At 42.1% G+C, this 261,844-nt stretch overlaps 2 protein-coding genes across 2 annotated transcripts in view; one reads left to right on the top strand and one right to left on the bottom strand.

Moving 5' to 3' along the window:
* The window catches only part of YTHDC2 (YTH domain containing 2), a 73,436-nt gene extending 50,006 nt beyond the window's left edge, over positions 1 to 23,430 (top strand). The window contains exons 22-30 of the mRNA XM_021701891.1: positions 880 to 1,085; positions 1,426 to 1,621; positions 4,299 to 4,408; positions 7,564 to 7,856; positions 13,282 to 13,459; positions 19,148 to 19,351; positions 20,110 to 20,292; positions 21,493 to 21,579; positions 21,677 to 23,430. Coding sequence (XP_021557566.1) covers positions 880 to 1,085; positions 1,426 to 1,621; positions 4,299 to 4,408; positions 7,564 to 7,856; positions 13,282 to 13,459; positions 19,148 to 19,351; positions 20,110 to 20,292; positions 21,493 to 21,573 — 1,451 coding nt within the window. The 3' untranslated portion in view covers positions 21,574 to 21,579; positions 21,677 to 23,430. The remainder of the gene's footprint in view (positions 1 to 879; positions 1,086 to 1,425; positions 1,622 to 4,298; positions 4,409 to 7,563; positions 7,857 to 13,281; positions 13,460 to 19,147; positions 19,352 to 20,109; positions 20,293 to 21,492; positions 21,580 to 21,676) is intronic.
* A 97,925-nt stretch (positions 23,431 to 121,355) lies between these two features.
* On the bottom strand, positions 121,356 to 242,356 carry LOC110591178 (ubiquitin-conjugating enzyme E2 U-like). The gene is made up of 4 exons (XM_021702075.2): positions 242,342 to 242,356; positions 241,963 to 242,106; positions 238,980 to 239,192; positions 121,356 to 121,928 (listed from the first exon to the last, which is right to left on the bottom strand). Exons 1-4 carry the CDS (start codon positions 242,354 to 242,356, stop codon positions 121,356 to 121,358), a joined length of 945 nt encoding a protein of 314 aa, XP_021557750.2.
* Positions 242,357 to 261,844: the final 19,488 nt, after the last annotated feature.

Consider the following 261,844-nt stretch of genomic DNA (forward strand, 5'->3'; position numbering starts at 1 on the left):
TCAAATGTTAGGAAATATGAAGGGCTTTGGAAATTCAAGCAAGAATATATGTATTGTCTTCATTCTAGAATTCATGTCTGTTATAACCACAATGTTATTAATATCAGTCAGAAGAATGGTTTAGATTTTCAGCTATGATTTTAGTACATTTTTTTTTTTAATTTTAGTACCTTTTTTTTTTTTTTTTAAAGATTTTTTTTATTATTCATTTGACAGAGAGAGACAGCAAGAGAGGGAACACAAGCAGGGGGAGTAGGAGAGGGAGAAGCAGGCTTCCTGCGGAGCAGGGAGCCCGATGCGGGGCTCGATCCCAGGATGCTGGGATCATGACCTGAGCCGAAGGCAAACGCTTAACGATTGAGCCACCCCGGTGCCCCAGTACCTTTTTTTTATAAAGATTTTATTTATTTATTTGAGAGAGAGAGAATGAGAGACAGAGAGCACGAGAGGGAAGAGGGCAGAGGGAGAAGCAGACCCCCTGCTGAGCAGGGAGCCCGATGTGGGACTCGATCCTGGGACTCCAGGATCATGACCTGAGCCGAAGGCAGTCGCTTAACCAACTGAGCCACCCAGGCGCCCAAATTTTAGTACCTTTCTGATAGCATCTTATGAAGAACTTTATATAGCAAGGATGTGTATTTTTTAAAAGTCTCTAAGTCCCCAATAAATCTTCTATTTACTTTAGCCTGAGCAAACCTAAACTTCTTAGAACATTGATTCCATATTTTAAACTTTACAGAGGAGATTTTATTAATTATTGTGGAATTTGAATATCCTTAAACTTATGTGGGTTATTACAGTTTTTGTAAAAAACGCACACGTTTAAAAGTATATTTTGCACAATAGAAAAAGTCGGTGTGGTTTTTTTCCTTCTTCTAGGTTTTGTTAGAGCACGAGGTGGTGGTGACATTCGAGATGTTAACACAAATTCCGAGAACTGGGCTGTCGTTAAAGCTGCATTGGTGGCAGGCATGTATCCTAATTTAGTCCATGTGGACAGAGAGAATGTAGTATTGACAGGGCCAAAGGAGAAAAAAGTTCGGTTTCATCCCACTTCAGTTCTCAGTCAGCCTCAATATAAAAAGGTAAAACATTTTTAATGCTCTTAGGCCTTGAGGTGAAACTAATCTAATTTACATAGTTGAAGAGCAACAAAAAGATGCTCCAAATACCAACCTGCTTTAAGAAATTAATTGGTTATATATGTATAATTCATCATTGGAACAAAATTTTGATGAAATGTTAGAGTTGGAGGAGGTAACGTGTTAGGTAATGAGGACTTGCGTTCCAGCTGCATGAGCAGTGACTTGCTTTAATGTTTGCTTGACTACTAATATCCATCATCTGTTGCATTGAGGGACTTCTTACAGTTTAAAAGTAGGTGGTAAATACAGTTAACAAGTTTTTGATTTATTTTTCTGATAGATTCCTCCAGCCAATGGTCAGGCTGCAGCGATTCAGGCACTCCCCACAGATTGGCTTATTTATGATGAGATGACCAGAGCCCACAGAATAGCTAATATTAGATGTTGTTCGGTAGTGACCCCCGTCACTGTGTTGGTGTTCTGTGGACCGGCGAGGCTGGCAAGTAACGCTCTTCAGGAACCTTCCTCATTTCGAGGTAAATGTATCATAAGGAAATAAAAATCGATTTGAAATGAAATTTTTTTTTTTTACTAGACCAAATAAAATATGAAATTCCAAAAGTTTATGTAGGAGTAGCTCCCTTTTGCTATATTAAGACTAATTAGAAAATACTAAAGTATATCTCAGTTCTTAAAATTGATTTCTAAGGTAACTTGTTATTGATTTGTGCATTTTTGGTTAATCTTGGTGATAGGAAGTTTACTTTTCTCTCCCACTTGAAATTACATAATAGTTTAACATAAAGGCAATTGTTTAAGGGAAATAATAATAGTAACCCATGACCCCATTTCCCTTATGCACTTTTTAATAATATTTTAAGACTATTATGTGATATTTTTAAAGTTATATATATTTTAAGTTATTTTACATTCTGCTATTTTCATTGTGCAGAATACAAATTTTCAAAAATACTTTATATTAATGGCTGCAAAATATTCTGTCACTTAAAAGTGGCATAATGCATTTAAAATGCTCCTTTACACTTCTTGTTTTCAATTTTTTGCTATTCAGTGATTCAGCAAATATTTATTGGTCAACTCCTATATGTCAAGGGTTCTAGGCATTGAAGATGTTACAGAAAATAGGATAGACAAGGTGTTTTGGTCCTTAGGAGTTCACATGGCAGTGGGGGGTAGACAGAAAAAAAGTAAATAATCTGCATGCTACTAAGAAGGAAATAAAGAGGACTGCCGTAGGGGTGACCTACTTTAGAAAGAGACCCTGGAACAAATATCTCTGAGGAGGTGTGATTTGAGTATAAAACGTAAAGTTTGAGAAGCCACCAGCCATGTGAAGATACACAAATAAACTCGCGGTAGGAGAAGATGGCACAAAGGGCCACAATTCTCCACTAGGAAATGTTCTAGGAACTGACAGAAAGGTTATGGGATTGGGAGCATAATGATCAAGGGGAGAGTAGGGTAAGATGAGGTTGAAAGAAAGGCATGAACTTGTAAGCCATGGTAAATGCAAGGGAAGACACTGAAGGATTTTAAGTAAGGGAGTAATATGATGTTATCTAAGTTCAAAACGATCATTGTGGCTGTGAGGATGGATTGTTGCAGGAGGAAGAATGGAAGGGAGGAGGCAGGTAGGAGGCTTTTGCAGTGTGTGGTCTTTTTTTTTTTTTTTTTTAAAGATTTTATTTATTTATTTGAGACAGGGAGAATGAGAGACAGAGAGCATGAGAGGGAGGAGGGTCAGAGGGAGAAGCAGACTCCCTGCCAAGCAGGGAGCCCGATGCGGGACTCGATCCCGGGACTCCAGGATCATGACCTGAGCCGAAGGCAGTCGCTTAACCAACTGAGCCACCCAGGCACCCTGCAGTGTGTGGTCTTAATGACAGATAATGATGGCTCAGAACTACAGTGGTGGCAGCTGATAGGAAGAGAAGGAGATTTAAAATTATTTTGGAGGTACTAGTAACTCCTGGATTGTGTGGGTGGTGAGTGAAAGGGAGGAGTCAGTAACTTTCAGGATTTTGGCTGTGGTAGCTTGCTGAATAATTTTTTAAAATTCTTTTTTCTTCTTGATGTTCAGCTTGGGTGATTTCTGCCACCCTGTCTTCTAGATCACTGATCTGTCCTACTCATCTAATCTGATGTTGATTCCCTTTAGTTTATATTTCATTTCAGTTATTATATTTCTCAGCTTTCCCCTCATGTACTGTTTTAGAAAGCTTACATGATTGTATATTACATTTGGCATCTTTATTTTTTTAAGTATTTATTTATTTAAATAATCTCTACATTCAGCATGGGGCCCGAACTCACGAACCTGAGATCAAGACCTGAGATGAGATCAAGAGTCAGCCACTTAACTGACTGAGCCACCCAGATGCTACATCTCCTTTTCTTCTTTTAAATTGAAACCTGTGAATTTACATGAGCATTTCTTGATTTATAGTGTTTTCATTCCCTTCTTTATGTTCTCAGTTTTCTTCTTCATCCAGTTATTATTGAAAGATTGTGTTTTGATTTTTAAGTTCTTGTCTTTTTTTTTTTTTAAGATTTTATTTATTTATGGGGCGCCAGTGTGGCTCGGTTGTTAAGCGTCTGCCTTCGGCTCAGGTCATGATCCCAGAGTCCTGGGATCGAGCCCCGCATTGGGCTCCCTGCTCCGCGGGAAGCCTGCTTCTCCCTCTCCCACTCCCCCTGCTTGTGTTCCCTCTCTTGCTGTGTCTCTCTCTGTCATATAAATAAATAAAAAAATCTTAAAAAAAAAGATTTTATTTATTTGAGAGAGAGAGAAAGAGAACAAAAGTGGGGGGTGAGGAAGGGCAGAGGAAGAGGGAGAAGCAGACTGCCCGCGGAGCAGGGAGCCCGATGCGGGACTTGATCTCAGGACCCTGAGATCATAACATGAGCTGAAGGCAGACGCTTAACCGACTGAGCCACCCAGGCACCCCATTCTTGTCTTTTTTTAATTTTGTTGTGTTTTGATTAGAGATTGTAGTCTTTAAAATGCCTTTTCCCCCCTTTTTATAAATATTGAGACTCAATTTGTGAACTGTTGGATTTGGAGAGCTCCCCATCCAAACCGTTAGTATATCAGGCGGATTTGTGTAAATACAGAGTGTCTGTGTATACTGACTTCTTTTGCTATAAGATGGTAAAAGTGAAATTTTTTCCTTTCAATATGTGTTTGAACAGCAGATGGTATTCCTAATGACAGTAGTGACAGTGAAATGGAAGATAGAACTACTGCTAATTTGGCAGCTTTGAAGCTTGATGAGTGGCTTAATTTCAAACTAGAGCCTGAGGTACGTTGCTTTTCAGTAGTGTGATAAGTTTCTTTCATTCAATGAGTATAAATTGACATACAGTATGTTGGAAATTACACCTTTACTAATGAGCCCTTAGTATTAGAGAATATAGTTTGTGTTTCAGTTTTCACAGGGCCCTTATGCATTGTCTGACATATTGGGGTTTATTTAAGTAGAGGATTTGAAAAGCCTCGATGTGGCTCGTATTTAAGCACAGTGATATTTGAGTATTTCTGTGTATGTAAGAAAATACCAAGTGTTGGGTGGTACAGAAGAACTCCCTTTATTTCATATAACTCTGTTTCTGAGAAAAAGATACGAGTTCATTCTGTTTTCTCTTTTTGTGTATCTCTGAATTGGGAAAGATGAATGTCTTTTTTCAAATTAAAAATGTTCTTGACAAAGCCTTTCCTTCATTCCATCTCCACCTTTATTTATTTATTTCAAGGTATTCACACCTACTATATTGTTATTGTCCCCCTTTAACTTTCTGCATAATTTACTCCTTTTAGAACAGGAATAAAAGGGGCAGTACATTATTTTCTAACCTTATGCCATCAAATCAGTTAATATAGATGCTCAACACATTTAATTATACAAGATCAATTTGTTTTGAGTTATAAAATTGATGTTGATATGTAATTAATGAAAAAAATAAGATGAAAAAGATAACTATAAGAATACCCAGATATATACCGTATTCCCATTTATATGGATCTGATCCATAAAACATCAACACATTCACTTAGAAACTAATTTAATCCATGGATCAAGGCTATATATTCAAAGTATTTTAAGGATGCCAGGATACTACAAGAGCTGGAGAAAAGAGTTTGGGAACAGTATATGCTTGCTAAACAAGAACTATGTTTATTTAGCTAGTGAATACCTAGAGTAATAAATTTTTACCTCATGATAGCAGTCACACTTGCAAACATGCAGAAATAGGAATTAAGGGTTTTTTTTAGAGTTATTTATTTGAGACAGAGCATGTGCGTCAGCGGGAGGAGGGACAGAGGGAGAGGGAGAGAGAGAATCTCAGGCAGACTCCCCACTGAGTGTGGAGCCTGATGGGGGGCTTGATCTCATGACCCTGAGATCACAATCTGAGCTGAAATCGAGACTCAGATGCTTAACTGACTGAGCCACCCGGGCACCCCAGGAATTAAGGGTTTTAAATGTAGTTATAAAGTTCATAAAAAATCAGACTGAGGGGCGCCTTCAGCGACTGCCTTCAGCTCAGGTCATGATCCCAGGGTCCTGGGATCGAGCCCTGCATTGGGCTCCCTGCTCAGCGGGAAGCCTGCTTCTCCCTCTCTCACTCCCCCTGCTTGTGTTCCCTCTCTCACTGTGTCTCTCTCTGTCAAGTGAATAAATAAAATCTTTAAAAAAAAAAAAATCAGACTGAGGTACATTTACTCAAAATGTTGAGATTCATTAAGTGGTAGCAAACAAAATAATTCCTCAGACAAATGCACACTTTCCAGTATACATATTATTGGGGGAAGAAAGGAGAAGAATGTGCATTAAGTGGTGAAATCCACCAAGCTGTATATCAATATTCTGTTACACCAAACAGTTTGGAGACAAGGGAGTTGCTCTAATATAATTTCAGATTATGGTTCACTTGGCTAAAATAGGTTGGTTTGCCATATTAAAAGTTTACTACAGTAATTTTTCACATAAACATTTAAGACTTGAACTCCAGAAGTAAATATGGCATGATTATTTTGCTTTTAATCTGTCAAATAGCTAAAAGTCAACAATTTTAAAAACTATAACAAAGAACAAGTTGAAGTGATGTGACTCCTACGTCATTGAACCCCTCCTAATGGTCAACTGTTAGTATTTAACCAATTCAGAGAGTTAATGAATCCTTGCATTCATTCAGTTTTCTGTGCCTTAGCTAGGATGTGTAATTACAAAAGATAGATACTGGTAAAAGCTCCGTCTCTATTTTTTTTTTTTTTTTTAAGATTTTATTTATTTATTTGAGAGAGAGAATGAGATAGAGAGAGCATGAGAGTGGGGAGGGTCAGGGGGAGAAGCACACTCCCTGCTGAGCAGGGAGCCCGATGTGGGACTCGATCCCAGGACTCCAGGATCATGACCTGAGCCGAAGGCAGTCGCTTAACCAACTGAGCCACCCAGGCGCCCGCTCCGTCTCTATTTTTAAAAGATCCTACTGTATCCTTTTTTTTTTTTTTTTTGAAGGGGGAAGGTGGTCAGCTAACCTGTCAATAGTCGACAACTGGTTAGGTTTACTTTTTTACTCTCCGTTCACTTGTCGCTTCAGCCTCCTGGAGTCCCACTTCCATTTGCACCAGCCCTTCCCTTCCCTGAAACGGTCCTTGCCAAGGTCAGCATGTCCCCCACGTTGTCATGGCCAGCCCACTGTATTGAGTTCACCCTTTCTCTCATGTTTGGCACTGTTGTCCATACCCTTCCTTGTGTAATTCTGCCCTTCCCCATTTTTCCTCCTCATCCCTGTCCCAACTTCTTTGTCACAAGTTAGTATGACATTAATCTTTCCTGATTCTTCTTCTTTCTTAAAAAGTCATTCCTCCTTAGGTTCTTTCACTGACTCTGCTGTATGTGTTTGTGCCTCAAATGTTAGATATTCTCCAGTACTCTGGGCTTTCCTCTGCTCTTTTCATGTCTCTGTACAATCTCTAGGGACCTCACCTCGGTGTGTGGATTTAGTAACCATTTATGCACGGATGACTCCCAAGTCTGTCTATATTTCTAGCTTCGGCCTTTCTCTGCACTTACGAGTCTAGCTGCCCTCTGGATCATCGTGTGGATGTTCTACAAGCACTAAAATAAAATAGGAAGGGAACTAAATGTATTTTTCTTTATTGACTCTGCTGTTACTGTTCCAGTTCTAATCACACTCTACCCACACACGATTTGCCATCTCTTCCATCGGCCTGTGTCATTTGATTTTGTGTCTCTAGTCCTCAAATATGATAAAGAAGAAATGTTATCTCATTGGTGCAACAAAAAGAATGAAATATGCTGCTTCCTGACCAGTTGCAGAGTGTCCTTTGGAAACAGTTGCAGACCTTCCCTAGTACGTGGGTGTCTTGCGCATGGGTTCGCCATCTGGCTTGGGCCTCCTGGACCTGAGGGGGCCGATCGTTCTGTTGCAGGCGGCCGGTTTGCTGCTGCAGCTCCGGCACAAGTGGCACAGCTTGTTTTTGCGCCGAATGAGAGCTCCGTCTAAACCCTGGTCTCAAGTTGATGAAGCCACCATCCGAGCCATCATAGCTGTTCTCAGCACCGAAGAACAGTCTGCAGGCTTACAGCAGCCATCAGGGATAGGCCAGAGGCCAAGGCCTATGTCTTCAGAAGAACTCCCTCTGGCATCGTCTTGGAGGTCAAATAACAGTAGGAAAACCTCAGCAGATACGGAATTTTCGGATGAGTCTGCGACTGCAGAAAGGTAAACTGATAACATTTTTAGCAAAACGGGAGACTTTTTTCCCCTGGAAAATGAATTATTTATCATAGAATCATGCTTTTGTAATATTATAAAATTACTTATAATCTAAAATACACAAAAAGGTTACAATAAAACGGGAAGAGTTTTTTACCCTTTTTTTTTTTTTTTTTAAAGATTTATGTATTTATTTGAGGTGGGGAGGGACAGAGGGAGAGGGAGAGAGAGAGAGAGTCTTAAGCAGACTCTTTGCTGAGCAGGGCTAATCTGATGACCCTGAGATCATGACCTGAGCCGAAACCAAGAGTTGGGCACTTAACCAACTGTGCCACCCAGGTGCCCCAAGTTTTTTACAAATATTAAGATAATATGAAGGATTTTAAGCTACTGGTATCTATAAGTCATTTAATAAGGCAATTTTTTTTATCAGGAAGAACTCAAAATGTTTAATTTCAAGAATTCACAAATTTAGGGTCTGTTAAAAAGCTACCAATATATATATTTTTTAAAGATTTTATTTATTTATTTGACGGATAGATAGCACAAGTAGGCAGAGTGGCAGGCAGAGGGAGAGGGAGAAGCAGGCTCTCCGCTGAGCAGGGAGCCAGACGCGGGACTCGATCCCAGGACCCTCCTGGGATCATGACCTGAGCCGAAGGCAGCCGCTCAACCGACTGAGCCACCCAGGTGCCCCAAAAAAAGCTACCAATATTTTAAAATTATATATTTTCATTGATATATGTCAAGTCATAACTTTCCCAGATATCCTACAGCAAGAAGTGTGGGCTGTGGCCAATTAAAAGAACAACCTCCTCACAAGTCTTACCTAAGTATCAATATTGCTGACTAGTATTCCTCCAGGAGATCAATTATTCATTCATTTATTCAGTGACATATTAAACGTGTGTTGTTCTTGGTGCTTATAAGAGATACAGCAGTGTACCAAACAGACAAGATCTCTTCCTTCAGAGAGTTTATCTTTTATCCAGGGAAGGCATATAATAAGTAAACAAATTTACTGTAATGGTAAAATCTGTTACACTTTAGCCAAATTCTTCTTTTCTTTCCAGCATTTAGCAATTAGATATATTTTTATTTACTATATGATTATTAATAATAATAAGAGAGCCCTTATATTGAATTATTTATCCAAAAATGTATTTTGATTATATAATAGTGGTTATAATGAATCAATGGCCATGATTCAAAAATATTTCTTGTGTAAGAACATTTGTTAGAGGGGCGCCTGGGTGGCTCAGTCGTTAAGCGTCTGCCTTCGGCTCAGGTCATGATCCCAGGGTCCTGGGATTGAGCCCCGCATCGGGCTCCCTGCTCAGCGGGAGGCCTGCTTCTCCCTCTCCCATTCCCCCTGCTTGTATTCCCTCTCTCTCTGTGTCTCTCTCTGTCAAATAAATAAATGAAATATTAAAAAAAAAAAAAGAACATTTGTTAGAATCAAATTTAAGTTTCTCTAGATCAGTTAAAACATTTTTTTACCCTGTTATAATTGATAACAAAAACAATATTCTTGTCCGTGATGCTAGTTTTGGCAATATTCGTAGAAAGTCTGTGTGGTAAGATTTCATTGTTAAAAAAATTGAAAATAGAAACAGGGAAAACATTAAAGATACGTGATGTTTACTGTTTTTTAAGGATCAGATGGGGCTGTTAGTGTCTTCTTTTGGTCAGATTTGCATATTTGAATGAAGCATACGGCTTCATCAGGTCAGACTTCTGTTAAAGGGGAGTAATCCATACTGGTTTCCAAGTTCTTCAGGTATTACACTTGAGGAATAATTCAGGCATTTGCCAAGAAAGTCTTCTCATAATGTGTGTTCCTGAATGTTTCTCTCTGATGTAGGCCCTGCTGGGCAATAGAAGAGTAAAAGGCGCATTTTCTTCTTAGACACTACCCACCTTTTGAAAAGATTGTTCTAAAAACTTACTTGAACAATGGTTTAGGATGTGGGAATAGATTTCCATAGAAGTTGTTATGTGGTAATGTTATTCCTAGGCCCATCTATAAAAACCTGTTAGGCTCATAGAGACTCTGTGTGTTCTGTGTATGTGTATGTGTCTGTGTGTATAAATGCAAATGTGTATGTGTGTGTGCACATATTCACATACGTGCACACACACATTTTTGGAAAAAAAACTTCCTTTTAAAGTAATAAATGCCTATTTAATAAAAGTTAGAAATTTAATAAAATTAAGAAAATCAAAATTATAAAATGTAATATTAGTTATAATTCAGATATTGATTGTCTTACAAATTTAGTTTTTCACCTGTGATACTGGAATCAAGCATTTCCATTTCCTTACAAGTTGTAGCCTGGCATTCTTCATTTTCTTACCTGTTTAACAGTGAGATCTGGAATTTCATCTACCTTCAGACTTTTGGTAGTATTAATAGATAAGGCAGTATTATAGGTAAGTTCAGACTTTTGGTAGTATTAATAGATAATGACTAAGCCACCCAGGCGCCCCTCCATGTCAGAACTTCTTAAATGAAAATTTAAGTGGAGGGCTTCACGAAAGGCTTTGTTTCCATCTGAATGAAATTTTCCAAGGAAGCCAAATATAAGAGAGAGAAGCTAGAATGGGGCTCAGGTTAAAAGATCAGTTTGAAAATCAAAAGGTAGATAGGAAAATACATTTTTATTGTAATAAGGTTTTATCCTCATTAAGTTCTGTCACCTAATTTTCATGTCACAGAGGTGCCAGGGTAAGAACGCTGGGATTTTAGGGGGGTCGAATTTACATAATGCATTGAACATCAATTCACAAGAGAAAAAAACCCCTGAAAGGTTGTTTTTTACACTTCTTAGCAGGTGGTTAATGATTCAGCCGTTCATTCATTATAAAGTCTTTTGTTAATATCTTTAGGCTTCAGCTATTTTATTCATTTGTGAAACAAATAATCCTGGATCTAAGATAGTTATTGAAAGAAAAGTGACTCCTGGGGTGCCTGGGTGGCTTAGTCATTAAGCGTCTGCCTTCAGCTCAGGTCATGGTCCCAGGGTCCTGGGATCGAGCCCCGCATCGGGCTCCCTGCTCAGCGGGAAGCCTCCTTCTCCCTCTCCCACTCCCCCTGCTTGTGTTCCCTCTCTTGCTGTGTCTCTCTCTGTCAAATAAATAAAATCTTAAAAAAAAAAAAAAGGAGAGAAGTGACTAATGGGGATAAGCTATTTTAACTTATCTTGAAGGAAGAGTAATTACATTGTAAGGGTGTTCGGAAGTTTATGAATTATTGAACACATTCTTTTTTGTTTTAAACGTGTTTATTATAAATATTGTTAAACACAGCAAACTAAATGATATGCCATAATGAACTCCATATCCCACATCAGCAGTTACCAAGATTTTCACCTGCTTGCTATATCTAACCAAATTTTCTTTTGTTTGTTCTTGGCTTTCTTTTTTTGGTTTACATATTTCAAAGTAAATCCCACACATCATGTCATTTTACCCTTCCATATTTAAATATGCATCTCTTAAAAATAGAGGAATTTTGGGGCACCTGGGTGGCTCAGTTGGTTAAGCATCTGACTCTTGATCTTGGTTCAGGTCTTGATCTCAGGGTTGTGAGTTCAAGCCCCATGTTGGGCTCCATACTGGTTGTGAAGCCTACTTAAAAAAAATAGAGGAAATTTTCCTACATAATCAAAATCCAATTATTAATCCCAGTAAAATGATCATTTCCTCAGTTCTCATACTATACATTTATTTGAATTAGCATCCAGGGGGGACACATGCATTGTATCAGGGTGTCATGTTTCTTGAGTGTCTTGTGATCTCTAGTAGTTCCTCTGTTAACTTTTAATTTTTTTATTTTTATTTATTTATTTTTTAAAGATTTTATTTATTCATTTGACAGAGAGAGAGATAGCAAGAGCAGGAACACAAGTGGGGGAGTGGGAGAGAGAGAAGCAGGCTTCCCGCTGAGCAGGGAGCCCGATGTGGGACTTGATCCCAGGACCCTGGGATCATGACCTGAGCCGAAGGCAGACGCTTAACAACTGAGCCACCCAGGCGCCCCAACTTTTTTTTTTTTTTTTTTAAAGATTTTCCTTATTTATTTGAGAGAGAGCCAGAGAGAGCATGAACGTCGGGGGGAGGGGTAAAGGGAGAGGGACAATCAGACTCCCCACTAAATGGGGAATCCGACATGGGGTTCAATCCCAGGACCTTGGGATCATGACCTGAGCAGAAGGCAGACGCTCATCTGACTGGGCCACCCAGGTGCCCCCTCTGTGGACTTTTTTGAAGAAAGTGGGTTGGTGGTACTGTGAGGTACACCACATTCTGGATTTGTCTGTTTATTCTTGGCCTTCTTTGTTGCCATACCATGTGTATTTTGTCTAAACTGGTAGTTAGCTCGCAGGGCTTGATTAGAGCCAATGTTTTGGCAAGTGTATTTTATAGGTGGTGCTGTGAACTTTGTATTGCATGTCTTCAGGAAGTACTCAGTGCTTTTTTGTTTTTTAATGTCTGGTTATTCCACAGACCTATACTTTTAGAAAAATTATAAAATACGTGGCTGCCAGCTTTGCTGCATTTATTCACAGAATTTTAGAATAGAAGAACCTTACAGTTTATCTAGTATAATCCTTTTATTTAACACATAAGTAAATTAAAGCTCAGATAAGTTAAGAGACTTGCCCAGAATCACATACCTTAGTTGCAAATTTAGTACTGTCCTAGAAGTCTTCTCTCCTGACTCTAGTCTAGCAGTATTCTAATACTTTATCATACCATAATTTTTTAGTATGCTTTTAAAATATATTTTACTTGGCTCTAAGATACTTTGTGAAAGTGGAAGGGAAGTAGAGTGAGTGATATTCTAGTAAGGGCTATTAGCATAGTTGTATTTATTTATTTATTTATTATTTATTTATTTTTTAAGATTTTATTTATTTATTTGACAGAGAGAGACACAGCGAGAACCAGGAACACAAGCAGGGGGAGTGGGAGAGGGAGAAGCAGGCTTCCCGCGGAGCAGGGAGCCTGATGCGGGACTCGATCCCAGGACCCTGGGATCATGACCTGAGCCGAAGGCAGACGCTTAACGACTGAGCCACCCAGGCGCCCAGCATACTTGTATTTAAATAATTATATAATGTTAAAGACCTCTCCAATAGCATCATACAAGAGGTTAGGAATTTTGTAAGGGAAATAATACTTTGAGTATTTGTTAACATTAAGTTAAGAATTTCTGTAGATTGTTAAAAATATATTTTTACCTGTTGTTTGTGTAAGGACACCCTAATATCTCAGATGTTTTTTAACTTGTGTGAGAAAACGAAATTCCCTTCTTAAATATTACTCCATATATCATAATGCCACTGGAACTTTGGTTTGAAATGGAATCTGCTTTATATTATGAACTTGTGTGTCACTGATCTTTATTTCCTCCTTCCCACTCAAGAGTATTGATGAAATCTCCATCTCCAGCACTGCACCCACCTCAGAAGTACAAAGATAGAGGAATTTTACATCCTAAACGAAGCACCGATGACCGATCGGATCAATCTTCTGTGAAATCTACAGACAGCAGTAGCTACCCAAGTCCTTGTGCTAGCCCTTCGCCTCCATCCTCGGGAAAGGTAGAGTCTCTACAAGTTGATGTAGCAAGGAACAGATTGCTAGCACATTTCATGTTACATATTGAAGCAAAATGACAAAACAGTTCTACTTTTGGTTACTAATTGTGGTCTTTGTTTTAGATATAAATTGAATCTGCCAGACTTGAGACACCTTGCATAAATTTTTTAGTTTTTCCTGCTTGCCAGAGATTTCTAGTTATCCCCATCTTGGGATGTTTTAAAACTAACAGATCGTTTACCGCTGGCACGTAACTCAGCCATCCACCATTTCCTTTCTGTATTGTTAGAACCTTTTTTTGTTAAGTTACAAGATGATCTCAAACTAGTTTAGGTTTGTAATTTCAGAATTGCAAACAGTGGTTTCTTTGAATTACTAATTGATTTTTCCAATTCAGTGGTTATATTAAAAAGATGGGGTGGGGTTAGGAAGATAGGAAATGTTGGTAGGGAATTGAGAACTATGTATCTTTTAAAAAATTTGTAATACTAATGATTTCAAATGTTTAGAGTATGTTTACTTTTAATTTCCTGTGTTGTTGGTACTGAGTAAGTATTTGATTAAGGTTATTTAGCTATATGTGTTCTGGGGAAAATGTCTGCTGAAACACTCTTTTAAAAAATTTTTTTATTATGTTAATCACCATACATTATGTCATTAGTTTTAGATGAAACACTCTTGTTAGATAAGAGGAAAATAAATGTTTTTTGTGGATTTGCATTCTTAGGTTTTAGGGTGTTTTAAGTATCTTTATTTAGGTATATACACAGTAAGATTCACCAGTTTAAACTGTACAATTCAGTGAATATTTACAAATGTATATAATTCTATAAACATATCACAGCCACATACAGGACATGCCCACCAGCCCTGGATCATGACGGCGGCCGAACTGCTCTCTGTCTCTAGAGTTTTGTCTTTTCTGCAATTTGCTCTAAATGGAATCATATGTATGTAGTTTTTTGTGACTGGGTTATTTCACTTTTGAAATTCATCCAAATTATTCAGTGTATTATTAGTTCATTACTTTTTATTGCTGGATAGTATGGCTAATACCATGGAATGTTTATCCATTCACCAGTTGGACATTTGGATTGTTTCCCACTTTTTGGCTGTTATGAATAAAGCTGCTATAATATTCAAGGACAAGTCTGTGTGCGTACGTATGGTTTCTATTCTTGGGTAAACATCCAGGAATAGAATTGTGGGATTGTATGGTTAAGTGCATGTTTAACTTTATAAGAAACTATCCAGCTATTTTCCAGAATGGCTATGCTTTTTTCCATTCCCTTCAATCATCTGTGAAGGTCCCAAATGCTCCATGTTCTTGACAATACTTGACATTATTAATCTCTTTAATGTTAGCCGTTCTGGTGGGTACATAGTGATACCCGATTGTAGTTTTAATTTGTGTTTCTCCAATGACTACTAATGTTGAGCCTCTCTTCATGTGCTTATTTGCTGTTCCTGAATTTTCTTTGGTGTGAGGTATCTGTTCAAATTTTTGCTCAACTTTTTTTGGTTGTTTATTGGTTGTTTGCCTTTTTTATTTAATAGTAAGATTTTAAAAAATGTATTCTAGATACAGATCTTAATTATATATGCTTTGCAACTTTTTCTAACAGTCTGTGCCTGCATATTCATTTTCTTAACAAGTGACTTTTGAAGAGTAGTGTTTTTAATTTTGATGAAGTCCATTGTAGCTATCTTTTTCTGTCTTTTTCTCTTATGGTTCATATTTTTTGTGTTCTAAGAAGTCTTTGTTTAACTCTGGGGTGCCAGGATGGCTTAGTCAGTTGAGCGTCCGACTCTTGGTTTTGGCTCAGGTCATGATCTCATGGTCTTGAGATTGAGACACCCCCTCCCCCATGGGGCTCCACTCTCCGTGGGGAGTTTGCTTGAAGATTCTCTCCCTCTGCCCCTCTCCCCACTGACATGTGCACATGAGCGTGTTCACTCTCTCAAATAAATAAATCTTAAAAAAAAGAGAAATTTTTGTTTAACTCAAGATTACAAAGATGTTCTCCTATGTTTTCTTCTAGAAATGTTGTAGTGAGAGCTCTTACATTTAGCTAGATGCTCTGTTTTAAGTTTTGTTTATAGTGTGAGTGGGTCACGGGCCATATTTTGTCATTTGCCTATACAGTTGTTCTAGCACCATTTGTTGAAAAGATTACCTTTTCCTTTGAATTATCTTGGCACCTTTGTCGAAAATTGATTGACCGTAAATAATGTGATCTACTTATTGGACTCTATTCTGTTGCATTGATCTTTATACCTCTCTGTTTTGCCTCTGCTACAGTGAGTTGTTTATAGTAGCTTTATACTAAGCTTGAAACCAGTTAATTTTTTTTCTCCAACTCTGTTGTTTTTTAAAATTGTTTTGGTATTCTAGGTGTTCCAGTATTCTTTCATATAAACTTTAGAAAATTCTTGTCAATTTCTACAGAAACATTTTTTGGTATCAAGTGGAATTGCATTGATTCTGTAGGTCAGTTTAAAGAAAACTGACAACAGGTTTTAGTTTCCTAATCCGTAAGCATGGTATACATCTGCATTTCTTTTGATATTCTTTAATTTTTCACAAGAGTGTTTTGTAAATTTCAGAGTTCAGGTATTACCTATTTTTTGTTAAGTTGATCTCTAAATATTTTATATTTTTGATGCTGTTCTTTAAATTTTTAATTTCCAGTTGTTCATGGCTAGCATATAGAAATACATTTGACTTTTGTATATTTACCCAATATGCCACAATCTTATTTCATTTATTAATTCTGTTAGCTTTTTATGTAGATTTCTCAGGATTCTCTACATGCATAATCATTTCATCTCTTAATAAAGGTCGTTTTGCTTTTTTCCTCTCTAGCATTGATTCTGTTTATTTCTTTTCTTGCCTGTTCTCTCTGATTAGAACCTCCAGTAAAATGTTTAATAAAAAGTGTTGAGAGCAGACATCTTTGCCTTGACCCTAGAGGGAAAGCTAGCCCCTAGTTAAACCTGTCACCATTTATGATAACATAACTATGGGATGTTTCCTTTTGGATGCACTTTGCTGAGAGGATTTATTAGGAATAAATGTTGAATTGTGTTCAGTGCTTTTTTTTTTTTTTACATCTACTGAAATGATAACAGAATTATTTTTTCTTCTATTAATAAAGTGGATGTCATTGACTGTTTTTATAATGTTTATGCCTTACTTGGTCACGATGATTATTGTTTTAAATATTATTGGATTTGATTTTGCTTAATCAAAACTTCTGTTAAGTTTGGGATCTTTGTTCATGAGGGAGGGATATTATGTAGTTCTCTTTTCTTGTGTTGTTTTTCTTTGGCTTTAGTATCAGGATAATGCTGGCCTCATAAAATCAGTTGGGAAGTCTTCTTTCCACTTCAGGTTTTTGGAAGAGATGCCTAGAATTGATGCGATTTTTTCCTTAAATGTTTTAACTTTCCTTGGTGTATCTCGAATCAATATTATACACTTCAGGTATAGTTTGAGAAGCTTGCAACAGTATTTTTTTTTTTTTTTTTAAGATTTTACTTATTTATTTGAGAGAGAGAATGAGAGAGAGAGAGAGCACATGAGAGGGGGGAGGGTCAGAGGGAGAAGCAGACCCCCTGCTGAGCAAGGAGCCCGATATGGGACTTGATCCCGGGACTCCAGGATCATGACCTGAGCCGAAGGCAGTCGCTTAACCAACTGAGCCACCCAGGCGCCCGCGACAGTATGTTTTTATTTTACCCCTTAGTCCTTTGTGTTACTGGTCTCATACATTTTATTTCTACATACATTAAAAATGCCACAGTGTAGTATTTTTTACTTCGTAGTAAACTATCTTTTCCCAAAAGTCAGAAAAGTGTCTTTTATATTTATTCAATATTTACCATTTCTTGTGCTCTTTGTTCTTTTGTGTTGATGTGAATTTCTATCTTGGATCATACACTTCTGTCTGGAAACCTTTTAACATTTCTTTTAGTACAGATATTCTGGAAATGAAGTCTTCAAGCTTTTGTCTGGAAAACCTTTTTCACTTTTATTTTTGGAAGATATTTTTACTGTGTATATAATTCTGGGTTGACAGTGGTTTTCTTTAATTTATGCAAAGATGTCATTCCATTATCTTCTCGTTTACAGTTTCTGAGGGAGGTTTACTGTCATTCTTATTTTTATTTTCCTCTATATATTTTTTTTCCTCTAGCTGCTTTTAAGATTTTCTTTTTATCACTGGTTTTCAGCAATTTGATTTTGGTATGTTACTATTTGTAGTTCTTATTTAATCTATGTATTTCTAGTTTGCATCAGTTTTGGAAAATTTAGGACCATTATTTCTTCACATTTTTTTTTTTAATCTCACCACTTCCCCTCCTTTTTGGGACTTTTGAGAGGCAAGTGTCGATACTATTCCACAAGTCACTGAAGCTTTCTTCATTTTTTTCAGTTGTCTCTGTTTCATTTGAGATGGCTTCTCTGGCTATGCCTGTAAGTTCACTGAGGTTTTTAATTTGTAGCATCTCATCGGCTGTGTATTCTTTCTACTGTACTTTTCACTGCGAGTATCATATTTTCATCTCTAGAGCACCCTTTGGTCTTTAAAAAAATACCTTCCATTTCTCCTTTCAAAAGGCATGTTCAAGTTCACTTTACCTTCTTGAACACAGAGCATGTATTTATAATAGCTGCCCTGCTGTTCTTGTCTCCTAATTCCATCATCTGTCAGATCTGAATCTTTCCCTGTTTGTTCATTTTTTTGTCCTGGTTATGGGTCATATTCTCCTGTTTCTTTGCATTCCTTATAGTTTTGTTTGGCTGCTAGATTTTTGTTGTATTCCTTTAAGTACTATCAGACATTGTTCTGGTACATAGCTAAGTTAGTTGCAATCAGTTTAATCTTGTCGAGATTTACTTTTGGAAAGCAATGTTAGGGCAGGTCCAGAGCAGTTTTTACTCTGGTACTAATTTAGTTTCAGTACCAAGGTGTGAGCCTTCTGTGGGCTAAGGCCCTCTGTATTAACAGTTCTTTCCATCTTGGCTGGGGATAACGTGGAATACTCCCAACCCTGCGTGAGCTCCGGGAATGGTTCAGTCTACTGCTTTCCTCTGGATCTTTCCCTGGCGTTAGGTCATGTTTTCTCACTCATATGCAGGTCAGTACGTAGTCAGAAACTTGTGGGGACCCCTCTGCAGTTCCTCGGGAACTTTATGTCTGTGCAACTCTCTTCTATCCAGCACGCTGCCATGCAAACTCTGACTACCTGGGTCTCTCGACTCCAGGCTCGGTCTCTGCAGTTCAGGGAGACTGGGGTTCTGTTTGTTTCCCTTCCCGGCACTGTTGCCTGGAAACTGTATCCAGGCGGTAAGCTGGAGCAATTTTTGTTTTGTTTTCAGCCTTTGAAAGTTTATTAAAATATTTTCTGAAAGTACATTTGGAGCATAAATCAAAGTTTATATTCCAGAATCCTTTCTTGATAAGGGATTTTGAATGCTCTTGAAAATGAGTGCTTGGTTTTGGCTCTTTAACCTCATTTTGATTGAGTCTTATGTAGCTTTTCAGGCATGATGGAGCTATTTGCATTTGTTGAATATTTGGTAAAATAATTTGGTTTATATGTTTATGAAGATGTTATTTAATGGAGCCTATTGATTTCGAAAGGTCAAATTACCTTTCAAGAACTTATGCATTCTTTTATAGGGCTCAAAATCTCCTTCACCAAGACCAAACATGCCTATTCGATACTTCATAATGAAGAGTAGCAATTTGAGAAACCTTGAAATTTCTCAACAGAAGGGTATCTGGTCTACAACCCCTAGTAATGAGCGGAAGCTAAATCGAGCCTTTTGGGAAAGCAGCATGGTTTACTTGGTATTTTCTGTTCAAGGATCTGGACATTTCCAGGTGAGCCATCCTGAACCAGTAAAATGGGGTTGTTCTGGCTGCAGGTTAGACCACACAGATTAAAACAAAAGCCAAAAACCACCCTGGCTTTTTATTGTTTCGGGATGCAAGAACGCATCTCGTTTGACTGAGTATGAGGGATGTAGTGTTACCTCTTGAAGGGAATGACTCTAGGGATCCCGTTGTTTTCCTCGTCTTACCAGAACCTCTCTAGATGAGCCATTTCTCCTTCTGAGGACAGCTTTAGATTTACTATTTTTCAGGTGGATTAAGAGTAACGAGAAGCTTGACTTTTTGGTAAAATGTTTATTTAAATAGGCAAGGAAGTTAGAATTGATAATCCAGAATCTGAGTGTGTTTCTTAACTCCTCTTGACTCGATGTCTATCTGAATTTAGAAACTAAGGAATTTATTATTTGATATTATTATAATTTTTGGCAGTAAAAACTTACAGGTTAGATTGTATCTGTTTATCATGGAATAAGTATGGGTTTAGGGCTGTTAATACATTATTTAGAAAGTATCTGTTCATACTGAAATTATGTTAGAAGGCTGGAATCGGTCTTCCCTCTAAAATTTGCTAATACATCTTTTTATAAAAAACAATAAGTAACTTATTTTTGTTTTTGTGAGATACCATTTTTATATTACATTTTTACCTTAAAATTTAAAAAACCTCAGAGCTTTTGCAGATAAATTGAATTCACACAATTTTAATATCATCCTCACCTTTCCCCTTGCCCTCGTTTTACCCGCAGGGATTTTCTAGGATGTCTTCTGAGATAGGAAGGGAGAAGAGCCAGGACTGGGGCTCAGCTGGACTGGGAGGAGTATTTAAGGTGGAGTGGGTCCGGAAGGAAAGTCTTCCCTTTCAGTTTGCTCACCACTTACTCAATCCCTGGAACGACAACAAGAAAGTCCAGATCAGCAGAGATGGGCAGGTATATAGTGGCATTTAATATTTGTCTTCTGCTTTTCTTTTTGTTTTGTTTTGCTGTTATTTGGTGGTTTGAGGAGGGAATGAAAGAGTACAGAACGTAGGTTCCATATGCACACGGGAGATGGTGGTTCCGATTTGTGGAGGAGCTGGTGAAAACCTGCTTGTAGGTGTTTGACAGAGCTCATGGCTTTTTTAACAGTTTGTAACTTTGGCTTCTCTCTGTCATTACATACATATAAAATCTTTCATAAGTTACTTCATGGAGGCTCCTGTTTTTGTCTTACTAATGGAAGATATGCTCAAAACTGAGCGTAATTCTGAAGTAATTTCACTGAAGTCTAAGGATAACAACAGTATCTGACTCCTTTGTGCCTTAACTAATTATGTAACATAAATAACAGCCTTTTTATATTTTTGTGGCTTGTTTTATTTCTGTTAACGTTTGCTTGGCCTCTATCATGCTGCTGATGTGCATTTTGAACTAGTTAAGGGGATGGGAATTACCCTATATATGGACCACGGTGCTAGCCGCTTTATATCAAGTAATTTAATTTAATGCATATTGAGTTATTAGGCCAGTTTTAGTCAGGAGAAATAGGAGAAATTATTCTAAGGTCACACAGCTAATAGTTTATTTAACCCATGTGATTCACTTTAAATCACCATATGGAAAGTGTTCGGGTTCTTTTTAAATGCACATCATGTCACAAGAGGACTATAAATGACATTCTTTTAAATTGTATCAATATTTTAATTTTTATTCTATAATAAGGATTTTGAAGTAAGACTAATTCCTAAGATAAGAATATCATATACTCTCGATTATTTCATTAAAGCCCCCAAACATCTAATATGCTAGGTTTCATAGTAAATCTTTGAAAGCTGAAGCTGAGTGCTGTTGGTATATCTCCATTAAAAATGAAATTCATTATTTCTAGATAGAAGTTCCAGGAGAACTCCATGGAAATTACCATCTTGTCACAGTTGTTGCTATTTTCGCAGGCTAACTATAATCTTGAAGTCTGGAATTGAACTTCACAAACCTGAACGCAGAGAATCAGAGCAATGTGATTTTATCATGTTCTGGTAGAAAAATGAAATTGAATGGACTTTTCTTACATTTTTATCAGCATAGGTTTTGGTGCTTTAAAAAACTCAATCTAGTTCCTTTCGTGTTTATTCTGACTTCTGCTTTATCTAGGAACTAGAGCCTCAGGTTGGTGAACAGTTGCTGCAGTTATGGGAACGCCTTCCACTGGGAGACAAAACTGCAACTGACTGAACTCAGGTTATACTCTCCTTGACCTTGAATTCTGGCAGTATTTATGATCACTAAGGACATCTTTCAAATTATTTATCTTTTTTTTTTTTTTTTACTCTTTCAGAGCTCTGAGCTACAGAAGAACATCGTACCTGTTTAAAACCACCAAACACACTGACTTCTAAGAACTGAGGTGGAGATGTGTGTTACGAGTGAATGGGCTTTTCTGGTTGAGAGTGTCACTTAAGACCCACCATCTTCATATAAAGGAGAAAAGGGTAATTTAAATTTTTATAGTGATCATAAAAAATGATTATGTAATGTTGGCTATTTATATGTTTGTCATTGAATAAAATAGTAGTGGTTTCATTATTTGGCACAACAGCAGTTATTTGAAACATACTTAATTTGAAGTTAAACATTTCATTTGTTGAAGACACTGACTTACAACTCTTATTGAGGGTTTTTTCTTTTAATGCAAAGTAAATTGTTTCCTTTTAAGAAAGGCCTGAATGTATCTGAGCACCATTTTAGAACAGTCAACACTTAAGATTTGTTGTTAAAGAAGAAGCAAACAACCCAATTCTAAAAATGCCCCTTTTGAAAATAGTGTGTGCTGATTAAGGGCTATTCATTCTGCCATTTTAAACCTGAGATACATTAAGAAAAAAAGGAGAGATGTCTTTTTCTTTGATTATGAAGTACAGTAAGATCTGAAGGAAATCAGGGTTCCTCCCTCCCTGTCTTTGATCAGATCAGATTTAGTGCTTAGTCTTATTCCTGGTCCTGTCTCTTAACTCGGTGTGTGCCATACCCTTCCCTTCCTCCTGCGTTACAACCTTCACACCTCTCTTACGTGAGCACAGTAATTATGTCCTCTTCGTTTTGGCTAGAGAAACTTGATTTAGACAAGTTAAAAATGGAAACAAATTAAACGTGTTAAAAAAAAAGTGCCCAACAGTTAGTGAGAGCTTGGTTGGTGTATGTTTTTCAAACTAAAGCCTACAGCACTGCAATTCTAAATGCTTTCTATTTGTTTTCTAGTACTTTCCATCCTACTTACATTTTTGGATTTCTTATTTTTTTGCATTTATGGTTTAATAAATGGGAGGTAATTTTTTATAAACTTGTGTTAGTGCCAACTCACTTATATCTTTGTCATCTCAGGATTATTTGATATCTTTACCACCACTGTCTATAAAGGTTCCCCAGAAGCTTTTTGAAGGGAAATAAAGGTACAGGGAAAATGAAAGAAATGTCTGGGTTACTGAGCTCTTAAATAGAGCAGCTTTGATAGCACTTCTCATGATATATTTGGGTTATTGCTATGTGAAGAAAAACCAACCCAAATCTGATTTAAAGACAAGAAGACAACTCCTGAGTTTTTTGCTTCTGCATTTGAGAACAAAGAAGTGAAAAGTCATGGGTCAGCATAAGATCTTGAGAACCCTTCTTTCTCTTGGAAAGCATTGTATGTTGGCACAGTAGTTTAAAATGGCAGCTGTGATTTTTGCCTATATTTGTAGTTACTGGTTTTTTGTTTGTTTTATACTTTGAGAGATATACCTATAAATTGAGCCTATGTGAATTATGTTCTGCTGTATGTGTATTACAGTTCTTTTCCTATTAGAGCAACTTGTGTTTTTTCTGATAATGTAGATACATTTTGTTGAGGTATATATTTAGCAGTTTATGGTGTTCTAAATTTGGAAGTGAGGACTTTTAAAAAAATAAAACTTACTTTAATTTTCTTCTGTTTTCTAATATCTAGCTCTGAATGTAAATGATGTTTGTTGATATTTAAAATGAACACAATTTGAATGTAATTAAAATGCTGTTTTTGGAAGAGATGAACTTTAAATATACTTATTAAATGAAATTCTGTTAAAATATCTAGATCTTGTTATTTCTGACAGTCTGTAATAGGGCTAAGGTAACAATGATCAACAATATCCCTTGAAATATTAGTGAATTTCAAACACCTTGAATACTAAATTGATAGAGAAGGTGATGATTTCATATCAGTGTCTCCTCCTTGAAAAAATTTGCCTTATTACCATAAGGGGATGGAAAAAAAGCTCAAGACGTGTTCAGTATGAAATCTTTTGAATGTGTTCTCCGTCAGGACACTGCATCTTGGTAACGTGCCCCTGTATGCACTGCACACCCCAGCCTCACTCTTCCGGTTACAGCAAAGCTTGGTGTCGAGGAGAGCATAATCTCAAATGTGTACTTTAGGGAAAGACCGATTCATTTAAGACTTTGTCCTCAGAGACTCTTTCTTCACCATATATAAAGCTTTATTTCCTGCAACAGGGAAAGTCTGGAGGACCAAGTCAAATGAGCTTCACCCCTGAATCAACACCGGGGCACACATCCTGCCCCTGAACACGCCACCGATAGGTGACAACGCGTTCCAGTCTGTGAGCTTCCCGCTGCACATGTGCTCACTGTGCTCCAGAACTTTCCACAGATCCTCTTCACGCAAAGGCCCGCCACACAGTGCACTCACTTCTGCCCAAGGCCCCTGCATGTGCCTCGGTCTTCGCAGCCAAGGGTGAAATTTCCAGTCGGCTGTCTCATAAAATCACAAACGCTGCATACTGAAAATGGAACTACTGTTCTTTCCTACAACGTGCTCCACCAAAAGCTGCTCTCTCTTCAGCGGCCGCCATTTCTGCAAGGGGCGTGGGGGATGGGCTCGGAACACAGGTGTGTACAGCGTGCTGTAGTGGAAGTTCTGTATTACAGTGATCCCGTTTCCGTTTTGGTATACTCTAGCCAGGATTGAATGTATTAGATGAAATGGGAGGACTTGTTTAATCTGAAACCCCCATTGCCCCCTTTCCGTCCCCCCCCCCTTTTTTTTTAAAGATTTTATTTATTTGAGAGAGAGAATGAGACAGAGAGCATGAGAGGGGGGAGGGTCAGAGGGAGAAGCAGACTCCCTGCTGAGCAGGGAGCCCGATGCGGGACTCGATCCTGGGACTCCAGGATCATGACCTGAGCCGAAGGCAGCCGCTTAACCGACTGAGCCACCCAGGTGCCCCCCCCCCCCTTTTTTTTACTTAAACATTTTTATGATAATTTAGATGGAAGTTGTTTGTCAGTTAATGTTGGTTCTAATCCTTCAAACTGTTCATATCTGCTTTATAACATTCACTGTACTAACCCTTCTTCAGGTTGTGGTGGGGGGGTAGTGACAGTTTAGTTACATCCTCAAGATAAAGTCTTAGTGAAAAATGAATAAATGTTCTTTAGTTACATTTAAAAAAATATTCCCTTGCGGTTGCTCAAGGCCAGAAAACTTGCAGTCATCCTTGACATCTTTCCTTTGCTTAATCTCATCCAGCAGAAAATTTTCTTGGGTCTACCTTCAAAATAGACCTAAACCCTGACTGTTTCTCCCCTCATCTGTCACAACCACTCTGGACTGAGCCATAGTCCTCCTCACCTGGGTTACTGAAATTGCTTCCTAAGATGCCTTCCCTCTTCGACCTCTCCCCCCTGCCACCAGTCTGTTTTCCACAGAGAAACCCATGATCCTTTCAAAACAATTTGCATTACTCGGCTGCTCAAAACCCTGCAGTGGCTCCCCATTTCTCTCAGGAGCCAAAGTCCTTACAATGGCACCAACGTGACATGATCTGTCCTCTGCTTACTCCACTCTAGCCACACCGGCCTTCCCACTGTTCCTTGAATATCCTAGGCCTGTTCTAGCCCAGAGATGTGTGTGAGCTGTTGGCTCTGCCTAGAATGCTCTTCCCAGAATATCTGTTTGGCCATCTGTAAACATGGGGTGATGTCCCTTTGAATTAGTGTTTTTGTATTTTTTGGTTAACATGTAGTGTTAGGTTTCCTGTGAAGTTTTCTGTAAAGCTTATTTAACTTTTAGAAGTAACATACAGTAAATCCAACTTTTTTTAAATGTGCAGCTCTGAATTTTGACACCAACACAGACTTATGGAACTTTCACCTCAATTAGGATACGGTTCCATCACCCCCAAAACGTTCTCATGCCATCCCTTTGTAGTAACAGCTTCCTCTCCCCACTCATGCCATCCAGCCATAGATCTGTTCTCTGACATTCTAGTTTTCTCCTTTTGAGAACATACAGGTAGATTCTTACAGTATTGTAACCTTGTGGGACTGGCTTCTGTCACTCAGCATAATGCCTTTGAGATTGATCCAAGTTGTGTATATCAAAGTTCATTTCCTATTCCTGCCAAGTAGTATTCCATTGTATAGAATGTGCCACATTTTTTGGAAGCCATTTACCTGTCAATTACACACACGTGTGATTATATATAGACCAGCTAACCATTGGTGCACAGGTTTTTGTGTGGAAATGTTTCCGTTTGTTGAGTAAATACCTAGGACCGGGATTGCCAAATCAATGATGGTAAGTGTGTTTTATAAGAAACTGCCAAACTATTGTCCAGAGTGGCTATACCTGTTTGCATTCCTACCAGCAACGCTTTAGAGTTCTAGTTGCTCTATACTTGACAGCACTTACTATGGTCAGTATCTTTTTTTTCTCTTTAAGTTGAAAATACACATCAATTTTATGAAATTGTTGCTAAATTCCACTGAAGAATAATATAACTATTACTACAAAGTACCTGTTCTGCATGTTATTTTGTTGTATTTGGTGCATAAATATAAATACACTGTAATCAGTAAGTTTAAATTGAGACATCTGCTAGAGGTAATCTGATATATCTAAGAAAGATGTGTTCATTACCTCTCTTCATTTCTTTTTATTTTATGTTATTTATTTTTTTTAAAGATTTTTATTTATTTATTTGACAGAGGGAGACACAGCGAGAGCAGGAACACAAGCAGGGGGAATGGGAGAAGGAGAAGCAGGCTTCCCGCGGAGCAGGGAGCCTGATGCGGGGGCTTGATCCCAGGACTCCAGGATCATGACCTGAGCCGAAGGCAGACGCTTAACGACTGAGCCACCCAGGCGCCCCATCTTTTTATTTTTTTTATCGTGATAAATGTATTCCTTAATCCCCATCACCTATTTCTCCCATCCCCCACAACTTCCCTGCTGGTAGGTTTGTTTTCTATAGTTAAGAGTCTATTTCTTGGTTTCTCTCTCTCTTTTTCCTTTGCTTATTTGTCTTATTTCTTACATTCCATATATGAGTGAGATCATACGGTAATTGTCTTTCTTTGGCTTCTTTTGTTGGGCATTATACTCTAGCTCTATCCATGTTGTTGCAAATGGCAAGATTTCATTCTTTTATGTCTGAATAATATTCCATTGTATATATTTGCCACTTCATCTTAACCCATTCGTCAATCGATGGACAGACACTTGGGCTGCTTCCATGATTTGGCTAATGCTGCAATAAACATGAGGTGATGTCCCTTTGAATTAGTGTTTTTGTATTTTTTGGTTAAATACCCAGTCGTGCAATTACTGGATCATAGGGTAGTTCTATTTTTAATTTTTTGAGGAACCTCTATACTGTTTTCTTCCAGAGTGGCTGCACCAGTTTGCATTCTCACCAACGGTGCATGAGGGTTCCTTTTTCTCCACATCTTCACCAACATTTGTTGTTTCCTGTGTTTTTGATTTTAGCCATTCTGTATTCAATATCTTCTGTTTTTATCATTTTTTTTAGATGTGCAATAGTATCTGATCATGGTCTTGGGTTGTATCTTTCTAATGGCTCCTAATGTTGAACATATTTTCATGTGCTTATTATGTCACTCAATCCATTCGGGCTGCTATAACAAAGTACCACAGACGGTGTAGCTTACACACCACAGAAATTTATTTCTCACAGTTCTGGAGTCTGAAAGTCCAAGATCAGGGTGCTGGCATCGTCAGGTTTTGGGAGAAGCCTCTTCTCAATTGCAGACTGCTGGCTTCTTGTGTCTTCACATGGTGGAAAGCGACACAAACATTCAGCGTTTAGCAGTCACCCATTTATCTTCTTTGGTGAAGTGTCTCTCCAAATGATCTGACCATTTTAAAATTAAATCCATTGGGGTGCCTGGGTGGCTCAGTCAGTTAAGCATCTGCTTTCGGCTCAGGTCATGATCCTGGAGTCCTGGGATCAAGCCCAATGTTGGGCTCCCTGCTCAGCGGGGAGTCTGCTTCTTCCTTTCCCACTCCCCCTGCTTGTGTTCCCTCTCTCATGTGTCTCTCTCTGTCAAATAAATAATCTTAAAAAAAAATTAAACCCATTGTTTTCTTACTGTTGAGTTTTGAGAGTTCATTATGTATAGTACTCCCCCTTTATGTACAGGGATACAGTGATCTCATACCTCTAGTGGATGCCTGAAACCATGGATAGTACCAAACCCTATATACTGTGTGTTTTTTTTTTTTTTTCTATACATACACACCTATGATAAAGTTTAATTTATAAATTAGGCATAGTAAGAGATTAACAACAACTAATCAAATAGAACCGTTATGAGAATATACTGTAATAAAAGTTATGTGAATGTGGACTCAAAATATCTTACTGTACTGTAGCCACCCTTGTGATCATGTGAAATGATAAAATGCTTGCATGACGAGATGAAGCGAAGTGAATGATGTAGGCATTGTGACATAGCATTAGGCTACTACTGACCTGATGATACCTGAGGAGGAGAATCACTTGCTTCTGGATTGAGAGTGTGGGTACCTGAAACCTTGGATAGGGAGGGCTGCTGTATTTGGAGTACAAGTTTTTTGGTCAGTTATGTGATTTGCAAATACTTTTTCTCTGCCTGTAGCTTGTCTTCTCGTTCTCTCCACAGTAGTTTTTATAGTTTTTTGTAGGTTTACAGTATTTTTTTGTAGTTTTAAATTTTGATGAACTACAATTTACCAATTTTTTCCTTTTATGGATTGTGATTTTGGTGTCATGTCTAAGAACTTTTTGCTTTATCCCAGGTTATGAAGTTTTTCTTCTATGTTTCTTCCTAAAAGTTCTGTAATTTTTTATTTTTAGATTCATGATCCATTTTGAGTTAATTTTTGTCCAAGTTGTGATATTTAGGTTGAGGTTCATTTTTATGCATGTGGATATTCAATGTGTCTAACACCATTGTTGAAAAGAGTGCTCTTTATTGAATTGTTTTTGTACCATTGTAAAAAATCAGTTTGCCATGTTTGTTTGGCTCTATTTCTGGAGTCTGTTATGTTGCATTGATCTATGTATCTGTCCCTTCACCAATACCGTAGTCTTGATTATTGGTGCTTTAGAGCAATTTTTAAAAATTGGGTAGTGAAGACTTGTACTTTTTAAAAAAATGTATTTATTTAAAGTAATCTCTACACCTGACGTGGGACTCAAACTCATGACCCCAAGATCAAGAGTCACATGCTCTTCTGGCTGAGCCAGCCAGTAGTCCCAAGGGCTTGCACTTCTAACTAAAATGAAGTAACATCGACCAGATTTACTTTCTTGCCTGAAACAACATATATATAAATACATGAAACAATGGTTTTCAAGACACTGGACATCGGGCAGTGAAGAACAGTAATCCCTGAGAGATGAGAAACAAAGAGACCTGCCCAAGCCTACTGCCTTGTGAGATTTCCAGGCCATGGCACAGGGAGGGGGAGTTGAAGCAGAACTTGACAGAGTCCTGAGCAGAGGTGACAAGAGTCGAGAGTGGGGAAACCAAACAGGTAGAGTTAATAGAACAGAACACCAGAGGGAGGACTGCATACAGAGAGAACTCCAGAGATGTGTAGACAGTCCCTCTGCAGTATTCAGCAGAGTGCTGATCCATGCATGCATGTGCAGAAATGGTCAGGAAAAGAACCATTTGAGAGGATTAAAGGGAATAGTACCCGTTCCCACCAGCCAGACTTGTGAAAATCCAAAGGAAGGCGGAGAAGAGGAAAAAAAAAAAAAAAACAAATGGAAATAACAAATAGACACAAAAATAATGAACGAAAATAAAACAAGTAGCAAGATGATAGACTCACACCTAACAAAATCAATAATCATATTGTCTAAAAATCCCAATTAAAAGGCACCTGGCTGGCTCAGTCAGTGGAGCGTGCAACTTTTGATCTCTGGGTCGGGGGTTTGAGCCCCACATTGGGTGTAGAGATTTCTTTCTTTTTTCTTTAAAAAAAAAAAAAAACTAGTATGGCTATGTTAATATCAAGCAAAGAGAATTCAGAGCAAAGAATATAATGAGGGATAAAGACAGTCATTTAGTCATGATAAAAGGGTCAGTGCATATAATAATCCTAAACACTTAGGCATCTATAAAAAAGCTTCAAGGGGCGCCTGGGTGGCTCAGTTGGTTAAGCGACTGCCTTCGGCTCAGGTCATGATCCCAGAGTCCCGGGATCGAGTCCCGCATCAGGCTCCCTGCTCGGCAGGGAGTCTGCTTCTCCCTTTGACCCTCCTCCCTCTCATGCTCTCTCTCATTCTCTCTCTCTCAAATAAATAAATAAAATCTTAAAAAAAAAAGCTTCAAAATACTTAAGTAAAAATTGATAGAACTGAAAGGGAAAATATTACATAAGTTCACAATTATTGTCAGAGATTTCAGAACATACCATCCAACAGCAGCAGAATACACATTCTGTAAGTGCACACAGAACATGTATCATGATAGACCATTTTGTGGGTCATAGAACAAATTTCAAATTTATTTTTTGTTGTGTAAGAGTACTTAACATAAGATCTACTGTCTTAAATTTTTAAGTACACAATAATGTTAACTATAGGCACAAGGTTGTACAGCAGATCTCTAGAATGTAGTCATCTTGTATAACTGAAACTTTCTGCCCTTTTTTTTTTTTAAAGATTTTATTTGGGAGCGAGAATGAGAGAGAGAGAGAGAGCATGAGATGGGGGAGGGTCAGAGGGAGAAGCAGACTCCCCGCTGAGCAGGGAGCCCGATGCGGGACTCGATCCCGGGACTCCAGGACCATGACCTGAGCCGAAGGCAGTCGCTTAACCAACTGAGCCACCCAGGCGCCCAACTTTCTGCCCTTTGAACAGCAGTCTTTCATTTCTTTCTCTCCCTAGTCCCTGGCAACTGCTATTCTCTGTTTCTATGATTTTGACTATTTTAGATACCTCATGTAAGTGGCATGATTCAATATTTGTCCCTCTGTGATTGGCTTATTTCAATTCACATAATGTTCTCCAACTTTATTCCTTTTGTGGTGTGTGGCAGGGTTTCTTTCTTTTTTAAGACTGCATAATATTCCAATGTATGTATTTATCACATTTTCTTGACCATTCATTGATAGGCATTTAGGTTGTTTCCATGTCTTGGCTATTTTGAATAATGCTGCAATGAACATGGAATGCACGTATCTTTCTGAGATCCTGATTTCAACTTCATTTCATATATATACCCAGAAGTGGGATTGCTGAATCAATATGGTAATTTTGTTTGTAAAAATCTCAGTAACTTTGGGGCACCTGGGCGGCTCAGTCACTTAAGCGTCTGACTCTTGATTTCGGCTCAGGTCATGATCTCAGGGTCACGGGATCCCTGTGTTGGGCTCTGCACTCAGTGTGGAGTCTGCTTGAGATTTCTCTCTCTCCCTCTCTGCCCCTTTCCCCACTTGTGTGTGCTCTCTCTCAAAATAAATAAAATCTTAAAAAAACTCAATAAATTTAAAAGGATTCAAGTGCTACAAAGTGTGTTCTCTGACAATGGTTTTAATTAGAAATGAGTAATGTCTGACTTCAAACTAGCTAGAACAATCAATGTTCTCCCATAAGTTCCAGGATTGACTCTCATTGGATCAATTGGTCATTGCTTATCTCCATACCACTCTCCAGTCATTGCAGTAATTGGCTAAATGTATAGAAAATCTCACCCCAAACACACGAACAAGAATAGGAGAGAAATAGTTCTTTAAAGGATTATCAAAGTAATATTACCAGAATTTAAATTCTGGGGCTGGCAAAATTATTAGCTATCCAATACCAAAACTAGAACTTTCTTCCTAGAAAACTTTCTAGAACTAATTAGTGAGTTTATCAAGGTTGCAGTATACAAGGTCAATATACCCCAAGATATTTTTAAATTTTTATATACTTGCAACAAACAATTGGAGGTTAAAATAAAAACAATACCATTTTTAATAACATAAAATATATCAAATACCTAGGACTAATAGCTGACAAAAGATGTAAAAAGCTTATAGGTTGGAAAATACAAAATACTGCTGAGAGAAATTAAAGAAGACCTAAAAAATAAATACAGATTTACCTTGTTCATGGGTTGGAAGACTCAATATTGTTAAGATGTAAATTCTCTCCAATCCCAATCAAAACCCCAGCACCTTTTTTTTGTAGACACTGACAAATTGATTCCAAAATTCATATGGAAATGCAAAGAATCTAGAATAGCCAAAACTATTCTGAAAAAGAACCACTTTGGAGGGCTTACACTACCTGATTTCAAGACTTATAAAGCCATAGTACACAAAACAGCTTCATATTGGCATATAGAAAGACAAATAGATCGATGGAACGTAATGGAGAGTCCAGAAGTGACCACAACATCTATGGACAACTGAATTTTTTTTTAAACAAGGACATAATAGCAATGTGATGGAGGAAGTATAGTCCTTCCAACAGATGGTGATGGAAACAATTGGCTATCCCTATGCAAAATAATGAACTTAGATCTCTGTCTCACATGATATACTAACATTAACTCCTAATACATCATAGGCTTACATGTAAGAGCTACAACTATAGAACTTATAGGAGAAAACAGGAGAAAATTTTATCTTGGCTTATGCAGAGATTCCTCAGATCCGCTGTCTCTAAAAGAACAAAAAGATAAATTTGGCCTCATCAAAATTTAAAACTTCTGTTCTTCAAAAGACACTGTTAAGAGAATGAGAACACAAGCCATACACTGCAGGAGAATATTCGGAAGACATATATTTAATAAAGGAGTTGCATCCAGAATACCTAAAAAAATGTCAAAACTCTACAGTAAGGAAAAAAAACCAACCCAATTAAAAAATTGGGCCATTTGAACAGATACTTCACCAAAGAGGATAGACAGAAGACAAATAAGTACATGAAATAATGCTCAACACCAATAGTCATCAGGAATGCAAGCTAAAAGCCACCATGAGATACCATTGCCCATCTATTAGAGCAGCTAACATGAAAAAGACTCCCTGCGCCAAGTGTTGACAAGGATGTGGCGGAACTGGACTTCTCACCCACTGATGAGGGGGGAATGTAAAATGATAGAACCACTTTAGAAAGTAGTTGGACATTTTCTGAAAAAGTTAAGCATATACTTAACCACATTCCACTCCTAGGTACTGATTTAGTTTTTTCCTGATTTGCATATTTTCATTATAGTAATTGTATTCCTTGTTTTCATGTCCTGCCTCCTTCTTCATAGACTATACACTTCTTGGAGGGGGAGAACATTTCAATTTTATAGACTGAGTTTCTTGCACAATGTCTAGTAGGCATTTAATGCATAATTGTTTAAGAAATTACTTAGAGGAATAAAGAAAATAACAAGAAAAATTCATTATTGAATATGAATTTTACCTCGTCTCTTTTTAGTATGGTACAATATTTTATTCTATTTATTTTCATTTAAAATTATAGGATAGTGTTTCCCCCATGACTATTGCAGACTCCTGATTCATTCATAGTAATGGGTACATGATATTTAATACATTTCATTTATTGTAATAAAATCCATAACTTTTCCCCCTATTATAAATAGTGTTATTGCAAGCATTTTCTTATTTTAAGTAATTTGATTAGGACAGATACCCAGGAATGGTATTACTAGATGAAAGGGTATGAACAATTATATTACATTATTTTAAAGTATACTTGGTTACCAGTGTAGCATATGGATCCTTAAGCAGGATGATTTGAGTATAGAAATAGTTGTAGCTATACCTGGGTCAATTTTTTAAAATTTATTTTTATTTTTTAGAAGTGTTTTTTAGCTTTATTTATTTTTATTTAATTCTATTTTTTAGAGAGAAAGAGAGCACATGGGGAGTGGGGAAAGGGCAGAGGGAGAGGAGGAGAGAGAATCCCAAGCAAGCTCCATGCCCAATGTGAGCCCGGTGCGGGGCTCGATCTCACGACTCTTAGGATCATGATCTGAGCCAAAATCAAGAGTTGGATGCTTAATCGACTGAGTCATGCAGGCACCCCAAAGTTTATTTATTTATTTTAAGATTTTATTTATTTATTTGAGACAGAGAGAATGAGAGAGAGAGAGCACATGAGAGGGGGGAGGGTCAGAGGAAGAAGCAGGCTCCCTGCCGAGCAGGGAGCCCGATGCGGGACTCGATCCAGGGACTCCAGGATCATGACCTGAGCCGAAGGCAGTCGCTTAACCAACTGAGCCACCCAGGCGCCCCCCCAAAGTTTATTTTTAAGTCAGGAAAATAATCTTTATTTTTTTAAATTTTTAAATTTTTATTTTTTTTTGAGTAGGCTCCACGCCGTGTGGGGAACTCCAACTGAGGGCTCCAACTCACGACCCTGAGTTCAGGACCTGACTGAGATTAAGAGTCAGGTGCTTAACAGACTGAGCCCACCCAGGTGCCCCAGGAAAATAACCTTTAAAAAAAATTGGGCCTATTATCTTTGGGTTTAAAACACAAACACCTGTTTTTACTATTGGTGGTTCTTTCTCTTCCATGTGGCAGTAATTTTTTAAAAACAATTCTATAGTTACAATTTATTTTTTCTAAGAACATGTTTCATCCATTCTTAATTTATCCTGGCTAACTATCAGAAACCCTTATATGAGTATGTAAATATGTAAAATACTGTCTTGTTTCAAAAAGGATTTGAGATTGTATTAAATTCTGGTGTGAAATGTTGGGGAAAATAACAACACAAGAAACTATTTCTTGGAGGACTGTATAAACAGCCTCATGTAGGGTAGTCCAGTGAGGAAGGGCACCTATAACGTGCCAATACTTGGGATCATCTTTAGAGAAGATGTGGCTCCTGGAAATTTTTTTTCTATTTTTTTTTTGAGAGAGAGAAAAGGGGCAAAGAGAGAATCTTAAGCAGATTCCACGCTCAGCATGGAGCCCGACACGGGGTTCGATCTCACAACCCCGAGATCATGACCTGAGCCGAAATCAAGAGTGGGTCGCTTAACCAACTGAGCCACCCAGGTGCCCCATCTTCTGGAAATTTTAATAAGTTTTTGGTCTTTTGCTTTAAGTAAAAGTGCTATTAAGTACATAATAAAATATGCTGCGTTGATGAAGAGTTATTTTGCTGTTCACCCTTATGAATTTGGTGTATCAATCACAAACTTTGGTGTTACTTAATTGTAAGTAACACATTCTGACTTAAAGTGGTAAAGGGATTTATTGGAATGGTGTCAGTCAAACAGTTCCCAGAATTGATGGGATTGAAGAATCAGATCTGGAAATAGGCAGGGGGAGATGGAATTAGAGCCAGGGAGGGAAAGGCTGGGTCAGGACACTGCCAATGCTAGATTCTCATTTCTTTTTCAGTGATTTTCCAGCCTCCCCTGTATCTTTGTCACACTCTCTGAAGAATCAAGGACTGGCCAAGCAGTAGGACAGAGAAGGTTCCAGGGGTAGGAAAGAGGAGGGGTCCCTGGCAGGCTCATTTGCTAGAGCATGTGACCCTTGATCTCAGGGTTGTAAGTTCAAGCTCCACGGTCGGCATGGAGCCTACTTAAAAAAAAAAAAAAAAAAAAAGAAGAAGAAGAGGAAGAAGTTCTGGCCTCTTCTGCCTCCCACCTCCCACTGTTTTACAACTAGTTGTAAAACAATAAAGTATCTCCTCAAATAGGACGTTTGGGTTATGGTTAGCTTAAAAAAAAAAAAGTCGTGGATCTGTTACATGTATTGATTCCTGATGATTATAGGATCATTTTTCATTTTCCTAATAACGTGTACAGTGGAGGTTCTTAAACTGTGAGCCGTGCATGACTGGGGAGGGGAAGGCCACAAATTCCTGAAATTATACACAGAATTTTGATATGAGTGCCTTTTGCATTGATGGGTGGCATGAGGGTGCATAACTTTTGTTAGCTTCTCCAGGAGGCCCACAGCCTACAAAAAGTTAAGAGATCCTAACTGGAATGTTCTACATAATTACTTTCTCACTGTGAAATTTCATTTGTATGAATTGTCGCTAGTATTACTAGTTTATGCCGCTAGATGGCGCTGTGGTGCGCATTTCAAATGTCAATCGCAAGTTTATTTATTGAGTGAAAAAGCATCGTGGTTTATTATTTTATTTTATTTTATTTTGTTTTATTTTTAATTTTATTATGTTATGTTACTTAGCCACCATACAGTACATCATTAGTATTTGATGTAGTGATCCACGATTCATTGTTTGTGTATAACACTCAGTGCTCCATGCAGGACGTGCCCTCTTTAATACCCATCACCGGGCTAACCCATCTCCCCACCCCCCTCCCCTCTAGAACCCTCAGTTTGTTTCTCGGAGTCCATAGTCTCTCACGGTTCATCTCTCCCTCTATTCCCCCCCTTCATTTTTCCCTTCCTTCTCCAAATGTCCTCCATGTTATTCCTTATGTTCCACATATAAGCAAAACCATATGATAATTGACTTTCTCTGCTTGACTTACTTCACTTAGCATAATCTCCTCCAGTCCCAACAAGCATCAGGATTTAAATGGCAAGTCCTCAAGTTCATTTTAGGTTGGAAGGAACTTCCGAAATCACCTAGTTCCATCTCATTGTTTTACAGAGAGACAACCTGATGCCCAAAAGGTTAAGGAAGAACTTTGACCGGGACCAGACCTTTTGAAAAGTCAAAAGGATGCGCTGAGAGGAAGAACAGCGGAGCTGGGGCTCTCCTCCGACCAAACTGTACTTGAACGCTGGCTGCAGCCTCTGGCCTTGGAAGGGCTAGGGGTGGTACTGCTTGTGGACTTTAGATTCTTTGGTTCTGAGACATTGGTATATTTCAGTTACAGTCAAGACCTGAAATGTGGTCCCTCTCCCCTGCTGGAGGGTGATACTGTTGAGGAGGGCTTTATGTAGTTAAGGAGGGAAGTTGCACAGGTTCTTCCTTGTGATTAACCCTCTCCCATGGCCTTCCCTGGTTGGCTTTAGACACGGCTTACAGTTACGAGCATTGTGTTCTTTCCAGAGCCAACGTCGACCTTATAAATATATATATAAGCAGTATTGATGACACATAAGGGACTTGCTAGGTTGAGTGGAGGGTTTTATAGTTGACAGTTTCTAGGCATTTACATAATAGTTGAGCATGGACGTTTTTATTGTATATGTACGTGTTTTTTTTTTTTTTAAAGATATTATTACTTGTCAGAGAGAGAGAGGGAGAGAGTGAGCACTAGCAGGGGGGGCGACAGGCAGAGGGAGAAACAGGCTCCCCCGCTGAGCAAGGAGTCGGCTGTGGGACTCGATCCCAGGACACTGGGATCATGATCTGAGCCAAAGGCAGATGCCTAACCGACTGAGCCACCCAGGCGTCCCTGTATGTGTGTTTTAAAACACTCTCATAAGAATCCATTACTTCCTGCTAGTCATAGTTTCTGTGATGAACACCATGATTAGTTATTCAGGTGCCCCACTGGGAAGGAAGAACTTCCTCCCCCAGGACTGGGTGGGCTGCGCGCAGTGGCCCTCAGCTGTCAGAGCCTCGTGGTGTTGCTCCAACTGAAGAGAGCTGCCTTGCCCGAGTCATGTCCCCTTTCCCGGGTGGCCCATCTCCAGTGGCCGATTGATGTCTGGGGTGTAAACACTCAGCCTTCTCGTCCCAACTCCGGACGACTCCGAAGAGTCATCCCAGCCTTAAGACTTCCTGTGGGGAGGATAGAGAGCACCAGTGAGACTATGGAGGCTCTTGTTTTCCCTCTGGCCAACTCTGCTTCCTTGCGTCCCCCTTTCTGGTGTCTGTCACTAAAATACCCCTGCATGCCATTCTCCTCCTCAGAGTCAGACCCAACCTGTGACGGTTGGTGGCCAAAAGTAATCCCCAAATGCAGATGCTGGGATAAGATTCTGGATCTGGATTATGCACGAATGGCTTGACAATGAGGACTCCCATCAGCAGTGGTGAGCTGGGTGCAGACAGCCTCTGGCACAAGGTAGCAATGCGGATGTTGAAATTTTTGACCCTGTGTGGGTCACGTGACTACTTCCTCACTGTATGTAGGGTGAGAAGGGGTCTGACCTGGGTCCTGTACTTGGCAGCCAGGGATCAGGCAGGGCATTGTGATGGAGATTCCACAGAATCACATGGGGGAGGGTGGGAGTTCACCAAAGAAAAGGAAGGTGAGGTGTCCAGCGCAGTTGCTAAAGTGTTATTATGGCCCACAAGGCTCTACTCAACCTGGCCTTTCTAAACTTCATGTCCTTCCACTGTGCCCCCCCCACAGCCACCAGGCAATGCTAGCCTTCTAACTGTTCCTTAAATAAGTGGAGCATTTAGTTCCTGTCTTGGGTCTTTTTTAAAAAAAATTTTATTGTTATGTTAATCACCATACATTACTTCATTAGTTTTTTTTTTTTTTTTTTAAAGATTTTATTTATTTATTTGAGAGAGAGAGAGAGCACAAGAGGGAGGAGAGGGAGAGGGAGAAGCAGACTCCCTGCTGAGCAGGGAGCCCGATGCGGGACTCGATCCCAGGACTCCAGGATCATGACCTGAGCCGAAGGCAGTCGCTTAACCAACTGAGCCACCCAGGCACCCACTTCATTAGTTTTTGATGTAGTGTTCCATGATTCATTGTTTGTGCATAACACCCAGTGCTCCATGCAGAATGTGCCCTCTTTAATACCCATCACCAGGCTAGCCCATCCCCCCACCCCCCTCCTCTCTAGAACCCTCAGTTTGTTTTTCAGAGTCCATTGTCTCTCATGGTTCGTCTCCCCCTCCGAATTCCCCCCCTTCATTCTTCCCCTCCTGCTATCTTCCTCCTCTTTTTTTTTTTTAAACATATATTGTATTATTTTTTCAGAGGTACAGATCTGTGATTCAACAGTCTTGCACAATTCACAGCACTCACCATAGCACATACCCTCCCCAATATCTATCACCCAGCCACCCCATCCCTCCCACCCCCCACCACTCCAGCAACCCTCAGTTTGTTTCCTGAGATTAAGAATTCCTCATATCAGTGAGGTCATATGATACATGTCTTTCTCTGATTGACTTATTTCGCTCAGCATAACACCCTCCAGTTCCATCCATGTCGTTGCAAATGGCAAGAGCTCATTCCTTTTGATGGCTGCATAATATTCCATTGTATCTATATACCACCTCTTCTTTATCCATTCATCTGTTGATGGACATCTTGGCTCTTTCCACAGTTTGGCTATTGTGGACATTGCTGCTATAAACATCGGGGTGCATGTATCCCTTCGGATCCCTACATTTGTATCTTTGGGGTAAATACCCAGTAGTGCAATTGCTGGGTCGTATGGTAGCTCTATTTTCAACTTTTTGAGGAACCTCCATACTGTTTTCCAGAGTGGCTGCACCAGCTTGCATTCCCACCAACAGTGTAGGAGGGTTCCCCTTTCTCTGCATCCTTGCCAACATCTGTCGTTTCCTGACTTGTTAATTTTAGCCATTCTGACTGGTGTGAGGTGGTATCTCATTGAGGTTTTGATTTGGATTTCCCTGATGCCGAGCGATATTGAGCACTTTTTCATGTGTCTGTTGGCCATTTGGATGTTTTCTTTGGAAAAATGTCTGTTCATGTCTTCTGCCCATTTCTTGATTGGATCATTTGTTCTTCGGGTGTTGAGTTTAAGAAGTTCTTTATAGATTTTGGATACTAGCCCTTTATCTGTAGTGTCATTTGCAAATATCTTCTCCCATTCTGTTGGTTGTCTTTTGGTTTTGTTGACTGTTTCTTTTGCTGTACAAAAGCTGTTTATCTTGATGAAGTCCCAATAGTTCATGTTTGCCCTTGCTTCCCTTGCTTTGGTGATGTTTCTAGGAAGAAGTTGCTGTGGCTGAGGTCGAAGAGGTTGCTGCCTGTGTTCTCCTTTAGGATTTCGATGGACTCCTGTCTCACATTGAGGTCTTTCAACCATTTTGAGTCTATTTTTGTGTGTGGTATAAGGAAATGGTCCAGTTTCATTCTTCTGCATGTGGCTGTCCAATTTTCCCAACACCATTTGTTGAAGAGACTGTCTTTTTGCCATTGGACATTCTTTCCTGCTTTGTCAAAGATGAGTTGATCATAGAGTTGAGGGTCCATTTCTGGGCTCTCTATTCTGTTCCATTGATCTATGTGTCTGTTTTTGTGCCAGTACCATACTGTCTTGATGATGAAAGCTTTGTAATAGAGCTGGAATCCTGGAATTGTGATGCCGTCAGCTTTGCTTTTCTTTTTCAACATTCCTCTGGCTATTTGGGGTCTTTTCTGGTTCCATACAAATTTTAGGATTATTTGTTCCATTTCTTGAAAAAAGTGGATGGTATTTTGATAGGGATTGCATTGAATGTGTAGATTGCTTCAGGTAGCATTGACATCTTCACAATATTTGTTCTTCCAATCCATGAGCATGGAATGTTTTTCCATTTCTTTGTGTCTTCCTCAATTTCTTTCATGAGTATTTTATAGTTTTCTGAGTACAAATTCTTTGCCTCTTTGGTTAGATTTATGCCTAGGTATCTTATGGTTTTGGGTGCAATTGTAAATGGGATCGACTCCTTAATTTCTCTTTCTTCTGTCTTGTTGGTGTATAGGAATGCCACTGATTTTTGTGCATTGATTTTATATCCTGCCACTTTACTGAATTCCTGTATGAGTTCTAGCAATTTTGGGGTGGAGTCTTTTGGGTTTTCCACATAAAGTATCATATCATCTGCAAAGAGTGTGAGTTTGACTTCTTCTTCGCTGATTTGGATGCCTTTTATTTCTTTTTGTTGTCTGATTGCTGTGGCTAGGACTTCTAATACTATGTTGAACAGCAGTGGTGATAGTGGACATCCCTGCCGTGTTCCTGACCTTAGGGGAAAAGCTCTCGGTTTTTCCCCATTGAGAATGATATTCGCTGTGGGTTTTAAATAGATGGCTTTTATGATATTGAGGTATGTACCCTCTATGCCTATACTCTGAAGAGTTTTGATCAAGAAAGGATGCTGTACTTTGTCAAATGCTTTTTCTGCATCTATTGAGAGGATCATATGGTACTTGTTCTTTCTTTTATTAATATATTGTATCACATTGATTGATTTGCTGATGTTGAACCAACCTTGCAGCCCAGGGATAAATCCCACTTGGTCGTGGTGAATAATCCTTTTAATGTACTGTTGGATCCTACTGGCTAGTATTTTGGTGAGAATTTTTGCATCCATGTTCATCAAGAATATTGGTCTGTAATTCTCCTTTTTGATGGGGTCTTTGTCTGGTTCGGGGATCAAGGTAATGGTGGCCTCATAAAATGAGTTTGGAAGTTTTCCTTCCATTTCTATTTTTTGGAACAGTTTCAGAAGAAAAGCTATTAATTCTTCTTGAAATGTTTGGTAGAATTCCTCTGGGAAGCCATCTGGCCCTGGGCTTTTGTTTGTTGGGAGATTTTTGATGACTGCTTCAATTTCCTTAGTGGTTATAGGTCTGTTCAGGTTTTCTGTTTCTTCCTGGTTCAGTTTTGGTAGTTGATACATCTCTAGGAATGCATCCATTTCTTCCAGATTATCTAATTTGCTGGCATAGAGTTGCTCATAATATGTTCTTATAATTGTTTGTATTTCTTTGGTGTTGGTTGTGATCTCTCCTCTTTCATTCATGATTTTGTTGATTTGGGTCCTTTCTCTTTTCTTTGTGATAAGTCTGGCTAGGGGTTTATCAATCTTGTTAATTCTTTCAAAGAACCAGCTCCTAGTTTCATTGATCTGTTCTACTGTTCTTTTGGTTTCTATTTCATTGATTTCTGCTCTGATCTTTATTATTTCTCTTCTCCTGTTGGGTTAAGCTTTATTTCCTGTTCTTTCTCCAACTCCTTTAGGTGTATGGTTAGGTTGTGTATTTAAGACCTTTCTTGTTTCTTGAGAAAGGCTTGTATTGCTATATACTTTCCACTTAGGACTGCCTTTGCTGTATCCCAAAGATTTTGAACAGTTGTGTTTTCATTTTCATTGATTTCTATGAATTTTTAAGATTCTTCTTTAATTTCCTGGTTGACCCATTCATTCTTTAGTAGGATGCTCTTTAACCTCCATGTATTTGAGTTCTTTCCGACTTTCCTCTTGTGATTGAGTTTTAGTTTCAAAGCATTGTGCTCTGAAAATAGACAGGGAATGATCCCAATCTTTTGGTACTGGTTGAGACCTGATTTGTGACCTAGGATGTGATTGATTCTGGAGAATGTTCCATGGGCACTAGAGAAGAATGTGTATTCTGTTGCTTTGGGATGGAATGTTCCGAATAGATCTGTGAAGTCCATTTGGTCCAGTGTATCATTTAAAGTCTTTATTTCCTTGATCTTTTGCTTAGATGATCTGTCCATTTCAGTGATGGGGGTGTTAAAGTCCCCCACTATTATTGTATTGTTGTTGATGTGTTTCTTTGCTTTTGTTATTAATTGGCTTATATAAGTGGCTGCTCCCATGTTAGGGGCATAGATATTTACAATTGTGAGATCTTCCTGTTGGATAGACCCTTTAAGTAGGATCTATCCTTAAGGATATCCTACTTAAAGGATAAGTAAGATAGATCCTACTTAAGGGTCTATCCATGGATGAGGGTGAGATGAGATCCTTCCTCATCTCTTATTACAGTCTTTGGTTTAAAATCTAATTTGTCTGATATAAGGATTGCCACCCCAGCTTTCTTTTGGTGTCCATTAGCATGGTAAATGGTTTTCCACCCCCTCACTTTCAATCTGGGGGTGTCTTTGGGTCTAAAATGAGTCTCTTGCAGACAGCATATAGATGGGTCTTGTTTTTTTATCCAATCTGATAGCCTGTGGCTTTTAATTGGGGCATTTAGCCCATTTACATTCGGGGTAACTATTGAAAGGTAGGAATTTAGTGCCATTGTATTGCCTGTAAGGTGACTGTTACCGTATATTATCTGTGTTCCTTTCTGGTCTATGTTGCTTTTAGGCTCTCTCTTTGCTTAGAGGACCCCTTTCAATATTTCTTGTAGGGCTGGTTTCGTGTTTGCAAATTCCTTTAGTTTTTGTTTGCCCTGGAAGCTTTTTATGTCTCCTTCTATTTTCAATGACAGCCTAGCTGGATATAGTATTCTTGGTTGCATATTTTTCTCATTATTTGCTCTGAATATATCTTGCCAGTCCTTTCTGGCCTGCCAGGTCTCTGTGGATAGGTCTCCTGCCAATCTAATGTTTCTACCATTTTAGGTTACAGATCTCTTCTCTCGAGCTGCTTTCAGGATTTTCTCTTTGTCTCTGAGACTCGTAAGTTTTACTATTAGATGTCAGGGTGTTGACCTATCTTTATTGATTTTGAGAGGGGTTCTCTGTGCCTCCTGGATTTTGATGCCTGTTTCCTTCCCCAAATTAGGGAAGTTCTCTGCTATAATTTGCTCCAATATACCTTCTGCCCCTCTCTCTCTTTCTTCTTCTTCTGGGATCCCAATTATTCTAATATTGTTTCATCTTATGGTATCGCTTATCTCTTGAATTCTGCCCTCGTGATCCAGTAGTAGTTTATCTCTCTTTTTCTCAGCTACTTTATTTTCCATCATTTGGTCTTCTATATCACTAATTCTCTCTTCTGCCTCATTTATCCTAACAGCGCCCCCATTTTTGATTGCACCTCATTAATAGCCTTTTTGATTTCAACTTGGTTAGATTTTAGTTCTTTTATTTCTCCAGAAAGGGTTTCTCTAATAACTTCCATGCTTTTTTCAAGCCCAGCTAGTATCTTTTTTTTTTAAGATTTTATTTATTTATTTGAGAGAGAGAGAATGAGAGAGAGCAAGCACATGAGAGGGGGGAGGGTCAGAGGGAGAAGCAGACTCCCTGCCGAGCAGGGAGCCCGATGCTGGACTCCATCCAGGGACTCCAGGATCATGACCTGAGCCGAAGGCAGTTGCTTAACCAACTGAGCCACCCAGGCGCCCCGCCCAGCTAGTATGTTTAAAATCATCATTCTGAACTCTAGTTCCGACATCGTACTAATGTCCATATTGAGTAGGTCCCTGGCAGTCGGTACTGTCTCTTGTTCTTTTTGTTGAGGTGGTTTCTTCCATCTTGTCATTTTGTCCAGAGGAGACTAGATGAATGAGAGAACAAAATGCTAACAGGGTAACAACGTCCCCAGAAAATATACTCTAAGCAAATCAGAAAAGACCTGAAACTGGGGAAAAAGAAACAGAAAGAAAGAAAAAAGAAAAAGAAAAGAAAAAAAAAAAAGAAAAAGATAAAAACAAACAAAAACAGAACAAAACAAAACAAAACAGAATATGATCAAATATGATCAGGCTTGTGCATAGATCAGTGCCACACACTAGATTTTGGGTGTATTTTCGTCTGTTAGAAGAAAGTGTCTCCCAAAATTTTAAAGAAAGAAAAACTTATATATGTACAAAAATAAGGGTTAATATGATGAAGGGATGGAATATGACTATAAAGATGAAAATTATAAAAAATTGTATAAAAGGAATTGATAAGCAGTTGTTTGAAAAAAGAAAGGAGACGATTTAAAAAGAAAAAAAGAGAAAAAAGGGAGAGAATGTGATCAGGCAGGAGACTAGAACACAGCTATACACTAGAGATTTAGGGTATATTTTGATCTGTTAGAAGAAACTGTATCTCAAAATTTTAAAGAGAGAACAACATATATGTATATGCCAAAAATAAGGGTAACTACTATGAAGGGATAGAATATGACTCTAAAAATGAAAAATAAAAATGTTTTTATTTTATTATTTATTTATTTATTTTAAAAAATTTTATTATGTTACATTAGTCACCATACAATACATCATTGGTTTTTGATGTGGTGATCCACGATCCATTGTTTTCGTATAACACCCAGTGCTCCATGTAGTACGTGCCCTCCTTAATACCCATCACCGGGCTAACCAATCCCTCCTCCCCCCTCCCCTCTAAAACCCTGTTTGTTTCTCAGAGTCCATAGTCTCTCATGGTTCATCTCTCCCTCCAATTCCCCCCGCCCATTTTTCCCTTCCTTCTCCAAATGTCCTCCATGTTATTCCTTATGTTCCACAAATAAGTGAAACCATATGATAATTGAATTTCTCTGCTTGACTTATTTCACTTAGCATAATCTCCTCAGGTCCCATCCATGTTGATGTAAAAGTTGGGTATTCATCTTTTCTGATGGCTGAGTAATATTCCATTGTATATAGGTACCACATCTTCTTTATCCATTCATCTGTTGAAGGGCATCTCGGCTCTTTCCACAGTTTGGCTATAGCTGACATTGCTGCTATGAACATTGGGGTGCATATGGCCCTTCTTTTCACTACCTCTGTGTTTTTGGGGTAAATACCCAGTAGTGCAATTGCTGGGTCATAGGGTAGCTCTATTTTTAAATTTTTGAGGAACCTCCACACTGTTTTCCAAAGTGGCTGTACCAACTTGCATTCCCACCAACAGTGTAAGAGGGTTCCCCTTTCTCCACAACCTCTTGAACATTTGTTGTTTCTTTCCCTGTCCATTTTTGCCATTCTAACTGGTGTAAGGTGGTATCTCAGTGTGGTTTTGATTTGGATTTCCCTTTTGGCTAATGATGATGAACACTTTTTCATGTGTCTGTTAGCCATTTGTATATCTTCTTCAGAGAAGTGTCTTTTCATATCTTCTGCCCACTTTTTGACTTGATTATTTGTTTTTTGGGTGTTGAGTTTGAAAAGTTCTTTATAGATCTTGGATACCAGCCCTTTATCTGTAGTGTCATTTGCAAATATCTTCTCCCATTCTGTGGGTTGCCTCTTTGTTTTGTTGACTGTTTCCTTTGCTGTGCAGAAGCTTTTTATCTTGATGAAGTCCCAAAAGTTCATTTTTGCTTTTGTTTCACTAGCTTTTGGAGATGTATCTTGAAAGAAGTTGCTGTGGCCGATGTCAAAGAGGTTACTGCCTATGTTCTCCTCTAGGATTTTGATGGATTCATTGAGGTCTTTCATCCACTTTTAGTTTATCTTTGTGAATGGTGTTAGAGAATGGTCGAGTTTCATTCTTCTGCTTCTTCATGTGGCTGTCCAATTTTCCCAGCACCATTTATTGAAGACTGTCTTTTTTCCATTGCATGTTTTTTCCTGCTTTGTCAAAGATTATTTGACCATAGAGTTGAGGGTCCATACCTGGGTTCTCTATTCTGTTCCATTGGTCTATATGTCTGTTTTTGTGCCAGTACTATGCTGTCTTGGTGATCACAGCTTTGTAATATAGCTTGATATCGGGCAACGTGATGCCCCCAGCTTTGTTTTTCTTTTTCAACATCTCCTTGGCGATTCAGGGTCTTTTCTGACTCCACACAAATTTTAGGATTGTTTGTTCCAGCACTTTGAAAAATGTCATTGGAATTTTGATCGGGATGGCGTTGAGGGTATAGATTGCTCTGGGTAGCATAGACATTTTAACAATGTTTATTCTTCCAATCCATGAGCATGGAATATTTTTCCATCTTTTTGTCTCTTCTTCAATTTCTTTCATGAGTGTTTTGTAGTTCCTAGAGTATAGATCCTTTACCTCTTTGGTTAGGTTTATTCTGAGGTATCTTATGGTTTTTGGTGCTATTGTAAATGGAATCGTTTCTCTAATTTCTCTTTCTACAGTTGTGTTGTTAGTGTATAAGAAAGCAACTGATTTCTGTGCATTGATTTTGTATCCTGCCACATTACTGAATTGCTGGATGAGTTCTAGTAATTTGGGAATGGAGTCTTTTGGGTTTTCCACATGAAGTATCATGTTGTCTGCGAAAAGAGAGAGTTTGACTTCTTGTTTGCCAATTTGAATACCTTTTATTTCTTTTTGTTGTCTGATTGCTGTTGCTAGGACTTCTAGTACTATGTTGAACAACAGTGGTGAGAGTGAGCACCCTTGACGTGTTCCTGATCTTAAGGGAAAGGCTCTCAGCTTTTCCCCATTGAGGATGATATTCGCTGTGGGTTTTCATAGATGGATTTTATGAGCTTGAGGAATGTTCCCTCTATCCCTATACTCTGGAGAGTTTTAATCAGGAAAGGATGTTGTATTTTGTCAAATGCTTTTTCTGCATCAATTGAGAGGACCATATGGTTCTTCTCCCTCCTCTTATTAATGTGTTCTCTCACATTGATTGATTTGCGAATGTTGAACCACCCTTGCATCCTGGGGATAAATCCCACTTGGTCGTGGTGGATGATCCTTTTAATGTATTGTTGGATCCTATTAGCTAGGATTTTGTTGAGGATTTTGGAATCCATATTCATCAGGGATATCGGTCTGAAATTCTCCTTTTTGATAGGGTCTTTGCCTGGTTTGGGGATTAAGGTAATGCTGGCCTCATAGAATGAGTTTGGAATTTTTCCTTCTGTTTCTATTTTTTGAAACAGCTTCAGTAGAATAGGTATTATTTCTTCTTTGAATGTTTGGTAGAATTCCCCAGGGAATCCATCAGGCCCTGGACTCTTGTTTTTTGGGAGGTTTTTGATCACTGCTTCAATCTCGTTAGTGGTTATTGGCCTATTCAGGTTGTCAGTTTCTTCCTGTTTCAGTCTTGGCACCTTATAGATTTCCAGGAAGGCCTCCATTTCATCCAGATTGCTCAGTTTATTGGCATATAGTTGTTGATAATAATTTCTAATAATTTTTTCTATTTCCTTGGTTTTAGTCGTGACCTCTCCCCTTTCATTCATAATTTTATTAATTTGGGTCCTTTCTCTTTTCTTTTGGATAAGTCTGGCCAGTGGTTTATCGATCTTATTAATTCTTTCAAAGAACCAGCTTCTAGTTTTGCTGATCTGATCTTCTGTGTCTCTGGTTTCTAATTCATTGATCTCTGCTCTAATCTTAATTATTTCTCTTCTAATGTATGGCTTAAGCATCGTTTTTTGCTTTTTCTTTAGTTCTTTAAGGTATAGAGTTAGATGGTGAATTTGGGATTTTTCTATTTTTTTGAGTGAGGCTTGGATGGCTATGTATTTCCCCCTTAGGACAGTCTTTGCAGTATCCCATAGGTTTTGGACCGATGTGTTTTCGTTCTCATTGGTTTCCATGAATTGTTTAAGTTCTTCTTTTTGATTTCCTGGTTGACCCAAACATTCTTGAGCAGAGTGGTCTTTAGCTTCCACGTGTTTGAATTTCTGCCAAATTTTTTCTTGTAATTGAGTTCCAGTTTTGGAGCATTGTGGTCTGAGAATATGCAGGGAATTATCTCAATCTTTTGGTATCGGTTGAGACCTGATTTGTGAGCCAGTATATGGTCTATTTTGGAGAAAGTTCCATGTGCACTCGAGAAGAATGAGTATTCTGTTGTTTTAGGGTGGAATGTTCTGTAAATATCTATGAGGTCCATCTGGTCCAGTGTATCATTCAAAGCTCTTGTTTCCTTGTTGATTTTCTGCTTAGATGATCTGTCCATTGCTGAGAGTGGAGTATTGAGGTCTCCTGCAATTAATGTATTGTTATCAATATGACTCTTTATTTTGGTTAACAGTTGGCTTATGTAGATGTCTGCTCCCATGTTGGGGGCATAGACATTTACAATTGTTAGATCTTCTTGTTGGATAGACCCTTTAAGAATGATATAGTGTCCTTCTGTGTCTCTTATTACAGACTTTAGTTTAAAATCTAATTTGTCTGATATAAGAATTGCTACCCCAGCTTTCTTTTGAGGTCCGCTGGCATGGATGATGGATCTCCATCCCTTCACTTTCAGTCTGGATGTATCTTTAGGTTCATAATGAGTCTCTTGTAGACAGCATATGGATGGGTCCTGTCTTTTTATCCAATCTGCAACCCTGTGCCGTTTTATGGGAGTGTTTAGGCCATTCACATTGAGAGTGATTATTGAAAGATATGAATTAATTGTCATCATGTTGCCTGTGAAGATGTTGTTTTTATAGATTGTCCCTGTAAATTTCTGTTGTAGATCACTCTTGGGGTCTTTCTCCTTTTATAGAACTCCCTTAATATTTCTTGCAGGGCCAGCTTAGTGGTCACATATTCTTTCAGTTTCTGCCAGTCGTGGAAGCTCTGCATCTCTCCATCCATTCTAAATGAAAGCCTTGCCGGATAAAGTATTCTTGGCTGCATGTTCTTCTCATTTAGTACCCTGAATATGTCTTGCCAGGCCTTTCTGGCTTGCCAGGTCTCTGTGGATAGGTCTGACATTATTCTGATGTTCCTCCCTCTGTACGTAAGGACTCTCTTCCCCCTAACTGCCCTTAAGATGGTTTCCTTGGTTCTAAGATTTGCAAGTTTTACTATTACATGCTGGGGTGTTGGCCTGTTTTCCTTGATGTTGGGAGGGGTCCTTTTTGCCTCTAGGACTCAAATGTTTGTTTCTTTTTTTTTTTTTTTTTTTAAAGATTTTTATTTATTTATTTGACAGAGAGATAGAGAGCACAAGTAGGCAGAGCGGCAGGCAGAGGGAGAGGGAGAAGCAGGCTCCCCACTGAGCAGGGAGCCGGACGTGGGGCTCGATCCCAGGACCCCAGGATCATGACCTGAGCCGAAGGCAGCCGCTTAACCGACTGAGCCACCCAGGCGCCCCTCAAATGTTTGTTTCATTCCCCAGATTAGGGAAGTTCTCAGCTACGATTTGCTCAAATACATCTTCTAGTCCTCTCTCTCTCTCCACTCCCTCCAGGATTCCAATGATTCTGACATTGGAACGCCTCATGGTGTCACTTATTTCTTTGATTCTATTTTCATGGATTCTGAGTTGTTTTTCCCTGGCCTCCTCTTTTCCCTTTTTATCTATTATATTGTCTTCCAGGTCGCTTATTCGCTCTTCTGCCTCAGTTACCCTAGCTGTTAGATTATCTAGATTGAATTGGAGCTCATTGACAGCATTTTTAAGTTCTGCCAATTCCCCTTTTATTTCTGCCCTTAGAGACTCTATGTTGCCATTAATTGATTTCTCCATTCTAGCCATTGTCTTCACAATTGCTAGCCTGAATTCCATCTCCGACATCTTGGTTATATCTGCATCCATTTGTAAATCTGCAGCATAAGTCATAATCTCTGAGTCTTTTCTATTTTGGTGCCTCCTCCTCCTAGTCATTCTGTTGATGGGTGTTTGAGGGAATGTATAGAGTCCAAATTATTGAGCAGAACCCAAGCAAGATGCACCTGTTTTCTTGGGACCTTAGGGTTGCTGGCCTCTTGTTTTCCCAGCCTATCTTCTGTGGGAGGGGCCTGCCGCTCTGTTACTCAGGCAACCCTGTTTGGGCGGAGTTGCCCTGTGCCCCTGTGGCGGGGGATGGCCTCAGGGGGAATCAGTTTTTGGGGCTTTTGTTCTCTGGCGGCTTTCCGCATCTCTTCCGTGAGTGTGAGTTAGAGTAGAAGAGACTGTTTCCAACCCTCTGCCTCAGAGCAGAGAGATCACAGTCTGTTCTTCAGTAAGCTCTCACACCGTCTCCGTTTCTGTCTGTGCTGCTATAAACTGCAGCGTTTTGGGTTGTGCGCCCCTCCGCAGCTCTCCCAGTCCTGCCTCCAGGTCGGGGCAGGTCTCTGCCCTTTGTGCTTCTAAAACCGCCAGTTGCTCCCAGTTCACGCGCGCGACCCCGTGGCTCCGGGTTTCTGCCCAGGGGCTGCCCTAGAGTCCTTTCCCCGCCGCTACTGGTCTGCGAGTCTGTGCCTGTCCGCAGCGCGGGAGGCTGTCACTCACTGGCGGTGTAGGATCCCCACGGCCAGGCACCCTCCCGCTGCCATTTATCCTCCGATATCTGCCCGCAGAATCATGGCTCCCCGCTTCCTACCTCAAAACCAACAGCTTACGATATTCTGTTTGTAGAGATCCAGATCTTCTTACATCTCAGGCTGGTTTTGTGGGTGCTCAGAATGGTCTGGTAGATATCCAGCTCAATTCCGGGGACCAGTTGAAATAGGGTCCCCTACTCCTCTGCCATTTTTCCCCCCTCCTAAAAATTTTTTTAAAAAAGGGGATTGATAAGATGTTGGCTGAAAAAGGGAAAAAGAGAAATTCAAAAAAAAAAAAGTTAAAAAAAATTAACTTTGAAAGACTAAAGAATCATGGTAAAAAAGCTATGGATTCTATGTGCAGTCCTCCCCTAAGCGCTGGAGTTCTGCCGTTCTCATTGATCGATAAACTTGGTCTTGGCTGGCTGTTCTTGCTGATCTTCTGGGGTAGGGGCCTGTTGCCGTGGTTTCCAAATGTCTTTGCCAGAGGCGGAATGCCCCACCCTTGCCTAGTCTGGGCTAAGTAATCTGCTCAGGTTTGCTCTCTGGAGCTTTTGTTCCCCACCAGCTTTCCGTACAGCTTTGGAGGACGAGAGTGAAAATGGCAGCCTCCCAATCTCCGCCCTGGAGGAGCTGAGACCTCGGGGCCCCACTCCTCAGTGCACCCCCAGAGGAAAGCACTCAGTCACTCCCATCTCCCCAGTCTCCGGCCACACTGCGTGCTCACCCGGCCTGTGACTGCACGTTTCTATCTCTGGCACCTGACTTGGTGTGGAGTCTCCAAACCCAGCAGATCCCTGCCATGTGCTCCCACGCCGCTCCTCCCGGGGGAGGAAGGTGAGTCTCCCCGGATCTCCCGCTTGTTGGGTCCTTGCTGGAGGAGCAGTGGCCTGACTGTGCCATGGATCACAGTCTATGGCAACCCCGAGCTGAGAGCCCGTGCCTCAGCTCCGTCTCTGCAGCTGGCTTCCCTTCTCCGATACCTGGGAGCTCTGCCGCACTCAGGCACCCCCGGCCTTTCTGTGACCCCGAAGGTCCTGAGACCACACTGTCCCAAGAGGGTTCCACCCCCCGCTTAGCCACTGGAGCGATGTCCCTCAGCAGAGCTGACTTCTAAAAGTTCCGATTTTGTGCTCTGCGGCTCTATCACTTGCCAGAAGCGGCCGAAGTAGGCCCCCTCCCCCGCCGTCTATCCTCCCGAATATCGCCTTGGATTCACTTCTCCGCACGTCCTACCTTCCAGAAAGTGGTCCCTTTTCTGTGCAGAGAGTTGCTGCTATTCTTTTCTTCGATCTCCTATTGAGTTCGTAGGTGTTCAGAATGGTTTGATCCCTATCTAGCTGAATTCCTGGGACCAGACGAAATCCAGGTCTCCTACTCCTCCGCCATCTTGCTCCGCCCCTGCCTTGGGGTCTTTGCAAGGTCTTTCTCTTTGCTTGGGAAGCTCTCTACTCACCTTACCATGATCACTCCCTCACTCCATTTGTGTCTCTGCTCAAATGTCACTTACTCAGAGAGGTCTTTCCAGACCCCTTCCAGGGTCATTCGGTTCATCTTACCCTTTACCTAGCTTAATTTTTCTTCACACCATCACACTGCCCTTGACATGAAATTGTTTTTGATTGTTGCTTTGTATCATCTGCTTGAAGATGAGCTCCTAGAGCAAGAACTGTGCCTTTTTCAGCACTGTAGCCATACTCCTTAGAGTAGGGCTTGGCCTATAGTAGGTGCTCACTGATAATTACCGAATGGATGGGAGATATAGGGCAGATGGTAACATGGAGATGCAAAGTAGGGAAAGGTTAATTTTGACTGGACAAAGTGATGATAAGGACTTCCTGGAGAGGACAGCATTTGAGTTGGATGTGGAGGGATGGATAACATCGACAGGCGGAAATGGAAAAGTTCAGGGAGAAGGCTATTTGTGGGCCTTATAGAGAAGCAGATAGCCCACTGTGTCAAGGGTTATGGTGTAGTCTGGTGACCCAGGCCACGTGGTCTCGGGGCTGGTTCATACTGTGGTCCAGGTTCAGTTGATAAGCAGTGTCTATGGAATTCACGCTCTGAAATTCATTGCTGCCTCTCTTCAAGTAATTCCTTCTAGATGGCGTGCAAACCACTCATTTGTGGTTCCTGCTCATAGTTCAAACTAATTTACCTACCTGTTCACTGCACCATCGTTGATACGTACCTATAGTATGTGCAATTTGAATAGTTACCCTCCCTGCTATCTCTGTGTTCCTGCAGGGTTCTAGCACATGCAGAGAAGACCAGTACTCCTGGCAAGAGGGAGTAAGTGACATGATTTCTCAAGCTTGTGTCAGAGGTTCACACTTGAACAAAGCTTAGGTAAGTCCTCTCAACAATGACTATCAGAAGAGGCTTCAGGTGTTTACATGTTTGGTATCTTTTCTTTTTTTTTTTTTTGAAGATTTTATTTATTCATTTGAGAGAGAGAGAGAGACAGAGCACAAACAGGGGGAGAGACAGAGGGGGAGGGAGAAGCAGGCTCCCCGCTGAGCCGGGAGCCCAATGTGGGGTTTGATCCCAGGACCTGGAGATCATGACCTGAGCTGAAGGCAGATGCCCAACCATCTGAGCCACCCAGATGCCCCAGTATCTTTTCTTGATATTCAAAAGTGGATAGCTGTATCTTTTAAAATATACAATATTTAATGAATATTTTGATGAATATTCAATTATTTTACCAGATATTTAAATATTCAAATTAGATAAATTTCTAGAAAGATAATAAAAGCAAGTTTACCTTATTTCTCTGCCTGAAAACTACAGAAATGAACAAAAAGAATCAAATATAGAGAGACAGTATCTATAATGAAACTAGGAAACAGCTCAATGCCCCTCCACAGGTTAAAGAATATCTTCTAAAATTTTTTTTATTATTTATTCATTTGAGACACAGAGATACAGAGAGAGAGAGAGAGAGAACATGAGCAGGGGGAGAAGCAGAGGGAGGGGGAGAAGCAGGCTCCCCGCTGAGCAGGGAGCCCGATGTGGGGCTTGATCCCAGGACCCTGCAATCATGACCTGAGCCGAAGGCAGACACTTAACCATCTGAGTCACCCAGGCGCCCAAGAATATCTTCTAGATGCAACTCATTTGAACCCAATTGGAGAGGGATACTCAGAGCTGACTCCTGTATCCTCTGATATTGGGAAAGGATTAATCTTGTGGGTGGACCAGGGAGAAATAGGGAGGAACTTGGTCACACTTCTATTCCAGAAGTTGTCAAGGGAGATGATGTTGAAAGGGATCATGTGGCCACCCGATCTTGTCTGTGACCTGCCCCCAGAATAAGATAACTTTCAGAGTGGCCAAGACCCTGAGAGAGTACCCTCACAGAACCAGTATGTTTACATAACAGAGGATTCTTCAGTTTTGTAAGAAAAGATATTATATGAAGCCAAGGTTTCAATGGAAAGCGCCCCCCCCCGCAAAATTTAAAAATCTAAAAACTAAGAATGAAAATGATGGTTGTGGCAGAGATATTCTAAAGCAAGTGGTTTCAACAATAAAATGACCAAGAAAGAAAGTCATTGTGAAGATGTGGTACTATTCAATGCTCTTCTGTCTTGAGGAAACGTCTAACCTGGTTTGGACATAGAGAAAGAGGAAAATTAGAATAATTTTGAAGTCCTTTGCTTACATGCACTGTTGACTCCAATTCTATTTGGCTATTATTTCCCTGTAACTCAAGTTAATGTTAGATCTTTGTGCATTAGTTCGTTGCAGCCTAATCTAACCTCTTTTACACCAAATAAGAAAAAGAATGGGTAAAGCAAATTTGGAGCTTTTCCCAAGATTTTCACTGAGATGATCAAAAATTGATTGGAGGTGAAAAACACATTGAAAATTTTTGTCATTGGGTGATTTTTTTCTTCTCCAAGATTTCTTTCTTTCTTTCTTTCTTTCTTTCTTTCTTTCTTTCTTTCTTTCTTTCTTTCTTTCTCTCTCTCTCTTTCTTTTTAAAGATTTTATTTATTTATTTGACAGAGAGAGACACAGCGAGAGAGGGAACATAAGCAGGGAGAGTGGGAGAGGGAGAAGAAGGCTTCCCGCTGAGCAGGAAGCCTGATGCAGGACTTGATCCCAGGACGCTGGGATCATGACCTGAGCCGAAGGCAGACGCTTAACGACTGAGCCACCCAGGTGCCCCCCTCTAACATTTCTAATATATGCAGGTTACCAGTTGTTCCTTATCATTATTTCCTGTAGAGGTTCTGTAGTCCAAAGACAGGACATTAATTTATGGCTCTGCTGTTTACTTATCTGCTTGACTGGGGGCAAGTTTCTTAATATGTTCAGGGTTTGCCTTTGTAAAACGCACCTCATAAGTTGTGAGGATTAAGCAAGATATCATGGAAAACACCTGGCTTAGAGTCCGGGATGGAGAGGGCATTCCAATAATGCACTGTTGTTTCTTATTCGATAATAAGAGGTCATAACTCATGAAATATGATAATGCCAAAAAGAATGCTTCCTTCACTGAAGGATTTTGTCCCTCCTAGGTAGTAGCCCACCCATAACATCTGTTACATTACTCTGTATTCTTAAAATTAGCATAGCCTAGCATTATGCTGGACATTTTATGGATGGAAATAATTAGAAACCTTATTTTTGGTTCAGATAATGGCCTCTGAGCATATGGAAGCCTCCTAATTCATTGGCAACAAGTTCATAAACTCTGTTGGGTCTGCAGCTGTGAACCTACAGGACCTGTCCTCTGGGTATTTTTAATAGATTTTTACTCGGTGATAATTAATAAATTAATAATTGGTGCTAAGAGAATTTAATGTATCATGCAAGGAGAAGCAGAAACAGCAAGTAAGAAATGCATGTTTCTATAAGGGACATGGTATTAGAACAAAAAGAAAGCTTGAAGGGTGGCTTGACCTTGGTCAACATGCTGGCTGGGTAGATTGCTTACCCCCCATCTCCTTGTGATGGATGTCCATCTTTCAAACACTGATCACTGATGCTATGGAAGTCATCAAACTTTGTTAGAATAATGGTATGATGGCAACTCTTGTATTATTAATGATTAGTGTGCATTACATTCATATTGAATACATCTGCAGTTTTTTAAGGAAAAGTGATGCACATGTTGTCTTTGATATAGAAAGTCATATTCTTCTACATAATTGCTCTCTTTTAGTAAGAAAGAACTCTGTGTACAGTCTCATCACCATTCCCATTGAGTACCCATGTTCAATATGATTGTAGGTGGGGCTCTTGAGTGGCTCAGTTGGTTAAGCATCTGCCTTCAGCTCAGGTCATGAACCTGGGGTCCTGGAATCGAGCCCTGTGTTGGGCTCCCTGTTCAGCGCGGAGTCTGCTTCTCTCTCTCCATCTGCCCCTCCCCCTGCTTGTGCCCTTTCTCAAATAAATGAATAAAACCTTAAAAAAAAATTCAATATAATTGTAGGCACCCAATAATAAGAGCTCAGAATCTATACAGTGCTCTTTAAAGAGCTCCCTCAAGTTGTTTTGAAGTAAATTTATTGTTTTTTTGTTAGTAGTATTAGTTAGTATTATGTCCAGGGATTGGGAATATTTATTTATCAGAGATTACAGGCTGCAGTGCCCTTCAGACAGAGTTATGGCCTGGGAATGAGACTGTCCTAGTAAAAATAGTGTCCGTGGCTTCAATAATTGCCTTAGAAACTGGAGAAAGGAGTAAGAAAAGTGCATGAAGAGAATATTGTTTTTGTGCCATTTTTTTTTTTCAAAATGATAAACCACTGAGTGTGATCAGAAGCCACATGAGAGGTCCACACTGCCTGCTCAACATCTCCATCGGATGTCCCGAAGGAAAGCTAAATCACCATGTCTAAAACTGAACCAAACTCACTATTGGGACCCTGCCCCCACACGTCCCCCGTTTTGCGTTTCCTAACTCAGCAAATGGCACTGCAGTTCCCCCAGATGGGTATGTCAGGAATTGGGCATTGTTCTTAATCTGGATACATCCTTCAGCTTCAACCACCATAAATATTGAGATATTTATTTCTCAATATCTTCCAAATCGATCTGTTTCTCTGCACCTTCATTGCCACTGCCCTAGACGGGCCATCAGCATATCTCACCTGAAGTACTGCAGTGGCCATGTGATGGGTCTCTCCCTTTCTACTTTTCCTGGCCAGTGCATTCTCTTGCGACTCAAGTAACCATTTAAAACCAAATTGGATTGCATCACTGACCTATCTTAAATCTTTACAGTTGGGATAAAGCCTGTCTGATCTGGACCCTGCTTATCTCTCTGGGTTTGTTTGATTGTTACGTGCTGTCTTCTTAGAATCCTTCAGCTGTGACGTGCTCCTTCCAAAAGCAGGGATCTCACCTCATTTAACTCCTTCAGACCTCAGAGTGAAAGTTACTCTTGGGAAGATCTCAGCTACTTCAGGCTTGGTCAGATCCCCATGATCTGCTTTTGTGGCACCAGGTACTTTTTCCTTGAACATTGATCATACACATTCATTGTGTGATTACCTTGCTCAATATTGCTTGTGCAGGTGCCCTATTAGGTGCACCATTGTGACATGCTGTTTGGGACATCATCACCTGTCCCATCCCCTTCTTTTTACATTAATTCCTTAGCTCCATTCATGGCTCTTTTCAATATGTCATCTTCAGCATTGGTTTGGGGGAGGAAGCAAGAGCCTACGACAATTAGCCATCTTGTCAGGTTTTCCATTCCCTACAACTTTCACAAATAGCATTTTAGTGGCTTCTGTAATCATTATGATGTGCCACAATATGAGATGTTCAGTAAGGCAGGGAAAACTAAACTGTAGTATTGAGGATCATACATAGATAATAAAGCAATGAGGTGGTTACCATAAAAGTCAGGATAGATCTCACCTTCATGGGGAGGAAAGGGATTGCAACTGGGAGGGGACAGGCTAGGGGCTTCTGAAGTATGACAGTTGTTTATTTCGTGGCATGGACAGTGATCAGGATGGACTACATAAATTGTGGGGTCTGTACAACATGGAGATGTGGGGCCCCTTGTTTTTAAAATTATTAGAAATATTAAGACAGTGACAGCAGGTTATCAGGCCAAGCATGGCACCCTTCTAAGTGGGGATCCCTGTGTGACTGCACAGGTTGCATGCCCATGAAGTCAGTCTTAGGGGTGATTGTATGCGAATTCACTCTGTAATAATTTGTTAAGATACATATTTTATATTTTATGTATTTTCCTTTATGTTTGCTGTGTTTCACAATGAAAGAGTTGAAAATAATTGAATACAATGAGAACTCAAAAAAATAAAAAAATAAATTAGAACCCTATATGATTGCTTTGAGGAACTCCCACTTATAGGAAAAGGTAAAAGGGTAGAAAATATGAACAAAAAGTCAAGAGATATGAATAGTAAAAGGAACTGTATTAGCATCTGTATAAAAATAGGAAGCCTCAAAAGAGAAGAAAAAAATAAACAGAGAAGTAAATATTTTAAGGAATAATGACTGAGAACTTTCCAGAATGAGCAAAAGCAGAAAGAATTCATAGAGTACAAAATAGGATAGATAAGAAGAAGCCTACACCTATGTGTACTGTCATAAAATTTAAGAACTAAAAACCACTTAAAATTCTAAAAGCTTCCAGGAAGAAAGAACAGATAACTCATAAAGGAACAAGAATAAAATTGATGCTCACTTCTCTTCAATGACATGGAATACAAAAACATAATGTAGAAGTGTTTTTGAAGTGTTAAAGGAAAAATCCTTTAAACTTAGAATCTTACTTTTAGCTAAACTGATAGTTTTAAACTTTTTGATATCAGAATTTCTTAACACTCTTAAAAATCATTGAGGACCCAAAAGAGATGTTGTTTATGTGGGTTATGTCTATCAATCTATCAATATTTAATGTATTCAATATTTATTTCATTTAAAAAAATCACTAGTTACATTTTAACATAAACAGCATACTTTTAATGAAAAATAACTGTATATTTTGAAACAAAATACAATTAGTGAGAGGAACGGCATTGTAATTACATGACCTCACTCAAAACTGTGGGAAAAGCTCTGTCTCCAAGGCGTTTGTCAAGAACAATAAATGGCAATTATTTGACATCTTGGCTGCCTGAAGCTGTGATACCAGTTGGGGCAAACAAACCAGGCCAGAAACTTAAAAGGAAAATCTGGGAAAGAAGATATACACAGGGGGCTTTGAAAAGCTCTGACTTATTCCTGGGAATCTAGAAGGCCACGTGCATCTGTGGGGTTGTGAGCACACCAAGAAAAGAGTTGAGAAGGCCTCAGTCTCTCGCCTTTGGTTGACCTTGAGGCCCTGGGCAAGCAGGAGGTGAAGGCTAAGGCAGACTTGTAAGGTCTTGAGTGTTGAAGGTGTGCTGCAGCCCAAACCCAGAGCCTCTCATCAAAGCTTTCAATCTTTTCTTAAAATGGTTCTGAGAAGGGAAGACATGGTTGTAAGCTAAAGAAAGATGCCTTACACCTAGAAGATTAGTGATCAAGAGAGAAGGCCTGATCATATTCAGACATTTCTGTCTTCTCTACAGATCCTGCAAAGGGCATGGCTTCATTGCAGTTTCTCTCTTCTCTGCCTGCACATTCTCTAGGGTCATCCTAGAGGCTTCTGAAATAATAAAGTGGATAATAAGAGGATACTGGCATACCCTAACATGAGGCTTTGTTCCCACTAAACATAAAAGTCAGGAAACAAGGGGTGCCTGGGTGGCTCAGTCGTTAAGTGTCTGCCTTTGGCTCAGGTCATGATCCCAGGGTCCTGGGATCGAGCCCCGCATCGGGCTCCCTGTTCTGCGGGAAGCCTACTTCTCCATCTCCCACTCCCCCTGCTTGTGTTCCCTCTCTCGCTGTGTCTCTCTCTGTCAAATAAATAAATAAAATCTTTAAACAACAGCAACAACAACAACAAAAAAAGTCGGGAAACAAAAACAAAGGAAAGAAACCACCTAATCAGTTTTAAAGCATGAACATGGGCTCCAGGGGGGAGTAGAATCTAGGACAGCAGCGTTTTAGAAAATAAGATCAAGAAAAATAAATAATGCTGAAAGCACCCAGGAAATGAAGCCTGGGCTACTGCTCAAAGCCAAAGGGCTACATCAAAAGTAAAATCTTGGGACACCCGGGTGGCTCAATCAGTTAAGTGTCTGCCTTCAGCTCAGGTCATGATCCCCGGGTCTTGGGATTGAGTCTCGCATCCGGCTGCTTGCTCAGCGGGGAGCCTGCTTCTCCCTTTGCCTGCCGCTCCCCCTGTTTGTGTGCATGCTCTCTCTCTCTCTCTCTGTGACAAAGAAATAAATAAAATCTTAAAAAAGTAAAAATTTTCAGGTGGCTCAGGTGACATACGAAGCAGACCATTAAGCTGAGCAAATTATGAATAAGGAGGAATTCAACATCTACTGGGGAAACTTTTTCCATTTAGGCTCATAAAACTAAGCTCCATTGTGTAAAGTGTCATCCTTTGGGAAAACAAGCCTTCATCAATACAGTTGTCTTGGTCTGGCAATTCTCTTTCACTCTTGAGAGTGCAGATGATGTGCAAGGAGCCTATAGCTCTTTCCCTAAATCCACAATAAGTTAGTCATGTTTCCATGGGGTCTACTGTACCCTTAGCATTTTTAATCCTAGTATGGATAAGCCTGGGGAGGAGGGAGAATGGATTCATGTGAATTTTTTTTCATCCTGTTGCTCCATCTTAGACTTGTCCCATTCCTGAAGCATTACCAGTTTTGGAGGTTAGGAGAGAGAGTTGAATTGAACCCTCTTGGTTTGCTTCCTGCTAAGTTGGTAGGGTGTAGGAGCCCTGTGTGTGCCTTCCCTCGCACACGCCCAGGAGTCCCATGTATTTGAGACCGAAGCAACGAACAGATGAATTAACATCCCCATTCAACACTGCTATTAAGTGTTGACAAAAAAAATGCTTTATCCCTGGTTAAAGAAATTATTACTGTTTTTCAAATTCAACCAGGCGCCAACATTGTACCAGGCACTGAGCTAGGTGCTTACACATCCATTATTTCATTTTGTTCTTAGCATTGTTATTTCCTCCAAAGTTCCAATGGGAAATTAAGTGATACTGTAAGCCATTTGTGAGTGAAATTGCTGCCAAATGCTTAGAGGAAATTCAGAGCTTTAATGAATGATTTAATTCAAGTCTAAGCTGAACCAATCCCAAGTGCTTTCTTGTCCCCGTTCAGATTGTATTGTTTTTGCCTCTTTCCTTGAATCTCCTACAAAAGGTCCCAGGTCCCAGACCTTGTCACTGTTGGCCCTGGACCACGCAGGCAGATTTGAGATGAATGAGCTCTGCAAGGACACCAGGACTGACCGATTCTTGTCAAAAGGTATATTTATTTATTTATTTATTTATTTTTTTTTAAAGATTTTATTTATTTATTTGACAGAGAGAGAAACAGCGAGAGAGGAAACACAAGCAAGGGGAGTGGGAGAGGGAGAAGCAGGCTTCCTGCAGAGCAGGGAGTCCCATGCGGGGCTCGATCCCAGGACCCCAGGATCATGACCTGAGCTGAAGGCAGACGCTTAACGGCTGAGCCACTCAGGCGCCCCAAGGTATATTTATTTTTTTAAAAGTCCATTTATTACATTGATCCAGCTAAGAAGTTTGCATCCGATACAGAGTCCCCTACTCAGATGAGATGTTGACAGAAGGACCAGGATGAAGACCAGGCAAGTGGGGCTGTCTGGATGACAGGACCTCAACATATGTTTCTAGTCATAGTCCAATTCCAGATAGAAGGCACTTTCTAAAGGCCGCAGATGGAGTTACTGTCTCAGTTTGTAACCCTTACTCCAACTCATTATGTGGCAGACACTTGAGCGCAGAGGTAATATGGTATCAAGCAGGTCAGGGTCCCCCTGGAGGGCATTCATGTGGTCTTGTGCAAGGTCAGGAAAGAGGAACTAGAGAATTCCCTAACTTCCCTATCAGGACCCTTCACCTCCGTCCCTCAGTCAGGAGCTAGGGTGAGACCCAGGGGGTCCTGGCTGACCTTCCCTGCTTCTCACTGTAAAGTTTCAACCTGTTCTGAATCTTTAATGCACATCACCATCAGGCTGTTTTCTGAGCAGGCAAAGAGCCCTTTGAGGTCAGCTGTCATCAAGAGTAGTAGCTGTCACCTGGGGGAAGCAGGGAGGTGACACAGGCAGAGCAAGATGCTTTAGCCTGAGAGACTGAGGTCCCTGGGGCCTCCTTCACCTCCTCTGATCCAACATGTGGGCTGAGAAGCATGCCCCTGAGGCAGAGGAAGTGGGTTTACAACTGGTGAAAGTATGCTTTCCAGGACTGGGACCTTGGAAAGAAAATCACATCCTTAGTCATACATAAGCAAGTATAAGAGCATAGCTGATGAACATTTTATATTCAGTGCAAGGACACAGCTTTGGGGTGTGTGTGTGTGTGTGTTTATGTGGTGGTAAAATATGTATAATATAAAATTTTCCCTTTTAACACTTTTTAAGTGTACAGCTCGGTGGCACTAAGTACATTCACACTGTCGTGCAATCATCACCCCCATCCATCCCAGAACTTTTCCCTCACCCCAAACGGAAACTCCCTACCCACTGAATGCTGACTTCCTATTCTTCTCTCTCCCCAGCTTCTGGAAACCTCAGTTCCTTCTGTCTCTGTGAATTTGAATATCTAGGTACCCCATGAAAGTGGAATCATACAGTATTTGTCCCTCTGTGACTGGCTTATGTCACTTACCACGTCCATCAAGTTTCATTCGTGTCGTAGTGTGCGTCACAATCTCCTTTCTTCTTAAGGCTGAAGAATATTCTGTTGTGTGGATAGCTCACTTTGTTTATCCATCCACTTGTCCATACCCATTTGGGTTGTTTCTACCATTTAATGCTGTCCGAACATGGGTGAATAGCTTTCTGTTTAGGAGCTTAGTGTTTTCACCTTGAAAAAATGGCATGATATCTACAGTTTGTGTGGGTTTGGAGCATTATTCTGATCTGGGTTAATGTGTGTTCATCCTTGAAGAGTGTCCCAGCATAAGAGCAAGGAGGATCTTCTCAAGCGCTTGGACACAGTCTGGTAGTCTGATGCATAGAACCTGTAAATTAACACTAGTTGAAAAATTTTTTCTTGATGACAATATCTTTCTCAGATTAGTCTGCTGCTGATCAACTTTAGAGACTGTTGGTCACTTTGACTTCCCAAATCCTAATGTTCTTCTTGGCTTTAGCTTCCAGTGTTTCAAGAAGTCTGTGCCCGGCTATGAGTGCCCAGGGGTTCCGGACTCGAGCCTGCTCCCAGCCAGTGTTGGGAAGTGAGAACTGTGTATTTTATCCCCACAACGAACACTTTACTGGGTTTTCCCTCAGAATGAGCACTTTTCTGTGTCTCAGCTAGGCTCTTCCCACCGCCTACAGAAGCCACCATCATTTCTGTGCTTTCTCTACATGTTCTTAGAGCAACTCATGCTGCTTCTCTTTGGTGCAGAAGAGTTAAGCTTTTAGGCATTTGGTTCTGCCTTCTTTTTTTTTTTTTTTTAAAGATTTTATTTATTTATTTATGAGAGAGAGAGAGCACACACAAGCAGGGGGAGGGGCAGAGGGAGAAGCAGACTCCCCACTGAGCAGGGAACCCGATGTGGGACTTGATCCCAGGACCCCAGGATCATGACCTGAGCTGAAGGCAGATGCTTAACCTATTGAGCCACCCAGGTGTCCCACAGCCTTCCTATTATTGTTGTTGATACAGAGAGAAACTGTGGAGGTAAGTTTCTCACCCATGAAAATCCACACCCACTGAATACACTGTGAATCAGACCATCACAATCACAGTAACTGGGGTCAAAATGGCTCAGAAGTGAAACAGTACCTAAAGCAAAGTTTTGTTAAGTGACAGGAAGAAGATGAAAAACACTTTCTGGCATTAATTTAATTATTCCCAGTAGTTTTATCTCAATAGTAAAGACTTACATGCACCTGTTCTTGCTCTAGAAAAAGGTTAATGTAAAAGCTCTTAAGTGGAAAAAGGGATAAAAGAATGACTCCAAAATTGAGAAGGTTTTAGAGGAAAAAATAGAAGTAGGAGCAATATTTACATACAAGAGTCATAGAAACTATGCACGCACTTATAGCTGTTAAGTGTGAGTGCAACTGGCTCATTTCTGGGTGGCACGGGACCGAGTAGACAACAGCCTGCAGAGCAACATGCCTAAACACACTGCAGTGGTCGGAAGCACAAAGAGAATGTGAAGATTACTACCAGAAACAGATGGAAGAGCAAGTTCAGGGCCTGATCGACAAAACCACCGCTGCATTTACACGAGGTAAGATGTCTCCTACTCCATTCCCTGCTCCTCCTTCTGTAGGGGCGATGATCCTACCTTCCCCCAGTCTCCCAGGTCCTGCTCGCCCTGATATGATACCAGCACCCCATTTGGCGGGCCCTCCCATGATGCCAACAATGGGCCCTCCTCCTCCTGGAATGAGGCTGCCTGTGGGAGGCTACCTGCCAATGATGCCTGGGCTCCCAGTGATGAGACCGTCAGCCCATCCCATGATGGTGCCCACTCGTCCAGGAAGGACTTGACCAGACAGATAGGGAGAGACAGGAACTTCTTTATATCCATTTTATATTACTTGTTCTACTTCACCAGGAATCATGGTGCTGTGACTCTGGGTGTTTTCTAACAGCACGACAGGGAAGACTTGCTCCCCCTTCCCATCAAAGAGAGAATAGTTTTGGTAGGGGAGTAGTGGGACCAAAAAAAAAAAAAAGCAATTTTCATTTGTATTGTGAAATATGAAAATAAAATTTTCCACTGTTTTAGTTAAAAAAAAATGAATGCAACTGGAGTGGTATTAAAAATATTTGTGTTTTTCTTTTTTGTCTTTTTCCATATATTTTTCTTCTACACCTCGAGGGATTCATATGGCTGAGATGGGGTATTCATAGGCTGTTGTGACAGTAGGCATGTAAAGAATATACAGAAAGCATTAACATTCAATTTCTGCCATTGCAGACAGAATTTTGTAGGAAATAGGCAAGACAGATTTTATTGAGGAAGGGACAATTTTCTCCAATTTTAAGCATATCAAGAACCAAACAGGGAGAATTGGACCAGAGTGTCAGAGTTTCTTCCATAAAGGTAAACAAAAATCCCCATCTACCTCTGATGGCTATTCCATGAGACTTGCTGCTCTAAGGATGGAATGAAATCCTATTTCTTGAGGTACTGTGGGATAAGGAGGGATGAGAGAGGCAGGGTAGGTAAGGAGTGAGGACATCCTAACCTTTCCTCTCTGGGCTGAAATATATTAAATAATATGAAGAGAATGCCAAGGGCAGGGAGCTGCATCCTTGATTGATATTTTGGTGTTGAGGGTAGGGGATTCTTTGTAATTTCTCTGCTAATTTGTGGCAGAAGCTGTATCAAATTAAACTTGGTGACTCAGGTGGTGTTAGGCTTAAAAAAAGGGACCTAGGGTGCCTGGGTGGCTCAGTTGGTTAAGCGACTGCCTTTGGCTGAGGTCATGATCCTGGAGTCCCGGGATCGAGTCCTGCATCGGGCTCCCTGCTCAGCAGGGAGTCTGCTTCTCCCTCTCCCGTTCCCCCCTCTTGTGCTCTTTCTCTCTCTCACTCTCTCTCTCAAATAAATAAATAAAATCTTAAAAAAAAAAAAAGGGACCTAAGCTTAGTTTTCCCACTCACTTTTGGTTAGTGGGAGGCCTTAGAGAAGATCTAGAAGCCTCCAAAATTTCTAGGAAGGACACAAAATTTTGCTAAGAGTATAGCTGAGGAATTTGCTCTACGTTAGGGCAGAGGGTGGGGAGTCACCATGTAGCTGAAGGCTGCAAGGCACACACAGGAGACACATGTTGGGGAGGAAAAATTTCCCCTACCCTTCAAAATTCTTCTGGTTGGTCTAAGAATCAAGTTGACATTAGTACATTAATTTTGTACTTGTAGGGAATCCACATAAACTTGAGATTCCAAAGACAGTAAGGCAAAATGAGGTATATATGTCATCCTGAACTAAGGAGAAGGGGATAGGGATCTGGGACTTCAAAGGGAGGGAATGCAATTCACAGGAAGATAAAAGGAGTAAATGTTTGGTAAACAAATGTTTGCTGGGCCACTCAGAATCAATGGGACAGAGAGAGGACTTTGGTCAAACAGGCCTTGGTAGGTTCCTCCCTGTCTACCACATCTAGTTCCTATTATAATGTAGTGATCTGTGGTGCTAACTCTCTTCCTGGAGCAAGTCCTCTATCCCTAAATTCTTTTAGGTGGCTAAGGGGAAGGTCAGAGTTTCTTCTGGAATCTTTTGGGCCTGATCGTTCTCAGCTTGAAATAATTAGCATACCAAAGTGGCATATCCTGGGGTGACTTACCCTTGGCCCCTACACACACAGACTTCCAGGGGCCAAGTAAGCCAGTGAACACTGGTAGGCCCAGAGCAAGCCAAAGGGACCAAACCCCAATTATACCAAGTGCCATAACTCTAAGTGTAAATTTGTGCTATAAATGTCAGCATAGGGAGAAGTGACCGGTCCAACTCAGGTGGTTGATGTAGAGATCAGAAAAGCAGAAGGATACCACCCAGATCATAGATCTCTTCTCCACCGCCATGAGTGAGTGCCCTGATCCGAGGGCTGGGGTGGCAGATGGGAGAATTTCTGAAAGTCTGGCCTCGTCCCAGCCTGGAAGTCCCCAGCAGAAATCTGGCTCTATCTCTTGTATGATACTGGCCAGGGGCTCTGCCTTGCACTCTTCAAAAGAGATGCTACCTCAGGAAATACCTCAAAGTCCCCAACAGACAGTTTGCTAGATTGTACTAAAATGTATATGTTGGGGCACTTGGGTGGCTCAGTTGGTTAAATGTCTGCCTTCGGCTCAGGTCATGATCCCGGAGTCCTGGGATCGAGTCCCACATTGGGCTCCCTGCTCAGCGGGGAGTCTGCTTCTCCCACTGCCCTTCACCCTGCTTGTGCTCTCTCACTCACTCACTCTCTCTCTCTCAAATAAATAAAATATTAAAAAAATGTAAATGTTTTCCCTCTGCTTCTAGCTGGTGAGTGCTTGTGAGCATTATCAGAAGAATTATAGGCACGATAAAAAAAAAATGTACATTTTGTCTGCCCATCTGAGTGAAGGGTGAGAAATTTACAGCTCCAAGAAATCAATAAAACACTTAAAAAACCCTAACTATATAGTGTGCCAAATGATAGTCACAACATTTAGGGAAAGAGAACCCTTGGGACAGTTTGAGACATTTTTAAAATTCTAGAAATGTGTGGAGAAAATGGTATATACCCTGAGGGTTGATTCTGACTGGTGTCTTACCAGGTAGGGAGTGATAACTACGATTCCTAAGGCAAGTGCATGCAGAGGCGAGAGCAAAGGCACTGGGCTTCACTCCTGACTCCTCCATTCTCTGCATTGGAGCTTGGGCAAGATGCTGGACTCTTTAGTGTCCTCCTCTGAAGGTGGAAGGATCCAATGGCTCCTCTGGGTGGTTTTAATATGCATAAATGTTTTAGTAAGTGTTCATAAATATTCACTCCCATTAAAAAATGTGAACTATCTATTGCCTTGTGTGAGGTCATAAACTGGAGGGAACCGCCTGGGAGTAGGTAGATGGCGGGTGTCCGCACAGAGGGCTTTCTCTGTGAGTGTCCTGGGTCTGCGTACTTGGCAGTACTTCATTCTGAATGTGCACCTTCTTCAGTAGATGGTGAATCGTGATTTCACCTGGTTAAGGAAAGAGCAACCCCTCCCCCCGACCCCCCCCCCCCCCCCCCCCCCGCCCAAGACAATGATATGATTGGGTCATTAACATGAATGGGTCATTAACAAGAATCCCATTGTGTTTGATCATATTAAATGCCACTTTCAGAGGTCAGAAAAAGATGAAACATAATAAACCAGTTACGGATTAGCTTAGTATATATGTTTTTATTTATTTTTATTTTTTTAAAGACTTTATTTATTTGACAGAGAGAGACACAGCAAGAGAGGGAACACAAGCAGGGGGAGTGGGAGAGGGAGAAGCTGATGCGGGGCTCGATCCCAGGATCCTGGGTTCATGACCTGAGCCGAAGGCAGACGCTCAACCATCTGAGCCACCCAGGCGCCCTATTTGTTTACTTTAGAGAGAGAGCGACAGAGCATGAGCGGTAGGGACAGAAGAAGAGGGAGAGAGAGAATCTCAAGCAGACTCCATGCTGAGCACGGAGCCTGATGCAGGACTCCATCTCATGACCTGAGATCATGACCTGAGCCGAAATCCTACTGATTTTCTTGCTTAGCAGCTCTTCTTACCTGAGTCCTAGTTATGACTCATGTCTAAGGGAGGGGGGGCATTGGACCTCTTGGTGTCTCACTCCTGGAAAAATACATTGTATAAAGTAGGCACTCAAGAAATAATGGCTGTTGACCACTTTGCTCTGAGTTCTCCTGCATCCTCTGGCTATATGACTTTGGAAGACAGTGTGACATCTGGGATTTTATTAAAGTCTTTAGCAAATATTAAAAGTATGATGTAAAGTCTTATTAATCTAGTCAATACATATTAAAATGAAGTGTTGGTAACTCGTTTGTTACTGGTGTCAAATTTCTAATGTGGGGGAAATCACTCAGTAATATAAAATAGATAAAAAATAGATACAAAAATCCTTCTTTTGGTAAATATAAATGGTGTTCTAATCTGTCCTGGGCCTTTGGATCATGCAACAACTTTTGATCATATCCTTGCTGAGAACTTCAAGTTTTAGTGTGAGCAGAGAGATGCATACTGGGAAATATTTTTACCCAAAATATTTGACTAGAATGATGGCAAATTTATTTATTTATTTATGTATTTGTTTATTTATTTAAAGATTTTATTTATTTATTTATTTGACAGAGAGACAGAGAGAATGGGAACACAAGCAGGGGGAGTGGCAGAGGGAGAAGCAGACTCCCCTGCTGATCAGGGAGCCCGACTCGGGGCTCTATCCCAGGACCCTGGGATCATGACCTAAGCTGAAGGCAGACACTTAACTGAGCCACCCAGGCATCCCTGTAAACTTCTATTTGTACAAAGAGACAAGGTACCTACCTCAATATACTCAATCTCAGGACCAATGCTGTGCCCTAATATTCTCTTGAGGATCAGGGACCTCACTTGAAAACATTCTAAACCATCTCTCTTGAAATAGAAGGAATAGGAGTATCTCATTTCCACACTCATATCAAGATTCCTTCAAAACTCCATCCCTTGCTTTTCTTCTCTAGGGTTCATATTTTATAGACTTTAAATGTTTAATCATTCGTTTTAGGATTTAGAGCAATTCTTTGAAAATGGTATGTAATTCAAATGGGTACAAAGCTTCACTCAAAGGAATTCAATCCAAAGCAACCTGCCTTTGCCCTTGGCAGAGATGTGCTTACTTGAGGCAGAGGGACGGGCAGATTTGTGGGTCTCTAGGGTGAAAGCTCTTCTTAGTTCTTAGAAACACAACCACAGGGAAAATATAACCAAATAGCCAAGAAGATATTCTTTTGTTTTGCTTTTGTAAAATGACTTCATTTTAATATGAGAAACCACAAGGGAAACATTTAAGAGTCTTAATAAACAAACAGAGAAAGTAGACTGGAGAATTTTGAACTCAAAGATGAGTGAAAAAATACAGAAACAAAGAGCTGTTAAGAAATCAGTGGTTCCCAAATTTTGTTGCATTTCAGCATGACTTGGGGAATCTTTAAGACATTGTAATACAATCAGCATGGAGTGCTACCAGGCCAGCACCCTGTCCAAGAGTATTTCCTCAAGAAGATGCTTCATGATCTGTGACAGGTTTGACAGGACATTAATTACCTGTAGTGGGCTCACTGGTGGCACCCCCAAAGATATGTCCATGTCATCTCTTACCTTATTTGGAGAAAGGGTCTTTGTGGAGATGTGATTAAATTAAGGATCTTGAGTAAGGAGGTCATCTTGGATTATCTGAGTGGGCCCTAAACCCAAAGACAAGTGTCTCTCTCTTTTTTTAAGATTTAATTTATTTATTTGACAGAGAGAGAGCACAAGCAGGGGAAGTGGCAGAGGGAGAGGGAGAAGCAGGCTCCCCGCTGAGCAGGGAGCCTGATTTGGGACTTGATCTCAGGACCCCGGGATCATGACCTGAGCCGAAGGCAGACACTTAATGGGCTGAGTCACCCAAGTGCCCCTCAAGTATTCTGTTATTTTTGTATCATTTAGGACGTTTTCAGTTGTGACCAAAAAAAAAAAAAAGAGTCTAACTGGCCTCCCCCAAACTGGTAGATAGATGATTGACTGAGGGATCCTAGTGGAAGGCACAATGGCTTAGTAAGTGGATCAAACAATGGAAATGGGGTAGAATTTCTTTTCATCTGTCAGCTCTGTCCTTTGGGGGGGGGCAGCTACAGATCTTAGGTCCTTGCAACCATATCGCCTCTGACTCCTGGCACTTCATTGTGGTGGGGGGGGCCAGAGGCTAATCACTGATCGATGGCTGTGGTCAGCAGGATACCAGGTATGGATGAGTTTGGGCCAGTGTGAAAAGTCCATGTATCTAGATATGTTCCTGAGTGTTTGATTCTGTCTCAAAGCCAAATTTTCATGATTAGGGGTTCTGATTCATGGTAAATTCTTCTAACAGATAGAATACCCTGTATTTTAGTCTTGCTGGTCTTCAATTAGTATTCAGAAACTCTTTTTTTGGGGCATGAATTTGGTTTTTTGGGGCTTTGTTCTCAGATTCCATGTATAAGTGAATTCATACAGTGTTTGTCTTTTGCTGTCTGACTTAATTCACGAAGCAAGATGCCCTCGAGATCCACCCATATTGTCAAAAATGGCAGGATTTTCTTTTTTTTATGGTTGAATAATGCTCCCCTTAATATTTTGAAGGCATTATTCAATTGTCATGAAGCTTCCAGTGTTCCTGGGAAGTTATGATGACATCTTGATTCCTTATCCTTTGTTTATGACATTTTTCCTCTCTGGAGGCTTATACTTGTGTGAGTCCATTCTACATGGAAAGTCATGTCATTTAGCTCTGGGAAAGCTTTTTTTTAAAAGTTATTTCTTTTTTTAAAATATTTTATTTATTTATTTGACAGAGACAGAGTGAGAGAGGGAACACAAGCAGGGGGAGTGGGAAGGGAGAAGCAGGCCACCTGCCTAGTAGGGAACCGAATGCGGGGCTTGATCCCAGGACCTGGAATCATGACCTGAGCCGAAGGCAGATGCTTAACCAACTGAGCCACCCAGTGCCCCTGAATTGTTTCTTTAATAATTTTGTCTCTTATATGTTCTGTTTCTTTTCTTTTGTTTTGTTTTTTGGTCTGTGTTGTTCTTAAAGTCAGGTGCTGCACCTTCTAAACCAGGCCTCCAGCTGCCTTTCCTCTCCCTGGTTCCCATGTTTTTCTGTTTTTGCTCTATATTCTAGGACATTCTTCTCAACTTGGTTTTCCAACCCTCCATTGATCTTTCACAATTTTGTTTTATATTCCCAAGTTCTCTGTTTCTTGAAGCAACCCTTCCTTGTTTCTTGAAGTCATCTCTTACTTAGGATGTCAATGATTATTATTTTTTTTTTAAAGATTTTTATTTATTTGAGAGTGAGAATGAGAGAGAGAGAGAGAGAGCATGAGAGGGAGAGGGTCAGAGGGAGAAGCAGACTCCCTGCTGAGCAGGGAGCCCGATGCGGGACTCGATCCCGGGACTCCAGGATCATGACCTGAGCCGAAGGCAGTCGCTTAACCAACTGAGCCACCCAGGCGCCTCTGTTTTGTTTTTTTTTTTAAAGTTTTTCTTTTTCTTTTAAGTTTTTCTTTTCTTTCCTGCATGGCCTTTCTCTTGTCTGGTTTGCCTGTTTTGATCTTATCTCTCACATTGGAAGATTTCCCCAAGTTGTCCATTCATCTTTAAGTGAGGCATTAACAAACTGATGTAGGCTCTGTGTCTATTGGTGGCTTCACTATAAGATGATCCTGGGGGTCTGGGGTCATTTATTAGGGGACTCCCAAATGTCAGACTTTCCCCCTTACTTGGCTGGTTTCTCCAGAAAAGAATTCTACTTACTGCCTGGAGTGGGGTGATATAATCCCAGATTCCTGGGTGCTGAATGAAGATAAGGGGTAGAGAGTTTCTGTAGATCAGTACATAGGCTCTTAAGACTTTTGTTGTTTTGTGCCTTATTTTTGTCTTCTGCTGTTCAGGATGGCCCCACATGCAGAGTCTTTCAAGCTCGATTCTCCAGAGTAGGGTTTTCAAAGTCTTTGGTTTCAAAATTCCTCTACATGATCTGAAACATTATGGAGACCTCCAAAGAGTGTTTGTTTATGTTGATTATATCGATTGATATTTACCGTGTAAGAATTTATTTTTTGTTTTTGTTTTTTTTTATAAAGATTTTTATTTATTTATTTAACAGAGATAGAGAGCACAAGTAGGCAGAGTGGCAGACAGAGGGAGATGGAGAAGCAGGCTCTCCGCCGAGCAGGAAGCCTGATGCGGGGCTCGATCCCAGGACTCCAGGAGCATGACCTGAGCTGAAGGCAGCTGCTTAACCGACTGAGCCACCCAGGCACCCTCCGTGTAAGAATTTAAAACAGAAATTTAAAGAGTAGTTATTAATTCATTAAAATAACTATAATAAGCACATTGTGTTTTAATATAAACACATGCTTATGAAAAACAGTTAAAATTTCCAAAACAAGCAAACAATTTAGTGAGAAGGGTAGCATTGTTTTATATTTTTGCATATTGTTTAAGTGCCTAGCTTAAATAGAAGACAGCTGGATTCTCATATCTGCTCTGCATATATTCTCTGGAAAACTGCACTCTTGACTAATGAGAGTAAAAAAGGCAAATAATATTCTGGCATTATTGTAAAGATAGCTTTGACCTTGTAGATGCCCAAAAGTGTCTTGGGGACTCCACACTTTGAGAACTATTGCTCTCCGAAACATACTTCCCTCCTCCTGCTTGGGGGATGGGAATGGGTTGGTGGTCTGTCTGTGCAGGTCGGGGAAAGGATCTGGGGGTCTAAGTGCTCCTTATACAGAGGTTCCCCCAATCCTCCTGTTCCAACCTTCACCCTCATCCCTGCCTTCTGTCCCCTCACCTTGGTATCTGGTGTATTTAATTCCTGAGACTTAGTGGGATTCTACAGGATTGATTGCCTTGTTTTTATTTGTGCCCTCCTTTACAAACTCGAAAGTTCCAGCCTTTTCGATTCTGCTAAGTCAATGTGGTGCTTTTAAAAATTTATTTATTTATTTATTTATTTATTAAGTAATCTCTATAGCTGACATGGGGCTTGAACCTACAACCCTGAGATCAAGAGTCACACGTTCCACCGATGGAGCCAGCCAAGTGCCCCAACATGGTGCTTTTAAAACATGTCTGCAAATACCTTCACATTCCTATCCATGAAAGGTGGTGGTAGTGAGGTCTATGATTTCTCTTCTTGAACATGGGCCAACCTCCATGACTGGTTGACCAGTAGAGTGCAGTGAAACAGTGCGAAGGGTTAGATCAGAAAAGAGAGACCTTCTGCTTGGTTCTCTTGAGACACTCATCTTCGGATCTCTGAGTTGCCACGTGAGAAGTCCTGGGCTGCCATGCTCTGAAGAAGCCCAGACCAGATGGACATGTCATATGCAGACATTCCAGCCAACAGCCCAAACTGATGTCCCCACTGGCAGTCAGTGTTCACCCCCCAGACATGAGTCACAAAGCCTCCAGATAGTTCCAGACCCCAGTTGTCCAATCACCCCAACTTCTGAGTCTTCCAAGCTGATGCCTCTGACATTATAGTCAAATGACAAGCTGTCCCTGCCATGTCCTTTCTAGATTCCTGACTTCCATAATTGGTGAGCACAAAAAAAAAAAAAAAAAGATAGTTGTTTTAAGTTGCTAAGTCTTAGGGTAGTTTGTTATCCACCCATAGATAACCAGAGTGGTCAATGACTACTCATTCCTCTGTTCTCCATCTTCTAGAATTTTCTTGTCATCACTTGTCCATTGTCTTCTTATGTTCTGTCCTCTTGTTTGTCTAACCCCTTTATTTTTTAATGTTATTTGGGGGATTTTGGCAGATGGTGAAGAACACCTGTTCAATTTGCAGTGTTTTGTTGGGTGAGTCTTCCAAGTGTTTTTTATCCCACTGAAGTACATTTCAAGAGTGTTTCCCTTGTAACCATAATCTGGCTGTAAATCAGTATGTCTCTGAGTGGGTATGCCTGTGTACTTATGGAATATATTTATTTGACCTTCTGGAGGAAAAGTTAGAAGAGGAGTGACGACCACATAAGAACAGTATGCTTACTGTCAAACATGCCCACGGTATTCCTCTAAAGCTGAGGTGCTTTAGATAAAACATGGTTCTCCTCACCCTTGGGACTTGAGGATGGTGTGTTCTTGAGTTGTTACACAGACAGTTACAGAAATCCTCAAAACCTCTGACAGGAAATGATTAGTCAATAACATTAAAAAAAATATTTTATTTATTTATTTGACAGAAAGAGCACAAGCAGGGAGAGTGGCAGGTAGAGGGAGAGGGAGAAGCAGGCTCCCCGCTGAGCAAGGAGCCCAATGCGGGGCTTGATCCCAGGACTCTGGGATCACGACCTGAGCTGAAGGCAGACGCTTAACCGACTGAGCCACCCAGGCACCCCAGTCAATAACATTTTTATACACCAAACTGTGCCTCCTCAAAATTCCTATGTTGAAGCCCGACACCCCCCCGCCCCAGCCCCCCTGGACTTCAGAATGTGACTGTATTTGGAGACAGGACCTTTAAAGAGATACTGACCAAGTTAAAATGAGCCCTTCAAGGCGTGCTGTAATCCAATTTGACTGGGGTTCTTAAAAGAAGAGGAAATTGAGACACACAGGGAGATGCCAGGGATGTGTGTGCAGAAGACAGGCCACATCAGGAGGCAGTGAGGTGTGGCCAAGGGGAGAAGCCTCAGGAGAAACCAAACGAGCTGGCCCTTTCATCTTGGACTTCCAGCCTCCAGAACTGTGAGAAAATACATTTCTGTGGTTTAAACCCTGCCATCTGTGGTATTTTATTACAGGAGCACAGAACAGAATTAGAAACTGATACCAACATTAAGCATTGCTGCTTTCTCCGTAGGTCCCAACACCTGACAGATAATGAAGGACCAAATGAAATCAGATCCGATCGAATGGAATCCAGTGGTGTTTGTCGAGCTCTCTGGGTGGAGCGGTGTGCAGCAGCACCTCCCAAATGGTGCCCAGGGGAAATCAGCATGGAACATTCTGCTGCTCATCCAGGTAGGATTGGGCCAATGGGGCTAATGCATCCTGTGTGATCATGTTTCTTTCCCCCTGTTTAGGAAGAGATGAACATCCACATGGATGCTATAAACAGATGGATTTCACTTTCTCTAGTTAGTATCCAAGGCACTTCCTTAAAATTTTTAATTCCATCAAGATTTTGCTTCTCCAGAGCCAGAGTGTACTCTTGAGGAGCTAGCACTTCTGAATTAAAAGAAGAAGAATGCCACACAGGTGGATCCAGAGTGTGAATAAGCAAAATCCAAGGAAGGAGAAGGGGGAGGATGATCTAAGGAGCCCAGGTCATGTCTCCCACAAGAGCTCTTCCCTCCATCTTGGAGGTTCCACGTACCCACCTTGTACAAGGACCCTCCGCCAAAAGCATCTTCCTGTGACTCCATCTTGTCAGCAAGGTAGACTTTTAGTCGGTCCTCATCCTTGGATCTGATACCACTTTGTGAAGTCTTCTCAGCGCAGCCACCCTACCCCTTCCTCAAGCCTTTTCTCGAAAGGATCAGGCAGTTACTTTCCTCACTGTTGGCATGGGTGTAGTTTTTAAAGACACTGTATATATAAAACATAATTGCATTTTTTCAAACCGAATTTAACATTTAACTTGAGCCCCATTTAGTGAATTCTGAGTTGTCCTGCTTCTTTTTATAGGGAGGGAAAGGCGCATCCTATTCTTGGGTCATCGGTCTATATTGGCACGTGACCATCTCAGTCACAATGGCTCCTTCCTGCATGTCTTGGTCATCAGCTTCAATCCTTGCTGGCCTCCACAAAACACGGGCTTTCCCAAATGGACTCAAGAGCAAGTTCTAGAAGATAGTCCTTGCTTCTTCTGTCTGACTCACCTCAAGACTTCTTTAGGTTCTTGGGCTTTCTCTGCTACACGGAGCCTCCACAGGGTCAGGTCAAGGAGGCTTGTGGTGCTCTTCCAAGCCACAGTGGGGGCTGTCTTAAGTTCCCTCTGCCCCATCACCATGTCTGCTCCACCATGAGTGTGGGTGAATTCTAGGATTTCCCTTAGGAAGCAAAGTTGATTTTGTCTGATTACACATCCCCAAACTCAACAGTGGATCCTTTCAGCTGAAGAGGGCAGAGGTGGTCACCAGGGACACAGTTAATCAGGACCAGTCTCTGGTCCTCTTGCTTCCCTCCTGACTACGCTCATGTAGCTGAGACAGCTCCCATCATGGGTGGGAACTTCTTGCTGCAAGTAGTCATCTATGAGTTTCATATCTGGACTTAGAAGCACCAAAGCCAATAATTTGAATCTTTTGTTCTCTGGGCTGCCTGTGACAGTCTCCCTCACGTCCCTCCACTCCCTGAAACAACGGGCACAAATTGTGACTTCTATTTCTGTCAAGTATATTGTGTGTGTAGGTGTGTGTGGCTTGTTTTCCTCATTTTTTGAGGTTTTTATTTTTGGAGATATAGGTGTACTATTTTTGCTCCTTTTCCTGTTTTCTCTCTCTGGCTGACTATAATTCATTGATGACAATGTGAATAGCGGCAAGATGTCCTTGACCATGTAAGTCAGATTCTGAGGCTGGCAGGGCAGGAGATGAAGAGGAGCCTGGATCCCCGATAACTTCCTGGAGCAAAAATCCTTGCCCTGGGCTGCCTACCCCAAGGCAAATAGCCCTAGCCTCGGATCGTCTTCTGTGAGAGAATCCTCCCTTTTTTGTGTTTAAGCTCCTAGTCTTTTGTCTTTAAGTAGAGCTAAACCTACTTCTAACTGATACCTGTCACGCTAATTATTTCAAACTCAAGTCTAGAAGTATGGGGTAAACACAAAGGGAAACAGGACCTCATTGGCACTCTCAAGGAGCCCACAAGCCAGCGTGATGGGCAGAAACCTGCACAATTCACACCAGCACAAGGTCAACTTGGAGAAATGAAGAAAGATGTGCAAAATGCCATAGGAGTTTTGAGGTGAAGGACATACAAGTGTAGCATGGAGCAAATAAAGGGGAAGACTCGGCAGAAGATGGGTCTTGATGGAAAAGGAAAGATTGGTTTTGTTTTTTTGTTTTTGGCTGGAGACAGGAAGGGAAGGGTTTTCCAGGTAAAGGGGGATTGCATGGTACCTGTTCCAGAAATGCCCCATTGTCTAGTTTGGCAACATTCCCGTGTGGAGAAGTGCGGGAAGAGATGAGGGTGGAGACCTAGGCTGAGGTTCATCGAATGCCCAAGTAGCAGGGGCAGCCGAAAAAGAGTGATGAGCTTTTCCCTTTTTTCTTCCCACGTTTCTGATGTTCTGCACTCAGCCAAAGCCTACGACTTCCCTGGGAGCAGAGATGTTAACATTCTGAAGGGTAAGATGGAAATGAAAAGCAGTGTTAATACTTAGCTTATGAAATTCAAGAGAATTTAGCAGCAAGACAATGAGCTCAGAAGCCAGGTTTTGTCTTAAAAGGAAGACAACCTTCTGATTTCTTTTATCAGGCAGAGAACAGATGCCAGAGGCCTCATATCATAGGATTCTGCTACAGTGTTTAAAAGATTCCCTGGTCCCTTTTAGGGCCTGTCTAGGCCCGGAGGCTTGATGCCCACATAGGAATCATTCAAGAATAAGACAGAACGGAGCTTCCCAACCTGCATGCTACCGGTGGGTTAGAGGCACCTTCAAACTCTTGGTCTTCAGGAAAACCTGGCATGACTCAAGGTCGCCATGCTCCCTGGCTGGTAGCTTCTGGACACGAATAGTTTTGTCTGGGACTTAAGCAAAATGGAATTGGGCACTCTCCCTGTGCTTGGCCTACGAGATGTCTACACTCGCGCATGGACTTCAGCAGTGAGCCGAGGGGTAGGGTGTGTTGCCGTCCATTGTGGACACACAGTCTTTGATGCTGCTGGGGATTGCTTTTCTTCCAGGGTGAGCTCAGGAGCATGGGGTGCAATCTGAGGGCCTGTGGTCAAGGTTCAGAGGAGGGGGAGGCCTGGCGGGAGTGCTGGCAGATCCCTTGAGGCTGTTTTTCCATATATCAGATCCTTTTGTCCTAATGCAACAGAGGCACCCTTTTCTAGTGCCTCAGGTAGCGAAGGAGTGACTGCTCTCACAACGTACGCCTCTCCGGCAAATAACTTTACCATTAGTCTGAGTGCCTGATGTGGGGAAAAGTTTGATTGGAATTCAAGTGCTTTTGCATTATCACCAAAAGTTTTAACATACATGTGTCACGAAAGAAAAGAAAATGCCGATAGAGTCTTTAAATGTCATCTCAACTACTGTAAATTTTGGAGTTTTGGAAAATTCCAAAATTTCATGTTGTTGTAAAATATTCGGTGTAAAAGGGGCGCCTGGGTGGCTCAATCGTTAGGCGTCTGCCTTCGGCTGGGGTCATGATCCCAGAGTCCTGGGATCGAGCCCCGCATCGGGTTCCCTGCTCGGCGGGAAGCCTGCTTCTCCCTCTTCCATTCCCCCCTGCTTGTGTTCCCTCTCTCGCTGTCTCTCTCTCTCTGTCAAAATAAATAAATAAAATCTTTAAAAAAAAAAATATTGGGTGTAAAAAAGCATTTTAAATTTATCACCCATTTGTGATAATAGAGTTTCTCTATTATCAACTCTCATCAAGTTTCTCATCAATATCAACTCTCTGGAATTTGAACAGCTCATCATTAAAAACTTGACCAGGAATTGCTTGGGGGCCTATTTTAGGAAAAAATGCTGATATGCAATTTATTTTTTGTTTCTAGCATTAATTAATTAGTTAATGAATTAATTAATTTACATTCCAGTATAGTTCACATACAGTGTTACATTAGTTTCAGGTGTACAATATAGTGATTCAACACTTCTATACATTTCTCAGGGCTCAGCCTGATAAGTGTGCTCTTAATCCTCATCACCTATCTCACCCATCCCCCACCCACCTCCCCTTCGGTAACTACCAGTGTGTTCTCTATAGTTAAGAATCTGTTTTTTTTGTTTGTCTCTTTTTTTCCCTTTGTTTTGTTTCTTAAATTCCATATATGAGTGAAATCATATGGTAATTGTTTTTCCCTGACTGACTTATTTCACTTAGCATAATACTCTCTAGCTCCATCCATGTCATTGCAAATAGCAAGATTTCATTCTTTTTTATGGTTGATTCATATTCCATTATATATATACAGCCCATCTTCTTTATCCATTCAATTACTGATGGACACTTGGATTGTGTCCCTATTTTGGCTATTGTAGATAATGCTGCAATAAACCTAGTGGTGCATATATATATTTAAATTCATGTTTTTGTATTTTTTGGGTAAATACCTAGTAGTGGAGTTACTGGATCACAGTATAGTTCTATTTTTAATTTTTTGAGGAACCTCCATACTGTTTTCCACAGTGGCTGCACCAGTTTGCATTCCCATCAACAGTGCAAGAGGGTTCCTTTTTCTCTACAGCCTCATCAACACCTGTTGTTTTTTGTGTTGTTGATTTTAACCATTTTGACAGGTGTGACATGACATCTCATTGTGGTTTTGATTTGCATTTCCCTAAGGGTGAGTGATGTTGAGCTGATACACAATTTATGTGCATGGGATCAACCTCAAGTTTTTCTTAAAAGATTAGAAAATATCTTATTTGTGTGTTTTATAAACATTCAAAATTTAGTAACTTTCCTAATACTTGGCCTTTTGTTTATTATAGTTGTATATCATAAAAACAATGTGATACATTTTTCAGAAAGCCACCTGTAGATGTTGCCAGATCTCCTCCAGTTTACTCCAGTGTGCTGACCAATTATCACCCCATTTTGTGTTTGTTATGAGAAAGGATTGGAAGCACTGATGAAGAGGAAGAAAAGCGTGAGGTCCCGCCATCCCCTCCACAGAAGGTGGAGGTCAGGCGTCAAGGATTATAGAATGGTCCAGATGGGTAGGTACCAAGGAGCTAATGGCAGTCTGGGGTGAGAATAGAGAGATTACCATGGGTAGGGCCTTCTACACTGGGGACAAATAGCTGGGACCAAGAGGTGGATGGTCTCACATCACCCCAAAGAGCCAGATGTAGCCAATGACACCTCAGGGGTTCAGTTAATCTTGCCACTTTGCAGCAACAATCAGAGTGGATCCAGAGGAAGACATGGGGGCCTGAGGACCCCTCCCTGCTGCTATTAGGAGGGGACAATAATATACAGCGGCCATCCTGGGAAAGTGGGAGGTGAGGGAGCAAAATTCGAAGACTGAAAATTTGGTCGAAGAGTCTGTGTCCTCCAAAAGAGGACATGGAAACTCACTGTCCTTTGACTAGACAGAGTATTTCAATGAAATCATTTAAACTGTTTCAAACAAAAACGATTAAAATATTACTAATTGCAAATCTAAATTATCCATGCTACTCAGCTAGGTGGGAGCTTCAGGAGGAAGATCAGGCCCGGCCTTCCAGAAAGAAGAAATTAAGCTTTCTGGCCACGTGTGAAGACAGAGTGAGTAAATGAGTAGCCTACAGCAGCTAGGGAGTCAGACTTCATTTGGTCAGCAATGGAGGGGCCTCCAAGAATTGGTTGGTAGCATCAGCGTCGGCTCTCTGTGTTATAAATCATGACTACACCGTCTTTTCCCTTTTACTCACTTGTACTTTCCAGTTTGTCCAAGCTGGACTCACTGCTCCCAGAACAAGACCCATCTTTGCTCCCCTCAACAACCCAAAGTAAAATCTCTTGTTAATGAAAATTATAAGTTTTCTGGTTAGGAAAGAATCGGGCTGATGAATATGCTCATTGGAGGTTTTTTTTTTTTTTTTAAGATTTTATTTATTTAGTTGACAGAGAGAGAGACAGTGAGAGAGGGAACACAAGCAGGGGGAGTGGGAGAGGGAGAAGTAGGCTCTCCACTGAGCAGGGAGCCCAATGAGGGGCTCGATCCCAAGACCCTGGGATCACGACCTGAGCTGAAGGCAGACGCTTAACGACTGAGCCACCCAGTGCCCCTTCTCATTGGAGTTTTTATTTCTGTTCCCACTATCTACCTTTTCTTCCTAAATCCTAAAATATCCTAAAATGCGTTAGGTAACAGAATGGTAATGAATCTCCTCCCAGAAAAGTGGCTAGAAGTAGAGACTGTTGAAAAAACTTGTGTTGAGACGTCACCACAACCATCTTCCTGGGTCTGAGGAAAGGATTTTGGAAATGGCATATGATACATTAATTCTGACTTACTGTTTCCCACAAACCTTGGAACAGTTTGGTTTTTTTTGCTGAAATTATTGGATGATTATTTCTAATGTGAAATGCATTCCCATCATCAGAATGCATTGCAACATAGCTGTCATATGTGTCTATTTGCTTGGTTATCCCAGGGATGAAGGCAAATAAACAGGAAAGCAGGAAAATAAATGGGAGGGGACGCCTGGGTGGCTCAGTCGGTCAAGTGTCTGCCTTTGGCTCAGATCATGATTCCAGGGTCCTGGGATCGAGCCCCGCATTGGGCTCCCTGCTCAGCACGGAGTCTGCTTCTCCCTCTGCCTCTGCCCCTCTCTCTCTCAAATGAATAAATTAAAAAAGAAAAAAAGGAAAAATAAATGGGAGGGCGGCCAGCCTTCCTTTTTTTTTAAATTTAAGATTTTATTTATTTATTTAATTGACAGAGAGAGAGAGACAGTGAGAGAGGTAACACAAGCAAGGGGAGTGGGAGAGGGAGAAGCAGGCTTCCTGCGGAGCAAGGAGCCTGATGCTGGACTCGATCCCGGGACCCCAGGATCATGACCTGAGCCAAAGGCAGTCGCTTAACTAACTGAGCCACCCAGGTGCCCTATCAGCCACCCTTTCACTGATGATGTTGGTTCGTCTTGGCTTCTCCCCCGCCCGATGTCACACACTTTTGCTTAGGATCCTGCTCTTCCTCCTTGCTCTGTTCTGTTTCTCCCTGGGATGCTTCTTAACGTGGGCCCTTTCTCTCGGGACACTCACATTTTATTACATATTATGTGGGAGTCATTCTAGATGTGCTTTGTGCTTTTAAACATGCTTTATTGTTTTCTTTTTTCAAAAAGGAAGGGTCCAGTTAGGATGCTCAAACTGGAATTTTCTACAGAAAAAATGTGAATATTACTCATTTAAAATACATCTTCGCTACCGTTTTTTTTCTTTTTGCTTCCAAATTACACCGCTAGTTTAAATGCTACAAAGAAAAGCTGGTTTATGAAAGGTGAGGAAGTTAGGAGTGAGGGATGCTTAGCTTGTAAATAAAAAACAGCTCCTCAATGTCTTCAGAATCTTAATTTATTTTTTAAAAAGATTTTATATTTATTTATTTGACAGAGAGAGACACAGCGAGAGAGGGAACACAAGCAGGAAGCAGACTCCCCGCTGAGCAGGCAGCCCGATGTGGGGCTCGATACCAGGACCCTGGGATCCTGACCTGAGCCGAAGGCAGACGCTTAATGACTGAGCCACCCAGGCGCCTCCAAAGTCTTAATTTATAAGGTCCTCCTTTGCAGCCTGCCCATCTTACTTGTCTCTTGGGCTTTCTTTATTTTGAGGACACAAAAATGCCATTCTTTTAAGGGAGAGTCCTTGGGTAGCAGCGAGGAGGAACTGGAGAGAAATCCAATATGATCCAAAGCTTTCCTTTATTTTGACACTTACCCTTGAAGAAGAAAGGGGTACTATGTCCACTGTTTACATTAATTATGAGCCCCTTTTTTTTTCTCTCTGAAAAAAAGTGAAAACGTTAAGGTTTCAGATGGTAATTGTTCCTTGACTCTGGCCACGAGTCTTTGGAGAAATTCTCTCTGGTAAATGCAACTCACTCACATGCAATGGAAACGATCATCAACAGCTTTCACAAAGAAGCTAAGAGTATGGAGTGATAACTACTTGCCAGGGCATTGGGGGAATTAATCAGAGAGGTTCTGCAAAGTGGTTTGGAGAGGAAAAATGCAATATAAATGCTAAGTAGCCACATATTTTTCTGGGAAGAGGTGGAGTATGTAATCAGGGCTCTGCTCAAGCTGAGCAGCCTGATGGCCACCCCCACACTCATATTTAATGTTGATGGAATCACCAGCAAAACTTCCAACAGAGACGCTCTTTCCTCCTACCACAATGTAAATAATTTCCACAGAACTCAGGGCACTGTAAGCTTCAGAAGGCTCGTGCAGAATTGGGGAAAAAGGCCAGGCGTATCATATTTCTACAGTAGGTGCTCAATAAATATTTGTTGATTTTATTTCATTTTACCCGTAGTTTTTTCGGCCCCCATTCCCTCCCTTACGTGCTTTGGGATGCCCTTAAGAGGATCTTGCCACTAGATGGCGCTCTGTCACCGTGGAAGACCGGCCCCTGGGGTTGGTGGTTGGGGACGAACCTCTCTGATTTTGTAATTCGCCCAGAGGGCAAGAGTTTTAATTCATTTCCTCCTCATTTCACTTGATAAGAAATCACGACCTTTTTCTTTTTTGAAGGGTGGGTTAGGAAATCCACTGTGTGGTTTTACCACTGCAGAAAGCAAGTTCAATTTTATTTAATTCTCACGTTGAGGGTCAGACTGTCAGGCTGCGCTCTGTCTAGCAGCGCGAGGCGTGTGGCCTTGGTAATGGGCTGTGACCCCCCTCCCGCCGCCAACGCTGTGCTACCCGAGCAGTCGGAAGGTGACTTGAGATTTGGAGAAATGAAGGTGCGTGATCGATTCTAACACTGAGAACGTCTTTCCTTCTCCGAAAGCTAATGACGCTTTAATTTCCACTGGAATAAAAGTACAGTGACCCTTGAGCAACACGGGTTTGCACGGCGCGTCACATTACAGCCCTGGAAATGTATTTTCTCTTACGATTTTCTTACCATCTTCTTGCCTCTAGCTTGCGTTATTGTAAGAATACAGTAGATGACACATACAATGTGCAAAAAATGTGTTAATCGACTGTGTGATCGGTAAGGCTTCTGGTCACCAGTAGGCTATTCAGAGGTATGTTTTGGGGGGAAGCCAAAATTTCTACGGGAATTCTTGACTGTGTATGGGGTCGGCGCCCCTAACTCCCGCTTAGTTCAAAGGTTAACTGTGTTCATTTTCTCGGAATCCTTGGAAAGTCCCATAACGGGCTAAAACGTTTCTTTGCCCTTTAAAAAGTTTGCAGCCATTCAGACTGTTAATATGATTTTGAAAATAATTGAAGTTAAGCCTTAAGGTCATGTCTAAAAGCAAATTCTAGCAGATGGGATCACTGGCTTCCACCATACCTAGAATTATCTTTGTGGAGACAAAGAATATTCCCCTCAGCCTTCCGTTGTTTATAGGTGTGAGAGGACCTGTTTTAGTTTGTTAATTACGTTCTGATCTGTTTGGTGTTTAAAACGGTCAAACGGGGGTTAAGTCCTTTATAGAACCCAGGGAGTGAGGGGGTGAGTCCTTCACCAGGGTAGAGGCCTCTGAACAACTGCATTCATGAGATGAGGTGCACAGTTACCTATATACGTCTTCCTCTCTACGTACTCATGCTTTATTATCATATCAAGACAGTCTGGGCTACTCAAAAAGGCAATTGGGAAGGAGAAATTTAAAAAGGAAGCTGAGAAACCTGATCATGAGGCTAGAGGTAGCTGGATCCGTGAGAAAGAAAGAAGTTTTTTTTAAAAAGATTTTATTTATTTTTTGACAGAGAGAGACACAGCGAGAGAGGGAACACAAGCAGGGGGAGTGGGAGAGGGAGAAGCAGGGAGCCCGACTTTGGGCTCGATCCCGGGACTCTGGGATCATGACCTGAGCCAAAGGCAGACGCCCAACGACTGAGCCACCCAGGTGCCCTTTTCTTTTTTAATTTTTAAAAGATTGTATTTATTTATTTGAGAGAGAGAGAGAGAACGGGGAAGGAGCAGAGGAGAGGGACAAGCAAACTCTGTGCTGAGCCCTACCGGGGCTGATCCCACGACCCCAAGATCACGACCCCAGTGGAAATCAAGAGTCAGACACCCAACCGACTGAGCCACCCAGGGGCCCTGTGAGAGAAAGAGTTTAGGTATATGTTAACTCCCCAGTTCCTAAACTGTGTGCTATGACAGCCCAGGGCACTGCAGCAAACTCACAGGGATGCTCTGAAACATTCTGATTTTTGAGAGAAACATCTGTCAGAGACCAAGCAAACTGCTTCCCAGTTGAAATATTAGGTTGCACAGCTTTCCTTCCGGTGACATCGGATTTTTGCAAAGCTGGGTCTTCAGAAGTCGATGGGATAAAAAGCAAGTCTGTATAAAAATCAGTATGGAATAGTTAACTAAGATGGCATTGTCTAATCTGATGCCGATGTTTAAGGAGCGATGCAGTATCCAAGGGACATCTATATATCTTTTGTAAGTAGTTAATTATGGTTATTTAATAATTAAATGGAACAATTTTCCTTTCGATATCTGGCAATCATTTTTCCAAATGGCTACTTGACTGTTAGGACATAAATACTTATTTGGCTTTTTGGATGTTACGACTTAATGAAAAGAGTGGTTAGGTATTTATTTTGGCATAGGGGTGAAAAACTTACCGAGACACAAAGAGTGCCTCAAACTTAGAAAATTAGGGAACTTCTGAGCTAATGTTCTAAGTGGCTCCCTGATCTCCCCTGAGGAATGGCAGACATGTTCCTGCCCCAGGGCCTTTGCTCTCACTGTTCTCTCCATCTGAAATGTGTCTCCTTCGGATGTCTGCTTGACTGAATTCATCCTTTGTGGCAAGTCCTTGCTTAGATCCCATCTACACGTGGAGGCCTCCACTCATCTCCATCTTTGGTACTGTACCCCATCTACCCTCCTCAGTGCTCAGCTACCCCTTCCTTACTGTATTTTTTATTACACTTACCACTTTTAAAGGAATAACTTAGTTGTTTCTTATTCTTACGGTTTATTATTTGTTCCTCTCACTAAATTGTAAGAGTCACATGGGCAAAATTCTTTACTGTTTTATTTACTGACTAAAAAATTTAGGAAGTATTTAGGGAGACACCTGGCTGGCTCTGTTGGTAGAACGTGCGACTCTTGATCTCAGGGTTGTAGGTTTGAGCCCCACACTGGGTGTAGAGATTACCTAAAAAAAAAAAAAAAAAAAAAAGATTTATTTATTTATTTGACAGAAAGATAAACAGCAAGAGAGGGAACACAAGCAGGGGGGAGTGGGAGAAGGAGAAGCAGGCTTCCCGCCCAGCAGGGAACCCGATGCGGGGCTCGATCCCAGGACCTTGGGATCATGACCCGAGCCGAAGGCAGACACTTAATGACTGAGCCACCCAGGCGCCCCTAAAAATCTTTTTAAAAAAGTGTTTAGAACAGTGCCTGGCACATAGAGGTCTTTGTAAATATTTGTTGAATGAATGAAAAATGATCTGTGGCACCTCGAGCCCCGTAAATACATGTTTCTGTATATGTTTGTTAAACAAAAAGTGTACAGGGGCGCCTGGGTGGCTCAGTTGGTTAGGCGACTGCCTTCGGCTCAGGCCATGATCCTGGAGTCCTGGGATCGAGTCCCGCATCGGGCTCCCTGCTCGGCAGGGAGCCTGCTTCTCCCTCTGACCCTCCCCCCTCTCATGTGCTCTCTGTCTCTCTCATTCTCTCTGTCTCAAATAAATAAATAAAATCTTTAAAAAAAAAACCCAAAAAAACAAAAAGTGTACAAAAGTTATAAAGATGAAAGTACCTTAGGAACTCTTTCTTGCTCCGGAGTTATTTTGCAATTCCTATTATTCCAGTGTATGTTGAAAGAAGAGCTACCTGAGTCACTGTTGTTGTTTAAATAAACCTAATGTTTTTGCTTTATAGAATGAGGGTGTGAAGAGATCAAAGATTCTACTCTTGATTTTCCTAGTTCTCTGCATTCTTTAAAGTTAGCCTGGCAGGAGCTTAGAGCTATATTAAATTCAGTAGTCTTCCAGTAGAGGTGATCCTTACCTCTGTAAAAGAATGAAAAGTTATCTCTGTTTTTTTTTTTAAGATGTGTTTATTTTATTTGAGAGAGAGAGAGAGAGCACAAGCAGGGAGAGAGGCAGAGGAAGAGGGAGACAAGCAGACTCCTTGTGAGTGCAGAGCCCAATGCGGGGCTCGATCTCAGGACCCTGAGATCATGACCTGAGTGGAAATCAAAGAGTCGGACCAACTGAGCCACCCAGGTGCCTATCTCTGGGGGTTAATTTGCAACTTCAGACCTTTCTGAAGGAAAGGACACCTCACAGAGTTAATGTCATGCATCCTACAGTGAGGGCTAGAATCATCACGTATGAATGAGGGAAGGAGGTTACTTCGTTGATTCGAGTGAAAAGGACTCCATGTTGACTCTGTGTATTAGTTTCCCACATTGTGTAAGAAGTCACTATGAACTTAGTGACTTGAAGCAATGCACTTCTATTATTTCACAGTTAGTGTGGGTCAGGAGTTTGGGCAAGGTTCTCTGGGCCATCTGCTTCAGCCCTCACGAGGCTGCAGTCAAGGTGTTAGACTGGCTGCTTTCTTAGCTCGACTGGGAAGAGTCTGCTTCCAAACTCAGGTTGTTGGCAGAATTCATTTCCCGTGGCTGAACGAGAGAGGACCACACTTCTTGGTGTCTGTTGGTTGGAGGCCCTCTTGGGTTCTAGAGACCATCTTGGTCCTAGATTTTCTCAGGAGAATCATCTGTGAAACAGGTTTCAATCCTTGGAAAAGTTGGGGGTGGGGGAGTTTTGTACTCATTGTCTTAAGAAGGGCAAAAATGTACTCCATTTATTATTTAGGGAGATAGTCAATGCATGTTAAGTAACTATATTTTATTTAGTTTGACCACTGAAATAGAGTGTGCATTTTATTAAATATTGGTAACCAACATAAAAATGAGAGAGATTGCCATTTTGGCATTAAAGAAAGAAGGTCTAAATTGCTTCCTTGCATTATTATCTACAAAATCATTCTATTCTCCTGGTAAATACTACGAACTATAAAATTGAATTATAAAAACAAAAAAATACAGGGCGCCTGGGTGGCTCAGTTGGTTAAGCGACTGCCTTCGGCTCAGGTCATGGTCCTGGAGTCCCGGGATCGAGTCCCGCATCGGGCTCCCTGCTCAGCAGGGAGTCTGCTTCTCCCTCTGACCCTCCTCCCTCATGCTCTCTGTCTCTCATTCTCTCTCTCGCAAATAAATAAATAAAATCTTTAAAAAAAAAAAAAAAGAAAAAAAAAAAAGAAAAAAATACAAAATACTGACTGAAATCGATCTATCATTTTTCTAGCAAATGTATATATTGTTTCTGTAATAAGAAAAATTAAATGTTATTAATAGAGAAAGTAACTTACCAAAAGACCTGTGCAAGAGCTTTAGAGAGAAGAAGGAAAAAGGTCATTTTATGAGGTATTCTGAAGTAAAACTTCGCTGGGGAAGAATCCTAGAATGTTTTTCTCAAGGCCCATGAGAATCATAAATCCATGGAAACTTGAGTGCTCTGGTAAGAAAGGACTGCATGAAGATTTACTTAGGGGTCTAAATTTGCATTTATAAAAAGCTATAAAATTTTTACTAAAAACCTTGTTTTTTTTTTTAAAGATTTTATTTATTTATTTGACAGAGGGAGACACAGAGAGAGAGGGAACACAAGCAGGGGGAGCAGGAAAGGGAGAAGCAGGCTTCCCATGGAGCGGGGAGCCCAATGCGGGGCTTGATACTAGGACCTGGGATCATGACCTGAGCTGAAGGCAGACGCTTAACGACTGAGCCACCCAGCGCCCCTAAAACCCTTGTTTTTAATCATCTCACCATTACATGGATTCCATCGCCCTGTGAGTGAACTCTGTGCCTGTGGAAAGCCTGTGATATGTGGTTACCCAACAATACAGTCAGGATTCAAGTGTTCCAGTAAGTAGATAAGCAATTTGAAAATATTTGTTAAGCACTGCCGACGTCTTGGGTGCCATACAGAAAATACACAGTTTTTCTCCACGGCCTCGTAACTCAAGGTACCATGGCATCCATCCTACCTTTGGTTGTCAAAATACAATATTGCACATTTTATTCTCTTAAGGTTTTGTAGGCTTGATGTGAACTTTATAGGTAAGGACAGGTTCTTAATGACTTTTTATGGCAGAGATTTCCTGTGCCCAGGGTGGGGAAGCTTCATGAGAGACATCAGCAGATGCCTGGGAGAGGAGGATGGTGTCTAATGAGAGGCAGGCAGATGGCTGCTCCAGGTGTGGGGAACCCCACCGAGAAGGTACAGTATCCCGAACAGCTGTAAAACTGGTAGCAGTGGTTCTCAAACTTAAGCCTCCATCAGAATCACCTGGAGGGCTTGTTAAAACTAAGATGGCAACCCCCACCCCCAGTATCTGATTCAGCAGATCTGGCTCTGGGGTCTGAGACCAGCATTTCTAACAATTTCCTCTATGATGCTGATGCAGCTGTTCTGAGGACCACGTTTTGAGAAACACTGAGCAGACTACCACCCGGCTTGATTAGGAACTGGCCACTTGCAGAGAGAATAGGAGGTGAGGAAACCTAGAAGGAATGCCTAAAATGAGAGTGAGTGTCTTGAGACTTGATGTGAGATGCTTTTTAGGGAGTCTTTGGTTGACACTGGACTCAGGGACAGTCACTTTCCTCCCCCCACACACACTGGTGAGAAAATGAGTAATCTATCACTCAGGGAAGCACTTCTCATTATGATTAGGGTCACAGGCTTTGGCTTTTGAGTCAGCGGGGACTTGATCCTGAGTCCCCACTCCACCTCACAGTGCCAGAGCAAGACATTTAACCTCTGTCAAGTCATAATTGCCTCTCATTGAGTTCGTGTCACAGAGTGGGTTCTCAAAGACAACAGTGAGGTGGGTATCCATTCTTCCCATTTGGAGGAAAGCCCAGTGACTGTCAATGCAGCCCATCCTCCCTCCACCCATCTTTGATACAGGGCAGTGGGACATATAACCCTGGCTTGGCCATATACGGTAGGCAAAACTTTACCTCTACCCATCTTAGGTTTTCACCTGGGACTCTTTCTAAAAAGATTAGCAAGAGACAAACAGCTTATCAATGTGTGCAGTACACAGCTTTTACAAAGAGTAACTCAAAGTGGTGGCTTAGAACTCCAGCTTATATAACATCTTCAACGAAGAACAATACATTTGTGGAGAAGTGACAAGGAAAGGAAAGGGATTTTAGGCTTCCAAGGGCAGCAAACCATGGGAAGATAAATCTATGGGAGGAAACTAATGGAGTGAGATTTGTTTGCAGGTTCCTCTGGTTCTGTCTCTGGGCTGATAAGATTCTGTCTCCACGAAGGGGGCAGGGAGGATAGAGAGAACTTTTCCTGCATTTGCTGTTTCTTAATTGTCTTCAGTTCAAAACCTTTTTATGTCAAAGAGGCATACTTGGGGTGAAATATTCTGGTTTCCTTCAGCCACATAGATGTTCTTTTTCCCTTCAAAAGTGAGGGGGTGGAACGAATGGGAGAGACAAAAATGAAGAGATGGTTAGCATTTGTTGGTAGCTGCAGCCCTCAGTGTTTATCTGTAGCGATGGCAGCATCTAATGGTGGTGGCATTTCACTGAGTGGCAAATTGTTCAGTGCCTTCACCTCCTCTAGGTCTTTGCCAAAATATCAACTTTAGGTTATGTTCCAGAACCATTCTTATTTAAAGGAACAATATGCAATATACATCCCAATCCCCCTAGCAAACTCCCTCTCCTCATCTGTACTTTTTTTTTTTTAAGAGTTATCTACCATACTGTATATTTTCTTATTTGTTTTATCTGACTTTCCCATTGGAAATTAAGCTTTTTGAAGGGAGGGAATTTGTTCCTTGTTCACTGTTTTATCCTGATGCCCAGAACAATACCTGTCACATTGTAGTACTTGGTAGGTATTTATTGAATAAATGAACACTATAGGCTTGTGATATTCTTCGGTAAGTTTGCTGTTTGCCTGAGAACTAATATCTATTTGTTGCTTGTGGTTATTGAACTTGGCCAACACAGATAGCTATTATTTTTTAAAAATATTTTATTTATTTATTTGACAGAGAGAGAGAGCAAGAGAGGGAACACAAGCAGGGGCAGTGGGAGAGGGAGAAGCAGGCTTCCTGCTGAGCAGGGAGCCCGATGCGGGGCTCGATCCCAGGACCCCGGGATCATGACCTGAGCTGAAGGCAGACGCTTAACAACTGAGCCACCCAGGTGCCCCCAGATAGCTATTATTATTAAGTTTTTAAAAGCAGGTTTTAGAATAAAAATCTTCCTCTTCATATATTGGCATTACTGCTATACTTTATATAGAAAAGTTATCAGTCAAGAATGTTCCTTATTAGCATGGATTTGGTAAGATGCAAGTATGAAACAGCTTTCTTTCTATTTTTTTTCTTTCTGCCATCAAACATGAGCTGTCAAGTCTTTCCCATCTCAGCACTATCTTAGAGAGATCCCATTGTTTTGTGGACACTTTTGGGCATAAAAGTCCAGTCCAGCTTAATTTAATCAGGCTACAATTTCAGCCTCTTATCTAATAGAGAACCCTTCTTTAACAGGCTTGGCTAGGTGCTCACAAGACCTGTGTTGGTGGAAGGCTGGCTTGCTCTTTGTCTCCTCTACCTCTTTCTTTCCCTCTCCTGGGACTTGCCTTTCTTTTAGTGCATTAGATTTTGGGAGGCAGAATGGAGGAAGAACAGATGTCTCCTACATAAGAGGAGTGCTGTGTTTCTTTGTTGGCTAGCCATGTCCTCCATGTGGCAGACATCAAATGACCATGCTCTTATTGCTCAGTGGGCATCCCTCTGGCTACACAGCTTAAGCCTGGATGACCTCCTTGGTGTCCACTTGGCCCAGAGAAGGTACAACTAAAGGTGGGGGGCAGTCCATTCCATTGCTGCCCCTCTTTCAGTCAGCCATCTTCCCACAGTTAATTCCCTTTAATTCTCTTCTCAAAGGGCACAGAAGCAGATTAATAAGTCCATTCATAGGTAGAGTCCACATGGGGAATGGATACCAGTTGACCCCTTTTTGCAGCCACTGCTAATTTCTTGAATCCCTACTGCTTGGATTTAGGGTTGGAGAATAGCCCTGTTCCTGAGGGGAATGGAGAAGCCACAGGACTTTCACCTTATGCCAGTATTTCTTTTTTTTTTTTTGGTTTGTATTTCTTTTTTTTTTTTTAAATTTTTATTGTTATGTTAATCACCATACATTATATCATTAGTTTTTGATGTAGTGTTCCATGATTCACTGTTTGTGCATAACACCCAGTGCTCCATGCAGAACGTGCCCTCTTTAATACCCATCACCAGGCTAACCCATCCTCCCACCCCCCTCCCCTCTAGAACCCTCAGTTTGTTTTTCAGAGTCCATCGTCTCTCATGGTTCGTCTCCCCCTCCGATTCTCCCCCTTCATTCTTCCCCTTCTGCTATCTTCTTTTTTTTTTTCTTAACATATATTGCATTATTTGTTTCAGAGGTACAGATCTATGATTCAACAGTCTTGCACAATTCACAGCGCTCACCATAGTGCATACCCTTCCCAATGTCTATCACCCAGCTGCCCCATCCCTCCCACCCCACCCCCCAATCCAGCAACCCTCAGTTTCCTGAGATTAAGAATTCCTCATATCAGTGAGATCATATGATACATGTCTTTCTCTGATTGACTCATTTCGCTCAGCATAACACTCTCCAGTTCCATCCACGTTGTTGCAAATGGCAAGATCTCATTCCTTTTGATGGCTGCATAATATTCCATTGTAGAAATATACCACATCTTCTTTATCCATTCATCTGTCGATGGACATCTTGGGTTTTTCCACAGTTTGGCTATTGTGGACATTGCTGCTATAAACATCAGGGTGCACGTACCCCTTCGGATCCCTATATTTTATCTTTGGGGTAAATACCCAGTAGTTATGCCAGTATTTCTTAATAGGAGTGCTACTGACAGTTTGGGTGGGAAAAATCTTTGCTGTGCAGGGGTCTCCCTTATATTGCAGGATATTTAGCATCCTTGGATTCTGCCCATTCAATGCCAAGGTCACTCCCAGAAATGCCTCTTCACATTTCCAACTTGCACTCAGTTTGAGAACCATTGCTAGGCCAACAACTCAGTAACACATGAGAATTCTAGAATTTCGAGTCTATCACTTCTACAGGGTGGGGGGAGTCAAAGGTGATAGTTGCATGACTTTTAAGTTCTGTAGACATGTGTCTGTCAGTTCTTTTTGGAATGTGGGGGTTCTTAGTGCCTATTATCCCGAGCTTTGGGCTTTAGTTGAAGTTGTGAGACAAGAGAGAGTCTTTCAACATCCTATTACAGGGTGATCGCAACATGTCTCCAAATGACATGTTTGCATAGACAGTATTATGTCTGGGGTTTCCTTTACATAGCTGGTCCCCTCCTGGTGTGTAGGTTCCAGTCAGACTCAATTGAAAAAGCTGCCCCTTTCCTATCTCCTTCCTCCAAGTTCTTATGGAGGACCCATTTGGTAGAACAGTATAGCGCTTATTCATCTATAAATACAAATCCTATCAGAATCATATTAATGAATTTTAAAAATATTTATTTATTTATTTATTTAGAGAACGAGCGGGGGGAGGGGCAGAGGGAGAGGGAGAGAGAGAATCCCAAGCAGACTCCACGCTGAGCGTGGACCCCAACATGGGGCTCAGTCTCATGACCCTGAGATCATGACCTGAGTCGAAATCAAGAGTCAGATGCGTAACTGACTGAGCCACCCAGGTGCCCCATAATAATGAATTTTTACGAAGTTTGTAGTTTTACAGGATCTTAAAAATAAAGCTAATGCTTTGTATTTGGTTGAACCAGGAAATGAGCACTCTCGTAGGTTAAAAACCATTGAATATTGGCAATTTTGCGTAATTCAATTTGATGCTGTTGGTAGATGGCACATTAATTTGAATGCAACCTTAGCATAAAGCAGTAGTGACTATGTTTTAGCAATTGAGACATTATGTTATTTACGAGAGGGACAGACTCAGATTTTATCTCTGTTGACTGTGAGTCAGTCTCATCTGAAGAATAGGCAAGATAGGAAGGGAGCCAATCTTTTATATTTGCATTATGTCCTGTAGTTTTAGAATGTTGTCATATGAATGATCTCATTTGCTCTTCAGACCACCCTAAAATCCACTTCACAGGGGCACCTGAGTGACTCAGTCATTAAGCATCTGCCTTCGGCTCAGGTCATGATCTCAGGGTCCTGGGATCGAGCCCCGCATCAGGCTCCCTGCTCCGCAGGAGGTCTGCTTCTCCCTTTCACTCTCCCCCTGCTTATGTTCCCTCTCTCGCTGTGTCTCTCTCTGTCAAATAAATAAAATCTTTAAAAAATAAATAAAATCCATTTCACAGAAGGATATTTGTGCTCCTTACAGGGTACAACAAAAAAATGAACAGTTTCCATCAGTGTATAAAACATCTAATCTCTTAATGGGATCTTCAGTTTTAGAAAGCCATTTTGCTAATACTTAGGATATTCTCTCAAATTGATTCTCTAATTAGTCTAAATATTTAAAATGGTTAAATAATAAAGAAATACCTTGTTATGATCATAGCATTATATGTATTACACTTAATGGTTATATTGGGGTTTTGATGAATAATTTCCACATCCTAAAACGTATGCTTTAAAAGAAATGTCTTTCCTGAATATCGCCAATGCATACACCCAGTAAGAAAGATGTCAGTTTTCTTATAAAAGCCGTGAAGGGAGGAGGTTATTGGTTCTGGGAAGGGAGTGTGGTTCAGGGGTCTCATCATGCGGTTTTTGGGCTTGGCAACTTTGTGGGGAGGTCGTCATGGTGGAGCTGAGGTTGTAGCATTGGCTTGAAGATGAAAAGAGAAGGTCTTTTATGGGTAAGAATAAGTGAAACTAGCTAATGATAATTAAAAAAAAATCCTCAAATCTCTTATTTGTCGGTTATCTACAAACCAGGAGATCTACCTCCTTATTCTAGAACATGCCAACCCATGGAATTCCACCGACGTGGATTTTTCAAGAAGGCAAGCTCTTTCACAAAGTGAATTTAACCTTTGTGTCCACCCATGTGGATTTGGAGAATGTACCATAGAGTGGAGCCCTTTAAATTTGAGTGTTATTTAACATATCTGTTGTTACTGCTGTAGCTACCTCTTTCTTCTCCTGGAGAAGGCCATGAGAATCTTGAGGCTGTGTCTTTTATTCTCCTCGTTCTGGAAGAAGCTAGGATGTCATGTTGATCTGTTTGCGGTGAAACCCTTCTATTTGCCCTCAGTAATTGTTTCTGCTGGCCCTCCTTGTTGACTCCCCAGAGAAGCAGTCTCAAACCTCTGCAAACTTGGCCTCATCCTCAGTTCTGCTCTAGTCTTTCCGATGACCTCTAAAAGTCCTAGAAAATGCTGGGAGAAAAGAGGTCAAGGGACATTGGGCGAGTTCCAACCAGAGATTTATGTTTATAACAACTTAAAAGAAACAAAAGCATTGCATTTTATCATACACCCCTTGGCACGTGCATCTGTCTTTTGGATGTGACACGAGATAATTAACACGTAAATACCAATTAGAGTGCTTGGCACAGAGCAACCAGGTAGTGACTGTTTTTTATCTGTCTGTCTTTAATTAATAACCTTTGACCAGCAAAGATGGTTTAGAAAAATATTAGGTAACTCAGTTTCAGCAAATATGATGCTATAATGAGTTATGCTGACCTAATGTCCTTGTTCATTTGGTGGCTCAATTACTATAGCCAAAATATGTGTGTGGGATAACTCTAAACCAATGATAAAGCCTCAAATGACTACTGTGGCAGGCCACGTGGATGGACACACCTTTTACAGCTATTACCGTACCTTGGATTCAGTTTTTCTACTAGAGGCCACATGATCTCAATGTTACTGCCAAGGATACATCTCCATGAAAGTACCACGCAATTAGCGGATTTGCAGCTTCTCAACGATACCCACTCAGTTTCACTGCTGCTGTGATTGGTCCTGCGTCCCTGGACTGACCGGGGACCAACACAGTCCCCCACCCTCTTCCGAAACCCAAGAAATAGCTTATGAGAGCCTTCCAGCCTGGTGTAATACCACGCGTGATCTATGGTGCACGCCGGGGCCATCTTCAGGGAGAGGGTCGTGGAGGCTCTGACTCGACTAATACTTGCTTAGGGCTTGTGGGTTACAGATTACTTCTCATTTGCTGCCTCATTTTTTATCCTTACATTAAATCCATGAAGTAGACCCAGCAAGTGTTTTTATTTCTCTTTTATCCATCAAGTTGGACAGTATTGTTTGAGGATACTATTGTTTTCCTTTCAAATGAAAAGTATATGTCCAGCTCTTAAGTGAATTGAGAGAATGGCTAGTTCTAAGTGAAATGGCTAAGTCTCACCCTTTTACTTTTTTAAAGATTTATTTATTTCCTTTAGAGAGAGAGAGACAGAGAGTGAGCACGGGGCGAGGGGCAGAGGGAGAGAATCCCCAAGCAGACCCTCTGCTGAGCATGGAGCCCACTGCTGCCATGGGGCTCCATCCTACGACCCATGAGACCATGACCAGAGTGAAACCAAGAGTCAGACGCTCAACTGACCAAGCCACCCAGGCGCCCCTTGTTTACAATTAAAAAAAAAATTCTCTTAAGTCCCTGCCAAGAAGAGTGGGTACTTGGTAAATATTTGGCCAATGAATGAGTGAATGAAATGTGGAAGGCATCATTATGGATATTAATCGATATTCCACATTTGAAATTGGTAATCTTGTATCCTGTGTATTGACCAAACTCGACCATTGGCCAATTCCTGGATGTCACTTGCACCTTCCTGCCCCCTATGCTTTTGGTCACTCCATTTCCTCCGCCTTAATTATCCTTTACATCTCTATCAAAATTCTACCCATCCATTGGCCTGGACCAAATGCCATTATCTCCCTGAAATCTTCTTGGCTTCTTCATCACCATAGATGGAAATAATTGTATCTCAAAAGGTTCTCGGGGTGCCTAGGTGGCGTAGTTGGTTAGGGGTCCAACTCTTGTTTTGGGTCAGGTCACGGTCTCTGGGATGTGAGATGAGATCGAGCCCTGAGTGTTTGGCTCTGCGCTCAGCATGGAGTCTGCTTAAGAGTCTCTCTCCCTCCGCTCCTCACCTCCCCCCAAATAAATAAATAAACTAAAAGAAAAAAAAAAGTTCTCATAGCACATTGCTTATGTCCCCTTAGGTCCTTACCATATTTTTCTTATATTATAGTAAAGCATTACTGACCAAGGAGAAGAGGCTATAAAGCAACTAAAGCGTTCATTTGGGGTCTTAGGGATTGGACTGAAGTTCAAAGTGTGCCCTGGACACAAGCAGGGAGCGCAGGCTCATAAAGGCAAAAACTGCTAGGTTACATAACACATTTTGAAGGGAATTAGGATTGGTGCTGGCAGAGTTAAACTGACTAATGCACCAATGGCTATTTAGCTACGATGTTACATTATCTCTTTTTCCGTCCAAAGTTCCAGAAGGTGGTCCAGGTGCAACTGACAAGTTGCAATCAACAAAAGTCATTGGGGATGAACAGAATCACTGTAAGAAACACTGATATTCAGGGGCGCTTGGGTGGCTCAGTCGGTTAAGTGGCTGTCTTCGGCTCAGGTCATGATCCCAGGGTCCTGGGATCGAGCCCCGCATCGGGCTCCCTGCTCAGCGGGGAGTCTGCTTCTCCCTCTCCCACTCCCCCTGCTTGTGTTCCCTCTCTCGCTGTGTGTGTCTCTGTCAATTAAATAAAATCTTAAAAAAAAAAAAAAAAGAAACACTGATATTCAGCCTAAAAACCTAGGGAGAGAATGCAGCCTTTTTCTGCAGACAAGAGTAAAATAGTAACTTAAAAAAATGTTTCTAGTTTGGATTTCAGCATGTGGCTCTCCAGTAGTCTCCAAATTATTCCTTTAACTCGCAAAGTCAACATGGCAACAACAGAAGCAAGCCTAGGATATTATCTCTACTCCAGGGCGTAGAAGGAACCAGAAAGAACCCCGCCAGGGGCTTGGCCTGGGGTGGGGGTGGGGCTGGAGCCTCCAAGAAGCGGGAGCCAAGGTGTGGCCTGCGGCAGCCCCTTTCTTCTCTTGTACTGTTATTCCAGGCAGTTGCCAGTTAGGGCTGATTATTTATAGATGGATTTGCAGTGTGACAAGCCTCAGGCGGCGAGGTTCCGGTGAAATCCGCATGACATTGCAGATTTCCTAGAGCCAGGGGAAGGAACCTGCGGGCAGCCAGGAACAATGCTCCCCTCGCCTCCCCCGTCCTTGTTTTTTTCCTTTTAACACAAGTTTCCCAGGGGTTTGCAAACAAAGCAAAGCAAAACAAAACAAAACAAAACCCCCCCCAAAACAAAAACCACACACACACACACAAAACCAAACCACTGGGCACCTGGGTGGCTCAGTTGGTTAAGCGACTGCCTTCGGCTCAGGTCATGATCCTGGAGTCCTGGGATCGAGTCCCACATCGGGCTCCCTGCTCAGCAGGGAGTCTGCCTCTCTCTCTGACCCTCCCCCCTCTCATGCTATCTCATTCTCTCTCTCAAATAAATAAATAAAATCTTTAAAAAAAAAAAAAAAAAAAAAAAAAAAAAAAACCACTGATTCATCTTAAAATGTGTGATGGTGAATTCCCTAGCGGCAGCTTCCTTCCCCGCAGAGACGAGTATTACAACCCGCAGAAATCTGGGTTACTGACTTGGAAACCAAATAATAGGGATGAATGAATGGACCAGGGACTAAAGAGGCTGCACAAAAGGGAAACCCCTTCTTGACTGCATCTTTCATGCCGTTGGACATTCGGATGCTGGCAGACACAGCCCTTACGTTCAGGTTGCCCAGTAACCAGAGTATGCACAGATTTCCATTTTTACCTTAGTTCTGATTCAGGAAAGCCTTTTTTTTTTTTTTTTTTTTTAAACAGAAGGATTAAAGAACACCCCCCACCCTCGCCCTCCTCGTTAAGGTCGAACCAATCACTTTCACCTGTTGGTGGCTGAAATATTTCGAAGGACACGGTTGTTTTTAAACAGGTAAGCTGTTAGGCAATCGCCGGGGAAACATCAGGATGCAGACGGAGGAGGGTGGTAAGGTAAGAGGCAGCTGCACCCCTGCTTGGAGTTCAGACGGCGGGTGGAACCCCGCCTCCCCCACCCCACGCGCGTCCCCGGCGTGGGGGGGGGCCCTCCGCCCCCCCCCCCCCCCCCCCCCTCCAGCGCATTAATCCTGCGGCTTCACCAATTCAGTCTCTTCTGCCCCCTTGCTGTGAATTTCCCTGTCCCTCCAAAACACCCAGGACTTAATCAGGGAGAGTCTCCCTGATTGCCCGGTTTTATTTTCTTTAAAAGCTTATTCTTAACCCAGCCTTTTCTAAAAGAGAAATCAGCTTTTTTTGTCTTTTTTTTAACGGGTGATTTTTAGCAATACAGTAAAACCAGACAAGGCAGAGTCCTCACTTCTCTCTCTCACAGAGAAGGAATATGGGGATTTAAAGCTTAAAATCTAGGTTAAGCGGTTTTCTTCCATTTGATGGAAAAGCAGCCAAACGGAGTGGCTTTTGAAATCCTACGGAGCAACGGCTAAATCAGCCTGCAGTCCCCTCCTGTGGTTAGGAAGGAGCTCTCTGGATGGTGTGTGTGCCTCTGGGCTGGATGTATGTGCCCCCGTGTACAGTTGGGGGTTCATTGTGTGTAGATGGTGTCATTATGAATCTATGCGGACCCCTGACAGGAAGCTTACTCTAATGCTCTGCCCTTGAGAATGGCCATCAGTATTAAGCCAGGCTGTTTAAGGCAAGGCTAATATTTTTCCTATAAGGCAAACAACAGTTTAGGAAACCCCACAGAGACAAATCCTAGCGCTTGCCTAGTGTGAGTGGGGCAGGAAAGACCCACCTGCGATCTGTTGTCTTTTCATGCTGCCTGCCTGGGCAATTTGTCCTTTAAAATCCCAGCCATTTTTTTCAGAGCTCTGTTGGAATGAATGCTGAAGCAAAAGGAGCCTTGGGCTGACTGGTAGCTGTCTTTAGCACTTTGATGATCACGGAGATCATTTCTATCAAAAACCCTGGACCTTTGCAAAAGTCACCTGACATAAGCCGAGTACCATAGCTGAGTGTTCAGTGGGATACTTGAAGTCACTAATAACCGCGTGTCAACGTCCTCTTGGTTGAATTAGCAGAACCTGCCAGGAGACAAGTAACCCCCAAGTAACCTGCCAAGTAACCTGCCAGGAGACAAGTAACCCCCAAGGCTGGGTGTTTTGTGACGTGTTTAGCCCTTGGTTCTCCAGTGGTAGAGATGCTTTTTGGGTTAGTTATAAATTCCTCGTGGGCAACAGTTAGAGTATGTTACAAAATGTTGTTTCTTCTGCAGCATTGCTCTAGGGATGAAATCTGGGTAAGATGAGTGTCAGGGTTAATGCAGATGGGGAAAAAGATGTCACAAAAAAAGCAAAAATGTCCTGAAATGGTACTTGAGTGGGGGTGGTGACGCTCCATAGTCCTCTAGGTAAAGGAGGCAGTCAGCGATCATTGTGGGTATTTCTATATGCTTGTGTGTATTTGTGTACCTGTGTGTGTGTATATATATATTTGTGGGCACAAATGTGAATACGTAAGCACATATATAAACCTCATTTTTCACGTGAGTGGACTACATTCTCTCACTCTCAGAGCTTGGATTCCCTTGAAATGAGGGAACTGGGATCAACCCAGCTGGTCCTCTGCAGGAATGTCTGACTGCAGAGTAGTCAGGTTGGCCAGGCTGTGCACTTTCACCGCATAGGGTGTCCTCAGTAAAGCTGTGATGAACTGAATTGTGTGGGAGAAGGTGGGTGGGAGTGGGGAGAAGAGAGTTGGGAGAGCCAAAGGCTGAGCTTCTTGTCTGGTGGGGAGTACAAAATGTTGGCTCCCGGGGTCCCTGGGTGGCTCCGTTGGTAAGCATCTGCCTTCGGCTCAGGTCATGATCCCAGTGTCCTGGGATCAAGCCCCGCACTGGGCTCCCTGCTCGGCGGGAAGCCTGCTTCTCCCTCTCCCACTCCCCCTGCTGTGTTTCCTCTCTCGCTGTCTCTGTGTCAAATTAAAACAAACAAACAAACAAACAAACAAAAAACTTAAAAAAAAAAGTTGGCTCTCAGGGAGTTGAAATGCCAGAAGCAGAATCCGCAGATCCAGAGGCTAAAGTGCGGCTTCCCAGCAGACAGACTCCACCTGCCCACTTCAATTCCAAGGACCCCACAGGAAAAGCTTTTCTTTAGATTAAGGGGAAGGTAGTCTTGTTACCCTCGATGGCCATGGCCACAGTCTATGTTTTCTCCACGGCTTGCCACTCTTTTTCCCCTCTAAGAAAAAAGGAAAGGGTGAATCGCTTTGACTCCAAGGTGACCATGTTGCTGTCGGTTGGGTTCCAAGCTCCCCTCCACCACTTTGGGGCTCAGATCAGCAGAGAAATGGTTTTTATTGAGACATGAGTCCTAATCCCCCAGGAGCAGAATGTACAATTTCACAGCTTGGACACGTTGTGTGCGGGCTGTCAGTCTCGGTTATGCTGGGGCTCCTGAGGATGCTCTCAAGGTTGTGTCTGTTTGCCAGTAATAACAAAGATGGTAACGACTCCGTAGTCATTTATCATATCGTGCCCCCTCTTAAAGCCGTCTCTGGTTCTGGTGTCACGTGAGACTTTTGTGGAGGAATAAAATCATGTGGCCAGGTAAACACGTACAGTATTTCTATTTGGTTTGCCTTCCTGTCTGGTTTCCTTAGTAGGCTCTCTGTTCACAGTGAGCATGGGGTAAAGATGGAAGCTGAGGAAAAATGATAATGGGATGCAAGCTGTCCTTGTTCCCCAGTGACTTGGACGAATGTCAGCGAACTTTTAGCTAGCGGAGAAAAGAGGGTTGAAGCAGAAAGTTTTCGGAGGGGGGGCTTTTCACTGTACTCTATCCTTTGTGAATTCAAGCCCCACATTGGATGTAGAGCTTACCTAAAAAAAATTATGTCAGGGCTCCTAGCTCCTCAGTTGGTTAAGTATCGGACTCTTGATTTCAGCTCAGGTCATGATGTCAGGGTTGTGAGATTGAGCCCTGTGTTGGGCTCCACATTGAGCGTAGAGCCTGCTTAACATTCTCTCTCTCCCCTTGCCCCTCCCCGGTTCCCCCCTCCCCTAAGCTCATATGTGTGCATGCATGCTCATTCTCTCTCTCTCTCTCTCTCAAAGAAAAAAATTATGTCCCATAAGTGCCTAGAAGTTGGGAGGGTAATAGTGGGTCAGATGAAACGCTCAGATCCTTGATACACTTGTGCCCTTTGGGGATCGGTTCTGTATGAGCTGTTTCACAGATGGGAGGGGGTCATTATCCCTCAGGAATATTCAGGAAGGCATTGGGGAAGACTTTGAGAACCTATGTCCTAGGGACCCTAAAATGTCTCAAAAATCACAAAATTGTTGCGGCAGAAAGTATCAACCTTGAAGACCCTTAATGAGGTCGGGTAGGAGAGTATTTTGGGCTTCCCTGTGTAGAGGTTGTATGAAACTGTAGAAACAAACATATGTGATCTAAATATCATGTCCACTGCAGTCAAGAAATTTCCCACTTGTAAATCTGGCTTGATTATAGGAACTGAGAACACACACTTCAGGGTCTTCAGCACTTATATTCGGCTTCTGAGGTTATGGAAAGTCAGAAGAAATATGATGCATCTCTTTCTAGTTATTCAATGCACAATTAAAAAAATTTATTGATTGATTTTTAAATTATTTTTTGATTTTAGGTAGGCTCCACACCCAACATGGGGCTTGGCTTGAACTCACAACCCCGAGATGAAGAGCTGCATGCTCTACCTACTGAGCCAGCCAGGTGCCCCTTGATGCAGTTTTTATTTTTGCAAGAGCAGTTGGTCAATCGTTAGCTTATCAGTTAGCTTTTCCCATGGGTCCCTAATATTTCTTTCTCTACTTCACTTCCCTCAAAAGCAATGAAATTTGGTGATAGAAGAAGAGTGTATATGAGGAGTGTCTTTATTATTAATTATTATTTAAGCTTAGAGAAGGAAGGTATCCATTTTTGATCAAGATTATGTTGTATTTAACTAAAAAAAATTTTTTTTTGCCGTCTCATGACTGTGCAATCTAGAGAGATTTCAAAGTCTTGACTTGAGCACATGCAGTAATTAGGAGGTATTACTAGGTTAATTAGAAGCTGTGCCTCTTAATGATTCAAAATTGTTCAGGGGAGAAAATTGCAAGAGAAGGGAGAGTACAGGGGGAGGATTTGTCTCCAAAAGCTGCTCTCCCGTGAAGGTCATGCTATTGTTATGCATGTGTTCCCGTTAGAAATGTTCATCATGCCTGCTTTGTATCGGCTGTCTTAAGTGAACAGTAATGTATTTATTAAAATGATTTCTGTTCATTGACTATGTTAACGTGAAAGCACAAAACCAGCTTTGACCCTGACATTATTGGTTAATTGGTCTCCTTGAAATCCAGTCCTCCCCCAGATACTCTATCTCCCGCAGGTCCCTCTGGCTGGATCCTCTTCTTTTATCTGCTCTTGCTGTGTGGCTGGATCTGGCGGCTCCCCGCATGGTGTCCCGATGTCTAGAACCCACTTTTCTAGCCTAGACCTTTCTCTGGAACCCCTGACCCCCACATATGCCCAATGCCTCGCTAGCCTCCCCAGAGGCATCATATCCCCTGGAAATTCATATCCACCCCTCTCCACGCATCTCAACTTGGACCCTTCTCTCCCCTTCATTCAGCAAATCCATTCAGGCACCAAATCCTGTAGATTGTCTCTCCTATCCCCCTTTTCAGTTCTGTCACTGCTACTATTGGTCCCTTGGCCTAGGTCTGCCCCAGGGCCTCAGGAGCATCAACGTTCCCCTTTTCCTCATCTTTGGTTCCTTCCATGCTGTGGAACCAAGCGGTAAACTACGCCTGGTGTTATGGGGATGGTGTGTTGTCCACATGGACTGGATTGGAACCCTTTGGAGCTGCGATGCCATGGAACATCTTAGCACATTGGTAGTTCCCATCTGGGACCTCCCTGGGGCAGACTTGCAGAGCTACCTATTTGCATGTGACCTTCTGCTTCCCATTCCTTGTATTTTCATATTTATTTTATTTTATTTTTTTAAAAGGTTTTATTTATTTATTTTTAAGAGAGAGAGAGAGCACGCCCACAAGTGGGGGGAGGGGCAGCAGGAGGGGAGAAGCAGGCTCCCCGCTGAGCAGGGAACCCAATGTGGGGCTCGATCCCAGGACCCTGGGATCATGACCTGAGCTGAAGGCAGACGCTTACCCAACTGAGCCACCCAGGCACCCTTGTATTTTCATACTTGATAAAGGGTGCGCCCAGTATTCTTATTTGGCACCTACCCAGCTGTTCCTTCCTTGGTCGTAACCTCTAATAACCCAAAGGCCAGTTGATTTCCTTCCAAATGGTTTGCTTCTGCAACCAAAACTTTGTAAGTAGTAGATGCTCCCCTGCTCATTATATTTCTCTGAAATTAGCTGTAATTGACCCATCTTTTTTCGTTTTGTTTTCTCCTTCTTTCTCCTCCTCCTCCTTCTTTTTCTTCTTTAACTCTCCATATACTTTTGGTTTGGTTTTGGCAGAGGCTCTCCCCACCCTTTTTTAGACAGGGTGGGGGGCAGAGGGAGAGGGAGAGAGATAGAATCTCAAGCAGACTCCCTGCTGAGCAGGGAGCCTGACATGGGGCTTGATCCCAGGACTCTGAGATCATGACCTGAGCCAAAACTAAGAGTCAGATGCTTAACCGACTGAGGTGCGCCCTTCGTTTTTCTTTTATACTTTACTGCTCATCATTCTCTCACTTATTTCTGTTAATACTGCACACTCCCTATTTTTCTGCTTAGTTTGTCTCCACTTTTCTTTCTTTTGTTTTTTTAAGATTTTATTTTTAAGTCGTCTTGACACCCCACGTGGGGCTCGAACCTACAACTCTGAGATCAAGAGTCAGGTGCTCTACCGACTGAGCCAGCCAGGCTGCCCTGTGCTTTTCTTCTCTGTTACAGCTACCTGATTTCGCTTAGACCCTCTTCTTTCTGTGAGGTGAATAGTGGGTCTTCCTGGCTCCAGTTTTGTGCCCTCCCCCTCCTTCCACATTTTGGAGTCCGAGGGAGCTCTTTGTCTTAGTGTACAAGGCCCTTCATCTATCTCTCCCACCCTCGTTTCCTGTACTGACCCACCTCGCAACTTCTGTTCCAGCCATAAGGAACTGTTCGTGGATCTTTAAGTTTAACAGCTGCTGTGGATCCTTCTGGAACCTCTGGTTGCTCCTGTTTGCCCTCTCTCTGTAATGCTCTTCACCATCCACTCCATCTAGTTGCCTTAACTAACCTACTCCGTTTTCAAAACCCCGTCCATGGTGTGAACTCAAGAATCCTTTGCCTTGAAGACCTTCCTGCTCCCTCCCACAGTAGAATTGTGGTTCCTCACTTAAGTCCCTGCTGTGTCCTGCATGTGCTTCTCAAGAGCATTAGGTCACACTATGGAGCGTGATGGAATCGAACCCCACACCACACGGTCCCTCCTGTGTTCGAGGATCTGTTCGGAGCGCTTACCCAGATCACTTGCCGGTTACATATCTGTCTCCCCATTGGGCAGGGAAAGTCTTAAGTTTTTATTTTAAAATTATTAGCTTTTATTTTATTTATTTTTTAGAATATTTTATTTATTTATTTGAGAGAAAGAGAGAGAGCACAAGCAGAGGGGAGTGGCAGAGGGAGAGGGAGAAGCAGACTTCTGCTGAGCAGGGATCCTGACATGGACTTGATCCTGCTTCGGTTTCTAAGACCAATCCCTCTGCTTGCGTTCTGGAGTCACCCTCTCTCACTTTCTCAGGGACCATGTTTCTACAAGTATTTGCTTTATTTCTTGCATCTTCTAGTGCGGTGGTAAACAGCTCATATTGTTGGTTTTCAAATCTTGGCTCTGCAACTAACAAACAGTGTGACTTTGAGCAGATTAATGGACTTCTCTGTGTCTTTCTAAAATGGTGATAGTTTTGATAATTAAATGAGCAATATAAGGAAGTATGGGGGCCAGTGCCCGGCCCAGTGTAAATGCTGAGTAAATGTTAATTAGCAGATTATTAAAAATCATTTGTGGGGCGTGTGGGTGGCTCAGTCGGTTAAACCTCCCACTCTTGACTTTAGCTCAGGTCATGATCTCAGGGTCATGGGATCAAGCCCTGTGTCCAGCTCCATGCTCAGTGGGGAGTCTTCTAGAGATTCTCTCTCTCCCTCGCCTCTGCTCCTCCCCTTGCATGCTCTCTCTCTCAAATAAATAAATCTTAAAAAAAAAATCATTTTCTGGTGCCTGGGTGGCTCAGTCGTTAAGCATCTGCCATCGGCTCAGGTCATGATCTCAGGGTCCTGGGATCGAGCCCCGCATCGGGCTCCCTGATCTGTGGGCAGTCTGCTTCTCCCTCTGCCTCTGCCCTTCACCCCGCTCATGCTCTCTCTTTCTCAAATAAATAAATAAAATCTTTTTAAAAAAATCATTTACGGGGTGCCTGGGTGGCTCAGTCAGTTAAGCCCCAGGGTCCTGGGATCGAGCCCCACATCAGGCTCCCTGCTCCGTGGGAAGCCTGCTTCTCCCTCTCCCACTCCCCCTGCTTGTGTTCCGTCTCTCGCTGTGTCTCTCTCTGTCAAATAAATAAAATCTTTAAAAATAATAAAATAAAATCATTTACAACAGCATATAAAAAAATGCCTCATTGTCATCATTGTCCTGCATTAACAAATATCCCTTGGGTTCTTGTTCCCCTCCGGCTCCTGCCTCATTTTCATCTCTGCTTTGCGGCAAAAGTGGTTGAAAGAGTTGCATGTACTTGCTGTCTTGTTCTCATTTTCCTTTCTCTCCTTAACTCAATGGATGGGGCTTTCCTCCAGACCGCTCTAGTGAAGCAGCTCCTGGTCACAGTCACCAGTGATTTATACCTTGTCAGGGTCCGTTGTCCATTCCCTCTCCCTTTGTTCCCACCACTGACCTCTCAACAGCGATGGACATGGTTGATGATTCCCTCCTCGAAATGCTTTTCTTCTTTGGGCTTCCGTGACATGGTAAGCCTGGTTTTCCCCACCTTCTGGGCCCCTCCTCCTCAGTCTTGATGCTCCTCACCAGACCTCTGAAAGTAAGAGTCCTCCAGGCGCTCAGTCTTTGGTCCTGTTCTTTATCCAGATTCTCTTCCTCCCTGATCTGACCTCATCCCATGGCTTCAGATACCAGTTATGTGTTGGAGAATCCTCAAATTGTTATTTCTAGCCCCAACTCTCTTCCCTGGCCTCCCCACTCAGATATCGAACTGGTTCTTACCATAGGAATGCCTGTTAGGCATCTGGGATGTAATATGTCCAAAATAGAACCATTCACTCCTCTCCTCCCAAGTCAACCCCCCTCCCCCCGGCCCCCCAGGTAAATGGCACACAATCCAGTCTTGGCTGCAGCCTGGGCTTGCTCCTTCACTGCTTTCTTACCTCGATGACCAATTAGTCAAAGTCCCTGCAATTGGTACATTATTTCCAGTCCCCAGCTCTGCTTTTCTGCCCCGTCTTTCTCAAGCATAAATCAGATCATATCACCTTGCTGAAAACACTCGAAAACGTCCATTACACTTAGAATAAAATCCAGGTTCCTTGACATGACCTAGAATCTTGTTCTTTCCCAGCTCTGGGACCTCACGTTCTTCTGCTTTCTGCCTTGCTCTCTTCACTGTAGCCGCGTTGGATTTCTTTGACCTTGAGCGTGGCAAGCTCTTTCCAGTATCTGGGCCTCTGCACAGGTTTTTCTTTACCCAGATCTTTACGTGGCTCCTGCCTTCTCATTACAGATATCCTCTGAAGTATAGCAGTAGGTATCAACAGAATTGTCTATATTTATTTAGAACTCTCAATTTAAAGATGACCTCTTTCATGGCTCTGTATTTTATTTTTATAACTCTGATGGAATAGAGGTCTAACTTCCTTTTCTCCCCCAGTTTGGCCAGTCACCCCCATGCCATTTATTTAAGAGACAACCAGTTTCCACACTGATTTGAGATGCCAACAGTGGACCCCCTAGATGATTTGTACTGGCATTTTAAAAAAAAATATTTATTTATTTGAGAGAGAGAGAGAGAGCACACGAGTGAGGGGCAAGGGAGAGGGAGAAGCAAGGAGCCTGATACGGGACTTGATCCCAGGACCCTGGGATCACGACCTGAGCCGAAGGCAGACGCTTAACCGACTGAGCCACCCAGATGCCCCTGTACTGGCATTTCTTGCAAATCCAAGGAACGTATTAGTGAACAGCTCTGCCTATCTTGTAAACGTTATAAGACACATCCGAGTGAAGTGCCTATTAACTAACCTTCTTATCTGGGAAATGATTTTCTCACCCCTTCAGCTCAAAATCTTGTGATTCTAGGCCTGGGCTTCTTCAAAGCTTTTCCCTTATATTTTCGAATGAACTCTACTCGAGAAAGTCTATAGTTTCCATACGACATTCTTTGCTTTCGAGATTAGAGTGTAGAAATTCAACCACGTATAAGTATCTCTTTCACTGGAAAAGCAGTAGGTATCTGTCAAAACCCAAGACGTGGTGTTTATATTCCTCAAGGTTCTAAACTTTCCCTCACATCCATCTTTGTTCCCTTTTTTACCTCAACTTCCTACATTTCTTTTTAAATATGTGACCAGACCACATGTTGGTAATTGTGGATGCTCTGGAGGTATGCCAGAATCGTGCAAAGCTTTACTTTTCTTCCCCTGTTAGTGCTGGAAATTTCTGATTTTTGGAAGGAAACTGAAATGCAGATATATCAATGTTTTCTCAAGGTCCTTCTCCCCGCCCCCCCAAATCACTGTGCTGAATTTGTACCTTATTTGGACAATTTCCATATTGAAAGGCTCAGAAGGCTCTACTGTGTGAGTTCTCTTTTGCTCTCTGAGGAAAAGGTCTAAACATTTTAAATGGAAATAGCAAGCCTCTTATGTAGGAAGCGTGGCTGTAGAGTAGAATGACATTTTGATAACAGAAAGCAAGAGAACTCCCAAACAGAGCCTGGCTTCCCTATTCTCGGTGCTAAATAAATAATGCATTTTTCAAAGCCCGTGTCTTTGGATGCAAACCTACTTTTTGGTAAAAGAGAAAGGCATTTCGACTCTATTATTGGCCTTTGGATTGTTTCTGTTTTCCACCAATGCTGAAATTGCAGTCAATTAGGTACTTTTTCTTGTGACAGATTGGAAACCAGAAGGGAGCTGATGAATTCAAACAGAGAAATACGAGCTAAAAATGTCTTTAAAGCCCTTCTTTGCACATTTTCTCTTTAGAATTTATAGAGTACATTAATTTTCTGATATAATGAATTATGAGATGCTTAGCCTTATGTAAAGTTAATAGAAGGTGTGTTTTATTTCGAATCCCTACCTATTTTTCAGTTTATTTATTTTAATCATGTGTGTTCTGTTTTTTTAAGATTTCATTTATTTATTTGAGAGAGAGAGAATGAGAGAGAGGGTATGTGAGAGGGGGGAGAGTCAGAGGGAGAAGCAGACTGCCCGCCGAGCATGGAGCCCGATGCGGGACTCGATCCAGGGACTCCAGGATCATGACCTGAGCCGAAGGCAGTCACTTAACCAACTGAGCCACCCAGGCGCCCCATGTGCGTTCTGTTATACAATCAGTGGCCTGGACTCCCTTGCCTCCTTCACAATCAATGCCTGGTGTTTCTGTTTTTGTTTTTGTTTTTTCAACACTTGATTCCTCTTGGATGATCTATGATAGCTAACCTTTTCTGAGTTTGCAGCACCATCTGGATTTCTCATTCAGAGTCCCTGGAGTGCAAATGATACGTTTCTTTTTATGGTTGGGCATAATTTTTTGGGTTCCCGATGGGCACAACTCCTGTCTCAATATCTTCATTTTGAAATAGATATTTTAAATCCACTACGTATCAATCTGGCCAAGCAGTGCTCGTGTTTGAAACATTTAGTGAGTGGGGGATTTGGTGAACGATTTTGGTGTCCTGACTCAATCCCCTTTACCCATGAATTTAAAGATTATTTATTTTATTTGTCAGAGAAAGAGAGAGAGCATGTGTGTGTGCCTGCACACAGGTTCCCCACTGAGCAAGGCGCCCGATGTGGGACTCCATCCCAGGACCCTGGGATCATGACCTGAGCCGAAGGCAGACGCTTAATGACTGAGCCACCTAGGCACCCCGATTTGCCCCTTCTCTCTTCCTAGCCATCAGACCAATAGCTAAGGTCAAGCCTTAGCATGACCCAATGGGGAAAGGTTAGGTTTGCTAGTGGAGGGGAGGGGTGTTAAATGCAGAAGGTGCCACGGGACCGACTGGCAACCAGAAGAGCGTGCTGGGGAGTGAATAGTGAGGTGTTGGATTAGGGGATATGGAATTTAAAGTTGTATAGGGGAGATTTTTTTTTTTTTTAAACTACAAGATACTCTTCTTTGATATAGGATTTAACAGCCTGGCAAGGACCCTGGAGATAAGTCTAATATTCTGCTGGGATGGGTCTTGGAAGCTTGGAAGACAATATGGCCCCACTAAATTGGGTAGAGAAGCCGGAATTGCTAGGAATGACTCTGTGAGATTTCCAGTGAAGCCTTTCCCTTAGCTCACACCTGCCTTGACTTCACGGGAGGTCCCCTACACACAGCCGTTGAAGGTGGGAAAACCTGAGCCAGGTTCATGGATGAGTAGCCCTGCTATATTTGGTGAAGGTGAAAATTCATTCCTCTCATATCTAATCCCCGCTGAGGGGTGGTTTTGATACACAGCATTGTGGGGAAATACTACCTATGGGCAGAGCTTTGGGCAGTGTAGTCATTCGCTGTGTGGAAGGAGAAGTGGCCCCAGGTAAGGATATATAAGGATTGATGAGCAGCGGCAATGGCTTAGCTAATTAGTCAGGGGCCTGAGGGATTTTTGGGAGGAGGCACATGGTTGGACATCTGGGAGTAGACTTGAAGTGTGAATTACGCATGCTAGCATGCCACAGACAGCATCTACTGGGCAATAGTCACTGGCCACGGGGACACAATGACTCAGCCAGTTGATGTCAGCCAACCTTTTTTGCTGGCCATCCCAGTGCTTGGGCAATGAGCTTAATGAATGGAGTAATCACAGTGGGAGTACAAAGGCTAGGTAGGGACCCATCAGTGTGGGTTCTCTCCATTTAGACTTAGCTAACTGCTGCTGCCTGATGCTGAGCTCCTGATACTCCTCAAGGTGAGCAAATTGCCACTTGGTGGCAAATGGATTAAATTGGACTTCTACATCCAATTGGATGTAGCAATTGAGCAACACTTCATTGTGGCTGGGATAGACACTCTGATTATGGGTTTGACCTTTCCACCAGTAACGTCTCCATCAGAACCGCTGTTCAAGGGCTTAAAGAATGACTCACCATCACTGGATCCTGCATGGCATCATGTAGCACCAAGGGACACACTTTATAGAAAACAGGGTGTGCAGGAGGTATATGACCATGGGATGCATACTTCATCCCTTATCATTCAGAGGCTGCTGGACTGATGTGTCAGTCAAGTCCTCCAGGAAATAGATGCTTCTGAGAATGAGCATTGGAAGTGGATATAAAGCTTTTGAAAGATTAAAGGGGGATGAAACAGGATCAGGTATGGAAAGCTTTCAGGCTATGATGGAACCTCACATCTGTGGAAAAAGAAGAGAGGAAGGAGGATGGGGGATGGCAAGGTGCAGACCTTGATGGCCATCTGACAAAGTCAACAGGACAATGGTTGCTTCTAGAGCCCCACCCTGGGCAGAGATGCTTAGTCGTGGGCTGATGGCAGCCTGGGAAGAGTGTGGCCTCCAATCAAAAGCTGAGGCAGATCTTGAGGGTGCTGTCAGCCAGAGGATGTCCCCTGGATGCACTCCTTGAAGCTGAACAGCAAATTCTTTCTTGAAGGGAGGTTTGAGTGGCATCCTTCCATGGCTGCCACCATTGACACCCTATGTCTTATGGATCCACACGCTCAAGGGGCAGGTCCCTCAGGGTTCCAGCTGGCTCTGTTCATGTGGGGAGACTTAGCAGCAGGGAGGTGGTGGGACAGTCTTGGGGCTGCCTCTGGTAGTCATCATTTTCCTCTTACACTATCCATTCTAAGTTCCCCTGTTTTCAGCTGTCCTCGGTGCTTTACCAGGGAGTGTGACCCAGGCCCTCATTCTGGAGGGGTCTGAGCTCCTGGTAATCTGTCCTCCTCTGGTTGGGGCTGTCGTGCTTGTCCATTTACGTTCACAACTGGACAGAGGAGTCCCAACGGGTATCCTCGTGGATCACCTGAATTCCACACATATTCCTCCTCATCTCCATCTCCACCTGATAATCAGGGGCAATCACAACTGCCCTGGTGGTGAGTGCTCTTCTTGTCTGTTGTTCCCTGGACACCAGGGGTTCAAAGGACCCAGGATGCAGTTTCAACCTGCAGTTCGCGGAGACCTTTGCTGTGTTCTCTGGCAAGAGCGTGCCCCCCATCTGTGGACCAGGACGTTTAGCCCTGAGCTAAACAGTGCCCAGAACTGAAATGCTGCAGTGGGATATTGGGAATGAAGATAAAGGGGCAATTTCTGCTTCTGTGCCTTGGTTCCTGGATCCATGTATTCTTCTTAGAGATCTCTGATGCCATGTGGATACTGCATCCTGAAGACGGCACATCCTCACTGAGAACTGACTGGGAGCCTGTGCTCCAGCTTGAGGGATATTGTCACCGTGGACAGCAGGGGCAGAGCTCATGGTTGCATACAGTAGGGGTAAACAAAAGGCTGCGTACTGAGAATCACACTGCCCGTTTCTCTTCTCAGACACCGATAACCAGGGAGGAGAGGGGAAGTGTTCAGATAAAAAATAAATAAATAAAAAATTCCTAATACTGATATTTGGATGTACCTCAGTAAATGCCCAACTCTCTGCTGGTGGAGAGATATTTTTAAAAATCAGATTATAGGGGCACCTGGGCGGCTCACTCGGTTAAGCATTTGACTCTTGATATCCGCTCAGGTCTCGATCTCAGGGTCGTGAGTTCAAGCCCCGTGTTGGGCTCCATACTGGGCTTTAAAAAAAGAAAAATCAGATTATCTGGTTATGTTTGAACATTTGAAAAGTAATGCTGGTAGGCATTTGACAGATACAAAGGAGCATGTGAAGAAAAATTAAGCACAGTACCTAGAAAACTAGCATAGTATTTTGAAAACTAAGGAGATCCTGTTGTTGTTGTTATTGTTTTTTAACACACCTACCAACTTCTGAATTTAATTATTTATAGGGTTTATAGCCTCCTACTGGAATGTCAGAGCCAGGGGGCCACGGGGCTTTGGTTACAACTCTATTCCAAGTGTTTAGCATGGGAGCTGGTGCACAGGGGAGTTTAACTAACAGTAGTTGAATAGTTGAACACAAAAGCAAGCTATTCTTGTTTATAATCTAGAAAACCAATATAATATAGGAAAACTTGGATATAAAACCAAACCCTATTATAACATGATTTAATAGTCATGTAATACAATATTAGAAGTCACAACACAGGGCGCCTGGGTGGCTCAGTCACTGAGCATCTGCCTTCAGCTCAGGTCATGATCCCAGGGTCCTGGGATTGAGCCCCGCATCGGGCTCCCTGCTCAGTGGGGAGCCTGCTTCTCCCTCTCCCTCTGCCTGTCGCTCTGTCTACCTGTGTGTGCGCTCTCTCTCTTTGTCTCTCTCTCTCTCTGTGTCAAATAAATGAATGAAATCTTTAAAAAATAAAAAATCACAACATGATTACCTGTAACAATATAACAAGTAACATAAATATATAATTATAATCTGAAATAGAAATATTTTGTAACAAATGGAATCAAATAATATTTTACTGTTTATGTTATAATTAATATATATTCACTAGATTGCATTATGATTATATAATTAGCATAATATCGTATGCACGTCAATTTGATATAATTATAACATACTACGGTTTTTTATTTTTTATTTTTAAAGATTTATTCATCCATTTTAGAGAGAGAGCAGGTGGAGGGGCAGAGAGAGAGGGAGAGGGAGAGAGGGAATCTCAACTAGACTCTGTGCTGAGCATGGAGCTTGATGTGGGGCTCGATCCCAGGACCCTGAGATCATGATGTGAGCTGAAATCAAGAGTTGGGCTCTTAACTAACTGAGCCACCCAGGTGCCCCATTCACAATAGATTTAAATGTAAGTTGTCACGTTATACTGATTTGGAGGTTTGTAGATAGGTGGTAGGAATTTAAAAGCTAAATTATCATTTCCCATATTTGGAAATCAGTCAATAACATACCAAATTTTGAAGTGAGCAAATGGCAGAAGAAACATATTATTTAGAAACATGGAAGGTGAACACTGGAAGAAACACTTGGCACAGGTGAAGCTGTTAGATCCTGGGAAGTCGAGTGGACATTTGGGGAAAGTGAGAGAAGTGTGTGTGGTTTCTCTCAATTGGCTTTGTAGTGTGTTTGATTCCTCAACTCTGTGTTTGGATTACATTGATAAAAATACCCATTAAATAAATCAATTCTCCGAACAATTCATTTGAACAAGGTGCCGTGCACTTTTTGTGATCATCTCAGGCATATTCCTAGACTTTCTGAGGACCGTGGAATCCAGTCGCTGTGGCGGCTTATGCCCTCTGTGCTTTCCAGAACAACACTTGAACAGGATCTCTTTTAAGCATTTGCAAATGGGGCTGTACAAGCGAAGAATGTAGAATTTCTTCTGACATCCGGAGTTAAGATGAACTTGCATTTTACAACGGAATCTGTTCAGATGAATATTTGGATTAATTTGTGCTCGTGTATGGAAACAAAATGTATGCTATTGAGAAATGCCAGGGTATATGTTCTGTTTCTTTTTTTTTTTAATTTTAATTTTTTTTTATTCTTATGTTAATCCCCTACATTACATCATTAGTTTTAGATGTAGTGTTCCATGATTCATTGTTTGTGTTCTGTTTCTTTTAAAATGAGTTAGCAGGAGAGGTCCTGCGGATAGATTTCAGGACAAATACCCGCATATGCTGACAATATCTGCCCAGATCTCCTCAGTGTCAATTCCATTGACCTGTGCACTGCTTTCTCTCGGGAAGGGCTGTCCTTGAGGCCACTGGAGATACCTTTGCTTACTGCAAGGAGAGCAGGGAGTGCCTGGGAATCCAGTGCCCCCAGACCCGGCCCTTACCTGGAGAAAGGCAGGTGTGAGACAATAAATACTCAGTGTCCCTTGCTCCTGATGTGACAGTGGCTTCCACTGTCTCCTGAGGTCCCCCCACCCCACCTCTTCCTCCTGTGGGGTTGAGCGAATGCTAATTCTCTAAGACTTGGTGTGAAATCTCATCCTTGCATGGCTCCCTTCCCTATCCTGTCTCCTCCTCTACTCCCCCACTGTTTGTTCCTCAGAATACTTCCTAATAAATCAGTTTCACACGACTCCGCATCTCAGGGTCTGCCTCTGGGGAAGCCGATCTCAGACACTTACCAGATGGAGGTAGAATTGGAATGACAGAGCAGCAGATTGTTGTATGATGATCCTTAGGAAGTTTCCAGGCTCTGACTTTCCTCTGATGACCGATCCTGCTTTCTGTCCCCACAAAACTGCTGCATGGTCTTCTGTAGGGTTTTCAGGTAGCGGGGGTGGGGGGGGGCTTTGTGGGAAAATTCAAGGTGTATTTAAGTCAAGCTCCCATTTTTTGCCTGCCAGCAGGTTATTTGCTAATCAGTAAGTGACTCCTTATTTTTATACTTGGGAAGGGAATTCCTTTTTAGCATTCAGATTCGTGGGTCTGTTTTGTAAACAAATTACTTCCTGTAGCATAATTTATTTCAGTGGGTTGGAAGCAGTACTAAAAATATCTCTGGTATCTGCATAAATCTATAAATATAAGAGGGAAGGAGCAAAGTGAGAGGTGGGGGGAAGGCTGCTAATATTGATCGCTAATCTTCCATGCACCAGACCTGCGCCTGTAATACACAGAATGAGAGGGTGGGGCAAGGTCACGCAGTTAGTGATCAGGGATCCGGGAATTTAAACCCCAATAGAACAGAACAGCTGTTTTGTGGTTTTATTCTTAGGATTCTGCTGCTCTTATCTTCATTCATGCAAAGACATCAGCCTTTTTGGTTTAATTACCTTTTGCATTCTCATCCCCAAGGTCCTGGGTCAGGGCTCAGTGGACATCTCTTTTTAGTGTGTTCTGGTGTGTCTCTGTCCCCAGAACACAGCTGAGGTTTCCCAATTACCTCTTCCATAAAATCAAGGTTTTTTTGGTTTGTTTGTTTGTTTTATCATGGCCTTTAGGGGCTCTCCAGCAGTTGAAGGGAAGTCTTCTTTTTGCCAATTGCTTTCATCGCCTGTTTGCTCTGGCACTCGCTTTTGGCCAAAAGGATAAGCCAATTTCTTATGCGTGTCCAGAGGACAGGTCAATTTGCTTTTGAGTTATGCATGAGCCTTGGACCTTGGGCCTTGGCCTTGGGCCTTGGACCCCCTCTCAATTCTTTTTTCGCCTCCCGACTCTGCTGGAGGAGGATGGGTTGATCCCTGTGCCCTTTCCTCCAGGGGCTAGTACAAGAAGCCTTACCAATGGAGAGAAGGCCATGGTCTTTATCAGTCTAGTCTCCCCACTGACTGTGGGGTGCTCCTCTCTGCCCCGCCCACATGCTCACCCGAGCACTTTTGTGCCTTTCGATGGCCCCACTCTATATTTCCCCACTGTGAATAGTTAAATGTCTCCTCATGTACTCTCCGAGGAACCACTTGGTCAAACTGCCAATTTCCTGTCGTTTTCTGCTGTTTGGATCATTTTTGCTGTTGAAGCAAACCATCAGAGAGTCCAGAACTCAGAACGGAAATAACTTCAGAGATCATCTTTCTGATCCAATCCTCTCCACTTAATTTATCCGATTCATGATGTAAATCATTTCATAATTACAAAAGTCATGTAATTTTCGGTTTGGGAAACTGAAGACAAAAAGTAGAAAACGGAGATCACGCGTAATGCTAATGGCTACTAATACTTTTGTGTGTCTTTAAAGAAATGCTGTTTATGCCAGTCATTAAAAAATATAGAATGGGGGGTGCCTGGGTGGCTTGGTTGGTGGGGCATCTGACTCTTGATCTCAGGTTTTGATCTCGGGGTCATGAGTTTAAGCCCCACATGGGGCATGAAGCCTACTTAAAAAAAATAAAAATATAGAGTGAATATTTTATTTCCTTCAGACATTTTTTTTTTCAAGATCTTATAATTAAACATGTAATAACTAAGTGCATACTTACTGTTCAGAATTCTAACAATATAGATCAAGTGAGATGTCTCCTTGGCCCCTCTTCCCTGCTCCTCTCCTCAGTCACTGTCCTCAATGTAGCGTGCCTCCTTTTTCATCTGTTTCTCTGAATTTACACACACGTATGCACACAGAGAAATACGTAGGCTTGTTTTATATATTTCCCTACACGAATTATGTCATTATCTGTGCTCTGGCATGGAACTTGCATTCTTTACTTAAAAATATGCTCTAGGGGCAGCTGGGTGGCTCAGTCGTTAAGCGTCTGTCTTTGGCTCAGGTCATGATCTCGGGGTCGTGAGATCGAGCCCTGTGTCCGGCTCCAGGCTCAGCTCGGAGTCTGCTTGAGAGTCTCTCTCCCTCTCCCCCTGCCCCCTCTAAAATAAATAAATCCTTAAAAAAATAAAGGAAATATGCATATTTAATGCTAACTAGGCTGATAAAGTGCACCTCCTCCCTCAACAACAGTTGTTTGCCCTGTCAGAGTTTTACTGGTCCGATGGGGGCAGGGGGGCATGGGTAGCAGGTAATTGTTGTTTGAGTCTGAGTCCTCCTGAATTCTGTTACTCGAATTCGAACCTTTAAACGTATTTACAGCCATTGGTGATTTTTCTTTTTTTTTTTTTTATTTATTCATTTGAGACACAGAGATAGAGGGAGAGAGCATGAGCAGGGAGAGAGGCAGTGGGAGAGGGAGAAGCAGGCTCCCCGCTGAGCAGGAAGCCCGATGCGGGGCTCGATCCCAGGACGCTGGGATCATGACCTGAGCCCAAGGCAGACGCCTAACCATCTGAGCCACCCAGGCGCCCCCCATTGGTGATTTTTCTTTGGCGAGTTGCCTTGCCTTTTCATATCCTTTGGCTAGGTTGTTGTTGTTGTTGTTGTTTTTCTTTAGATTCATAGTCTTTTTAAATTTATTCCAGAGGGGTCTTTATATATTTTATGCTGTTATCTAAAGTCTTGTTCTGTTTGCTTTAGGAACACTGTCTACTCAGACATGAGGCTGTGTTTGTACCTGGGCCGCTCAGTCATGCTGCTAAGGGTAGGCAACATGTATTCACCCCGTAGCTAAATTCCCTCTCTCCTCCCCTGTGGATGCTTCATCTCTTTATGACACCATTCTCCAGGGACTGGGGGACTATGCCAGTGGGGAGAATATACCAGTAGCTATTCTCCCTGGGAAGCAAACCCCTTTTTTCTGGAGGGGGTTGCGGGTGGCCAGTCACCAGGGACACTGTCCTTATGTCCTGGCTCACGGTTTCCACCTCAGGGCTCCAGTCTGGGGGCGGATGCCTTTTGCTGCTGAGGCTGGGCATGGACCGCTTGCTTAGGGTGCCTACCCAGCCATGCTGTCTGTTGTGCAGGGACCCCTGTCCTCTCTGGCCTCCTTGTGTGAGCAAGGCGTTCCCTGGGCTCGTCCCTACCTTCTGTGGCTGCCCCTTTCTTGTGTATGCTATGGGCCAAGGCTTCCCATTTCCTTGGATCCCAGTCATCTTCTATCTTTCACGGAGTCCTCAGAAATGTATGTGCCAAAGCATCCCCCTCCTTGTTTCTCATGGCTATTTTGGAATTCAAATACAGTTTTTTTTTTTTTTAATATTCTGTTATGGCCAGAGATTTGTAGCCAGAGGGCAAAGGCTTTGCCAGCCTTCTTCTGTAAGGGCCAGGTAGTAAATATTTGAGGCTTCGCAGGCCAGATGGTTTCTGTCTCAATTGCTTAGCTCTGCTTTCGTGTGAAAGCAGCCGTCAGTGATAAATGATGGATGGATGTGGCCATGTTCGAATCAACCTGATTTATAAAACGGGCGTTGGGCAGGATCTGACCCACAGGCCCTCATTTGCAGAGGCCTGACCTAGACACCTGTTTTTTTTTTTTTTTTTAAGATTTTATTTATTTATTTGACACAGAGAGAGAGAAAGCACAAGCAGGGGGAGTAGGAGAGGGAGAGGGAGAAGCAGACTCCCCACTGAGCAGGGAGCCCGACGCGGGGCTCCATCTCAGGACCCTGGGATCATGACCTGAGCTGAAGGCAGATGCTTAACCGACTGAGCCTACCCAGCTGCCCCTAGACGCCTGTTTTTTTCTAATAAATGAGCCGTCGGGGGCCTAGGGGAGAGATTTGCCCAAAGCTAGTCAAGTAGTGAGTGGAAAAATGAGATTTGTCACCTCTTCTGCTTACTCTTCTGTGAATCTGTGATCTTTCTTCCACTTTGCTCTTTTTGTTAGAGAGATACCTAAACACATCTTCCTTGGAAACAAGGAGGTTACTTTCAACTTCTTCCTCTGTGTTCTATGACTGGAAAGCAAAGAAAGCCGAGGCCATGTCGCCTGACTAGGGAGCCACTGGGGAGTCAGAGAGCTGGGCGTGCTGGGTGGGTTGTTGGCATCAGGACCGACGGGCGCTCTCGTCCAGTCCTTAGCCTTCCCTGTTAGGACCCGTTAGAGACATCTGGCAAGATTAATGAAGCATAAGGTATTTGAGCTCTTCTGAGACAAGATTCTAACATAACCATAAATATTATTACTCCGTTTTAGTCTGTGTGGCCCCACAAGTCATAGAATTTGATATCCTGGTAAAAGCCGTGTCTCTTTTTGTCTAGTTTTGTGTGATAGGTAAGGGCTTATACTTGAAGTTTGGGTTGAGACTGGAGTCTGTAGTCTGCCACTCACAAGCTGTGTGAGCTTGAAAAAATTACTTAAACCCCCTGCTTGTCACTAGATGCGAGTGAAAAAAATGAGAATTATAATGCCAGTCTCAAAGGACTGTTGTGAAGATTAAGTGAGATGATGTATAAGAAGGTAATTGCTACGTTGCAAAGCATTGTAAAAACAGAAGTTATTAGTATATGGATTGAGAGTAGAAGCCCTGATACAAACAGCAAATTAGTGCCGATGGCTGTGATTGGGTATTTGAACTGCAGGGCATGGGGTGGATAAATGAAATGGCACACCCCGGGCATATTAACTAGCAAGTCCGTATGACACGTAGTAGCAATGAAATGATAATTTATCTTGGTTTGAATTTTATTGTTCCCAGGAGCTTTATGTCAAGTTAGCGCATCTACTTTTAATCTTTTTACGATTATCTAGGAGAGTAAATTAAACTTTCTTTCCATTGGGGGTGTTGAAATGAAGCGTCCCCTTTAAAAAGGCAACTGTATAAAATGTAGCACTGCTTTGATCTGAGTGAATTGCACCTGTTTGTTTTATAAAGTCATTCTTCATGCTCCTTCTTTTATTTAAAGCAAGGCAGTAGGACCTCATGGTCGGCGGGTAGGCTCTGGATCTAGCATCCACCTGGCTTGAATTCCAGCTTTCACATTTCTCAGCTACTTCCCTTTGGGCAAGATACTTAACTCACTGTTTCTCACTTCTTTCATCCAGAAAATTGGGATAATAGTTCATACCATTTTTTAATGGCTTGTTTTAAGAATTTAATGTGGTTTTGCATGTTAAACTGTTTGGAGCAGTGCTTGGCATATACCGAGAGCTCATGAAGTATAGGCAGACCTCAGAGGTACTGCAGGTTTGGTTTCAGACTGCCAAAATAAAGTGAGTATCACAGTAAAGTGAGTCAAGTGAATTTTTTGGTTTCCCAGTGCATATGAAAGTCGTATTTACACTATACTGTAGTCTATTAAGTGCGAGATAACATTACGTGTCAAAACCCCCCACAAGGTACATACCTTAATTAAAAAAAACAACAACACTTTATGGCTAAAAAACGCTAACCATCATCTGAACTTTCAGTGAGTTGTAATCCCTCATCCCGGATCCCCATGACAAATAGAGTCATAATGAAAAAGTTTGAAATATTGCAAAAATCAATGAAATATGACACAGACATGAAGTGAGTGAACACATGCTGTTGGAAAAACGGGGCTGACAGTCTTGCCCGATGCAAGGTTGCCCACAAACCATCAATTTGTAAAAACTGCGAAATCTGCAAAGTGCAATAAAGCAAGATGTAATAAAATGAGGTATGTCTGTATTAGATGTTATTACCTATTACCAACTGTATGCTAAGCATGGCACAAAGGATCTAAGAGACCTGATCCATGCATTAAGAGCACAAAATGAGCAGATCTGGGATTTTAAAAGTACTCTGCTCTGAGTGATGTGGGGGAGAAAGAGTTGGAGGTGCACAGAGGCAAAATGGGGAACTGCTTAAGGAATGAAACTGTTGCTTAATTTTTTTTTTTTTTTTTTGAGAACGGCATCTTTTATTCCTCCAATTGTCTATCTTTCTTTCTGACTTTGAATGAGGCTTCAGTCCAGGACTCTATACAAAAGAGGAACTAAATTAAGAGTTGTTGAATGTTTCATATATAGAGGTAACAGAGAAGTTTATCGCCTTCTGATTATAAATATATGTCAATTAGTCTTGGAAAGCAAGACGAGTTGAGAATAATTAAGAGATTAATATATACAAAAGGACAAAAGATAAGGCTAGACCACCTTACATGGACTTCCATAGTATTCTGTGGCTTTTGATGTTGCTATTCCGGACCATGTCTTGTAGTAATCATTAAATGATATTGCTTTAGTTGATCTGATAAGTTTATCTGGATCTTTAGGAAACTCAGGGGTGTTATTTCTCAATTGTGTTGGTTGGTTGAAAAGTCTTAGAACTTCTTGTTTGTACAGAGATTCATCTTTAATCAGCATTTGGGCTGCTTCCAAATTCACTGGATTTTCTAGCACTGGATTAGAAAGCATAACCTGGAGGGTAAGTAAGATGCTGCTCAAGGTATAGCTTGTATTCCACTTATCGGGGTCATCCAAAATATCTATACAAGCCCGACCAGTATTTTGGTCTACACTTGGATGAAAAGGAATTGTTAGGAATTTCACAACTGGAGGGACAAAATTGTATTGTGACGTAAAGTTTATTTTCAGTTGGAAGAATAATCCATGCCAAAATGTATTTTGTAGACCTTCAATATCGGCTCCCCATTCCATTAGATCTTCACTTACAGGAAAGGCAGTAATACCCTTAAAATTGTTCTCCTTCAACTGTTGCTTAATTTTAAGAAAACCTCGAACAGGCCCTCAAGACCTGGGTTATGCTTTGCATTTCCTTTTATGTCTCTTTTGCACAAGTGATGAGTGGCAGAGCCTGGTTATTTATTTATTTATTTGACAGAGAGAGAGAGAGAGGGCACGAGGCACTGGGGGAGAGGGAGAGGGAGAAGCAGACCCCTGCTGAGCAGAGAGCCTGACATGGGGCTTGATCCCAGGACTCTGGGATCATGACCTGAGCCAAAGACAGATGCTTAACTGACTGAGCCACCCAGGCATCCCAGAAGCCTGGTTTTGACCTCAAAAATCTGTCTTTTTCCACAAAGAAATGGAAAAACATTCCATGCTCATGGATTGGAAGAACAAATATTGTGAAGATGTCAATGCTACCTAGAGCAATCTACACATTCAATGCAATCCCCATCAAAATACCATCCACTTTTTTCAAAGAAATGGAACAAATAATCCTAAAATTTGTATGGAACCAGAAAAGACCCCGCATAGCCAGAGGAATGTTGAAAAAGAAAAGCAAAGCCGGCGGCATCACAATTCCGGACTTCCAGCTCTATTACAAAGCTGTCATCATCAAGACAGCATGGTACTGGCACAAAAACAGACACATAGATCAATGGAACAGAATAGAGAGCCCAGAAATGGACCCTCAACTCTATGGTCAACTCATCTTTGACAAAGCAGGAAAGAATGTCCAATGGAACAAAGACAGTCTCTTCAACAAATGGTGTTGGGAAAATTGGATAGCCACATGCAGAAGAATGAAACTGGACCATTTCCTTACACCACACACAAAAATAGACTCCAAATGGTTGAAAGACCTCAATGTGAGACAGGAGTCCATCAAAATCCTAAAGGAGAACACAGGCAGCAACCTCTTTGACCTCAGCCGAAGCAACTTCTTCCTAGAAACATCGCCAAAGGCAAGGGAGGCAAGGGCAAAAATGAACTATTGGGACTTCATCAAGATAAAAAGCTTTTGCAAAGCAAAGGAAACAGTCAACAAAACCAAAAGACAACCAACAGAATGGGAGAAGATATTTGCAAATGACATATCAGATAAAGGGCTAGTATCCAAAATCTATAAAGAACTCATCAAACTCAACACCGAAAGAACAAAGAATCCAATCAAGAAATGGGCAGAAGACATGAAAAGACATTTTTCCAAAGAAGACATCCAAATGGCCAACAGACACATGAAAAAGTGCTCAGTATCGCTCGGCATCAGGGAAATCCAAATCAAAACCTCAATGAGATACCACCTCACACCTGTCAGAATGGCTAAAATTAACAAGTCAGGAAATGACAGATGTTGGCGGGGATGCGGAGAAAGGGGAACCCTCCTACACTGTTGGTGGGAATGCAAGCTGGTGCAGCCACTCTGGAAAACTGTATGGAGGTTCCTCAAAAAGTTGAAAATAGAGCTACCATATGATCCAGCAATTGCACTACTGGGTATTTACCCCAAAGATACAAAAGTAGGGATCCGAAGGGGTACGTGCACCCCGATGTTTATAGCAGCAATGTCCACAATAGCCAAACTGTGGAAAGAGCCAAGATGTCCATCAACAGATGAATGGATAAAGAAGATCTGGTATATATATACAATGGAATATTATGCAGCCATCAAAAGGAACGAGATCTTGCCATTTGCAACGATGTGGATGGAACTGGAGGGTATTATGTTGAGTGAAATAAGTCAAACAGAGAAAGACATGTATCATATGATCTCACTGATATGAGGAATTCTTAATCTCAGGAAACAAACTGAGGGTTGCTGGAGTGGGGGGTGGGGTGGGAAGGATGGGGTGACTGGGTGATAGACACTGGGGAGGGTATGTGCTCTGGTAAGCGCTGTGAATTTTGCAAGACTGTTGAATCTCAGATCTGTACCTCTGAAACAAATAACGCAATATATGTTAAGAAAAAAAAAAAAAGAAGAAGAAGAAGAAGAAGGTAGCGGGAGGGGAAGAATGAAGCGGGGGAAATCGGAGAGGTAGACGAACCATGAGAGACGATGGACTCTGAGAAACAAACAGGGTTCTAGAGGGGAGGGGGGTGGGAGGATGGGTTAGCCTGGTGGTGGGTACTGAGGAGGGCACGTTCTGCATGGAGCACTGGGTGTTATGCACAAACAATGAATCATGGAACACTTCATCTAAAACTAATGATGTAATGTATGGGGATTAACATAAGAATAAAAAAAAAATTAAAAAAAAAAAAATCTGTCTTTTTCTGTGGTGGGCCATCACCAGGCCTGCTCCGTGGAAATGTCTGGCAGCCCAGTGGCCTGGCAAGGAATCAAGTGTGGTGATAGCTATGTTGTATAAAGTGCTTTGTCGGTGCTAACAGCTGTGTTATGTTACTGTCATGCAGTGGTACATTTTGAACCTGAACTTGGGTATTAGCTTGCTTGACGCACAGTAATACGTGTGTGGGTACTGATACTGATGTATCCTGCCTACCTCCAATGCAAGCTCGCAGGCCTACAATGAAACAAGAGGTGGTAAATCTGCAGTGGCTGGCTTCTCTGGATCTCAGGAGAGGGTCCCTCGTTTCACACAGGCTGCTGAAAATACTAAAACTCAGATGCACTTTCTTGAAGAGCAAGGGAGGTGCAGCAGAACTGTATCCATACACAGTATCGAAATCCCTTGGTCTCGCATGTATTTTTGCATCCTTTGTTTGCTTGTTCAGTGGGAAAACAAAATATAAGTAATGAAGCTCAAATCATTGCTTTTTGCCAGTCTTTGCACCCTGAACCATCTTTGGGCTGGCCTCTCTCCTACTTTACTGCTGGGTACTCCACCGTTACTAAGCTCAGACCTTCCCTGGATGCCCCATGCTGGTGGAGAATTCACTACTTGGAAATTGTGGTTTTCACCACCAGCAAAGAGTCCAGAAGGACCACCTCACTGTGGGGAAACTGGCATTAACTGTACAAGAGACCCGACACCCTCCACAGGTAACTTCATCTTTGGAGTTTCTCTGTGGACCATTTCGTAAAGATCTGAGAATGCTTTCCATAAACTGGGGTCCAATTATGAAGAGAACTGACATTTTTTCCCTTTAGTCTCTTGCCATAGCTGAGATCAACTAAAATTTTCTGAAAATATTAATATTTATAATTTGAGGGAGGTCAGCTTCCCATTATGGTGGGATAAAGATGATGGTAGTTCCTCTCTGCAAAAGCAAGTACAAAACTGGGTACAACTGTCAAAAATAATCATTGAGAGGCACTCGAAATTGACCAAAGGCAGGCAACAGAGAACAATTTATCCTTGAAAATGAGAGCGTTTTAGGGAAGAACAGCAGGTTATGTGGCCCTCTTGTCTGAGGCTCCCTGCATTCCCTAGGGTTGCCAGATAAAATACAAGATGCCCAGTTAAGTTTGAAGTTCAGATAAACAAAAATTAATTTTTTAGCGTAGGCATATCCAAAATATTGCATGGGATATATACTAAAAAATACTCATGATTTATTTTAATTTCAAATTTATTTATTTAAAAAAATTTTATTTATTTATTTGAGAGAGAGAGAGAGAGAGCACAAGCAGGGGAGAGGGAGAAGCAGGCTCCCTGCTCAGCAGGGAGCCAGACGCGGGGCTCGATCCCAGGACCCAGAAATCATGACCTGACCTGAAGGCAGATGCTTTACCGACTGAATCACCCAGGCGCCCCTGAATTTCAAATTTAACTGGATATCCTGTATTTTTTTTTTTTTTGCTAAATCAGGCTGTCTCCCCCTTCTGTCCACTCCACCCCACACCCCAACAGTGGAATCAAGAATGTGGGGCTGGATGGGAAAACCAGTAGCTTTACTGGCCAGAGAGGGTGTACTTGATTTGAGGTGGGAAGTGGGGATGAAAACCTGTGGATTTGTTGGCTAACAGTGATGAATGTGGCTGGGAACAGGAAAAATCATCTGCTTTACTAATGTGACATTGCAGTTCTTGGGGTGAGTGTTAGGCCAGTTAGCAACTTAATAGAGACATCATAGAAATGAGCTCAGCTCTTCAGATCTCCCTGGCTGAATGGAAAACCACAGAGATGCACAAAGGAGACCTGAGAGAACTAAGAAGAGAAGAAATCCCAAGGAAGACCTAACTGATTGCAAATTTGAATACATTCCCAGACTTATCAATCAGGAGAGGTTGTACGCTTTCTGGGCATAAGATGTTTGAGTTCAGCTTCTACTCCAAGTATTGACTGACCCATGACGCTCTGTAGACACAGGGGAAGCCATGAAGGCGCCATGGTAAAAAAGGACACAAATAAAAATTTAAAAAATCTGTCCAGAAACATCAGTGACTGCCCACCACAGGGGAGACAGATTTTATAGTGTAAGTCCAGGCAAGTTACAAAGAAAAGGGAAAAAAAAATCCTCAGAAAAATGAGACAGAATTAGAGTTGTTACAACATATTATCTAAAATATCCGGTTTTCAATCCCAAATTATGAGACATACAAGGAAGCAGGAAAGTGTGATGAATATTCAGGGAAAAAAAAAAAGCAATCAACAGAAACTAATTCTAAACAGACTCAAAGACCTCTAAGCATCTATTATAAATATGTTCAATAAAATTAAAGGAAATTGGGTTTATTTATTTGAAAAAACTGGCAGTGAAGGCAAGTAAGAAATTGCAAAAGAGAAATGGAAACTATAAAAAAATAATAAAAACAAAAGGCAATCTGGCATTGAAAAGTAAGATAACCCAGTGCAGAATTCAGCAGATAGGCTCAACAACAGATTTGAAATGGCAGATAAAAGAATAACTGACCCTGAAGATAGCAATTACCCAATTCAGAGAACAGAGGGAAGAAATGAGATTAAAGGACAGAGCCTCAGAGACCTGTGGGATGATATCAGGATAAGTCTCTAATATTTGTGATAGGAGTCATGGAGAGATGAGAGGGAAAGGGGCAAACAAACAAACAAACAAAAAAATTGAAGCAACAGTGATCTAAAACTTCCCCAAATTTGATGAAAACCTGTAATCTGCAGATTCAAGAAGCTCAAAAAACTCCATGAAGGATAAACACCAAGAGAAGCACATCTAGTCCTATCACAGTATAACTGTGGAAAGACCTAAAGAGCAAGTCTTGAAAGCAGCAAGAGAAACATGACTCATCGTCAAAGAGAAACAATGGTGTGGAGAGTGTCTGACTTATCAGGATATAATGGCGTCCAGAAGGCAGTAGAATGACAAGTTAAAATGCAGAAAGAATGTCGTTCAAGAATTCTCTACCCGACAAAGCTATTTATTCAGAAAACAAGAGTGAAATAGACTTCCCAAATTAATAAACACTGAGAGTATACCTGCCCTATGAGAAATACTGAAGGAAGTCCGTCAGGATGAAAGGAAATGACAGTAGATAGCAACTCAGATCCACCAGAGGGAATGAAGAGCACAGGAAGTGATAAAAATGTAGGTCAATATAAAAGACTGTATACATTTTTTCTCTTTTCTTTGAATTTCTTTAAAAACGTACCATTGTTGGGGCACCTGGGTGGCTTAGTTGGTTAAGCATCTGCCTTCAGCTCAGGTCATGATCCCAGGGTTCTGGGATCTAGCCCCGTGTCAGGCTCCCTGCTCAGTGGGGAGTCTTCTTCTCCCTCCCCCTCTGCCCGTCCCCTGCTTGTGCTCTTTCTCAGATGAATAAATATAAATCTTTAAAAAAAGAGCATACCATTGTTTAAAGCAAATGTAAGACTGATTTTGGTTTATAACATAAATAGATTTAATATTTATGGTAGTACCATAAAAGATGGGGAGAGGAAATGGAGCTTACTGGATGAAATTTGCTATGTTTTATCAAAATTAAGTCAGTATTGTGGTCGGTGCCTGCCTGGCTCAGTCAGTAGAGCAAGCAACTCTTTTTTTTTTTTTTAAAGATTTATTTACTTATTTATTTATTTGAGAGAGAGAGTGAACAGAAGGGAGGGGCAGAGGAAGAGCGAATCTTAAGCAGACTCCACACTGAGGATGAGCCTGATGCAGGGCTTAATCTCACGACCCTGAGATCATGACCTGAGCTGAAACTGTGGGACGCTGAACTAACTGTGCCACCCAGGTGCCCCAAGCATGTGACTCTTGATCTGGGGCTTGTGAATTCAAGCCCCACGTTGGGTGTAGAGATTAGTCAAAAAAAAAAAAAAGTTAAGTCAGTATTAATCTGAAGTAGATTGTGATGAATTAATGGTACATATTAATTCTGAGATGACTATCTAACCCCCCCTCCAAAAAAAACCACAACAACAATAAAAAACAAAACTAAGAAAAGCTTAAGAAATAGTAGAGGAATTAAAATAGTATCCTAGAAAATATATATTTATGCAAAGGAAGGCAGTAAAAAGGAATAGGATAAATAGAACAAGAGACATATAGAAAACAAATGGTGAATTGTCAGACATCAGTTCAACTACATCGATAGTTATGTTAAAAGGCAGAGATCATCTGGATAAAAAAGCAAGACCCCACTATGCACTGTGTATCAGACATACATATTTGTTTAAAGACAAACATTGGTTGAAAATAAAAGAACAGAAAAGGTACAGCTTACTGAAAGTAGCCATAAGAGAGCTGGAGTGATCATATAAATTTCAGACAAAATAGACTTTTTGACAAAGACTATTACTGGAAACGAGGAATATTTCTTTTTTTTTTTTTTTTAAGATTTTTTTATTTATTTGACAGAGAGAGAGACAGCGAGAGAGGGAACACAAGCAGCAGGAGTGGGATAGGGAGAAGCAGGCTTCCCGCGGAGCAGGGAGTCTGCTTCTCCCTCTGACCCTCCTCCCTCTCATGCTCTCTGTCTCTCATTCTCTCTCTCTCAAATAAATAAATAAAATCTTAAAAAAAAAAAAAGATTCAATGCATCAGGAAGCTCTAACATTTATAAATGATTATATATTTCACAACAGTCTCAAAATACATGATGCAACAGGACAGAATAGAAAGGAGAAGTTGACAGTTCAGCAATAATGGCCGGAGATTTCAATAGTCCTCTCTAATTAATGGAATTACTAGATAGAAAATCAGTAAGAATATAAAAGAAAATCACTTCCAACTTGACCTATCTGACATATATAGAATACATCCAAAAATAGCACAATATACATTCTTGTTATTGTTGTGTGTCTTGTCACTTTTGATTGAATACTGGACATTTTGTATAAAAAGAATAGTAGAGCCTGAGGTAGATAGTATTTATGCCCAGAAATGGGCATGACTCTTCTCAGTGTTTCATGAGAGAAGATTGAGCCAATGCAGCTTCGGTTCAAGCTGATTGTAGGTTTTGTTGTTGCTATAATTACTATTAATGTATCACAGTCTTTTAATGCCTCTGGGCGGTGTGGGGGGGGGGGGCGGATTGCCGCTACCTTGTACTTAATGTGGATTCTAGGGTGCTGGTGGATTTTTCTGTGTTCCCAGTTCACCTGCAACTTAAAGCAGCCCTGACTGCATACAGGGTCTGTCTCTATGGCTCTTATCTTTCTCATGTTGTATCCTGCCAGTTGTTGGTTATTGGGTGGGAAGCTAAAGATGGGGGTGAAGTGGGGGCTCTTCATTCTCTTGGTCCAGGCTCACTGAACCAGACCCTGGGTACATGGATCTCAAGAGTAGGGCTTTTTCAGCATTCTTGTCCCTCAAATGGCAGCCAGACTCTGGCTAGTATCTACGGAGAATTTGGGGCAGGAGAGAGTTCTCTGCTCTTCCCCGAGTGGTAGCTGACCTCTGCTTTGTGTCAACACAGAAGCAGCACTGGACCTTTGCTTGAGATGAGTGACAGGTGGGTTGCCTTGTTGCTCCACACCCCAGCCCTGGTGGGAGATTGCTAGCCCTTGTTGCTAGTACATGGTTGGTGGTGGGTTTGAGGGGGACTGCCTGACTCTGCCCTCGGAGTTCATCTTTGCCTGGGATGGGGGAGAGAGGGAGGGTTTTCTACACCTCCACAAGTGATGTTGGCTTCTATCCCTGCCCAGAGGCAGTGACTCTTTGCCTAGGCTGTGTGGGTGGGAACACTTCCTGCCCCTTCCCCAGGACCCACAGTCCTTGACTCCCGCTTCCAGAAAGGTCTCTCTTCACAAAGGGAAAGTAGGTAGGGCCTTATGTGCCTGTGCACTGGTGTGGGGGTTGGGAGGTGGGGTGAAGGTGTGCAGACTTCTTGTGTCTGGAGCAACCAGGGATGTGAATGTGCCTCTGGCCCACACTTGGCCTTGAAGAATTCCTTAAACATGTACCATTTTCTGTTTAAACCCTCTTTTAAGGCGGTTGTCTCTTTAGGCTGTGCTTTGCCACAGGTGAAGCAGTTCAAGCATCTGGCCTCTCCTAGGGGCTGGTCATCTGAAATTTAGTTCACCTGTCTGCCTTGCTGCTTCAGCCCTCCAGTGGGCTTAAGGCAAATCATGATTTTGTTAATTATCCAGCTTTCTGTTGCCTTCAAGGTGGGTTCAAGATCAGTTCTTTTGTGGCTTTCTGCATCTAAGGGGAAGAGAAACAGGACATCTCCCATTTCCAACTTTCTTTTTGAGTCTCCTGTCCCACAGGTAGGTAACAACTCCTCACTCTTTTGGGGGAGATGATGATCATTAAGTCTCTATACACCTGAAAAGAAATGGAAGCCATCAAGACACCTTATCCTTCCTTCTTTAAGAGTTGAATGAAGGGGCACCTGGGTGGCTCCATCAGTTAAACGTCTGCCTTTGGCTCAGGTCATGATCTTGGGGTCCTGGGATCGAGTCCTCCATTGGGCTCTCTGCTCAGTGGGGAACCTGCTTCTTCCTCTCCTTCTGCCCCTCCCTCTCCTTGTGCCTGCTCTCTCTCTCTCAAATAAATAAATAAAATCTTTAAAAAAAGAGTTGAACGAAGAACTAAATGTTTTATAGCTCATAGTTCCAAGTGTAAAATTTTCATTTTCTGATATTAAATAAACAGGTTGTTTTTAAAAAGAGGGGGTCACAGGGGCGCCTGGGTGGCTCAGTTGGTTAAGCCACTGCCTTCGGCTCAGGTCATGATCCTGGAGTCCCGGGATCAAGTCCCGCATCGGGCTCCCTGCTCGGCAGGGAGTCTGCTTCTCCCTCTGACCTTCCTCCCTCTCATGCTCTCTGTCTCTCATTCTCTCTGTCTCAAATAAATAAATAAAATCTTTAAAAAAAAAAAAAAAGAGGGGGTCATGAAGAAATGGGGGTCTTGATTGCAGATTTTGACTTACTTTTGCTTTGAATAGTTTCAGATTCTTCATGGTTGCTTAAATTATACCACCTTGTATTATATAGAACATCTTTTTTTTTTTTTTTTTTTTTAATTTTTAAAATTTTTTGTGTGACTTAGGTATGTGTACAGTGAAGTATTTGGAAGAGATGGACTTTGGCCAGTTGATGGAATTTCATTTCATCTTCTCATCAAATGACTTTAAAAATGAAATGAAAAGTTTCAGCTTTCACTTTTTAATTCTTTTGGCAAGATATGATGAAAAGAAATCCAAGAAGAGTAGGAAGATGTCATGTGAAATGCCAAGAAAATGGATTAACAAAAAAAATAATCTGTTTTAAGGTAGAGCAGTTCAAATATTAAGGAAAAGACCTAATTTATTCTAGTGAGAGAGACATTTTGGTGGTTTTATTTTTCATATGAAGAACAGGTTATTCTTTATTTAAATTAATGGATACAGCCAGCATTTCACACAACCCTCTGACCCACCTGTCTAGAGAGAGAATGGTAAACCAACAAGGATACAAAAAAAACTCACAAAATGAATCCTAAGAAGGAAATATTTGGTTTAAATGCCTACAAGAACTTTGCAGGTGTCTGAGACACCTCAGTGAGGCAACTGTTTTTGCAATTAAGAAAATATGAAACTTTTATGTGAAATCAACTCACAGAAGCTCTTGGTCTTCAGTTTTTAGATGTGAGGCCAAGCTACATCTGCATAGGACTCTGTCTGCATGATGACTAATGTTGAGCTTGGCGGCTTTATTTCCATGTAGAATAAACACAGTCTTCACACAGGATCTTATTTTTAAAATTGTATGTCTCTTTTACTCCCTAGGTTTTATGAAATCATCTAATACTCCTACCTACAAAATTCTAACATTCTCCTAGAATAGAATTACTTTTTGGTGACATGGAAAAAATTATATGAAATTCAGATTTCAGTATCCATAAATAAACTTTAATGGAGTGCCGCCACCCCATTTGTCATGTATTGTCTGTGTCTGCTTTTAATCTATAGCGGCTCCATTGGGTAGTCATCCCAGAGGCCATGTGGCCCACAAAACTTAAAATATTTACTCTGGTTCTTTACAAAGGTTGCTGACTCTTACTACACATCAGTGTGCCTCAAACTTGAACATACACACCAGTCATCCAAGGATCTTACCAAAAGAGACTTTCTTTCTTTCTTTCTTTTTCTTTCTTCCTTCCTTCCCTCCTTTCTTTCTTTTTCTTTCTTCCTTCCTTCCCTCCTTTCTTTCTTTTTCTTTCTTTCTTTCTTTCTTTCTTTCTTTCTTTCTTTCTTTCTTCTTTCCTTTCTTTCTTTCTTTTTCTTCTTTCCTTCCTTCCTTTTCTTGCTTGCTTTTCCTTCCTTCCTTCCTTCTTTCCTTCCTTCCTTCCAGAGAGGGAAGGGGCAGAGGGAGAGAGAGAGAGAGAGAGAGAATCTCAAGTAGACTCCTGGATGAGTGTGGAGCCTGTTGCAGGGCTCAATCCCATGATCCCGAGATCAAGACCTGAGCCAAAATCAAGAGTCTGACGCTTCACCAACTGAACCACGCAGGTGCCCCCAAAGTGTAGATTCTGGTAATCTGATGAGTGGTTAGTTAGAAGGAGCTCAGAGATATAGACTTCACCACCTTCTCTCCTGGAGGCTGCAGGCATTTCCCTTCTCACTTCTTGGGACTTCTATTCCCTTCTTGGTCACCTGGACCCAGAGGAATGAGGGTCAGCCACACAGAGGTAGGCTGAGTGCAGCCACAAGAAAAAGAAGGGCAGCCAGCAAGATGCCCTCTGTCAGCAGAACTAGTTGAGAGTGGGGGCAGGATGCAGGGGCGTGGAGGGAGGAGGCAGTGTGTGGAGGGAGCCATATCCTACCCTGAAATATGCCCCCACCTGCTCCATCTGGCATCTTCTCCTCCCCTCTGCTACCTCACCCAATATTCTCACCATTAAGTTCACATGGGTATAGAATAGGATTCCTTTTGGTTTGTTTCAGTAACACATGCTGATGTGGTCAGGAGGACTCTGGGCTCTCTTCCTGCCTCTCTGGCTTTTCTTTCGCCATTTTCTTTGCTTTGTCTGTTTCCTCTCTTCATTCAAGCTCCTTTCTTGTCCTTCTCCTCTCCTTACTCTGTATTCTCTTTCTGGGCGATGCCATCTGTTTCCATGGCTTCTCTTGCTAGCTTTATCTTGATAACTTCCAAAATCTTTCTTATCCGGGCTTTCTTCTAAGTATTGTGCCTGCTTGAACTTTCCACTTGGGTGTATCACACTCAATTCAGATTTAATATTCCCCTGCAGGAGTTCATGATCATCAACTCCAGACTGCTGGTCCTCTAGTGCTTTCTCTTATAGTAAATGACTAGCAACCCCCACTCAGAAGTTTGTGCCAGACAACTGGAATTGACCCCAAAGATACAAATGTAGTGATCCAAAGGGGCACCTGCACCCCAGTGTTCATAGCAGCAGTGTCCACAATAGCCAAATCATGGAAAGAGCCAAGATGTCCATTGACAGATGAATGGATAAAGAAGATGTGGTATATATACACAATGGAATATTATGCAGCCATCAAAAAAATGAGATCTTGCCATTTGCAACAATATGGATGGAACTAGAGGGTACTATCCTAAGCGAAATAAGTCGGAGAAAGACAATTATCATACGATCTCACTGATATGTGGAATATAAGAAACAAAACAGAAGATCATAGGGGAAGAGAAGACAAAGTGAAATAAGATGAAACCAGAGAGGGAGACAAACCATAAGAGACTCTTAATCTCAGGAAACAAATTGAGGGTTGCTGGACTGGAGGGGGGTGGGAGGGATGGGGTGGCTGGGTGATGGACATTGGGGAGGGTATGTGCTATGGTGAATGCTGTGAATTGTTTAAGACTGATGAATCACAGACCTGTACCCCTGAAACAAATAATACATTATATGTTAATAAAAAAAAAAAAAGAAGTTTGTGCCAGAGACCTGGGAGTCGGCTTTGCCTCTCCCTCTTCCTTAACGCCCATGAGCTATTATTATTACCACCTCCTAAATATCCCTGGGATCCATCCACTTCTTTCTCACAGTCCCCATTCTAAGTCACCGGTACTTGTCACCTGTTCTTCTACAATAGCTTTCTGTGGAATCCGTGTATTTAATGTCACCGTGTGAAAATCAGTTGTCCTCACTGTGGCCAGAGTAATCTGCTTCAAATGAAAATGTGATCATATCCTGCTTCCTCAGAATAAGGTCCAAACTCCCCGTTACGGTCTTCAGGCCCTGCGTACTTGGCCCCGGACCCCTTTTCTGTGCCTGGTCTGTCTTGTGGACTTACTCCCTCGCTTCCTGCATTCCAGCCATATTCAGTTTTTCCCATGTTCTTTTTTCAGCCAAGTCATTTAACCATGATGATGCCTATAATTCTCCTTCTACCCATCATATAATGGCTTTTATCTCTAGTCTTAAAATTCGCTTCCTCTGGGAAGCCTTTCCGGAGCCACCAGATGAAGTCAAATATTCAGGGTGTGCATTTTCATCATAGTGGGTTGGACCTGGAGTATAATATGATTGAATTATGTCTACATATTTACAACAAAGAAATAGGATATTATTTAAGGGAAAAAAAAAGGGGGACGCCTGAGTGGCTCAGTCGGTTAAGCGTCTACCTTCGGCTCAGGTCATGATCCCACGGTCCTGGGATCGAGTCCCGCATTGGGCTCCTTGCTCCGCAGGAAGCCTGCCCTCCCCCATCTCTGACAAATAAATAAATAAAATCTTAAAAAAAAAAGAAGTAGGATATTATTTGTGTCTTGAGTGCCCAGGTGCAACTTACCCTTGTTGCAGTAGACCTTGGTTCCTCTCTGTCCTGCAGTTTAGCCCAGATGAGAAGTCTCAGCTTTGGCAGGACGTGGCTGGCTAGTTGGCATCAGCTCTTGTACGCTGTCCCCCAACAGACTGCAAGCCCTGTGAGGTCAGGTACTGTGGCTTTTCCACCACCATGTCCTAAGCACCTGGCAGAATGCCTGCCATCAATAATTATCTGTGAATAAATGTCAAAAATATAGGCAACCAGTTTGATTTGGATGCAAATCATGGGAATGTTCAGGAGTCATAATTTCTAATATCCTCACCTTGTAGAGAATCCGTTTGATGACTGCTATTACTATGACTGCCCTGTAGGGCTTCAGTGTTTCCCACATAAATCAGGGTGGCATCCAGAATTTCCTAGCAGAAGATCAGCTTCCTGCCTGGACATGGGGCATAACTGGCTTTGAGGGAAGAATAGCATAAGAGAATTTCCAGATCCATGTGCCCCTGACATTGTTGAGGGAGTGAGTCCTCAGCTCTAGCCACCCTTCTGAATGAGGCTTTGAGACAACCTTCATTCTCAGACATGATTCCACTAGGTAGACTTTTCCTGTAAGGACTTCTGGGATTCAGCTTTTCTTCCCAGCGATGAGAAACTTTGTTTCAGGTGTCTTAGCTTTGATAATGTTGTGGTTCCATTCTTTTTTTTTTTTTTTAAGATTTTATTTATATATTTGTCAAAGAGAGAGAGAGAGAGCACAAGCAGGGGGAGTGGCAGGCAGGGGGAGAATCAGACTCCCCGCTGAGCAAAGAGCCCGATGCGGGACTTGATCCCAGGACTCCGAGATCATGACCTGAGCCGAAGGCAGATGCTTAACTGATGGAGCCACCCAAGTGCCCTTAAAATAAAAACTTAAAAAAAAGCTAAAAAAGAAAATAACGTATATATTTTTTTGTTTGCATGCTCTGGCTTCGTGCTTTAGAAACAATGGGTTTCCCATGATTGTGCTGAGAAGTCTTGGGCTCTTTCTTGTCCTCCTGATGGGCCCAGCGTCAGGCAAAACACAACAGAATGAAACAATAGAAATCGTGGTGGCTGTTAGATTGACCTTTTTGTGTCCTGTGAGGAGTGGCATTAATGTCAAACTGAACTCTTGTAATTTTAGGACTCCCTGAGAGAGTGCAACGGCACGGGGAATTTGTTCATCACACCTCGGCATACACAGGAAGAAGAAAAAGACTCATCCACAACAATCTCACGGCAAGTGGGGGCTGAAGTGCCTGAGGGCACTTTGGAAGCATAAGTGGGAGACAATGAAGCAATACATGGAGCAGGGCTAAATGACATACGCATATAGTCTGATGACCTGCACACAGCACTTGATAAGTAATAGCTATTCTTATTCAAATCATAAGTTTTTTGATTAACTCAGTAGCATCTCTGAGCAACTGCTGAAGAATCATCTGGCCTTATTTTCATCTCTGGGCAAGGATGTGTGTGTGGGTGTATGTATCTGCATGGTATGGGTGTATGTGTATGCGTGTGTGTGCATGTGTACAAGAAGAGAACAATCTTTGTATTAACCTGATAATCCTTTTCTATGAGAAATCACTTCTGCTGGATTTCTAGGGGGTGGAAAATAGCCTGTTTGCATCCCTAACACTTGCCAGCAAGGAGCCTAGCAGAGAGTCAAGTCCTTCAGTTGGAGAAGTGGTGGGCATTCTGACAGAGAAAGTCGGGCCCTCTAGGGAAAAGCGGATTCTAACTGAAGGGTAATTAAAGAAGCAACAGGACTGGAATGACCATCATTTGGAAGTGAGGGGAGAAAGACTAACGAGAGTCAATGAAGACTGATGGTATAATGCTGACCCGAAGCTAAGTTTCTAGCATTGCCTGAATAATACATAAACTTGTAATTAAGATTTAAGATGATGCCCTGTGGAAAATGTTCTTTTGGGCCAGAAGAATTCAATATTTCTTGTGGTCATTAAAGGAAAGATGATAAATCATCTTTTCCTTCTCTGTTGGAAGTAAGAGAGTGGGAATTGGAAACACCAAGAAAGTGCTGAGGTATTTAGAAAGAAGAACTAAGGCTGCTGGAGATGGTACCAAGAGGTTAGAAATTCCAGACTCATAGGAGTCTTGGTGAGTTCTCATCTGCTGAAATGTGTGGCCAGAAGAGTTGTGACTTTTTGGTGTGGGTGTTGAGTGGACAGTGGGGAGAGAACTGACTTGGAGTTTTGAAATTTTAGGGGTTTTTTTTTTTTTTTGGAGAAGTTGATCTAAACACTTTCTGTCCTGCTGATTGGTATTTGTTGACAGAGAATGCACAGTGGGGAGGGACAGAAGGAGCGGGAGAGAGAGAATCCTGTGCAGGCTTCCCCCATCAACACGGAGCACATAGATGATCATACTGGGCATGGATGGAGAGAATCATAGATACCCTTCTTTTCTTCTTTAGGCTACAGGTTTAGAGAACAGAATTTTATTGATTTCAGTAAGCTATGAGAGGTAGTTTTATTATACTGTCAATAAGGAAGAACAGGGAGAGCTTTCCTTCTTCAGTTTCATTTGTCTGAAAATGTCTCATTTTTTAATAATGGTTTGGCTGCATTTAAAATTTTGGAATAATGGCTCTCTTCCCTCAGCACCTTAAAGGTGTTAATGAATTATTTTCTTCTGTTGTTACTATCAAGAAGTCTTTTGTCAGTATAATTAGTGTTCCCCTATAAATAATTGATCGTTTTTACTCTGGCCTTGTTACTTTTTGTGGTTTCTTGTGGTTTCACCATGAGGATTGATGTGTAGATTTAGTGGTATTAATTCTACTTGGGCTTATTGTGGTTCCTGAAACTCAGGCTTTGTCTTTTACCAGTTGTGAAAAAAATCACAGCTATTATCTTTGTCAATATTGCCTCTCTCCCATTTCCTCTGTTCTCTCTTCCCAGTCTCTTAAAAGATACATGTTAGACCTTCTCATTCTCTCTTCTGTTTCCCCGTAACCTCATGTTCATGGTTTGCCTCGCTCCACTTATCCTGGTTCATCCTTAATCATTTCCCCACCTCTGTCTTCCTCTTAACTGGTTTTCTCTTCAGATTTCAGATCTGCTGCTCTGCCTGTGCATTAAGGTGTTCATCTCCTAAAGTTCTGTGTGTTACTTCAACCAATATGTTTGTCCTTTTGTTCTGATGGTCAGGAGGATCTCTTCCTAATCCATCTGTCCTGAGAGTGGATCCCTTTGAGGATCCCAGCTTGATGCAGAGTCTCTTCCTACCTTCCCTGGGCCAAAGCTCATCTCTTTATGGCTATTAATATGCAAATCCTTGTGTTACCACTCCTCACCCTTCATTTCCTGGTGTCAATAAGCTTCCGTTCCCACTTACCATTTTAGCTTCTATTGAAAAAGAGAAAAAAAATTTCTTGGTGTTCCTCTTCATTTTGGGGGGTTTTCTTTTATTTTTGTGTCCTTGGGCATGCATTTAAGTGGAGTTTTGTTATCAAGGTCCCCTAGATGCTTTGCATGGAAGAGTTTTAAAATGATTCAGACGAACTTTTCTTAAATTTAATGTACATATGCATCACCTGGCAGTCTTGTTAAAATGCTGATTCTGTTTCATTAAGTCTGGGGTGGGGCCTGAGATTCTGCATTTCTCACATGATGCCAATGCTCTGGCCCACAGACCAACCTCTGAGTAGCAGCATCCTAGATTACCTATTATTGTAAACAGAAATCCCTGGAAATTTACTTCTTTTCCAAAGAAGTAAAAAACTAGGGGATAGAGAAAATATCCTAATAGTTCTATTAGTTAGATTTGTTTGGCTGCAAGTTATTTTGTACAAAAATTGGAGAACCCTTTAGCATCCTAGACAGGCTTTTTGTTGTTGTTGTTTATCTGCAGAATGGCTGTAAATAGGAATTTGAATGTGGTCAGCCAAGAAACTGTTAGAACTAATAAATGAATTCAGTCAAGTTTCAGGGTACAAAATCAATATACAAAAATCTATTGTGTTTTTATATACTAACAACAAACTATCTGAAAGGAAAATTAAGAAGACAATCCCATTTACAATTGCATCAAAGAGAATAAAATAGCTAGGAAGAAATTTAACCAAGGAGGTGAAACACCTGTATTCTGAAAACTGTAAGACATTGGTGAGAGGAAATTGAAGACACAAATAAAGGGAAAGACACTCTGTGCTCAAGGATTGGAAGAATTAATATTGTTTAAATGTCCATACTGTCCAAAGCAATCTACAGATTCATTTCAATCCCTATCAAAATTCCAATGGCATTTTTCACAGAACTAGGTCAAACAATTCTACAATTTGTATGGGACCACAAAAAAAATCCTTAATTAACCAAATCAATCTTGAGAAAGAACAAAGCTAGAGGCTTCATGTTCCCTGATACCAAACTCTATTATAAAACTATAGTAATTAAAACAATATGATAGTGGCATAAAAACAGTCATATAGATCACTAGAACAGAATAGCCCAGAAATAAACCCATGCTTATATGGTCAATTAATTTACAACATAGGAGGCAAGGATATACAGTTAGAAAGGGAGAGTCTCTTCAATAAATGGAATTGGGAAAACTGGACAGTGACATGCAAAAGAATAAAACTGGACCACTTTCTTATACCACATACAGCAATAAACTCAAGGGGCACCTGGCTGCCTCAGTCGGTAGAATGTGTTACTCTTTTTTTTTTTTTAATTTTATTGTGTTATCTTAGTCACCATACAATACATCACTGGTTTTTGATGGGTAGAACATGTTACTCTTGATCTCAGGGTTGTAAATTCTAGCCCCGCATTGGGTAGAGAGATTACTTAAAAATAAGATCTTAAAAGACAAAACAAAACAAAAACCCAATAAACTCAAAATGGATTAAAGATTTGAATGTAACATGTGAAACTATAAAACTGGTAGAAGAAAATGTAGGCAGTAGGCTCCTTTTACGTTGTCTTGGTGTTGATTTTGTGGACCTGCTTCCAATGGCAAGGGCAACAAAAGCAAAAATAAACAACTGGGACTACATCAAACTAAAATGCTTCTGCACAGTGAAGGAGACCATTGACAAAATTAAAAGTCTACCTACTGAATAGAAGATATTTGTGAATCATATATCTGATAAGGAGTTCATTTCTAAAATAGATAAGGAACGCATACAACTCAACCCTCCCCCCCCCAAAAACAAATAATCTAATTAAAAATGGGCAGAGGACCTGAATGGACATTTTCCCAAAGAAATCCTTCATATGGCCATCAGATACCTGAAAAGATGCTTGACATCACTAATTATGAGGGAAATGCAAATGAAAACCACAATGAGAATGGCTAGCATCAAAAAAACAAGAAATAACAAGGGTTGGCAATCATGTGAAGAATCCCTCATCTGCTGTTGGGGGGAATGTAAATTGGTGTAGCCACTGTGGAAAAGAGTATGGAGGTTCCTCAAAAAATTAAAAATAAAATTACTATATGATCCAATAATTCCCCTTGTGGGTATTTATCTGAAGAAAATGAAGACACTAATTTGTAAAGATATATGGACGGCTGTGCTCATGGCAGCATTATTTACAATAGCCAAGATAAGGAAACAACCTAAGTGTCCATTGATGGATGAGTGGATAATGAAGATTTGGTATATATATATACAATATATATATGAATATATATATATATATATACAGGTGCCCCTGTATTGCGTATTTGAAAGAGTAGATCTCGAAAGTCTCATCGTAAGAAAAAATTTTATGACTCTCCATGGTGACAGATGGTAACTAGACTGTGGTGATCATTTTGCAATGGATGCAAATGTCAAATCATTATGTGGTACACTCAAAACTAATATCATGTTACATTCAATCATGTTTTAATAAAAAAAGGATAGTACTAAAATTATTAGATATGAAAGATCTGAAAGATGTGAAAATAATAATTGTAACAATAAAAGTCATAATGATAGTTTTAAAAACCCCATACACTAAAAAAAAACCCAGTAGGTGATAATTGGGCACTGGAGTTCTTTTGTGGCTCATAACGAGTAGTGGCATGTAACTTTCATTTATAGGGGTGATCTTGCTTGTTGACACACAGTGCTGCCCCCGAGGTGGTGATTCTCGAAGCATAGTCCTTGCTAACAACATCTGCAACATCTGGAAACATGTGAAAAATGTAGATTATCAAGCCCACTCAGAGCTACTGAATCAGAAACTCAGAGTCTGGGGGCGCCTGGGTGGCTCAGTTGGTTAAGCGCCTGCCTTCAGCTCAGGTCATGATCCCAGGGTCCTGGGATCGAGCCCTGCGTCGGGCTCCCTGCTCCGCGGGCAGCCTGCTTCTCCCTCTCCCACTCCCCCTACTTGTGTTCCCTCTCTCGCTGTCTCTCTCTGTCAAATGAATAAATAAAATCTCTAAAAAAAAAAAAGAAAGAAAGAAAAGAAACTCAGAGTCTTGACCTGGGCGTCTGGTTTTAACAGGCTCTCTCAGTAATTCTGATGAATGCTCAAGTTTCTACGCAGCTGGTATAGAGGTTGTATGGTATGTGCTAGAAGGCTGGATGGTACAAGCAAACCCTGAATGCCCTTGTTAATCACTATCTTGAGAAGGTAGAGGTTCCATCCTCCTTCTATATTCCCATCGAGCAGAATGTGTAGAAGAATGTGTTGGTTTAGTGTTCAAGGTCAGGGGTTCCAGGGTTGGCCAACCAGAGCGTCTCCTTTGTAATGAAGAATGTCTGGATGGCAGGCGTTGATGTCCTTGGAACGTTGGCCATGCAAGGTGGAGAAAGGCTATAAATAGTTGCTAGACTAGTTGCTCCTCTATGAGAGCTAGCCACGCACGGATGCTTTGTCCAGCCTGCTGCTCCTGGACTCCCAGCATGTGAGCTCCCCCCATAAACCTATGTCTCACTCAATGTCTCTGAGTCTTTGGTCATGGACCATCACCCACCCTTGGCTTAGAGTCCGCTAGGGTGCAGCAACACCAAGGTTAAGTTTCGTAGCTTTGGCGTGAAACAGCTCCATCTTGAATCTTGTCTCTGCCATTACAACTGTGTAACTTTCGACCAGTTCCTGATTTCAATCTTTTTGCTAATCTGGAAAATGAAAATAACTTTCCATTGTTCATTGGGCTAGTGTCAGTATCAAATGAGATTTAAAATAATTGAAAAGCTCACTAGTACAGTCTCTACGAAGTAGAGACTTATTGAATCCTTACCTAAATGCTGTGAGTAAGGATGGTTATTTCTTCGTAGGGTTGCCAGAAATAGCAAATAAAAATAGAGGACACCCAGTTAAATTTGCATTTCATATACACAATTGTATGACCCTGCATTTTCATGTTCTTTGCTAGTAGGGCATGGAACATATTTTTACTATAAAATTATTCATCTTTTTAAAAAAGATTTATTTATTTTAGAGAGAGAGGAGGGAGGGGCAGAAAGAGAGGGAGAGAGAAAATCTTGAAGCAGACTCCCCCTCAAGCCTGGAACTCGAAGTGGGGCACAATCCCAGAACCCCCAGATCATGACCTGAGCCGAAGTCAAGAGTTGGCTGCTCAACTGACTGAGCCACCCAGGTACCTCAAAATTATTCATAGTTTAATTGGAATTCAGATTTCTCTAGGTGTTCTGTATTTTATCTGGTAGTCCTATTCGGAGGTTTCAGATGAGTAATGAAGCTAAGAGGACCCAACCAGGTAACTTGTCCAAAGTCACGTGGTTACTAAGTAATGTAATTGGGATGAGGACCCCAGGTGTGTCCATTCCAACATCAGGTTCTTTCTATGCTCTGCTATCCCTCATCCTTGGTAATGTGGGACCAATCAATTTCTCTGGAAGGATTAATTTTTTTCCCCTTTAAAAAAATGATACTGGAGGGGTTCCTGGGTGGCTCATGTCAGGCTCCCTGCCCGGTGGGGAGTCTGCTTCTCCCCCTCCCTCTGCCCTGCCCCTTACTCATGCTCTCTCTGCTCTCTCTGTCTCTCTCAAATAAGTGAATAAAATCTTTAAAAAAAAAAAACCCTTGATATTGGAGTTCCTATTGGAGAAAGGACTCAGAAATGGACTCTTTGAGACAAATGAGAGAGAGGAAGATACATGTGAGAAGGGAAGGTGTAAGAGATGGGGAATGAGGATGATAAAAATGTATGGCATTTTGGCATTTTCAAATTACTTGGCAATCAATTTGACTACCGATGTCGAAATTCATTCATTATCCAAAACGGCGGAGGCTGCATGAGTTTACGCTGTTGTCACATTGCCAGTAACAGCCCTGCAAGATACTTGATCTGCTCAGACATATTAATATGTCTGCACCCAGGACAGTGCCAGGGCCCCTGGGATAAAAAGATAATTGAACCAGATCAATCCTGACTCCTGCCCATTTACAGCCGTTTGGGGAGGCAGGACATAGCAATCCAAAATGCAGCAGGGGGCCCATAATTCTAGAGGGGATATAGTCAATATGAGTCTGTGTGGTTCAGAATTCAAGCTCATCTTAAAACTTTTCTCAGATGCATTTAACCAGATGCCAGCATCCTCAAGTACGTATTGCTGCTACCTTAAATCAGTTTATTCGAGTTCTCCTTTGTAGTCTCTTTTATCCACTGTATAAACTGTATAAGCACAAAATTTGGGCAATATTGATCATTTATCTTATGAGAGGCATTTAAAAATGAGTCTGAAGGCCAAGCTGAGTATACGAACTTTAGGATATCGATAACATGGTCAACTCTGTAGTTACAATATTTAATTATTCATTTGCTTAGACTATAAATTTAAAAATACGTATGTAACACAAGATGATTTTAGAGATGTTGCTTTTTTCTAGGCTCGTATTTTTCTAGAGGACAACACTTTCACTTCTGCCTTTAGATTTAGAAGACATCACCCTTCTAAATCCTTGTATGATGCTGTCAGTGGTCAGGTCCAACATACCCATTTGCTTCACATTGAAAAACTTATTTAAAAAAATGTCTTTTCAGTGTGTTGTTGAGATCTGTACCGTGTAATCACTCAGTGTGTTGCTTTTCAGGTAATCTTGAAAATATTTGTTTACCAAAACAACCCACTGGTTTTGTTACATTTATTGTTCTGCTTTTAAAAAAATCAGCTTTGTCAGTTGAGCACTCTTACACATCCCATGACTTTGGTCATGTCAGGCTATAGTGGCAGAGACCGTAATGCTCACCAGATACAACATTTTCTTTTCCTAAATTTCCCAGCCTTCTTGCAATGAGATGAGAATCAGAGAGGGAGTCCTGGCCAGGGCAACATGAAGGGCGGTGATTGTGTCTCTTTCTGGCGTATGGTAGTGGAAAATCCATGGGCGAGCTTCTAGTACTGTTGTTGGCAAGCCACACATTCCATATGGTGCCCTTACAAGATAGTGGAGGCTCTGTTGTCCTGGATTCCTGAGTGACCATGTGGAACTGAGGTTTGCCAACTCACAAGGTCCATGAAGCATGAGCAAGAAATAAACCAGTTGTGTTAAGTCACGGAGTCTTTGAGGCTAACTTGTTACCACAGCATGCCCTTGCCTACTCTTACTACCTATATGTCTTCTCGAAACAAATAAGATAAAACAACAGCTGGGGAACGTGGCTGGCTCAGTCAGTACAGTGTGAAACTCTTGATCTCAGTTGGGGTCATGATTTGGAGCCCCATTTGGGTGTAGAGATTACTTAAAAATAAAATCTTAAAACAATCCAAACAACAACAGAGAGAGTGCTCTATTGAGAAATGTATTGTCTAGACTTGAATAAAAATTCACTCCCAATTTAGTAAGAAAATAGTTTGAGAATAGGGGCCCCTGGGTGGCTCAGTCAGTTAAGTATCTGCCTTTGGCTCAGGTCATGATCTCAGGGTCCTGGGATCAAGTCCCACATTGGGCTCCCTGCTCAATGGGGAGCCTGCTTCTCCCTCTTCCTCTCCCCCTGTGCCCCGATTATGCTCTCTCTTGCTATCTCTCTCTCTCAAATAAATAAATAAAATCCAAAAAAAAAGAGTTAAGCTCTCCTGCACTAACCATGAAAATGATGTCATGCCAGGGTGTGTTTCTTAAAAAAAAAAGAAAAAAAGAAAATAGTTTGAGAATATATTTCACCTTATAGCTGAGGCATATGGTATGTCTTTTGCTGAAACAGGTTGACTGTATTTTTTTTTTAAGATTTATTTATTTATTTTAGAGAGAGAGACAGAGGTAGAGGGAGAGAGAGAGAGAATCTCAAGCAGACTCCCCACTGAGCACAGAACCCGATGTGGGGCTTGATCTCACCACCCTGAGATCATGACCTGAGCTGAAACCAAGAGTCAGACGCTTAACCGACTGTGCAACCCAGGAGCCCCTGGTTAACTGTTTCTTTAAGGTCATGTCTTTAAAGAGCTGCATCTTTTAGATTTGTAAATCATTATTCATCACCCACTAATAAATTATGTCCACGCCGATACCATTTCCAGCAAGCCCACTATTTTCCATGTGGCGAATAACATCAACAGCTGGTCACCATATTGTCATTTAGAGCAGATTTAGTACAGGACTCTGGAAAATAGTGGTCTTTATATTGCTGGCAAAGGGACCCACAGTTTTCTCAGAAGGTCTGTGTAAACATTTACTCAGATTCATACCCAGGCTCGGAATTTGATTGTTAAATGCCAGAATTGTGGGTAAAATGGACCCAGAGGCACTTCTATTTGTACCAACGACATTGTAGTATCAGCTAATGGTCCCCATCCATGATAGCAGAATCCTATTTCTCCACAAAGTGTTTACCAATAATTTCCTCAAAGATGCTGCACGTATGTCCACACCTCAGTTTGTCACCTGTGGGCACCATGCCCACTCTTGGGCTCTTACTTTAGCTTTCCCTGGCCCACAAAGATGCTAGAAGAAGGAAGAACTCCTGCCATTGCCCATCAAGAGGACAGCCCTGTCTGTGCTTGTGGATTGTCTTCAGAGTCTCCCAGATCCATAAAGTTGGGTGTTTTCAGGGATGTGAAGGCCTCACCAGCTCTGAGGTGCACTGTGTCATGTGGGCCCGAAGCAACTCTTCTTGTCTTGAAAATCTCACAGAAAAATCTCTAAGCAATATTCTACCTGATAATTCTCAGTCTCCTAGTAAGAGGGGGTCAAACCGAGGAAGCTGGAAGAGAAGTAGACAACACCCTTCTTCACCCTTTGCAACTTTTCCTGGTGTAATATCCCAATGGAAGACATTTTCATTGTTCAGTTTTAATACCAACCCTGACACGCCTTTCACTGGATGTTGTTTGTGTGTGTGTGTGCGTGCGTGTGCGTGCGTGCATGTGTCTGAAAGGTGGAAATATCTGTAGCAGCAGAAGCAGCTATGCCCTCTTCACGCTGAAACCGACCCTGAACATGGTTTTACTCTTTTGTGCCAATGACTTGCTTTTGATTCTACAGAATGTTGTAATCCTATCAGAGAGACTGAGGACACTTGAAAAAGACGACTCTGGGTCTTTCAAAGGAATCCAAACATCGGGTTTGTAGGAATCTGAACAAGAAAGATTTACTTAATGGAAAATCTCTAGTTGAAAGGTAAAACAAGTGTCCATCCACAGATGAATGGATAAACAAAATGTAGTATATTTATACAACAGGATATTATTTGGTCTGAAGACAGAATGAGACCTGACACCTGTTACCACATGGATAAACCTTGCAAACATTATGCTCCATGATGGAAGCCAGACATGGAAGGACCAACACTGTATGATCCCACTTATACGAGGTACTTAAAGCAGACAAATTCATAGAGACAGAAGGTAGAATGGAAGTCACCAGGGGCTAAGAGGTAGGGGAAATGGGAAGTTTTTGTTTAATGGGTTGAGTTTCTGTTTGGGATGATGAAAAAGTGCTGGGGATGGACGGTGGTGATGGTCACACAGCATTGCGAATGTACTTCATGCTACTGAACTATACCCTTAAAAATAGTTAAAATGGGAAATTTTATGTCACGTATGTTTAATCACACACAGTAAATCTCCAAAGGTTCTAAGAGTGTGTGTCATTCTCACGGAGGGGACACAGGGGTCTGAACGATTTTGCCTTTGCTAGATTGTCAACTGCTTGAGGAGTGTTAAGCTGTCATTGTCAATGCCACTGTATCTACTAGAGTGTCTTCAACATAGCAAGACTCAATGAATCCTGGCTGAATTGAATTAGATGGTGGCCTACAGGGCTTTTCAATTTAATTTGTCCTTGGAGGAGAGAAGTGAGTAGATTTCCTGATCAAATACAGGGAAATGCCTTTAAAGGCTTGTTTTCCTGGAACAGTTTGTGTAGGCTGGCCAGTGTTTGATTGTGGGTTCGGTGCCAGAAACTTGGATGGGAGCCAGGCAGAGCGATGAGAGAGAAGCTGTAGGTTGAGGAGGGAGCAGTCAGAATTCAATCTGATGTCAGGCCCCGGCAAAGGGGATGTTCAAAGGTTAATAGCACAAAAATATTGGCTTTGAGAAAGAATATTCTTTGAAAGAATCCAAAAGGACACAGGAACAAACTTGATTGGAATTGATTGTACAGAATCTCTACTGTGTAAAAGAAGAAGGCAAGTGGAAAGCACTTATGATGGATAATATTCCTCTTTCACTTCAGGAAAATACAAGTGACAAAAGTAGCTTATGTTTATAGCAGCTGAACTTTCCCAAAAATTTGTTCAAAAAGACTGTTCAGGGTGCCTAGGGGGCTCAGGTGGTTAAACGTCGGACTCTTGATTTTGGTTCAGGTCTTGATCTCAGGGTGGTGAGATCGAGCTCCACGTTGGGCTTTGCTCTCAACAGGGAGTCTGCTTGAGATTCTCTCTCTTCCTCTGCCCCCCCCATTTGATATAAAATCTTTTTTAAATAAAAGATTCTTCTTGGATTCTTCCCTTGGACACAAATGATATCTCTCCATGCAAAAATAAAATAAAAAGGTTTTCTGGTAGGTTATACTCTTATGGGTCTACAATGTAGCATCTAGATTTTGCAGTGATGATTGAAACTTTATTTTGTAACTGAAATTTAATCAAATAATTTTCCCTTCAGATCATTCCTTACAAGTCGTACATGAATACATTCTCATGGTATTAAAAAATTCAGACAATGGTGAAGTATACAGAGTTGACAGGAAAAGCATAGCCCCTTCCAGTTCTCCCACGTCTTTTAACAATAAGATACAGAGTGTGTTCTTCCAGATGTTTCCCTTAGATTTGCACACATGTGTGAATATATACTGAGCTTTTATTTATTATTTATTAAAAAAATTTTTTTTTGAGAGAGAATGTGTGCATGTTGGGGGGCGGGCAGAGAGAGAGGGAGAGAGAGAATCTTAAGCAGCCTCCATGCCCAGCTGGAGCCCAGAGCGGGTCTCCAACTCACAACCCTGAGATCATGATCTGAGCCAAAATCAAGAGTCAGATGCTTAACTGTCTGGGTCACCCAGGTTGCCCCCTGAGCTCTTATTTTCATTAATTTTATACATATATGGGATCAAACTCTCTGTCTAAAAAATCTGGTTTCATTGCAGGTTTTGAAAGCAGTGGAATGACTGCAATGAAGGAGAATTAACAGAGACCTTATGTAATCTACACACCTGAAAACCAGTGTTTGTATAATGAGGAATTGCCTGAATTACTTAAGATATTTAAAGGAGCAAAACTCTACAAGGTGATTTTCAAGCTATTCATGTGAAAGGTGTGAAAGTTTGTGGGACCAGAGACTAATAGGACAAATCCCACACAACACACACAAAAAGTCTCCCGACCATGAAGTCATGAAGTCACATCTTTTGGCTTACATATAAAAAGTGCAGGCAACTTACTTGTTTTTCTTTGGCTGGTTGATACCTTAAGAAATTAACACCTTTTCTCTATGTGTTAAATTTTTGCATTTTCCTTCATTCTCTGTTTGTTAAAGTGAGGAATCACAGCTAGTTGAATTAATTATCCAAATTAGAATATGCATAATATTAAAGCCAGATATTTTAGAGATCTAAAGCCTGGAGAAAATTAGATAAGCTACAGATTTCTCGTGGAAGTCATAACCTCAATTTAGAGACTGGTTGTATCTATGGTGAAGAAGAGAGAAGGGGCGTTACCTTCCAAATTAGTGTCCAGTTATTGTTGTTACAGATGAAAAATTACCTTGTTCGCTTTATAGCTATTTGGGTTTCACTTGGAAAGATCAGGTGCTTTAGGTTGTTGCTTCTTCTGTTGGCACAAGGCAATCTCTCTTTGATCATTTGATCTGTAGACTGATGTACAGAGGTTGCAAGTTGTACCATCTCTGGTGGGATGTTTTCCTCCACCTCAAACCATGGAGAATCTCTCTAGCTTCTATGCCTCTCCACATGTCAGTCTTCCCCAGAGTTCAAAAGGGCTTTCTGGGGGTGGGGTGGGATGGAGACTCAGTGGATTTGGGGCCTCAACTCCCACTTGGAACCAAGTCAGCTACATTTTAGGATAAGAATCTTTCTTTTTTAAAAAAATATCTTATTTATTCATTTGACAGAGAGAGACACAGCGAGAGAGGGAACACAAACAGGGGGAGTGGGAGTGGGAGAAGCAGGCTTCCCGCCGAGCAGGGAGCCCAATGTGGGGCTCAATCCCAGGACCCTGAGATCATGACCCGAGCCGAAGGCAGACGCTTAACGACTGAGCCACCCAGGTGCCCCCCAAAAGATCTTATTTTTAAGTAATCTCTACACCCAACATGGGGCTCGAACTCACAACCTCGAGATCGAGAGTTGCATGCTCTATTGACTGAACCAGCCAGACTCCCCTAATTTTTAGTTGCTTTATAGACCTTATAAACTAGCATTTACTAAATGTCTCCTTTATGTAAAACATACAGCGTTTATTTCCAGCTTTTTTTGACCAGGGAGAAATGCATACTTTATGCCCTTTGCCTTAGATTTGAGCAGAACCATGTAAGCAAAGATATTTGGATGTTGTAGGGACTGGGTGTTCTATGGCTTTTTTTTTTTTTTTTTTTTTGTCCTTTGGCCAAACTACCTGTCATCAAGAGGATTGATTCTTGATGAGCTGGTGTAATCATGGTTTAGGAGGCCAGACTGAGAAGCAGACCAAGCAAACAAATACATCTGTTAATGATCTGTGCATATGGAGTTTTACGGTTTCTAAAATGTACCTACTGGCTTTAATTTATGTGAGCTACAGTTTAAGGAATGACAGCACAACCAACTTGGATGGCAAGAGATGGAGATGGTATTAAACCAAGTAGATTCCGAAATCTCTGAAAATGCAAATGACTATGGCATTTGTTAATGAGGTTGCTATTTTTAAAGACACCCACTAATACAGCCAATCTGTTTCATAGCACAAGGTGACTTTTATGTTATTGCTCCTTCTCTATTTATTTTCTCCTTTTTCTCACCTTCCACTTAAATGTTTCTTTTCCGCTCTCTTTTTCTTCCAGTAGGATCCACTCAGCTACTGCAGTTGGGTTGGGAAGCACAGATTAGGAAATGTACTTGGTTTGCCTACACCGGTCATTTGTCAAGAGGGTTCTGGGATCTTCCTTTCGATTCCTGGAGGTCAGCAATGGCTGCCTTCATATTCGGAAAGATTCAGGTGAACTTGAACACTGTACTGGAATTCAGGAGGTGTAGGTGTGTGAGAGCCACAAACTCTTTAACAGTTTGGGTGAACTAAAACGGTGATTTGATCTTTCTTGGCTGCGGTCTTCTTAGTCTATAAAGTGGGGGGCTTGGAGAAGAGAAAATCAACACTGACCCTGTTGAGGTCAGTTCACCATAGCTATCAAAATTATAAGTGCAGGGTGCCTGGGTGGCTCAGTTGGTTAAGCGACTGCCTTTGGCTCAGGTCATGATCCTGGAGTCCCGGGATCGAGTCCCACATTGGGCTCCCTGCTTAGCAAGCAGTCTGCTTCTCCCTCTGATGCACCCCCTTGTGCTCTCTCTCTCTCTTTCATTCTCTCTCTCATATAAATAAATAAATAAAATCTTTAAAAAAAATTACAAATGCAGATACCTCTCAATCAATCGCACATCTGAGAGTTCATCTTTCAGATTGTGAAATGACAGACATCAAAAGGTATTCATTGCTGCATTGTTTGTATTATCAGAAGCCTGGGAGCAACACGATAGAGGATTGTTAAATACGTTTTCGTACATCTGTACTATAGAATCTCATATAGCTGTATTAAAGAGAGAAGAAACTCCAGTGCTGACATGCATGTCTGGGATACATTGTTAAATGAGAAAATCAAGATTCAGAAGAATGTGTATAATGTACAGTCTTTTGTTTAATAGAAGGGAGGAGAAACAAGAATATATGTTAATGCTTGATCTTACTTACACGGAGAAAATTTGGAAGGAGGCACGAGAAGCTAATTGAGAACCAAAACCATCTACTCCCTTACTGAGCCTGATCATGGAGAGTGGAAACCACACCTTACTGTCTCAACTGACACCACTTTGTTTTTCCACTCTCTCTAGTACCATATTTTTTCCTCTTGGGCAGTTGTCATGCCCAAGCCAATGGCTTGAATGCTTGTTACAGGAGCTTCTCAGAAGACCCATCCAGTCTTCACTGGAAAACATCAACAATTTGTGCATTAGGATTCTGAATCCCTTAGTCTCAAAATCCTCACCTTGATGGCTTCATTAATCCTGGGCTCTTATGTTGTGATTCTTACCCAGTCTCAGTCAAGTCCGAACATTGAAAGACAAGCCTTAAGCCAAACTTCCAATTCTCAATAAATTTTGACTTTATCTTACCCTCTCTGAGACACAACAAAGCTTTGGGATGTCGTGTGCTCTTGCTTCCTGCAGTAAGCAACAAACTCAAGCTTCATCTAATCAACAAACTGTGTTGATGATCTTGGCAGAACCAGCTTTTGTTAGATTAAAAGGTAGTTGCCTGTTGGGGTGGGTATATGTGTGTAAAGGAACTGTCAGATGATGCAAAGTGGGGGGCAAGACCCTTCACTGAGTATTTTTACATTGTTCAATAATGTGAATGCATTATCTGTTAAAAATGAAATACAATAAAAGTAAATCTTATTTTGAATAAATAAAAATACAAAATAAAATCAGGGGTTAATTATTAAATCACTAAATTTCCTTCCAATGCCATGATTCCATTACAATTTCATATTGTCCACTAAGAAAGTAATTTCCAAAATTGCAATATGGAAGACAGCTGCTCAGTTTCTGTCCTGTTGTAATGGGATAGCTTTCAAATCCCCAGTTTATGGATTCACCCATGTTTCTAACACTGATTTCAATTAACATTTGTCAGAGCTAAAAATACAAATTTTATTTAGAGCCCAGGACTATTTTGACAGAATGATTTTCAACATTGTGACTTTTTAGCACAGGAAACTTTGGTTTTAATTGGAAAACCAATTACTTTAACAACTATTCTGCTCCTGCCCTTTAACATAATTTATATAAAAAAAGGCCTATATTTTTGGAAGGTTATAATGATTATTATGATTAGGGATGATTAGTGACTGACAGGAAATCCAGGTGTCCCAGGGAGCATTGCATCTAACTTCAGAGGACTCTGAAGGTACTCTCAGAGCCTTGGGAGGCTGGAATTTACAGGTCTGTTGCTGAAGTTGAGGAGTTGGAAGTAACAGGAAGGAAGGGAGGAAGGAAAGGAGGGAGGGAAGGGAGGAAGGAAGGGAGGGAAGAAGTGGTGAAGGAGGGAGGGAGGAAGGAAATTGACCAAAAAGGGAAAAGAGAGAGAAATTTGTAAAAGCAGTGAGAATGAGTAGCAAACCTGACTTTGGTACTTTTTGTTAGGACCATAGTTTGTTTTGCCTTTTTTTTTTTTTTAGATAAGGTATGGAGGGAAGGAGCTAGATTAAAAGAAGAACAAGAAAAGAAGTGATACATTGTGAGGATATGCTATGGTTAAGTATTAAGGAAAAGTAAGCCGTGTAAATCCTTTTTTATAATCTTATCAGCTAAAAGATAGATTATAAATTATAATCTATATCTCTGCTATAAATTAGACAGAGGTAACTGAAAACGAACCCTGATCACTTAGGTTTTATTCCTCAGGATCCACATTCTTTAGGTACCTTCTTTTTACCTTATTAAATCTGAGGGTAGAGAGAAAGAAATGATTAATTTTCAAAGTATTGTAACATAGATCTTGCATTTGCATAATAATATGTTTTGTTTGAATGGCATTTACAATTTGCCAGGGGCTCTCAAATCCATTCTTATTCCTGATATTATTCACTGTTGTCTGTGTATGGCAGTGGAACAAAGAATATATTCTTTCTTTCTCTCAATGGTGTTTTTTTTTCCTTTCATCCAATTAATATTTAACATTTACTCTCATCTTTCAGGCAGAAGTACTTATCCTACTTCTTATCACTCAACACAAAACCCAATTACACATTCCAGAGAATTTTTTGCAACCCATGCCCTCTGTTAAGCACAACCTCAGTTGGCCCTGTCAGTTCAATGCTTTGCTTATGAACTGCTCTCTTCACTCATGATCATTTTATTTTTTTCTCTGTAAATTGACAAAGGCTGACATTTGCATATTGGCATATGGGATTGAAGCTTCTAAAACTCGGGGATTCAGTTTTCCTTTGTACCGAAGCAGTTGGATTGAAATTCTCTTTATCCTGCCGTTGATTCTGATGTAAATTTGGATCCCCAGGGGCCCCAGGTGTAGACAAAAGAGCACCCCGCTGCTAGTTGCGTCTGTGTTGCCTAGAACACAGGGAGGCAGCCTGGAAGGGCATCTGCGTGAAGACTGAGGATGACTTCTGGGAGAGAACTCATCCAAAGGGTGAATTTGAATACTGCCTGCAGTCTGTCCATCGGTTCTGTTTCCTCCCCAGCCCTGTGGATACTTATGTGCCTCTTTGATGATAGGAGAGAGGTTGGTAAAAGCAAGAAATAACTGTGGTATGGATCACCATGGAGCTCTGTACCTTGGTGCACCTGTGGGCAGGGGTGGAGGGGTCTTGTAGACACCATGGGTTTTGCATGATTAAGTGGCACTGCCTGGTGGCCACGGTGATGGCGACTAAAAGCTGACAAAGTGTTTATGGGGTAGTTAAGAAGACCGAATCTTGAGCCTCATGATAAGCCTCCTGGCATTGACAATTGAAAGCTCTGAGAAAACACTAGTTAAGAAATGTTTATTGTCATGAAAAGACAATTCTTTAGATGACATCCATTTCTTAGTGTGGGATCTAGGCTGGGCTGATTTACATGGGTCTGAAAATTGGAAAGATTTCTACGTAGGAATCTCAATAATTACTAACTGGATTTGGCAAGGAGCTAGCCTAATTAATGCTAGCTTTCATGCCAAATTTTTAACTGTTTATCAGTCATTCCCAACAAAGAGCTGGAGCTCATTCTCAGTGATTCTGGTGAAAGTAGCAGTGAAATCCAAGGTAGTTTCAGAAGAATAATATAGTTCCTGAAGGGAACATTTACAGGTAAATTGAATTCGCCAGACCTTGAGCAGACTCTACCCACAACACACAGGGGGTATGGAACTTCAGTGAGGCTCAGGAAGGTTCTTTAACAAGAGACACTGGTTAATTTTAGGAGGTATATACTGCAAAACCTATTAAAATGACTTCCAATTTTTTAAAAAGATTTATTTATTTACGTGATCTCTACACCTAACATGGGGCTTGAATTCACAACCCCAAGATCAAAAGTTGCACGCTCTACTGACTGAGGCAGGCAGGAGCCCCAAAATGACTTCTAAATTTTTTTTAAAGTAGACTCCACGCTGGGCGCAATGCAGGGCTTGAACTCACGATCTTGAGATCAAGACCCGAGCTGAGATCAAGAGTCGGATGCTCAACCAACTGAGCCACCCAGTGGCCCCTGACTCTTAAAATGTTAAAACTGAAAGAACATAGGATCTCTCTCACAGACCTTTCGGGCGTCACAACTGAAGCTCACAGCTATTAAAAAAAAAAAGGCATCTTTTATATCTATGGGAAAAAGTATTCAGTGTTCCAGATATTTGATGAATTAATGAATGACTACTGATCCCTGAAAGTCTCTTCCAACTTTGTGAGAAGTGAAACTGTAGTAGGAAGAGTGTCTTTGCTGGCCTTCTTTGTGTTTATAAAGTCTTTTATCCAGAATCAAGGTTTTGTGTTGGCTGATTTAGGTATTTCTGTGCTGGAAACTAGGATGTGGACCAGATGACATGAGAATTTATTCCGGTACTAGAACTCTAGTATTTTCCTCATAAAGTCCAATTTCTGTGCATTCCTGATCACCACGGTCCAGAGACTCCTTCCTCTCTGGTAGGGGGAGGGATTTCAGATTTTGGTCAATTTTTGGTTCTTTTATTCATGTTCTACTATGGCTGGGAAAAAAACAAATCTACTCTAACTTTATGTGTTTCTTATTAAGTGATAGAAGTTTGGGAGTTTTTTTGATCGAAAGTACAAAATAAAAAAATATAAAATAAGTTGGCCAAAGATTGATTTACTTATGAAATCTTAGTCTTTCTACTCTTGAGGCAACCCTTTTTCCTCTCATTTGCTTATTTGTTCCCTCAACAAATATTTTTTTAAAAGATTTTATTTATTTATTTATTTGAGAGAGAGAAAAGCAAATTCTGCACTGAGCGTGGGGCTGGATGCAGGGCGTGATCTCAAGACCCTGAGATCATGGCCTGAGCCGAAATCAAGTTGGATGCTTAACTTACTGAGCCACCAGGAGCCTCTGTTCCTTCAACAAATATTAATAGAATATTAATTGAATATCTGCTATGTGCTAGGAACTATGGTGTGTGTATATAATGGGGGGAGTGTTTATGGCTGGAAACAATGGAGACATGGTCTCTCCTGGAGCTACCTGCCTTTTCTGCCATTTACTAGTCATGGGATCTCAGACAAGGTGCCTCATGTCATTTGCCTCCGTTTCATCTAGTGTAGAACAGATGAAAAAAGGCCCAGTTCATAGAGCTGGTGATTGCATTATATGAGATAAAATAGGTAGAGTACTTAGCAACGTGTCTACCACAGAGAAAAATGAGTGCAGACAGGTGTATTATCCTTTTTTGACTCTTGAACCAAAACAATCTGGAAGACAATAACATTATGAGTAAATCTAAAGACAAATCATTCTGGAAATATGACTATGGCCACCCCATTCTCCAGCCTTTGTCCTGCAGAAGATTGCCCCTTTGCGTTTGCTGTAAAATCATTATAGTTAGGATGAGGGAAATGAGGAACGACCTTAAGTCTTCTGTTCTACTTTATTTCTTTGGGGGCCTGTCACCCTCCTCCCTTGCAGGGCTAAGGAATGGAGTCGGGCTCACCTAACAGAAAGCCGAGCTGTTCTGGGATAGCCAGTGAACTGAGCTGACTCATCCATGTCTCTGTGGCGGCCATGTTCCTTTCCAGAGCCACCTGGTAGATCAAGTCCACTCTGTGCCATGGTGTTGGGGTTGAGAAGTTCTTCCCTCTTGCTGTACCACAGGGGTAGAATGTGGCGGAATTCAGAACACAGCCTGGGGGGACACTCAGACTCTTGCCAGAGCATCTGAGGTATAGAATACGCACCTGACAATCCCCCCTGGCTTATCTCCACCTCCCTGTCATATACCCCAATAATCATGGGATATAAAGGAAACAAAGAATCTTGAAATCAAGGAACTGGAAATCTGCTTGGAAGTCAGGAGAGATAATACATATACCACAAAAAGTGAAATAAACAGGCAAATAACAACACTAGATAACAACACTGCTTATTTACCAAGTATCGTTCGCTGGCACTGGGTTAGGGATTGAGATGCTGGTCTTAAGGAGTTTATAGTCTAGAGAGGAAGTCAGGAACAAAGCAGCAATCAAAATGGAAAGGTCAAGTCTTCTGGTAGCAATTATGCAGGTGTTTTGCTGCTGACAATATCTGAAGGGTCACAGGGGAGGACAGAGAAAGAGGTAAATCTGAATGAGAAATAATTGCCATTATTTCTCTCTCTCTCCAGCAGGGTGAGAGATTGCAGGAAGCCATGATCTACTGGGGGAGGCTTGAGATGGGCCTTAAGGATAGACTTGTCAGATGGACAAAAGAGGGACACCTCCGCTGGTCCCTTCAGCCTGGTGAGGGAGGCAGGGCTGGAGGAGGTCATATGGTTTCCAGAGGAAGCCTGAGACGGACCTTGAGGGGGCTGTTGGCTTCGAAGCCCAGAGTTGGAGTGTCAGCACTGATCTCACTGCTCCGATGATTTGTATTAATCACTTGGCTTTTCTGGGCTTCTCTTCCTTCTGCGTAAAATGAGGGGGTGGGGCTGGATAATCTGCAAATGTCTTCTGTGTGCGCATCTTTGTCTAGTTTCCTCACCGGGAACACATGGTTAATTCAAATGACAAGACTCTGAATGAAGACTCATCAAGATTCGGAATATAGGATTTCTTTTCATGCCAGAGCAGGCAATGTGGGAGAATATGCGATATCCTAGGTATTTCTTTGCACTAGGAAATTTTTTTCTAATCTCTCGCAAATGTTTCATTTCTTGTATATTCCAGAAAGGACCTTTCTACCCCCCACCCCCACCCCCAACCACGGGCTCTTTGTTGTTTTTATGCCCTAGGGAGCCAGTCCTCAATTATGCTTTACAGACTTGGAGAAAAGACGGACTGGCAGTTTGGTGGAGTTTTCTCAATCTGGTCTACACTGGGGCAGAAACACTGTTCTTCAGACTTCTCTGACTCGGACTTTTTTTCAGTTTTGCAAAAGCCATATGCCATACACCAGAGACCACTATGGGCTGGGGACTGCCTTGGCCTCTGGCACAAAAATATATGGTGCTTGCCGTGATGGACCAGACATCAGAATTTCTGTACAAGAATGAATTCTGTTCTTAGCGCACTTTCCTTCGGTAGCCTAAAACGCAGTGTTTACACAGAGTCAAATAAAGTGACGATCTGTTTATTATACAGGCGTGCCTTGGAGGTACTGCAGGTTAAATTCCGGAACTCCACAATAAAGCAAATAAAGCAAGTATCACAGTAAAGTGAGTCACTTGAGTTCCTTGGCTTCCCAGCGCATATAAAGTTGCGTTTATACTCAGCTGTCATCTGTTAAGCGTGCAGTGGCATTGTGTATTAAAACATGATGTACACACCTTAATTTAAAGATGCTTTGTTGCTAAAAGATGTTAGCCATGCTCTGAGGTTGCATCGCTGATCACGGATCACCATAACGAATGTCGTAACAATGAAAAAGTTTGAAATACCGCAAGAATGACCAAAAGGAGACACAGAGACATTAAGTGGGGAAAATGCTGTTGGAAAAACGGTGCGGATAGGCTTCGTGGGGGCAGGGTTTGTGGCAATTTGTAAAGAACGCAGTATCTGCGAAGCGTGCTACAACGAGGTGTGTCCATAGGACTCTGTTGATCTTTGTAGATCATTGAAAGGCTGCAAACCCTTTAAAAGGCCGAAAAACTTCCTTGTAGTTTGATTACTGGAATTTCCAGATGGGTTGCTTGCATTGGTTAGGGTCAATGGATAACGAATGAAACTCACCTGGTTTGGTGTGATAGTTACAAAGCGAGCCACGTGACCTCCTGTGGTCCGCAGCGGGGTAAAGGTTTGTCTTCACGCACCCAGGTTTTCTTTCATGTTCTTTCCTGCAGTTCTGCAAGTTTGAGAACGGTGGTGCTGCTGCCCTATTCTTGTTTCCCTGTTCACTGTAACAGCTCCGGGCTCTCCCCTCCCTGGGTCATCAACATTTGCCGCGAGGTAAAGGAAGAAGAGAGCGCCGTTCAACACCATGCCTCCAGCCAAGGACTTCTAAAGGTCAGGGGAGGACCTGTCCGGTGTCTTCCTGGCTCCCGTGCCTGGCCTCCCGCAAGATTACCAGGTGCACTTTTACAGACAGATCAGATCCTGGCAACCGATGGATAGTCTGATCTGTGGAGGCAAACCCGGGACTTACGTCATTCATTCCAGAAAGCTCTCCAACATTCCCCAAAGCACAAATCAGGTCAAGGAAAACATGAATTAACTCTTGAAGGAAAGCACAAGGAGAGTAGAGCCTTACAAATGGGTGGAGTGGTTAGATTGCTCTAATCCCAAAGGCTAGGAGCAGAGAGGCGTATCGGTATTTTGTGCAGAAGCATTCCAAAGGCAGATGAGAGATGCATACACCTGCCTCCGGGGGGAGGCTCAATGCGCCTTGGGTGGCCCCAGTCAGTGAACAATTACTGTTTCTCCCCGTTCTGAGGGCTCACCGTGGGGGCTGTTGGGTGCACAGGGTTCTTAGTGAGGCTGGCTCTCTCTCCTCTTTCCTCCTGGGGCCAGAGGAGGAGAAGTCCTTCCTGCATCCAGTGCTCAGACTGTCACTTTGGCTCTGGTTCAGAGAAACCTGGCCATCAGCAGGACAGGGTGGCTGTGGCAGGAGTCCATCCATCAACCCCAGGGACCCTGCTTCTGTACAGATCCCCTCTCCGTGATCTTGGGGGGGGTCTCCGCTTTGGCTAGCTCCCACCTCCCGTAAGGGTGGCTACCAGATGCCCATCCTTAGGTGTGTGTGTCTCTGAATTCAGGCAGTCAGTGCTGTTGCAGTGCGAAATGATGCTATGCGTTTCTGACAGCTTTGAGGGCAGACCCCTCCTGCTAGTTGTAAATCACAGGCCCCCTTCTCTGCCCAGCACTCTAGAGCAATAAAAAGGAAAAATACAAAAGTGCAGGCTGGGAAGCAGCGTGCGTGGGCGGGATCGTCTGGGGAGTGTTTCCAGGGAGCTCTGGAAGGAGGCATCTTGCTCATGAAGGATTTCCCCGGCCCGGCGCCTGGGCAGGATAACAGATGGGCTTCTCTCTGCCGCAGAAGGGAAAACACCTTTTGTCTTCGCCAGTGCCCTTCACCGCGGGCCAGCAGCTAGCGGGCACCCCTTCTGTTCCTGGATGCAGTCTCTGTCAGGAGGCATCCGATTTTTTTTTTCCCTCTGTGAGAAGAGAAATCGTTTTCTCAAAATATTCTGCTCCCGAAAGCTGTCAGCCGTGAAGAGTGCCCTGTCCTTGCTCAGAGGGGCAGGTTTTGGAATGATCAGGGAGAAGCCAAAGGCATTTTCATTTTTAGAGATTGTCAGAAAATATTCATAGGCTTTCTGTTTATGACATATGGCTCCTCGCCCCCGTTCCCCTACCCAGGGGGCTGACCTCATTTTTTTTTTTTTTAAATCTTCAGGCTGGTAGCATATGTGAAGACCAGCGACTGGAGGATTTAGGATTACAATTGGAAAAGGTCTCCCTCGTTAGAACCAGACTCTGGGCTCTTGGTCCTTTGATGCTCCTCAGTAGACTCTAATGAGGGATTCATGAGCTGAACCTGGTTGTTTTCAAGTGCAGAATTTGGGCTTATACATGTGTTATATATTCACAAGATTTGTAACTGCTCTCTTTGAGCTAGGATCCTTTTGTACTTCTCTGCTTTTCTTCCTCCTTTTTTCTTTCTCCACCTCCTGTCCCTTCTCGTCCTTTTGGATATTTTCAATCCTTCCCACAGGTTTTAAACCCAACAAATGACCCACTTTTTTGTTGTTGTTGATGTTGTTTCTGAGATAGATAGTTTGGAGGGTCTGGCCAAAAAAATGCTAGGCTGCATGCTCCAACTACCTGATTATGATCTATGTGCAAATAATCCACGTGGAAATCTATGTGCCTCTTCCAATCTAGGAAAGCAGTTTGGTCCTGAAACGGGTGGATAAAAACAGCTTCCCAGTGTTAACATTTGTTGCCAGTGACTTGATCTGCCTGTGCTTTTGTCAATATCGGGTAAGCTGCTACATTGTCTGCCCTCTCCCGTCGGGAATTCTTGGTGGCACGGATGTTCTCACTCATTTTCATACCCTCTATGGTGACTGGTAGACAGATTGGGATTTTAGCTAATTTAATTCATATAAAAAGTGTGATGTGTCAGAGAGCTGGGGAAGTGAATCATGTGCAATTGGAAAGGGCAAAACCATTTCATTTATGGATTTCTAGCTACTAAACTATTGATTGGAAAGATTAATCTCTCCAGTGAAACTAGATGGAGAAGTGGATCCAGGGAATCACTCCAGGGTTCTGTTCTTTCCAAAACGTTGCCAGGCATACTTGGAGAATTTTGGAAAACTCTCGGAAACCTACTAGCTCCTGAAAGGAAAGGTCCAGAGGAAATGTTTCAAATGCTGAAGAATGTTTTCTTAACTCTCATAATGCCTGAAGAGGAAAAATGTGTTTACTACAAAAATGTTTTCTGGGGACAGTGATAACAAGAAAGCAGTAAGGTTAGTTTTTTGAGAGGAACAGAAATTAGAATTAGTTTTTGTGAAACTGTCATGTGTATGGAGTCTTTGATGAAACAGAGGACTCTTTTCCCCCCAACTTACACAGTACACAAGATATTGAAGACTATCATAGATAAGATATATGAAGAGAGGGACAAACAGTGATTGATTAACTTAATTTAATGATTAAAATTTGTATTTTACTTAGCAGCCGATTCCTTTCTAGAAGGGACAGTGTTTGGTTGATGTGTAAGCCGATGAATGGCTGGAGCTAGTATGTGAGGCATGCAAAAGCATGTTTGTGACTCACAGCTTCTTGTCAGTTCCTTTCTGAGGATGGTAGATTTAGGTAACGGCAGAGCTCTTGGTTGGCTGAAGTTTGCAAGCTCTGTGCAAGAATTGAGATGCTTAGGACAATAGGGAGGGGTTTAAAAGAAGAAGGGAGAGAAGCATGGTCAAGTGTTTAGTGACCAGAGCAGAAGTGAAGGAGGAGAAAGCATGGTCTCCGGAGGATTTTTAAAAATATATAATTTATTCTTACATCTGATCCTTTAAAAAAATTTTTATTATTGAAGTATAGTTAACATGCAATGTTATAATAATTTCAGGTGTACAACCTAGTGATTCGAAAATTGTATACATAAACCAGTGCTCACCATGAGAAGTGTAGTCACCATATGACATTATTACAATATTATTGACTATATTCCCTAGGCTATCCTTTTTATCCCTGTGATTTATTTATTGTATAATTGGAAGTTTATACCTCTCAATCCCTTTTATTTTGCCTCTGCCCTTCTCCCCCCCCCGCCCCCAGCAACCACCAGTTTGTTCTGTGTATTTAAGAGTCTGTTTTTGTGTTTGTTTGCTTGTTCACTTGTTTTGTTTTTTTAGATTCCACATATAAGTGTAATAATGTATTTGTCTCTTTCTGACTGATTTTTTTCACTTAGCATGATTTATCTCTAGCTCCATCTGTATTGTTGTCAATGGCAAGATCCCATTCTTTTTTATGGCTGAGTAATAGCCATTATATATCTATACCACATCTTTTTTATCCACGTATCTATCAATGGACGCTTAGGCTGCTGCCCCATCTTGGCTCTAATGTTACAATAAACCTAGGGGGTGCATATATCTTTTCTAGTTAGTGTTTTCTGGGTAAATACCCCAGAAGTGGAATTGCTAGGATCATATGGCAATTCTATTTTTATTTTATTTTTTATTTATTTATTTTTGTGTGTGGGGGTGGTAATTCTATTTTTAATTTTTTGAGGAACCTCCAAACTCTTTTCCACAGTGGCTGCACCAGTTTGCATTCCCACCACCAAGATTCCTTCTCCAAATTCTTGCCAACACTTGTTACTTCTTGTGTTTTGGATGCTAGCTATTCTGACAGGTGTGAGGTGATACCTCACTGTGGTTTTGATTTGCATTTTAAGGAGGAATTTTTTTTTTAGTGATTTGTTTATTTATCCTGGAGAGAGAGAGCTCAAGCAAGGGGAGTGGGGAGGGGCAGAGGCAGAGGGAGAGAGAGAATCCCAAGCAGACTCCCCGCTGAAGGTAGAGCCTGATGCGCGGCTTGATGCCACGACCCTGAGACCATGACCTGAGTTGAAATCAAGAGTCGGCGGCTTAATTGACTGAGCTACCCAGGTGCCCCAGCAATTTTTTAAAATGAAATTTTGTTGCATGTTGTAAACTCCCTTTTCCACCACCCCTGCATCCCCCACTCCCCTTCAGTCTTCAGTAAAATGTGTGTTACTCACAGTGAAGATGATTTTGCTTGGTTGGGAGTGTGACAAAAGGCTGAGTGTGGCATCGTGGTGAGCACATGAGCCAAGACTGCTAATGGAAGATGAGATACATTTATATATTCAAGGAAACCCGTTCCTTTAATCCCCTGACATATGTCAGAGATGAGGAGAAAATTGGCTTTGATCTATTTAATGGACATAGCATTGGCTATATTAGATTCTAGTAAGCATCCATTACTTGAACCCTCCAGAATATTCTTAATTTATCTAAAATTTGCAGAGAAGATATAATAGGCCAGATAGTCCCTCAAAGATCTCAGGTCCTAACCCCTGGGACCTGAAAATGTTACCTTATATAAAAAAAGTGTCTTTATCGATATGATTAAATTAAGGATCTGGAGGTGGGAATCCAGGATAACCTGGATTATCCAGGTGGGTCCTAAATGCCATTGGATGTATCCGTATAAGGTGGAGGCAGAGAGAGGGGCACCTGGGTGGCTCAGTTGGTTAAGCATCTGCCTTCAGCTCAGGTCATGATCCCAGGGTCCTGGGATCAAGACCCACATTGGACTCCTTGCTCAGCGGGGAACCTGCTTCTCCCTCTCCCTCTGCTTCTCCCCCTGCTTGTGCTCTCTCACTCACTCGCTCTCTCAAATAAATAAATAAATCTTAAAAAAAAAACAACAACAAGGGGCGCCTGGGTGGTTCAGTCATTAAGCGTCTGCCTTTGGCTCAGATCATGATCCCAGGGTCCTGGGATCGAGCCCCTCATTGGGCTCCCTGCTCTGCGGGAAGCCTGCTTCTCCCTCTCCCACTCCCCCTGCTTGTGTTCCCTCTCTTGCTGTGTCTCTCTCTGTCAAATAAATAAATAAAATCTTAAAAAAAAAAACCAACCAAAAAAAAACATTAAAAGATGGAGGCAGAGAGAGAGTACACAAACACAGAACAGAAAGCCATATGAAGACAAGGCAGAGAGATATTTGAAGATGGTGGCCTTGAAGATCAGAGAGATGTGGCCATAAGCCAAGGAAAGCCAGCAGCCACCATAAGCTGAAAGAGGCAAGGAATGGATTCTCCCCTACCGCCTCCAGAAACACGCAGTACCCCCCGATGCCATAATTTTGGCCCAGTAGTACAGATTTCAGACTTTTGGCCTCCAGAACTGGGAGAGAAGAAATTTCTATTATTCTAAGCCACTGAGTTTGTGATAACTGTCCCTGAAGCCAGACCTTGGTATGTTGATGGTTGGCCCGAGTTTAGTGATTCTTGACAATTTTTTACATCTCAATGAGCACACAACTCAAAATGATATCAATAATGTTAATTATAAAGATTCAAACATACTATCCCACCAATATGGAACTTAAGATGATTGCAAATGGCTTAGTTCAGTTCAGAGTTTTAGAAGAATTGCTGTGAGTCGAGGTGCCTCCTTGTGAACCCTAAGGTATATGAAGGACGGGATGGGAAAAAAGGCCTAAAGGCCAACTGAAGGAGAACTTGAAGCTATACTACTCAGCTCTTTGATACTTAAAGTCTAGTAGCAACCTAACAGCTCCATTGTATATTAATCAATACACGACTTACTTTGGGCAGAGGGTTTGCACAATTCTTGGAGGGAAGAGGCATGATTACGAACCACAATGTTCCTGCCCTAGGATGCATGCTCACACTGCAGCTGGGTTCGGTTCAGCCCAGAACCATTTATACATTGATCCCCTGTAGCATATCAGACGTGCTGCCAGGCGCGGGGGGATACAAGACGGGTTACGCATGGTTCATTCTTCAGAAAATCAAGAGAGTCACATATGAAGCCAATGTCTGGTTCTGAAGTCATGATTAAGGTGAACTGACACAGGAGGTCAAAATTACCCTTGAGATTCCCTAGGAAGGCACAATGTTTGTTGTCTATGCGTCAACTCTCAGTTCAACCACGTGGTTTTTCTCCCAGCATTGAATCAGGCAACTATTTCTTTAGTTAGGCACTTGAAGAAACATTTGGCTCATGGCTTATATTACATGTAGGGCCCATGTCATAAAAGGATAGTTTTTAACATTAGGGGCATCCCTGGCGAGACTTGGATTGGAAAGAGAGCATAACATGTCCCACGTTCTCTTTACCTCTAGGATATTCCTGAATGATGGGCGGGAACTCCCTGCCATATGTAAATTGTGGTCTCTCTCTCTCTCTGCACTTGGCCAAATGTGTCTAGTGAATCTGAATTAAGTGCTCTGTGATGGGATGACAGTTTTTGCCCTTTTATTTGTTCATCTGTTCACAGTTACTAACAGATAGTAGGGATGGGTAGTAGCTGGTATTGCTGAGGAAATGATTTCTCCTTATAAGGAGATTCCTGTCTAGTGGGGAGATAAATGTGCACGTTGTGGTATGTGGCTTATTAGAGGGTGAGCATTGCCGACAGAGTTCAGAGAAGGGAGATTACTTCTGGTGGATGCAGGAAAGACTTCATGGGAGGAGGTGGTATTTTAGCTGGGTCTCGCCTGCAGAGTAGGAGCTGAAGATGCAAGGAAAGGTGTGAAATAACTCTCTACATGGAGGTAAAGTGTGAGTGGGGCACAGAATGCAGGTAAGCTTCAGGCTTGCTTGGGAAATAGATTTTTTTTTTTTTTTTAGGGAGGAGCAGAAGGAGAGGGAGAGAGAGAATCCCAAGCAGATTCCATGCTCAGCATGGAGACTGACGCAGAGCTTGATCTCACAACCCTGAGATCATGAGCTGAGCCAAAGTCAAGAGTCAAATGCTTAACCGACTGAGTCACCCAGGCGCCCCATAGCCCTACTTGGAAGTCTCATAAGTCATAGGGTTTTGGGTCTAATGCTGAGAAAGATCGTGCCCCCATCATGGAACAAAATTAACTTTAGACCCCACGTTGCTCTGGTTTTGCCTTAAACAAAGCTTAAATATAAGATCCACAAGAATCACAGTGCTGCCAAGAAACTTAACTGGGTCCCAGAATAAAGCTCACGAATATTTACAGACATACACAAGTATTCAGCACCCAACAAGATAAAGCTGGTGTGTCCTCTGCCAGATGCATCTCCCCTTTCTCTCTTCTCCATCCATCCCAGAATGTTCCAACTTCAAGACCCTGTGGCTTGACCCAGCTAAGCCCCAGGGTGATGATGTATATGGGTTCCTGTTAGGAATGGCTGCAGAGACTAGTTCTGTGGTAGACACACATCCTGGTTAATAAAATGGATGAGCGTTCTCTTCATCTGTGCCTGGTTCCTGCTGCCCTGCAGAATTTTATAAGTTGCCCCGCAGAGGTGGTGCACTCTGACAAGGCTCTGGAATAAGAACATTTAATTTCGTGATTTATTGGTACTGGGGGTGGAGGATGCTCTGGGAGAGCCTTCTCATTTCCTTTTATTATTCCAGCTTTACAAGCGTGCAGCCCATCTGTCTTCACAAGGACCACTTAATGCAGAAGCTGGAACAATGATGAAGGAGTGAAGATCTTGTAAAACAGCGATGGGTAAAGCCCAGGGTAGCGCTGGCAAAATTGGAAGAGATATGAAGCGGCAGAGGCAGCAGATGCATACTCTTCCATCCCGAGGACGTGGCTTAGTTAACTTACATGCTTGTTGGCAATTCATTTTGAAAACATTGTGGGAGAGAGAGCAGTTGGAGATAGTTTTAAGTAGAACGGTTCTTGGAGGGTAGGTTCTAATAAATTGAACTGTATTGACTCTGGAGACATGTGCAAGGTGCTGAAGTACAAAAGAGGAGAGAAGTAAGAAGCGTGCGGAGAGCGGCGGTAACTGGTTCTGTCCAGCCTGCCTTTAAAGTCCTTGCATGGTCATTTATTAGCTGTGCGAATGTGGCCGACTTACTTAATGTGGCTGAGCCTTGGTTTCCTCATTTGTAAAATGAAGACCTAGTATCTCAGAACACCGTTGTAGAGATTCAAATAAAGCACTTAGCTGGAGCCTTCATTTTTTTTTTTTTTAATTTTATTTATTTATTTGAGAGAGAGAGAGCACAAGCCAGGGGAGAGGCAGAGGCAGAGGGAGAAGCAGACTCCCGCTGAGCAGGGAGCCAACTTGGGGCTCGATCCCAGGACCCTGAGATCATGACCTGAGCCAAAGGCAGACGCTTAACCAACTGAGCCAGCCGCTAAGAAGGTGCCCCTTCTTAATAAATGTTATCTAATAGCAATTATTAAAGGAGAAATTATACCAGCCCACATTAATTGATATTTTGGGATGCAATCACAATAAAGAAAATAAATAAAGGGCTCCACATGGTGTCTCATGATCATTTTACTGACATTGCTCTATTATAATTCTCTTGGAACTTGGCTTTGTTACAGGCACCATGATAAGCGAGCCAGAAGGGGTCAACCAGTGGAAATGCTTTCCTGAAATCTTTGCTTTGCCTTAGACATTTCCTCTCCACAGGCATCCAGTTGCTGAGTAGAGCAGGTGTATGGCGCAGGTTGGTAACCTAGGAGAGGTCCAGAACCTCTGGGATGCTTCTTAGGGCTTGTCATTCAAGAGAAACATTGGTGCGTGAGTAAAAGAGTGCTTCATCACAGATGCTAGGTTGATCTTTCAACAGTGAGTCTAACCCAGGTTAGCACAACGGGGAAATAATCATATGAGACTTTTCTTTCTTCCCTCCTTCCTCCCTCCCTTCCTTCCTTTTTCTTTTCTTTCTTTTTTCTTTCTTTCTTTCTTTTTCTTCCTTCCTTCCTTTTTCTTTCTTTCTTATTTTCTTTCTTTCTTTTTCTTCCTTCCTTCCTTCCTCTTTCTTTCTTTCTTCCTTCTTTTTTTCTTTCTTTTCTGTCTCTTTTTAAAAGATTTTACTTATTTGAGAGAGAGAGAGAGTGAGAGCAACTAACTACGAAATTAGAAAGTTTGGCTTCTGAGGATCAAAATGGATGATAAGGTTATAAATGGCTAATGAAAGACTTATAACTCGTGGAAGTGAAGGAGAAACGTGATTTATTGTGCCAAGAACCAAAGAAGGGATGTTCACAAGGGAGGCAGGTTAGCAGACCTGAGCCTGAGAATGTGAACCTTGGGGATACGTGAACCAGAGTAAGATGGAGACTCCAGGAAAAGGCTTAGGGGGAAACAGGGCAGGTTTGGTCACGTAGGGTTTGTCAACTACTTAGGGACGGCTTTGTCAGAGAGAAGCGGGCAGGATAGTAAGCTGAGGGGGTTAAGACCTCCTAGAGATGAGAGATGGGGTGGGGCGGTCAGAGAGGTTTGGGGAGAGCAGCACCACACAGTGGAAATAATAGCTGCTCTGAACACAGAGGCTGTTCATTCTCTGGGCCCCCTGCACCACTTCCTGTTGGTCATGGAGCCTCTGGGCCCTTGGCTGTTAACTGTGGCCAGGGACGGGTCAGGACCCTCGGAAGAGCTTCACCCCTCATCAGGACAGAGGATGGAGCCACGTTACTGCCATCACTGAGCATCCTGGAATTTGTAAATGGTTCCTCTTTGGAGCCTGGGCTATGGTGTAAGAGTTCAAGGTTCACTTTTATGTACTTGCATCTAACTTGGAACCAGCTGGCCATTATTTAGATCTGGATTTTGGTGTTTGCAGGGAGGAGTGGAAAGTTTATGTTTTTGTTTTGAGTGACGACTTCTATTCTAATTTGCTTATTGTTATTTAGGACATCACCATTTTTGGTCCACAGATGTTCCTCCTTATTTCTTCCTATGGCTGTTACTGATTTTTTTTTTTAAATCTCATCTTTTTCTTTTTTCTAATTTCTAGAGATTTTAGATATGAGACAAGGTAGGTGCCATCTTGAGCCAACCTGGTTGGTTAAGTTAACCTGTTGGTTAAGTCGCTAGTGACTTAAATTTTTTTTTTATTTGGGGGTGCCTGGGTGGCTCAGTTGGTTGAGCATCTGACTCTTTTATTTTTTAATTTTTTATTATTTTTATTATTTGTTTTCTTTATTTACATTCAATTTATTTAACATATACTGTGTTATTAGTTTCAGGGATATAATTTAGTGATTCATCAGTTGCATATAACACCCAGTGCTCATTACATCAAGCGTCCTCCTTAATGCCCATCACCCAGTTACCCCATCCCCCATCCACCTCCCCTCCAGCAACCCTCAGTTTGTTTCCTAGAGTTCAGTGTCTCTTATGGTTTACCTCCCTCTCTATTTTCATCTTGTTTTTTTTTCCTTCCCTTCCCCTACGTTGATCTGTTTTGTTTCTTAAGTTCCACATATGAGTGAAATCATACGGTATTTGTCTTTCTCTGACTGACTTATTTCACTTAGCTTTATATTCTCTAGCTCCATCCACATTGCTGCAAATGGCAAAATTTCATTCTTTTTGATGGCTGCGTAATTCCATTTGTGTGTGTGTGTGTGTGTGTTTATGTACATCACATCTTCTTTATCCATTCACCTCTTGATGGACGTCTGGGCTCTTTCCATATTTTGGCTATTGTGGACATTTTGAGCATCTGATTCTTAAACTCAGCTCAGGTCTTGATGTCAGGGTTGTGAGTTCAGGCCCCATGTTGGGCTCCATGCTGGGCATGGAGTCTACTTAAAATTTTTTTTTTAAGTTTGTAAGTAAATTCAAACAGCAAAAGTTACAGAAATAGTACAAAGAATTTCGGTATACCTTTACCCAGATTCACCTATTGTTAACATTTTAGACCATTTGATCTATTTGCTTTGTCCTTTGCTCTATCTATCTTTCTATCCATCCTGTCTATCTAATTTTGGAACCAACTGAAAGCTGCATAGTGTATAATTGTTTACCCCTAAATACTTTAGTATAGATTTCCTAAGAATAAGACTATTATATATTCACAGTACAGTGACCAATCTCAGTCAGTTTCACGGTGATACAATACTTTTACCTGATCTCCCTTCTCACAATCCAGTTTTGCCAATTCACTCTGTGAAGCCTTTTGTAGTCTTTCTGTGCATATGCATGTACCTTCCTCCTGCACGACAGGATCCAGTTTAGGATGAAGTAACGCATTTAATTATCTTGTCTTTTTAGGATCCCCAATCTGGAACAATTCCTCAGTCTTTCTTTTTCTTTTATGACATTGAAATGTTGAAGACTGCAGTCCCCTTTCAAAGCAGAACGTTCTTCATGGAGGGTTTGTGTATGTTTTGCCATGATTAGTTTTGGGTTATGCACCAACCCCCCACCCTGGTCAGAATACTACAAAAGTGATATTGTGTCCTTCTCAGGGTATGTCATCCAGAGACACAGTCTCCATTGCCTCTATTTATAGTGATTTTGATCAGTGTCGACTGATTTCACCACTGTCTAGATCATTTGCCCTGGCTCCTGATAAGCAATCTGTGGTGAGGTGTTTTCAGGCCATGCAAGTACCCTGCTTCTCACCAAAGTTGACCCCCTATACACCCACTGGAAATACCTATAATAAAACAAAGAAGGACAATACCAAGGATCCGGAGCAACTATAATTCTCGTACATTGCTGTGGGAATGTAAAATAGTGTAAGAATTGCAGAATATGTGGGAGTTTTTTTAGAAAGTTAAACATGCACTTTCCAGATGACCTAGGATTTTGCTCTCAGTTATTTGTCCGAGAGAAATGAAAGCCTGTGTCCATACCAAGACTCGTGCACAAATAGACGTGGCAGCTTTGTTCACAATAGGCCCAAACTGGAAACAACCCAAATGTCCGTCAACAGGTGAGCGCATATACAAATTGTGGCATATCCATATGATGGAATACGACTCAGCCATTAAAAGGAACAACATTCTGATATGTGCAACAGAATATATGAATCTCAAAACCATTATGTTCCATGAAAGTAGCCAGGGACCCAAGAATGTGTGCTGTGTGATTCCAGTTATGTGAAATTCTAGAGAAGGAAAACTAATATCTAATGAGAGGAAGCACGTGGGTGGTTGCCTGAGGCCAGGAGTGTGGGTAGTGTTGACTGCAAAGGGACATGTGGGCATTTTTAAGGTGATGGAAAAGATTTTACTCTTGATTTGAGTGGTGGCTACATAGGTGTATACATTTGTCACAACTCATCAAACTCTACCAATAATGGGTGCATTTTGTTATATGCAAATTTTCCTGTATAAAGTTGGCAATTCCCCTCCTAGATTTAGCCCCTATTTATGATTCTGCCCTGAACCAACCATTATTGTGGTGGTTACAAAATAATGATTCCTTAACTCCAACGTTCTCTCCACGTTTACCACTTGGTACTTGGCATTCTTCTGGAAGCGAGTGTCCACCCTTCCGCCGCATCATTCTTGCCTTGTTGGTTATCATTATAGACTCAGTGAGTCCCATTTCCCCACCAAAGGCTTACCGTTGATTAATGCCTTTAATTGCTTTGGCACTGAAATTGTCTTGTATTTGTCTCGTATTTGGCTTGAGGTAGCCCCTACCTACAGGCTGATGCCTGTGTCCTTGTGACATGCCCCATCCTTTGTTTTTGAGGACTTCCTTGCTTTCTGGCATAAGATGAAGTTCCAGACTCATCTAGTACCTTCTCTGCCACAGGCCAGGAATGGCCATGTTTCAAATTGTCCTGCTTCCTCTTATCGAGGAATGTAATAGAAATCAGGATCTGGCTGGTAAATGTGCTCATTGCTCCTGGCCCCCCCGTGCATCTAGGCCCAGCCAGAGCTGTTCAGTTTGCTTTCTACTAGAGTTTTTTTTTTTTTTTTTTAGAAAGGAATGAGAGGAACAGGGATTAATTACTAGAACTCTCTGCAAAGAAGGTGGGGAAGAGGAGTAAGGCCAAAAGGGGAGAAAAATCACTCTTGAAAAAAACTTCTTCTAGAAATCATCCAAAATCCAAAGCTAAAGCAATAATTGCTTAATATTTGAGTGCTCTAGATTTTGCTTTAGCCCCTTTTACTAATTGTGATCGTCTTGTATTCTTCATCCACTTGGTGGATTTTCATGTTGACTGTCTGGGCCTGAAGACAAATGCCATGTTCCCATTGGAGCCCTGTCGGCCACTCTGCTTCTCAGGAAGAAAGCCGCCTCTGTGGGGTGTGTGCGTGAGCATGTGAGGGTGGGCGTCTGTGAGCGTGGGTCTCCTCGTGTGCATGATTTAGGAAGGAGATGCAAAGTGAGCAGAAAGTGGAGGTGGATCTTGGACAGCAGGCTTTGGAATTCTGTTTCCAAGTAAAGTAGGGCCAGGGAGGAATCGGCCCATCTCTTTTTCTTGAATTACCATTTATAATTTCACAAGCTTCTTCTTTTTTTTTTTTTTTAAGATTTTATTTATTTATTTGACAGAGACACAGTGAGAGAGGGAACATAAGCAGGGAGAGTGGGAGAGGGAGAGGCAGGCTTCCCGCGGAGCAGGGAGCCCGATGCGGGGCTCGATCCCAGGACCCTAGGATCATGACCTGAGCTGAAGGCAGACGCTTAACGACTGAGCCACCCAGGTGCCCCAATTTCACAAGCTTCTGTGAACCGTTAGTAAGTCAGCCTCCCCAAGGGTGTGTGAGTGCTTAGACATGGTTCCTAGATTTTCTTCTTGTGACTCAAAGTATCCATCAGTGAGCCCCATCTATGGCATCCCTGTTGCTTAATCAGAGTCCAGTGAGCTGTGGTGTGGCCGGGAGGTCCCCTTAGAGCTCAATAATAAGGCACAGTGGCCTCTCCTCACATCCTAGGACATCTGTCACCCCATAGAGGTAAGCAAATGGTTGGCTTCTATACTGGGAAAGAGACGAAACCCTGATGCTTGAGTCATTTAATCCTGAACTGAAAGAACCCAGGAGAATATACACAGGAAATGTGGACAGGAGATGGGAGGCCTTCTCTAGCTATAACCGGTCTTATTGAATAAGGAGGAGGCAGGGATGCCCATTAAGTGATAGAAATGGCTGTCTCAGCTCGTGTTTCCTGTAGTGAAATCAAATTTATGGAATGGAAACTCCATTAGAGGGTTTTCTTTGACTCATCCAACAGACACACTGAACACATTATAATGGAAAACTCATCATGGTGATGCTAATTGTTTTCTCCTTTTCTTCTCGTTTTACTCCTCTTCTTATTTTTCATTTTGCAGGCAGTGGACTTCATTGGTTTTGTGAAAAGGATATAAACTTTATAAGAAATTTGAGTCATAACGAAAAAGAAAACGGAATTGCTCAGCAGTCCCATTCAGAATGTTCTTTTTTTTTTTTTTAAAGATTTTATTTATTTATTTGACAGAGAAAGACACAGCGAGAGAGGGAACACAAACGGGGAGTGGGAGAGGGAGAAGCAGACTCCCTGCTGAGCAGGGAGCCTGATGCGGGACTCTATCCCGGGACTCCAGGATCATGACCTGAGCCGAAGGCAGTCGCTTAACCAACTGAGCCACCCAGGCGCCCAGAAAGAATGTTCTTATTGTTTGGCGAACCCTAGGCTGTAGGGGTTTTAATTCATATATTCAGGCAGGACAGGTAGAAATCTTTTGGAAAACTGAGATCATACGACACATGCTAATTTATATGATGTATTAAATAAACTGGCCTTGACTTTCACTTGGTTCTGTGGAAAACACACTAATGTTAAACCGAAGGAATTGCTGAAATCCAGTAAATATTTTTTCACTCTCTAGGATTTGGAAAAATGAAGATATACATGTATGTGCATGTCTGTATGTATGCATGTGGCATGTGATGTGTTTGCATGTGCATGTGTATTCGTGTGTGTGTGTGCAGGTGTGTGCACACGTGTATTTGTAAAAATGAGTGTTTGGGACCAGAATCCCTAATTCGTACATACATTTAAAATGCCTGTTTATGCAAGAAGAAGTCTTAAGTCAAACTTCCTTTCCCTTAGAAATTTGTGGACATCACTAGCAATACTCTGATTTTTTTTTGCTCTGTAGGACTTGATTTATAGGTGTGAATGTCTATACAATTTTTTTATGAGCTTGAAGCCCAGAACTTCCTTGATACATGTTTCAGAATCGATCACTCAGTCCTTTTCACAGCACCTGGTATAGCCTTTTGAGTTGTACATTCAAACATTTCATGGGGGCATCTGGGTGGCTCAGTGGGTTAAGTGGCTGCCTTTGGCTCAGGTCATGATCCCAGGATCCTGGGATCAAGTCCCATGTTGGGCTCCCTGCTCAGCTGGGGAATCTGTTTTTCCTTCTGCCCCTCCCTGGCTCATGTGCTCTCTCTCTCTCTCTCAAATAAATAAATAAATAAATAAATTCTTTAAAAAAACATTTCTTGATTTCAGGAGAAATACTAACATACATGTGATATGTCAATATTGATTTTGGTAGATTGGTAGATTATCTTGTCATGTGTCATGTCAATCCAAAATGACTGTTGGATAACTTCAATTTGATGGTGTAATTAATGCATGGCACTGGTTTCCTAAATGTCTTTGCATTCCTCCAATAAAATACTTCTTGGTCACAGTGTCTTGTTATTTTGATATACTACTGTATTTAATTAATTATTTTATTTTTTATTAGATATCAGTGAGATCATATGATAATTGTCTTTCTCTGATTGACTTATTGCACTCAGCATAATACCCTCTAGTTCCATCCATGTTGTTGCAAATGGCAAGATTTCATTTTTTGATGGCTGCATAATATTCCATTGTACATATATACCACATCTTCTTTATCCATTCATCTGTTGATGGACAGCTGTGCTCTTTCTAGTTTGGTTATTGTAGACATTGTTGCTATAAGCATTGGGGTGCAGGTGCCCCTTCGGATCACTACTTTGTACCTTTCAGGTAAATACCTAGTAGTGCAATTGCTGGGTCATAGGGTAGCTCTATTTTCAACTTTTTGAGGAACCTGCATACTGTTTTCCAGAGTGGCTGCACCAGCTTGCATTCCCACCAACAGTGTAGGAGGGTTCCCCATGACTATAAACTTTTGAGGAAATCTGTATTGTAGGGGCCAAGAGCAGACTGCCCCAAGATGGGCCACTTTGGCATTGAACTTTATTCTGAGTTAAAAGCAATCAAAACCCAGCAGATTCAGGAAAAACTCTTTACCTCCCCCTCAACTGCCTGCTACGTGGAAGAGAGCTATTAACAGACACTCCCCTTTATGGGAGAAACATATCTACATAACAGGGCAACCCCTTTGTTTTCCAAACATCTCCTCTCACCTTCCTGCTAATGGTCTTTCTCCCATTTGTATCCTCAGACCCCACCCTCTCCTTAGCTCATGTAAGTGTCATGTTGCCTGTCTTTGGAATTTCCACATCTGTGTGGATTCCCCGTACATATGCTATTAAATTTTATTTTCTCTTGTTAATTGGTCTCATGTCAATTTGATTCATAGTCCAGCTGGAAGAATCTTGAAGGGCAGAGGAAATCCTTCCTCCTCAAACTATCTTGCTGGAGGCATGGGTCGGGTGTTCTGCTCACTCCCTTGTCTTAACCCAGACTTCACAGGATTTGGCTGGTAGGCCTCAGAATTTGTAGTTAGTGGTCCTATGTTTATTCCCACTGAAACTTTCAGAGAGCGGAGGAAAAAGCAGATGAGTGGGCGTTCAGGTCCACCGAAGAGAAAGGCAGCAGTGGAGAAGAGGAATAAACTAGGAAAATCTACCAACCGGTTCATCAGTCCTTGAATTACTGAGAAATCTGTATTCACTTTAGAGCAGAGCAGAGAGGCAGACCATTTATACTGGGAAAAAATGACTTATTGGGATTGATTTTGTTATTCTTTGAAGTCTCAGAGTGCTATGGCCCAATTTATATTTATATTTTGTCAGTTAAGATGCTTCATATGATCAAGGTTGTGTTTATTTATCTCTGGCGTTGGCCTCCTTGCTTCTGTTAGTGGAGATTTAGTGGGTGACTTGTGTGCTCTGTTTCAGCATTAATAACGAGAAGTCCGTATCTGTTTCCGGAGGTACACAAGTTGAATTCCTCCACTGAGCAGCCTCAAGCAGCCGCTGGAGTGAGCGCGCACCGAGCCCTGAGATCAGGTGGGAGGGAGGCGTGATCTTGTTTCTCAGTTGCAAATGCACCTGTCTAACCCCTCCCCCCACCCCCCTCTTTGTAATGCTGGGGCCTGGACGCTGCAAACCAGAGAGCAACCAGAAGGCGGGAGGAGGGAGAAGGTGCACACTGTCCAGTGTGTTCCTTATTCCTGCCTCTTCACTTGGGCAGTGTACGTGGTTCGAGTCTCCAGCTGTTATTTCCACTTTCTGAGAACCATCCTCATCATGCCTGTTTGGCTGTAGTAGCCCTGCCAGGCAGCACCCCCTCCTCACAGGTCTGAGTTCTGAGAGGTAAAGTTGGTATTGTGCATGACGCATGACCTATATATCTGTAAGCAAAGGTTGTCGCTGAAGTCAATGCTTTGTTGACCTTAAGTCGTCATGAGTAGGGAACTCTAAAACAGAAAGACTTAAATTAATAAATCATAAGGGAGAAAGGAGAAGAGGGTGGGTGGATTCTGATATTAAAATTTGTCTCTTTGGTACAAAAGTAGGGATCCGAAGGGTTACGTGCACCCCGATGTTTATAGCAGCAATGTCCACAATAGCCAAACTGTGGAAAGAGCCAAGATGTCCATCAACAGATGAATGGATAAAGAAGATGTGGTATATATATATACAATGGAATATTATGCAGCCATCAAAAGGAATGAGATCTTGCCATTTGCAATGACGTGGATGGAACTGGAGGGTATTATGTTGAGTGAAATAAGTCAAACAGAGAAAGACATGTATCATATGATCTCACTGATATGAGGAATTCTTAATTGTAGGAAACAAACTGAGGGTTGCTGGAGTGGGGGGTGGGGTGGGAGGGATGGGGTGACTGGGTGATAGACACTGGGGAGGGTATGTGCTCTGGTAAGCACTGTGAATTGTGCAAGACTGTTGAATCTCAGATCTGTACCTCTGAAACAAATAATGCAATATATGTTAAGAAAAAAAAAAAAAGAAGAAGGTAGCGGGAGGGGAAGAATGAAGCGGGGAAAATCGGAGGGGTAGACGAACCATGAGAGACGATGGACTCTGAAAAACAAACAGGGTTCTAGAGGGGAGGGGGGGTGGGAGGATGGGTTAGCCTGGTGGTGGGTATTGAAGAGGGCACATTCTGCATGGAGCACTGGGTGTTATGCACAAACAATGAATCATGGAACACTTCATCTAAAACTAATGATGTAATGTATGGGGATTAACATAAGAATTAAAAAAAAAAGAAAAAAAATTTGTCTCTTTGGATCTTTAGCTAGTTGTGGTACAAACACAACAAATAGGAGCTTTTAATACACTTTTTTTTTTGCTGAGAAACACCTGGGTGGTTCAGTTGGTTAAGTGTCTGACTCTTGATTTTGGCTCAGGTCATGATCTCAGTGTCCTGAGATGAGCCCCAAGTGGGGCTCTTAGCTGGATGTGGAACCTGCTTAAGATTCTGTCTTTCCCTCTCCCTCTACCCCTCCCCACTGATGCACTCTCTTTGTTTCTCAAAAAAGAAAAAAATATTTTTTTGCTTGTAGCTGCTAACAATTGTATTGCTACCTTTGGGGTGATATTTGAGTATACGATAAAACAAATGCAACATTTCAGGTGAGGCTGAGCGCAGCAGGTACAGTGAGGAGAAGGGAAGGATCTAGGTTCAGAAACAAGATCCTCATACAAACTAAAAATATGAAAAGCATCAGTAATTTCACAGCCTACCTCCCATGTATGAAATACTTGACTAAGACACAAGGGTCCTAGAGCAGGGAAGAATACCCTTTCCAGAGCGGCTGGGGAGCAGAGCCACCATTTTGTGGTGGAACACTGGTCATCTTGTAACCCACATCATGATGCTGGTGAGAAATAAGTTGAGGCACACTTAAACCCAAGGGCCTTACGGGCTTGGAAGTGTGATATTATTATTGTTACATTTAAAAGACCCATGTGAAGCATTTTCACTCATAGCTTTTATTCACAGTGAAATTTATCAGATGGTAGTTGAAGGTTCCCCCATAATTGGTGCATTCTTTCCTCCTGTGTCTAGACTGCTGTTGTACTGAAGTGTGTAACTTGGAAATTCTTCAGTCTTGCACATAGACGGACACAAATACACATCTATGCTTATGTGATGACTTTACCAATTACCTCCCTTTGTTATAACACATTGTTATAATTTAACTTTCCTATAGGGCATGATATTTACAGGATCCTGTGGAATAATTTCGATTTTATTCCTTTCTAATTTCAGCTTAGCAGAAGTGATTTATAAAATGTTTGCTTTTACGAAAAACATCCAAATCTGATCTACGCTGATGAGGAAATGAGGCCATTCTGTGTTAGTTTCCCAGATGAACTGGACAAGTACCGCTGACAGCCTTCATCTGGCAAACTGGGTTATTTGTGTGGCTTAATCAGTGATGTCAGTGTATTGGCTGGTTTCTATGTCCTGCTCCATTTCAGAGCTCGGGGAGCTCATAGTTCTGTGTCTTTATATTGACTCCTCTAAATAGCTCGGGCCATGTGATTACATTTGAAATTTCTGGAGGATATAGCTTGAATAATTCCAGCTTGTGGAGAATGTCTTGCTTATATGGATTTATTCCTTAATTTATGCAATAAATATGGTCAGTGGCTGTCATGTGTCAGGAACTCTGTGAAGCTCTGGGCGGCAGTCAACACACAGATAAGATCTCTATGCTCCTGGAGCTAACATTCTAGTGGAGAGTAGTAAAAAGCATACTGAAAAGATTCATGATAATTGTAATAGGTGCTTGGAAGGAAAGTAAACAGGGTCTTGTGATAATAACGATGTGGGGAGAGGCCCCTGGGTGGCTCAGTTGGTTGACCGGCTCTTGATCTCAGCTCAGGTCTTGATCCCAGGGTCATGAGCTCAAGCCCCATGTTGGGCTCTGCACTAAGTGTGGAGCCTACTTTAAAAAAGTTAATAATTATGTGGGGGTATAATGGTCTGGGAGGTCTCTCTGAAGAGGTGGCACTTGAGCTTGGGATACATGAGTCGCAGGAGATTAAGGAGACAGAGCATAGGGAGCAAGGAGGAGCATGGGAAATAATCATCGTCATGCAGGAGCTTTTAGAAATTTAGATTTTATTCATAGAGCAGTAAGATGCCAGTAAAGGAGTTTAAGCTGGTGAATGACAAAATCTGATACATAGCAATGGTTATGTTCCTAATCATAAGCCGAAGGACATAAAGCGGATATTTGTTCATGTTTTTGTAATCGAGTTTCTAGTCCCTAAAAAATGCTTAAGATTATTATTATTTAAAGTCTAAAATCAGATTGGATGAGATCCTGGGAAACCAAGGACTGCGGGTCATGAGTGAAGTGTTTCTTTTCACTCTTGCCTATCTTCTGTCTTGGATAAAGTGGAAATGTTCATTCCAGAGCAGTCCTTGCTAATGCTTAATAATCCGATGAGGTCCTCAAGGAAGCCTCGAAGGCTCTGGAATAACCTAGTTTACCTGTGGGTTGAGCGGGTAGGGGAGGGTGGGAAATGGCAAATTTATCCTCTCCTTGGCAGCTGCCTGGTGCTCAGAGCATCCCTTTGGTGGAACTGGTAGGACTCTGAATCAGGACATGATGTCAATACTCCCTTACCGTCTTCCTTCTTCCCCTAGGCTATACCTAGGCCTTGGAAACCCCTGAACTGATGCTGCAGTGTAGACTGTCATTCAAGGAAGACGTGGTCTAGTCTCCAGTTTCTTAGGAAATATGTATACATAAAAAAAGAAGCTTATTTCCTGCTTATTGTTGCCAGGCACATAAATATGCCAACTGGGCATTAGGATTCGGTTGTATTGGGGGATTAGGTTGTACAGGGGAGTTGGGGACAGAAAAAGGGTGACCAGCAGTCTACCATCTTCTGCAATACTTTGGCATTATGGAAACATGAGGGCAGTACAGAAACTTTAGTCCTACTTGTTGACAGTGGTAAGGAGGAACCCCAAAGGTAAACTTTCCCCACACATTTAGGGGAAGTAAAAGGGACCAGAGCAGCACCCTGAATCTCTTTGAACACGGTTTCCCAGCCTTGACTTCTGGGACCTTATAGTTCTTTCTTTGGTGGGTGAGGTTGTCTTGTGCATTGTAGGATATTTAGTAACATCCTTAGCCTGGATCCACTAGATGCTAGTAGCATCCACTTCGTTGTGACAGCCAAAAATGTCTCTAGCCATTGCTGTTTTAGATCCTCAGCCAGATTATCCATAGTCCCACTCTTCTTCCTTCTGTGTCTTGACTCCTTAAGCCATCACTTACATTGGCGAACATCCGGGACCTTTTCAACTTTTTTCCTCAATTCCTTTCCTTACACCCAATAATCTTGGGAATTGTGCCATGTGTCTGCACTTGCAATCATTCCAGTTTCTCTCTATTTAGTTTATGTTATATGTTCAAAGCCCTGAATTTGCTCTGATTATCAGCTAGGAGAATTTAGAAAAAATTGCTTGGAAAGGTGTTAAGTGTTATCTCTGGCAAACATGAGGCGAGAGCAAAGATACCATCAAGAGAATGAGGTGGGGAACTATCTTTTTTATCTTATCAAATAAGCTAACATTTGGTCATATAATTCCTTAGGGTGAATGGAACCAAATTTTCATTTCAGTTCTATCAGATGAGAGAAAGAGAAAGCAACTTGAAAGATGAACTTCAAGGTTTTAAAATATTTTTATAAAACTGACCTTAACTTTCTAATTTTCTACCAATGAAATTCATCCATGAATATGTTTAGAAATTGATGGCATTCAACTGATGACCTTAAATGTGTGATATGAGGATATTCTGGAATGGCAAAATGGGCAAAACTGGATTCTGGTAAAATGTGATTTGGGCACTTAGTAGCTGGGTGATCTTGGACTTTCATTTTTCAATTTAGGGAAAAAAAGTTACTCATTAGGTATGCATATATGTAATACCTTCAATTTGGATAACCATCCTTTTAAGGCCTTTGTGGAGGCATATATGTGGTATTTCATGACCAACAAATATGTAATAAGATGGAGAAAAATATACTTTCTCTGTATTTCAGGAGCAGGAATTCAAGGATTTAGTGTCTAATTGACTTCACCAGAGTCAAACGTTGACAATATCATAGACAAAAGTCTTATTGGATCAACTGAATCAAATCAAGTTTCAGTTTTGCAATTAATTTTTTAAACTTAATTATCTTAATAAGTATATAAATTTAACTGATATGCAATCCAGGAGAGAGATCTAAATTTTTGCTAGTTCCAACCTACATAACCAAGTTCAAATAATGCCCCCAGGTGGTTCTGACTTGGAAGGAGCTTTATTGCTCTTTCTGAGGTACTCTTACTTCATTCAAAGATTTAATCTTTCCTTTCTTAACAGGATAATTATGTTTGTATATGGAAAACGAGACACCCTTTGGGCCCCCCAAGTTCAAATCTTTGTGTTTCTAGTTGTCTTTTTTTTTTTTTTTTAAGATTTTATTTATTTATTTGAGAGAGAGAGAATGAGAGACAGAGAGCATGAGAGGGAGGAGGGTCAGAGGGAGAAGCAGACTCCCTGCTGAGCAGGGAGCCTGATGTGGGACTCGATCCCCGGACTCCAGGATCATGACCTGAGCTGAAGGCAGTCACAACCAACTGAGCCACCCAGGCGCCCCTCTAGTTGTCTTATTGGGGAATTTGGTTTTCCAATATGGTGACATGACTTTGCGAAGTCAATTAATTCAAATGGGAACCTGATTTCTTGGTGGCTTGTCAATGGTAGGCCATTAAGAAATACCCCCACCTGGCACTGCATGGCCCCTGGGTATCTGTACCTTGCCTTGCCCCAAGCATTCTGTACTCTATCCTATTCCCTCTCAACCCGCTTGGCTTCCATGGCTAGTTTTATGAATGTATTCATGGTTATTCCAGTGCCTCATTTCCTTGACAAATGCTCCAGTCTGTCTCAGCTGTCCCTTGAGTCTTCTTCTACCACACTCTTACCACCTGCCCCCACTTCACTCCCACTCCTCCCTCAGCCGTGATGGGTATCTTTCATCCCATGGCCTGTTCTGGTGATTGTGCAAAAGGGGCAGGAATTCTCACTGACCATAGTGGCCAAGTTAGTGAGTCATTATTAAATACTTAAGAGTTCTGGGCATCTGGATGGTGCAGTTGGTTAAGCGTCTGACTCTTGGTTTCCGCTCAGGTCATGATCTCAGGGTCATGAGCTCGAGTCCTGTGTTGGGCTCCATGCTCAGAGTGGAGTCTGCGTGGGACTCTCTCTCCCTCTCCATCTGCCCCTCCCGCCTCTGTGCATGAACACACACACTCTCTCTCTCAAATAAATAATAAAATAAATCTTTTAAAAAAACACTTATGGGTTCTTAGCATGTTTTAAGCACCGTCGGCTGGATAGTGGCTCCCCCCGGAGACTATACATAGTGGGGAAAACAGAAATCAAACAGGCATGCAAATAACATTAACTACGAAGTGTGTGGGAGGAGGAGGAGATCACTACAGAAAGAATAGCACAGATAATGGCCCTGAGAAGGGACAGAGTATAGCTTGACTCAGGGTAAGGACAGAGGCCCACTTGGTTGTGCTGTAGTGAGTAGGGGAAAGTGAGCCACGTCCCACTGTAGACTGTCCCCCTTACCCACTTCACCTGGCTGTCAGTCAAGCACATCCAGAGTCAACAAAGCAAAGAGATTCTTAAGGATGGACAGGTACCCTGGGAGTTGTGGTGTGTTTAGAGAGCTCCATCAGGGCTCTGTTTTCTGTGAGGCTTAACACAATCTTGGTCAAATGTCCGAAATGGTATATCCTGTCTGCTTTGTACCTCTTGCTCTGATTCCATTCCTCTACAGGCTTATTCCCTAACTTGCTTCTTCCTTCCTTCCTTCCTTCCTCAAGGGACAATACCTTAAAACTTTCCAAAATTAATAACAGAAACCAAATTACAAATCCAGGAATCTCAGAGAACAAGAAGCAGGATGAATAATTTAAAAAAATCAATGCCTAAACATATCATATTCAGACTGCAGAAAGCCAAAGACAAAGAGAGAATCTTGAATGAAGCCAGAGTATGGGAAACTGTACCTATTGTAATGTTATGATTTATAATAAGAAATACATATTTGGTTTTCACTCCCATTTAGAGAGCAATAAAGGAGTCTTTTGCTATGTTAATGAGGTGAATTTTGGACACCACTTAAGGATGGGGGTTGGTTGCTGGGGAAACCAACCTTGCAACTAGAGGGTTAGGGGGAGAGGAGTGGAGCTGGAGGTTGAATCAGTCACCAGTGGCCAATGGTTTAATCAATCACACCAATGAATTGAAGCCTCCATAGAAATCCAAAAGGGGTGGAAGCATCTGGGTGGCTCAGTCAGTTGAGTGTCTCTGACTCATGGTTTCAGCTCAGGTCATAATCTTGCAGTTGTGGGATTGAGCCCCACTTCGAGCTCTGTGCTCAGGAGTCTGCTTCAGATTCTCTCTCCCTCTCCCTCCTGCTCACTCTCTTTCTCTAAAATAAGTAAATAAAATCTTAAAAAAAAAAACCCCAAAAACCCAAAAGGATGGTGGTTTGGAGTGATTCCAGATGGTGAGCTTCCAGAACTCAGGAAAACTAGTTTACTCACTAGATTACCCATTTATTATAAATGATATTAAAGGATACAAATCAACAGCCAGATAAAGAGATATATAGGGCAAGTGCACAAAGGAGCTTCTGTCCCCTTGGAATTTAGGGCCCATAATGTGGCATGTGGATGTGGTCTGTTTCACTCACCTGGAAGCTGGTCTAATAGGTAACTGCTCAAAGTAATTATAGCAATAATGTATTGGGTGGATATAGCTTATGGATAAGTCAAAGAATAGAGGCCATGTTGTAAGGGATGAGAAGGAGGATTGTGAATGCTCCATTATGAGGTACCATCCATAGTGTTGAAAACACACATAGATTCATATACCACAAACTCTAGAGCAACCACTAACAAAACTTTAAAAAAAAAAACACTAAAGAAGTTGATAAAATTCAAACACTTATTTTATCTGCTGCTCATATGTGAAAAATACCTTTAAATTCAAGTGTGAGCTCTTATAAGAGTAAACCCTGGTTGGATAGTGGAAAGTGACGTACCTGGCTTTGGGGAGTGTGAGCTCCTGTTTTGTCTCCATTTTATATTTCAAGATATTAGGATGTAAAGAGGAAACAGAAAACTGGACATTTCTCTCCGTGTGCTCTGGTATTGTTACTTTACCTCTCTGAGCCCCGTTTCCTCGCCTGTCATGTGGACATGGCACTACCTGCTTCACCTGTTGTCAGCGTACGTGAAACAACAGATATTGAAGGTTTTTGGGAATCCTAGGACTTACTTCAATTCTCTTTTTTATTTTATGCTCATTTTTTTTTTTAAAAGAAAGGTATTTTTCAGGCAATGGGAAACCCTCAATAAATAATCACCAAACTTTCTATCTTTTATGGCTGCTTAGCAAATGTTAGTTATTTCCCTTAGAATGCTGACATTGAAGCAATATTCATGAAAGAAATGCAGTATTTTGTCTGGAGAGTTTTTGCCACCTGTTACCCCCTCGGTGTAAACTATAAAAACTCAGGGTCCTGGGGTCTAATATTCTGGTTGCTGATTTTACTGCAGAAGTTTTCAAAGATGAAATATGTGATAAGAGTTCAAAGAGGATCGAACATATCTTAAGTATTCAGTGAGGTTTCAAGGATCAATTCTTGACTTGTCAAAATGAATCAGCATTAACTACTCCCATTTGGTTTGGTTTGGTTTGGTTTCAACTGTTAATGGAAATAAAATCTTTCGGAGAGGCCTGTTAGTCATCAATATACACAATTCCCACTCCATTAGATAGACATCTTGGTTCTTGATTATGGTGGTAACATCACAGAGATATTTGGATCCTCACAAAGAGTGGAAATTTGCCTTTCCAAGTGCTATCGACAAGCAAGATGAGGTCATGCAGGAGTTCACAGGCTCTGCACCTAGAAGGTTGTACATTGAGGGATTAAATGAGGAGGACATGGTAAAGTAGGTAGGTCAAGGTCTTTGCTTACTTAGGAAGATTTATAGTCAAAGCTCACAGGCCTGCAGCTACTAAGTCTCACCTCCATATTCCCAAGGGAAGGAAGTGAGGTGGAGAATGACCTCGAGCAGGGCAGAGCTATTCTGCTGTCCCCCTTGGATGTGGGCATGCAGAGAGCTGTCCGAGGAGGGGAGCCTAGAGATGCCTGGAGATGCATCTCGGTCATGGTCTCCGTGAAGGAGATGGTATAATACAAAGGACATATAAATATACAACAGCCCCATTCCAAAGCCATGGGGTCTCAAGATATCCCGAGGGAAGGAGTGTGAAGAACTGGAAGAGACTGAAGTTAGAACCATCGATTCTCTGGGGAAACTAAAAGCTATGATTGGGGACCTTGGAAGTCATTACAAGTCCTGTCCAGGATATTCCCTGAAATCGATGGGCGGAAGTGTGGTGTTTGTGAGATGCAGTCAGTTCTGTTCCCAGGGAAATTATCCCTCATCATAAACACAGACCTCAGTCCACGGCATGGATTAACTACAGCTTTGCCCAAGGGCTGAACTGACTGCAGGGATCACTCAATCCCCGGGACGCCCACTGTGTTCCTAAATTTTTGGATACTGATAGGATAATCCCCACAGTTTTTAAAGCAACCTCCAGTATGACTGCACAACTATTTAGACACAAGACATAATCAGACTCACCTCATGGTACTGTTTATTGACAATACTTTAACTCCCAAGGTGCACAGGCATGCCCTGGGCATATTCCCCAGGAAGACTCAGTGATAAGAGTCTCTTTTGGAGGCAAAGAGAAGTTCGGGGTCAGCTCATCTGTTCACTCTTCTGTTTCCTCTTTACATCTCTCTCTTTTTTTTTTTAGAGAGAGAAGGGGGGAGAGAGAGAAGGGGGAGGGGCAGAGGGAGAGGAAGAGAGAGAATCTTAAGCAGTCTCTATACCTAGCTTGGAGCCTGACTTCGGGCTGGATCTCACGACCCTGACATCATGACCTGAGCTGAAATCAAGCGTCAGATGCTTAACCCACAGAGCCATCCAGGCGCCCTTCCCCTTTACATCTTAATGCTTGGAATAGGAAGCAGAGACAAAGCAGCCACGCTGGGTCACTGGTGCCTGTCCTTCTCATGGTCCCCTCCTTGCTGTGCCCTGGTTCTGGTGGGGGTTCAACTTGCCCGCTGGCTCCTCAGGGTTTCCACTTAAACTTGACTCCCTCTCCCTGGAGATCACAATCCTCTTGGAAATTCTAAGTAGTCCAAAAAACCTTCTTTAAATCTATTCTACTTTCCTTTCTCCAGGACACAAAGGACATCCTGTTGTCAAGCTTGGCCAGTGCTTTGTGCTGTCCTCCCCTCTGTTATACCTTCCTTCTTTCTGTTTCATTCTCCTGTCAAACCTTGAGTTTGCCAATCTGTTCCTCCTCTCCTCTCCCAATGGTCAGTTTTCTCTTCTCAGTCTGGATGAAATCTACTTTGTGTCTGCATACAGACCTCATAGAACACGTATTTTAAGGACCCTCCTCCCCGATCCCCCACACCTGCTTTTATAAACCAGATCCTAGAAGAGTCAATTATTTATTTGTCTTCAGTTCTTTCTCTACAGCCTGAGCCAATAGGAACCAATAGGCTGCATCATAAGTGTTTTTGAGAAAATGGTATATTAGTAGCTTGGTGGAATTTATGTTTCCATCCCGTCCGTTCAATCTTCTTCTTCTTTTTTTTAAATTTTATTATGTTATGTTAGTCACCATACATCATTAGTTTTTGATGTAGTGATCCACGATCCATTGTTTTCATATAACACCCAGTGCTCCATGCAGTACGTGCCCTCCTTAATACCCATCACCGGGCAAACCAATCCCCCCTCCCCCCTCCCCTCTAAAACCCTGTTTGTTTCTCAGGTCCATAGTCTCTCATGGTTCATCTCCCCCTCCAATTCCCCCTCCCCATTTTTCCCTTCCTTCTCCTAATGTCCTCCATGTTATTCCTTATGTTCCACAAATAAGTGAAACCATATGATAATTGACTTTCTCTGCTTGACTTATTTCACTTAGCATAATCTCCTCCAGTCCCCTCCATGTTGATGTAAAAGTTGGGTATTCATCTTTTCTGATGGCTGAGTAATATTCCATTGTATATATGGACCACATCTTCTTTATCCATTCATCTGTTGAAGGGCATCTCGGGTCTTTCCACAGTTTGGCTATTGCGGACATTGCTGCTATGAACACTGGGGTGCATATGGCCCCTTCTTTTCACTACCTCTGTGTCTTTGGGGTAAATACCCAGTAGTGCAATTGCTGGGTCATAGGGTAGCTCTACTTTTAAATTTTTGAGGCACCTCCACACTGTTTTCCAAAGTGGCTGTTCCAACTTGCATTCCCACCAACAGTGTAAGAGGGTTCCCCTTTCTCCACAACCTCTCCAACATTTGTTGTTTCTTTCCCTGTCCATTTTTGCCATTCTAACTGGTGTAAGGTGGTATCTCAGTGTGGTTTGATTTGGATTTCCCTGATAGCTAATGATAATGAACACTTTTTCATGTGTCTGTTAGCCATTTGTATGTCTTCTTCAGAGAAGTGTCTGTTCATCTCTTCTGCCCATTTTTTGACTTGATTATTTGTTTTTTGGGTGTTGAGTTTGAGAAGTTCTTTATAGATCTTGGATACCAGCCCTTTATCTGCAGTGTCATTTGCAAATATCTTCTCCCATTCTGTGGGTTGCCTCTTTGTTTTGTTGACTGTTTCCTTTGCTGTGCAGAAGCTTTTTATCTTGATGAAGTCCCAAAAGTTCATTTTTGCTTTTGTTTCACTAGCCTTTGGAGATGTATCTTGAAAGAAGTTGCTGTGGCCGATGTCAAAGAGGTTACTGCCTATGTTCTCCTCTAGGATTTTGATGGATTCCTGTCTCACATTGAGGTCTTTCATCCACTTTGAGTTTATCTTTGTGAATGGTGTTAGAGAATGGTCGAGTTTCATTCTTCTGCATGTGGGTGTCCAATTTTCCCAGCACCATTTATTGAAGAGACTGTCTTTTTTCCATTGCATGTTTTTTCCTGCTTTGTCAAAGATTATTTGACCATAGAGTTGAGGGTCCATACCTGGGTTCTCTATTCTGTTCCATTGGTCTGTATGTCTGTTTTTGTGCCAGTACCATGCTGTCTTGGTGATCATAGCTTTGTAATATAGCTTGAAATTGGGCAACGTGATGCCCCCAGCTTTGTTTTTCTTTTTCAACATCTCCTTGGCGATTCAGGGTCTTTTCTGACTCCACACAAATTTTAGGATTGTTTGTTCCAGCACTTTGAAAAATGTCATTGGAATTTTGATCGGGATGGCATTGAGGTTATAGATTGCTCTGGGTAGGATAGACATTTTAACAATGTTTATTCTTCCGATCCATGAGCATGGAATATTTTTCCATCTTTTTGTGTCTTCTTCAATTTCTTTCATGAGTGTTTTGTAGTTCCTAGAGTATAGATCCTTTACCTCTTTGGTTAGGTTTATTCTGAGGTATCTTATGGTTTTTGGTGCTATTGTAAATGGAATCATGTCTTTAATTTCTCTTTCTACAGTTGTGTTGTTAGTGTATAAGAAAGCAACTGATTTCTGTGCATTGATTTTGTATCCTGCCACATTACTGAATTGCTGGATGAGTTCTAGTAATTTTGGGGTGGAGTCTTTTGGGTTTTCCACATGAAGTATCATGTCGTCTGCGAAAAGAGAGAGTTTGACTTCTTCTTCTTTTTTTTTTTTTTAAGATTTTATTTATTTATTTGAGAGAGAGAGAATGAGTGAGCACATGAGAGGGGGGAGGGTCAGAGGGAGAAGCAGGCTCCCCGCCGAGCAGGGAGCCCGATGCGGGACTCTATCCCGGGACTCCAGGATCATGACCTGAGCCGAAGGCAGTCGCTTAACCAACTGAGCCACCCAGGCGCCTGAGTTTGACTTCTTCTTTGCCAATTTGAATACCTTTTATTTCTTTTTGTTGTCTGATTGCTGTTGCTAGGACTTCTAGTACTATGTTGAACAACAGTGGTGAGAGTGGGCACCCTTGACGTGTTCCTGATCTTAAGGGAAAGGCTCTCAGCTTTTCCCCATTGAGGATGATATTTGCTGTGGGTTTTTCATAGATGGATTTTATGAGCTTGAGGAATGTTCCCTCTATCCCTATACTCTGGAGAGTTTTAATCAGGAAAGGATATTGTATTATGTCAAATGCTTTTTCTGCATCAATTGAGAGGACCATATGGTTCTTCTCCCTCCTCTTATTAATGTGTTCTATCACACTGATTGATTTGCAAATGTTGAACCACCCTTGCATCCCGGGAATAAATCCCACTTGGTCGTGGTGGATGATCCTTTTAATGTATTGTTGGATCCTATTAGCTAGGATTTTGTTGAGGATTTTGGAATCCATATTCATCAGGGATATTGGTCTGAAATTCTCCTTTTTGATGGGGTCTTTGCCTGCTTTGGGGATTAAGGTAATGCTGGCCTCATAGAATGAGTTTGGAAGTTTTCCTTCTGTTTCTATTTTTTGAAACAGCTCCAGTAGAATAGGTATTATTTCTTCTTTGAATGTTTGGTAGAATTCCCCAGGGAATCCATCAGGCCCTGGACTCTTGTTTTTTGGGAGGTTTTTGATCACTGCTTCAATCTCGTTACTGGTTATTGGCCTATTCAGGTTGTCAATTTCTTCCTGTTTCAGTCTTGGCAGCTTCTAGGTTTCCAGGAAGGCCTCCATTTCATCCAGATTGCTCAGTTTATTGGCATATAGTTGTTGATAATAATTTCTAATAATTGTTTCTATTTCCTTGGTGTTAGTCGTGATCTCTCCCCTTTCATTCATAATTTTATTAATTTGGGTCCTTTCTCTCTTCTTTTGGATAAGTCTGGCCAGTGGTTTATCGATCTTATTAATTCTTTCAAAGAACCAACTTCTAGTTTCATTGATCTGATCTACTGTGTTTCTGGTTTCTAATTCATTGATTTCTGCTCTAATTTGAATTATTTCTCTTCTAATGTGTGGCTTAGGCATCGTTTGTTGCTTTTTCTCTAGTTCTTTAAGGTGTAGAGTTAGTTGGTGAATTTGGGATTTTTCTATTTTTTTGAGTGAGGCTTGGATGGCTATATATTTCCCCCTTAGGATCGCCTTTGCAGTATCCCATAGGTTTTGGACCGATGTGTTTTCGTTCTCATTGGTTTCCATGAATTGTTTAAGTTCTTCTTTGATTTCCCGGTTGACCCAAACATTCTTGAGCAGAGTGGTCTTTAGCTTCCAAGTGTTTGAATTTCTGCCAAATTTTTTCTTGTGATTGAGTTCCAGTTTTAGAGCATTGTGGTCTGAGAATATGCAGGGAATCATCTCAATCTTTTGTTATCGGTTGAGACCTGATTTGTGAGCCAGTATATGGTCTATTCTGGAGAAAGTTCCATGTGCGCTCGAGAAGAATGAGTATTCTGTTGTTTTAGGGTGGAATGTTCTGTAAATATCTATGAGGTCCATCTGGTCCAGTGTATCATTCAAAGCTCTTGTTTCCTTGTTGATTTTCTGCTTAGATGATCTGTCCATTGCTGAGAGTGGAGTATTCAGGTCTCCTACAATTAACGTATTGTTATCAATATGACTCTTTATTTTGATTAACGTTTGGCTTATGTAGATGTCTGCTCCCATGCTGGGGGCATAGATATTTACAATTGTTAGATCTTCTTGTTGGATAGACCCTTTAAGAATGATATAGTGTCCTTCTGTGTCTCTTATTACAGACTTTAGTTTAAAATCTAATTTGTCTGATATACAAATTGCTACCCCAGCTTTCTTTTGAGGTCTGCTGGCATGGAAGATAGATCTCCATCCCTTCACTTTCAGTCTGGATGTATCTTTAGGTTCAAAATGAGTCTCTTGTAGACAGCATATGGATGGATCCTGTCTTTTTATCCAATCTGCAACCCTGTGCAGTTTTATGGGAGTGTTTAGGCCATTCACGTTGAGAGTGATTATTGAAAGATATGAATTAATTGTCATCATGTTGCCTGTGAAGACGTTGTTTTTATAGATTGTCCCTGTAAATTTCTGTTGTATATCACTCTTGGGGTCTTTCTCCTTTTATAGAACCCCCCCTTAATATTTCTTGCAGGGCCGGGGCGCCTGGGTGGCTCAGTCATTAAGCGTCTGCCTTCGGCTCAGGTCCTGATCTCAGGGTCCTGGGATCGAGCCCCACATTGGGCTCCCTGCTCCACGGGGAGCCTGCTTCTCCCTCTCCCACTTCCCCTGCTTGTGTTCCCTCTCTCTCTGTGTCTGTCTCTGTCAAATAAATAAATAAATAAAAAATCTAAAAAAAAAAATATATTTCTTGCAGGGCAGGCTTAGTGGTCACATATTCTTTCAACTTTTGCCGGTCGTGGAAGCTCTGCATCTCTCCATCCATTCTAAATGAAAGCCTTGCCGGATAAAGTATTCTTGGCTGCATGTTCTTCTCATTTAGTACCCTGACTATGTCTTGCCAGGCCTTTCTGGCTTGCCAGGTCTCTGTGGATAGGTCTGATGCTATTCTGATGTTCCTCCCTCTGTACGTAAGGACTCTCTTCCCCCTAACTGCCCTTACGATGGTTTCCTTGGTTCTAAGATTTGCAAGTTTTACTATTACATGCCGGGGTGTTGGCCTGTTTTCCTTGATCTTAGGAGGGGTCTTCTATGCCTCTAGGACTCGAATGCTTGTTTCATTCCCCAGATTAGGGAAGTTCTCAGCTACGATTTGCTCAAATACATCTTCTAGTCCTCTCTCTCTCTCCACTCCCTCCGGGATTCCAATTATTCTGACATTGGAATGCCTCATGGTGTCACTTATTTCTCTGATTCTATTTTCACGGATTCTGAGTTGTTTTTCCCTGGCATCCTCTTTTCCCTTTTTATCTATTATATTGTCTTCCAGGTCACTTATTCTCTCTTCTGTCTCAGTTACCCTAGCTGTTAGATTATCTAGATTGGATTGGATCTCATTGCAGCATTTTTAAGTTCTGCCAATTCCCCTTTTATTTCTGCCCTTAGAGACTCTATGTTGCCATTAATTTATTTCTCCATTCTAGCCATTGTCTTCACAATTGCTAGCCTGAATTCTGTCTCTGACATCTTGGATATATCTGCATCCATTTGTAAATCTGCAGCATAAGTCATAATCTCTGAGTCTTTTCTGTTTTGGGGGCTCCTCCTCCTAGTCATTCTGTTGATAGGTGTTTGAGGGAATGTATAGAGTCCAAATTATTGAGCAGAACCCAAGCAAGATGCACCTGTTTTCTTGGGACCTTAGGGTTGCTGGCCTCTTGTTTTCCCAGCCTATCTTCTGTGGGAGGTGCCTGCTGCGCTGTTACTCAGGCAACCCTGTTTGGGCGGAGTTGCCCTGCGCCCCTGTGGTGGGGGATGGGCTCACTGGGAATCAGTCTTTGGGACTTTTGTTCTCTGGCGCCTTTCCCTGGCGGCTTTCCACGTCTCTTCCGTGAGTCAGAGCAGAAGAGACCATTTCCAACCCTCTGCCTCAGAGCAGAGAGACCGCAGTCTGTTCTTCAGTGAGCTCTCCAGGCCACACTGCCTCCGTTTCTGTCCGCGCTGCTATAAACTGCAGCGTCCTGGGTTGTGCGCCCCTGCGCAGTGCCCCCAGTCCTGCCTCCAGCTCGGGGCACGTCTCTGCCCTTTGTGCTTCTAAAACCGCCACCCGCTCCCAGTTCGCACGCGTTCGACTCCGCCACTCGGGGTTCCCACCCCGGGGGTTGCAGTTCACCTGCGGGACCCCGGCGCACAGGGTTTCTGTCTCGGAGGCTGCAGTTCGTGTGCGTGCGACCCCGCTGCTCTGGTTTTGCACCCGGGGGGCTGCCCTAAAGTCCTTTCCCAATGCTACTGGTTTGCGAGTCTGTGCCCGTCTGCAGCGCGTGAGGCTGTCACTCACCGGCGGTGTAGGATCTCCACGGCCAGGCACCCTCCCGCCGCCATTTATCCTCCGATATCTGCCCGCAGAATCACAGCTCTCCGCTTCATACCTCAAAACCAACTGCCTGTGATATTCTGTTTGTAGAGATCCAGATCTTCTTACATCTCAGGCTGGTTTCGTGGGTGCTCAGAGTGGTCTGGTAGATATCCAGCTCAATTCCGGGGACCAGTTGAAATAGGGTCCCCTACTCCTCCGCCATCTTTCCCTCCCTCCCCCGTCCGTTCAATCTTCTGATGAAGGTTTGGATTTATTTTTCTTGACCTGTAATCTACAGATTTAATTACAAGCGAATCCTGTATCATCTTCTTCAGCCTTGCGTGTGGCAGAGTGCTGTGTGTCATCTGCAGCAATAAAACCACAGGGGAATTTTCCTCTGCTTTGAACGGCAGCAAGGGTAGGCAAGGAAGCCCCATGCTTCCCCTGTCTCCAGGAAAAAGAAGAGGGAAATTTTGCCAGACCAAGCTTTTATCTCAACAGGAGTACAAGTATTTATTAGAAAGAGGGGTTTCTAATAGTGTTTTTTTTTTTTTAAGATCTTATTTATTTGAGAGAGAGAGAGAGAGAGCACAAGCAGGGGGAGGGGCAGAGGGAGAAGGAGAAGCAGACTCCGTGCTGAATAGGGAGCCTGATGCGGGACTCGATCCCAGGACTCTGGGATCAAGACACCAGCAGAAGAGCAGAAGCCAGACACTTAACTGACTGAGCCACCCAAGCACCCCTTCATTATTGTTTTAAAAGTGATTTTCTTCCTCACATCCAGTGAGGGAATGCATCATGCACTCAGGGACCTGGCATCTTGCTCCTTAAGCTTTATAAGCTATGCTAGCTGCATTTAAGGGGATCTTAACAACATTTCCTTATGTGTAAAATATTACATGATGTGGGAAATTAGGACTAGAGACACAGTTTTTGGCTTCACTTTTCTGGTCATACTGTAGAAATAGCAAAAGGCTGAGAAGAGAGGACATGGACTCTGTTCTTATATCTGTCACTAAAATACCACGTGACCTTGGGCAAGACCTTTAACCTCTATGAGCCACAGGTTTTATAGATGGGTGAAACTCAAGATTCCCAAGAATTCCAAAATGACTCTGCCATTTGGAAGAGGTAAGCTTGTCCTTCGGATCATCTGCAGAGGCTCTGTCCTTCAGTAGGAGACTTCAAAATGGCCCCCACCTTCAAACCAAAATGCCTTTCTAAATCTACATACTGCCCAAATTTGGGGGGGCTCCCTTTCTCTGTGTCAGACTGCTCCAGGTTTTTAAATCTCTTTGAGAATGAGCCCTGTTTATTTCTCAGTAAGTGCAGTATCTAAACAATCCTTAAATACTACCTCCTTGCTTCCAGCCTCTGAAGTGGAAAGTTTCAATGCTCTTGGCCTCCAGCTGAGCCTCTACGTGGGATTTCTGATCATGGTTCCTCATGTCTTTACAACAAGACATCCTTCCTGGGCATCAGAAGGCAGGGTGGTAGTTTAAAATTGAAATCTATTCCCCTCCTCTTGGGCTTAAATCCATTAGACAAATGCCATCCAAGACAGTCTTGTTTGGGGGCGCCTGGGTGGCTCAGTCAGTTGGGCATCTGACTCTTGATTTCGGCTCAGCTCATGATCTCAGGGTCAGGAGATGGAGCCCTATGTTGGGCTCCATGCTCCGTGTGGAGTCTCCTTGAGATTCTCTCCCTCTGCCCTTCCCCCTACTCTCTCTCTCTAAAAATAAATAAATAAATAAAATCTTAAAAAAAAAAAAAGAAGACAATCTTGTTTGACCAGCCAATGAATTCACCTCTTTTCTAAATAGAATAGTGGGGAGAAAAATTCACTAGAATGACAGTTTCATTTTTTTCCTCACATAGCCACTAAAAGAATTTTGAAAAATTATGTAACTGCACCCTACCGTTTTTATGTTGATAACTCTTTTTTTCCAATATCAGTTTAAATATTTGAAATGATTTTTAATTTCTGGTGCACTGTGATTGTTCCATTGCTCGCAAATGTTTCTAGCCTTGGCGATTTGATTCTCTTATCAATTTACAAGATATGTAAGAAGTTTCCTTTAACAGAAATTTTACATCATTCCATTTATCCTGGACTCATGTTTCCATTCCACTTCCTGCAGAGAATTTTATACCAAGATAATATATTTCAGGCTTGGAATCCTATTATTGATCGTTCTACCACATGTCTGTGCAAGAAAAATATTTATATAAATTGGAATTTAAATTGTTCTTCCCAAACTTGACTTTACTGTGATATTCTTTGTAGATGATTTCTGGGGGAAAAAAAGTTTCTTCTGGATTGGATTACCATAACAACCAATTAGTCCTGCACAATTAATCAAAATAAAATAAATAAAAATTTTGATGAGTGACTTTTAGACACAAATGGTAAAATTTTTGAGGACACGTATCAATAGGAAAGAGTACCTCTTTAGGGCTGAACATCACTTTTATTTATATTTTTGTTTTCTAGATATGAGTACCAAAAGCCATATCCCCATATAAATAAAGTATATGGAAGTGGAAGGAGTCACATTATGCAAGTGGCAATGAATTTTTGAACTCCTTCCAAATTATGCATCCAAATCACACAGTTACATATCATCAAAAATGATTTTAATAATATATCAGCCAATAACTTGATTCGGTGCTCCTTCAGTTTTGTTGAAATTAAGGAATGGAAAACCATCCGATTTCCAAGGGGATTTGTTACCAACTCATCAGAACCACCCTCCTTCCCCATTTCTGGTATGTATGTCAAAAAAGTTTTATCAAGACTTACCAATGATTATTAATTGTACCCACGATTCTTGACTCTTAGGGACCTTGTTGAATATATCCTCAGAAAAGGTTGGAAAACACAGATATTATTCATTTATGAACATTTTTGTCACTTCTCTACTGGTGTGCTCCTGGCTTTGAACTCCAGGGACTCCCTCTCAGGGAGGAGACATAATTGTGGGGTGTGGAAGAGGTCAGATCCTTGGGCCTCCTGGAACTTTTGAAACCCTGAAGTGATGCACCCTGGTAGGGCTGGGGGAGAGAGGTACTCTTTCCTATTGTAAAGGGCAAAGGGTGACTAGGAAGTGGGGAGAATCAGCAAGATGTCTCCACTCCAGAGACATTCTCAGCTGCTCCATTTTTTCATTGCGATCTCATTAACATAGAACATTTTATTTGTTTCAGGTGTACAACATAATAATCCGATATTTGTATATACGGTGGTCAGCTGATCCACTTACGAAGGAAGAGATAAGAGTGGAGCCTGGAATTGATTCCCTCAAAACCAACCATGCTTATGATCCCTTGGGAATACTTAATGGCCCTCTGGAAGTCTGTGTTTTCCAGTTGGAAAGGGCACGCCTCGAGGGCATGCCACCAAAATCCTTAATATCCATATTTGTTATATGTTTTCTTCAAGGTAAATACATAATTACCATTCATAACAAGTTCTGTGTGACTTTTTGGCATCTGTTCCTTGGGAATGATGAACAATGCTCACAGAATTTATCTTCACTTGTCTCATGAGAAGGAAAAATGGTCATATTCCTGGCTCCCGAGGAATTTCTGCTTTCCATGGAGTGTACCCTGAAAACACCCCCCATAACAACATCTCCACGTGATTCCTGGATGAATGACCCCAGTTGTAGACATGAAATCTCCAACTCCTCCCTTCCAACATCAGACTCCGGTTCCATTAGCGCTGATGCTCCTCCCTAGAGAATCCTAATAAAGTATAGCACCCTGAGGGTAGCCTGCCCAAGCTCCTCATTCCACATGACGTTTCTCACTTGGCAGCTACCATTTGCTGCTTGACCTTTCGGGCGACATAACATCCCGGCCACCCTGCGCCACTCTCAGTGACTCCCGACAAGATTGGAGCCAAGCTGATTTATGTGCACTCCTAACTCAGTGATTGCCCGAACCTGTGTATTTTATTTTAGAGCCACAGAACCTTTTGCTTTTTTCCCTTTAAATGAACAGTTGAAAAGATGAAAGCATAGTTGTTTTATTGTCATCAGGGAATGGGGCCTGGAGTCCTGCCCACTTGCCTATCCTTAAGTTCTGGGCTGCTCGGTTTATTTTTATTTATTTTATTTTATTTTTTTAAATATTTTATTTATTTATTTGACAGAGAGAGACACAGCTAGAGAGGGAACACAAGTAGGGGGAGTGGGAGAAGCAGACTCCCCGCTGAGCAGGGAGCCCGACGTGGGGCTTGATCCCAGGACCCTGAGATCATGACCTGAGCCGAAGGCGGACGCTTAACGACTGAGCCACCCAGGCACCTTTATTTTTATTTTTTAAAAAGATGTATTTATTTGAGAGAGTGAGCGAGTGAGCGAGAGCACGTGCATGTGTGAGCAGGTGGAGGGGAGGGGCAGAAGGAGAGAGAGAGAGACGCTCAAGCAGACTCCCTTGGGAGCGTGGAGTCCCAACACGGCTGGAACCCATGACCCATGAGATCATGACCCGCCCCGAAACCAAGAATCGGTCACTTAACCGATGGAACCACCCAGGGTTGTCCCCCTCCCCTCCCGGTAACTAGGTTTATAAAGCACTGTCTCAGGTGGCTTCCCAGTCTCACTTGTCTCCAACACCTTTGCTATAGATCACCAAAGCACGATTGGTATACTTGGATACTTACTGAAATCACCTGCAAGCTTTAAAAAATACTGATGCTTAAAAAAAAAAAAAATACTGATGCTTAAGACTTGCCCCCTCACCCCTAAGAGCTTCTGTTTAAGAGCTCTTGGGTCTCCTGTCCTAGATGATTATAATGTGCGGCCAAAGTTGAAAATTACCACACCAGAGGGGTTTTTAAATGTAAATTTGATTATGCCACTCTCACTCTTTTTTTTTTCAAAGATTTTATTTATTTATTTGACACACAGAGAGAGACAGCAAGAGAGGGAACACAAACAGGGGTGAGTGGGAGAGGGAGAAGCGACTGAGCCCCCCAGGCGCCCCTATGTCACTCTCACTCTTAGTATCTTAAAGCATCTCAGTGGTTCTCAAAGTGTGGTCCCCCAGACCCACAGCTTCAGCACCACCTGGAACTCGTTAGAAATACAAATGACCTGACTTAACCCCAGACCTATTAAATCAGAAACTCTGGGCATGGGATTCAGCAGTCTATGTTTGAACAAGCCCTCCAGGTGGTCCAAACTGGAGAGCCTAGTCCCCTCGCCGAGTCCCACCAATAGAGTACTCACTCTATAGTCTGCTTTCTGTTATTATGGTTTTACGTTTGTTAGAAAAATATTTAAAATCAGATCATTTCACGTAATCACAGTCTTTATATATCCAACCTTCTGGTGATTTTCAAACCTTACTGAGTAAGAGCAACTCTCTGAAAAACTCGTCATAAATGGAGATTCTTGAAGCCATCCCCAGAGATTCTGATTCGGTAACTCTGGGCAGAGATCAGATGGGCTTTTTTTTAAAAGCACCACAGCTGGGGGCGCCTGGCTGGCTCAGTCAATAGAGCATGCGACTCTTGATCTCCGGGTTGTGGGTTCGAGCCGCACGTTGGGTGTAGACATTACTCAAAAATAAAATCTTTTTTTTTTTTTTTATTTTATTTATTTATTTTAGAGACAGAGCACAAGAGGGGGGAGCGGGAGCAGCAGACTCCCTGCTGAGCAGGGAGCCCGATGCGGGACTCGATCCTGGGACTCCAGGATCATGACCTGAGCCGAAGGCAGTTGCTTAACCAACTGAGCCACCCAGGCGCCCCTCAAAAATAAAATCTTAAAAAAAAAAATAAAAGCACTTCAGCTGATTCTGATTGTCAGGAAAGTGCCCACCAAAGAGCCCACCAAAGAAAGAGCAGGGACGAATTTAACTCCTGATGACCAGGTGGGCCAGTCTGTGAGTTAGTTTAAGAGAGGACATTTGGGGGTCTGCTTCACCATTTCCCTATGTGGGTGAAAAACAAAGCCCGAGGAGGAGACATGCCCTTCAGCATTATGGTAATTTGTGAAAATACCTGGTTACTCAAACATATTGCCTGGGTTTTTTTAATTTGCATTTTTGAAAAAAACAAAGCAACAGGAGAGAAGGTATGTGAGGACGTTAAATGTCAAGCAAGTGAGGCATACTTTAAAAACTTAAAAAAGAAGAGCAAGAGAAAGGTCTTTCTGTTTAAACAACTTGAGAATCAGGCTCCAGTGATTGGAGTTGTTTCCTCAAGTCACAACGGGTTTGTTTTGGAAGCCGAGCAATGAGGGTGAGGTAAGGATCAATGCTCTATATTTTTATTTTTTATTTTTTTGGCAGATCCAGTTGTTACAGCAGACTTTATCCATGGAATTACCTTTACATCTTGGTCAAAATCAGTTGCTTGTAAATATGCAGGTCTATTTCTGAGCTCTGTTCTGTTGATCTCTGTGTCAGATCTCTCCCTGCTGCCAAACTGTCTTGACTAATGGAGCTTTTTTGTAACTCAGTTACTGTGTCAGTTCTCCAACTTTTTTTTTTTAAATGATCCTGGCTATTCTAAGTTCTTGATATTTTCACAGACCTATTAGAATCAACTTGTCAGTAGCTACGAAAACAGCCTCCTGGCACTTTGATTGGGGTGTTGAATCTTCAGATTGATTTGTGGAGAATTGATAACACTGACTATTAACATTCATGAACAGAACTCTCCATTTGTTTAGGTCTTTTAAAATTTCTTACTGGGAAAAAAGCAAGGTTTTTTGGTTTTCAGGGTGTAGCTCTTACACATAGTTTGTTAAATTTGCCCCCAAATATTTCTTGTTTTTTGATGCTGATTATATTGGTAATAGTATTTTTAAAATTCCTGTTTTAATTCAGATTTTGCTAGCCTATATAAATTGCTCTTCATGTATTCACCTAGCATCCAGTGACCTTACTAACTTGTATAATAGGTCTAAAAAGTTTTTTTGTTGACGTGTTAGGATTTTACATGTAGACATGCTGTCTGGGAATAAAGATCGTTTCACCTCTTCACCTCTTTCTTTCCAATCTGTCTTTTTTTTCATGCTTTATTACGGTGACTAGAAATTTTTTTTTAAGATTTATTTATTTATTAGAGAGCCTGTGTGTGCACGCATATGCTCAAGAACATGGGGGGAGGGACAGGGGGAGAGGGAGAGAATCTTCAAGCTGACTCCCTGTTGAGCCCGATGTGGGGCTGGATCCCATGAGATCATGACCTGAGCTGAAACTAAGAGTCCGACACTTAACCGACTGAGCTCCCCAGTGATTAGAAATTCGAATACAATGTTAAGTAGAAGTGTTCCGAGCAGGCATCTTCTTCTTCCTGCTCTTAGGGGAAGAGAATTCAGTCTTTCACCATTAAGTACGATATTAGCTGAAGTTTTTTTTAAGGTAGTCATTATCAGATTCCGGTAGTTCCCTTCTATTCTGCTTTGCTGAAAGATTTTTACCTCTTGTGGGTATTGAATTCTGTCAGATCCTTTTTCTGCGCCTGTTGAGATGATCCTATGGTTTTTCGGCGTTTGTATATATTATTGTTGGTGTTGATGTTCTAGCAGCTTTGCTTGGGTAAGAGAAATTACCTTCTGACTTGAGAGGCAATTTAAAAAATGGAACGATCGTTTATGATCAAAAAAACCTCTTTGTGTCATAGACTATTTCCCTCTGATGTGCTTCGTGGCTTTAAACTATTGCAGTGGATTAAAAAAAAAAAAAGTTGGATTTTCCTTTCATCTATGCTAATGCTTTCCATTAGGAATCAATGAGATTGGGTTATCCAAATTTAGTCCTGGCATTTTGCTAGGCAGAATAATGAAATGCACTCTTTTGCCAGAGAGGAAAGGGAATTAATGTTGATTAAGAATTCACTATTCTTAGGGACGCCTGGGTGGCTCAGTTGGTTAAGCGTCTGCCTTCAGCTCAGGTCATGATCCCAGGGTCCTGGGATCGAGTCCCGCATCGGGCTCCCTGCTCCGCGGGGAGCCTGCTTCTCCCTCTGCCTCTGCCTCTCTCTCTCTATCTCTCATGAATAAATAAATAAAATCTTAAAAAAAAAAAAAGAATTCACTATTCTTAGATAAGCTCTCTGTGTGTAGTTTATCATTTAAAATTGTCCTCACATAGACCCCGTACGTAGCTAAGAGTCCTCTTCATTTTTCAAATGAGATAGACTCAGAAAAATTTACTCATACATTGAATCAGACTCATGCATTTTTTAGTTTTAAAAACAATTTTAAAACATTACAGAAGATTTGGACAAAGGAAGTAGTGAATTGCTCATTATCTCAGTGCCCTTATGCAATATGTATTTTTGGGAATAGATGTTGATTTTCTTTTCTTTTTCTTTTTTTTTTGCTAAATATCAGTATGAAGAGCCATTTTGTTAAATGCTTATATATATTCTTCTAATACTTTCTACTTACCCAAGTGTATAGGGGAGAAGTGTCAGTAAAACATCTGGTATTATATCAGGCACTTGATATGAACCAATAAATAATAGTTATTTTTATTCTCATCTCTATTTTGTGTCTTGAGCACAGTATGGTCTCCCCGAAGGTACAGGCCGTGTTCTCTATAGTAGTCATCATAGTGCTGAATGGGAGCTCTGGGTTTTAAGAAATACTGTGGGATCAGTGACTGGTGGATGAACGAACTAACCCAGGACCTTAGTTCTGCAGAACAGGAACACAATCTGTCCAGCCGGATCATGAAAGAGAAGGTAGAGGAGGAGGGGGAGGAGTAAGAAAGACTGTAATATTCTGGCGATGGTAACAAACAGAATTTTGGAGCACATAATATTGCCCGTCACTCAGAATACTAAAATCAGGATAAAGGAAATGCTCAGCTGGTCATAGGAGCAGAGCATTGTGGGTGTGGCTTCATGTTCCCAACTCATTCCCAGACAACTGCTGCTCCCCAGGAAATTCTCAGTCCCGACCCACCAGTGAGAGTCCTGTTTTCCCCAAGGAGGAGGAGGAAGAACATGGCACAGTGGGAAAACAGGTGGAAGGCCCTCTGAAGGGCCTGCATTTGAATCCTGATTCAAAGGCATTTTTAGGATGCTTTTTGTGGCGAGTTAAGTAAAAATCAGAACACCCCAGAATGCTCTCAGTTGGTGTACCAATAAGGTAATTAATTGCTCATGTCACCTAATGGGTCTTTCAAGAGCGAGAAGGGCTTTGGAGGTGCTGGGACGCCATCGAGAACGTAGGTCCTGCCATCCCTCCATTCTTCTACCTTTGTGTCAGCTTCATCGGCAGACCAGCAGCTAGGCGGCCGTGCCGTTCCCACACCTAACATTCACATACAGCAGTGACTGGGGGAAGAGAGAGACTATGTATCTCTCAATTCTTTCTCAGGACTCACATACTGTTTTTCAGGAGGCCCTTGGCAGGCATCACAACAGAACTGGACAGAATTGGCTGGAGAGTCTGCTCCTAATCCAATTGCCTGCAAGGGAAATGCATCATCACAAACCCGCCAGGTGTCCCCTGGACATGGAACCGGGACCAACTTCCCAGAAGACCCATCTGTGCACAAAATCCTGGCTTTAGAGAGAAAAAGGGGGAAATGGATGCTGGGTAGGAAAGCTCCGTGTTTGCATTATGGGGTCCCTATAGAGCTGGGTGTCGTTAAGACTGGAGTCACAGCCTTAAGTGCTTTTGAGTTTCAGTTTATCGCCTGTCAAGTGGGAATAGTAATGCTCTGCTCACTGGATCTCTCTGTACGGCAGCTGAAATTGTACCTATAAAAGAGCCATGGAAAGGGGTATCATTATTGTCTGATCTCCTCAGCTCACACGGACATCCTAATGAGTTTACTAGTTCAATAATGGTTTTATGTGTGTTAGTCAAATTTCCAGTTGGGTTGTAAACATCCTGTAAGTGCTTATCCTTCTGTGATCTGTATTTGCTAGAATATTGGGCCCAGAGTATGTTCTAAATGTTTAGTTGATGGTAGTATTTAGAAAGCATCTTTTAGAGGTGCCTGTGGCTCAGATGGTTGAGCATCTACCTTTGGCTTGGGTCATGATCTCTGGGTCCTGGGATCGAGCCCCACGTCGGGCTCCCAGCTTGTTGGGGAGTCTGCTTCTCCTTCTCCCTCTGCCTCTCCCCCTGCTTGTGCTCTCTCAGTCTCTCTCAAATGAATAAAAAATAAAAAGCATCTTTTACAGATAAAAGAGTCCTTGTTTAAAAAAAATCCTTTATTTTGGAGTGTTATAGTCTTCTGACTTCACACAATGTATAGATTCATTTATTAGCACTTTTGCAAATAATTGAAAAGTACATTCAGTTTTTCTATGATTTTTTTTTTTTAAAGATTTTCTTTATTTATTTGACAGAGAGAGACACAGCGAGAGAGGGAACACAAGCAGGGAGAGTGAGAGAGGGAGAAGCAGGCTTCCCGCGGAGCACGGAGCCTGATGCGGGGCTCGATCCCAGGACCCTGGGATCATGACCTGAGCCGAAGGCAGACGCTTAATGACTGAGCCACCCAGGCGCCCCATAGTTCTTCTATGATTTTAATGGCTCTGCAAAATTTCCACTAGGATCGGTGATAAAGTACCTGATGGAAATCGGATCAATAGGCTGAAAAATGATTAGGTTCAGGGCCTGTATATATCATACTGCAGGTTACCCAGCCTCTTTCTAAGATTTTAATCCTGGTAAAATTGTGGCTCATGAGAAACACGGTTAATGAGAAACATGATGCATAGTGCTGGAGGGAAAATGAGCTCATGTGGGTCCCTAGGAGGTTGGGGAATATATGTGGACACAGGGGTGGAAGTCAGTCTGCACTTGTTTTAATCAGAGACTCTATGGGTTTTAGGCCTGATCTCTTGAGCTTTTTGTATCAACTGAAAAAACATTTCTCCTCCCTGTCTCAAAGTTACTGCCCTAGTCCAGGGTCACCACCCCATTTCACAGTTTATCCAGTATTTTCTCAACTTTGGACCCTTTAAATATACCTTAACTGTGGAATATAGTCAGGAGGGTTGTAATAGCGTTGTATGGTGACAGATGGGAGCTACACGTGCGGTGAGCACAACATTACCTGTAGACTGTTGAATCACTGTGTTGTACATGTGAAACTAATGTCATTGAGTGTCAATTATCCCTCAAAAAAAATTAAGTTAACCTCACTTTGCATTTACATTTTGCAGCACCTACTAAGTTATTAGGCATATGTAATAATAATTGGTACCATAATTAATTGATGTGTAATGTTCACACTCATCTTAAAATGCTTTCTAAGTTAACTTAAAAAAATGATTTTATTTATTTTAGAGAGAGAGAGAGAGAGCAAGCCAGGGGAGGAGCAGAGGGAGAGGGAGAGAGAGAGAGAGAGAGAATCTCTAGCCGACTCCCCACTGAGCATGGAGCCCAACGTAGGGCTTGATCTCAGGAATCTGAGATCATGACCTGAGTGGAAACCAAGAGTCAGATACTTAACTGACTGAGCCACCCAGGCACCCCCTAAGTGAACTTTTATGAGTCCCATTTTATAGATGAGGAAACTGAGGTCAAGGAGTTTTAGTAACTTGTTCAAACTAAGTGGTAAATGAAGGACTTGAACCCAGGTTGGTACTTGAAGCTTTAAAGCTGATCTTCTTTGACTGTATCTCAAATATGATCTTGCTGAGTCTCCACATTCTTGTTGTTAAGCTAAAGTTGGCCAGTAAGCTCACCAAGAGGTTTCCATGCCTTGAGACTCTAAATTTTATGAATTCTAAGATTAATCAAAATCTTACAGGGAAATAAAATTCTTGGCATCCCTACTCCTGATTTAAATACATTGGATAAAGTGGGTATGTTTAAAAGAAAAGGACTTTACTTACATGTGAATATGTACATATGTTTATATATGAATATAGATATATAGAATATCTTCTTTAGTATTGAATATTTAGAAGTTTTTTTTTCTCAAAGATTTTATTTATTTATTTGACAGACAGAGACACAGTGAGAGAGGGAACACAAGCAGGGGGAGTGGGAGAGGGAGAGGCAGGCTTGCTGCAGAGCAGGGAGCCCCATGCGGGGCTCGATCCCAGGACCCTGGGATCATGACCTGAGCCGAAGGCAGACGCTTAATGACTGAGCCACCCAGGCGCCCCTGAATATTTAGAAGCTTAACCAAGATTTTAGAAGTTGTGAGGTTTAGAAACTGCACCCCCCCCTCAAAGTGCCATTAACAGTAGCTTTCCTTGGAACTATAGAAAATATTTTGATTATTATTTGGTAATGGACATTACAAATATTAGGTACATTTTCTGTGAGAGAATAAATAATCTCATTAATAATAATTTTTATTTATTGGATTGATGGGCTTTACTATGGGCCAGCATTTAAATACTCTAATTTAATAAAAACATGTATTTATTATTGTTATTTTTAAAGATTTTTATTTATTGAGAGAACGAGAGAGAGCATGCACGAGCTGAGGGAGGGGCAGAGGGAGAGGGAGAGAGAGACTCTCCAGCAGACTCCATGCGGAGCGCAGAGCGCAGTGTGGGGCTCCATCTCACAACCCTGAATTCATGACCTGAGCCAAAATCAAGAGTCTGACGCTCAACCGACTGAGCCACCCAGGCACCCCTAATAGAAACTAATTTATTCAACAAATCACTATTAAGTGAATCTCAATTTTTCTGGTGTGTATGGAAAATCTAATCATGAGCTGTTGAGTTTATGTTGGTGGAGGAAGGCCAGGTATCCTGCTAACTATAAAAACCTTATCTCTCATTTTGAAAAGTTGGTGAGCAAAACCACACTTAAGCTGGAATAACTTCTGTAGTCAATGAAAGGGAAAATACAAATCCTGTTTCCAGGGAAAGTGTATTTGGTGATGACTCAGACCAAATGCTGGGGCCTGATAAGAGGGCTCCTTCAGGCTTTTAATTGAAATGTGACTGTAACAAAGGATTGACAGAAATCACTTCTGATTTCCAGATAAACACATCAATCCAATGTCATTGAAAGCTGATAAGACAGATTTCCAGCAAAGAGATTTAAATAGTACCTCCTGCCCTGCTTCTTCTGAACTAGGACGTCAGCACGCCTTTATTCATTTGACAACTGAATTTTTAATGGCTCTGCGAATGTCACTGGCAGTAAAGGAGGATTATTTCCATTTTCGCAGATGTGTTAAAGGCCTTTGCTCTCTGGAGCTATCTAAATGTGAAATAATAAGATCATATCAACAGCTAGCTTAAGGACTTCCATTTTAGTTATTAGAGTAGAGGTTGGTTTCCCAGTGTGCGAAGACATGCATCCTCCAATGCAGGGTCTACTGTCCGCATCATCTCGATCAGTACACATGCACCTCAGGGCAACTGTTGCACCCTATGACTTGACTTGTGCTTTGGGAAGCAAGCAGAGTGGGTCTCCCTGAATGCAGCTTCTGGTCCTTGATGCAAATCAGATGGTGTTCTGTCAGCTCCTGCCTTCAGTGTCTCCAGTGAGACAACTTCATTTGCAACTGCAGGAAGGAATATTCTGATTCAGTGGAAGTAGCTGATTAACTCTAGAGGTGGAGGAAGAGGATCCTGTTTGGGGCAGAAAGGACTGCCATCCTGCAAGCCTTTTCCTGTCATTACGGATTGGGTTCCCCACCCATGTCCATCTCCCAGCAGACCCCAAGATGGATATTGGTGTGTGGAAGATTTCTTAGGGAATACTGCACACTAGGGGAAGAGAGAAAAAGGGAAGGAAGCGGGAGTGGTCAGAGGAAGTTGGGCTGCAAAGCAATCTTAAGAATATTCTCGGCTAACCTCACAGGAAGTTCTGAAACCAACAGGGTGTTATTCCACATGGCAAAGGACATCCCCTATGTGTTCCTGTGCTGACCAGTCACTGGATTCATGCTTCTCCCAGAAGGAGGTGTGGCCTGGGGTAAGGAGCTGTCTTCAGCCAATTTCTGGAGCTGACCATGGGGAGCTGTAGCTTCCATGCTCCCCCAGAGCATCAGATACTTTGGTCCCATAGGAAGATCTGTGGGACATAGCACAGCCTTCAATTCTCCAGAGCCATTAGTTTTGGACTGAGCCTCTCAAGGTGGAGCAGCAGATGGGAAGGATGTATTTTTTCCAATGGGATTCTACAAGAAGAATCTGGAGACACCCCTATGTATATGAATGACTTTTAAGTCCTTTCTATCTTGAGATAAGATGGTGTAAAACTACTTTTCTCTACTTCCTGCCTGATTGCATATTGTCCTTCCTGACTTGTTGACTTTTTAAGTCTAAGCTCAAAATTTATCTTTGTTTTTGTTTTTTAAATTAAGTGGGCTTGGGGCACGTCAGAAGAGTGTGTGACTCTTGATCTTGGGGTTGTGAGTTTAGCCCCACATGGGGTGTAGAGATTACTTAAGTAAAAATAAAACTAAAAAAAAAAAAAAATTGATTTCTTAAATTAAGTAGGCTCCATGCCCAATGTGAGCCTTGAACTAAAGACCCTGAGATCAAGAGTCACATGCTCTACCAACAGCCAGCCAGGTGCCCCTAAACTCAGTATTTGTTTTAACCTCACTTCATGTGTATGAAAATGTTGAGGAAATAGAGTTTTCTCCTGGGCTTTCCTCTATCCCCAGGAATATTCTCAAGCCCCTTTGAAGACACTTAGGAGGAGATCTTGGAGCTGTTTTTCACAAATCTGTCATCAAATCATCTGAGTCAGAAATGTCTGAGGAAATAAAATTCTGATTCCTGGGCTCCACCTCAGCACTAAAACATAATAACTTGATGGTAGCTGACACTAACAGGGGCTTATGCATCTTCTAGGCCTGGGAATATGCATTGAACACATTTCCTAGATAGATCTTACATGTGGTAAAGTTTGAAAACCACAGGCCTAGAAGAATATTATCTTCTTTAGATTGTTCTGAAGTATGGATGTGATGGTTAATTTTGTATCTCCACTTGGATAGAACACGGTACCCAGATATTTGGTTCAACATTATTCTAGATGTTTCTGTGAAGCTGTATTTAGATGAGATTAACGTTTAGATGAGTGGGCTGTGAGTAAAGCAGATTACCCTCCTAATGGGGGTGGACCTAATCTAGTCAGTTGAAGGCCTTAACAGAGGAAGGACTGGCCTCCCCTGAGGGGGGCTCAGACTCAAACTGCTGGTCCTCTCTGGATCTCCAGCCTCCTGGTCTACCCTTGCTGGTTCTGTTAGGTCACAAAGAAAACCTTGATAAATTTTTTAAAACGTAGAAACTCTCAGATCACAATGCAATAAAAGTAGGAGTTAATGACAAAAATAGGAACAAACAAAAACCCCTCCCAACCAGTTGAAAATTTCAAAATCCAGGAGACCTACTGAATGAGAAGAGAAAATTCAAAGTGTTATTACAACATTAAGAATATAGTTGTAATTGTCATATTACCTACAGAAACTCATAGCGAAGACCACTAATGAGTTCAAAGGAGAATTTGTAGCTGTACAGTCTTCCTAAACAATGAAGAATGGAAATAAAATATGCATTCTACCCAAGAAATTTGAAAAAACCTACCATGGGAAATCAGAAAAGATGTAAAAAAAAAATTAAAACAGGAATCAATAAACATGTGGAATCTAAAAGCAAACATACAGACTAAACAGAAATAGACTCATAAATGCAGAGAACAAAGTGGTGGCTGCCAGAGGGGGGTGGAGTGGGGGGGATGGGTGAGATGGGGGAGGGGATCAGGAGGTACACACTTCCAGTTATAAAATACGTAAGTCACCTGGATGAAAAGTATAGCCTAGGGAATATAGTCAATAATATAGTAATAACATGGTATGGTGACAGATGGTGGCTACACTTGTGGTGTGCACTGAGTAATGTATAGAGTTGTTGAATCGATATGTTGTACACCTGAAAGTAATGTCATGTCATATGGCAACGATGTCTCAATTAAAAAAAAAAGATCTCAGGTACACAACTTATACCTCAAGGAACACAGAGAGCAAACTAAACCCAGGGTTAGTAGAAGGAGATCATAAAATTTAGAGCAGAAATAAATGAAATAGAGAATAGGAGACAGTAGAAAAAGTCAACAGAACGGGGAGGGTTTTTTTTTTTTTTTGGTAAGCAAATTAACAAAACTTTAGCTAGACTAAGAAAAAGAATAAGAAGGCTAAATAATTCAGAAAGGAAAGAGGAGACATTGCACCTGATAACACAGAAATTAAAAAGGATCCTGAGACACTCCAGTGAACAGTTATACCCCGACAAACTGGACACCCTCTAAGAAATGTGTAAATTGCTAGAAACATCAACCGTCTAAGACTGAATCATAAATAAAGTCTGAACAGACCCATAATAAGTAAGGAGATGGATTCAGTGATCCCAAACCTTCCAGAAAAGAAAAGCCCAAGGCCAGATGGCTTCACTTGTGAATTCTATCAAATATTTTTAGATGTATTAACAGCAATCCTTCTCTGACTCTTCCAGAAAATCGAAAAGGAGGGAACACCCTAGACTCATTTTATGAGGCCAGCATTATCTGATACCAAAGCCAGACAACATTACACAGAGAAAAGTGCAGGTCACTATTTCTGATGAACACAAATCCAAAATAGTAGTTAATAAAAATACTAGCTGTCCTCAACAAAATACTAGCAAACCAAATTCAACAGTATATTAAAAGGATCATTCACCATGACCAAGTGGGATTTATTCCTGGGATTCAAGGAAATCATAAATGTAAATCAGTAAACATGATATATCACATGAATAGAATGAAGGATAAAAATCCACATGACCATCTCAATAGATGAAGAAAAAGCATGTGAAAAAATGCAACACCTTTTCATGATAAAAACTCAAACCCAACAATGCTGGAAATAGAAGGAGATTACCTCCAAATTATAAAGGCCATATATGAAAAGTCCACAACATGTAGTCTCTTTAATAAATGAGGAAAAAATAGTCTCTTCAATAAATGGTGTTGGGAAAACTGGACAGCTACATACAATAGAATGAATCTGGACTCCCCCTACACCAAAATCAACTGAAAATAGATTAAGGATTTAAATTTAAGACCTGAGCCTAAAACTTCTAGAAGAAACATAGGGCTGAACTCCTTGACATCAGTCAAGGCACTGATTTTTTGGAATGATACCAGAAGCAAAGGGAACAAAAGCAAAAATAAGCAAGTGGGACTATGTTAAACTAAAAAGCTTCTACGCAACAGAGGAAATCATTAACAAAATGAAGACAACCTACTGAATGGGAGAAAATATTTGCAAACCACATATCTGATAAAGGGTTAATTTCAAAGTACACAAGGAACACTTACAACTCAATAGTAAAACACCCCTAATAACCTGATTTAAAAATGTGCTAAAGACTTGAATAGACATTTCTCCAAAGAAAATATACAAATGGCCAGAAGGTATAGGAAAAAATGCTCATTGTCTCTAACCATCAGGAAAATGCAAATCAAAACCACAATGGGATCACCTCACACCTGTCAGAATGGCTAAAATCAACACAAGAAACAACACATGTCAGTAAGGACCTGCAGAAATTGGAACCTTGTACACTGTTGGTGGGAATGCAAAGTGGTACAGCTGCTATGGAAAACAGTATGGAGGTTTCTTCAAAACATTAAAAATAGAACTATTATATGATCCAGGGTATTGATCCATGAGTATTGAAATAAAAATCCCAAAGGGATATTAGCAAGCTTGTGTTCATTGCAGTGTTATTCATAATAGCCAAGAGGTGGAAACAATCGAAATATTCATAAACAGATGAATGGATAAAAAATATATATATATAATTCAACCTTAAAAAAGAAGGAAATTCTATAATATGCAACAACATGGATGAGCATGTTATACTAAGTGAAATAAGGCAGTCACAGAAGGGCAAATATATGAGATATCTAAAATAATCAAACTCGAGTGCCTGGGTGGCTCAGTAGGTTAAACATCTGATTCTTGATTTCAGCTCAGGTCATGATCTCAGGGTCGTGAGATCAAGCTCTGCATTGGGCTCTGTGTTCAGTGGGGAGTCTGCTTGGGATTCTCTTCCTTGTCTTGTGCCCCTCCCACCCACACATGCATGTGCGCGCACACGCGTGCTTGCTAGACCTCTCTCAAATAAATAAAGTATTTAAAATAGTCAAACTCATAGTACCAGAGAGTGTAGTGGTGTTTGCCGGGGTTGGGGGAGGAGGAAATGGGGAGTTAGTAATCTACAGATACATAGTTTCAGTTTGACAGATGAATAATTTCTAGAAATCTGGTGTACGATGGTGTGCCTGTAACTAACAATACAGTATTGTACAGTTTGTTACTAAAAATTTGTGAAGAGCACAGATCTCATGTTCAGTGTCATTGCCACAATAAAATAAAAATTGAAAAAGTAAGAAGGTCAAGGAACTACCATTGGAACCAGAAGAAGAGAGTCATTTAGAAAAGGCCACATTGAGAGGAGTTGTGACTTTTTGTTCTACCCTACAAGGAGGAAGAAGGAAGATACCTATTCCAATGTCTCTTTCCTCCCTGAATATCACCTCCTGCTGGGACTGCCACATCCAGTGAGAAGTGGAGAGCAAGGGCTATTGGTACCCAGCAAGTCAGCCTCTTAGAGCAGAGAGTGGGCTAGAGAAGGTTGGAGAGAGGACATGAAAAAGCAAACAGAAGATACACAGCACAGGTGGGTCCTCTCAGTTATGTAGGCTTGCTTGGATAATCTTTACACCTTAGTTTGCTGCCCCAGGCAGCTTGCTGGTAGGAAGATGCTTGCTTGCCTGTACAGATTGAAATCAAAAAGCAAACTACCTCACTGGTATGGTGTCCTCTTTGGGGCTTCTTTTGGAGGGCTGGCACAATTGAACTGAATCGGACTCAACTCAGCCAGCCAACGGAGCAGGTTCCGCCCACTGGGTGTGTGAGGCCAAAGGGGATGGAAGCAAGTCAATCTTATGTAAACATCCTTTGTTCAGAGGAAGTTTCACCTTGAGCTCTAGGTCTTCACATGTGAAGATGGAGCTGCTCTGGGTGAAGGAGAAAGGGAGTATGGAGGCCTCCAAGGACTTTTGGTCTGGAGCTGTGGGAACACAGTTTTAAAATAGTGGATCCTTTTAAAGGCTCTCCTTGTGCACACAGGGAAACCAAGAACCAGTTGAGTAGAAGTCTACTGTTCAAGGTCAACCGAGGAGCTGGTGGCTACTCCATGTTCAAAGCCAAGTCTCCTCATTCCCTGTCTCATGGTCTTCCCATCTTCCCTTGCTGCCATATCATAACTTAGGCTATTTATACTTTTCACTGCAAATGTTCTCTATGCATAGGCTGCCTCCATGGTATATTTACTTCTCGTGGAGCTGAGGCAGGAGAGCTGCCCATGCTGTTTGCTCATAGATGTCAAGGATGCATGGATTCTGTACCCTCTTGAGGTTGTGGACAATTTTTTAAAAATATTTTATTTATTTATTTGAGAGAGAGCAAGCAAAGAGCAGGGGGAATGGCAGAGGGAGAGGGAGAAGCAGACCCCCTGCTGAGCAAGAAGCCTGATGCGGGACTCAATCCCAGGACTCCAGGATCATGACCTGAGCCAAAGGCAGCCGCTAAACCGACTGAGCCACCCAGGTACCCCTGAGGTTGTGGACATTTAACATGAGCCAGACAGCCTTTGATGTGATGTCCTTTCAGGCTGATGTGGCTTGTAATTGCCATAGTTTTCCTCATAGTAATTCTCTTAATTTTATTTTCTGGGTCTTGACTGTGACATGAGCTGTCATTTTGCCATCTTAATTTTGCAGATTTTGCCTTTAGGGAGCTGCTCTTCTGACTTCCTGGTGCTTCTCCAGAGGGCCAGACAGAGCCCTGGGACGTAGGTGCGCAGCCAGGTCTCTGCCCACCTGAAGATTTGGTGGGTGGCCTCCCAGAGCTAGTGGAGGCTGCTCCCTTGTATCTTCACACTAGAAATACTACTTTTTAAAAATGAAACAACTATGGGGCGCCTGGGTGGCTCAGTCAGTTAAGTATCTGCCTTCAGCTCAGGTCATGATCTCAGGGTCCTGGGATCGAGCCCCGCATCGGGCTCCCTGCTCAGCAGGAAGCCTGCTTCTCCCTCTCCCACTCCCCCTGCTTGTGTTCCCTCTCTCGCTGTCTCTCTCTTTCTGTCAAATAAATAAATAAAATAAAATAAAATAAAAGAAATGACTAGAATGACCCAACGTAAAAATAAACCGAGATGGCGCTTTTCAAGTAACCATTTACAGAAATAAGATGCCGAGGTACAATTAGAATTCGCACCATGTTCAAGCCAAAAAAAGGATTGGTATTTATTTCTATTATTTATTATCATCTTATTAAGATGATCGATGAGCTATTTTATTAAGCTAATATCTTAATAAAGGAAAGAAGAAGAAAACATGATTTCTTTCATTCGTAGTCTTTTATATTTGTGTCTGTAGCTGAAAAGGGATGTGAATAATTTTTTCCCCCTCACTCACGAAATCTCTCTGAGCGTTGTTAATCTAGACACGTCATTGTGCAAAGCAAGCATAAGATACAGTTGTTGTGATGCCCTTCTGGTCTATCTTCTGGAAAGGGAATCTCTCAGGGAATTATAACTCCCTGTGTTTCATCCTCCCTAACCCCAGGAAGAAGAGGAAGGTGTCAGGTCCTATAGCAGGTGACTCTAAATCTCCACAGAGTCTTCTATGAATGTGAACAAAGAATTATACTTTGTTGTCTTCAATCTTTTTTTTTTTTAACTCTCTCCGAAAGGAAATCACTGTCAGTCTGTACCCTCTGGTATTTTACTCACTTATTTACTTATTCAACACATATTTTCTCAGGGCCCATTAGACGTCAGACAATGTGCTAGGTGCCAGTCATCGAACAACACAAGATGACAGAAGATTGACTAACAATGCAACTAAATGGGCTATTAGTCAGGATGGACTAAACTGTGTTCTGATTAAAAAAAAACACAATAAAAAACCACAGAAAACAAAAACCAAGGGTTCCGTGGCTTAACACAATTAGGGTTTATTTCTCACTCATTTAGAAATCTTACAATTCTTGGGGCGCCTGGGTGGCTCAGTCGGTTGAACATCTCCTTCGGCTCAGGTCATGATCTCAGGGTCCTGGGATCGAGTCCCACATTGGGCTCCCTGCTCAGCGGGGAGCCTGCTTCTCCCTCCCCCCTGCCTCCCTGCTCCCTGCCTCCGCTCCCCCCTGCTCGTGTGTGCATGCACACTCTCTCTCTCTCAAATAAAAATAAAAAAATCTTTAAAAAAGTCATCTTTCATTAATGCTCAGTGTTGGAAACCTCTGTCAGTCCTACGAATCTGCCTTGTGCTGAAACAGTTAAATTTTCAATTCTGTCAAACAATGTTCTGTTCTAAAAAAAAAAAAAATCCAGGTGTTGGAGTTGTTGCTCAAGGTATCTGCCACACAGGACTGAAAATGACCTTCAAAACTGAAAGCAGAGTTCTGGTCCAGCAAGCTACTCTTGTTCTGGTCAGGTCACTAAGGGCCTCCAAAGTAAATGCTCAACTAACTGAGCCACCCAGGCACCCAGAACGATGACAGTTTTAAGAAGGTTTCGGAATGAGCATGCCATGGGTCCAACTGTGATCAAAAAGGGAAGCCATGCATTATCTTAGTATGCCTTTTTACTGGTTCCAAACCTACGGTCTCCAGTTTGCTCTTTTATTGAAAAATGGCACACGCAAACAGGGAGACTAGAATGGTAGAGATTCTCAAAGGGGTGAATTAGAGGAATGGTTCCGTGGGGCACATTTCATGATGTTATGTAGCCTGTGTAAGATCCTTGTTGTCATGTCTATAAAGAAGTACAGGGAGAAGGCTGACTAGCGGCTCTTCATCCCCATGCAAGACCGGAGGAAGAAGAGCGGGGCTAGAATTGCTGTCAGAGATAATGGGGTTGATAAGAAGAGCTTTTGGCTGGACGTGATGAAGAAAAATGAGAGATTTCCCACCTTACATTTAGCCAAAGCGTTGGCAGGCATGTGGTGTTCTGTCATTCTTTAATGGGGTTCTCCGGGAATGGGAGCACATCCTGCATCTCTAAGGGATGTCACTGGTACGGGCTTCTCTTGCAATTTTTTTTTTTTCTCTGCCTCCAGAAAGCTTTTCCATATTGTTGAGCCGCTTCCCTGTGCTGGACGGTTTTAACTGGCTTTACTGAGCGTAGGGCAACAAGGAGGAGAGGGAGAGATGGATTATACTGCAGAAAAGGAAAACAAAATTGGATACACATATTTTGCTTCTGGAGTCTGTCGATGCACAACCTACAGGCCCCCTTCTGACCGTTTTTCTTCTTGGTTCTGGATTTCGGCCATGTTGCTGGCGGCCATTGATTTCTCGTGCACTTTCTCACTTCTGCTTTCTGGGGTCTCAAGGCCCCAACAACCCGCTTCCTGATTTGCCTTAGAAGAAAGCAATAAACAAATCACCTCCTAAACATCAGCTTTTTACAGTGTAAGTTTGGCTGCTTGTTGACTTAACTGTGTGGTTCCAGAATAGCCTTTGTTTTCCTTCGTAGAGTAAAGCACACCAGGTGTTCCTTCCGTTTTGTACTTTTCACCAGCACAGCCCTGGCTCTTAAAAGGATGAGTTATTCTTAAAGACTTTGAAGGTCCCAAACCAAATTAGTAAGTGGAGTCAAGTACTTGAAACTTGTCTTTCCCCAGATCAATTTCTGCCAGTTTCAGCAGGTGAAAAATTTGTTTCTCAGAATTGCCAAAAGTTAAATTTCTCCCTATCACATGAATATTCCTGATATTGCACAATCTACCCGATAGGGGTGCTTAGTCAGGAGAATATGCAGACAGAAGCATATTCATACAAAAGTTTCAAGAAGAACCTGGGGAGGAATCAAAGGGAGTGAACTTCCCTCCTGATCTGCCATATCTATTGATCCTCAGGCCCTGTTGATATTGCCTCCTTGATGTCTCTCAAATATGCCGTTTTTGCCAATTCTGCCCGTTACCCAATCTCTGCTGTTTTTGTATTTCCAGCTCCTAACCAAGACTGGCAAATGCGAGGTACTCCTTCAAAGATTGTTGCATGATTGGATGGGTGGAGGAAGGAATGAGAAAGGATTAGTGATTCTAGAAATTTGAGGGTGGAATCCTACATAAATGGACTGGAGAGGCTGCCCCTCTCCCCCTTTCACCAGAAAGCTGGAAGAGTGGGCGCCTGGGTGGCTCAGTCGTTAAGTGTCTGCCTTCGGCTCAGGTCATGATCCTGGGGTCCTGCGATCGAGTCCCACATGGGGCTCCCTGCTCTGCAGGAAGCCTGCCTCTCCCTCTCCCACTCCCCCTGCTTGTGTTCCTGCTCTAGCTATCTCTCTCTTTGTCAAATAAATAAATAAAATCTTTAAAAAAAAAAATTAAAAAAAAGAAAGCTGGAAGAGTAAGGGAAGCAAACAGAGGGGTCAAAAGAAAGCAAATTTGAAAGAGGTAGAATGTGAAGACTGCAATGAATTTTTACAAATCAATTAGGCAGGAGAGGGGAAGTGTGGTTCAAGTTCCTGTGTAAAGATAGAAAGTTTGTATTTTATTTACAGGCTGAACTTGAGCCATTATCAGGAAAGAATAAATAAAACCAGCACTATTGTTTTATCAGATGCTTGTTAGTATCTAACATAATATTGTGTCATGTACATCACTGTCATTATCGGGATGATATTGATGAACGTCAACATCATTAGTCCTTACATCAAATGTATACGGGTAGATATAATTATCCTCATTTTTTACAAATGGAGAAACTGACATTTGGGATATTAACTAACTTTCCCAGGGAGACGTGACTAGTCAAGGATGAAGTTGGGATTTGAACCCAGATCTGTCAGAATCTAGATATTGTGCAATTAGCTTCTGTACTACGTTGCATATAAATACTGTTCAGACATAGCATAAGGTATAGAGATGTTGAACCATGTTGTACACCCAAGACTAATGTAACATTGTATGTCAACAGCACTCAAATAAAAAAAATGCTGCTCATACATTGTATCCCCCTAACTTTGGTGAGGCTTGGTAATCATGTTTGCAAGAAGGAAGCAGCATGAAGGCCAGAGTGTAAACTTAAAGAGAAATGAAAAATGCAGGGAGAAGGGGCTCTAGGTAATCTTGACTCATTGCATAATTTTGCGTAGGGTTGCTTTAATTATTCCGGGGTGTGGGCTCAGATTTTTAATGGGAACTGTATATCAGGTGAACACCTAATTCTCCCACAAATTCATTTCTTAGATGAAGAAGCTAAGGTTTGGAGAGGTCCCTTGTATATAGATTCATACAGCTAATACCGTAACTGGGATCCCGTGCCCAACCTGTTAGTCATAGGCCACCTTCCTACTGTAACCCCTCAGCGACCCTTTGTGTGATAGCAAACATTTATCATAGGTAGATTCATGATATTTTATAGCGAAGGGAGAGCACAGGGATTATGTAATTCAATTCGTTCATTCTGTACTTGAGATGGGGTATGAAAGCAAGTTGACTTGATAGTGATCACAGAGCTAGTTAATCAAAAGGCTATGCCAGGATCCAGACTTCTTGCCCCCAGAATAAACTGCCTTTTTGAATATCAAGGACGTTCTTTGATGAAAGCCATATCCAGATCTATAAACAAACATGGTACAAGGAAGGGTGAATCTTTCCTTGTCTTGGGGCAGCTCTTTCCGGGAAAGTGCATTACAAAGGGCTCCTCCATGGGCTCTGATCCATTTTCTTTGGTGGCACCAGGTGTGCGGAATTAGATACTATTGACTTGCCTGGGGGCTTTCTGTTAGACTTTTGGGAAAAAAAAGTCAGCTGCTTCGAAACGAAGCCTAATTATTCTCCATTCTGCAGTGACAGACGTCACAGTGATAGCGTATTTGCGTTCAAATACTGCAAATACTTGACATACGTTATATCCTCAATATTCGAATATATTTCACCCAAGCAGAGCGTGTTTCCTGCTAATATCTGCTGAATTGTAGAATTTAGGGATTTTATGAAACTGAGGGGACACTGGAGAAATTAAGTTGAGAACAACAGACTGCTTTTTCAAGGATAATCCTCTGTGTCTAAATTATGTATGTATTATTGTCCTTCATTTGCATGACCAATTATAGGGAAGTTCCTCATTGCGAGATGCAATAATTTTATATAATTGCAGCAGCTTCAGCAGTTCTGAAGGAGGTTTCCCTAGCAGAACACAGGCTCAGGGAAAACAAATTATGTTGATTTACTAGCAAATCTGCAAACGGATTGTCTGGGGGAATTAGAGGGTGTCTTTTTATGGAGCACAAAGAAACTGCTCCCTATTTGACATTGTAAATTGCTTGCTTGGAATATGCAGAGCTGCAGACCCATAATTGCATGTCGTTGCCTCTGAGGAGCCACCATTTTGCACTTGGATTTGGAGACTTTCTGTGTGATGATTAAGGGAGAGAGATGATACTCATTGACTCCGTAGTAGAGGGCAGGGCAGGGGCTAAGCACAGCCAGGAAAAAGCAGAAAAGAGCAAATCTATGGTAACGTCCTGTTTAAGAGAGTTTCAGTAGCTCTGATTTTCCCGAAATTAACTTGTCACCAAATGAGCAGCAAGAGAGGGGAAGATACTTGGCTACTGGAAAACCTCCTAGTCTCCTAAAATCTAGAACGAGATGGATTTTAGAGACCGTCTAGGCTTTGCTGCCGTTCGCTCCGTAGGCAGGAAAGCTGAGAGGTTTAAGGCCATGTCTGGCGGGGGCACATCTGGACGGTGGAGGAGTCAAGGCTGAGTTTTGCTGGCAGGTTGTTTGAGGTCCCAGCAGGGTGGACGGTTGCCGGCAGGTCAGTGGTATCGAATAGGATCTTGCAGAATTTTACAAGCTCTGTGTGGCATTTTATTTATTTCCCGTGAGACCCAAGAAATTGACCATGGTGATTTTAGGGCCCAATGTGAGCAGTTGCTGAAACAGCCCTGCAAGCTGCTTTCTTGACAAAGCACCTGCTTGTTCTAGAATATGGTCACGGGACATGTGGGGTGGTGAGGATGCCTTATGGCTTCCAAGGTTTAGAGCGCCCTTTTTTGTGCTGATGGTATGAATGGGGGGTATAAGGATTTGAGGCTTCTGTTCTTCCTCTGATGCTTCCTTCTTCCTCCTTCCAACACGTTTAAGAAAACTTGACTTCTTTGGGGGAATTTCTGGCCTGGAGGGGTGGAGTACCACCGATAAACCTATGCTTTCTTCATTCCTTTAACCGGAATCAAGTTTTTAAAAATTAAAAAAAAAAAAAAAGTTTTCTTAATCTGCTGGGTGTCTTAAACTCTATTAGTATTACTCACATGGGACTTCTATGTGCCATTTGATCCAATTTTTGTTTTACACTAGATACGAATATCAAAGAGGGTAGAGCCTCAATCCGAAACAGCTTTTTTTTTTTTTTAAGATTTTATTTATTTATTTGTGAGAGGGAGAGCATGAGGGAGAGAGAGAGCGAGAGCGAGCATGAGCAGGGGCAGAGAGGCAGAGGGAGAGAGAGAAGCAAACTCCCTGCTGAGCAGGGACCCCGACATGGGACTCGATCCCAGGACCCTGGGATCATGACCTGAAGGCAGCTGTTCAACTGACTGAGCCACCCAGGCGCCCCTGAATCTGAAACAGCTTTACTTCTGCTGTCCTGCTTGGTGTGTCCTGCCTCACACACAGTAGGTTCTCAGTAAATGGTGCTAAATGAATGGACACATCCCTGGCCATCTCTGGATCCTTCCCTTTCTGGATCTTTCCCAGTAGCTAAGATTGCACAAGTAGGGTTTCTGCCCACAATCTCTCTTCCTCTGAGACGTGGTGAGTCATGGCGTGGAGATCTCTGCTTTGCTCCTGACAACCCCTCACTCACGTATTCACTCTCTTCTTCTAGGACGTGTCTAGTAAAGAGAAATCTCAAGGCGGTCCTCCAGACCTGGAGCTTTGTGCCCATCAGTCTTCTCTTTTCTAAGTTCAGAAACTCAGTAAAAAAAAATTTTTTCGCTGCCCAAACAGAACAAACTATGCTTATTATATTTCTAGTGAGTTTGCTTAATGGGAAATACAACTGTCATCCTTTTAGAGAATTAGGCCCCTTTTTTCATGACACTGCAATTTTATTTTTAGGAATCTTTTTTTTTATTTTTTAAAGATTTTATTTATTTTATTATTATTATTTGAGAGAGAGAGAGAGCACTGAGGGAGAATGAGAGTGAGAAACAGGCTCCCCACCGGAGTAGGGAGCCTGATGTGGGGCTTGATCCCGGGACCCTGGGATCATGACCTGAGCTGAAAACAGACGCTTAACCAACTGAGCCACCCAGGCACCGCCCCCCACCACGCCCCCGGCTTTTACAAGAATCTTGCTAGAACAAGGAAACTGTTTTTAGTTTTTCTGGAGCTACTATCATTCTTCTACCCCTTAAAATTTAGAATACCATAGAACCATTATTTTGGCAATCTCTCTATGAAGTAGATTGAAGGCTAATGTTCTGAAGACCGATTTTATAAATTTGATTCTTTCAGAAAACTTAGTTTTAGATTTGTAAATAAATCTTGTCATGAAGTACATTATGTAAGTCTCCCAGATTCTATGTGTGTTCTGTGTGCACTCCTATTTAAGATCAGTCATTTGATTATATCTTCACTTCTTCATTCTAAAATAGAATTTTAGTAAGTCATTGCAATGCAGATGGAGTAGGAAGAATTTGAGGAGGCTGCAGAGGTAAAGCTGAAGACGAAGTTTGGATAAACTTGTTACCAAAAGGAGGGAAATGAAGGGAAAAGATTAAGATGGTGGAGAAAAGAGAACTGAATAAAGCATGCGAGGAAGGGTCATTGTTGTAGAAATTGATTCAGACTGTGTGTTTAGGAATTACAACAGGTGTAAAGTATGTGATCTGAGGGTGCCTGGGTGGCTCAGTCGTTAAGCGTCTGCCTTTGGCTTGGGTCATGATCGCAGGGTCCTGAGATCGAGCCCTGCATCGAGGTCCCTGCTCAGCGGGAGTCTGCTTCTCCCTCTCCCTCTGCAGCTGCAGCTCCCCCTGCTTGTGCTCTCTCTCTCATATAAATAAATAAAATCTTAAAAAAAAAGTTATGTGATCTGGGGGAGAGGAGGAATACGTTTGTCTATGTTAGATCACTATGGAGGTGTGCAATTTGAATGGAGCCTGGGAGTTGTGTCCAGAGTTTAGCCAAAAAGGACCTGGCATTCTACTAGGTAGTTAGGCATTACAACTGATTCAGAATCATTGAAACCTTTTACTCTCTAAGCATAAGCAAGGCCAAAATCCCTCTGTTCTAGTAATTTTATAAACCAGAGCACTCCCAAGGACTCCTAAGGAATAATTATTCATCCTTGAAGATGAACTCATGTTTAAAATAGACAAATTACATAAGGGAGATCCAGCAGATGCAACCAACAAAATAATTAGTATCCAAAGACACACACATTTTTTAAAAAAGATTTATTTATTTATTTGAGAGAGAGAGCTAGCATGGGGAGGGACAGAGGGAGAGAGAGAGTCCTCAAGCAGGCTCCCTGCTGAGGCTCCCAGCTCAGGGCTCCATCCCAGGACCCTAAGATCATGAACTGAGCTGAAACCAAGAGCCAGCTGCTTAACCGACTGAGCCACCCAGGTGCCCCCAAAGATGTAAACAATTTAGGGATGCCTGGGTGGCTCAGTTGGCTAAGCATCTGCCTTCAGCTCAGGTCATGATCCCAGGGTCCTGGGATCGAGTCCCACATCGGGCTCCTTGCTTGGCAAGGAGTCTGCTTCTCCTTCTCCCTCTGCTGCTCCCCCTGCTTGTGCTTTCTCTCTCTCTGACAAATAAATAAAATCTTAGGGAAAAAAAAGATGTAAACAATTTAAATCAGAGAGATGTTATAAAATGTGAATATTTTGTATGAGTGTAGAGGTAAAAAATATAGTAGAAAACACAATGAAGGAATAAAATAGTATGAAAAAGAGCAGGTGGATTAGAGAACAGGTACCAAACAGATGCCTAGCAAAAAAAAAAAAAAGCAGTCCTTGAAATTCACAGCAGGAGAGATGAGTTACTGAGGGGATTAGGTATAGAAGAAGAGAGAATTAGTCAAACTAACACCATTAAAGGGAAAATCCGTAGGATGTCTGACATAGAGATGATAAGATGGAAAGAGCGAAAGAGCAATCAATAGGTAAATAAGTCACAGGAATAAAATGTACGGTATAGGGACTATAGTCAATGGTATTGTAATAGCATTGCATGGTGACAGATGGTGGCTATGCCCGTGGTGAGCACAGTGTAACATACGAACTTTTCAATTCACTACACTGTATACCTGAAACTAACATACATTGTATGTCGACTCAATTTTTTTTTTTTAAAGAGCAGTTCATAGATAAAGATGACAGGATACGCAGTATAAAGTATGCAAGAAAGAGAATGGAGAAGAGGTAATGTCAGAAGGGATAAGAATTTTTTATAACTGAAGAAAGATGTAAGTCATATTGGAGAATCACAGTATATTCCAAGTAGAATTAAAAAAAACCCTTTCCCTATTCTCGTGTTATTTAATATTATCCTCTTCACTGCAGACCTCATATTTTTTTAAAAAAATTTTAAATTCTTTTAAAGATTTAATTTATTTGAGAGAGAGAGAGAGTGAGCGAGAAAGAGAGAGAGAGCACAAGCCAGGGTGAGAGGCAGAGGGAGAAGTAGGCTCCTTGCTCAGTGGAGCCTGATGTGGGACTCGATCCCAGGGCCCTGGGATCATGACCTGAACCAAAGGCAGACGCTTAACCACCCAGGAGCCCCACAGACCTCATATTTTAAAAAATATGTCCATGATATGGGTGCCTGGATGGCTCAGTCAGTTAAGCATCTGACTCTTGATTTCAGCTCGGGTCTTGATCTCAGGGTTGTAAGTTCAAGCCCTGCATCGGGCCCCCTACTGGGCTTTGAGCCTACCTTAAAATATATATATTCGTGATATTATAAATAATGTACCGTGAATAAAATATGGACTAAAATAGCCCCTCCACTTGGGGAGTTCACAGTCATCATCATTATATTCACAGTCATTCTCCACATCATCAGCGAGAACATATCTCAAGGGTCAGAAACTGAACTAAGCATTTTAGGTCAATTACTTCATTTACTCTTGGAGTCCTATTTTATAGCCTTGCTAGACTAATTGAAAGATGACGTCCTATATGTCTTTTTCTGAATAAAACAAGGAGACCAAAATTAATTTTGCAGTAAAATGTTGTATCTTTTCTGACATTCTATGAGAAAATCTTTTTACAGATATGTTTAATGTGATTCAAATGGATGACCAGCACAATTAGATTATTTTATTTAAGAAACTCAGTAGGCATTTATTGGTCACCTACTATGTACACTAAGGGGTGTAGGTGCTTTAAGGTCTGAGGGGGTTTTTTTTCAAGTTTTTAATTTTGATACCATTATAGTTAACATACAGTGTTATATTAGTTTCCAGGAGTACAATATGGTGATTTAACACTTCTGTACATTACTCAGTGCTCATCATAAGTGTACTCTTTATTTTTTTATTATTTTTTAAAAAATTTATTTGACAGAGAGAGAACACAAGCCAGGGGAGGAGCAGAGGGAGAGGGAGAAGCAGACCCCCGCTGAGCAGGGAGCCCGACACGGGACTCGATCCCAGGACCCTGAGATCTTGACCTGAGCCGAAGGCAGACACCTAACAGACTGAGCCACCCAGGCACTCCATAAGTATACTCTTTAATCCCCATCAAAGGTCTGAGGGTTTTACCAATCATAGCACACATGTCAATATAACAAGACTTAGTGGCTCAAAACAATTTATTTGCTTTTAATTCTGTAGGTTGGCAATATGGGTGGGGCTCAACTTGGGACAATTCATTTCTGCACCACATGTTGAAGGCTGGGCTCACACATGCAGTTGGGCTTTGGTTCAGATGCCAGGCATAGCTGAGTCAGCTGGAACAGCAGAGACCTCACTCTACATACTCCACATCTCCCAAGAAGCTACCTGGGCTTTTTGCCATGATGGTAGAAGAGTTCCTTGCAGGCAAGCACTCTTCAAGCCTCTATTGTATCACGTTTGCTAACATTCCATTGGCCAAAGCAAGTCACATGGCCAAGCTCAGTGTACGTGGGTGTGTGTGTGGGGGGGGGTGGGGGATGAGGGGAATAGCCAATGGGCATGGATACAGGGAGACTAAATTCACAGGCACCATTTTTAACATCGTTTACCCCAAGGGTAATTAAAATTTTATTTTAATTTTTGAAAGATTTTATTTATTTGAGAGAGAGAGAGAGCATGAGCAGGGGGAAGGGCAGAGGGAGAGAGAGAGAAGCAGACTTCCCACTGAGCAGGGAGCCCGATCTGAGGGATACAGGGCTTGATCGCAGGACCCTGAGAAATCAATGCTTAACTGACTGAGCCACCCAGGCGCCCCAAGTGTCATTACAATTTTACCTGGAGTTAAAATCTCAACCTAAAGTTGTGGGACAAATACAACTGGAGTCTTGCTATCTTTTTAAGATTATAAACCTTCATCATTTCTTAGATCATGATGGTCCACCTTGAAGCATTTGTCTGGGGAATTTAGTCTAGATGGGCAGCCAGTCTGAATTCTTCAGGTAAAAGCAGACGCCCATTACAACAGTGTCCAAGAATCTGTCCATTTCAGCTGAGTGGATAGGTCTTATACAGTCCCTCAAAAGTGCTCCTTTGGAGAGCTTGCCTTGGAAGCAGTGAATTATTGCTTCTGTGGAAGGATCAAGTGACTAACCTTCCATTCATATCTCACTGCCACAGGCAAAGACTCTCTTGACCTCCTTAGAAGCTGGAAGAAAGATGATGCCCTCCAGGACATTGGACAGCTCAGCCTGCAAGAATATAATTAATCATTACTTTCTGGGTCAGCTCCTGAAATGGCTCCTTTATCATCATCCATCTTTTTCTAGAAGGGATCTTTAAATTCTCCTTTGTTAAAGAAAGAATAATGTGGCTGCCTTTTGTGGGTGGGGGTGGGATATGAGTTTTGGAGGGCATCATTCTTTGGAGAGAGAGATTTTTAAACAGCCGTTAAGTATATTGGTTAAAGTCTTTTAACATTTTTCAGGATACGTGTGTCTTCAGAAAAATTATCACTGTACGGGGGCGCCTGGGTGGCTCAGTCAGTTAAGCGTCTGCCTTTGGCTCAGGTCATGATCTTAGGGAAAATTATCACTGTACAGACTATGATGGACATTGGCTGCCAACCACGACTGCCCCTTTGTTTCTTCCCAGTCACCCCAGATTTCCATGTGGGTATTGACATGTTTCCTGGAAAACTGGGTCTATCTCTAGCTTCGAGATTCCAATTAGGCAATCAGTGAATTTTATTCTACTGGCCTCAGTTCAAATGTGGCCAGGTAACTTAAACTATTATAATTAGATTGAATTTGTGGGAGTGTTAGGGCAATTATGATTTTCTTTTCGGCAAGATGAAGAGGAAAGAGCCCACAGCACGTGGAGCTATGGATCGCCGTGTCTCTCAAGACCACAAAGGGGGGCTGGTGCCAGATGAGGAAACCCATCCTGAAGGCAGAATGGCAAGATAGGAAGAGGTCAGGTCCAGGGTGTCATCAGTGAGCTGCTGAATCAAGCTTTACCTGAGCACCTTTTTAGTTATGTGAGCCAGTACATTACCTTTCTGTTTCATCTAGTTTGAGTCAGGCTATTACATTATCTGTAGCTGACAGCATCCCAACTGACGTCCAGCAGACCTCAAAGGACAGATGAAATTCTCCTTTTGTGAAATCCCCTTGAAGCCTACAGGTGAGCAAGAGGATACTTTTTAAAAAATTTTTTTGTTAACATATAATGTATTATTTGTTTCAGGGGTACAAGTCTGAGATTCATCAGTCTTACAGAATTCACAGTGCTCACCATAGTACCTACGCTCCCCAATGTCCATCACCCAGCCACCCCACCCTCCCACCCCCCTCCACTCCAGCAACCCTCAGTTTGTTTCCTGAGATTAAGAGTCTCTTATGGTTTGTCTCCCTCTCTGGTTTTGTCTTGTTTCATTTTTCCCTCCCTTCCCCTATGATCCTCTGTCTTGTTTCTCAAATTCCTCATATCAGTGAGATCATATGATAATTGTCTTTCTCTGATTGACTTATCTCACCTAGCATAATACCCTCTAGTTCCATCCACGTCATTGCAAATGGCAAGATTTCATTTTTTTGATGGCTGCATAATATTCCATTGTGTGTGTGTATATATATATATACCACAACTTCTTTATCCATCATCTGTTGATGGACATCTAGGCTCTTTCCACAGTTTGGCTATTGTGGACGTTGCTGCTATAAACATTGGGGTACACGTGCCCCTTTGGATCCCTACATTTGTATCTTTGGGGTAAATAACCAGTAGTGCAATTGCTGGGTCGTATGGTAGCTCTATTTTCAACTTTTTGAGGAACCTCCATACTGTTTTCCAGAGTGGCTGCACCAGCTTGCATTCCTACCAACAGTGTAGGAGGGTTCCCCTTTCTCTGCATAAGAGGATACTTTTTAAGGATATTGGTGAAGGAGAGGATGATTATGACTTAGAGGGGAGGGAACTATGTCTAACACACTGTTCCCAGCAGAGCCTTGAGTAAGAAAGAAAGACAAGCTCACAGCTCCTGGACTCTGGGTCTCTCCAAGCAGACACTCTATTGGGATTAGCAGATGGTTGTTGGTGTCATTTGCCCATTCCAAATGAAAACAAAACCCAAGAGCAAGTAAACTGCCATTTGTATCCACATCTCAAGGCTGGACTTAAATTGAGGCATGACTGAGTGGAAAGAAAATCTTTGTGCTTGGCAGGAATTTTGTTGGAGGTCCAGATCCTTGCTTATTAGCTATGCATCTTGACCTCTTTGGTCCTCAGGTCAGGTGCCTACTCCGTCTCAGAAAATTGCTAGGATGTTGAAGTGAAATGACATAAGTATAGCCCAGTTGCTCGCCCATCACAGATGCTCACAGACTGGCACTTGGCTTCTCACAGATGAGAATGGCAGGCCATTCTTATTTCCCCTTTGCGGGTTCCAAGGCAAGAGTGCAAAGGGAAGTCTGTGCCCCACACGTCTAAATTCTTCAAAGTTCTAAATCAAATAAACAAACTTAAATACATATGTCATAGACTTCTAGATTGGCAAATATACCTTCCCAGCGAAGAGCTCAAAACTGTGTAAAGCAAAAGTTCCTAACAAATAATTATGGATGGCACAGATTTCAAATTAATTTCATTTCATCATTGCTGAAGACCAGGATTCTTTCCGGGAAGACTCACTGCCACTGAGCTAGGAGAGAGAAAGGAGAGATTTCTCCTTCACTGGTTGGTTCAAAGAAACCTGAAACTGGAAGGCCATGGTCTATCTCCTTGACTCTCCGTAGCTGACTCTGCCCTGAAATAGAGTTTCTTGTGCTGGACGTGCCAGCCTGTAGGTCCAAGCTCTACCCACACACATTGCAATAGCTGTCTTTGCCTGTCTCTTGGGCCAAGGGTATACACAGTGGTGGCCTTTCAGGAAGCTGGATCCACGCAGGACCTGGAATTGGAATTAGGACCACCGGAGCAGGAATTGCAGAGTCCCTGTACCCCAAGCGTTACAGAGAAGGGGAGGCCCAGCCTGCAGATGGTATGGATGGTAGGGGTATGGATGGAGGAGGGAAAGAATGGGGCACTTTAAAGCATAGGGTTCAGCACAAGGAGCGTCTTTCGTGGGTTGTAGGAGGTGCTGGGTTTAAAGGGCAATTTTGAGCACTAGCCTCTTCCCTCTTACTCCAGCCCCCTTTGAGTGCCTCTGATAATTTTTTCTTCTTTGTTTTCCCTTTCTCTGTGTCCCGCTTTGCTTACTCTCTCTTCCTCACTTCTTTGGACACTGCAGATAGTGGCATGCTCTTCTCCATCCTCCTGGATGTGGAGTTTCTAAAACAGTTGATCACTTTGCATAGCATGTTCATAATAATTAGGAAAATAGGACCTTCCTTTACTCTTCTCTCCACTTATGGTTGTGATAGGAGCTGTTCCATTCTATGACGCAGGAATCCCACTCTTTTTTTTTTTTTTTAAAGATTTTGTTTATTTATTCATAAGAGACAGAGAGAGAGAGAAGCAGAGGGAGAAGCAGGCTCCCCGCTGAGCCGGGAGCCCTATGCGGGACTCGATCCCAGGACCCTGGGATCATGACCTGAGCCGAAGGCAGACGCTTAACCATCTGAGCCACCCGGGGGCCCCAGGAATCCCACTGTTAATTATAATGTGGAGGGGACATGTAGAAGGGGGTTCATCGTGGTGTTGTATGGGATGATGACGTAGGGGAAGTAGAACTTGACCTTTACCGATAACATCGGGTTTTCAGTTCTTTAACAAAAAGACAGATTGACGAGAGAAAAACAGTTTCTTAACTTGTGCAGTGCAAGGCATGTGGGAGAAACCTCAGTGAAAACTCAAAGCAGTACATTTGTAGGAAAATGACAGGATAAAGGAAAGCGATTTTAAGCCTCCGGGGGAAGCCGACTGTCTTACCTTTAGGAAGCAAAGGGGAAGCTTTCTCAGTGTTTGCTGTTTCTTAATTACCTTCAGTTCACAATATTTTTGCTGTCAGAGAGGCATCTTTTTGGGGTGATGTATTCTGATATCCTTCAGTGGGGAGGTGGAGGCAGTTTGGAAGTCAATTACTGGAGGAGTGGATAGGCAAAATGTGGTGGGTACACAAACAGCAACATAGATGGATAGTAAGAGCATGTTGATGACTGAAGTAGCAGAGAGCGTCTTACCATTATGTTGAATAAAACTTCATTTATAAGAACAACATAGATTTTATGAGAATAAGAGCAACAGAGGAGCATCATGTGGACTCATGATGCTAATATGCCATGGACTAGAGGTGTGATGAACTCGTACCATTTTTTGGCAGGCAATCCATGTGTGGTCATTGAATTCCTTTCTCTTCAGCCTACCAGCCATTGTCTCGAATCGCTTCTTGGGATGACAACCTCCTCAATATTCATTGTGCCCTTGATCCTACACACCCTAGGAAGGCTATGTGGGCAGGGGGCCAGATTATACCCTGCTGGGGAATCATCTGGTTCTCCCCTGAGGACTCTGGGAGGGCTTTGCTATACCTGCCCTAAAAAAGAAAGTCAGTTTGTAGAACTGTGTACTCCCAGGTGTGGGGGCCATGGGTCCTTGGCCCAGAGTGTTCCTGGCCTCATTTACTAGTTTTATTTTATCTTATTTTTTAAAAGATTTTATTTATTTATTAGAGAGAGAGAGAAAGAGAGGGAACAGAGGAAGAGTGAGAGGGAGAAACAGACTCCCCATTGAGCAGAGAGCCCGATGCAGGGCTCAATCCCAGGACCCTGAGATCATGACCTGAGCTGAAGGCAGATGCTTAACTGACTGAGCCACCCAGGCGCCCTTCATTTACTAGTTTAAAAAAATGATAGTAAAGGTTCCTTTGGGTTTCCCTTTTCTCTTCCACGTTAGCACAGTGACCAAATAAAATAAAAATAGAATTATCAATGGAACCATAATGAGAACCAACCAATTTAGATCAGGACTGCCTAATGGTTTTGGGGAGTGATCTCCAAGGTTGGGTGGGCAAGAGAATCCATTGAGTTGTCAAAAGAAAGTTAGAAATGTCTGTTTACTTTGTATCTTATTTTTAATTTTTTCCGTATTTTTTAAGCAATAGCCATAATACATTAAAACATATTAATTAAAGGTGCAAACTAAAAGGTATTTGGAGACCACTGCTTTAAGGAGACATTTGTTTGCTTGAACCCTTAGGATCCTTTGAGTGGTGATTTGGCATTGGCCTACACAGGGGAAAATCATGCAATTTTCCATGAGTCTTTTTGGGTGATTTATACTTTTTTGGGAGGTTGGTGGGAAGGAGTTACCTGCTTGCTCCCAAACATTTAATGGCTTGCCTGTTATTTTCTAAAACGTAAGCTCTTAGTTCCAGAACATCTCTTCTTGGTTCTGTAATGTTTCTCAGCGGAGGGGTGCTGGTGGAATTTTGGGAGGACAGCCCTCCCTGGCATGGGACTTCCTGGATCTCAGGAGATTTAACTCCCCCTGGCCTCCATTCACCCTCTTGAAAGCAGAGGGTCTTTCCCATTCTTGTTGATAACCCCAAATCCCCCCAAGCATTTCCTCTAGCCCTTGGAGGGAGGGGTCATTACTTGCCTCTTTAAGAGCAATTCTCCTTGATGCTCTGCCTGTGTTTTCTGGACTTGTCACAACGCCTGGATCTTCCACATCTCCACCTGGATCCCCTCCGCGATTGTACCAACCCACAAAGATCTCTCCCTCCTATGAATGCATAATGTCATGTATTCGACCCTTATAGCTTATCTTGTGGTATCTTTTACACTGTTGTCTTAGGTCATTATTTAGTATGCATATGCTTTATAAACTTCCATGTGTCCATATATTATGTTTTCAATCAGCTTATAAACCAGGATTCCTGAAGAGTGGGGGAGGGGAAAGAAGGCCTCCATCACTTTGACTTTTCTAATCAATGACTCCTTCTAAATAAAGGTGCTGCACCAAAAGCTTTCATTCTAGGAAAGCTGGGCATAATTGGCCCCAGGCAATTTAGGAAGGACCAGAGAAATTTCACTGTGGATTGAAAACTTTATTTCTTTGGGGGACTTGAGTTTGCTTTGAGCCACTTTTCGACAGTAAGCTTCAATAAACACAAGTTGGATAGGATAAGTGAATTCAAAGTTGTAGTAACCAACCTCTTGTGAGATCTTGGTCAAAACAGCTTCCTTCCCTCGCTGTGGTAATTGGCAAATTTCCATTTCTCCATGAAAAGAGGAAAGAATTTTCTCTCCCTTTCATGTCTCTGTCCTGACACTGAAAATCAATCACCTAGGATTTTGGTAGCATTTTTGCTCACACCAAAAGCTCTTTTTTTCCTTAATTTGGTAAGTGAGGATAAAAGCAGTGATGATTTTAAACAGTTTCTTTTACCCCCACCAGCTTCTTGGAGGAACCTCTCCCTTGCTTCGAAAGACCTTTTTACAACTTCATGCTTGTTACTTTGAGCTAACAGCCGATTAAATTTGCATGGGGAAAGAATCTATGGAGAGCTTCGCGCTGAAAGAACAGAAATGCTAGGGAACATTTAATAAGTTGTCAGCATATAAATCATTATGGACCGGGCCTTGTAAGCTTGTTAAGCTTCAAGCTGAATTGGCAAGATTTACCAAGTCAAGGGGCCCTAGCACCTGTATCTGTGAGAGGTGAGAGTCTGCATTGATAAAGGGGTACAGCAGCAGGGAAGTGGGGTGCTGGTTCCATTCCCAGCTGGGGGACAGAAATACTACCCCAAAAGATGCCATTTGGCATAAGGATTTGGAGCTGGAGGCAGAAAGATGTCTTTCCGAGCCTTCCTTCATTTGACTAAAAGCAGAAACTTCTGGAAAATGGGGGGAGGGGGTTGCCATTTATCTCCTCTTCTGGTAAAATTATATGGCCATGAAGAAGGAGCACAAAGATGGACAATCTTTAAATAAGAATAAACAACCTTTACTTAGTTTCCCCTATATATTTACCTCCCCGCCACGTGCCACCTTTGAAAGCTGACGACCCTTTTCCTTTGTCTTGTCACTTCCCAGCAAACATGGAAGATACTACAGAAGCCCAAATTCTAACAATGTCTTAGCCTTACTCATCTCTGCTGCATACTTCCAGGGGTTCACGCAATGCACACGTTAATAAACTTCGGTCTGTGTTTTTTTTCTTGTTAATCTGTTTTTTGTCCATCTCATTTTCTAAGACCCCAGTTGGAGCAAAGGAATTTTTCCTCCCCTGACATGAGTCCATTGCATTTGTTCTATGAAAAGGGATGCACTGCTGTAGAAATCCTGCTCCCGGGCCAGTGGAGCTGAAGCCGAACCAGCAGCAGAATTCTCTGCAGGGTGTGTATGAGCGCAAAAATAGTTTGGAATTCAGGGATGCAGCTAGTGTCCGGCATGCGCCACTCACAGTTTGGGGCTCTCCTGATCTGTCCCAGCCACACTGGCTGCTGGGCTGTTCCTTAGTGCATGCCCATGCTCCTACCCCAGGGCCTTTGCACTTTTAATTTTCCCTGCCTCCGTGCCCCTGGCCTGGAGCATCACATGGCCCACCCACTCACTTCCTTCTGGTCTTTACCCTTAAAAAAAGAAAAAAAAATTCAACCGATATAATAAGTCAGTCAATCAGAGAAAGACATGTATCATATGACCTCACTGATATGAGGAATTCTTAATCGCAGGAAACAAACTGAGGGTTGCTGGAGTGGTGGGGGGTGGGAGGGATGGGGTGGCTGGGTGATAGACATTGGGGAGGGTATGTGCTATGGTGAGCGCTGTGAATTGTTTAAGACTGTTGAATCACAGATCTGTACCTCTGAAACAAATAATACATTATATGTTAAAATAATGGTACACTGCATTAATACTTAATAGCTAAAGCAAGCAGCATAATAAAAACATGTATAGGTAAAAAAAAAAAAAATTCAACCGAGTAAATCTGAAGATCTAATTGTCTTTAATAAATGATTCATGAATTGGGCCGCATCCCAACTAGCAAGTGGAGGGGAGCTCTGTGAGGCTGCAGAAAAGGAAAGGTTTTCCAAGGCAGGGGTGGAGGGAGTGAGGGGTGGGGTGGGGGCCCCCGAAGATAAGAGGGGATGGGTGGGGGTGGGGTGGGAATGGTGGAGGGAGTGAGGTTGGGGTGGGGGGCGGTTATTAGCAAAGAATCCATTGTTTAAGGCAGGGTGGCCCTCCCCTAAGGGGAATGGAAGGGTAGGTCAGTGGGTTACCTCCTAGTTGTTAACCAGGAAATTCTAGTTTGGTTGGTTAAAGGTTACATTCCTGGGGGCAGGGGAGGGGGCTGAAACTGCAGTCAGGCTAAGTACTAAGTCTTAGTTTATTGCCTTGGGGCCTTAACTTAAGTGATGCCATTTTTGTGCCTCTGGTTTTCTTTTTAACATCTCAAGTGACACTTTTTCAGGGAGGCCATCCCTGGACACCCCATCTAAAATTGCCTTCTCTCAGATTCTAAAATGTACTCAATCTTTTTTTTTTTCTCCACCCCTGCTCCAAAACAGAGTATCAGCTCCATCCAAGGGAGGTTGTGTCTGCTTTGTTCACTGTTCTATCCTCCATGCCTAGAATAGTGACAGGCACATAGTAGGATCTCAGTAAATATCTGTGGAAAGAACTGAGTGACTGACCCCCTGTAGCTCTCTGCAGCTCCCCACTGGCCCTTCTGTCACTCTGCACTCCAGAGCTCAGCCACCCCCCATGGCTCCCCCCCCCCCCCCCCCCCCCAGCTCCTAGGTCCTCAGCTCCATGGGCTGTCCTCTTTGAGGTGAGGTGCCAACCCCCCCAGCTCTCAGCTCTCTCAAGCCACCACAAAACTTTCAAAAATAATTTTTGCTGCTGGAAACTATGTAGAAGAAGGCAGGATTTGCTAATATGATGATAGTGGAGAAGTCTCAGGTTATTTATAGCTTGTGAGATTCCCTATCAATATTGCCCCGGAATTCCAGCAAAATTTGGAGGATCTAGGCTTGCATCTGTTTTTCTCTCTACCTATATTTCCTTTATAGAAGAGCCTATGAAAGATCTCGGTCCTTTTGTTCTATTTTTTTGTCTTTCTACCCTCTTCTTACCTTCCTGGAGAGCAGGATGGTTGTCCCAACTGGAAAGAGTTCGTTGGCCTACGTGCAAGGGAAAGCCAAACACTGTCTTTCGCGGAGAGAGAGATTTATTGCAAAGTGGTCATACAAGAAGAGACAGGAGGCTGGCTCAAATCTGTCACCCCCAACTGAGAGTAGAACAAGTTTTTTATAAGCACAGGGGTTGGGAAAGGGCGGGGACATTGATAGTTACTCTGGAAGAATGATGGCACATGCGCATTGAGCAAGCACCTATATAACATACATCCCGTCTCCACTTTGGCGTGGACACTTAACGTTAAAAAGAGGCAAAATTTGCTCCCCTTCCAACAGCCTCCACGAGGTCGCGGGTAGAACAAGGAGGAGGCTGTGCGCATGCTCCAAGACCTGATGTAAGCTGGATGGAATCGTGGGCTCCCTGTCCCTGGTAAGGAATGCAGGGCCTTGCTTGCTCATAGGCTGGAATCTTACCAGGGATCCTCGTTTGTGTCAGTTCAGGCCTCTGCTCAGACAGCTAGTGGGGTCTGGAAAGAAACAAGAGCTCATCAGGGAGAAACAGGTCTCTGAAAATCAACCTGTAAATTTCCTGTGCGCCTCAACCTCTTTAAGCCTGGGGGGCGTGGTTTCTCTTGTGACGTCACACAGGGGTGCTGGCAGGGAGACAGGAAATCAGGGACCATGACTGCAATACTTCGTTGTATTATTTCTAACAGGGTCTAACATTATTTTGCTCCAAATAGTAAGGATTCGGGGCAGCAGCAGGAAGAAGGGAGACTCCGTCAAAGAGATGGGGTTTAGGAGGTAAAATAATTTGGTTTGGTCCACATTGCAGGTTCTTAAACAGTATTTAGGAGAGTGGATGCCTCTAGTCTTCAGGGAAGATCTCGCAGAAAAGGGAATATGTCACTGAGTATGCGCCTACTGTAGACTATGGAAGGAAGCCAGGAAACCGAATTAGAGCACCTGAGATAAGACTCTGCTCAAACCCCCTCTACACCCCTTCAAGCCACCTTGCAGTCCCTTTATTCCAATTTCCTATTTTACGGGGGACCCCACAGTGAAATCTCACTGTCTTACCTACGTTCCTTTTCTCAGAGCTTCTTCAGGTTGGGAAAGGTGTCCTGACCTTCTGTGTTGCTGAGGATACAGAATAAGAATCTGGGGGCCTTAAAAGAAAGGGTGTATCTTTTGTTTGAGAAGGAAACCGGGAAAATGAAATTGTATCAAGTCTGTTCTGATTTAGAGTAGAAGCTGGTTTGGGTGGGGAGGTTTGCAAGGGAAGCAGTCACCTTGGACTACATTACTTTGTGTATTCAGGTGATGTGCTTGCAATGACCTTTCTGATAAGAATGGGCAAGGTTGAAGAGCGTCTTTGACTTAGTGAGCTAAACCCAATTCATATTAATTGATTAATTAGGCTGAACAGGCCTTAGATAAGATTAAATTGGTCCCTTATCATAAGTTAGAGACCTTCTCCGTGCCCTGACATTGAATGCAAAGGAGTCAAGACTCTTAAGGTCAGTTTGTTTCCTTACAGCAACAAGGTCTTTTTTTTTTTTTTTAAAGATTTTATTTATTTATTTGACAGAGAGAGACACAGCAAGAGAGGGAACACAAGCAGGGGAAGTGGGAGAGGGAGAAGCAGGCTTCCCGCCGAGCAGGGAGCCCAATGTGGGGCTTGATCCCAGGACCCTGGGATCATGACCTGAGCTGAAGGCAGACGCTTAACCAACTGAGCCACCCAGGCGCCCAACAAGGTCTGTCTTAACTGGAGAATGTAGCCCCTTCGCCCCCAGTCTTCTCTTTTTTTTTCTTTTAATTTTTTATTGTTATGTTAATCACCATACATTACATTATTATTTTTTGATGTAGTGTTCCATGATTCATTGTTTGTGCATAACACCCAGTGCTCCATGCAGAACGTGCCCTCTTTAATACCCATCACCAGGCTAACCCATCCTCCCACCCCCCTCCCCTCTAGAACCCTCAGTTTGTTTTTCAGATCGTCTCTCATGGTTTGGTTCCCCCTCGGATTTCCCCCCCTTCATTCTTCCCCTCCTGCTATCTTCTTCTTCTTTTTTTTTCTTAACATATATTGCATTATTTGTTTCAGAGGTACAGATCTATGATTCAACAGTCTTGCACAATTCAGAGCACTCACCATAGCGCATAACCTCCCCAATGTCTATCACCCAGCCACCCCATCCCTCCCACCCCACCCCCCCACTCCAGCAACCCTCAGGTTGTTTCCTGAGATCAAGAATTCCTCGTATCAGTGAGGTCATATGATACATGTCTTTCTCTGTTTGACTTATTTCACTCAACATAATACCCTCCAGTTCCAACCACATTGTTGCAAATGGCAAGATCTCATTCCTTTTGATGGCTGCATAATATTCCATTGTGTATATAACACCTCTTCTTTATCCATTCATCTGTTGATGGACATCTTGGCTCTTTCCACAGTTTGGCTATTGTGGACATTGCTGCTATAAACATCAGGTGCACGTACCCCTTCGGATGCCTACATTTGTATCTTTGGGGTAAATACCCAGTAGTGCAATTGCTGGGTCGTATGGTAGCTCTATTTTCAACTTTTTGAGGACCCTCCATACTATTTTCCAGAGCGGCTGCACCAGCTTGCATTCCCACCAACAGTGTAGGAGGGTTCCCCTTTCTCCGCATCCTCGCCAACATCTGTCGTTTCCTGACTTGTTAATTTTAGCCATTCTGACTGGTGTGAGGTGGTATCTCATTGAGGTTTTGATTTGGATTTCCCTGATGCCGAGTGATGTTGAGCACTTTTTCATGTGTCTGTTGGCCATTTGGATGTCTTCTTTGGAAAAATGTCTGTTCATGTCTTCTGCCCATTTCTTGATTGGATTCTTTGTTCTTTGGGTGTTGAGTTTGATAAGTTCTTTATAGATTTTGGATACTAGCCCTTTATCTGATATGTCATGTGCAAATATATTCTCCCATTCTGTCAGTTGTCTTTTGGTTTTGTTGACTGTTTCTTTTGCTGTGCAAAAGCTGTTTATCTTGATGAAGTCCCAATAGTTCATTTTTGCCTTGCTTTCCTTGCCTTTGGCGATGTTTCTAGGAAGAAGTTGCTGTGGCTGAGGTCGAAGAGGTTGCTGCCTGTGTTCTCCTGTAGGATTTTGATGGACTCCTGTCTCACATTGAGGTCTTTCAACCATTTGGAGTCTATTTTTGTGTGTGGTGTAAGGAAATGGTCCAGTTTCATTCTTCTGCATGTGGCTATCCAATTTTCCCAACACCATTTGTTGAAGAGACTGTCTTTTTTCCATTGGACATTCTTTCCTGCTTTGTCAAAGATGAGTTGACCATAGAGTGGAGGGTCCATTTCTGGGCTCTCTATTCTGTTCCATTGATCTATGTGTCTGTTTTTCTGCCAGTACCATACTGTCTTGATGATGACAGCTTTGTAATAGAGCTGGAAGTCCGGAATTGTGATGCCGCCAGCTTTGCTTTTCTTTTTCAACATTCCTCTGGCTATTTCTGGTTCCATACACATTTTAGGATTATTTGTTCCATTTCTTTGAAAAAAGTGGATGGTATTTTGATAGGGATTGCATTGAATGTGTAGATTGCTCTAGGTAGCATTGACATCTTCACAATATTTGTTCTTCCAATCCATGAGCATGGAACGTTTTTCCATTTCTTTGTGTCTTCCTCAATTTCTTTCATGAGTATTTTATAGTTTTCTGAGTAAAACAGTACCTCGAAATTTTAAAGAGAGAACAACTTATATATATATATGCCAAAAATAAGGGTAACTACTATGAAGGGATAGAATATGACTCAAAAAATGAAAAATAAAAATGTTTTTTGGAAAAGGTATTGATAAGATGTTGGTTGAGAAAGGGAAAAAGAAAAATTAAAAAAAAACAACAGTTAAAAAAAATTAACTTTGAAAGACCAAAGAATCATGGTAAAAAAGCCATGGATTCTATGTGCAGTATTCCCCTAGCGCTGGAGTTCTGCCATTCTCATTGATGGGTAAACTTGGTCTTGGCTGGCTGTTCTCGCTGATCTTCTGGCGGAGGGGCCTGTTGCCATGGTTCCCAAATGTCTTGCTGGAGGCGAAATTGCCCCGCCCTTGCCTGGTCCGGGCTAAGTAATCCGCTCGGGTTTGCTCTCGGGAGCTTTTGTTCCCTGCAAGCTTTCCGTACAGCTTTGGAGGACGAGAGTGAAAATGCGGCCTCCCAATCTCCGCCCCAGAGGAGCCAAGAACTCGGGGCCCCTCTCCTCAGTGCACCCCCAGAGAAAAGCAGTCAATCACTCCTGTCTCCCGGGTCTCCGGCCACACTCCGTGCTCACCGGGCCTGTGACCGGGCGTTTCTATCTCTGGCACCCGACTCGGTGTGGAGTCTCCAAACTCAGCAGATCCCTGCGGTGTGCTCCCGTGCCACTCCTCCCGGGGGAGGAAGGGGACTCTCCCCGGATCTGCTGCTTGTTGGGTCCCTGCTGGAGGAGCAGGGGCCCGACTGTGCCGCGGATCACGGTCTATGACAGCCCCGAGCTGAGAGCCCGCGCCTGGGCTCCGTCTCTGCAGCCGGCTTCCCCGCTCTGATCCCTGGGAGCTCTGCCGCACTCAGGCACCCCCGGCCTTTCTGTGACCTAAGGGTCCTGAGACCACACTGTCCCGCGAGGGTTCCACCCCTGCTTAGCCACTGGAGCGAAGTCCCTCAGTGGAGCCGACTTCTAAAAGTTCCGATTTTGTGCTCCGTGGCTCTATCATTGCCAGAAGCGGCCAATGGAGGCCCCCTCCCCCGCTGTCTATCCTCCCGAATATCGCCTCAGATTCACTTCTCTGCACGTCCTACCTTCCAGAAAGTGGTCGCTTTTCTGTTCTGAGAGTTGTTGCTATTCTTTTCTTTGATCTCTTGTTGATTTTGTAGGTGTTCAGAATGGTTTGATCCCTATCCAGCTGAATTCCTGAGACCAGACAAAATCCAGGTCTCCTACTCCTCTGCCATCTTGCTCCGCTCCCCCCCCCCGAGCCTTATCTTTAAACCCCAAAGTTTGTAGAACATACTATATGTACTTGAAATAATATGTGTGTACTGTAAGGAATAGTATAATTTCACAATGTAGAGATGCCACATTGTAAGTAGGGTATACATGACCTAACTCTAGATTTTTTTCCTTCTTTCCCTTCTTTGTTCTCCTCATATATAACTATATTCCATAAACCTCTTGGAGGGGAGGAATCAGTTCAGCTCGCTCTTCTCCCCTACAGCTACTGGCATTGGAATAAAGATGCCCCTGGCTGTTTCTGATTCACATCCAACTCAAAGCTTTGTTTCTTCCAAATCCTCAGGTTAGGCACATGGCAGGTGTTCAATTCATACCTGTTGATTACCTGAATTATAATTGAGGAACTCTCTTTAATAAGGAACCTGGAGACCTTGCAGGCATTTTCCTCTGGTGTTTTACATGAGAAGGTGTCTGGCCCTGTATTTGGAATAATCATCTCTGCTGGACACAGTCTCTGAGACATGTGGCGAGGGTATGATTTCTTGCCTCCAAAAGCGTACTGCATAAGGTTCCAAGGTTCTAATGAAACTCTTTTTTTCTGAGTTTAAATTAAAGCAAATTAAATGCAGGCAGTCAAAAACACTGAAGCGTTACTACCTTGCAGGCTTTTTTTTTTTTTTTAACCTGAAATTTTAGCCAATAGTCTTATGAAAAAGAATGTCACTAAAGTAGAGCACTAAAGTCTGCTCTCCAGACTCTTGTTTGTTTCCTTAGGGGTGACATTTGGTGTGGCCCAGAGTCACTGTTGACAGCAGGATCCTTCACGCCAGCAGTCAGGCTATTGTCTGACTTGTTTTGTCCAAAAGCAATTCTATCCCTGACTGACAGCAAATAGACTTCTAGCAGAATAACAAGTGGGGGGCCGGTGACAGGCTGACATTCTTCAGAATTTCTACAGTAACCTGTCAGTCGGCTGTACCTTGGGTTCTGCTCAACCTACAGTAAAACATTTAGGAAAACTCCAGAAGCCCCGATCCTTGTCCAAATGGAGCAGAAAAGCTTGATTTCAGGACTGGCAGTCAGTGAAAGAAACACTCCCCCAAGCAGTGCCTTTGTGAATTAAAGTGTGTATACAACGGCAGCTGATGTCCATTATGGAAATGGAAATGTGCAGAAATCAATTTGTTCCTGTTTAGAAAACCCTTTCGCTTTAGAGTTTCAAAATTAACCCTGGGAAATAAAGAAGTACTTATTTTTTTTTTTTTCAAGAGCTAGATGTGGCAGAGTGTTGGGTCCTAAACCCAAGGAGAGAAAATTCATTGAATTGGATGGTGGGAAATAGAATTTATTTGAAATTAACAAGATGTAAAGTACTTGAAATCATATATATGTAAAATCTATATGTATAAGTGATTTCATATATACATGAGATATATATGAAAGCATATATATAGGGGGACACCTGGGTGGCTCAGTTGGTTAAGCGTCTGCCTTCAGCTCAGTTCATGATCCCAGGTCCTGGGATCGAGCCCTGCATCGGGCTTCCTGCTCGGCGGAAAGCCTGCTTCTCTCTCTCCCTATGCTGCTCCCTCCCACTTATGCTCTCTCTCTGTCAAATAAATAAAATAAAATCTGTAAAAAAAAAAAAAGAAAGCATATATATAGGAAATATATATCCGGTTTCGAAGGAGGATGTTAAATGAGGACAGTGTGCCACCGGATGAGGAGAAGGAGCAGTTGGTGAGGAACGTCAGCTGTTTGACACTGTGGATGAGGAATACGAGCCATCAGAATGGAAGTGACAACCCCGTGTCTCTTTTCCATTTCCTGATGTTCTCTGTGAATGTTCTATGCAGCAAGAAGGTTCTGAGAGTCAGAGTCTTGGCAGGCTGGGGAATGAGTGGAGGAGCCCCAGGGAATGTCTGGCATGGAAAGAAAGTGGAAGTCAGTGGTCATATCCTGTATCCCTCAGAATTCTTCCGAGATGATGAATTTTTTTCTTTTTTTCTTCTTTTTCTTTTCTCTCCCTCCCCCTCCTCCTCCTCCTATAGAAAGCATTCATTTAAACAATACAGGGGAAAGAAAGCAAAAAAGTAGAGATCTTTTTAAAAAGTCTCATCGCCCAGATAAAAGCGTGGTTTGCTTTTTGTAAAGATGGGAGACATGACAGCCTGTTTATAGGCTGGGATTGATCCAGTAGAGAGGGAGACATTGATGATGCAACAGGGAGGGGGCAATCTTTGAAGCTTTGTCCTTGAGCAGGTGAGAGAAATGGGACCTAGCATGTAGCTGGAGGATTTGCCTTTGATAGAAGTGTGGACAGTGCATCTACAGAGACAGAAGGTGTATTAGAGTCATGCTTATTAGATGCAGTAAAATAATAGTTCATCTATTTCTCCTTCATATCACAGAGCAGGGCAGGTCAGGCTTCTCTTCCAGGCTGTCCCCCTCTAGATGGTGATTCTAGAAATGAAGTTCCTGCCATGGTGTGGCTCTGCCATACTGGGATCCTTTATTTCCAGCCATGCAAGGGAGATGGAGCCAAGAATCTCAAGGGGGACTTTCAGGGCCAGGTATGGAAATGGCTTGTGTTACTTTCACTCCCATTCCTTGGCTGCTATTCATGCCGCTAGCCCCAAGACAAGGAAGGCTGGAAAGTGTAGTCTTCTGTGTTTCCACGAACAAAAGAGAGAATTGATGAGCTTCCAGCTAGTCTCTGCCATAGGAAGGAGGGCAGAGTCTCTAGATGCCAGTGATTTTTTTTTTTGCTAGTTAATATGATTATGGGAATGGGTGAAAGTTCTTTTCATTTCTGAGTGTAACTGGAAGTAAGGGTGTAGGGAGGCAAGAGGGTTGAGGGTTGGAGGAAAGAGAGAATGCTGTAAAATGGTCATCTAAGTGGGTTGAGACTAAATGCTAAGGGAAATGTGTCGAATACCTCTGAGGGAGCGATGGTTGGTGGGCGAGCACTGGGAGGTTTGGCTTGCGGCTGCTGTTGGTCGGCAGGACCAGTAGGAGGGAGACAAGCTGGAAGCTGAAGGCCACCAGGCACGTATACAACTGTCTCTCACTTTCTCTGACAGCCAAGACCTTCAGATTGTACTGACCACTGCTGCTTCCTTTCTGCCTCCTAAACATCTCCCACGTTCCTTTTTGGTCAAACTCTCACCAGAAGCCCTAGGAATTCCCAGGAATTCTGGAAAATGTAGTTCCTAGCTGTAGTCAAGGTAACCACAAAACACACTCCAGTATCTTTGGCTTTACTTTTTGCCAAAGTGTGTACATGTCACTCTCTGGAATATTATATGTATACTTTATTTGTTTGTTTTGTTTTCTTGTTATTATAAAATTTAACTCTATGAAAATACCAGTTTGCTTTGTCCACTGTTATGATCCTCAACACCTAGAACAATATCTGGTGTAGAAAATATTTGTTGAATGAATGCATGAGTTTTTTGGGCATCATGGACAAAGACATCCAGATGTCTTTCCATGTATGTATACACATACAACTATACACAAACAGATATGGGAGTCAAATTTTACGAAAATGGGATCACACTCTACATTTATGGCTCTATAACTTTGTTTTTGTTTTGTTTTTTTCTTACCACAAAATCAGACCTACCTCAGTAACAGTAACTATTGGTCACTATCACATTTTTAAATTGTTATAAAGAACTCCGTCATACCTATCACAACCTAAGTAATGAATTCCGTTGGTATAATTAAATAATTAATTAATACCTGATGGGTAGCCATTGTGCTAGCCTGGCCCTAGGTTGATAAGGCCAGGTTGATGAAAAAGACAGAAGGGTCTTGACTGGGTTCTTTCAAATGAAATCAATATGATAGGACCTTTTCAATATAATCTCAGATTCATTAATCTATGCCAGTATAGTTTAGACTTTTCCCCAACCATCCAGTACTCTTCTACCTGTGGGCTAGAGGTTGGGGGTGGGCGTAGGATGTGGGATATACTTACCAGAAGATCCTTATCAAATGCCAGCCTAGACAGAGAAGATGAGACAACTTGTGTTGACTTAGCAATATGGTCTAAGGACCATGATACTCAAAATTTAGCGTGCTCAGGATCACAAATCCTCAGATGCCTATGCACCTTATTCCTACAATTTTTTTTCCATTCCTCTGTGAATAGCATATGACAGGAACAGAACAATAGAAGATGAGCTTTCGGTCTAAGTGGTTTGGAGTAACCATTTGAAGCCCAATCTTACACAATCCCTGCAGGGGCTGAAGGCTGGAGGTTTCCACTGGGGAAGTGATTGTAATGAGAAAGCTCAAGGAAGAAATATGCAAGCCTTTGAATCCAGGCCTAGGAAAGTGCAGGATCTCTTTGTAAATATCCCGAGCAGCCCTGAATACCAGGGATATCCAGTATATCCAAACCACATAGTCCCTCACCACAGACCAAGTGAATCAAGTGTTGGCCTTTGTGAAATCTGCTAAAGGGAGCATGGAATTTGCCACATGTGGATGCATTCCTCCAATTTCCATCTGTGCTTTGAGTCTGGGGGTCAGGGGTCTGTGAGACCAGGGAGAGCAGTCCAGTGGTGGCAGCGGCCGCTGCTGGAGCAACCTGGCCAGAGAGTCTAGTTATCAGCGACCAGGCGGGACATGCTGTCATCCACAGCTGGTAAGGCAGGAGCCAGGTCAGCCAAATTGTGGAGAACAGACCCCCACAGCCCCCAGGGGCATGTGATGTGGCCGCCATTCACCGCAGTTGTGATAGCTTGGGCTCAGCCTGCGTGCATGAATGAGCCCCCTGCTTTCTGCTCTCATGGATGGCAGCTGGGGTTTCACCTGGCCAATATTTCTAGCTAATCATACACTATGTGTCGAGTGCTCACTCCCTGCATGGAAGCCCCCAAGAGATCTCGCGAAGAGCATCTTGTAATGAATTTACGGAAACACGAGTATTTGTATGTTCCTTGTGCAAGTGTCTTAAGATTTGGGTTTGTTTTGTTTTCCCTAAGTGAGAAAAATATATTATAGTAAATATATATATATATATAGGATCCCCCATGTTTATAAAAACTGAGAAGACCAAAGCTTAAAAAAAGGACTAAATCTTGGTATGTTCAGGAAGAAAGGAATAGAGTGAAGCACATCAGTTGTTAACATTGATATCTTGAGGTGGGGGTGGGGGGAGCAAGGGGGAGATGGGAGAGGGATAATTAAATTTTTTTTTGAATTGTGTTAATCACAAAGAGCATATTAATTTTGGAAAAGGGATGACAAAAAAAATCTCAAAATATATAATCAGATTTTTTCAGTCCCTTCATGCTCAATGCAAAAGTTAGTTGGAAGCAGGGCTTCTTGGAGGAAAAGATGATGGGAACTTGCTAGTGATGTCACTACCAAACCAGCAGTGTTCATTCGCTCATTCATCCATCCACCCACCCACCCATCCATCCATCCATCCATGCATTCATTCATGCATTCATGGATCCATTCATTCAGTGAATGTTAACTGAGCCAGTACCATGTCCCAGGTACTGTACTGGTATTATTCTAAGTGTTGGTACAGCAGCTAATGGATAGGGTTCTCTGCCTTCTCTTGTAGTACAGACAGATGGCACACAAATGAAATATACGTCTGGTAGTGAGAAGTGATGGTGGGGAAAGCAAAAGCAGAGTACAGGGATAGGGGATAGGGATGGTGTTTCAGGACAGACCTTACTGAGGAAGCAACAGGTCAGTAGAGATTTAAATCAAGCAAGGGAGCAAGCCATGGAAAGACGGGGGTGGGGGTGGGTGGGAAATCAAGATCCAGACAAAGAGGAGCACCATGTTCAGAGAATAGCAGGAAGGCAGAGTGACCCAGGAAAGAGTGAAGGAGGGAGGGGGGTTGGGGAGCTAGTCATGGCCCGCATGATACAGGTCTTATTGGCTGGTGGTAGGGACTTGGGGTTTTATTCTGAATATGATGGGGGTCAGTCAGAAGCTTGTGAGTAGGGTGACACAATCTGATACACACTTTTTCTTTTTTTAGAGCGAGAATGCACATGTGCATGAGCACGTAAGTGGAGGGGAAGGGGCAGAGAGAGAGAATCTTGAGCAGACTCCCCGCTAAGCACAGAACCTGATGTGGGTCTTGATCTCAAGCCTGAGGTCATGACCTGAGCCAAAATCAAGAGTCGGACACTTAACCGACTGAGCCACCCAGGCACCCACTGTAGATACACTTTAAAAGGATCGCTCTGCCTATTATGTGAATAGACTCCTGGGGGACAAAAGTAGAAGTCAGGAGACTCTCATTAGACCAGACAAAAGAATCTGGGAGAATGTTGACCTCTTTCACTTTCTGGCAAATACTCTATTGCTTCAGTACCTATCTTTCGTTGCTCTTGAGCATGAGAAAGACGAACCCAAAGAGAAATCCCTCTGAGGTCCTCGGTGTGCACTGATTTTAGGTCCTGGAACCGAGGTAGAGTCTGAGCCTCTTGCTCACATAGTTTATTCTTGCCTCTGGACCCACTCAAGCCCGAGCTCCAATGTGTCACCACCTGCTGTGGTACTGTGGAATGCTGCTGGCCTTATGACCTGGTAGATCAGACGACACAGAGCTGGCGGTGGGCACTCAAGTCGTGTAGTTAGTGGTGTCCAGTGATCAGACCTGCATTTTCTACTGTGGCCTATTAGCCCTGCAGGAGCTCTTTCTCCAAAGGTGTGTCGTTCTCTGCTGTTGGGGCATGCACCTGCTCCAGAATCCCAGGGGCTTGCCAGAGACTCTGCAGCAACGTCATCAGCCAGAGGTCTCTGATACAGTTACACCTGCTGGCTCATATAGCCTAAGAGAATAGAGCACTTGAACTACAGCTTGGATTTGCTGCAGACCTTTCTTCTGAATTGGACCCCACAGAAAACTGGCAGCCTCTTGTTATCTGATTAGTAAGTGGGACTTGTTTTCCAAAGTCCAGCATATGTTGCTTCCAAGATCCAAAGAGCCCTACTACATGCTCTGCCTTTTGCTTAGTGGTAGGAGGTATAAGGTATGATAATTTGTATTTTACTTTAGTGGGAATGCCCTGGGCCATCGAGTCCCTGAAAACTTCCCTGATGTGGCAGTTCCACGATGTCAGGTTTGCTGCCAATCCTCTGCATGCATCTGTCTTCCTAGAGCATCTTGGTCGCCTGTCACTATCTGCTCATCAAGTTCAGTTAGGGTGACATTGTCTGTGTAGTGAACCAGCATGATGTCTTGTAGGTTGTCAGGGTGATACGTCCTTCAGACTACACTTTGGAGGAGAGTGGGAGTGTGAATATAGTCCTAAGGTAAGAAAGGGATTGTGGAATACTTCCCTGGCAAAGTAAAGTTGACCTTCGCACATAAGGGTGTGGACGTCTTTGGGGGGGAACATTAGTCTGCCTCCCACAACCCTAATCCCAAGACTTCCTGCTAAGAGCATTGTGTAAGTAAGGACTCTCCTCCTCCTAGCAAATATTGTTAGCCTGTCTACCAGGAAGATGATCATCGGCACGGTTACAAGCAGATTAGTCTGGGTCAGCTGTCTTCTTCCCTTTCGGTAACTGGGATAGAAGTAGAAGATGGGCCAGCTGCTTTAACTCCTTCCTTCCCAGATTGATTGGCTTTACATCCTGGGAACCAGAAACTGGAGGACTCAGCTGTCAATTGTGGCATCTAATGTCTTTCTATTGTATTTATCACTTCTATTCTCTATGAGTCCCTTAACCTATCCATCAGCTCTGTCCACCCACCCACCCATCTATCCATCCATCCACCCACCCACCCATTCTTCTACCCTTTAATTTGTACATCTACATAAATTCACTCTTATGAATTAATTAAAATAATGTACAGGGGTTTTAGCTCAAATATTAAGCATAAATTGTCCATAAAACTAAGTAAAAGTTATTTGCTAGGAGAGGTAGGTGAGAACACAGAGAAGTTGAACAGGGACAAGGGAGAGGTGAAGAACTCCATCCTGGGAGAGACTGGGGAAGCCAGGACTGGTAGATTCCTGGCCATTGCTTCATGAGTTAAAATGCATGTGGTGGAGGGGACAAAAGCAAGCCATTTAAGGGGAGCTGCTAACATGAGAATTCTGTCAGAAGCATCCCCCACCTCTCCTGTGTGGCCATGGGCTTAGAGAACTCTCACCTTGTGCGAATCTTCTTTCCATGTAGGAACTACCCAAACTGTACTTGGTGCCCCCCTCTCCACTTTTCTTCCCCATCTCTCTTTTAGTATTGTTGTCATTTACCAGGGAGATACATAGTGAGGGGGATGAATAGCTCATCCTTGGTAAAGTCTTTCCTCTATATTTTGTTTTTGCTCTTTTACCAATTTTCTTTTCTTTGGGATAATTGTTTATTAAAAGGGAAATAAGAGGGGTGCCTGGGTTGCTCAGTCAGTTAAGCAGCTGCCTTCAGCTCAGGTCATGATCCCAGGGTCCTGGCATTGAGCCCCACATTGGGCCCCCTGCTCAGTGGGGAGCCTGCTTCTCCCTCTTCCTCTGTCCCTCCCCCAGCTCGTGCTCTCTCCCACTCTCTCTCAAATAAATAAATACAATCTTAAAAAAAAAAAGGGAAATAAGAATTTCAATAAGGGATTTCTTATTTACTTTTTTAAAGATTTTATTTGAGAGAGAGAGAGCACAAGCGAGAGGCAGGGAAGGGGCAGAGGGTGAGGGAGAAGCAGACTCCCCGCTGAGCAGGGAGCCCGATGCGGGGCTCAATCCCAGGACCCTGAGATCATGACCTGAGCCGAAGGCAGACACTTAACCGACTGAGTCACCCAGGTGTCCCTTTATTTTTTATTTTATTTTTTAAAAGATTTTATTTATTTGACAGAGAGAAACAGCGAGAGATGGAACACAAGCAGGGGGAGTGGGATAGAGAGAAGCAGGCTGTTTGTGGAACAGGGAGCCTGAGGCGGGACTCGATCCCAGGACCCTGGGACCATGACCTGACCCAAAGGCAGATGCTTAATGACTGAGCCACCCAGGCGCCCCCCTTTATTTTTAATAGAAGTATAGTTGATATGCAATGTTGTCTCAGTTTCAGGTATACAACATAGTGATTCAGCAATTCTATGCATTATGAAATGCTCATCATGCTGAGTGTAGTCACTATCTGTCACCATACAGAGTTATTACAATATTATTGACTATATTCCCTGGGCTGTACTTCTTACCATTGTGACTTACTTATTTTATAACTGGAAGTTTGTACCTCCTAATCCTTCAATAAGGGACTTCGCAATTAAAATTTCACTTATTGGTCCCAGGCTCCCTTAAAAATTAATTTAAATTATGGAGTATTCCAAACATGTTAAAAAGTCAACAGAAATAATGTGCATACAATATACCCATCACTAAGATTAAACAGTATGTCAAACTGTTGATATATTTACTTAATGTTTCTCATTCTTGGGGTGTCTGGGTGGCTCAGTCGTTAAGCGTCTGCCTTCGGCTCAGGTCATGATCCCAGGGTCCTGGGATTGAGCCCACATCAGGCTCCCTGCTCGGCGGGAAGCCTGCTTTTCCCTCTCCCGCTCCCCCTGCTTGTGTTCCCTCTCTTGCTGGGTCTCTTTCTGTCAAAAAAAAAAAAAATGTTTATCGTTCTCTTTTATTTTTTACTTTGTAGGAAATAAAACATTATGAATGGATCAAAAACCCAACCCCTACTCCCCATTTTCCTCCTACCCCAGATGTGCTTTTTTTTATCTTTCATATGTTTTTATGCTTTTATTACACACTTATGTATTTATGAATACTATCCTATTGCTACTTCTGCATCCCACATCATGTGTTTGAGGTCTGTTCATGTTGATTCATGCAACTCTCTTTTTAATTTTAGTAGCTGTATAAAATTTCTTTTTTTAAAATGTTTTATTTATTTATTTGACAGAGAGAGACACAGCGAGAGAGGGAACACAAGCCGGGGGAGTGGGAGAGGGAGAAGCAGGCTTCCCGCGGAGCAGGGAGCCCGATGCGGGGCTCGATCCCAGGACCCTGGGACCATGACCTGAGCCGAAGACAGACGCCTAACGACTGAGCCACCCAGGCGCCCCCCATTAGCTGTATAAAATTTCATTGTGCAATTGAATTGGTTTATCTGTTGTCTGGTTCATTGACATTTAGATTTTTCCAGTTTTCCTACTGTATGTGTAATGAGAACAAAGAACCTCTTTGTGAATATTAGTGAACATTTTTGTAGGATAGATGATAGGAGTAGATTTCTGGTCATTGTGGATCATCATTATGTATGTATCTATGTATCCATGTATCTATCTGTCTGTCTATCATCTACATCTCTCTTTAAGTTGCTTGGATATTATCCCATTCTTCTTCGAAGAGGTTGAACCAATTTACACTCCACTCAGAGCATAAAAGAGCTGCTGTTCCAGATCTGGTAAGTAGTTTGTGCCAAACTACATACAGTGGTGAAATAAGTCGACTTTGTCTACCAGTTGCTACTCTTTGGGAGAATTCCCCTTTTCTTGGAATCTCCATTTCTGAGGTGCCCCAGAACACTTTGGGCGTGACTTTAGAAGTTAGACCTCTTGAAAATGTCTTACTTTCTTTCTCACACATCAGTTACTAGGTTTGTTAGACATTTTAATGTTTTGCCACTCTGATGGATGTAAGTTGTGTTTCATTTTGCTACTTTCATTCATTTTAATAGCTGTATGGATTTTCAATGAATAGAATTTCTTTTTTTAAAGATTTTATTTATTTATGACAGAGAGAGAGAGAGAGAGACATGCTCCCTGCTGAGCACAGAGCCTGACGCGGGACTTGATCCCAGGATCCTGGGATCATGACCCGAACTGAAGGTGGACGCTTAATTGACTGAGCCACCTAGGCACTCTAGAATTTCTTAATCATTCTTTTATATATTCATTGACCATTTGAATGTTCTCTTTTGTGATTTCCCAATTCTTAATCATTTTACCTTTTTCTCTTGGATTGTGTGCCTTTTTTCATAAATGTTTATTTGGCATATGTCTTATTTATGTCTTCTTGCAGTCTGTGGCTTACCTTTTTACTTTGTTGTGCCTTTTCTGACAAAGTTGTTCATTTTAATGTAGTCATATATCTAATTTTCCTTATAGTTTTGGCTTTTTGTGTTCTGCTTAAGAAATTAATTTTCAAGGGCATCTGGGTGGCTCAGGCGCTAAGTGTCTGCCTTCGGCTCAGGTCATGATCTCAGGGTCCCGGAATCGAGCCCCGCATCCTGTTTCTCCCTCTGCCTGCCACTCCCCCTGCTGTGCTTTCTCTCTCTGTCAAATAAATAAATAAAATCTTAAAAAAAAAAAGGAAATTAATTTGCATCTGGAAGTCATAAAGATATGCCTCAATTTTTAGAGATTTGCTTCTTATCTTTAAGACATTAACGTATATGCATGAGTTGGAGATCTACTTTTGTGTTTCACTATATGAATTATGAAAATTTTCACCACCACCTATTGAACAGTGTATTTTTTCACTGTTTGATTTGTTATATCTACTCTGTCATGTGCCAACTCCCTTTTGTATATGGGCTCCCTGAGCAAGTAATACATTGGTTACATTATAGTCTCCTAGTAAATTGATAGTTGTAAGAAATGCGCTCATGTATTCTTTTCCTTAAAAACAATTTTGGCTATTCTTGGCCTATGAGTTTGGGGATCAGTTTGTCAAGTTTTGTGAAAAACTCTGTTGAGACCTGTAAATATAGGGAAGCAGCTGGTGGTGGCCAGAGAAGGGGGAAGTGGGGGGTGGATGGGCAAACCGGGAGAAGGGGAGTGGGAGATACAGGCTTCTAGTTATGGAAGGAATAAGTCATGAGGATGAAAAGCACAGCACAGGGAATAGAGTCAATGGTATCATAAGAGGGTTGTATGGGGACAGATGGTAGCCACACTTGTGAGTGCCCCGTAACGTATAGACTTGTCGAATCACTATGTTGTACACCTGAAACTAATGAAACATTGTGTGTCAACTATCCTTCAATTTAAAAAAATCTGTTGAGATTTTGATTGAAATTTACTGAATATATTAATAGATTTTTCTAATGTTAGTTGACCCTTAAAATCCTGGGACAAACCCTGTTTCACTGTGCTGTGTGATTACTTTTCAGTGTTGCTGTATGCAGTCTGCTAATGTCTTCTGTAGGATATTTACTTCTGTATTCACAAGTAACATTAACCTTTTCTTTCTTACCCTGGCCCAATTTGGGGGATTAAGATAAAAGTCTCATGAAGTGAGTCGCAGAGATTTTCCTCTTGTCCCATCGTCTAGAATAAGGGTTGGCAAATTATGGTGTACTTATTAAATTCAGTCCATTGCCTGCTTTATAAATAAAATTTGGTTGGAACACAGTTTTGCCCATTGATCGATGTGTTTTTTGTGGTTGCTTTCATGCTGTAGCTCGGTGTTACATTGGAGATTGTGTTGCCTGTATGTGAAAACAGGAAAATGGTAAACCCATTATAGGTGGGGGAAGGAGTCATAAAATCAAAGACCTAAACTGGTAAAATAAAAAATAAAGAGAAAATAGAGAACACCAATGGAACCAAAAGCTAAATCTTGAAAAATATTAATGAAAATGATAAACTTCTAGCAAGATTACCCACAAAAATGAGGAGAAAATAAACACCAGTGAGAATGGAGAACAGAGGGGCGCCTGGGTGGCTCAGTTGGTTAGGTGACATCCTTTGGTTCAGGTTATGGTCCCAAGGTCCTGGAATCGAGCCCTGGGTTGGGCTCCCTGCTCCTCGGGGAGCCTGCTTCTCCCTCTCCCTCTGCCTGCCGCTCCCCCTGCTTGTGCTCTCTCTCTCTGTCAAATAAATAAATAAAATATATATATTTTTAAAAAGAGTGGAAATCAGGACATAAGAATGAATGCTACAGTTCAGGGCTCAGGGATATAAAAATCACAGTAGAATATGAATAATGCTATTTCAATCAAATTTGAAAACTTGGATGAAGTAGATATTTTATTTAGGAAGTAAAAATTGCTGAATTAGTTTTTTTAAAAATATTTATTTATTTATTTTAGAGAGAGAGAAAGAGAGTGAGCAGGGGGGAGTGGCCAACGCAGAGGGAGAGAGAATCCCAAGCAGACTCTTCACCAAGTGTGGAGCCCGATGTAGTGCTCGATCCCACAAACCTGAGATCATGACCTGAGCTGAAACCAGGAGTTGGCCACTTAACAAACTGAGCCACCAGGTGCCCCAAAAGAATTGGTTTTGACTCAACAATGAACAGGACATCTAATAGAAATACAATCATCATGAAACTGTGGTTAGAAATCTAAACACACACACACACACACACACACACACATGCCCTATATACACACACATATGCCCCAAGTGTCCACTAGGACCAGATGATTTTATAAGCAAGATCTACCAAATTTCAGAAGGTCTTACATAATGTGTTCTAGGCTAGGGGTTGACAAATTAGGGTATCATTATACAATTACTCTTTTTATTTATTTATTTATTTATTTTTTAAAAGATTTTATTTATTTATTTGACAGAGAGAGACACAGCGAGAGAGGGAACACAAGCAGGGGGAGGGGGAGAGGGAGAAGCAGGCTCCCCGCAGAGCAGGGAGCCCGATGTGGGACTCGATCCCGGGACTCCAGGATCATGACCTGAGCCAAAGGCAGTCGCTTAACCGACTGAGCCACCCAGGCGCCCTACAATTACTCTTTTTAAAAATGACTATTATTAATTTCTTGGGCCACAAGGACAGTGTCAAATTAAGTCTAAGCCGGTACCAGTCACAGGCTCGGGGTTACAACTTCCTGTGGAGACTTCCCTTCCCTTATTCCAAACTCCAGGTTGAGGTAGACTTTCTTATCACCACCCTGTGATACTGAGTAGATGATTTCAAGCCTATCTTTTTACTGAGGGTGCAGGTCTTTGAAGATCTTGTTTCTAACACTTTGCTTTACTCAAGCTCAAGACCTCATCTCTTGTCACTGAGGAGGGCCAAAGCCCCTTGTGGCTGAGACATTCACCCTTTCACCTCACTCAGGGCATCTGCCACATCAGCCCAAAGATACTAACAGTTGTGCTTCTGGTCTTTCTTTAGTTTTGGAAACCAGGAAATAATAGTTATGGGCTAAATTTTGTTCTCCTCCATCGCCCCAATTCATACGTTGAAGTCCTAGTACCCAAATCCTTAGAAAAGGATTGTATTTTGGGACAGGATCTTTAAAAAGAGAATTAAGTTAAAATGAAGGTCTTTAGGGTATTCCTAATCCAATATGGCTGGTTTCTGTGGAAGAAGAGGAAATTTGGACCCACAGACATACAGAGAAAAGACCGTGTGAGGACACAGGGGAAAAAGGTAGCCATCCACAAGCCAAGGGGATAAGCCCAAGAAGGAACCAACTCTACCGACACCTTGATCTTGGACTTCTAGACTACAGGACTGGGAGACAATACATTTCTGTTGCTTCAGCCACCCCATCCATGGTACTTTGCAATGGCAGTCCAAGCAAACAGATACCCTCCCTTTTCCCTGTCAGCTCAACTTTGCATTTGAAACAATATTTCTTATATTCTATACAGCATTTCTAATTGTAGCTGGGAGGGTTTTCAGGTTAGCCAGGAAACATGCTGTGGGAATGTAAGTCCCACGCTCCTTTTAAAGAGCCAGACTGTGCCTTCTGGACTCTGCCAGTCTTCATGAAAGGTGCTGCCCTGGGGTCTAGCAGTGAACGCCACACCAGAGGTCAAGAGCCCTAGGCTTTCAACATGGCTCTCTGCTAACTAGCTGCAAGCCAATGAATGACTCCTTCTCAGCTTCTGGGCTCTCATCTGTGAAAGAGGGGTCTTCCATTGGGTCTAAACCTTCACCTCCTCAGACACCCCTCTGGAGCTTGCTGAGGTGCTATTGAGGTGGCTGTCATCCCACTTCACCCTGAGCAGCTCCCCTTGTGTGCCTTTTGCCTTTGTGTTCTGAAAAATATCTCATGTGAAAAAGCCTTGTGGGTCTAAAACCAGTGTAAAAGCATTTTTTTTTTTTTTAAGATTTTATTTATTTGAGAGAGAGAAAGAATGAGAGAGAGAGAGGGAGAGAGCACATGAGAGGGGGGAGGGTCAGAGGGAGAAGCAGACTCCCTGCTGAGCAGGGAGCCCCATGCGGGACTTGATTCCGAGACTCCAGGATCATGACCTCAGCCGAAGGCAGTCGCCCAACCCACTGAGCCACCCAGGCGCCCCAAGGCATTCTTTTTTAAAAAAAAAGATTTCATTTATTTACTAGAGAGAGAGAGATCACACGTAGGCAGACAGGCAGTCAGAGGGAGAGGGAGAAGCAGGCTCCCTGCTGAGCTCGATCCCAGGACCCTAAGATCACGACCTGAGCCGAAGGCAGCCGCTCAACTGACTGAGCCACCCAAGTGCCCCCGCCCCAAGGCATTTTTCAAAAAGATAAAATCTCAAGTTCCTGGAAAATCACTGGAGCCTGTTTCTTCCCAGCAGCAGTCCAGAGGCTCAGTGATCCCATTTAGTGCAGCCCACTATCTCGAGAACGGAAGGAGCCAAGCCCCAAAGCCAAGTGATTTTCTGGATCTTTCCAGGAGCTGGTGGCTGAGCATGACACAAGACGGTAGCCCCCTGATTCCTGGTCCTTCCTTGACTGAAGAGTCAACGCTCCATGAGAGCCCAGCCTGTCCCTGTGACTGAGGGCGCTGTTTGCGTGACATTGCTGAGCATCATACCCCGGGATAGTTCAGAGCTTTCCTAACAACTCTGGGGAGAATGGTGTGGATTTCTTTAAAAGGGCCACTTGGCTTTTTAATCCCCACCTTCCTCCTATTTTTCAGTCACTTGGGTCAGCTGACAGGCAGCTGTCAGCTGCTTCCCAGGCTGCCGTGGGAAAATGGTGTCTGGACAAACCAAGGGACAGGAGGCTGCAAAATCCATGTCTGGACAGTCCGTGTCCATCAGAGAAGTCACAGTCCATGCATTTCTCAGACTACGTCTCCAGCCATGACTTTGGCAAAGGACACTCACTGTGTCCCAGTGCTCATCTGCAGCCCTCTTGGGTCCCTGAGCCCTAGGAACCCCTGTGGGTCAGGATCCTGCAGGAGTGCAGGCTGCAGACAGCAAATGCTGACTCCCCCGGATTATCCTGGAGCGCAGCCTTTTCGGCATTCGTTCAGTATCTACAAGCAAAAAAGCAACAAACAAACAAAAATTCATGGGTTCTTTTGGGTTCCGACCATTTAAAAAAATATATTGGTCTTTCTCCTTTAATTCTTGATTTTTCTTATAATTATCCTCTTTTCCTCTTCCCAAAACAAATGGCACCTAATCAAATTCTAATTAACATACTGTGTTATATTTTGATGTAAAATATGGTGATTCAGCCTTTCTATACGTTAGTCAGTGCTCACCACGACAAGTGCCCTCCTTAATCCACATCATCTGTTTCCCACATTCCCCCTGCCCCCCCCCCCCCCCTTACTCACCATCCCCCTTTTTTCTCTTATTTAGAATCTGTTTCGTTTCTTTTTTTTTTCATTCGTTTATTTTGTTTCTTTAATCCCTCATCTGAGTGAAATCATGTGGTATTTGTCTTTCTCTAACTGAATCATTTTGCTTAACATTAAACTTTCTAGCTCTCTCCACGTTCATTGCAAATGGCAAGATTTTATTCCTTTTTTAGGCTGAGTAATATTCCAGTGTGTGTGTGTGTGTGTGTGTGTGTGTGTGTATCTTTATTCATTCATCTATGGATGGACACTTAGGTTGCTTTCATATCTTGGCTTTTGTAAATCATACTGCGATAAACATAGTGGTGCATACATCTTTTTGAATTAGTGTTTTCATTTCTTTTGGGTAAATACCCAGTAGTAGAATCCCAATCATAGGGTAGTTCTCCTTTTAATTTTTGAGGGACCACTATACTGTGTGCCAATTCACATTCCCACCAATACTGCACAGGGTTCCTTCTTCTCTACATCTTTGCCAACATTTGTTATTTCTTGTGTTTTTAATTTTAGCCATTCTGATAGGTGTGAGGTGATATCTCATTGTGGTTTTGATTTGCATTTCCCTGATGTATGATCTTGAGCATTTTTTTCATGTGTCTGTTGGCCATCTGTAAAGACATCATTTAAAAATACTTTTCTTCTTCTTAAGAATCTAAATTAATTTTAGTAAGATTTGAAGGAACAAATTGAAATATTTCACATTTATTTCTAAACATTTTTAAAAGAATTTCTTATAGAGTCATACAAATTTGGAATCAGAAGTAACATAAGCAATCATAGTCTATATGGGATATTTCTTGCTGTTTTTGGTAAAGCATCTGAATTTCCATTTGGGGACCCATCTCAATCCAGCTCTCCACCCAAGTGGTTTTGGGGGAGTTGACTTTCTCTCTCTCAGGCTCCAGGGGTGAGTGCAGAGCTCAGGTCTGGCTGATTAGCTTGTTCTACCTCTCTGGTCTCACAGATTGGCTCAAGGATAGGTTCAGGACTCTTGCCTTAAGTGTTGTGAAAGATTTCTTCTTGTCCCTGGACCTGAACTTGGGAGAATACTGGATTGAAGCTGCTAGCAGCCATCTTGCTCCAAGTTGGAGTCCGACAATGAAACTGTGGAGAAGGGCTGAGCCAAGGAATGGGAAGAAACCAGGTCCTTGTAATAGATGAAGCTGTACCTAGAGCCATTTGGACTCCTGGACATTCTAGTTCCAGGGGGCAAGAAAGAACCCTCCTCCCTCCCCAGTGCTTGCATGTGCACACAAACACACACACACATTTTGTCTTTTCAGAGCCAATTTGATTTGGACTTTACCTGCAGTGGAGAGGTTTTATCCCCTTCATCTGATAGACAAGGACACTCAGACTCAGGGACTAGAAGTGATCTGGCTGGGATTCCTTGGTGAGCAGACTGACAACATAGCTGGGACTAGGACTGGGGCCCTGAATCTGACTGTGTGTTTTTATCATGGTTGAGTGCGTATCTAAGTGGTTTCAGAAAGCCAAACATGGCTTCATTCAGGTCCAGAAACACTGGCAGAGGAGTGGTCATAGTTAAATTTAGGGTTGTGAGCATTACAGATGAGGGGAAAAACTGACCATCACGTAGATCAGGATGTTGAAATTTTAGAAATAACTACACAACCATCAAGATAAGTCAGGTGTGTGGTAACAACAGGGCCATGGATACAAGGATGGTGGAAAAATATGTAGATTACTTAACTCCAGCAGATATAGATATAAAATACGTGTCCTGTTCTTTGCAAAATATGGAACACGGAAATGTCATGTTCTTTGTATGCATTTGGGGATAAAACCCAACTAGTGTTATGGTTATCACCAAAAAAAAAAAAAAATGCTGCCAAGGTGCCAGATTTGGTCAAAGAATTTGGGGTACTGTGGAACCATCACACCCTAACCACTCCCTGCCATCCCCTCCCAACACACATGGGGTAGAAAAAGATTATTCTGGAACTCACTGGAAATCTGAATACACTTAGAGAATAAAGGAAGGAGTGTGGGGTTGATTCTATTTAAACATGTAAAAATAATCCATGTGTGTTTAAGAACCTCTTTGGGTATGACCACCTCTGTTGCTGTTGGTATAAATAAAGTCAACATAGATTTGCTTTGCTCTGCATGGGCCCCTCCTAACCTTTGCAGGGCCCAAGGTGGAAGTAGAAATGGAGGCCTAATACCATAGTTGAAGAAGTGAGAATTTATATATTAAGCTAACTGTGAAAAGAGTAGAACATGTTCTACCATCCTACCCTGGTATGAAGGTAGGAGCCGGGTTCAGTGTTGAATTGTGAGACTCTGGGGAGTCAGGTGCCGGAATGTGGGCTGATAAGGCCATTCATCTGTGGCTCCCAGCTCCCCAGCACTGAGCCCAGCCCCTAGCCCATGCCCCGTGTTGTCTCGTCTCCAACCCCATCTTTTGTTGGGGAGGGTTGTCTCACATATGCATGTGGACACCCAATCTGTGTAGCTAAGCGCTGTCCTCAAAAGGCACTCTTGGAATGCCACTTGGGTCTAGAGGTATCCTTGGAGGTATGGTTTCCCCTTAGATGGACAGACTGAGGAAGAGGTCTATGCAGGTTCCCTGGAAGCAGGTTCGGGGAGAAGAATCTCTGGACCCAGTGGAAGAGGAACATAGTCTTGGAGGAAGGGGACATAGGGCTTTGGTACCTGTCCTTGGCCATGGCCTCCTAGCCCTGAGGAGGGGCAGGGCCAGCGCATGGAGTCCCTCTTGCCTGGGCCTTCTCTGATGCTGGCTCTGCCTCCTCCACTCTCCACTGTCTGGTTTTGTAGGACCTGGTTCTTGGATAGGGAGGGCTTGTGAGTTGAATGGGAATGGAGGCAATGATGACTGTCTGCTGTTGCAACTAAACCTCTCTCATGTTTCTAAGGATCATGAAAAAGGGTGGAAAGGAGTGAGAACATGGATGGATGACATGGCATTGACATGTTGCTGCTTCTGGTTTGCACGATCTCTTCTCTTTCTAATATAGGTATCTGTGGTTAAACCAGTGGACTGGACAGCAACCTTCACCAGGGTCTTCTTACTGTGTTTGTACCTCACCTAGCTACCCTGCCCACTGACTTCCTTCGGCTGCTAAATCCTCACCTTTGAAGTGTCCCCCTGATGGCCCCCCATCTGCATCTTCTGTGACCTTTGCTTTCCTTTGGTGATCCTTGGAATGCACCTTTGGATCACAGCTATAGTTGCGGTCTTCTTTGGGCTCTGTGCTGTTCTACCCTGTTCCACTGCCTGGACTTCCTTCTGCAGCCCCACACCCCAGCTGGATGGCCCCACCCGGTCCCACTAGTTCTTAAAGATTTTTGACTTTTTTATTTGACACAGAGAGAGAGAGAGAGAGCACGTGGAAGGAGGGCAGAGGGAGAGGGAGAAGCAGATTCCCCGCTGAGCAGGGAGCCTGATGCGGGACTCGATCCCAGGACCCTGGGATCATGACCCGATCTGAAGGCAGACGCTTAACCAACTGAACCACCCAGGCGCCTCCACCCTGGTCCCACTAGTTCTAACCAGCTTTCAGTTTCGTTCAGTCTCCTGGCTGAAGTGTAACAGATGCATTTATAGATGTAGACACATACATATACGTTGTGTGAAATGGACGTTGGAAATCATCTCTAAGATTATTTAAGCATGCTTTGGCCCAGATTTCAGAGTTTATAGAACAGGAACGTGAGCCCCATCGATGTATTGTGAAGGGTCACACAGCGCACCAGGGACAGAGCTGGGACCCGCAGCCAAGCCTTCTGACCCCTTCTCTACCTACCTTCCCATCCCCCCAGGTGACTCCCACCATCACATAGAAGATTTTCCCTCTTTCTGCCAACTTATAATTCCTGGAACTATCAAAATGTAAGAAAATCCATTTCAAGTGCTATACTTCTTGTTTTCTCTTCTTTTTTCCTTTCCTTTCCTTTTTTTTTTCTTTCTTTTGTCTTCCTTCCTTCCTTAAGATTGATTTATTTATTTGAGAGAGAGAGGGAGGGGAGATGCATGGGGAGGGACAGAGGGAGAAGCAAGGACTCTGGGATCATGACTCGAGCTGAAGGCAGATGTTCAACCGACTGAGCCACCCAGGTACCCCATCTTGTTTTCTTTCTTTTTAAATTTGTTCAGGTTTCTCTTCTTATAATATCTTCTGGTCTATGGACACTAAAACAGATCTGTGACTTGGTTCACATTCAATTCTCTTTCCTCCTAATTTCGACCTTCTGAGAAGACAAGCAGATAACCTTCCTTTTTTTTTTCAATTTCAGAAGCCAATCTGTGAGTCTAGGATGGAGACATAAGAGTAACCCTAGGATAGTCGAGCTGTTTGCTTCTTATTGGCACCAGAAACTGGGAACATGGTAAAAAGGTGAATAGATATTTACTCTTCTAATGCATTCCCTGAAGGTTGTCTAAGGTCAAGGTTATTTTTTGCATGTTTCCTAACCCAACATTGCAACACACGTACACATGCATGTGCACACGTGAACAATATAAAAATGATTTATAATCTTTTTCTGAATAGTCAGACTGTCTTGCAAAAGATTCATGTGTTCTAGGGCTGAGAGCGATTCACTGCATGTGGGTAATAGTTTCTAGCATAATTTAGTTCCTCTTTGTGTGTGTAAGTTGCCATGTTGGAAAGGGTACAGAACTTAATATGTAATTTATCCAAATCAGCCAATTAGAAAAGATTTTGTTCTTTGCCTCCAATGTGACTTGGTAGTTGTCCCTATTCTGTGAACTCTGTCAGATTTGTTTTTGCCCTCATGGGAGTTGGAATCTGGTTCATTCATGTCTGAGTTTCCTTTTGCAGATACATCATAAGCATTGAAGAAATGAAATCAGTAAATAAACACATGAAAAATTTGGTTAATAAACCTAGTCAGTGGCTAAGATGAAATATTTAATGTCAACATTGTACATCACTTGGTAAACTCATTAGTGTGGCAGTCAATGTAAAGAGAATTAATGTAACTTCCAAATTTAGAGTGTGGATGGAAGAATGACAACAGGCTCATTTTTTCCTTTACTCTTTCTGTAATTCTGGGAAAATGGAGTGGAAAAATCATTACTGCTCTATATCTCATTTCAAAGGTTGTTGGTTGCATGTGTTCATAATTTGTGTCTTTGTGGAATTTGATGAAGTACTGGAAACATGAGGGGGGAATGCAGCCCATTTTTGGCAGAACATCTGTTTAATAGTAAATCTTCATGCTCTGCTGCCCTCACCAAAGCAAATGTTGACATTTACTGAGCACCTGTGTTGATTACATATAGTATTTAATGTAATCACAGTAACCCCATAGGGTGTGTGTGTGTGTGTGTGTGTGTCGTGCAAGTAAGTTGTGTTGGGCCACATAACTAAAGAGTGAAAGATCCGGTACTTAGGACTTGGTCTCACTGCTGAGTGCATGCCTCATGCATCAAATGGTCCCACCTGAATTGAGTGATGCTCTCAGTTAATGGTCTAATGATGCTCTTAATTCATTTTACTCCTCTGTCGATACTCATTTCAGTTCACTGTAGAAACTTCTGTTGAGTCTTCATTGGAAAGGAGAAAAAAACTGGGTATACATTAGGTGTGATTTTTTTCCCCATATAGTGTTCAAAATCCTGGAAATATTCTTTAGACCAAATAGTTTGCAGTAAAGCCCAACTTCTGGAACCCTTCTGAAAACTCCGCACTAGCAAAAGAGCTAAACCTTGAAACAGGACTGCATCATGCATTATTAGTCAAACAGAGTGCCTGGTGAAAAAAACAAAACAAAACAAAACAAAACAAACCAGAGTGCCTGGTGATAAATACAGTTAATCCTATCAGTGAGAATACTGAACTTTCTACCAGGCATTATACTTTGCATTTTATGTCATAACAATTAGAGCAACGTTGTTTGAATATTTATTAGGTGAAGGAAACTGTGTTTTGCATAAATTATCTCCCACTTATTTTTTAGAGTATTTCAGGGAGGTAGAAATACATCATTACCAAGAGAAAAGAAAAAGCAAAGAAATCTATTATCCATTTTACTTATGAGAAAATTGATCCTCAGTGAGGTTGAGTTGCCTAAAATCACATGGCTGGTTAGGAGCAGAGCCTAGAATTGATTTTCTAATGGGGTGGTTTTTCAAAACTGGAATATTACCACGGATACACCAGAAGTGTCTTCTAAAAAGGAAGGGAATAGTCCTCTTGAATGTTCTTTACCAGAATGAAAGCTGAGAAATTAGTCTCCCTCCTTCCTGGATAATTTCTGAGCATGCTTCCCACATGAAAAGCTCTCTGCCTGAGAAGGGCCTGGGAGGATACTCAGACGCCACATTGCTCTAAAGGAACTTGCCTCCCCACATGGTAGAGATTGGACAAACCCACAATAGCAACATTACAACATAGATGGGGACCCTGTGAAAGGCAGATGCAGAACACACAGGGTCTTACTCAACTTTGTATCTCTCACTGGCATCCCACAAAAAAGGAATTAAAAAAAATTTTTTTTTTTTGGATGTGTGAAGCAAAATGGCAAAAACTTTGCCAAGCAGCTTAAGATGCTTATTAAACATTTTTCTGGATGAATAAAAACTGTGCTAAAAGCCTTGTAAGCTAGCTTTGGGAAAAGGAAATGAGAACAGGTGGGAAGAAAGGAGGTAGAATGGTGGGGAATGGTAGTGGAAGTAACGGCTATCTGTCCCACTTTTATTTATATATATATATATATATATATATATATATATATATATATATATAT

The sequence above is a fragment of the Neomonachus schauinslandi genome, chromosome 7 (assembly GCF_002201575.2).
Source record: "Neomonachus schauinslandi chromosome 7, ASM220157v2, whole genome shotgun sequence".
Taxonomy (NCBI): Eukaryota; Metazoa; Chordata; class Mammalia; order Carnivora; family Phocidae; genus Neomonachus; species Neomonachus schauinslandi.

Bases quoted from the DNA above. Each gene is read 5' to 3' on its own strand.
- LOC110591178 (XM_021702075.2), bottom strand. The intron at 239,193-241,962 runs GTATTTTCATAG...ATTTAAACTCAG, and splicing joins ACAGTGGACAAAGCAAACTG to AAAAAAAGAGTTTCATTAGA. The intron at 121,929-238,979 runs GTAATCAACAGG...CTTAAAATTAAG, and splicing joins GTTCCTCAATTATAATTCAG to CAACAGTTGAAGGAGAACAA.